Source organism: Clarias gariepinus, chromosome 10, assembly GCF_024256425.1.
Source record: "Clarias gariepinus isolate MV-2021 ecotype Netherlands chromosome 10, CGAR_prim_01v2, whole genome shotgun sequence".
In the NCBI taxonomy this organism is placed as follows: Eukaryota; Metazoa; Chordata; class Actinopteri; order Siluriformes; family Clariidae; genus Clarias; species Clarias gariepinus.
The window spans coordinates 6,277,820-6,566,177 of NC_071109.1; the positions used below are offsets into that span (position 1 = coordinate 6,277,820).

Here is a 288,358-nt window from a genome sequence, read left to right on the forward strand (position 1 = left end):
AAAGTGAAAATAACAGACTGGTAGATTGTCAAAAAAATGAAAACATCTTTAAATTAGTTAGATAATTTAATGAAAAGTAACAATTGACCAAAACTTTAAAGATGACGTTCAGATTTTTTTGCATGTCAGATGTACAGTGCACTACAGTTCAATAGCTGGGTGGCTAACCAGCTAATTCTGGGGAAAGAAAAGGGTTAAATTTGCACTAAATAAACCATAGCTTTTATAAGATACTGTACCAACTTAATTTAGTTCAGTGAGACTGCAGAAGCTTCATTTGCATCTCAGCTAAACTTTGAAATACATTTTTGCACAGAAAGAGAGTTTGTGGAATTTGGAGGCGATCACTTACTTTGCACTTTGCAGTCCAGGTGACAAAGTAGGACAATTTATATTGACCAAGATTTACTGTAATGTACAACTTTGATTTAAAACAGTTTTGCAAAAATCTGAACTTCCCCATCAATAGATGACCATCAAGTTTTAGGCTATTAGATAAAATCTGTAACCTGTAAAAAAAAGGAAAATGTCTTTTTACACTGTGGCGAATTCCTCTGCTGTACACTTGTCCAATGTCATTGAACATGTCCAATGTGTCTTTGCAGCTTAAGGTGCATGACTCTCTACTTTTTTTTCTCAAATTGATTCTGCAGAAAGACACCCAGACAGTTTTAGGCGGTATGGACTAGGTCAGGGTACAGCTTAATGAATCCACAAATACTTGTAGACACTTCACAAGCTGTTGCAAAAATTTAACAAAAATAACCATGGAGCGTCGTCATCAGTGAAAAGTGCAGCTGCCGATTCAGGCATCACTTTATGATCAGATTGGGCAGTGACCTTTTCAATAGCTCCTTTGGTACAACCCTAACACTCTTGTAGTATTAAGCTGTTTTGCTATCACAACACAAACGTGACTTGTCATATCAAGTCAGGTGTAAAGTCACACGGGTTACTTCTAAGCTACGGCCAATAGTGCGCAGTAGGTGAAATTCAATAATTGTTTTTATTTGTATAGCGCTTTGAACAATTGTCGCAAAGCAGATTTACACAATCAAAAGAAATTAGGTAAGTTTGTATGAAATATGAATGTGTATGAATCAAAATGATTAGATTGTCCCTGATAAACAAGCCGAGGGCAACGGTGGCCAGAAAATACGTTGACCTTATCTGTCAAATCCCTCAACAGAATTAAGAATGTTTTGATACTAAACATTTTTCTAACGCACTATCAAAGCTGGTTACTCCAGTTGAAATAGAAATACACATGTTTTTTCTGCTATAAACCCACACTGTTGTCTAACCATAAGTGTCATAATGAAGCTAATGGTTCTCACTTTCTTACTAAGTCATGATGTCTTAATTGAAATATTCTCCTATTCTCCTTGTAAACAAATTCGCCATGGCCATATCTCAGCAACCGGACATGATACAGTTATACACTTGGTATCAAGTAGAGCTTATTGAACCAGGAATCTGAAAACATGTATAATTCAAATCACCAAAAATATGTTTTAATACCTGACGGCATGTATGTTCTGTTTAAGAAACAGTCTTGATTATAGCTGCATTTAGCCTATGGGCACTATCACCAAGAAAGACTGTTCTGAATGTACGGATGATAGATGCCACTGTGTCGTGGCTCCACTTGGACTGAATTCTCTCCATCATCCATCATACTTAATTCATGGTCAAGCACATGGTCAACCAATTACTTGTCCTTACCCACTAGGTTCCCCATTGACCTCCACTGTCCTCCGAAATAAGAGGGCTCAAAAGCTTGGCATTGAGATCAGCATGGCTTTCTAAAAGGAACACAAAATATTTTAATTTTGCATGTTAAAGTGGGTGCAGTGTTTTATAAAACTTTTGATTAAGAAAAGAAAACTGAGTGTCTGAGCTATTATGAGGACTTGATTTAGGGATTTTGTACATGAGCTTCATTTTTTACAGGTTCTGTTTCAGATTCCGATTTACTGTAAGTGTGTGGAAAACTTTAATGTTCAGAGAGAGACGTGGATAAGGAAACAATTATAGTGCGATAAGTTATAATTAAATATAATATAAAAAAATATAATCCTCTATCTTGGGTAACCTTTGTGTCTTGAATGTGAATCTAGTGCATACTTGTGATTGGATTAAGCATGTTTTACAATACTAAACAATACTCTATATAACAATCTTAGAGAATGTAGCAAATATAAATCATGCACTATTCACTGAACATAAAGGTATACAGTAAGATAATGTCATATTTGCTGCTTTGTCTGTAAAATTTGTTTATTTCCTGTACCATATAATAAAATGCAAATGACGTCTCTTCTCCTAACAATGTAACAAATCTCTGTGCTATATAACTTAATTACAGCTAGTAAAAGGGATCGTATAATAGCTTGTTGTGACGTACTATCAGCCAGTTTCCTAGAAAGAATTCCATCTGTAGAAAATAACTGAAGAGGCTCCGTAAAGCATGAGCAATAAGCAAAAAAGCTTAAAGCCTTGAAAAAAAAAATTATATAGGCTGATTATATTGGGGAGAGTCTTGAAATACATCAAGCCTAGTTTGTTTTTTGTTTCAATTATTAAGATTTATACTTTATGAAAAAAAAAATCCAAATATTAAATTATGGCTAAGATCAATCAAAACACATAAACTTTCTTAAAAAAAAGTTTATTTTTTGTACTCAGTTCTTGGTTAAGGCTGCTTTAACATGAATCATCGTGTCATTGGGTGGAGATGAACAGCTTGTGGCATTGCTGAGGTGTTAATGACGACCAGGTTGCTTTGATATCAGTATTCAGCTCATCTGTAATTGTTGAGTCAGGTGGTTCTCTTTTCTCTTTTGACGAACCCCATCAATTGGACATGGGGTTCAGGGCAGACGAGTTGGCTGGCCAATCAAGCACAGTGATATCATGGTCAGCAAACAAGTAAGTAATAGTTTTGTGCACGGTAGACAGGTGATATGTTTTGCTGGAAAAGGAAATCAGGATCTTCCTTAAGCTTGTCAGCAGACAGAAGAACAAATCTCCTGGTAGACGGCTGTGTCACAGAGGACGAACCTCACAAATCATCACAGATGGGGGACTTTAAAACAGTACTAAATTTTTTTTTTTTCAAAACTGTGAAATAACACATATGGCATTAAGAAATTAAGTAACAACAATCAGTTGTTATATTAAGAAACAAAGGTTGTGAAACAGTTGACCCATCAAGCACTATGATGAAACTGACTTTCATGAAGACCTTCCCAGGAAAGCAAGACCAAAACTTACCTCTGCTGCAGAGGAGACGTTCATTTAGAGTCACCAGCCTCAGAAATCACCAATTAACAACCAGAACCTCAGATTAGAGACGTTATAAAGGATTTACAGATCATATATATATATAGGAACACCTGTTCAAATTCTCATTAATGCAATTATCTAATCAACCAATCACATGGCAGTCGCTTCAATGCATTTTTTGTCCTGGTCAAGACAATCTCCTGAACTCCAAACTGAATGTCAGAATGGGAAAGAAAGGTGATTTAAGCAATTTTAAGCGTGGCATGGTTGTTGGTGCCAGACGGTCTAAGTATTTTACAATCTGCTCAGTTACTGGGATTTTAACACACAACCATTTGTAGGGTTTACAAAGAATGGTGTGAAAAGGAAAAAAACATCCAGTATGCGGCAGTCCTGTGGGCGAAAATGCCTTGTTGATGCTAGAGGTCAGAGGAGAATGGGCCGACTGATTCAAGCTGATAGAAGAGCAACTTTGACTGAAATAACCACTCGTTACAACCGAGGTATGCAGCAAAGCATTTGTGAAGCCACAACACGCACAACCTTGAGGCGGATGGTCTACAACAGCAGAAGACCCCACCGGGTACCACTCATCTCCACTACAAATAGGAAAAAGAGGCTACAATTTGCACGAGCTCACCAAAATTGGGCAGTTGAAGACTGGAAAAATGTGGCCTGGCCTGATGAGTCTTGATTTCTGTTGAGACATTCAAATGGTCGAGTGAGAATTTGGCGTAAACAGAATGAGAACATGGATCCATCATGCCTTGTTACCACTGTGCAGGCTGGTGGTGGTGGTGTAATGGTGTGGGGGATGTTTTCTTGGCACACTTTAGGCCCCTTAGTGCCAATTGGGCACCTTTATGACCACAATGTACTCATCCTTTGATGGCTACTTTCAGCAGGATAATACACTATGTCACTCGAATCATTTTAAATTGGTTTCTTGAACATGACAATGAGTCTACTGTACTAAAATGGCCCCCACAGTCACCAGATCTCAACCCAATAGAGCACCTTTGGGATGTGGTGGAACGGGAGCTTCGTGCCCTGGATGTGCATCCCACAAATCTCCATCAACTGCAAGATGCTATCCTATCAATATAGGCCAACATTTCTAAAGAATGCTTTCAGCACCTTGTTGAATCGATGCCACGTAGAATTAAGGCAGTTCTGAAGGCGAAAGGGGGTCAAACACCGTATTAGTATGGTGTTCCTAATAATCCTTTAGGTGAGTGTATACTGGGACCAGTCTCACATCAATGATTTATATTTAGTCATGCTTCATCTGAACTGTTTGTCTTGGAAATAGTTTTGCCCTGCTCATTTGAAGAGCGGTGTATTGCTATGTATTGCCAGCACGGTAGGTAAGTAATGCCCAAAATGAATTTCCTATCACTTTTTGAATATCTCCCAAACAGGCTATTTTTCCCCCTCTCTCTGTGAAACGTGATTTTCATATAATACTTTCACATGGGCTCCAATTACAGAGCTTTCTGAAATATTCCTGTGGGTTTTGCCTGGAGCTTTATTTATTCCAGCAGTGACACGTAAATTTGTTCTGCATTTGTATCCTTTAAATCGTATTGATTTTTCGTGTTTCGGCTGGTTTTATACGAGGGGGAATGTGCAGTTCATGCATTGTTTAAAAAATGCTTGTGTGTGTGTGTGTGTGTGTGCTTGGCTTCTTCTAGATACATTTTGAAGCCATAATAATGTAAGGAATAAAACACCGTTTAGGCGAGGTGTTATAGGAAGATAATCAGCATTAGAGTGGGTTAACCTGAGTTACTCTTTTCATGTGATGTTTATTATTTTCCACAATGTGAAGTGTTTCCTTGGTTTAATACCTGAAAAACAATTGGAGTTATGTTAAAATGTAGCATTACAATTTTTATTCGTATATAGTTTTATTTATTACTAGATGTGCCTGCGTCTTAATTACACACTCTCAAGCATATATTCGAAAAAGTACAGCACCATCTGTTGAATTTTGAGATGAACTAATAATTTATATTAATGATATAAGGCCGTTTTTCCATTTAAATTTAAAATTAGCAAATCACCTCTTCCTGTGGGACAAAGCCTACAGTATACTGTATGTTATACTGTATGTAATGTCTTTAGTAGTTTTTACGTGACGCGTGCACAAATAAACAGACAGACAAAAATTCCAAAAACCATCTTAATGTGTTCTACAGTACTACTACTCATCTTATGTCCCCACAAATTATTTTTACTGTTATCGGTTATGTTCCAGGTAAAAACGTGTCATTTTATTATCACTTATATTTTTTTCTTTTTTAAGCTAATTAATTAAATTAATAATACCAATAATAAATAGCAAGGCCTGAAGAATTTAATGTGCCAAAAAAACACTACTTTTAACCAGATTGTCCAGATTCTATCAACTGAACATGTCTGTTAGTTACTTAAGTACTACGAGTGTCCAAATACTATTAAGAGTTTCAATTTTTTATAGACAAATAATTCAAATTACTGTTAAATCTGTTAAATATTTTAAACACAGTTTGAAACCAGAATAAGCAGTCAGTTATTAAAGCCTGTAGTGCTGTGTATAAATAATAGCACACCAGAAAGAAAGAGGATTCGAATGTGAAAACGTTTGTAGCACTACAATAAACAGGTGGAGGTTTCCTTATAGAGGCTCTTAGTAATTAAAATCCCAAATAATGAGGAGTAATTTGTTTTTCTGTGACAGCTTAATAAGGAGTATAGTACAAACAATTGTCTGGTAAATTACAATGCAAGGGCTGTTAGCAAATGCTTATTTTGGTAATGGGGGATTTAAATATGTCTGTGCAAATTTTTTTTTTTTTAAATCCCCCCCCCCCCCAAAAGAAAAAAAAAATAATATTTTTTTGTAAAATGCTCTATACTTAGAAATGAATGGTTTATGCAAGAGGATTAGAGCCGCCATAAAAATTACTTAATCTCAGAATTCTGACTTTATTTTTTTTTTAGAAATTTTTAAAGTTAGACTTATAAAGAAAAAAAAGTCTGACTTTAAAAATTTTTTTTTCTAATTCTCTTCCATAATTGTTAATATTCTTTTTTTATTATTTCTTTTTTTATTAAGACCTTTTTCCTCAGAATTCTGAAAGTGTTCTCATGAGCTTTTAAAACATGTACATTTTTTACATAGCAAAAAAAAAAACATAATTATGGAAGATAATTTATACTTAATTGAAATACACGAGCTGAAAAATAAATAATGATAAACAATGGTAAAAAAAATGACATGTTTATGTTAAACTTATTAAATAGTCTTGTAGTAACAGGCGTACTGTAATATAAGTATGTAAAAGGTTCATAAGGCCAAAATAATTGTTGAGTGTAGAAAAGAAAAAAAACTTTAAGTTGTTCTATTAAAGAAAAACACAATATGAAAATGTTTTATTTATTCATGTGTTCATTTTAATACCACTTATCATTCTCCTGGGAGGCCAGGAGACATTAGACACACAAACACTGGACAGGGTGCCAATCTATTGCAGGACATGAACATACACCCACCACAGTTAAGAGACACCAGTTTGACTAATGTGCATGTCTTTGAACTGTGGGAGGAAATTTACCAAGCACGGGGAGAATGTGCAAACTCCATGCACACAGATCCGAGATGGGAATTGAACCCTCGACCCTCGAGGTGTAAGGCCACAGTGCTAACTACTTTGACCTAATAATAATAATGATGGTTTGGGGAACACTACCATCAGCACCAGCTGCCACTGCAACTCATTTGTAACTCTTACAGTACAAATCATCACATGACACAATGTGGATACACTTCTTTCATCTAAATTTTCTTTCTCTTTAGATGAATTCTCCCGATGATGTGAACATATTTTATACAGAGACGGTTTTATAGACAAGGACAGAGAAAACTATTCGAGCAGACCAATCTTTCAAGGTTAGATAATGTTTCTGTCTCGCAATGCCATAGTGTGGGAGACAAATGGCAAAATGGTACTGGACAAGCGATTATGCTCTTAAAGGCCGGCAGTTTTTAAAGTATTTATTAAATTCATTTAACGTCTTAAGAACTTTATGTGGATTAATGACCGGTGACTATTAGTAGAGTGTTAAAATGTGCAATTATCATTAATGCACTCCTACATTAACACGGCAATGAGATAGAAGATAAAATTGTTTATGTCCTGGACTATAAAGCACCAGACATATAACAAAATCCAACTAATAGCGTTCATGTTTCTTTCTCTGTCTCATCTTTCAAAGTGCATCACTGAACAAACTCTCTGTACTACACAGTCAACTATTACATTAGAAGATATATCTCCTATATACAAAGAACAATGCACACGTCTTGAGTCACCCCATATTTCTTTATATTAAAATAAATAAAATTATATATTATATAGATTGGTGGCATACAGTATGTGGAGTTTGCACATTCCTACCAATGCTTGGTGGGTTTCTTACAGGTTTCCTACCACAGTCCTCAGGCTAATTGGAATTTCTAAATTGCCCATTGTTTGTGTCCTTATCCCCTATAAAGGTTTGGCACCCTATCCTGGGTGTGTCCCACCTCATGCCGGGAAAAAAAAAAAAGGAAATGGAAAAGAAAATGGTTGGTTATATGTATAACAACCTCAGCAGCAACCTCATTACCCCTCTCGGCTGTTTCAGACACTCAGCATTCAGCATCACCAGTAGACTAATCATCGGCCTGATCATCTGTCATCATCTGCACCTCGACTGAAAATGAGAGCCAAAAAGTCCTTCAGGAAGCCTGGAAGGAAAACTATATTAAGCAAGCAGAATATAAAGAAATTAGTGGTCAATATATAGAATTTGAATGTATATCAATTTATATAGGGGCTTTTATTATCCTGTCATCATCAAGTTAAAGAGCGTTGCTCTCACAGACAGATACAGATACACAGACGATCAATCTCCAGGAATCCGTAAAGGTTTTGTTTAGAATCCTGCAATACAGTGTTTAAAATAGAAGCGTTCCTCTATCTAACCTACGCCGTTTAACTCACGATGAGACGTGGTGTTAGGCCCTGCGAGTGACTGCTTGACATGTCATGGTGTTCTGCAGGATCTGCAAGCTTCTGCGAAGACCGCCAAAAAATTAAACATGTTTTCCTCAATCTCCTCCTTAATTTATTCCTGTTCAATTCCTCCTTGTCACTAGGTACCTGTCATCCCTCCCCTCTAAGAGAGCTTGGCCAATCAGCTCTAGACCTCCAGCTGTGAGAGGTTACAGCATCACCCGGGAATCGAACTCGCGATCTCCGAATGATAGGGCGAGTGCTTTACCACTGCGTACCGCTCAGCGGCCTGCTTGTAACTTTTTAAGGTTTTATGTTGAACCTTGTATTCCATCTGGTAGGAAGTAGCTTGTATTTTTACAAAAGAGCATACTGTATGTGGCTATAATACTAACAGATATTTATGTATTTTAACACTCTTATGGAACTTCTAATTCCATGTAGAACCCTGAAAAGGAGTATTTGCTTAAGTTAGATTGTTCAACACATAAAAATGGTAAATTAAATGTTCAATATAGAATAATAGTTTTCAACCTCATACTGTACCTGGAGGACCACTTGCCCTGCATGTTTTAGTGTTTTTCTTGCTCTAGCACACCCACTTTAATTAAGAAAAGGCTGTTAATTATTTGATTAGTTAAATCAGGTGTGCTGGGAGCAGAAAAAGCATTAAAATTCGCAGGGAAGTGGTCCTCCAGGATCAGAGCTAAAAACCGCTGATGCAGAATCCTGCGTTTACATTCGGGAAATGATTTCAGATAAAATCAGATTCTGAAGTCCTATCTGTCTAATCATCTCCCATTCTGGAGCCAAACAAAGGACAAACAGACTTTGGTAAAGGGTCATAAACTCATCCATAACACTCAAATTTTTAAACAACTCTAGAGTAACCTTCTGTTTGTGAACAAGTAAATAGGTAGAAAAAGAGCTTTTTGGTTAGGTTTAATCCTGCATTGAAGTGTGTTTTTTGTAAATCCCAGTTTAGGAAGCTAACCCTGACTCCTTACTCTCCTATGAAGGCCACAAACGGGGGACCATTTTTATATGTTATTTTCAAAGGGATAATACATTTTATAATGCCGTCAGACTTTTAAATTCATCAAACAGTAAATTTGACAAGCAGCTGGTTAGATTAATTCCAGCCACTTTGATCCATCTAAGTTCTGTCTTTTTGTCCTTCCCTTTCTCTTTCTCTTTCTCTCTGTGCTTCAGTAAGAGTTTTATTGCTTTATTTGATTATGTGGAAAACCATGCTGACTGATCTGACACCTGCTACAAACAGAGGAACAAGTAGAAAGGCAATGCAAACTACTGTTTACACTGACGCTTTCTTTAGTCTTTCACTGTTTGCTCACAACTAAAACTACGAATAGACAATGGCTTCTTTCGCTCTGAGTAAAACACATATACTTTTATGTTGTTTGTTTGATTTTTTTTATTTTTTATGAAATGGTGCTTATCCTACAGTAGGAGTCTTATATCACAATTTCACATTATCATTTTGTTCAACAGCTACAGTATCTTTACCTAAAGATCAAACTGGTGGGTCTTATGTTACAACTGGATGAGGGAAGAAATTGTAAATTAGGAGAAGACATACATAATTTTGGGAGCATAAAAGTAGTAATTATAATACACTGCCAGGCTATAATAATAATAATAATAATAATGATAATAACAATAATAATGCACATTCTAATATTTTAACGGCTCACCATTTGCTTTGATCATTACAGCTGTGGCAATGTTTCAATAAGCTTATGCAAAATCAAATAAACTTTTCTCCAAGGTCTTGTATTCAAGATTGGAGTGAAGACTTGGGGGACTGACTTGGACCAAGGTCTAAACATGATGCCCAATGCTTTTTGAACCACTCTTTTTACAATTTGAGCCAGATAAATCCTGAGTTGTATAAAGCTGGCTTATAACACAGCTGTTTGATCTCAATCCACTGAGTTCTCTTTGCATTGTGCATTGCTCTTGGCACATAATGTTGGTGACCCTAGACCTGACCAACAGAATGAACTCCAGATCACAGAACACTCCCCCACAGGCTTGTGCTGTAAGCACTAGGCATGATTGGTGCATCTCTTCTTACCCTGACCCTTCCATTGATCTGGAACAGGGTATATTTGGACCTTTTTCCAAAGGCTCCACAGCCCGTTCCTAATGCTTCTTAGAAAATTGAAGCCTTTAGTCCCCAAATAAGGATAAGTAGTTTTCTTAAGGCTGTCTTAAGGCACAGCTGTTTAGTCCCAATCCCGTGAGTTCTCTTTGCATTGTGCATGTGGAAATGCTCTTACTTTTATTACTAAACATAGCAGTAAGTTCTACTGATGTTTTTATGACAACCAACTTGTATGTTAATCAGAGCCATGATATGAAGTAGAATCCTTCCTAATGAAGTATGCCTCAACTGTGCCATACAGTACCTACCTACCATGCTCCACCCTGCTCTGTTTATTGCAGCCTCTGGGAATTGCTCTGCCAACAACAAAGCAAAAAAATAAATAAAAAATCCCCTGCCATTCAAGCCAACAGATTTTCTCCATTGGAACTAGAGATCCACAGGCATCTCATACATCAGGACGGCTAATTAGACAAGTTAATAGAAGCTGTCAATCTGAAGTGGGTTTAAACAGATGCCATCAATAAAGAGGCCACACTCAAAGACACGATGAAAATGTCTTTTAAATCAATTAAGAGGAAATAGGCATTTCGAGGAAATAAAGGTAAAGACGAGTCAAAGAGTGATTATTTACTGATTAGGTTGGATTATTCCACAAAGCATTCGGGCTGAAGCATCAAAGTGATACTCAATAGTGCTTCTTTCGTCATTAAATACAACGAAAGAGGATTCAGCACTTGGCTTTTTGTGAAATGGGCTTTTATGAGAATAAAACGGGGCTGTCTGTTCTTCTTTCTTTTCACTAGGACATTACAATTTATTTTTAGGTACCATTTCATCTAAAGTGTCGAGGTTTCTATTACGTCCTTTTTTTATCCCATTAAAAAAAAAAAACAAAAAAAAAAACATCACTTTTCTTTATTTCCAAATGTGGATACTTCTTTCCTTCTTAACAGACTTTAAAATTGAAAGGGTCATATACTGTAATTATTATGACTTCGCTCAGTCAAGCTGATTTTGTTTCACAAGGCAACCTATTAAGATGGCAAACAAATAATTAATCCTTTTAGAATCCCTTTTAAATAGTTTTATGACTATAAGATTTTGGTGGAGAAGGTATGACACATGATTTATGTTCTATGCTCCTGTTTGGTCAATATTTAGACTAACCTCAAAATAGGTAGATGAGACTCAACAAAATAGTCCTAATTTTCATGGCCTTTGCTTCAAAACAAATTTTAGTGAGACAAGCAAATGTGTTTGCGATATACCTTATGATAGACATAGTTCTGTATCTCAAAAATAATCTGTCTTCACTTACATTTGATGACCTGTCTTCATTTAATTCAGGTTATTTGCTTTTAAAGCAATACCTCAGTAGCATACTGTACAGTATTTCTAAATTGCCAATTTGGCACAAAAACTGTCAGAATTCTAAGATTAAAGTCAGAACTCAATTTTTAATGGTAGCCCTAATCCTCTTTTGTACATCCTCCACTTAGCATATTTATGAAGCGAGTATAGGGCAGCATGAGTTTTGTCCCAGTGGGCATCCACGATGTACACAGTATAAATAAATGCACTAGAGAAAAATAAGATTTTTTTTTTTTTTTTTTTATCATAAGTGATAGTAAAGAAAGTGGAAATGTTCCACCAGCTGCTTTAAAACTAAAAATTAATTCCTAGTCAGGGTCATGGTGGATCTGAAACCTATCCTGGATACACTCTCTGTACATATTTACACTGAGTGGACATGTTTTGGAAGTCAAGAGGAAACTGAAGAATCAAATGCAGAATCTCACACAGGCAAAAAAAGAGAAAAAAAAATGTCATCCTTTTTTTTGTCAAAAGCCTTTGAAATTGAAAGGGTTATATTCATTACTTTACTTGTTCTAGCCTATTTTTTGCACCTGGCAACCCTTTAAAACCAAGCAAAACCAAGCTCAAGGATGCTGCTGCTGTACTGCAAAAACTTATTTGTTTACAGCAGTGGCACACTGTAAGGAATTACCCCCAGAGGGCGCTGTGCGCCGAAAACTGTGTGTGTTTTGTGAAGTTTTATGTTTTTGGACTCAGTTTCCCAGAATGCACCATCAGGTCTGTTTAGGTGGGTGTTGTTAGTTTGTCTCTTTGTCTGTGAGTATTCTTGTCTGTGTAATACCCTAGTACTGTATGGTTAGCAACAAACCACTATTTTGGCCCACACACGCCCTCTTTTAATTTTTTTAGGTGAAATGTCACACTAAAAGCCTGATAAGTCTGTGACTAATGAAATTTAAAGTGGGCTCGACCATAGCCGGCTTGGACACACTGTAGTAGAAAGTGAAATAAATTTTCACTTTTTAATATGTTTAAAAAAAAACTTGTATAGAAATATAGAAATATCCAATATGTGAAAAAACATGTGAAGAAGCATGTTTGAGTAAAGATGCTTTTTTTCATTATTTATATATTAAAATGTTTTTTTATTTGTTGCCTCAGGGCAACATCATGCAATTAGCCCACTTTTGATTGAACAATAACATGCATGGATGGTAATGTGCAGGGATGATGCACACACATTGCAGTGTATATATACTGTACACGATGTATGTGTATTTGCAAAGGTAGTTTCATCACAGGCATGTCATACTGTAGGTGTTCCCCACTGATTTTGAATTGTAGGGTGTGTCAACAACTTTTATGTCATTCTGTAAATGTGTGGCATTCCACCAAATCTAACAATAGAACAGCATCGTCTATGGCAAAAATATGGACCCATGGTGGTCGTTGATTGTCTGATTGCACAGGCAGTTTCATCACAGGCGAGGAGAAAATGCTGGCCATGGTTGGAGAAACCATCTTGTATGCTGTAAAGTGGTTTTATTTTTGGTATAATGGTTTAGTCATTATTCCCAGTAATTACATTGGAGCACGCCCTGTCACCGAGGATGATAGGTGGGAAATGTCCCCTATCCTGTTGTGGTAAGAATGTACAATAAAAATATGGGTGCGGTGGATCTGCTGGACTCTCATTGCACTGGTTAGGCCAAAGAAGTACTGTAGTACCAATCACTGATGTTTCACTTTATCAATATGACCATCATGACTGCTTGGTTGCTCTACAAGAGACATTGCAGCAGCATTGGGATAAAAAAAGGAAGGAACAGAGGCTTTATCTTTTTAAGTTTTATATTCCAGAAAGCTTGTGCACAAGTGTCAAGAATCTGGCAAGATAAGTTGTCCCAGTTCCACAACTGCTGGGGGGTATAAAGCAAAGGGGAGAAAGAACCTGCCACACCCATTTCGGTTCTGAGAAATGCAAGGGAGATGCAAGGTGCACCTAAAGCCAAGTGCCAAAAAATGTGACGTCCACCTCTGTTTCACATCCACCAGCAACTGTTTCCTAAAGTTCCATACAGTATAGTCCAGATTGTGCTTTGTAAAAAAAATTCAACCAGTACCCCACAGTAACACACATTCAGAAACAGCAAAACACACCTCAGATAATCTCTAAGCCACTGATCGATGAACCCTTTGTCGCTCATGTTTAAATTGTTGTTTAAAAAAAAAAACTTCTGGTGTATTTATTGCTTGTCTTGTTCCACAATCCACTTATTATATAATAAAGAAAACCTTGGTGTTTTCTTTAGTACCCTCATAGCATGTTATTGCCCTGAGGCAACAAACCAAAATCTGGTGGGAGGCCTGTGGAGGACCACATTTTATGATTTGTGATTTATTATCAGGGACCCGAAACCTCCCAAAAACTGTTGTATTTTTTTTTTTTTTTCTAAAATAAAAATTCATGCCATAGAGGGTTAGGGTTTATTAAACACTGATGTAAATGTGCTGGACAATGCAAGTGTGAAAATGATTCCTTGTGCTCTTTCACAATCTAAGTCCTAAAATATGCCTTTAAGGAAGAAAAGCTTAATAGATATGATAACCTGGTACATTCAGTACTGTACATTCAGGTCGTCGGCTGACTTCATTTTATTGCCACATACGTGCATGTTTCTAGACCTAAGCAACTGAAGCAACCCCAGATCATAGCACTGCCTCCAGAGTGGACACTATGCATGATGGGTGCATTGTTTTATGAGCTTCCCTTCTTTTCCTTATGCACACATCGCTTTGGAATGGGGTCAATTTGGACTCATCAGACCACATGACCCTTTTTTTATATCGCTCCAAAGTCCAATCTTTATGATTCCTGAAGCCGTTTTACTGATTACTCTCACTAACAAGTTGTTACCTTATAGCTACACAGCTGTTTAGTCCCAATCCTGTGTGTTCTCAAATAACTTTGTCTTTGGTCTTCTTTGCTTGATGCCCAAAAATTTGACCAATTTAAAACTATGGTTTAAAAAAAAAAGTCTAAATCACAAAATCGCTTATATAACCAAAGGTGAAGTTTTTATTCCATCTTTATTTCTTTTGTCTTATTTCATCATTATTTCACTTTTTTGTATGTGTAGCTGCTCCAGTTGGACTGTCTATAATTGGTTGAATAAACTGTCGTGATATATTAATTCCAAGAATTTAAACATGGATTTCCATTGTACTGCTAATTACGAGGTTTGTTCAAGTTAAACTGGGAACTGTGATAAAATTTCTCATAAATGAAGGTATATAAGTGATTTACAGAAGACTTTAAGCTCAGTGCAGTGATGGGTCCCACTAACTCATTTGAATGATGCCAAAAATTTAAAAGAAGACTTGAAAGTCCTTGGATAACTTGTCACCACAATTGAGGAAGAGACGTATCTGTCTGTGGGAAATGTCCACACAATTATTCACTAACACCACTTGCACATTACTATACATGAACTCGGTTGGAAGTTATTGCCCCCCCCATATATAGTCTTGACCTCGCTCCACATATTTGGGCCATAATAGGAGTTCCTGGGAGGCCAGTGTTTTAGATGTAAAGCAGGCAGTCCAAACATGGCTCAGCGTACTGACCATACAAATTCCAGCTCAACTCTTTCATAATAGAAATTATGTAATTATACTAACATTTATCATGTTATTTATGTACAGTATCATATAACTCCTTACTGTATGCTTCCCGATGTGAAGCAGCTCTCTAAAATCACTAAGCAACTCATTTATAAATATCTATTACATAAATATTTCCAACTAATAAAATCCAGTGGTAATTATAACCTACAAATGACAAGCATATTCAAAGCTATCAGAGAATAATAGATAAAAGAAGGTTTTTTTTCTCTCAATTTATTTATTTTTTTAAAGCAAAGGAAATTGTTTGCGTAGGGATTTGCAAAGGATTTGTAGCCTTAATTTCCTTCTCAACACTGATCTGCCATCGGCTCCTCCTCTTCAGGGGAAATTGGGAGAGCGGTTGAATTTTATTTCAGACCAAGACCACAAGGGAGCGTCATTCGAACCGAGCAGATGGACAAGAAGATAGAGAGAGTGTGGTCGGAGCGCGGTGATGTGGCAATTCCACATAACCCTACCATCAGGTTTCACTTTCAATTCCAAAAGTTAGATTGTGTGCGATACACAATCACAGGTTAGTGCCAGAGGAACGGTTGTCTTAGTATCACAACAAACACACACACACACACACACACACACACACACACACACACACACACACACACACAAAGACAAGGCAATGCAGCAGTACAGGAAATTTAAAGCATTGCACTTCTCTGTAAAAGGAAATGAAAAGGGCAATTTTCTGGATCTGTTATTCAGATTCTGTGCGTCAAATACAATGTGTGTTTGTTTGTTCATACCTCCAAGTATCAGAGATGGGGTTCAGCACTAGACCACTGGCTTTGAACATGAAACATGAGCAAAGAAGCATATTTTGTGGTCCAATGTAATAACTTAAATAATAATAATAATAATAATAATAATAATAATAACAATAATGCAAAAATAATCTTTCATTATACATTACCGTTCAAAAGTTTTGGAACGCTTGCAAATTTTCTTTGTTTTTGTTTAGTGATTTATTTTCACATTCTACAACAATACTGGGGATTTCAAAAGTATAAAATAACATATGAAATTAGGTAATTACGTAACAACAACAAAAGCAACAGTTAGTTGTTATTTTAAGACACAGAGGTCAGCCTTTCTGTAATAGTTCTTGCAAGAACAGTATTGTCAAGTGCATTTGCAAAATCCGTCAAGCACCATAATGAAACTGGCTCTCATGAAGGCCATCCCAGGAGGGCGAGACCGAAACCTACCTCTGCCTCAGACCAGAAGTTCATTTAGAGTTATCAGCCTGAAAATGACCAATTAACATCACCTCAGATTAGAGGCGTTATGAAGTCTTTACAGAGCAGAAGTAGCAGAAACATCTCACCATTAACTGTTCAAAGGAGATTAATGCATTTTTTGGACGCCTTCAGCATTCCTTTACAATGTAGAAAGAAATAAAAATCAGGAACGATCTTGGAGTTAGAAACTGTTCTAAAACTTTACAACAAAAACTTTAAACAAGCTATAAAATTAACTAGCTTCTAGGCTCAATCAGTGATCAAGGACACTACTTAGTGTCAATTTACAATTTACATAGTGCACTAGCCTTGCATTTAACACTATTTGGGATTCAACCACAGAACCAAGAAGTTTGCTGGAATTAGTGAAAATATAAAGTAAAGTTTCTCAGGACGGTCCACCATCTTCGTGTTTTAATTTCCTCACCTTTAGTCTATATACTGTGTGACTGGTAAGAATTTTAAACTACTTTTAACCCTGTTCATTAGACTAACGTTACTTTTCAGTTGCAAGCTTTGCCTTTGTGCCTACGATGGCATCACATCCATGCTGATATTCAGCACAACAGCACTCCCTCTCACGTGATATTGCTGAAATAATAAGTGGCTAGCATTTTAATTAATATGAATCTAATTCCTACATTTTTTCCAGACATTCTTCATACTGTAGGTTCTTCAGTCAGACTATAACCAAGTTGCTAGGCTAATCTTGCTAGAACCTTTTGCTATCAGGTTGCATGTGCATCTCTTTTTTCTGTCTCCAGCTGCCTATACTGTAGGTCTGTAGTATTAAGCCAGCATTTCCATTTTGTGTGAGCATACAAAAAGATTATTAATGTTACATGTCAATCCACATTCTTCATCAGACACATCTTACTATGAACTTCAGTCAACTGTACCTCCATTAAAAGTGAACAGTCTCTATAACAACCTGCCCATCTTTTCATAGCTCCGTTCCCTTCTATTCTACATTAAGCCTTTTTTTATCCTTCTTCTTTTCTACATTCTACTTGCTGCATAATACTAAAGTAATCTGAGCGAGCAACACACTTGACAATAACATCTTCAATATGCAAAGCACAGTAAATGGATTATGTACAAGCGATGCACCTGCTTTTTTCCTTCCTCCTGAACAGAGAGCAGGCGTGATAAGGATAACACAAAATGCTTAGTAGTACATATCAGACTCAAGCTTTTACCTGCTCAGCATTCGGTACATTTTGAATGAAGTAATGCATTTTCCTTTAAAGGCTGACAAAACAGCCTTTCTTATACTTAGATGTATTGTAGCCGGTAATAGAAAGGCTGCTTTCACACGAGGGACTCGAGCATGGATTCGAGTACACTTGACCTCAATATCTGGTATGTTTGACTAGTTTGAACAAACTGCACTGGACCAGGGCCTGGATCAGTGTCTGGTCATAGCCAGGTCCACATGAAAATCTGACCCAGAGCACAATACCTGTACAATGGTCATGGTTTGAGTCATGTATGTTTATGATACAGTAACCATACCAATACACAGAAGTGGACCAGTGTTGAGAATGTGATGTCATAGATGTCGTTTGTCTCCTCTGCATAACTGATAAGGTGAGAGTCTCATTCTTTATATTGTCTCAAAAATCTTCAATAATTCGATCTTTATGTTTATTAGTAAATCACAAAGCAATAGGTGCATGCTGGTGCCTACTGTAATCGTTCAGTCACAACATTAACACCACCACCAGGTACACTGAATAACACCGATTATCAATTAAATACCATCAAACTGGTAACAAGATCATATCAACCCAAAGCTCATCTATTCCTGTGGTGAGTTAAGGCCACCCTGTGTAATCCATTCTCATGGAACAGCAGAAATTGCTAAAAATAAATAAATAAATAAAATGAACACTGGCCACAATAGAAAGGTATCAGAACACCCAGTTCATCACGACCTGCTGCATACGAGACTTAACAGGCAAAGAGTTACATTTTGGTTATCCGGCATCCAAATTTCCAACTAATTGAGCAACCATGAGTTGCACCAGACTAACAGTCCAACCCACAGTTGCCCCACCCTGCCAATTTCCTGATGCCAGACATCCCAGCATACTCCCTGAACCATGCACCAAGGGTCCAGAGCTGCACTGGTGCCAGAAGGGGAAACGGCACAATACTGTACATAATGTTCTGCATTTTAATATCTGATAGACATACACAGCACAGGTACAGAACAACATTACGAAATGTTGAAAGCTAACCAGGAGAGGAGTGGGAGGGGGCCAATTGAAGTCATGTATAATTTAAAGCATTTATTTCCAGTGTGTCAACAGTGTAATAGTAAATACATAATAGTGTTACTGTACAGTAGGTACATACTATTGTGCATACTCAATCACTTTCTATTACTTCTTACATTAGGGACTTGAGGGATCTTGTTTGGAAGATACTACAGTGAACCATTAGCATATGAATGCCACAAGCTTTTTTCAACATTGACAGCACCATGGGTTCCAAGGATGTTTGTAATGCTTGTATTAATTAATTAACTAAAATTACACAAACACAGGACTTTTATCTTGTTTGCTGGTGTTCAAAAACATAAAAGACACACAAACAATACTTAATATCATATAAGTCCTGTATACTGTGTGAGTGTGGGGGGCTTCAGGAGTATGGTGTCTGTCTCCCCAGCTTTATGAGTCAATCTGGGAGCAAAATAATGAAACTCCTCTGTCCTGTGAAACTGTCCCAATGGTGAGTAATCCAACTTTGATGTATCCGCAAAAGATTCACAGTCTTATGCAGCGCTGGGAACAAATGGCGACCAGTTGTATGTGTGATAAACAACAATGGAGTGATGGCCTCGCGCTTTCCTTTAAATATGGTCAGCTGACCTCCTTCCGTAACCAGGATTCCTATAGTGATTTGGAGACAAAGTCTCGTTGGAGGAAAAACACAGAACAATATCACAATTGAAGGCAATACACCACATGGGATCAGATTACATATAAGGTATACAACTTTATATATATATATAAAAAAATCAGCAGCTTTATAAAAACCCTTTATGTGGATGTGTAAAATTTATCAGTAATGGCAGCAAGAGGAAAAGGGAGCCACTTTTTCAGTTTAGTTTTTAAAGCAGCCAGTGCCAAAAGGAATCATAAATTAAGGTTAAGTAAGGTTTAATTCTATTTTTTCATATTTTATTTTATTTATATTTGTTTTCTAAATGTTTAGATTTGTTAATATGCTAACATTTAAGTAGGCGGCACTTTAGTGGTTAGCACTGTCGCCTTGCACCTCCAGGGTCTGGGTTCGATTCCCGGCCAGGCTTGATTCCCGTCTCCGTGTGCATGGAGTTTGCATGTTCTCCCCGTGCTTGGTGGGTTTCTTCTGGGTACTCCGGTTTCCTCCCACAGTCCTGCAGGTTAGGCTAATTGGCGTTCCCAAAGTTCCCGTAGTGTGTGAATGAGTGTGTGAGTGTATGTATGTATGTGTGTGTGCCCTGCAATAGATTGGCACCCTGTCCAGGGTGTACCCCGCCTCATGCCCTAAACCTTCTGGTATGGGCTCCAGGTCCCAGCGACCCTGAATACAGGATTAAGTGGTATAGAAGATGAGTGAGTGAGTTAGAGTGAGTGAGTAGCATTTAAGTACAGTGTTGGAAAATGGTAATATTGGCAATATTTTTGGGTGGCTAGAAAGGGTTGTCTGCATTTACATTATTTCCTATAGAAAAATGGGTTTCACAATAAGGAATTTCACCTCGCCTCCAGAGCGGATTAAATTTGTATGTTGGGGTAACGCTGTATATTTAAAATCCTAGTTGTTTTTGATGAACAATTAGGTAAATTAAAAGCCCTACTGTACATCTCAGTGATTTCTATTTTAATTAATTTAGGGAAATAGATGAAGAGTAAAATAAAAATGACAGGAACCATAGTTATTATTACATTTTGAATAGGAAGTCATCATTTTAACATTAGAATATGCTGAAACACACAAAATACTTCAGCGGTAGACTGCAAGTTCTCAAAACACTCAGTAATGGGCTTTATGGGAAAAATCCGTCTTCTGCCATGAATCCATTTGCATCCTAATAGGCAATAAATAAATAAAAAATAACCCCAAGGTCATTTTCAAACATTCGGGAGTAGTCCAGAGACCTGATCCTTGCTATTCTGGAGACTCTGCCAAACCATGGTGCAGGGTGGAAGCTACAGTATCTGCTAAATGTCATTAGATCAACTTATGAGCCTCTCCTGCAAACTAACCCAGAATTATTCCTTTGTGCAGACTCAAGTATTTGGGCCAAGTGTAAAATTGTCCTAAATAAATCAGGGCACAGTATTTTAACTCTACTGTGCTGGGCGTGTGCTTTCGCTCATGTTAACTTCTCTCCCCTTTCTGAAATGACTAATGCATACTGTACGGTATGTCTCAGCTCAAACATTTAAACCATCACTGGATGTCTGCTTGTATATATCAAGAGCTCTTTGTCTTCTCTTCACTCTCGCTGGTCTAAAGGAAAACATGCTGAGATCAGTAAAAAAGACACTGGGGATAGAGAACAGAAACATATACAGAATGTCAAAAAGCTTTCACTTTCTCATTGGGAATCCATCAGAAATAAATCTCAGTTTTGTAGCAGTGTAATATATAACCAAGACTGGAATGCTAACATTTAAAAGAGAAAAGAGATACTGAAACGTTCTTACACGAAGTCGATAAAGTGCTAGCTCTCTGTGTTTATTGTAGTAAAGCAAAGCTTATAAAACAGATCCCATTTTTCGCACATCTTAGCATTTCTGTTACATTGGATTTCAGTTGTGTTCGCCATATTTGGATAAAATGAAATTCGCAAAAGATTTTCACACCCAGGTACTGTATTGATAACTGCTAATAAGCTAAGTAACTTTTGCCTTTGTTAGCGGTACATGCCACCAACATAAACATCTCAGTTGTCCTGTAACATAACTACTGTAACTAGCTAGCTTATCAACATTGCAAGTTGTTTCACCTTAATCAGCTGTGACCGATCATCCTCGGATAAAATCTGTTCTGTGCCGAGATCCTGAGTGGTGCAACAGAAACACATTGTTATGTTCGTACATTATTTAAAGTCGTATGTGTTGAAAAGCACACATACACACACATACAGTACACTCATGTGCTCACAACTGCTTAACACATGCTCACGATGGAGTTGTGTTTTAAGACTTTGGTGGCATTTGAGACTTTGGGGTGAACCATTGCTGTTTCTTTATAATCCTCCAGGTGGAAAGTTCTACTGTAGGGTTATCTATTCAGACATTGTTGGTGTAGTGGTACAGTAGGAATGACTTATTGGCTGTTTGTTTAGAAATTATGCCTGATAACATAACAGAGATACACTATCAGTCAAAAGTTTGGACACAGCTTTTACTTCTATGGTCTTTCCTGATTTTTATTTCATTGTAAAACAATGCTGAAGGCAGTCAAAACATGTAATAATGTCCTTTGAACAGATGATGTTGAAGAAAACTGTTATAATGAAAACGGCTACATTTAATTACTCATGTTCAGTTCAGTTGTAAAAATGTTGAATACAGCTAAGGTATAAAACTTAAATGCTCAAGGTCTAAATCATAAAAAAAAATTAATGTAAAATGCAATAATGTAAAATCATGATACCTACAAAATCGCAATAAGAATCAAATCAGCACCTACTGTAGATATCATAAAAATATCGTATCAGTTTGTCCCTGGAGAGTCCCATCCTTATTAAATACTCATATTAAGTGCTCAACATGGCAGCAATTATATACTGTGACATCTCATAAATTACAGGATATTGTGTAGGATATGAATATTTAATATTCTTGCTACATCTATTGTATTTGATGCATTATATTCTTTAATACTTGTAAAACAAAGGTTATTACTGTTTTACAACCTGTGAAAAACACCTCCAGGCATTGTAGATTAGTCTGCAAAACACAGAAAAGATGCTGATAAAGTTAAGCAGGAAATTGCAAACCCTGAAGCAAACAAAATGAGATGGAGGCTGGCCAAAACATTTGCTAAGAGAATGACTGGAAATGAATTGGGATGACTGCACTGTATTGTAAATGGAAATGACTGAAAACTGCATTGGTATGTTACACTTTTTCCCTATCAGGCACAAGAAACCAATCAGGTACTGTAGATCAAGGTCCAGTTACTTTAGCTTCGAGTCAGTGCTGTATATGATTTGGCTTTTATTACAATGTAAAAGCAAAACTTTGTGTAAGTATTTAGTGGTAATGTCAATTAAATCCCTGATTAGCCACTGTTGACTAGCTAATAAAATGCATACTTGTAACGCAATACATTAGTGGACCTACAATATTGCAAGGAGTTTAAATCGCAGGCCAATGCAAGTGTTTGGATGAATGTGGGTTCTTATAAATATATTATAATATATAAATATATATTATAAAGTTATACAACTCGTTTTGCATTTAGATGATTCTTTATTCTATTAATGCAATGCGTAAAAAAAATATTTATTTATTTTTTAGTGTTCAAATTAAACTTCAGAAAAATAACTGTTGCTCTATTATATATCTAACTGTTGCACAGCTATTGGAGATGACTCATTTAAGCATTTTACAAACTTCTGATCTACTGAAATACAAACGTTTAACAGTTTAACATTTAACAGAATGTTGCAAAAAAAAAAAGAAAAAAGAAAATCATTCAGCCAGTGCCAGGTTTGTGAGTGCCTTCTTTTAATAAAATAAGTCAAAGAAGAATAGATTTATTCAACAGGCTGTATTAAATCAAATAACTCCTCCTTACAACCAGGTCAAGCAGAAAAGCATCACAACTTATAAAAAAAAGCACATTTCCAAACATATTTTAATTGAAATACTCAACATCAGGAAATACTCCACTCTCGCCACCCTGCCATCGATTACTTTTCTTTAACCACACACATTGTCATGTTTTTTTGTTACACAAGATGATTATGAGATTCCGGACAGGATGCAAAAAGGAGACAAAATTACTGTATTTCTGGTCGGAAGCACAACTCTGTGTAAAAAACAATAATACTGTAATAAAAAATATATATTATCCACTACATTTATTGTTCTCTGACTCCATAAAATCCTGAATGCCCTTTAGATGAATGCGTTCAGACCCAGTTAATAGGCCACATCCTGTTCCACCCATCATAGCTCGCAGAAACAAAAGGCAATTGATTAAAATTACATCACTCATTTTTCAGCAGAGCTACCCATTAACACCACGTATTTACACTGACACAAAGTGCAATGGTATTTCCAAAGTGTCAGAAAACAAATAATGGACCAGCAAATAGCCCTGAAGACAATGCTTTCCCCCCTGCATTTGCACAATATTTATAATTTATAACATCATTTTTTAATAACCAACACAAATGCTAATGCCGCTGCTACCACTGAGATATGAGCACGCTGATAATGACAATGTTGCATAAAACTTATAAAGGTTTGAAATAATATCTTTATACATTTCCTGGGAAAAAAATTATTTAAAATAACATAAGTAACATAAGTAAAAATTATCCTATAAAATAAATGTTTTGTCACAGCATCTAGCACTTTTTGGACGAAAATAGTGCTTTTTCCCTCGAGGTAGGTGTGGCTATGTGCGTCACTAAACATACCCAATCAATGCAAAGTGTATAGACAGAGTATCTGGAAGACAAAAAAACGACAGTACTGCACCCACAAACCGCCACAATACTCAACACAAGCAAAAGCGCGACGCATGGATTACTCAAAAAAAAAGCAAGTCGACTATGAAAACTGAACCTTTTAAAGATGAATGGACAGATTAATCTATGTTTATTCTTACCTCTGTAAGTTTAAAACCATACATTAGGATTTGCCGGAAGCAGTGCTGGTGGATGTTACTTTTTAAAGTAACTAATTACATTACAAAATTACTGACATTAAAAAGTAATCAGTTACATTACAGCGTTACTTTCTGATGAAAGTAAGTAGTTCGAGTACTTTTCCATTGCATAGAATAAAAACTCCTTTGTGATTCCTCATGCATATTGTTTTAGTCAATAACTTTATATTTATTCTACCATCATAACTTAACAAAGTTTAGCCCATAATCTGTTAACTACTAATACCCCTATCTCACCTGTGGCCATAAGTACGGTTCATCATGATTCACCGCAAGTTTTGGCGCTGTAATTATGTTTCTATCTTTCCGCGCGTCGGTTCTCGCATGGTCAAACCGCATAGGTGAGATAGGGGTATAACAGCAGGAATAACAGAGGGGGGAGCGGGTTATCGGGGGCGGGGCTTGTAGACGAATTTCACACACACACACAGTAATGAAATGACTGCTGTCTGGCTCACAGATTACATAAATTGTCTGAATAATAAATTAAATTTTTGAAAATATAACTAAATAACTGAGTACTTAAATGGCGGACCTAACGCTTTAGATTACTCGTTACATCAAAAAAGTAATCGAAGTTACTTTGTAATGTGTTACATCCAACACCGGCCTGAAGTTAAAACTGCACCGTAAATTAAATCAAACTGTTGATTAGAGGTGACATTATAAGCAGTTATGTGCCAGATTACAAACCGGGGGTTTTGACAGCGTCCTGGACTTAAAGCTGATTACTGTAGCTTATTTTAAGCTTTAACCTTTTATAACCTTTTAACACTAGTATAACATATAATGTGAGGAGCATTCAGGTCAAACTGGGACTTGTGATAAAAAATTCCCTATAAATGAAGGCATAACTGATTGATTGACATTTACAAAAGACTTTAAGGAGAGCAGTGATCAGACTCTTAGACACACATTTTAATGGTGCAAAGGTGACCATGATCAGCAATGGTTACTAAGAAAGTTCAGACAAATCAATAGATAACTTGTCACCACCTTGCATAAAAGACCCATCTGACTATGGGAACTGTACACACAATCATTCAGGAACACCCAAAACGTTCTTCTTTGATGGAATCCAAGCATTAGTGAATGCATTAGTGGAGCAGGGGATTATATAGAAAAATAAATTTAGTTTCTACCATATCTGTTCAGGGAAGAAACCTCTGCCGCATTAAAATTTAAGTGTTTTTATACTATGCAGTGTGTGAAAGAGATTTAAAAGAGAATGACTGATTATACCTCTAACACATAAATACAAAATAATGGACTTTCCGATATATAAATGTAATAATATAGAAGCAATAGGTACTGTATGTAGGAAAGGAATATCAAATATGTATATATTAATATCAAATATACCATAGTGTGCTGTTATGTAAAGTAATTACTGACGGGGTGGTGTAATGTGTGAAGTAGAATTCCTTTTATCCCACAGCAATAACAATTTGACTATTTAAACCCATGCATTTTATCCAGTTTAATTTATTTAGGATCTCATCTGATTTAAAGACTTTCTCATGATGTCAAGCTGTTACAAAGTGCTGACACGGGAGACTCATCATTCAAGTCAAATCGGGATGAAATTTGTTAGGAAATAAAGGTATAAAAGTGATTGACATTTACAGAAGGCTTCAAGCACAGTATGGTGATGAGACTCTTGGCTGCAGTAAAAGATTTGAACAGTTCAAATGTGTTAAAGGAAGCCATGCCCATGAATGACGATCCTGGCCGAGGTGGCTCAAAGCCCACTGCAGTCGTCCTGTGAACATTCAGAATGGAATACCTGATCTTTGAAAATCGACGAATAACTTGTGCCACCTTGCAGTAGAGACACATCTGTGACACAATCATTTACTAACACCACTTCCACGTTACAGGAACCTTGGCAGGGAGTTATCCACCACATCCCCCATACAGTCCTGACCTCGCTCCAAACCATTTCCACATGTTTGAGCCGTTAAAGGAGTTCCTGGGAGGCCAGCGGTTCAGATGTGAAGCAGGCAGTCTGATCATGGCTTCAGCGTACTAAGAACCTGCATGGTGTCCAAGCACTAGTGATAACACTAGTGATTCATGTTTTTATGTATTTTTAAGGAGAAGATCTTCCTGAAGGACTTTTTGGCCTTTATTTCTGGCTCAAGATATTGGCTCTAGTCCCTGTACCTAAGCTGTTTCAGAGTCATGATTTTTGAACTATAAATATTTAAAAAAACATCTACCTTTTCAGGTGCAGATGATGACAGATGATCAGGCCAGTGATTAGTATACTGGTGATGCTGAATGCTGAGTGTTTGGGACAGACGAGAGGGGAAATTGTTGTTTATGCACTTTGCAGTCTGTCACAGTAAAATAAACATTTGTTATTTTCTTTAATTTATTTTAATTTAATTAACGCAATATAAAGAAATAAGAGGAGATCAAGACTTTAGCACAGTCCTGCATATTTAGTGTTTACATTTTTTTCTATGTCCATGTTCTATTGCATTACTCATGACTCATATAAAAAAAAGATTGAATGATTAAACATGGTTTTTAATATTGTGTCCCAGATTTTAAGGTGTCCTCTGTTTTCAATAAAAAACCCAAGAATGCATGATTTTCATCCTACAAAGGTGAGTTAATAATATATTTGTGTTGTGTGTGTGTGTGTGTGTGTGCTTCTTTAAAGACTTTTATTTTGTATATAATTTAGTTTTGTAAATTACAATTTGGTACAGTTAATCCAGCAAATAATTCTGCATCTGGAACTTTCAATGAGTTCAGTAAAAACATGCAACCCAAAAACAGACACAAAAGAATATTATTGTGTTATATTATTTTATTAATCTATCTTATCCTACTGCTGGATACAGGGAATGCATGTTTGGTCATTTTCAGTGCTTATGTAATGTCACTTATCATGCCACTGAAATGAATACATATTGGAATTAATAAATATAAAAAAATATATTGAGTGACATTTAAACCTTGTGTATTAACTTGTTTAAAAAGGAGAGAAATATGCAAGCTTTAAAAAGGGTGGTCTGGGGCAATTTATTTAAAGCTCCAGACACTGAAACAGCAAGTAGCTTTAAATAAACTGACCCTGAGCTGCCTTTTTGTGGAAGTGAATTTTTATGGCCAACCAGAATATGCATTTCTTAAACCACTCATGGAAGCCTGAAGATCATGAGGACACTATATGGCATTTCCCATACATACATACATACATACATACTGTACATACATATATATATATTTGTGTGTGTGTGCGTGTATATTTAAAGGAAATGACAATCACAACACATCAAAATAACCCAAGATTATATGCTATTTTCAGAGCTTTAATAAACTCAAATAAAACAAAATGCAAATAATTTGTAAACAAATTGTGTAAATGCTTTAAGTAAATAACATTAAGAAATCAGTATTTGGTGGGATAATAACCCTGATTTGCAATTACAGCTTTCATGCGTTATGTGTTTTGACATTGCTGTTGGGTAACTTTATAACACTCTTTGCACACAAACAGCTCAGCTTTGCTTGATCCATCATCCTCTTGATGACATTCCAGAAGTTTTCTGCAGTAAATTGCAGTGCTCTCTTAATTTATTTCCCAGAGCTGTATATATTGCAGAGGCAAAAAAATAATGATACAACTTTTCAGGATCTGTTTTCTCTAATAGATCACTCATTCCCAGGCATTTTACCTCCTACATGGAAATCCCAATAAAATGTCAACTAAGTGATCAGAAAAGAGTTTACAATGTCTGGGTTTTCCAGGAAAAATAAAGCAGAACATGCTTTAGCATTCAGGGTTATAGGAATTTCAGTTTACAGGTCAAGCTGCTGCAGAATTCTTAAGGCACGGTGGGTATGAGACTGAGAACAAAGTGTAAGACCTTTCTATCCACTCTTGTTTTTCCCTCCTCAAAAGAGAAGCAGATAAAGAGGCAGACATTCAAAAAACAAATACAAAAGAAGATCTTTGAAATATTAAGTATGCACTTCTTTCTATGGGGTCAGGGTCGGTGGTTAGGACATTGGACTATGGTTCAGAAGGTCCCAGGTTCAAGTCCTATAGCCACCAAGTTGCACCAAGCGAGGCCCTTAACCCTCAACTGCTCAGATGAGATAAATGTAAGTTGCTCTGGATAAGGGTGTCTGCCAAATGCCTAAATGTTAATGTCACTGGGGCGGCTGCGGATGTAACTTGGTGCAGTGAATCACTAAATGTTTATGGTTCATGCAGAAAGCAAGCGACAAGTACTGTAATGTTGAAATAAAAGAGTGATGTGAGAAGTAATTCCTGTAGAAATTGAAGAATTGCATTGTGGGTGATTGAATGAAAGGTCACAGATTGAAGGATAAACAGCTGGTTTTGACAGCACTGGTATTTATGAAGTAAGTACAGGGCCTGCCCACCAAAACAAAAAAACATATAATATTTTGTTCACACACAAAGTGGTGGGTAATTCATGTGTGAAAAGAATTCCTAACGCTGCCAGAACTACTTTTTCACAAAATGTCCATGTCATCAGGTTAAAAAAAAAAAAACTTTTAGACTTTTAACTCAGGGCGGCACGGTGGTGTAGTGGCTAGCACTGTCGCTTTGCACCATTAGGGTCTGGGTTTAATTCCCGGCGAGGCTCAACTCCTGTCTCTGTCTCCATGCTTGGTGGGTTTCCCCTGGGTGCTCCGGTTTCCTCCCAAAGACATTAACAGTTGGTACAGAAAGGATTCAGACCCCCTTACATTTTTTTCACTCTTTGTTATATTGCAGCCATTTGCTAAAATCATTTAAGTTATTTTTTTTTCCTCATTAATGTACACACAGCACCCAATATTGACAGAAAAACACAGAATTGTTGACATTTTTGCAGATTTATTAAAAAAGAAAAACTGAAATATCACATGGGCCTATGTACAGTATGCAGATTCTTTGCTGTGACACTCATTACATTACATCTACATTAATGAGAAAAAAAAAAAAAAAAAGTTAAATGATTTTAGCAAATGGCAACAAAATGAAAAAGAGGGAATAAATTTAAATACTTTCTGTACCCACTGTAGTTTAGGCTAAGTGGCGTTCCCAAATTTCCTGTAGTGTGTGAATGAGTGTGTACAGTATGTGTGTGTGCCCTGCGATGGTTTGGCACCCTGTCTAGGATGTACCCCGCCTCGTACCCTAAGCCTCCTGGGATAGGGTCCAGGCCCCCGCGACCCTGAACACAGGATAAAGCGTTATAGAAGATGAGTGAGTGAGTGAGACTTTCAAATCACATGAGCCAATATTTATTTATAAACATTGAACATATAGAACATAACCAATGTTTAAACTGAGAAATTTTACAATTTTATCCACTACATGAGTTAATTTCAAATTTGATGCCTGCTACCAAAAAAGTTGGGACAGGGGCAACAAAGTTTTGAAAGATTTAGCTGGAAGAGTATTTAGCATCTCTAATTTGTGAAAAAGTGCATAAAAAGATTATGGAATACTTTAAAAACGACATCCCTCAACGTCAAATTGCAAGGGCTTTGCAAATTTCACCATCTACAGTAAAGTGCACAACGTCATCAAAAGATTTGCAGAAACTGAAGAAGTCTCCAATGCGTAAGGGACGAGGCCGAAGACATTTGTTTGATCCCTGTGGTCTTCGGGCCCTCAGACGTCACTGCATCCCTCATTGGCTTGATTGGGTCATTGACATTACTAAATTGGCCCAGGAATACTTCTAGAATACTTCGCTAAACACAATCCACACTCCACCGTCTGCAGATGCTAACTAAAGCTCTATCATGCAAAAAGAAAGCCACATATGAACATGGTCCAGAAGCTCCATCGTGTCCTGTGGGCCAAGGCTCATTTAAAATGGACTGTTTTAAAGTGAAAAAGTGTTCTATGGTCAGACGAATCCAATTTTTACATTCTTGTTGGAAATCACGGTCGCTTTGTGCTCTGGGCTAAAGAGGAGGGTGACCTTCCAGCCTGTCATCAGCGTTCAGTTCAAAAGCCAGTATCTCAGATGGCATGGGGGTGCATACAGTAAGTGCATACGGTGTGGGCAGCTCGCGTGTTTTGGAAGACACTATGAATGCTGAAAGCTATATACTGTAGAGGTTTTAGACGATGTCTATTTCATCGGGTCAATGCAAAACCATATACGGCAGCTATTACAACAGCATTGCTTCATAGGAGAAGAGTCTTGCCTGCAGTTCAGATCTTTCACCTATAGAGAACATTTGGCGCATGATTAAACAAAATATATGTCAAAGGTGACTAGGAACTCTTCAGCAGCTAAAAACCTATATCAGGCAAGAATGGGATCACATTCGAACCTAAAAACTCCAGAAACTCATAATTGCCAGGTATCTTCAAACTGTTTTTAAAGGAGATAAGATCTGGGGTTGCTACACCATGGTAAACATGCCAATATGTCAACTACAGTACTGTATTTTGAGACCTGTAGCAGGGGTCTAAAGTCTATCCCATCAAATTTAAATGGGTGGGTGCGTCACTTCATGAGCTTCCCTTCTTACCCTGACATGCCCATCGCTCTTGGCATAGGCTCAATCTGGACTCATCAGATCATGTGAACTTTTTTTATTGCTCCAAAGTCCAATCATTATGATTCAAAACTTAAATCCTTTTTTGCTGATTAGACTCACTAACAAGTGGTTTTCTAATGGCCACAAAGCTGTTTAGTCCCAATCCTATAAGTTTTTGTCACATGGTCTATGTGCAAATGCTCTTTCTTTCACTTTTGAACATAGCTCTGATTTCTACTGTCTATGTTGTAATTGAAAGTGCTTCTTTTTTGTTCCATGGTGCTGTCTAATTCTTGAATCTGATTGGAATCTGAAGTTTTTGATTCATTAAACCGATTTTTAAAAAGTGTGTGTAATTATCAATTACTGAGAAGATGTCTAATTAGCACTTTTTGGGAGATGATAGGAATAAGGATGGTGTTGGCTTCCATCACAGCTTCTCAATCATGGTGTGTAATGTAAGTGTCAGTGATGTGAGTCAAAATCTAGTCAAGGATCACAGGGCGTGTAGAGCCTATATATTCTAGGAGAAGGGCCAGACTTGCTTCTTTCTTTTTTACATCAGTCTATACAGTATAGTATATACAGTGAAGGGTTATATACATACAGGGTTAGCTCAGTGGACTACGGTTCAGAAGATCCCAGGTTCAAACCCCACTACCACTAAGTTGCCACTGTTGGGCCCTTGAGCAAGGCCCTTAACCCTCAACTGCTCAGATGTGTAATGAGATAAAAATGTAAGTCGCTCTGGATAAGAGCGTCTGCCAAATGCTTAAATGTAATGTATATATTTCTAATCATTATGAGGGATACCATTTTGCTCAGTTCTACAAGTGTGAGAGGTGTTTAACTTAAAAAAGGCCCTGACTGAAATGCAGAAGTTTACAGTATATTAAATTAAAGTTTATGTTAGTGCAATAATTGAACATCTCACGAGACATGACCAGTTAGTGTGCATTGCATTTGAATTCTTGAAGCACAAATTCTGTTTCTAACAAGTCATGAACTTGGCATATTTATCCAACACCTTCTCCATTAACAACAACAAAATCACTAATCGAACACACTGTAATTGAAATGCAGAAGTGTTTTGCTGAGGAGCAATAGACCAAGGAACCTCTTATTCCTCCGAGTCATCTCTACACACTGGGTATGTGTTTCTGCTGTTTTATGATTCTCCCATCTTCCTCTTATAATGCTGTAGGGTAAAGTGAAAAACTGAGAAACCTCCCTTTTACAAAATTATGTTTGTTCAGACATTGCGTGATTACGTTTCTATAAACATCTGGACAAATTGGTAAAATACTGCAATGCAGATTACAGCCTCTGTAATGGTTATGTGTCCTTGCTATCCTATTCTGATGTTGCACATCTAGTGGGGACGAATGTTTGTTTGTCAATCTTTTAATTTAACACTAAAGGTTTGCATTACTGATTATATTATCAGGAGTGCCTTAAGCAAATGGTAGAAGCTTGGAAATATTTACATTATTTTTTTTAATTTACATTAAGTTTTTTACCTTAAAACCTTATTAAAACCCTCTTGGTAGGCCAAGCATTCTGTCACGAATGGGGTGTAATGGCGGATGTTGTCGCCGTGGGCGGAAAGAGGGGTGCAGAGGGGTTTTGTAACCAAAGAGTCTTTTATTAAGGTCCACAGTATATAAATAATTAAGTAATCAAGACACACAAAACAAACAAAGGAACAAACAACAAACTTAAACAATACTTAAAAACATAGGGTGAAACATGGTCTCCCTGGCAAGACACAGGCTAAGAGACACAGACAGGCTCTAATACCTGTTACACGAAGCCTAAGCCCGGTGGCGAAACACAGGCTTAAGGACGATACACATGACCCATAAACTAAGCATGGAGCTGAAACGGGACAAAACATGATGAGAGACTAGAGACACGACGAGACGAGACTAGATACAAGACTAAGGCTAAAGACATGGCAATCAGCTGGACATGGCTATTAGCTAAACATGGTTATTGGCTAACCATGGCAGTCAGCTACACATACATCTAGCTTTGCATGTCTTTAGCCTAACATGCACATAGCTACACTTACCTAATAGCTAAACACACACTAGGGATTCAGGACACAGAAACTCAAGGGCCGGGCTGGGGCGACACTCAATAAATACATGCATATTATACTTATATTTATGATACTTTACATTCTAAATTCTTAAAAGAATTTATTGTAAATTGCAATCAGTATGTTTAAATGCACAGTTAAGTGGTGCTACAGTCTGGTGTCAGTTCACTTAGGCCATCTAATTGGACTACACATTATGCAAGCACGGCAGGGAAATCAATGTATTGACTGAAGTATGTCTGATACAATTATAACTAATAATTTATAATAATTATAAAAAATATAATATGTTTTATAATTGCATCCGTTTTTGTTACAATAAAATTCAATATTTAATGTCCGTAGTGTGAAATTTCCACAGCAGCAGCGTGCTTATGTTTATGGTGCTTATGTTACCATGGTAACTCACGAAGGAAGTGACGTCTGCACTGGTGACCTACAGGGTGTTCCAAATGGTGAAAATTTGTCGAGGGAATTTCCCTTAACTGACATCCCCTGCAAACGGAGTAGGGAGTAGGAAGCACCCTGTGAAGTACACTTCATATTGCTGTACAGTACATGTCCTATGTGCTATACTGTATGTTTCACTTTTTGTACAAATGAGATGCATGATATCACTTGTGGTTATTCAAAGGCAGATGACACCGGCCAATAGTTTAAAGCTTTTTTTTTTTTTTACTGATATGCATATTACAGTATTCGACTTTCGGCCTGATTTTAGTGTTTGATTGAGTTATACATGCAAGAAGGATCTTGACTCCCAACCGCATTATCTGGATTTTAGGAAGTTTAGTACAATTTCAGTCAGACTAACAAATGTTTGCTTTTAGTCTGACTAATACAATGTCATGGAAATGTACTAAATGCTGCTCAGAAGAAGAATTTTATTTTTATACTTAGTTCAAAGGTGGTGAAAATATAACAAAAACTCATTAATTAATGTAATTGATCAGTCAATGGCCAATTTTAAAACAACATACAGTGCTGTGCTAAAGGCACATGCAAATAAATGCTGCAGATCAAGGATGCCTTTAAAGAAAAATAAAAATAAATAATAATAATAATAATAATAATAATAATTAATTCATCCTTATAGGGATCTCTGTCATCCAACTAGGGACCATGAAGGCCAATGGTGAGCATGGAATTTATTCCCATGTTGTACGACCATGGTACGGTCAATATTCACATGCACATTCACACACTACGGGCAATCTGAGAACACCAACTAGCCTAATCTGCATGTCTTTGGACTGTCGATGGGAACTGGTGTGCCTGATGGAAACCCACCAAGCACGAGGAGAACATGCAAACTCCTTGCACGCAAACTCGATATGGAAATTAAACCCAGGACCTGAATTAAACCCTATAAACCACCGTGCCACCAATAATAAAGCCCACTAAAGAGTAATAAATAAAACATAGTCGGTATTTGGTGTGATAACACTTTAAGGACTCTTGAGTCTCAGGTACAACTTATGCAGGACATTAGCTATTGAGCATCGTGCAGAACCACACACAGTTCTGCTGAGGACTTTAACTGTTGCACCTGTTTCTTTTTTACATGCAAAATCCAGCATCTTTCTTTTTTAATATAACATGTTGCTCTTTTTTCTTTCGAAAATCAGAAAGGGTTTTATACTGACTCAACAATAAAGTCCTAAAATTAAAAACTCAGAGCATTGTTAGAACATGTGAACCATTTTATCCATTTGATGGATGACATGCTTTAAACAGGGCCTATTGCCCACATTTAGATGGGTCTCTAGCGTGTGTGTGTGTGTGTGTGTTTACAAAAATAATTTGGAAAAAAAAGCCTAGTAGATTTTTCCCCCTTTATGTGACCGCGTATAAGACGAGCCCACACGCATTGATGGAGCTCTGAGACTTGTGTTAACTTACTTGTGGAGAATTAGTACAATACTAGAGAGTATTAATACTCAAATCTTTTTATATGTTAATCATTTGGTCGGTTATTCTAGTTTCTTCATTCTTTTCCCCCATTCTAGATGATGTGTATAGTCCTTTTCATCTTCATTATTCACTATTTTTTATCTTCTTTAAAATAAATGTGGCTTAACACCTACAACATTTCGACATTCGCAGTCAGATCACGCCATCCTGCCTGCTCATGATTAGATGAAGTATCCTGCCTGAATAGAGAGCTGAGAATTAAAAAAAGGAAAGAAAAAAAAAAGAAAAATGAAGTAAATTTGTGTTTGATAGTTTTTCATCATTAAAAAGTTGGAATAAACAGTTATATTAGGATTTAGAACAATTTGTTTTTTAATGAAAAATGTCCCCAAGCTGCTGGCTAGTTAATTCATTTTATTGAGAATTAAAAAGTAAATAAAATCTTGCAGTTTCGGCTATAGAGGGAAACCATTATTATGGAAGTGTTCATGATTCTCAAGAAGCTCCTTCCTTTATTTATTTATTATAGACGAAAAAAAATATATATTATTGTGTCATATCACTTACTCACGCATTCTCTATACCGCTTAACCTGTTTAATGTCGTTAATGTCGAATAGCGCCTATCCCAGGAGCCTCGGGCCACAAGGCAGGGTAGACCCTGGAAACAGTGGCAATTCACTACAGGGCACAGAAGCACACACACAGTCGTGTTCCAGGCTACTGCCAATTTTAGAAATGCCTATTAGGCTAACCCTGATGTCTTTTGATTGTGGGAGAAAACCAGAGTACCCTGATGAAACCCACCAACCACAGGGAGAATGTACAAACTCCATGCACACAGACCCAAGATTTAAAGAAATAATACCTAACCCTGGGGGTGCGAGGCTACAATGCCAGCCACTATGCTACAAATGTCATTATTGTGGCATACAGTACAGTATACCGCACCTGTCGAAGTTGAAAAAAAGAAATCGTAACCAAGTTTATCACTGAAAAATTCAAAATCCAAACTGTTCCACCTTCTGTTAATGTTTAACTGCTGATGCAATTTATTCCATGTAATTTGGTTCCATCTGCAAACATTTCGATTATGGCAAGCAAATCATGTATTTCCATGGAATTTTTATTTATTTATTTATTTATTTATTTATTTATTTTTATAGTCAGTAGATGATCCAATATGCTCGGGCCCATCTGGTCATCAGGGAATGTAGATGTGCACGTTGAGAAAATAGTTGATACTAAGCCACAAAGTAAACTAAGAGAACCAGGAGAACTTCCCCTACGCTACCTTCATTAGGATGTGTGACTTATAACCTGTGACTGATCTTCATCCCTGTCATGTGTGAAAAAAGCACTTCTCTAAACACCTACCTTCAAATAAATAAATAGATTAATCAATAAATAAATAAATAAAATCAAACACATTTCATGTGCAACCATACACAGGCGTTCAAGTCAAACCAGGTCAGTTGGTTTTGCATATCTACAGTACAGATCACAGTTACGTTACACTCGCTGAATTTTCACGGGAATTAATATATTACAATATAGTGAAAAATATATGAGGAATTGACGCTTCTAATATATTGAGAAAAATATTCAAATATATTCAAATGTATATCTTAATGTATGTAATTTGTAATCAACAATATACTTTAACAAAATAAATATATATTTACATATCTAAATTTATATGATTTATATGTAGTTCGTAAAAAAATGGACATTATAGAATATAGCCATTAATCAGATAACACCGACAAAGTAAAAGTGTGTGTATAATCCTTAAACATGCATAAAGTTTTTCTATCTATCTATCTTATATATATATATATATATATATATATATATATATATATATACTGCATTGCGGGGGGTTTTCAATGTGTTCACCCTGTTGGGGAAGGGTGTTTGGGTGAGTGGCTTCGGCCATGTTTGTCTGTGGAGTGTGAGTAAATGTGCTCCGGTTTATTCTCGTGTGAATGTGCTGCTCATGCTATACATGCTGTGTGCAAAATAAAGTACTCCCAGCCATTGCATTGGGCAGCAATTAAGCTCACTCGTCTCTCCAACATTCTTTTCAGCGGTAAAACGCTACTATATATATATATATATATATATATATATATATATATATGTGTGTGTGTGTGTGTATGTGTATACACTCACCTAAAGGATTATTAGGAATACCTGTTCAATTTCTCATTAATGCAATTATCTAATCAACCAATCACATGGCAGTTGCTTCAATGCATTTAGGGGTGTGGTCCTGGTCAAGACAATCTCCTGAACTCCAAACTGAATGTCAGAATGGGAAAGAAAGGTGATTTAAGCAATTTTGAGCGTGGCATGGTTGTTGGTGCCAGACGGGCCGGTCTGAGTATTTCACAATCTGCTCAGTTACTGGGATTTTCACGCATAACCATTTCTAGGGTTTACAAAGAATGGTGTGAAAAGGGGAAAAACATCCAGTATGCGGCAGTCCTGTGGATGAAAATGCCTTGTTGATGCTAGAGGTCAGAGGAGAATGGGCCGACTGATTCAAGCTGATGGAAGAGCAACTTTGACTGAAATAACCACTCGTTACAACCGAGGTATGCAGCAAAGCATTTGTGAAGCCACAACACACACAACCTTGAGGCGGATGGGCTACAACAGCAGAAGACCCCACCGGGTACCACTCATCTCCACTACAAATAGGAAAAAGAGGCTACAGTTTGCACGAGCCCACCAAAATTGGACAGTTGAAGACTGGAAAAATGTTGCCAGGTCTGATGAGTCTCAATTTCTGTTGAGACATTCAAATGGTAGAGTCAGAATTTGGCGTAAACAGAATGAGAACATGGATCCATCATGCCTTGTTACCACTGTGCAGGCTGGTGGTGGTGGTGTAATGGTGTGGGGGATGTTTTCTTGGCACACTTTAGGCCCCTAAGTGCCTTAATGTGGGAGTCCCCTAGTGACGGGGAGGAATTGGCCACGGCTAAATGAAAAAAAAATTGAAAAAATTGTCACATACAGTATGTTTCCATATAAGAAACAAAAAAAGTTCTTGTTAGATTTTAATTAACATTAATCTTTTTTGTACTCATGTGCCTGTACTGATAAATGCAAATTTTCTGTAATTTATCAGGAACATACAGTACATGGCACAACTGGTTTGCGTTTGATTACACACACGTTTGCAGTTTGATTACACACACACACACACACAAAAAAGGGAAAAAAACTGTGTAAAAGGTAAAAAAAAAAAATGCATCCAGGTTAACATGGACAATAAATATATCACGAAAAAAAATGTTCTTATTGAAAGTAACACAATGATGGTGTTATATTGTAGCGCAGCCACATAAAGGGGCATTTTTAATAGCAGGGAAAGGGTAACGGAGCTAATGCGGCTCACCTGCACTATGAAATGGGCCCTATATGGTTTTACTTGTCCCAATAGACAGTGTTGGTCACGGGGTAAGCTCTCGCGAGCATGCGCGATCGCAGCGCGAGAGAACCCGGAAGCGGCGGCGGGTCACGTGTGCCGGTATAAAGCCGGAACCGGCAAGTGGCTCGGGACGGAGAGATGAAGCAGCGCGCTGGTTACACGAAGAGAGAGAGAGCGATTGTTTGTGGTTGCAGAGGATTAGTTTTCCCAGGACTCAATCAATTCCCATCTCCTTCCGTTTTCTCGTGCTCCCGGATTTACCATCATATACCGGTGAGACCGAGCCATCTCTCCCGTACACCATTTCACACTCAACAATATCATTGACTCTGGACTATCACACACACACACACGCATACACTCCACACCTTTGTTTATATTTGTATATATTTTGTATATATTGGTTTTTGGTGCACCTGGTTTATTTATTTATTGGTTTGTTTTGTACAATACACTTTGGTCTGGTTGGGTAATTGTTTTGTGTCGCGTCCTATATTGTCCCGCCTTGGTTGCGCAATACCGGAAGTGCAGTTTACAAGCCCATATTTTGATTTTCGACCCTGTAGCATAGTAACTAGTGATTCTAATAAATCCAAGCGTTACATAGTGGTGGCCCGTACGTACGGGGAATCTGTATTTTTGGGTATTTTTCCGGTTTTGTGGGTCGTGGCTGAACAAAATGGATGCTAATAATGCTAATGGTAGCGAAGCCGACTTGGTTGTTGATAGTTATGTGCTGGATGATGTGGATGAGGCATTTTTAACACGCCGTAACCCTACAGTTGAAATAGCTTCATTGGTTAGTTCTCTCTATATATCTGATAGGCATGATGATAATGTTACTCATGTTTCTGATATTGATGTAGTGCACACACTACAAAATGAACTAAATCAATGCAAGGTGGATATGGTGGCTGTTAGGTTTTAAAATGAAGATGAAGTGTGTGTCCGAGCTAAGTTTTAAGCTAAGAGAAGAAGAGTTTTAGCTTGTTGTGTCCGCTGCACCTTGATACACTTACCGGTCCGGGCCCGATCGACCGGGAGAGACAAACACACACACACACGCAGGCATGATGTCTGAAGATCTCTGTTTATTCTTAGCAAAGAGAGCACATTTAAACGGTGCTACGTCCCGAACATCAAAAGAACCATCATTAACATGTCAGTCATAGAGGGACCCGGAGACAGACAGGTGAGAGGAGATACATTTGCATTCTCCTGATTAAACAAAAGGATTCTAGCAGACAGGAGCCATTTGGATGTCTCCTCGTCTGGATACAGGATATAGAAGGTGTTACCACAGAAGACATGAGGAAGATTAGATTACATTAGATTACATTGTCTTACTACTTTATAAAACCTTACAGTGGCGCTTACAGATAAAGTGAGCTCAGTAGAGCGGGATTTTAGACAGTCCCTAGACAGCAGTGTCAACCGGGAAATCAGTCTTCGTGACGCAGTGGACGCGAGCTTGGAGGGGCTGAAGCGCTACTGCCAGGAGGCTCTCGAGAAAATGGAGAGAGCCATCGTTGACTGTTTTCTACGACGTGACGTCATCTGGGAAAACCAGATAAAGAGACTGCGTCTCACTCGTATGCCCACCAGCCACAGGTTACAGGCCTGCTCCCCTGCACAACAATTACAGGATCCACATTCCCCCAGCACTTCAATTACTACAGCTACGGCCAAGGTAAAGCACCCTAGCAGTCCGGATATCTACGACGTTCCTCCTTGTGTTCAACCACACTCTTCTGCTCAGCCCACCTCCTCAGTCTCACCCTCTTCTGCTTCTCTTCATGCTCAACCATCCATACGCGTGGAGTTTCCAGCCTTTGGCAACGCGTCAGAGACAGCTGATGTCTTTAACTTCATTGAGCAAGCTGAGAATTATCTGGAGATCAGACCCCTGACCAGCCCAGAGCTGCTAGGAACCCTCGGCTCGGTTCTACGAGGACCTGCTCTGAGTTGGTGGAAGGTGGAGAAAGGCAAGGTGAAGGATTGGAAGTCTTTTAAACAGGCATTCATGGCGGCGTTTTTACCTGAGGACTACCTTACAGAAGTGGAAGTCAACTTAAGGTCTCGGGTACAGCAGCCGGGAGAACGCCTGAGGGACTTTGCCTATGACTACCGCGCCCTCTGTCTAAAGTGGAAGCCGGATATCTCAGAGGAAGAACTAGTGGGGCGAATCCTGCTGAACATCAACCCAAAAGTGGCCGGATGTCTAAGAGGAACGGTGAACACGGTGGAACAGCTGGTGAAGAGAGGTTCCAGGGTAGAGAAAGACTGCGAGGACTGTTTCAATTTAGGTCCAGATACCATTTCCCAAGAGCCCCCATCACCAAAAAGCGATGACGAACCATGTCTAGCCATCACGAACACTAAAGCTTCCGCCGACCTACCCAGCGACCTGAGTGAGATGATCCAGGCCCAACAGGAGGACCCTACTATCTTAAAGCTGCTTTCTACGGACCATCCAAGAAGCACACTAGATCCGAGGGTCTCCTTCGAGTATCATCAAGGGGCATTATATCGCCGGGTACCAGTGAAACGCGGAGAGAAGTTCCAACTGGTGGTTCCCCAGGTATTAATTAAAACCTTTCTTTATTTTTACCACGACAATCCCAGGGGAGGACACCAGGGGCAACTAAAAACTCTGCTGAGGTTGCTAGATGTGGCATGGTGGCCGACGGTGAGAAAGGACCTCTGGCACTACTTAAGAACATGCAGCGTTTGTCAACGACACAGAACAGACAACCCCAGACCACTAGCAAGGCTCACCAATATCCCATCTTCACCCACTCATGCAGACTACTCATCACCGGACAGACACAGATTCATCACGGAGGAAGTGGAACACAGAGTAAAACATCCTAAATCCCAACAAGCCAGATATCAGAATACCCGGAGGAAAGAAGCGCACTTTCACCCGGGAGAACTGGTTGGGATGAGAACTCACTCACTCTCCTCCCCAGCAAAGAAGTTTTCTGCACAGCTAGCGCCCAAGTGGGAGGGACCAGCAGAATTAAAGAAAAGAAAACGACCAATTAACTACACAGGGTCTTGGGGCAATCCACAAAAAACTAATTTATTGAACGTGGTTAATCTGAAGCGCTTTTACGGACGTTCTCCTCAGACGCCGGAGGCTTGGGGGGGGGGGTCTATGTAGCGCAGCCACATAAAGGGGCATTTTTAATAGCAGGGAAAGGGTAACGGAGCTAATGCGGCTCACCTGCACTATGAAATGGGCCCTATATGGTTTTACTTGTCCCAATAGACAGTGTTGGTCACGGGGTAAGCTCTCGCGAGCATGCGCGATCGCAGCGCGAGAGAACCCGGAAGCGGCGGCGGGTCACGTGTGCCGGTATAAAGCCGGAACCGGCAAGTGGCTCGGGACGGAGAGATGAAGCAGCGCGCTGGTTACACGAAGAGAGAGAGAGCGATTGTTTGTGGTTGCAGAGGATTAGTTTTCCCAGGACTCAATCAATTCCCATCTCCTTCCGTTTTCTTGTGCTCCCGGATTTACCATCATATACCGGTGAGACCGAGCCATCTCTCCCGTACACCATTTCACACTCAACAATATCATTGACTCTGGACTATCACACACACACACACACACGCATACACTCCACACCTTTGTTTATATTTGTATATATTTTGTATATATTGGTTTTTGGTGCACCTGGTTTATTTATTTATTGGTTTGTTTTGTACAATACACTTTGGTCTGGTTGGGTAATTGTTTTGTGTCGCGTCCTATATTGTCCCGCCTTGGTTGCGCAATACCGGAAGTGCAGTTTACAAGCCCATATTTTGATTCTCGACCCCGTAGCATAGTAACTAGTGATTCTAATAAATCCAAGCGTTACAATATCATATTGGGAAAACAGAAGGCTTTTATAGGGAGTCACACAGTTACTAAGATATGGCACATTGACCAGTCACTTGGTGGTCACTTGGTGCTGATTCTTATCAAGAGAGTAAAAGAAAAGAAAAGAAAACGAACGTATACGCTGCACATTTACACATTTCTTATTGAAATTGTTTTATTTGTCTTTATTTATAAAGTTATACTTCTTAATTTCTTTAGAATATTACATTTCTTTGCTTGATGCCAGTAATATGTGAAACGATGAAGCGTCTGGGTATTAAATTGGTGTGTTCAATTGAAATAAATAAGCTATTTAACTTTGGAAAGTGAATTTTGCATATAAAAGTGAAGTAACTCATTAAAATGATACGATTTGAAGCTATTTAATCAAGGTTTAAATTTCACACTCAGAAGCATATAAAGGATACAAAGCTTGCGAAATGTTCATGAATATGAAATTTCTTGTGTAAATGCTTCAATGAACAATTAACACACGGATGCATTCAGACAAAGAAATCAGTTCGTATTGAGCTTGATAAGTGGAGCAGAGAGTGTAAAAATACCCTGAGCATGCAAAATATATACAGTAGATATATTTAAAAAAGAAATGCACATATATTTTATCTGCAAAAACAATCAATAAATCAATTAATTAATTAACAACCCTTTTAAATAAACCCTTTTCTATAAGAGCCGTCTTAACATTGATAACATGATGCATCTCTGAGAGTTATAGTTTATTCTGTACATGATTTTTTTTTACCCAAAACACAAGGAGCAGTACATCTGTGGCTAAATTTCAAATGCATGAAGGATGTTCAAGTCAAACCAGGACGCCAGGACAGAAAGTATATACGGTAGTATATCATACAGTATATATAACAAAACAATATAATATCCCTTTATAAAAATAAAAACTCCCTTTATTGCTCCCTATAATCCCCTGCTACACTAATGCAACACTTTTTCCTAGTGTTTCACTATAGTGATTATATACCATGAAGCTTTACATCTGAAACGCTGGCCTCCCAGGAACTCCTTAAATAGCCCGAACAAATGGAAATGACTTGGAGCGAGGTCAAGACTATACGGAGAACATACAGTACTGTAGGCAAAACTGGCGTATCAGGAGGACCAGGGGTTTTCCTAGCGGGCTGTTGTTTATTTTGCTCTTCTCCAAACTCTATTTGTGATCAATAGCTTCTGTTCATCGCTGCTACATATTCTTGAAATAATTTTCTTATTCAAAGCGAGGAGTAAAAGATATGAGGACATGCTGTAAAAGGAAATCAATTAGAGATTGAGTGGTTTAGTTTAGAACAATTCAATTCCTACTATCATTGTCCACAAAGTGCCTTATTTTGCAATAATTTCATATTCGGAACTGCTTTATTCACCTCACATCAATTATATCAACAAAAATGACACTTTATTTAACTAAATCCATACTGTTATGAGAAGTGTCTTTCTAATATTTGTACCATTTTTCAGAAATGACAGTTTTTATGATCTATCACCATCTTGAATATTTATACTTTTTAATCTGGTTTGTAAAACCATACTTACCATATTGAACAACATTGATCACCAAGTATACACCAGTAAACTGGTCACAGGAACATGGCCACCAAAGACTCACTCATGCCTATGGGAATCAAAGGGTAGTGCGTCTGCTCAGGTCCCATAGTAAATGCAGGCCCAGGAGGCAAACTTCTCAAGGCCACTAACGTGGTCTCCAAATTACCGGATCCCAATCCAGTCGAGCACGCATGGAATCACAGGACATAGAAGTCTGATCCACAGAGGCCCCATCCTGAAAACCCAAATGATCTGGAGAACAAGAGGAAACTGAAACCTAGGTGGTTTAAATGTTTCTAATGTTATGGCTGATTAGTGTCAATCACAAACACATTATTAATAAACTGATGTGTGCATAAATTATTATGCTTTGAGGGAAAATGCAGACCTACAGTATGAAGCATTTCGGCATATACGGTACTTCTGCATTTGTATATAATGAACGGAAAACACCCATTTAACTATTAGACCATGCGATGATGCCATTGATGCCAAAGACAGGAAATACAGTAAATTTCAAAAAGATTATTGAATAATAAAGTATAAAATATATAAGGACCCTGAAATAGAAAAACAAAACAACACACGCTGCATCAACAAAAGGCCAGGAGGCGTACAGTATGCATGTACTTTCATGTGGTATTTTACATCTATTCAAAATAGCACACCTATTCACCTGAAACCTAATAAATTATGGATAATAGGTTAAAATGACAGCAGTGTAGGCATCTTAAGTGCAAAAAGCACCATTAGCCAAGCCTCAGGCAATTTTATCAGGACTTCAATCCGAGGCGAATTAGCATGCAGATGGCTCTGCTGCCACACACCAAGCGAGCCACTTAACAGTAGGAGCAATTAATGCGAGTTTATCTCAAATGAGTTACAGTGCAGTAGAGACGTCAGCCATAAATATGATAGATGGCGCATGCAGATACCAAATTAAATGCTCCACGCCAGGCCCTGTGAGTGACAAGCTCACTAATTACTAAGTTAGTTGCTGTTTTGTGTGAGCGTTTTCCATGATGGCTCATGATGCATTGCTGTACCGATCATGAAGTTTATGAATTGTAATGCAACACCTGGATAACTTTCTGTAATTCACAGTGATCTCTAAACACGGGTACGATTATGAATCATGGTGTGAGGAGTGCTGAGAATGAAGAATGCATTCATCTGAGTCTTTTTGAATGGAACTAAATAGAATGATGCAGGATGGAGAGAAAGTTTGTCTTATCCTCTAAGACAAATTTCAATTTTCTAATTAGGTGAAGGGAAAGAGATTTGGTTTCACTACCCAACACACAAATAAGGTCATGTGTAAAAGTTAGTACCTCCCACTTTTTTTTATACAATACAAAATACAATGTCAGTTTAACAACTACATAAATTTTCACTTTCCTTTTATATACTTTGCAAATACTAAGCTACTTACAGGAAAAAAAAAAAAAAAAAAAAAAACTTACCCTTCCTTTTTCCATAGGATTTAAGAGGGTAAATTCAGCCAGGTGCTGCTAATTGCTAAAGGGGCAGCCCTTGATTAATTGGTCATCAGCAGCTGTGCAGATGTATAAAAGCAGACGTTTTGGCGGTTTGATGGTCTGGAGCATTCAGATGTGTGTTTACACAATGCTAAGCAGGTAACACATAAGCAATGGTGTTAGAGAAGCAATTGTGGCTGCACATGAAACCAGAAAGGGTTATGGAGGCTGAAAATCTAGGTTAGAGGAACCCCAAAATGACAGGTTTTCTGGGGGTTTCTGGTACTGTATAGTGGTTAGTACCTACCACAAGTAGTCCAAGGAACTTGAGTCATGGGCATCAAAGGCCCATAATGAATCCATATGATGCATATGATAAACTAGCCTATTTAAGCCAATCCTACAGAAGAACTACTGCAACACAAGCTACTGAAAAAAAAATCTGAAAAAAAGTTATTTCTGGCTATGATAGGAAGGTGTCAGAGCCCACAGGCCTGTCAGAGTGCCCATTCTGTCCCCCCTGTCCACTGCTGAAAGCTCCTACAATGGGCATGCGAGCACCAGAACTGGACCATGGAGCTATGGAACAAGGTGGAGTGGTCTAATGGATCACACTTTATTTTACAACAGTTGGATTCCGAGGTCACTTTTCTGGGTAATAAATGGCTCCAGCATGCCCTATGGGAAAAAGGCAAGCTAGTAAGACAGTGTGATGGGCAATGTTTTGCTGGAAAAACCTGGATTTTGGTATTGATTTCAATGTTACCATGACACATAACGCCAATCAAAAACTGTTGCAAAACAAGTAATGGCAGTGGGCAATTTTAACAAGATAATGCATCCCGCTGCACTTCAAATTCCTTTAGGATAGTTTGAGGAACATGAGTTCAAGATGTTCACTTGGTCTCCGAACTGCCCACATCTCACACTGATTGAGCATCTGTGAGATAAGCAAGCAAGTCTTGCAACTTACAGTACTTGAAGAGTCTGTTGTTTGCTCTGGCTCCTCTAGGTGCCAAAGACCTTCATAGCACACCTTTGGAGATTTTGTGAAGTTCATGCCATGATTGTTCAAAGGTGTTCTGGTGCCGACAAATGATCGGGTAAACTACACATTGTGACAGTTACATGCAAACACAAAATAATATGCAATGTAGATGTTGATTCTTTCCACTAAGGCAGTGCATAGACACTAGTCTTTTCCACAATTAAAGAATTGTGATTTGCACAGAAGTGTCTAGAAAAGTTTGGCCGCCATGTCCAATCCTGTCCACAGAAATGCCCAGAGTTGTTGACTATAAATATAGAATATGATGCAATGTGGACATTTTTTTTTTAACAAGGTGTGTATGTCTCAGCCTGGACAATGCTGACTGCTGATTCTGGCTTATTATACAGTAACGTGCATCTGCTGGCCAATACGTTTTTGTTAAATGGCGATTTTCTCACACATCAAAGTGTTTATCAGGTAACCCGTACACATCCTTACCGTGAGTTTACACTTTAAACTTCATATTAACGTGCACTATGGGAAGTTATTAGTGAAATATTTGTGAAATATCACAGATCGCCGCGCTCATATTTTATGACCTTGGACTTTTTTTTTTCCTGAGTCAGTAACATAAACGAGCACTGCAGTGCAGTGTGAGAACATTAGCTTTCTTGTACCTCCTCCACAACACAGTCATGAACCTAATAAGTCATCTGTGTGTCATTTTTTTTTTTTTTTTAACTGTCATTGGCCTCAGCAGGTTCAGTCCTGTTGATGAAATCAGAGTGGGCTCGCATCTCTCCTGTGGCTTCAGTTAAGGGTTGACAAATTGACTAGAGTCTCTTGTGCACACTCTAAATATCCAACATGATGAATTGCATCATTCCCGCTGAGGCTGACTAAATGAAAAGAAGGTTTAATGCAGTTGAAGCCTGGAGAAAAAAAGCCCTAAAAGTGACTTTATCACTGAAAGGAAAAAAATGCTGGTATTCTTCAGGGCGTTTTTTTTTTTTTTTTAAGTGCCTAACGTGTTTAATGTAAGTGCAAAAGGCTAGAGATAGAATACAAATCACAGACAAAATAAATCACTCATAAAAATTTAATAGTCTTTAGGACATGTTTTTTTTTTTTTTTCCAAAGTGCATTATGAGTGCATTAAGAACATATACTGTATAATATAGCTGACACTTTATCAGCCTCATGTCCATCACCAATGTTGTCTTATAAGTTAATATGTTGAAAATATCTTGTCGGAGCGACAAGTCCTAATTGTTCCAAAATACTAACACGGGAGACTCCTTCCCAAAAAAATTTAAACAGCCATCACTGTACAAAAATCAGTAAAAATTGGATCTGTTTAAGTGAAGTCTCTATCAAACATGTCCCTGTTTAAGTTTTTTTTTAAACTATATATTTTTTAGATTCAATTAGATTCTACTTTATTGTCATTATGCAAAGCACATCTACAGGATCAATGCAGTTGGAATTTAATTAGAAGTGCATAAGTGGCGTATTTACAATAAATAACAATGTGTGGCAAAAAAACAACCCTCTAGCAATAACTTAACATGCAATAAAATGCAGTTTATTGTCTAAATAGCTGCCAACTAAAATAAGTACACCCTAAGTGACTTTGGCAAAACTGTGTCTAAAATGTCACTATTGTGTGTGAGCACCATCGTTATCTAGTACTGCCTTAATCCTCCTGGGCCTGGAATTCAGCAGTGCTGCACACGTTGTTGCTGGGATCCTCTTTCACTCCTCCATAATGATATCACGGAGCTGCTGGATGTTAGACACAGGGCACTTCACCACCTTCCGCTTAAGGACGTCCCACCGGTGCTCAATAGGGTTCAGGTCTGGAGACATACTCGGCCACTGACAAACACATGAACATGAGGGATGGGTCATGTGACTTTGCACAGTTAAAGATGTACACACGAGTGGTTATCACGTAGGGTCTAGTTACGTTTGTTGCCGGCTATTTTGACAATAATGGTTTATGTTGAGTTATTTTTAGAGGACAGTAAATCTATACTGTTATACAAGCTGCACATTGACTACTCTAAAACATATGCAAGTTTAATTCCTATAGCATTGTCTTTTGAGAAGATGCTAACTAAAATGTTGCATTACTACAGGTATATTACTACGTTACACCACATGTGTACATATATATATATATATAGTACTGTATATATACTCCCATATTCAATACTAAAGAAATGAAAGTGCTATATATATATATATATATATATATATATATATATATATATATATATATAATTCATTCAGAACTCATATATGTATATAAACACACTGTGCAGGAGTATATATACATGTTTGAGTATAAATACTGCATGTATACATACTGTTGGTAATGAAGAGGGGAATTGACTGTTACAGCCCGTACACTGACATCACATTTGTCAGCTGGTTATCAGTTCCATAAATGTGGGGAAGAGAAGGAAAGAATGATAAAAACAGAGAGAGAGAGAGAGTTTATCCATCCATTTATTTGACTTCTGCTTTTTTCTGGTGGGGGTTTGTTCTGGCAGCAGGCAAAGAAGATTACTCCTTAACTCTCTATCGCTGGCCACAGATGCTAGTTTCTCCCCAAGACATCTGTATCCAAGCAAGCTGTGAGATAGAAACTTTCTGTCTAGCTCTATACCAGGAGCTGACCAGGAGGAATCTTTGTAAGGAGGCATATGTAAGGAAGCATCTGTTTCCTCTTGACACGGAAGAGCGGTGCCTCAACTTTAAGACCTTTCCAGATTGCTCATGTAATCCTGTAGAGTAAGTCAGAGTAAGCCCAAGATCTTCAGAACCTGTGCTTCATAGACTGGGTATGTATTTTTTCAGTCACTACTAACACCTGAATATCACAGGTGACATAGTGAACTCGTCTCTCAAACTGGTTTTCTTCCAAGTGATTAAACTCATCCACTGGGGGCTCATACTGATGAATCTGGTGGATCTTTTTCTCCATCAGATCCCATTGGACTTTATGTCCTCCACCATGAGCAAGGTTTTTTAGGCTTTAATTTCCCATCAGATCCCAAGTTACTTAAACTCATCCACTGGGGACAAGGTTTCTTGGGCTTTCCTTTTCCGACAAATTCGAAGGTAAACTTCTCCATCAGGGACAAGGTCATTTACACTGTCTTTTTTCATTAGGTCCCAAGGAAAATAAACTTTTTTAATGGGGAAAAGGTATGGCAAGCTTTCTTTTGTCCATCAGATCCCAATATAGTAGAACTCCTCTTGTACTGGGACAAGGTCTCTCAGGATTTTTTGCCCATCAGATAACAAGGAACTTAAACTCTTCCATGGGGGAGGGGGGTGGGGTGGGGGGGGCTGGGCAAGGTCTCTTTAGATGTTCTTCTTCCAACAGATCCCAAAGCACCTGCACACTTCCACCAAGGCAAGATGTCTTAGTCTTATCTTTTTCCAAGGTATCAAGACTCCCATGGGCAGGATTTTTAGATTTTAGATTTTTATTTAGATTAGATTTTTAAAGTATTTTTTCCATCAGCTCCTTTAAGTACAATCTCTATCTATCTGTCTTTATCTATTGTATCATTGTCCAAAAATTCTTAAATCCTTAAAGTCCCTCACTAATGGCGAGGTTTCTCTGGCTTACTTTTTTAACCAGATCCTAGTGTAGTTTAAATTCTCCACCTTGGTAAGGTATCCCAGGCTGTTTTTCAGTCAGATCCTAATCTATTTAAACCCTTCCACCAGGACATAATCTCTCAGATTCCACAATGCATAACCTCATTTATCTTGGGCGATGTCTCTCATACTGTATTTTGCATAAGAGCCCAGAGTCTCTCATGCTTTCCTTTTTTTGCAACCCAATCGATTCACACTAACGTTGTTGGTCCACTTCAGATGATAGCAAATGTTTAACATTAAACACCTCCCCAACTTTGGTTGATACTTTAAATACTGTAACTGTAATTTGGGGCATTAGGTAATGTCTGGAAATTTGACATTCTGCCAAAGATGTATGTGAGTCCTGATCCATTTGCATCCATTTTACTCAGCACCTGCCAGAACCTGAAAATGAGAGACTCCTTGGGGAGAAATTTGGTTTCCCTGCTTTTATGGATTAGACAAACTTTCCAGACAGTCTGAGAGATCATCTGACATATAAAGCCTTATAAATAACCTTGGACTGTCTATAATATCCTAATAGCATTTTATAAATGATGCTGAATGTGCTGAAACAGCTGAATGTTAATGCCTGAGCTGTTTCTGTGTGCAATTGCACAAAAAAAGCGTAACCTTAAAAAGGGCATGTGCTTTCAAACGTCACTGAAGCATAATATCTCTCTCTCTCTCTCTCTCTCTTACTCTCTCTCTCTCTCTCTCTTACTCTCTCTCTCTCTCACACACACACACACACACACAGCTGGGGTATGACAGAAGTATGCCCTGTTTAAGCGAGCATTTTTCCCATGGACCAGCACTTTCCGCACATAATTAATCATTCTGGATTCTTGGTGAGACATCATGAAACAGAGCTGGATGAAGCTAGCCACTTTCAAGGTCACAGCATCACCCTGAGTCAATGAGCCATCAAGATCGAGATACACCACATAGTTTTACATGCACATCATATTCCATTGCCTACACATCATTAACTAAGCAGGTGTGCCTGAAACCTAAAATGTATCTTACTGTTGGTGTGAGCCAAATAAATTTCTCTGGCATATATTCGAAATCCTAAACTTGTATCAAAAATATATTTTTTGCCTAACTCATTGTGGCTGGTCACTAACTAAACGAAGGACTGGATGACACAAATACAAAATTAAAAAAGGTGATTATACACCTGTCGCTGTCACAGGCTGTCCTTCTCTTATTATACTCGCACCATCTGCCATTACGAGGATTACGAGGCATGGAAAACAGATTTGACAGTCTGGTACCTCCATCAGGTCTCATGTTTCAGCTTAGATCAAGGTGTTTAAATCACAAAGTCAGAATGACATCAGTAGAAGTTTTAGTCTTTGGCATGCACATAATACAATTGTTGTAACCGTTTCTGTTTTTTTTTAAACCGTGCATTCTCTCACTAGTCCGACACATACTGTATATATATATATATATATATATATATATATATATATATATATATATATATATTTTTTTTTTTACCCTGTGTTCTTGTCACATGCATTTTTTTCAAGGGCGCTTGTAGGCCAGCATGACAGCACCCTAAAATATACCTTAATATAACGATCTAGAGGAAAGAGGCAGCCACGGTTCATCTTTAACAAGGAGTTGGGAGGAAGCAAACATTTTCAATGTTCTTATCAAGTACGTTAAAATGCTGTGGAAACAGTTTTTCATGTGCGTCCTGAATCATTCCAGAGTTCCAGCTTCTTAAAGAACCGTAGAATATGTCGCGAGAACGAGTCCGAGGGTATCCAATGAGAGTTTTCCTCGAGCCTAGATCTTGTTTGCTGGTAAGTAGGTTTGCAGATGAACTGTTTCTGGGCTGATGCACACATAAACAGAGAGAGTTTAGTCCTGCCACAATGGTGCCGACTTTATATTTGTGTGAAGGAAATGGGACCAGGCATATAAATAACAAATTTTTTCCTGTGTGTGTGTGTGTGTGTTTTGAAGAGCCAGCAACTGCAAGTCCTGGGGGACCGGAAAAAGAAAAAAAAAAAAAGATAACAAAAAAAAATACATTGTGTTTTCTCCCTAGATTTAAGAGAGCTGACAGATGGAGGTGATCGCCTAGCTGTATATTTATTAATTTATTTATTTAATCTTTAGCCATCTGTAAAACCCACAACACAGATTTTGCCACATAATGTACATTTCGCCAACTATAATTCACTGACACCCCATAAAAATGTGCACAAAAGTTATGCATAGACGTATGCTCAAACTGTCAGCCAATGTTTCAATTTGGTTAACTATATAAAAGTCATCTGGTCTTTTTACAATCTTCGACATTTCCACTGAATCAGCCGGACCCAATGTGTGTCTTGCTTTCTGCATGTTGTGTATACTTTATAGGGAAGTCTAAGGCTCTGGATTGCTGATCAAAAGGTTGAGTGTAAGTACAAGCCACAGAACCGCCAAGTTACCACTAGTAAGCCTCTGAGCAAAGAGCCGTAACCCTACAGTATCTGCTCTACTGGAGCTGTATCCTGGATAACACTGAGATCTTACTAACTGGGATATGCAAAATAATAATTTCACTGTCCTGTTAAAGTACATGGCAGCACTTAGTGGTGTTCTCAATTTGCAGCGTAGTGTGGGAATGCCATCCCGTCCAGGGTGTACCCTGTCTCGTGCCCTAGGTAAGTCTGCTGGGATAGACCCCCTACTGACCCTGTATACAGGATGAAGTGGGATAGATGGTGACAAATAATGATATTCTTGATGCAGTCTCCTGTTCTTGCTCTGGGTTGCAGATTGGAGAGTCAGGGTTCAAGCCTTGCCACTGTTGGGCCCCTACCCTGATACCCATACAAAATCATTCTTTTGCTGCAGGTGCCAAAGTCTGGATGAGATAGAAGGAGGGTTTTGTTTCGGGCTACCAAAACATTTCTGTAAAAAATGAGGGAACCTATCACCTGATGTGCTCAATATTCATTCATTGAAGTTCATCCTATCCTGTACAGGGTTGCTGGGGGTAACCCTATCCCAGGAGAATTTGGGCACAAGGCGGGGTACACCCTGAACAGGGTGCCAATCCATCTCAGGGCACACACACACACACTACGGGAAATTTTGAGAACACCAATTAGCCTAATCTGCATGTCTTTGGACTGTGGGAGGAAACCAGAGTATGTGGAGGAAACCCACCAAGCACAAAGAGACAGACCCGTGTCAGAAATATCTGTTGAACAACAGGGGGAAACAAAACTTAATCCAGCCTGGCTGTTCTCCTCTGATCTCTCTCATCAGTGAGGTTTATCCATGCCCCTCACTTGACATGCTTTTTGTTTTGTTTTTTACCCTACAGATTGTTATGTCTGAAAATCTTAGAAGATCAGCCATTTCTCAAATATGTAAACTTTAGCCAACAGTAACTGATATCACATTTTACCTGCATCGATGTGAACAATGTTCAATGTGGACATTAACTACCTTGAAGGCTCTTGACCTTGTTCTTATCTGCATAATTTTATGCAATCGTGTTCGATTGCTACATGATTGATTGCCTGATGCAAACCAACCAACATGTCGATAAACTCCACTCCATGTACAGTACATTCTAAGCTTATCATTTCCCTCATTGCTGTTTTATCCTTTCAACATTCGCCTATACTGTACTTAGATTGTTCCATGGATCATCATTCTCGTGCCTGCTGAGCAATTGTGTTTGGTCACAGTATTGCCTTGAATCCAGACATTACACATGTTAAACATTAACACCTCTAAGAATTTGACATAGTGGATGATTTTTAAGTCTTTAGCCTCATGATACCTTATAAATCCTAATGAAAATGCACATACCTAATGCACAGATTAACACACTGCTCCAGTCAGTAACAAGTGTATGTATATTATATAGACGAGAAGTAAAGAAGTGTTGGGGCTTGAGGAGTGTGTGTGTCACCTCTGTGTAGGAACACACACTCACACACACAAACACACACACACACTTTGACCCTAGCTGTCAGACCCAGTTGTCCTCTAGCAAGTGATTAGTTCAGTTGTGCCTCGCTTGGGTGAGTAGATTTACCTTTCCGCTCTGAGACGGATGAGTTTAAGCCATTTGCTCTTTGAAATAACGTCTTTTTTTTTTTTTTTTTTTTTTTTTTACTATTTTGTAAGACAATGCGCTACTGGTAGAATCGACAATTGTTGTTGGGATAAATCGGCTGTCTTAACATGCCTTGTCCTAAACTGTAATAATTATAATAAATAAAACCTACAAGGAGTGTTTTGATGGTGCAGAATAACAGAACACAGTTATGTTATACTATATATATGATCCCCTTCTACACTAATGCACTCATCCCAGTGTTTCACTAGTGCTTGGATACCATCAAGGTCGGAAGTTTTCTCAGTCGGACTGCCTCGCTGCTTCACATCTGAAACGCTGGCCTCCCAGGAGTTCCTGAAATGTGTGAGTGATGTTGGTGATAATTGTGTGTATAGTTCCCTTAGACAGATGCATCTCTTTTGCAAAGCTTTGACAAGTTATCCGTCAATTTTCAAGTATCAGGATTTTCACTCGCTGAAAGTTCACTACAGTGGGCTACAAGCCACCTCGGCCGGAATTGTCATTCATGGACATACAGCTTTCGTTAAAACTTTCTTTGCCCCGCCGAAATGATTTACTGGAGTTTAGTGGCTCAATACCGTACTGTGCTTGACGTCTTCTGGAAATGTCAATCACTTTTACTCCTTCGCTCATGAGAAATTTCATCACAAGTCCCGGTTTGACTCGTAACACGAAAGTGTGGGGAGGACAAGAAAGAAAGAGAGAGAGAGAGAGAGAGAGAGAGAGAGAGAGTCCTTTTATTATTATTTTTTTAAACAGCAAAATTCTCATTTTATTATAATAATGTATACATTGTAGTATAATATCTCATAATTTTAGCATCGCTATGATTAATTGTGATGTACTTTGTTATAAAGAAACTGTATTGTCTTTGAAGTGTGTATTAAATGTAGTGACCTGTTTCTTTAAATGTGTTAAATTGAACATTTTACAAGCTTTACTTACACACACACACACACACACACACACACTTAAAAGGCTAGGCATGAAAGCTGTTTGGTCTCAAAGAATAAAAGTTTCAGCTCCATTCTACTGATGAAGTGGCTTAGACAGTTTCAATGTCAATTAGATGGCAGCATCTCATCTCTCTCTCTCTCTCTCTCTCTCTCTGTATCTCTATTTTTCTTGCTCTTGTTCTCTTTCTCTCTCCCCTTATCCTGCTTAAAAAGGACAATAGACAAAAATGCGTCCCATTCTGATAGCAAATTAAAATTGACATTCGCTTTTGGTAATCTGGCCCTGATTTCCGTATCATCTCATCAGCAACGATCTATGGATGGATTGTGGGAGATTTTATCTGTAACAAGTGAAGGTCAGTCTGTCATTCATCTGTCACTCTCTCTCTCTCTCTCTCTCTCTCTCGCTCGCTTGCTTGCTTTCTCCTAATCTTTCTTTACGCCACAGTCTTATTGTCTTTTTTGGCACTTTCCTTTAGCTGGCAGACTAAAATGTTATCAGCTGCAGACAGACAGACAGACAGACAGGCAGACAGACAGACAGACAAAAGAAGTGAGAGAGATGACAGACATCTGTGCTTTTCCCGATGTTAAGATTTTCTCTTTGTATTGTTTAGGGCTCGTGCCAATGGCTCACAATGACAAAAGTATAAAATCATATGAAGAAGATTGCTAGGGATAGTAATAAATGGCTCATTTCACACTCTGGGATGATTTGAGGAGTCAACTTATTTGCCGTATTTGTCGAGATTACTTTGTATTGGTTATTTTCTGGTCTAAAATTGGCTATGGTATTGTGTTAGTAGATCATGAATTACATTTATTCTTCTGTTGTTGACCTCGTGAGGGTTTAGATGCCAATTATGGTTATATAATATGTTGACCAACCTAGAAGCTTTATATCTTTTACCCACAATGTTTTATTATTGTTATTATATCTTTTTTTTTTGTACTCTCAAAAATATTTCATTTAAGACGTACTTCACCATGAAAGTATCTGTAAAAAAAAACAGCAATATAAATATAACAAGGTGATATCCAGCATAAACAATATGGACATATTGTAACACATAACATACAGTACTGTGCAAAAGTATTGAGCCCCCCCCCCCCCCCCAAATTACTTCATATTTGGCTTCAGAAGAACCAGAAATTCTTGGAATTTTAATGTCGTCTAGCGGAATAGTTGGGACTGTGATGGCTCTCATTTTTAGTCCAATTACTGTACCTGAGCGGTTTAAGGCAGAGGGTGGACCCAGTAGCGGCGGCGATTTTTTTCTCTCCCTACGTCGCCGTATTATGAGAATTTTTAAAACAAGAAAATTAATGTTTAATATAGCAAAATGGTCCATAATAAAAGGAGGCACCTCAAATAAAACGACAAGGGCTTTTATATCCAGTTCCCGACGCTTCCTCCACAGGTTAACACACAAACTACAATCTGGGCTGCAGGCTAAAAAAAAATTTAATGCCTGTGTGAATAAGGCCTAAGAGGAGACAGGTTCACGGTGACCTGTGAATTATTCATGCATGAACCAGTGAGAAACAGGTGCAGATGCTGACCTGATGATCAGGCCAGTGATTAGTATACTGGTGATGCTGAGCGCTGAGTGGTTGGAACAGACGAGAGGGGAAATGAGGCTGCTGCTAAAGTTTTTTTTAAATGATTGTATCTTTTGGCAATTTGATCACATTTAAAACAAATTACCATGAAAAAAAGACTTCAGCTCAGTATTAAAGATACATACTTTATAAATAACAATGTATTTAGTTGGATTAAGATTCATGGTTTTTCAATGTTAAAATTTCAATAGACAATTTCATGGCAATTGAAAAGGCATGTATGCGTTCTCCTCGGCAACCTCGACAATGAGTCCAAATAGACTTTATGAATTTTGTTTAGTCCCAGGTTAATAATTTAGGATTTCAGCAAATTCAAAGTTGGAACAGTGGCTTAATTGTTTGCACAGTCGCCTCGCACCTCCAGCGTCTGGGTTTGAATCTCGCCTCGGGGTCTGTGTGCATGGAGTTTGCATGTTTCCTCCGGGTGCTCCGTATTCCTCCACCGCTCCAAAGACATGCAGAATAGGCTAATCGGCGTTCCAAAAATGAGCATGTGTAGTGTGTGAAAAGAGCATGTAAGTGTGTGTTTTCACTGATGGATTGGCACCCCATCCCGGGTGTTACCCTAAGTCTCCTGGGGGTAAGTAAATATTAATGTTTACATAAAAATGTTATTTCACCGTACAGTAGCCTTGGGTTAGTTTTCTTGATTTCTGTTTTTTTTTTTTTTTCAGTTAAAATCATTTGATTTTGTAAAAGAACTAGCAGAGTAGTTGAACTTCTCCATTTTTATTACTGAACTCCTGTGCTGGTGCAGCATGTCTAGATAGAGAAAACCAACCTTAAATTAATGTATACTTATCATTTAAACATGGCTTTTTTAACTGTGACTCCAACAAACATTTCAAACTAAAAACAAAATCCATCTTAATAGTTAGAAACATCATAAGTTCCCGAACTGTAGAAAAAACAAACAAACAAAAAAAAAACGAATGACTCCGCATGAAAAGTATGTGAACCCCTGATAAGCATCATCCTTGAATTAAAACTTTGCCCGTATTTTCACTTAGGAGTCATTGCTTATTTCTGCATACTGTAGGTAAAAACTAATCAACTGATAAGTCAGTGCAGCAGCTTTTTTTTTTTTTACATGGATTGTGACTCAGAGTGCGTCACAATGGCAGCGCATCAACTCACCTGCTGGGATCACAGGTGTTTTGATGATTTACGTCAGTGCAGTCGTGTGGGGTATCACAGGCACTTTTGGTGCATCTATTTTTGTACAATCTCACACAGTACAACACAGAAACAGGACATTGTAAGGGCTTTTTTAAATAATAATAATAATAATAATAATAATAATAATAATAATAAATAAATAAATAAATAAAAATAATATCCCGCAATGCATCAGTAACTCACATTCTCATATTAACAGGTTCGGGTTAAAGCCATTACAAATAATACTGTCACTGCTATAATAATCCATATCTAAGCATAATAGTGTTGAAAGTGTTAAAAGCAGCCAAACTCTAAGCCATTAATCATGAGCAGCACTCACATAAACACGCTCAGTGCTTCCAAGTCTCAGACATTTGCCTAGAAGTGTGAATTGAGGATAGCACAGACAGCTCAACAGTCTCCGTCCTGCCTAATAAGCCGTGATGTTTGGCTCCTGCGTCAAGCTTCATAGACCAAACAGTGTGGAGCCTCTTTTGGAAACTCTCCACATGACGCGCAGATAATGAAACGACCGGTTTGATGATGGCGCGTTAAATCTGGGGCATTTTCCCATCTTATAAGATTAGCAATGCTAGTTTTTCTTACTTTTGGCTAACTTTCAGAAACAAACCACACACACACAGAGACCGACACGTGCACATGAGCCAGCTACTCAGATCGAATTCACGTTATTGATGATGGCCTACAGAGGAACCGGTTCAGCTTTGGCCTCCAACATGAAATCATTTTTCACGATTTAGTGATGATGATGAATAATGATTGGTGAATGATGCTCCAACAGCATGCCAACATTTAAAACCCATACTTCCAAGGCTGTTTCAAGGTCTCCTATGGTAAAATGTTATGGATGTAACATGATAAAATTATCTGTAGTGCATGGAGGCGTTTATGGGGCGGGGCATCACTAAATGCGCCATCGCAGGGGATCACATTTCGTGCACAGATCGTGCATGGACTTGTCATGGTTCTGTCATGGACCAATCATGCTCCAGGCGGCTGTTTGACGTGGCTCCCACTGTATGAGTCTGTTTCGGGTGGCATAGAACTGGCTGGTGGACACAAGGGCACGCTGGACACCTTTTAATTAAAAATCAGCCATGAAATAAACAAGCACAGGAAAATCAAACCTGTTAAGTGTGATTCTAAACACATTCCGCAGGGAGCGAAAATGAGTTCAGTTTAAAGGGAACTGCAAACGGTGTAGGGAAAATGGATTCATATATTTATTATCATTATTATTGAGGACGACATCATATTAAAAGGACACAAACATTTTCATTTAATCAAGGAATCTTTAGTGTTATGTATATAGACAGCAAGTAATCTGTAAAAAAATAAATACATCTTCATACATCTTTAATCAACTATTATTAATAATCAATAATTTATTTACAAGTTATACACGTTTCAGTAGTATATGTTTTATAATGGTATCAGTTTGGGTTTCAATGAATATTTCATATTCAATGTCCGTAGTGTGAAATTTCCACAGCAGGACGTAGGGAGCACCCCATAAAGCACACTTCGGAATGAAATGCATTTTGCAATAGTTATAATTAATTAAAGATGTACAGGGATGTTTTAAACAACCTATATAAAATTAAGTATTTTTTTATTAAAAATTAATTTTAATTAGTGTGTCCTATTAATATAATGTGGACATGGATAATAATAATAATAATAATAATAATAATAATAATAATAAATATATACATTATTTTTTAAGCTCCATTTCGTCACGCCCCAGCGAGACCCTGGGAATTTTTCATTCCCTTTTCCGGTGAAGTATAGATCTGTTGTTCACTCGTTCCCTACACCGTTCGCAGTTCCTTTTTTGAACTAAACATTTTCGCTGGTTTGGAATCCCATTTAACATGGCTGAACACCCTGTGAAGTGTACCTCGCAGGGTACTTCAGGCCGATCGGAACGCACCTAAACATTGAGTGTAATAATTAGTAAAGAGTGATCACCAACTGGGTCCTCATGCTGTGTGTGTGATTATGTGAAATTGAGTCCAGGTGGGAGTAATTAGTATGCTGGCGACTGAGTAAAAGAGTTCGTGATGGAACTCGTTCGTGAATGAACTTTACCTCTCTCTCTGCCCCAGGAAATATTGGACAACAATAAAAAAAAACACCAGATGTCGGAATGCCAACTCTGACAACTCTGGGCCTGACACAACTTTAACCCTTTATTTTGAATTTATTTTGCGAATGTATTTTTTATTTGTAATATTTTCTATACGTTTTGTTTGCTTAAATCTAACCAGACTATTAACCTAATAGATACAGTGGATATAGATAGATATAGATTATAAAAAAATCGTTAGTTTGTCATACAAATATTTATTACAGTACGCACTGCAATAAGGAACTCAAGAAAATACTAAAGCTACCAAGAAATAACACTCACTCACTCACTCACTCACTCATCGTCTATACCGGTTTATCCTGTCTACAGGGTGGAGGTGGGGTACACTCCGGAAGGGGTGCCGATCCATCGCAGCATTGGCACACACAAACACAGTAGACACATTCACATGCTCATTCACACACTTCCTTCAATTTGGAAACGCCAATTAACGTAGCCTGCATGTTTTCGGACTGCGGATGGAAACCTTTTACACTTGAGGTTTCAATGATTTTTAAAATGGTCAGGGCTCCCCAAAGAAACCAAAAAAAATGAATAATTGAAATACATATATTTGTATTATTTTACTATAAATATCTGAACAAACAAAGGTAGGACAATGATGCATCTAAAGGACACCCAAAACACAACCTACTAAACCAACAAGCAAGACAAAATATACTTTACAGACAGCAAAAGTAAAACAGCAACAACAACAACAAAAAAAGAAATAAAATGAGCTCACAAATTTCTCTTTCTTTCCTTTTTTAAAAGTAGAGTGCAATGGCTAGATCATAAAGGCGATCCTTTACTTTAATAAATCCAGCACCATTTTCTTTTATTTCAGCAGTTGTTGACCTTTGGGGAATCTTACTCACAACAGTGTCTAAAGTTTAATAAATCCAAAAAAAGATCCCCAGATTTTTTCCCCCTTCAGTCGTCCACTGCTAGCAAAGAAAAGTCTAAGATTAATATCTCACAAAACTCACTAACTATAAAATGTCTTGTGTTGCAATTGCAATACTGCAATAACTCTGCCTAGACACTAAATATACTTTTTGGTTATTTTTAAGAAACCTATTTTAAAGAATACTAACACTAATGAGACACCAAATTCTGATTGGCTGTTTACTTCAGACGTGCCTTCATTCGGGTGCACGGCAGGACCATCCAACAGGATCACGGTCTCAAGACACACCTTTAAGAAAGCCTCTAGAAAAAATCAATTGGCTGTATATTATCTCACACCCGCAGGTAACAAAGACACATAGGAGCGGTCAAGTGAAATCAGGATTCTTTCTATTATTAATATTATTATTGTACAAAATAACAGAATACAGTTTTGAGAGTAAAAACTCACTTTACTTCTCTACTGTATATAATCCCCTGCTACACTAATGCACCTATCTCAGAGTTTTACTAGTTCATGGATACCATCAAGGTAGAAAGTTTTTGGAATGAGGTCAGGACAATACTGGGGATGCGACAACAACTCCCAGCTGAGTTCCTGTAATTTTCCAGTGGTGCGGTAGGCAATATGATGTCATGAATTGTGGTGTGAAAACAAAACACATTTGGGGATAAAATCAGGCCATTTTATCCGTTAAAGGGCCAGTAAAGGAGTTCCTGGGAGGCTAGCATTTTAAAAGTAAAGCAGGCAGTCTGATCATGGCTCCGGTGTACTGAAGAAGTTTCCAACTTGATGGTATCCAAGCACTAGTGAAATACGGATGGATGGATGGATGGATGGATGTATGGAGAAATGGCCTAGGATCGGGGAACAGTGACAGCTTGTCTCTGTGTCCTCTTCTAGTGGGGTTGGAAGTTTGGATGTATTGTGTAATATCCAAAACAGTAAGTTCCTTCATCTTTACCATTTCCAGAAGCCCTGGATAACGGGTACAAGGTTTGACCTTGAGTATGTTAGGAGAAATACAAGTAAAAAGAAAACTAAATAAAGCAGCATGCTCATTATGCTCCATTCTTTTGTATTCTACCAATAAGTCCATTTTTCATTAGTTATTGAATGGTTGACTATATAATTCAGATCTGACCTGGGGTCAAAAAGAATGAACATCTTTAATGTTGCAGTTAAAGCTGATGGCCAGGTTTGGCCCCAGGCCACCGGTGAAGCTGCCAAAGCTTTTGCATGCAGTTTTTATTACAGACCTACAAAGTTTGACTCAGTAATGACCTAGCCTGATGTAAAAGAACTCCATAAATAATGTTTAGGGACTCATAATTCTCAATCCCTAGCTTATGTTATGCAGATACGCAGCAACATAACTGTATTTCATGCACTAACACAATAATTAGGATGTAAACAGATATGACTTTTAATGATTTATTCGGAATTTCAGTAAGATTTCTTAAAATAATAATAATAATAATAATAATAATAATAAAAATAATAATGAGACGGCGGTATTTGATAGAAGAAGTGAATTCAGACACACGCAGAGAGTAAGAGAGAGAGAGAGAGGTGAGAAGGATCTGTGTTTATAATATAGAAAGGAATAAATGAGATGGATCAGAGGAGGGGAAAGATGAGCAGCATGGTGTGATTAGAGTGGGGAAATGGGAGGTAGAGTTCACTGACTTAAAGGCAATTCTTCAGTTTATCCATCCCTGAAGAGCGCTCTTAACGTAGAGTTTAGTTCCAGCACTAATCTAACGCTCCTGATAAAAAAAAACTGAGATTCATGGATTAGAGATTGTAAATTGAAAAAGATCCTTACAAACACTTTGAGATCGTTATCTGAATGTTGGTGTTTGTTAGAACTTTTTGAGTTTTATGAGAACATTATGTAAAGTTTTCTCTTTTTGTTTTTGGTATAATAACATTGTGTTACGTGCTAATATATTTTATAATTAAAAAAAATACAGCCTGATCTTTTTGCAACATTTCAAATACGTTTCTAAATTTAGAGACCTTACATACTGTATTTGTCTCTTATTCCAGTTGCGAAGTTCTTTAGCTGGGGGAATTAAAATAGTGTTCAAAAAGAGATATTTATATATATTTTGTGTAACTTTGTTATATCAGGTTAGAGTGAGTCAGCCAAGGCATCTGTTCGCCCTTGGCGTGTGCATTTTTTACTTTGTTGGTAAGTTCGTTTGCTGTCTAGGTTGTGCTTAGGACTAGAATATGTTACTTGTCATCTCACGTGTTAAGATACACAGATTAGTTTTGCATTATGGTAAGTAGAGTGGAGTAGGTCAATTGTATAAAATGTTCTATTTCATCATAAATAGTTATTTATGTATTATTTACTTATTATACTAATTATTTTCCTAATCCTTTAACAGAACTGGGGAAAAGTTTCATTCTGAAACATTGCTTTAAAGCACTTTAATGAATATTATCCAAGCTGGTCACTCTAATTGTCATAGAAATACATACATTTTTCTGCTATGAACCCGTGCTGCTTTAGAGGTAGCAGGAAAATCCTGGTTTTAAAATGAGGCTGAGGGTTCCGTCTTTCCCACCACATCGTGAAATCCTCATTTAAGTAATCTTAAAAATAGGATTAGGATAGGATAGGGCTTTTTAGAATAAAACTTTTTATTTTTTCAGATGGGGTCCTTGTTAAAAATAATTGCATTGGCCATATCTCAAGATCCGAACATAACACAATAATAAACCATATGCATAATCTAAAGCACCCCAAATATGACCTAATACCTGATTTGATGTGACAGGTCGATATAATGTACTGCAACTACACTATGCTTATTCACCTGTTCTTTCTTTTTCTACCCATCCCGAGGCACCTGGAGATTGTGCCAGCTCCAGTAGACAGAGGCCGACCCTGAGAGGATCCTGAGGCATCCAGGTAAGGACCACCTCCAGCTGGATTCTGCTTCATGATGACAGTATGTCAGCAAAATCAAATTCCTGCTATCTGTTATGATCCAAATGAGGATGGGTTCCCTGTTAAATCTGGTTCCGCTCAAGGTTACGGTTATCAGGGATACTCAGATCATTATGATCTATACATTTTTACTTTCGTCTACACATTTCCATGATCTTTAATTTTGTGAAGCTGCTTTGAGACAATGGCTATTGTTAAAAGCGCTATAAAAATAAAATTTAATTGAATACAATAATAATAAAAACACATACAATAAAATCATCTCTCATTTCATTTTATAAAAATCTGGGCTTTGTTATATTTATAAATCACTTCCTTTTCATTTGTTTCCTTTTTTTTGGGAAAATTGTTTTGTTCATAATAAGTTATATAATGAATCTACAGGACATGCAAATTTACCTTTAATTAATTCCAAGTATCACTAGTATACAAATGTAGTGAGCAAATTCGCAGAGTTAGTTTTATTAAACAGTCTCACGTTGCACCTGCTTCTTATTTCTGTTTACTTTCTGTTTTTTTTCCCTTTTTTGTAAACACTGTATGCAGCATAATAAGTGGTTCTTTCTCAACCTTGTGCATCATTTTCTTGTTTATGCTCTTTAGGAACTGATGCATCACAATCCTGTATAGTGTTTGCATTTTGCAGCAGGTGTAGTCATACAGTAGATATGATCATGAAATAAACATAACAGTTTTCAGCCTTTATTAAAGAACCCCTGTGGCTACGTCGCCTCTGACTTGTTTGTAACCGCGAGCTCAAACGCTTCCCTCGGTTCTGTAAAGCAGACCTGTGACCCTCCTGAGATCCCTGACATTTCATCCGGATCCACAGCTTGCCCGGCGAGACGGCGCTGAAACATGCTGAACCTTCACACACCGTTCCCTCCGGTCTCGTTACTTGTCCTATCGCCAGGGCTACACACATCTAATTGCAGCTGTTGACTGCACTTGTGTCTCTGGGTAAGTTTGTTTTTCTATCGACTCACTGTCTCTGGTGCGATCAGCTCTCAGGAGGTTCGACCTGTTTGTTCAGCTGGTGAGGAGATGAAACACTACAGGCTAAATATTTAAAGTGTAAAACTGAATACGTAATCGTGACGGGTCAAAAGGTGTTGTACAGTAGGTTTAGCCACAAGAGGAAATCACAGGTTTATATTAAAGAGATCATTATGTAATATGTTATCGTTTTTATAGTAACATAGATTGTTCATATTATAACACGTTTTCTGTTCCAGGACTGCTTACTGGTCATCTACAGTAACTCGGACTGGGAACAGCAGGCCGCATCACGCCACCCAGTTACTGATTATTTTCCTGTAACAGCACGACCCCAAGGCTTTTATTTTTTACATAAAAGCCAATTCAGCTGCTTTTCTATAACCTATAATTATTATGGCTTGATTTTGTGTGTGTGTGTGTGTGTGTGCTCCAGATTATGTTTTTTTTTTTCCCTAGGCTACTAAAAGCAGGCAATTAGCTTCCCCCATTGTGTGGGTGTTTAAATCCTTCCATCCTTCTCCTCGCTCTCTCTTGCTCTTTCTTTCATTTTGTAAGCATTTTGATCAACTTTCTTTTATTGGACCGTCATCATGAACAAAACACACTCACACACACGTTTCTGTGCATCTTTGTTCTTTCCCAGCGTAGGGTGCAGCTGTGAGGAAAGAGCTCTACTCTGAAGAGCTGAGTTTGGACGCAGTGGTCTCCCTGTATATCTCTCTGCATCGCTCTCTTTCTGTTTATCTCAATCTGTCTGAGTCTCTCTGCATCTTTACCTCTCTTGATCTCGCTACATCGCTCCCTCAGTTCAGTTGACTGTGGGTGTGCATGTGTGTGTAAAAGGATAAATAGAAATAGAAATGCTATGGTGTCTGTCTGTCTCTCTCTCTCTCTCTCTCTTCTGTCTGATCTGTCACCCATTCTTTGTCTCTCTCTTAATGTCTCTCCGTCTCTACATAAAAAGAGACATTAAGATATGTATGTGTGTGTTAGTGGTGGGGGGGGCTGTTATGGAAAAGCAACAGACATGAAAACTGTACTCTCTCTACTCATGTGTGGAAACCAATAAACATGAAAACATGTAGTCTTTCTCTCTATCTATTTTACTGTTTCTCTGTGTCTCTTCATCCATATTATTATGCCTCTGTCTATCTCAGTTAAACCACTGCACTATCTCTCTCTCTCTCTCTCTCTCTCTCTCTCTCTCTCTGTGGAAAGCAATGATTATGAAAACTGAAGTCTCTCTTTCTCCTGAAATTTAAGCCATTTGGCAACTTCGTGGCTACAGGGTTTGGACCTTCTGAACGCCTTAACCACAACCTACCTCTTTCTCACTATGAGATTTTTCTTAACATTTACGAGTATAGTTTGAAGCATTTTACCTGCAGCTTACAGCTTGGTGAAGGGCCTCTTAAACTCTTAAACATAGGACGAGACTCCGTCGAACTTGGAATTTGAATGTCAAATCAGCAGATAAAACTACAGCTTTTTCTTAAAAAAAAAAACTATATATATATATATATATATATATATATCATTGATACCACGTGACCACCAAATTCTCTCTCCCTTTCTCTCTCAAACACACACACACACACACACACACACACACACTAATCCCATGTCATTCTTGAGTTAGTACACATAGTTCATTTTAAGTTATGGTACAGAAACAACAATAACAATAATAATAATAATAACAATAATAATTATAATAATAATAATAATAAAGCCTTGTTCCAGCAGCTCAATCGAGGTAATGAGACGCACACGCGCTCCTTGACGTACACGCGCGCGCGCGCACACACACACACACACACACACGCACGCACATACGCTATCGCAAACCTTCGCCGATTTCTCACGGCCGCCTCTTTTCCGCGCCTCTTTTGATTGGCTGACGGCCTGATTGTATGCAAATTAGCCGCGCGATGCAGCCAATCGGCGCGGAGCTGCGCTGCTCCCTGAGCCCAGAGCGAGAGGTGAGGCGCTGCGTGTGCGGAGCTGTCCACTCCGCCGTGGTGCTGAAGCTGAAAGCAGGATAACAGTGTACACTCTGACCGAGGGAACGCATCTCCTCTGCGAACGGAATACAGTCCAACTTCGCTTACGGATTTGTCGGCATGACAGGAAGGACTCCGTGTTGAAAAAGGAAACAGGCTTCACACACACGCGCACACACAATTATAAATACACACACATTCCGCATCAGCTGCACATTTTTTTTCCTTCCTCGAGATTGCATCCAGTGACCTGTCTTTTGGACACACAGGTGAGTCAGTGTTTTTTTTTCTTTCTTTCTTTTTTTCTATACCATAAACCATCAGTCGTCTCGGTTAAACTGTTGTTAAAACATTTTTATGCATAAAAAATAAAGGAAGTCCAGAGACTAACTGGAACGTGCAGCACTTTTTCAGTACCTTATTTATTTATTTATTTATTTATTTCAGTAGGGTTATTTGTGTCCCGAACCTAACCATGTTATGATCTATTAAACATACAAGCAATTTAAGTAAACAGAAATAAAGCATTAAATTTAAAAACCATGGACTTGACCTAGCATAGTTTAAAAAGACTATAACAAAAATACAGCTATTTATGCAATGTGATGTGAAGCGAAGCTGTTAAATAAAGACACACAGTACAGGATGTTATTTTTCCCCTCTGTTAATCCCTGATCCTGAGTGAAGTGGGGATTAAACGCTCCTGCTGGCACATTTCCATTCTTGTTGAGGGAGGGTGGTGTAAGCGTTTCATTATTTTATCATTATTATTATTATTATTATTATTGTTGTTATTTTTGATTTTTCTTATTATTAATGGGTAGCATTGCTGCCTCACAGCTCCAAGACACCTCAGTCTTGAATTTTGTTGCCATCCATCTGGAGTTTCCAATCCATGCTCTTGAGTTTTCTCCCAGATGAATTGTTGACACATAATTGCCCCTAGTCGTGAAAATGAGTGTGCCCATACATATTCCCAACTTGCACACATTGTTCCTGGGAAAGTCTCCGGATCCACTATGATCCTGATCATGATAAAGTGTGACTTAAGATGAATGAATAAATGTGTTACTAGGAGGTTAGCATTATTATATATAGTATTATTATTATTATTATTATTATTATAGATCACCTAAAAGCAAAGACTAGTTTTTCTTTCAAATCCTGCTGTTTTGCCAGAGTGTTTAGACACAGTAACTCTGCCCAAGGTGAAAGATGAGCTCGAGGTGGATTTCTGGAAGACAGTACTTTGTCTTGGCAGGAGTTTTCTTACTTTATTGGTCAGCGGAGAACAGCGATTCCACTCCATTATTGGCAGAAAGATGGATTTGCATTTACTTTAGCCAGCTAGAATCTATACTTTCAATCCAGTACAAGCTCTGAAGGCTTATAACCGCTGATCTGTCTTTTCAGAGGTTCCTCAATTGGCTCCCTTTGAGATAGTTTGAATGTTTTTTCTTTCTCTTAGACTCTTCTTTTTATTAAAACACAAAACCTAGTGTATAGTGTCTAATTTGGTTTATGCTAAGCACTGTGCAGGATAATTGCAATAGATAAGGCTTGTGCCTAATGTAATTCAGTTGTTGAGTGATGTTCCCAATCTCGTCCATTCAGCCCACTCACCCCTCCAGTGGCTTTACCAGATACAGATTTCCATATAAGATACACGTCACCTCCACATCCACACCTCCTAATCCCTTCTGCAGGCCGTCTATTGAAGTGTGCAGTGATGGAGACTGAAATGAAAAGGCTCTCCATGAAGCGAGCATGCAGAAACAAATGCTCTAATGCGTTCTCCCACTCGCTCTTGGTCTCTCTCTCGCTCTCTCTCTCTCTCTCTCTCTCTCTCACTCTCTCTCTCTCTCTTTCCCCACACATACACACATTTGTTCTTTCTTTTTATCCCCAGGCATGCATGAAAGGGTACTCACACAGATGCGTACGCATTTAAAACCGTGACATCTCAAACCAAAAACGATGTCCGACATTGAAAAGCCTCAGCAATGCTGACAAGACTGAAAACTGAAAAAAAAAACTGCTTTTATTTCAATAAAACTGACGTGGTTTATATATCTGTTTTCATCAAAAATGGTCAATAGACAACAACTGACATGGACTACATACTTGTTCTGTGTATTGGTGCAGAACGTGTAACACTGGTGAGGTTGAATGATGCAAACTGAATGTACAAGTTGCCAAGTGGAAAAAGTAAATCCACCATGTTTTTATTTTTTTTCCACAACATCTCAAAAACACACAGATGCATGAAAGTAAATTTAAATAAAAAAGCTGCCCCAAACCCACTGATCTGGCTTTATACATAAATATTGCATAATGAAAATAATTATTTGGTCAGGAGATGTGCTTTTTGGATTGGAGGTGTAATATACTCTCTGGTCAGCTCTTATTTTTAGAGGAGTACAGAAGTCCTTATCTCTGTGTTATGCTGCTCTGACAGCTGGTTGCTGGGAGAAAATTGGTCAAATGGGAGGAGGGGGATGGGGTAAACACCTAACCCCACCCCAACACCACCACCAGTTGGAAGATGACCAAATGATAAAAGTTAACGGAAAGAAACCACATCCTAACGCTCAGTCTGACATATAAAACTGAAGGATAAAAAGGTCTAAAATTGACAAAAGGGCAGGAGGACATTTATGGTTATACATATACCATATATAATGGTATAGAAATGAGGAAGTGGTTAACACTGTGGCTTCGCACTTCCATGGTTGCAAGATCGATTCCTGCCTCAAATCTGCGGTCTGTGGAGTTTGCAATGCTTGGTGGGTTTCCACTGGTTTCCTTCCATAGTACAAAGACATGCAGAGTACACTAACTGGTAATCCAAATTGCCTATAGTGTGTAAGTGTGTGTGTGTGTGTGTGTGTGTGTGTGTGTGTGTGTGTGTGTGTGTGTGTATGTGTGTGTGTGTGTGTGTGTGTGTGTGTGTGTGTGTGTGTGTGTGTGTGTGAATGTACTGTATGTGTCTATAGCATGTCACAACATACTTTCAGGATTTAGGGTTTGATTCCCGCCTTGGGTCTGTGCATGGGGAGATTGTTTGGTGGGTTTCCTCCTGGTACTCTGGTTCCCTTCCACAGTCCACAGACATGCAGATTAAAATTAGTCCATAGTGTGTGCATGAGCGTGTGAGTACTGTGTATGTGTGTGCCCTGCGATGAACTGGCACCCTGTCCAGAGTGTGCCCCACACTGTGCACAAATTTTCCTGCAGGCTTCCTGTATAGTATAAGCAGTATAGAAGATGAATGAATGAATACACGAATGAATGAATGAATGAATGCTAATTATAATAAACTAAGTACAAAATCCAAAATTAGAGCTAAGGTTAGCTCTAGAGCTAGGCTACAAGGTAAATTTCCACAAGACTGCACCGAGCTGGCTGAAGTCAATATAAGAATCCCAATATGCACAAAACCCTAAGCAATGACAGTCGAAATTTACGTATTATTACGAGCTGTTTATTAGTGGTGTTTGGAAACCATCACTATTACTATCTCGCAGGCTTCCGTACAAAAGTTTGTCGTGTAACTAGTACCGTACTGTTTGTCGTAGACCCATGAATGATGCTATGGCTTTACTTAAGGGGTGGGCAATAAATTAACCATCCCAAAGAGGCAAGAGGGTATAAGTTGTAGCCCTGGGTTGCAAGAGGTGCGCAAATTAACCTCACTGACATATAATAAGGAAGATACTCCCTATTGAAACAGGAAGGGCTCACAGTTGCATTTCCTGCTGTGGCATCTTCCATAGAAACTATTAAACAGAAACTAACTGTGGATCCCATTGTCATAGAGACATGGGCAGGCCTGAGTTTTGCCACGGTAAGCACCACTCACATTTTCTTCAGGAAATGTACCTCTCTAGTTATTCATATTCTTTTTATAAATGTGTAGTAGTAGCTGCTAATGAATTTTCTCATGCACTGATAACAAAAATATGAAAAAAATATTATATTGGCGTTCACATGAATAAAGTCGCCTGAAGGTTACAATAAATACTAGCCTTGAATATAAAACTATCCTTAGTCTTAAACAGCTTTTTCACAAATTCAGCTTGGTGTGGAATGTCATGAATTTGCATTCATGAGATTGTTTTGTAGAATGAATTCCTTTGGAAAGTGAGTAGATTAACAAGTCTGGGTGTCAGTTATCACTCTATTAAACCTGCAGTTATAGCCTTCTCGTGTTTTCTTTGAACAAGTCACTGGCTTTCTGTGTACCCTGCATGAAGAATTAAACAATACCAAGTGGATGCGTCTATGGATTTGGAAGCTAAACCTTATGAGCGAGCTTTTTTTTTTTTTTTTTTTTTTTTTGCATGACGATAGAGACAGTCTTTGTGCTTTAACAAGCGTATTAATGAACAAACTGTAGTGGATTTTCAGACACACTGTGTTTGTTAAGCTCTGATCTTTCAGGATTAAGTTGGCTGCATGTTGGCTTCCATTGTTCTGTGTGTGTGAGAGAGAAAGCATGTGTGTGTGTGTGTGTGTGTGTGTGAGAGAGAGAGAGAGTGCTTTTCTACTGAGATCCCAGAACCTATTTTGCACAACTAAAGAACGAGAACTACAGAGCTTGTGGATGTGTTTGTTTTAGATTTCTATCACGCTCCCCAGGCCATGATCATTTGCATTGTTCCCCGCTTTATTTTGCGGCACTCTAACAAGAAATAAAACACCCAGGGGCATGGTGTTATAGGAAAGTTATCAAAAACAGAGTGGCTTGATGTGGCCTGATGCAAAGTGGAGGTGCTGGTACCACCTTCATAACAGCAAATGTTATTTCTCTATGCTTTTTTTACTTGAATAATGCCAAGTTATAATATTTCACCCATTAATGCACACAAAACAGTTGTTTTCTCACCAGCCTCTCTATTTCAGTCTCCATTGCACGGATAAACTTAATGTGTTAGAATAGGTGTTACAAAGCGTCAACACTTAAGACACCTTTCACAAATTTTTTAAACAAGCTTCACCTTATAGCAGACTTACAATTTTTATAAACTGCTTATTATGGAAGGAAGTTTAAGTCAAACCAGGACTTGTATTTAAATTTCTTAAGAAATTTAGAAGTACTGTAAAACCCATTAACAGTCACAGAAGACTTCAAGGAGGGTGATGAGCCTCTCTGAATGACGATCCCGGCCGAGGTGGTTCGAAGCCCACTGCAGTCGTTTCCCGTGAACATTCACAAATGGAACGCCTAATCCATAAAAACCTGCAAATACCTTATTGCTTGTTTGTGGAAGAGACGGGTCTGTCTGTAGGAACTGTACACACTATCATTCACCAACACCACTAGCACATTACAGGAAGTCGACTGGGAGTTATTGCCACATCCCCGTACAGTCCTGACCTCGCTTCAAGCCATTACACATGTTTGGGCCATTAAAGGAGTTCCTGGGAGGCCGGTGTGTCAGAAGGGAAGCAGGCAGTCTGATCATGGCTCAGTTGTACTGAGAAAACTTTCTACCTTGATGGTATCCAAGCACTAGTGAAATACTGAGATAAGTGCATTAGTTTGAGCAGGGGATTATATAAAGAGTTTATCTAGAAGTTTATTTGCTTATAACTGTTATTCTGCGCAATCAAAAAGTCCTGTTTTGATTTGAACGCCCATCGGGATTTAACTACTAATCAAATTTAAGAAATCAAAAAAGGGTAAGTTATAACATTCATAAATGGGAGGATTCTAAGCAGTAGTGTTCACACACACACACACACACACACACACACAAAGATGAACCTTTGAGCTTTGAGTATATTTTTGTCATTCTCGTGAGTGACTGTTTTGCAGTTAATGGTCTGTTGGTTTTAGTTTTTTTTTTTTAAATGTCAGCACAGGTCATATTGCGAAGCTCACAAATGAGTAACTGTCAACATTCACTAACACAAGCAGACAACACTGAACCCTACCTGATATTTAACTATAAATTCTGACACTTTTTTGGACAGATATTATATTTATAGTGTCGGATGTTGAAGCACCATGTGGACGGTTCAGGCTCACGTCCCAGCCATTAGGGCTGTGGAGGAAACTTAGTGCTGGTTCCAAGCCTGGATAAAATCGGTAAGGTTGTATCAGGGAGGGATTTAAATGAGAAGGAATGTACAGTGGATTGGTTCTATAGTCCAAAGCTCCTTCCCAGGTCTGCAGAAAAGTACTCCTCCATAGCAGAAGCTACTAGATCAGGTTCTTCCAGTGTACACTAAGTTGTACTTGGGTCAGTGCTGAACCTAAAACATTCTTTGGTTGTTGGCAGAGTTTCTTTTCCCATCTCTCTCTCTCTCTCTCACTTTTTTTTCTCTCTCTTTCTTTTTGTACCGAAGACGTGTCTGTCACCGCACCGTGAACACATCCGTGCCAAGTCATCCAGTCAGCTGTTGCATTTTAATGGGCACGAGTTGCAGCTGACTGCACGTCGTAGCACCCGTCCTGCAACTCAACACGGAGATTTTGGACACTCTTACATCTGTTGCATAACACAACAGCTCAGATTGCCGCATTAATCAACCCGATACGATAAAAAAAAATCTACCCTGGAAATCCACCCATGCCATTCGTGATTGATTTTCTCCGAACAGAATTCTGAGAAAGTTCTCTGTTTAAAACAAGTCCTGGTAGCACTTTCAACAAGAAAACCAATCTAACATCATCTTAAATAACACTCCATGTTGTCTGCTTAATAATTGCTTTAAAGTCATATTAAATTGCCGCTGAACCGACCATATTGTGTTTTAATCTTTTAGAGCCGCTAGTTATAAATGCGAGTACGAGGCTCATGACTCACCTCACCACTTTGTTTAAAGCTAATGAGACCTACAGTGCTAACTATAACGTCTAACACAAGGCTAGATTCCAAATCCCTCTCTAACCCCAGATTAAGGGCACTACTCGGTGTGTGGAATACGGGATTCTACACACTACATTGTGCACTAGATTTCCATTTTAGGCTGTTTGGAATTCAAACCCAGAACTTTTAATTATCTGAGGCTTTTCTAGACGCACCTCCAGGGTCTGGGTTCAAATCCCAGGGTCTGGGTTCGAATCCCACCTCTGGGTCTGTGTACATGGAGTTCAAAAGACATGCAGATTAGGCTAACTGGTGTTCCCAAACTGCCTATAGTGTGTAAATGAGTGTGTGTGTCCAGGATGTACCCCACCTTGTGCCCTTAGTCTCCTGAGATAGCCTCCAGGCCCCCTGCGACTCTGAACACTGGATAAACCGGGATAGATGATGAACCGAATTGAAATCTACTGTTCTTTTATCTTTGCTGAAAATGCCATTTTGATGATTGTGAAACAAGCAACCTTTAACCTCTTCATCTATATACTGTACCATTCTCAAACTTTCAACTTTCATACCAGTACGGCCACCAACACAATTATACTCGTCTCTGTAGAGTGCTATGTTAAGCCACATTAAGTTGTCCCCTTGTGACATCACTACTACAGACAACAGCTAAACTTTTACGGGGACAACAAACCAGCATCGCTAAACACATCACCAATATTTCAACGTACATTGAAGTGTACATTGAAATGATTTAATGAGTTTCCTGTTGACTCCCACCATCTACTGACCTTCAGCAGTCATCAGATCTAAATCAGGTGTTGTCCATAACACATAAACCAGTCGGATTAATGCCTTGCGACGTCATGGGAGCTCGGCACATATTGCTATTTTATTGTATAATGTATCATGACTATCTGACAAAAATGTCACCGGGAGTAAAGGTTTCATGGGGAGGAGGTCTGTCACTCTGCTACCAGGTATTGCATGCATATTTCATAGCAACTGGTATATATTTCTTTTTTTTCTTAGATGTTGAGCAGCAGAGGAGAGAATGATCAAAGCCATCAAAGTGTGGAGAGGTTAAAAAATGAGTTTGAGTGCTTCGCTGAAGTGATTAGCCGACCTCTAATGCCTGTTCTCTCTCCCTCCCGCTCCCTCTCTCTCTCTGATTGCAAACGAAACAATTTCAGCAGCTTTAGTTCTTTGGTCATGTGACCTAGATGACCAAGCGTAGAGGCGTCTGAACGCTAGAACCATGCAGAATACGGAGTAGCTGATTAGGGTTAAAAATAGGATAAAAACAAAAGATGTAACCTTGAGAAAGCTGAGATTTATTTCTCACAATGCTCCAGTCTCTGTTCTGTTTTTATCTCGTCCACGTTTAAGAAAGCAAAAGGAGCTGATTAGATGTGAGTTCGGTGAAATCCTTGGACTCGGACCTTGGAGGAACTCTTGTATTACTTTTTTTTGTTGTTGTTGTTGTTGAGGTCAACCGTCGCATATTATCTTCACCGGCATGCCGGAGCAGACGTGATGAGCGGGACTGAGCCGTGAGCCGTTCGATACCTCTGGCCGTTTGCGTGAACGTCCAGGGAGAGACGTTTTCTTCTTGAGCAGGGGCTCGAATTGGCTGCATTTAGATTCCAGAGAGACTTGACTCCTTTTATTACAAAAACATTGCGGCGTGCGATCACGCTCTGTTTAACAATAATACCACGTCTGCTCCGTGTTCGCTTTCCGGCTGGATCGCTCCGTTTCAGAAATCCATTGAAATGCAGTTTGTGGTCTTGACTCGGATGAGAGATTCACTACTTTAATAAGTGAATCATCTCGGAGCTGGATTAGCACGTTTGAACATGTAACGGTGATGGAGTTGACGGCGTGTAGCTGAAGGAGGTTTTGTATGTGTGTGTGTGTGTGTGTGTGCTGTGTGCTTCAGAGGGAAATACGAATAAAGGTTTAGATCCATAATGAGCATACCAGTGGTGACAGTAGTGACAGTTTGAAGTAGATTTTTAGACAGATGAATCTCCGTTGTGCATGTGCAAGCAAAACAAATATAAAAAAGGAACAGTTTTAAAAAGAGAAAAAAAAAACAATTTGTGTTTTTTTTTCCATATTTGTACTGGCCTGGACTTAAACAAAGCTAAATTTTATTTCTTCCCCTAATGTGCCCTTGACCACGTCTTCCTGTTCTCCGGAGGATAGGCAGTGTGGGGGCGGGGCTCGACAGTAGCATATTTACATAAAAAACTTAATGGTGCATTTGGAGGAGGAGTGTAATAAAGCGAGATTAAGCTCTGAACAAACACTTTATCTGAGGAGCATATGAGTTAGAGGCAGTTTGGTGGCTTAGTGGTTAGCACTTTCGCCTTGCACCACCAGGTCTGGGTTCGATTCCCACCTCAGGTCTGTGTGTGCATAGAGTTTGCATGTTTTTCCTGTGCTGATTGGGTTTCCTCCCACAGTCCAAGGACATGTAGATGAAGTAGGATGTCTTTTTTAAATTGGTCATAGTGTGTGTGTGTCTGTGTGTGTGTGCGGTCTACGATGGATTGGCACCCTGTCCATGGTGTACCCCTCGTTATATCCAAAGTTTCCTGGGATAGGCTCCAGGACCTTGTGACCCTGTACAGGATAAGCGGTATAGATGATAAATAAATGATTATTTGAGCTGGAGCATTAATGTAGACACATCCTGTATTTTGGAGGAGCTCTGAGACCTGTGTTAACTTTGCTAAGAGAACAGTCTTTCACACTACTCAGACTCGGGTCCAAATCAGGTATGTTTGAGTAACGTGAGCGTTCTGTACTGGGCTCGGGCAGGGATCAGTATACTGTGCTTGAAATCACCTCGAGCATGGGTCGCTGATCCCTGCTCAGCCATGGTGAACTCCGCTCAGGAGCACAGCTGGAACCAAATATGAAAGCTAACCATTCCAAAAAGATGAAAATGAACCACTGTGAAGAACCGACATCATCAGCGCCATCTGTCTGCTCCGATATCTCTGTGTGCGTGCAGCAATCGCTGATTCTCCTCCTTTGAACTTCACAGCCATAGCTGATAAAGTAGGATAACGGTCACTGTTGACATTTTCTCCAGAATATCAGTAATATTAGGCATAGTGCAAAGGTCGACTTGATTTTTTCAGGTTTATCGGAGGCTTGCAAGCCAACAAGGTGCTGCTGTATCAGAGAGTGTAAATACACAAGTGTACTCAGGTACGGAGCAATGTGAAAACAGGGGGAGCAGTCGTACCCAGGTACTAGTGTGAAAGCAGCCTTAGGACGCGATTTAAACAGTCAAGGTCACAACAAGGTCAAATGTCTAAATCATTTTTTTCTTCATAGCTTTAGAAGTAAAAGTAGATTCCAAGAAGTATAAGTCATGCAATTTAGTACCTACTGTAGAAGAATATATTTGGTGACAGAGACATTTTTGTTTATATTGTTGTCTTGTTTTAATCTTAAACATAATTCATTTGTTGCATTCTTTATCAAATATATGTTATCAAATTAAATCAAATAAATTATTTTTTTCTTATTAAATAAGCATATGAAGTCCGACTTGGAATTAGTATATACGCAACGTACATAAAAACACAATATACTAATGTACTAATTCTTACTTATATTTACTATATAAAGTATATAAAACAACAAACAAGGCCAAAATTATAGTTTATTATTTTGTAGTCATATTTTTCTTACCTGGACAGGATTTAAGGTCAGGGATATTTATGGGCCAGGATTAGGATTAGGATTAGGATAAAGCTCTTGTTTTAATCTGGCTAAAAAACAGGACACGCGATCACATGATGATCAGCCAGCATGTCAACCTTCACAGAAACCTAAGTGCAGGTCACATGCTCATTAGAGATCTCTACACACAGTATAACTTTATGAAAAAATGATTGTATAATATGTGGCAAATAGATTTTATGTTCATTTAATAGAATAAATAATCACTCAATGTATAAAAAATACAAATAAAATTGTAACAAATTGTCAGTGTTTTATAATATTATCATCTCAGCCCTGGAGACAGGGCAAACGAACCATATATCGAACCCCAACGCTGGCAACAGCAAGACAACAGTGCTAACTTCTTAGCCAAAAATGAACTTTTTTCATTATTAGTGAAATATTAGGTGAAATCAACCAGAAGTCTTCAAAAGTGGTTGTATCTTATGGTACATTATAATAAAATTATTATCAATCTAATACTGTAGGAACCATATGGAAAAGAAAAAAATAAGAATAAACAGAACGAAAATTATTCACAGGGAATCCAGAGTTGGCAACTTCGCTACCAAGAATTCATTCATCATTCCTATGAATTTAATATGATTTATTTATACCCACTGTAAGAATCGGCCCAAGAGAAGCTAGCATACATCAGGTAAATGAGATGAGTAGATGAGTTTTATTTTTGTTATTACTTTAAAAAAATTGCTTTGCATTTTTTTTTTTACCAGACATCCTCTGAGAAACAGTAAAGTAAATAATGAGACAAAAATCCTGTTTGATTGTTTCTTAAAAACAAACAGTGACTTCATTTCACCAGTCAGAGACATCGCAGCCCCGCCCACTTGTTTGCTCTTGGTTTATAAGACCTAGGCTCAAGAAAAGTCCAGGTTTTGGTCTAAGTCCACCTTGGTTAGGCAAAAGTAACCACTGGCACATGCAAATGAGTGTCTTTTATTTCCCGTGTCCGTTCACCTTCAGTGAATTGTCCTTTCCGCTGGGTGAATTTTAGTCCCGTTTGGTTTGATTTAAAAAAAAAGCTCATGTATTCCAGTAGAGCAAGAGAGCAAAATTCTAAATGTCATGGCCAAACTGTAAATATTACCACTTTGGTAAAAAAAAATATATATAAATAAAAATTCTGAGGTGCTATTGATCATTTCTTCTTTAATGTAAATGATTTTTTTTGTCTGTATGATGGTCAGAACTTTCAATTATATCTTTACGGTTATTACATTGGAGGACCAGAAAAAAGTCTGTCTGTCTGTCTAGTCTGATTTTGTCACAGCATCACACAAAACTGTCCAGGCAGAATTAAATGAAACCTTTGCAGCACTAAGATATCTGACTAATGTTTAACCTGCACCATACAGTACGTAAAATCAAAACGTTGAGTAAAAGTGATGTTATAAACAGTTATGTGTCGGATTTAATAATCTACTGTAAAATAAGCGATTAATTCACTAATTACTTATTGTAAACAAACTCCTGCTCCAATAGATAATAATTAGAGAAGCTAAACTGAATATTTTTTTACTGGGATTACTTTATAATTTCACTTTTGCTGAAATAACAGAGCTGAAGTGGTATAAGTGAATTTTAACTTGCTAGAGTGGTTATAAGACAAAACCTAATTTTTATCCGGTCTAGTTTTTCGATTTTTCTTTTTCCGATTATCGAACAGGGAACGTATTTGGCTGACAACAAAAGAAGTACAACTTAGCGTAAGTAAGGCGTAAACATAAATTGTTTTTTATTCTCTCTTTCCTATTGATTGTAATAAAATGAAATGACAGTAGATTTAAAATCTTGCTATACCATACATTGTCACACCAAACTAACAATTCAGTAAAATTACAGTTCAGGAGTTTATCTTTCTTTGGCAATCAGGTACGTGGGCTTCAACCTGAAATAATAATATCACATGATTACATTAAAGCTGATCAGATTATTTTTAGCTTTAACTTTTTTACCTATTTCTACTTTACTGTGACTCTACTAACTCTTTTTCCTTTTATTCAATAATAACATAATCTTTATTGCTCAACATTTAAAGATTTTTTGTCATGGCTATTCCACGGTAATAGAACAGGGTTTTACAAAATAATCAAGGCACTTTATTTCGTAGAAAACACAATGATCAAAATTAGAAAACAGCCATGACCGTAGCACAGAGAAAGAATACAGCCACAGGACATCACACTGGGTTTCTTGGCCATAACTTTGCCTCCAGAGGTTTTTCTACTGGGTTTCGATCAGGACTCTGGGCCGGCCATTTCAGTATTTCAGTGTTTTTAACTTCAAGGAACTGCGATACCCGTTGTGCTGTGTGACAGGCGACGGTGTCATGCATGAAAATTGCTGTCTTTGAGTTCACTCTGCCATGTAGCTGTATAAGAGGCTTCTGCAGAAAACATCCCCCAAATCATGACTCTTCCCCTCTTTTACTGACTTCTCTACACACTTTGGGTTCAGTCTTTTCCCAAGTTTAATGACGAACATAATATTTCCCATCGGACCCAACTAAATTAAACTGCTTACATCAATAATGTGAACTTTGGACCAGTCGTCCTCTGTCTACACAACATGCCACACAACAATCGCCTTGAGTCTTTCTGCTAATGAGAGGTTTGGTCACTGCAGAGTGAGCTTTCAGTCCAAATTCTCCTAAACGTTGAGACACCATATGATGAGACAGATCCTTACTCTGTTCAGCGCTTAACTAGTAAGCAATTCCAGCTGCAGTGTTAAACAAAAAAGTGAGATTAGATCTCCGCATTATCCTGTCTTATTTACATTTAGGCATTTGGCAGATGCTCTTATCCAGAGCGACTTACATTTTTATCTCATTACACATCTGAGCAGTTGAGGGTTAAGGGCCTTGCTCAAGGGCCCAACAGTAGCAACTTGGTGGTTGTGGGGTTTGAACCTGGGATCTTCCGAACCGTAGTCCAATGCCTTAACCACTGAGCTACCCCTGGCCCCATCTTGCATGTGTCTTTTGTGGACGACCAGCCTTCTTGAGGGATTTAAATGAGTTTGTGACATTGTAAAGATGCAATAATCTAGAAGTCACAGATTTAGAATGACCAACTTTGTGTAATTGTCAAGCGCCATTGCTTTCCTCACATAATTGTACTAATTAAGTGACGTTTATTTGCATGAATGTAACGGCAGCGTGTGGTTAGGGTTAACCCTAATCCTAACCCTAACCCTAACCCACGGGTAACTCAGTAGTTTAAGCATCAGACTACTAACCGGAAAGTCCAAGGTTTTAACACCACAACCACTACCAAGTAGTCACTGTTGGGCCCTTGAGCAAGGCCCTTAACCCCTTAACTGCTTAACTCAACTCAACTCTCAACTCAACTTTATTTGTATAGCACTTTAAACAACATGAATGCCCCAAAGTGCTTCACATAAATAATAAAATAACATTGTAATCTAATAAAATAATGAATAATAATAATAATAATAATAATAATAATAATAATAAAATGAATAAAAATAAAATTTTTATAAATGTAATATAAATGCATACAGTAGATGGTGAAAGGATACTCATGATCCTGCCACCGGTTTACTGGAATATAATTTATAACCAATGTTATTAATTTCACCTGGCAGGTATGTTAGTGTTGTAGCTTATTAATTTAGTTACAATGATAATAATAGAGGTAGCCCTTTATTCGTTTGTCAAAGTATACTCTTCTCTTCCCTCAATGGATTTCATCAATGTGAAGTTATCATTCATAATTAACGTGCCTTTATGAACCTTAGTTTCCAGTGTTCAATGTTACTTTCTTTTAAACAGTTTTAACCTTTTGTCTGTTTTTTATGTTTAGATTATGGATTATTCTGGTTCGTTGTTATCTGTCTGCACTCTGCCCCTGACATTGGTAGCGATTACAGGATTCGATAATAAGCAAGAGTAAAACACTGGTCCTGCATTCCCTTAATCCTACAATCTTCACACTTCTGAAAGAACTAGGCTGAAAGAAAAAAGCAAATCCATCCAGGTCGAAAATGTACAAGAATCAAAACATTAAGACTAGCAGACGTGCAGGACAAACAGGAAGGAAACAGGAAATATCCATGATAACGAAGCTGCAGCCAGCAGAGCCATCGTTTTACGGATCCAGTGACGCCTTTTCTAAAGTTCAAAGCAATAAATCACTTTTATTAAGCTGCATTTTGAACTTTAGTTTAACACAGTCTAGTGTTTTATTCACAGTTTGCAAACTTGAGCCAATTTTATGTGGATTTTTTCTTTTTTTCTGAGGTCTAAAAACAACAAAATTTCACAGAAATAGCAGCTCCTGTCTGGTACTTTAGACTGATACCAATTCAGACTGACCACTTCTTCCTCATCGCTTACTAAAGAAAAGACGAGTCAGTGGAAAAAGCGCTCTGCACTGACATATATCAACAATCTATATTCAGGTATTTAGAGTCAAATCAATGCTAATAGCGGTCACACTGTCTGAGCCAGCAGGACAAAGGGTGACCTTGGTGTCTAAAAACGCTCATCGATCTAATGTAAGCGCAATTCTAAAAGCGCAGAGGTTCACGGAAAGTTCAGAGTACTTCCCTGAATAATAAATGAACTCGGATAACATATGCTTCTGTTTTTATTCCTTTAACCCAATGCTGAAGACTCACAAATCTGCCTTTAGGACCTGCACTAGGGCCTTGAAACTCATGTGTCAGCTGCATACAGATGATTTGTTCACAGAACCGAGTGGACGAAGTTTAAAATTTTTAACTTAAGTTGTTAATAAATCAGTTATATTGCCGGAGTGTCATACAGTATATATAGCTTGAGATTTTCTTGCATTAGCTTGAGATTTTCTTGCCATTTTAGTGTCTGTAACTTTAAATTAGGCGGCACAGTGGCTTAGTGGTTAGCCCTCTCACCTTGCACCTCCAGGGTCCGAGTCCAATCCTCTCCTTGGGGTCTGCGTGCATTAAGTTTGTATGTTCTCTCCGCGCTTGGTGGGTTTCCTCTGTGTACTCTGGTTTCATCCCACAATCTAAAGACATGCAGGTTAGGCTAATTGATGTTTCCTAATTGCCCATAGTGTGTGAATGTGGATCAGAGGTCCTATCACAGCCTCCTCAGTTGGACAAGAGAGGTTCCTAAATAGATGGATGGAATTTGGCCCCAAAAACCCCTTTGCTAAATCAGTACCAACTGATTTAATTGCGTATATTTAGAAGTTTCAATCCATTCTTTTAATGACTTCCTCAAAGTTTAGCTGTGTAAAAGCCAAAACACAACTAAAAGTTGAAATCTCGGTTAGCTGTTAGCAGTTGGCTGGAAACCTATTTATCTTTAGCTCTCTTATATTGCTAAACAGTTTAAAATAATGTTCATATCCAAACTCAATGGATCAGTTGCAACTAAACACCCAATACAAGCTACAGTTAGCAACATTAGCCTCAAGAAAGCTTAATAAGCATTACTGTACATTGTAATTTTTCCAGCATCCATCCATCCATTTAGGAACATCTCAGACCCAACGCAGGAATCGAACCCAGGATCGAACTTGGAGCTGCAAGCCAACAGGGATAACTTATTAGCCACTGTGCCGCCAAATTGCAGTTTATTATAATGTTTATAGTAACAATTATAGTAACAGCTTTGGTGGTTTTGCAGAACAAGGTTGAATTTGTCTCTCATTGGGAAAGCAGTTTGATGTAGAATGTTTTAGGTGAGCTGTCAGAACATTTCCACCAAGACAAATTAATTATAGCCAGGACTACTTGGGCAGAGCTGAGCCAAATGAGTGATTAAAGATTGATTGTAAAAATATTGTGATTTTTTTTTTTTTTTTTTTAGGATTAAAGGCAAGAAAAAGCTAATCAGATTACTGCCTCTGTTCAGATGCAAACTATACAACCTCTGTTTTATACAAGCTATTGTTGCTGTAACCAAAATCCTACATTTCCAAAAGGCATTCAGTTATTCAATTTGTGTAAACATACCCTGATATGTTACACTATATCATGTTTTTAAAGAATATTTTTTCCTTTTTTTCTGCTAAACAAACCTTGCTTGTGCATACAGTCAGAAATTAGAGCTTGTGATTAAAAAAAAAAATAATAAAATAAATAAAACAGCGAGAGAGAGATAGCACAAAGCAGAAATGACAGCCCTATTTGTTTTCCATCAACTTACATTTGCGGTAACGTTAAGTTAGATGAACTGGACATAAAGACAAATTAATCACTGCAAGATTCTAATTATTTTATTGCAATATTATGTCCATTTCCCATTAAAGTTGTTTGGCCTGAACTGCTCCTGGCTTGCGCTAAAAATCAATCAGCTGATTTGCTTATTGCAGGGAAACAATGACTCTCTTAATGAGTTAAATTGACAGACTTGTTTAGATGTTTGTTTTTTTTGCCTTGTGGTGTTTGCATGTTCTCCCTGTGTTTACTGGTTTCTCCAGTTCCTCCTCACAGGCCAAATATTTGTGCTGTAGGATGATGGATGCTCTCAGATAGTGTAGGCAGTGTGTAAGTTGCAAGTAGGTTGGGTCCTCAGAGATGTTACTTTCCCTTACAACAATGAGCAACTGCGTGGAAGTCAAAATTCATGGCAGGTAACCATTAATTTCAACCATGAATGGTTAAAAAGCAGAAAAACTTTGTAATGTTAAAAAGATAAATAATCAACAGTGAATTGATTAAAGTAACAGGAACTTTTCTTTCTGTCCTTTATTCATGTTTCAGAAATAAAGGACATTTTATAATATTTTATCCGAATAATAGAAGGCAGTTACAAGCTTTTCTCAATACATTGGAGCCATGATCACGCTGGCCTCCCAGGAACTCCTTAAATGGCCCAAACATGTGAAAATAGCTAAGAGTAAGGTCAGGACTGTATGGGAATGTGGGAATAGCTCCCAGACAAGTTTCATGTTATGGAATAATTGTGTAGAAAATTCCTATAGAGAGTTGTGTCTCATCCACAATTTGGAAATCATTTATCCATTGGTTTTCCAGGATCAACCATTCCAAAAGCTAATTCTTCACAGCAGTGATGAAATTCTTCTGTAAATGTCGGTTAGTTTTAAGCCTTTTTTATGATACATTTCATCACAAGTCCCGGTTGTACTTAAACATCTCTCGTATATCACCCTGGCATGGTGGCTTAGTGGTTAGCACTGTCGCCCAACAGGAGGTTTAAATCTTCCATCTGGTCTGGGAGACCAGAACAGACCTGGTTTGAATGGTGGGTTTCCTCCAGGTACTCCAGTTTCCCCTCCAGCAGTTCACAGATATGCCATCTAGGTTGATTAGCATCTCTAAATTGCCCATAGTGTATGATTGGGTGATTGTTCTCTGTGCAAGTGAACATTCTACCTTGTGCTCATATTTCCCTGGGATAGACTTCAGGCAGTTCACAAGACTACACAGGAAAAGTGTTAAAGATAATGGATGGACTGATGAATGGATGGATGAATAGATGAATATAGGGATATTTCCTCGAAAAAATGACACTCCTGTTATGGCTGTAGACTTGCGCATTTCTTTATCTTGGGTTTTGCTTAATAAGATTGTCTTCTAAATCTATTGTCCAGATTGATTCTAGCTGGCCGGGTTCTGGGACAGTTCTGGCTAATACCCTTTTTGACCTAAGTAAAGACTTGGCCTCAAAAGGATTTGATGGTTTTGGTCTTGACTTGGCCACATTTTGACTCAACCTTGCCACTCTTAAGACTTAATATCAGCGAGTTCTGTCTTCCCTACAGCATTCACTATACATAATATAAAGGCTATGGACTTTTTACAGAACATTTTGACTTCTGTAATTGAAGATGGAAGCCAGAAAATGGTTTGAATATTAATCCTATTTTTACTAGATCTCGATGAACCCATTTGTGTTTTGGAAAATTTCTGAGCACCGCTGTGTTCAGCCCAGAGCAGTTGCTTTGGGCTAAGCACTCTTAGAAAAACCCCATTTGCCTGAGGCTGTGATGCATGCTGGGATCCTGTCAGCATGTGATTCATCGCGTACATCGCGGGTGATAGATACATCTCATTTAAAAGTCAATGCCGAATCGCTTTACCATGCCACGGCCGATTTATGGACACAAGGTGAAGTTATGATGACTGTCCCTATAGTCGGAGTAACAGCTTTTCAATCTTGTCCTCGTCTTCCCTGTCCCTGTTTTTCTACTCAACTCTCTGCTTTCTCTTGCCAGTCGTTTCCCACGAGAGAACATACTATCAGAGTCTAAAATATGCTGACTGAATCCTAAACTTGGACACACACAGGCGGCTTAGATTTTGCTCGTCTACTACCTTGCTGAAAACAAGTAATACACTCGACCTAACTACCTCGACATACAGTAACAAGACCATCATAAATCTGATTCTCATTTAAAGAATGATGAAATATTCATCAAGCTGTTCGTGTATTTATATGAAGACAAGTGGTTTGCATGTGATAATGGAGTTTATTACTACTATATACAGTACTGCTAGTTACAGTTTCCTTTTAAATGCTTGCTCCCTTTCTGCTAAAAATATGCATTAATAATGAATGGCTTAAAACGAAAAACAGTTACCGCAGTGCTAAAGAGCTTCAAGCTAAAAAGAGCTATAAAAGAGTCAAGCTTATTAAACTGACTGGTAACTTATAATAAAGCAACACAGAGGCGCAACTTACTGTACTGTATAATAAAGCAAACTTTTCTGACCTAGAAAGAGACGCCATTAAACATTCCGATACACCTGCCAGGTGACATCGTTCTGCTTAGCACAAGCGCTTTTCGAGCCAACTTCTTATTTTAGATTTGCAATTCAAGATAATAATAATAATAATAATAATAAAAAAAAAAAACATTTCCAGTCCAACATTAAAGTTACCTTGTGTACAGTAACTTTCTTTAATAGGGTTACGTGACATCAGCGCAGTGCATCAAATGCTGCAGATAAATGTCAAGAGATTCAGTATTTCTTTATCAAAAATAAACAGAATGGAGAGTAAAAAAAATTATCTAACACTCAGTAAACACAGACAAAATCATCCTAGGGATTTGATTTTTGTTCCGTCTTCAACTGTTCACTGTGGCTTTAGATTTCTGCCTATTCTCCCCAGAGATTTTCCATCCACAAATGAAGATTTAATTATTGCCTATAATAATTTAATAAAGTCTTAAAGCTAGAGAAGGCTGGTACAGGATTTGGCTGGCTCACATACAGTACTGTACTGCATTTGGCTGTGCCTATTGACTGCTTTCTAAGTTCCTAGAACTAATAAACAGCATTTGCAAAAAATGATTCCACCACCACCATGCTTCACTATGGAGATACAATACGGAGTCTCAACCAAACAAGCAAGTTTCAACCAAAACTCAACTTTGTACCAAGAGACTGATAAAATTAGCTTCGCCCAAGTTTGCTAGATGTACATTTGTTTTCTTTTTGTTTGTTTTGGTTTATTTTCCATAATGGATTACTTCTCTTCCTCACTCTTCCATAAATGCCGGTTGTTTAAAGTATTCAAGCAATGATTGTCCTCTGGCATTTCTCTTACTGTATGTGACCTGTGGGTCTCTCCATGACCTTTGGTTTATATAACAACCGCTACAGTATAACTATCGTAGGCAGAGTCTCAATTGTGCCATATTGTTCATATTAAATAAATAAATAAATAAATAAATAAATAAAATTCCAGGGCATTGTCCTGGATGCTTTCTTTTTTTAGCTACTAGCTTAAAAAAACACAATGCAGTTTATTTTGAGTTTATTGAGGGATGTTTTCTGATAAATCCCTGGGCCTGTCTAGCACAGAAGTATTTATACTAAGATTATGTGGCACATTAGTTGCACACCAATAGACTTCATCTCTTCAGCCTTCTAGATCACTTTTAAAAAATTATTATGCAATGAGCGTTCAAGTCGAAGTGGGACTTGCGATGAAATTAATTTGATTGAAATATTCAGAAGACTTTAAGCACAGTACGGTGATGGGACTTCTAGACAGAGTAAAATGACGATCCTGGACGAGGTGACAAGGACTGCTGTGGGATGATTGATGCTTCCAAATAGTGTAGGCAGTGTGTAAGTTGCAAGTAGGTTGGGTCCTCAGAGATGTTACTTTCTCTTACAACAATGACCAACTGCGTGAAGTCAAAATTCATTCCAGCCAACCAATAATTTCAACGATGGATGGATAAAAAAAATAAAACATTGTATTGTTAAAGAAAAATCATCAACACTTAATGGATGAAAATAACAGAAACTCTCCTTTCTGTCACTTTCTGTCACTGGGCGTTCAGGTCAAACCAGGACTTTGAATTAAAATCAGATTAACAGAAGATAGTTAGAAGGTTTTCTCAAAAAATTAAGGCCATAATCACACTGGCCTCCCAGGAACTCCTTAAATGGCTCAGGGAACATTTGACGAGTGGACTGCCTGATCTATAAAAAATCAGGTAACGGATCACTTTTTTCAAACTTGCAGAAAAAACGCCCCAGTCTGTGGGAACAGTACACACAATCATTCACCAACACCACTTGCACACTACATGAAGTCAGCTGGAAGTTATTGCAACACCCCCATACAGTCCCCAGGCAGTGCAATCATGGTTTTGAGAAAACGTTTTACCTTGATGGAATCCAAGCACTAGTGAAACTCTGGAATAAATGTAAAAGTGCTACATTACACATGAAGTGTGTTACGCTTATTGATGTCAATGTCAACTAATTGGACATAGAGGGCGTGGTTAAATTATGCAAACTCCACGGCATTCAATCCAAAGTTCGCTGAGTTTGCTATACATCACGTGTGTAATGCCCCGAGACTGAGTTGTGTATCATTTGTTTTCAATCTTTCTTCCTTTACAAGGCCTCTGTTTCCTTAATTAATTTGAGACAGATTGAATCTTGCATGTGGGTTTTATACTGACAGCATTAGTTTAAAGCCGCTGCAGATTGGCAGTTCCTATTGTCTGCTCTAATCACCTCGATCCTGATGCACCATCCTGAGCTAAGCAGCGATTAAACTCAAAGTGCTTTAGAGACTCCAAATCTGCCATTGTTTTGATTTATTTGTGTTGCTTTGTTTTGTTTTTTAAACAGAAAGGAGCCAATGAGAGGCTTCAGAAGTTCCTGGATGGCCGTCCTGCTCTTCAGCAGCGTCCTCGTTGCAGAGGCTCGGCCCGGATTCACTTCTCCGTACTATCGACCGCTTGTTAGATTCCGACACAAGGTATTGATCTTTCCTGTTCTGTTCGGCCACTCTTAACAATATGAGAGCACTGCCTCAGCGAATATGAAGCTAATTACTGAGCAAGTCAACAGCACATTGAGCGAGCTTTTGATTCCTGTGCTTCTAGTAAAGATAGGATTTATAGTTCAGCCTCATTTATCAGTAAAATCCCACATCGTGAATAGACTGGATCAGTGTTAGATGTCCAAAAATGTAGAGAGTTGAGTTGTTGACATAAGGTTCTAACCTTGTACCCTGCCATTTAATACATTTATTGACTGCAGCAGGGAGTTTGATATTGTGTGTGCATTCAATCAGGCACAATCAAGGCATCGAGATGGACCTTTTGTTTTCCTAACGAGCTCCTTCTGTTTCAAGTGTATTTCTCAGCGCGGGACCCTCACATTATATAACGGATCAATTAAACTCTGACGTCGGCACCGAGCCAGACCATGGCATTCGCCTGGGGCGAAAGAGGCCGACTCTTTGTCACAGCTAAGCCGGTGAAAATTTAAAACAAACCCTTGTTCTTGTCTCCTAGAGGAAGCGGAATCTTCATTTCAGACTCCTAAACCAGACTAAACCAGGACAAGGTTCCTCAGGTTTCCGGCAGACACAACGTCATCAATTTCTCCCTGACAGTCTTGTTCATGAAGCTAAATTAGGCCTGTCAACTAATTAATTATTGGCATGGGTTTAATTTGGGCTCACAGATCAATGTTGCCTTGCATTGCCAATCGGATGAGTGAAAATAAAAGAAACATGACCCTTGGTTTATATAACAACCGCTACAGAAACATGATCAATTAAAAAATAGCACAGCATTTAAGTCAATTTTACTCATTAATTTGCCGCTAATTCATGCGATCCTTAATAAATAGAGTATTACAGTAAGTATTCAGTGCTGGTAGATGTTACTTTTTAAAGTAAGTAATTATATTACAAAATTACTGTCATTAAAAAGTAATCAGTTACATTACGGCGTTACTTTCTGATAAAAGTAACTAGTTCGAGTACTTTTCCATTGCAGAAAATAAAAACTCCTTTGTGATTCCTCATGCATGTTGTTTTAGTCAAGACCTTTATAATTATTCTACCATCATCACTCAGCCAAGTTTGGCCCATAATCTGTTTCCTACTAATACCCCTATCCCACCCACGTGGTTTCGCGCGGTGGCCGTAAGTACGGTTCATCATGATTCACCGCGAGTTTTGGCGCCGTGATTATGTTTCCATCTTTCCGCGCGTCGGTCCTCACATGGTCAAACCGCATAGGTGAGATAGAGGTATACCAGTGGAATAACATGCACAATAACGGAATCACTGCTGTCCGGCTCACTGATTACATAAATTGTTTGAATATTGGATTTCTCCGAGTAACGGAGATACTTTTTTGAAAATATAACTAAATAACTGAGTACTTAAATGGTAGACCTTACACGTTAGATTACTCGTTACATCAAAAAACAGTAATTAAAGTGCTCTAACGCAGTAAGAGTTACACCCAACACTGTTAGTAATTAGAATGTTATTTCTTGCTTTTTCTTAAAAACAGCTGCATTTTTATTTATTTATTTAATTTATTTTGGTAAAAGATACTAGCACTGTAATTGGTATACTAGCACTGTAGGCGAGAATACTTTTGTCAAAAACTAAGACTTTCCAAGACCAAGGCTTGATGGGAGTCAAAATTGTTTTTAAGGGGGTCAAGTCAAGTTCAAGTTCAAATGAATCAAGACCGAGGTCAAAAAACAATCAAGTACTTTCAAGGTCATGTCTTTACTTCAGCCAGTTGGTTTCATTTGGCATTTTGCCAATAACTGCTTTTTTTTTTAAGAATGGATTATTTCTAGTCAAACTTAGCAGCAAAAATAAATAAGTAAATAAATAAAAGAAACTCTCAGCTGAGACCAAAGACCAAGCTTGAGGCAAGGTCGAGCACTAACGCCAATAAGTTTGACACAAGTCGATTCGGGGAAAATGGCTGGAGACTGCATTTCAGTCATATGGTCGACATAAAAAAAGACATGTTTATCAATCGTGCAAACTACTGGTCAAAAGTTTGAAGACTTCCTCTTTAATTTAATGCTCTTTCCTTATTTTATGTTTTACTTTGTTCAGCAATACTAAAATATCAAAACTATATAATAAAACACTCCAAAAAGTTCTTGACTACATGATAAAAGGATGCATCCAAACTACTGGATCACAAGGGAATATAAAAGAAATGACAGAAATCTGGAGTTACAGATAAAAATAGTTAAGGCTTTAATTTAAGTAATTTGTATCCTTGATGTCTGTAAGCACTCAACAAAATGAGAATTAATGCAAATTAAGAAGTTTTTATTTTTTTTAGCTTTTAGTTTTCTAATCAGTACGATTTTTGTTTTTAATGCTAAACATTTGTCTCACGGTTCTAGCTAGGAACAATTTAATGGCAAAAAAATAAATAAATGTAATTTTTGGACTTTAACTCATTTTGCCAAATTATTGTCTGTGAGATGCATGACATGAGCTACAGTACATACAGTATGCTGTGTGCGGGAAGCTGCTGTGTCTTTTTCATTCTACGATCCAAATTCTAAACCCTGTTACTTAAGGGACCATGGATGCACTCAGGCGTCGTGTGAGTACTGTAGATGTTTATCAGCGTAAATGCTCCAAATAAAAGTTAAAATTTTATTGTATTTGCAGCTTTGTGATTGGGTCATTCATGTAAAGTCATTTTGTCTTTTTCTTTCTAACTCTCAAAAACAAAATCGTCCTGTCGTTGAAAGTCATCATAATGTTGTTACTGTACAGCCAGATCACTACGATCTTCCAATGTTAGAGTTCTGCTGGGTAGTACTGTATTTTGCAACTTTGTTGGTTTTAATTTACTCTCCTCGTTTTCTTTCCTTTCTCGCAAATTTTTTGCTAACTTTGAATAAAGTTTTTCGCAGCACCTGGATTCACACCTAAATGCATGCCCTGACTATTAACAGTAGTGCAGTTTGAAGAAGCAGAAACACACACAGGCAAAGGAAAAGGTCATAAATTCATGAAGCTGCCTCAGAATTGAAAGAAAAATAAAACATACACAATAGATTCATTAATTAAAATCAAAAGGTCAAGAAGATGCATGAGAGGCACCTCATACTTAGATGCAAAAGTATCTGTGCCTGTTTGCTCGTGGCTATTTTCTATACTGTATAATCACAAGCAGGATGAAGTAAAATTCTTGAATCAATCAATCAACCAATATATTTTATGAATTTTATGATTCAGCTCTGTTGTCATGACAGCAATCTGGAGTTACAGATGAAATTGCAGAAGTTTTTTTCTCATAACATTTGCTTGCCAAGGCACAGTAATTTGTCTCCTTGATGTCTGTAAGTACTCAGTACAACAAAATGAGAATTAATGCACATCAAGAGGTTTTTTTTAAGCTTTTATCTTTCTAATCTTTTTTTTTTTAATGCAAAACCTTTTGTCTTTGTCTACCAAGGACCAATTTGATGAAAAAATGTGATAAGTGCAATTTTTGGACTTGAACTGGTTTTGCCAAATTATTTTCCGCAGACTTTAACTATACCAAAACATTTTTGTTGAAAACCTACATTTGGAGGCCCTGATACACTTTAGTATTTACAAATGTAATTTCTAAGTAGTAAGTTTATTTAGCAGAAAGATAATGCATCAACACTCAGGAGACATGTAATCACATTGTGAGATAGACATGTCATGTGTGGAAAGTTGTTGCATTTGATATGCCTGGCTAGGTACAGTATGCTTCACCTTTTACTCCAATCAGGATTTTAGAACTCCGGTAGAACCTGATGGGACCACAGATGGAGTGTATATGCAATTGGTCGACACCTGATCGGATCTGGTGCACCCTGTACTGTAGGAAGATGCTGTCGGCAAAGAATTGCAAGGAAACTGAAACTGATAGTGAACAGAACCTGGTGATGCTTTGTAATATGGAGTTTTTTATATATTGTATTTCTTTATGTTTCTCATGATCTTCAACAAAGCTTGTGATTAAAAAAAACATCCTTTTCTTTTTTTAAAGCACGTTTGCTTATTTTTTCCTATAAAACTCAATCAACATATACAGTAATTAAATTTTAATTGCATATTTACATATTCGCACTGATGCAATCAAAATCATTTTAATGTTAGACTTTTTTTGGGGTGTGCTATTTAACACCCTTGTGACTCGAAGATTTTATAATACCTTTCGAAAAAATTAAAAAAATGGATATATCTCATTTTCCTGTGAAAATGTTCATATACTGTACTGTACAGTACATACATGTGCAGTACCATATTTTTGTCTTTGGTTTTTATGTCTGTTAGCAGAGTTTTAACATAGTACTGTAAGTTAAACTTAACATGAGCAGAAAAAAGGAGGAAGTGCATTGTGGGTTGAGGGAGAGGATCTTCACTTAGCAGTTGTTGAGGAATTGCATTGATTTAAATGACTTCCTGAATGTCAATAATTTTACAGATGGACAGACAGCATCTCAAAAAGTAAAATAAAATAAAATTGGATGAATATGCTTGAAGGAAAATCAACCTGGGTATAAAGAAATGCTTTTGAGATAACCCTGAACGTCACACCACTGCTTTTTGAGAGTTATCAGTGTCCTGTCCTTAGGTAATAAATCTTTTTAATGGCAATAATGGCTTATTTATTAGGGAAAAAAAGACAGGTAGAGATAGACGAGAAAAGCAAGAAAGAGTTTCAATTGTACCTTATATACCTCACCACCTTGACATTGGGTAATAGAAAGAGAGAATTTTTGACTTCCAAGTGGCGTAGTGGGAACAAGCTCGCCCTATTATTTGGAGATCGCAAGTTCGAATTCTTTCAGAGGAAAGTGTTTAGAGGCCCTCTAGTACGTTTACACCAATCAGAGCAAATCATGGGCGTCAAGTGGCTTGGAGAAGACTCGTGATTGTGTTCGGTCCTCCCTGGTTGGTAGTTGTAGCCTTGATTAGGGGGCAGGGCCTCTAATGATGGGCGGTGGAGTCTACGCATTAGGCTATGTCTTTGCTATGAATTTTTAGGATAGATAAAGTGTAAGTTTCCAGGCAACTGGTGGTGAGCCCTTTTTACTCAACAAGTCCACAACACTCAGCACATCAAGATCTTTTAGCCTGGACAATTAAACCATCTATTTAAAGAACAAAATGATTTTTTAACCGAATCTGACCCTTTTTTGTCCTTCAAACACACACACACCAACTTCCTGTCTTCTCTACAGTGATGGATCTCTCCCTCTTTCTTTCAATTTGTAGCAGTGCTTTATTAGAAGCTCCAGGCTCCCTGCATTATGCATCAACTCCATTATGCTCCCCTACAAGGAGCGAAGAGAAAGAGTGAATCAAAAAAATATGAATCCTCCTCATTCTCCACACGTCAGGAACCCTACATCCGGGGGAAAAAAATGAATCTTCCCCGAGTAGGAGAGTATCAAATATTCATACCACTGTCATGTCTGTTCATAGCAGGCAGCTTCCAGGCTTTAATGGAGAATACTATCCATGATAATTTTCCGTTTTTTTCTCCTCCTTTTTTAATTCTCAGACCAACCAGGAGTGGTTAGTATACATGAAACACTGATCGTCATGAGATTTCCAGATGGCAATGACTTGACAGTGTTGCTATTTGAAATGGCCATGAATAAAATCGGCGTATAACATTTGCCTTTTGCCTCCCACGGTGACTGAAGAAGGACTTTTCTAGATTTTTGTTAACCTTTAGAAATAGATTTTAATCTCTGAGGCCGTAATGTCAAACACGCAGTACGCAGATCAGAGAGTGAGGCAGTGCCAGCTATAAATTCGGCAAATACAGCTAACATGCTAAAAAAGATATATACGATGAACATTAGACACAAAAAAATCCAATTTTGCACTTAGACAATATGAAATATTGACTTTTTCTGTTTTTGCTCTATCAAGAAGAACGATACTGGAGAGATACTCTAAGGAAGGTGGAAGTTTCATTGGTGGAGAGTCATTACTGGAGATGAGACACGGGTTCATCACTACGGGCCTGAGAGCAAACAGTAGAGTATGGAACGGAAACATCCTCAATCAACCAAGAAAAAGTTCAACGGTCAGCTGGAAAATTCATGAACGCTTACAATTTTCTGGGATTCTCAAGGACCAGTATTGGAACATTATCAGGAAAAAGCTTCAACAGTTAACAGTGCTCGCTACAGTGAGACGCTTATTGAAGAGCTGAAGCCTAAACTTCAGATTAAATGCAGAGGACTGTATACGAGGGCGTTGGGATCTTACATGCCGATGCACGTTAGCACACTTCTGCCCACACTGTCCACATTCTGCAAATACTTTTTGAAGTTTTGAGGTGATAAAGCATTCTGCCTATAATCCTGGGCCCATATTCACAAAGCTCCTTAAGCCTAAAAGTTGCTCCTAGTGATGAAATTCTAAGAAAATTCTAAGAATTATTACATTTTCTTATAATTTCCCCTTAAATTTAGGACTAAATCTTAGTAAAAATAAAAATGATTCACAAAACATCTTAGCCCTAAAAGCAGCTCCTAGGATAAAAATTGTTAAGAGTAAAGAAAAGGACGTTCAAGAGGCTTCTATAGCAGAGGACAAAATAATGAAAAGAAGAAATATTCTTCAAACACAGAACGTGAAGCTAAAAGTAAACGTGTCCAATTAGATTTTCTTGTTATTTTACTTCCCTCCATCTCTCTTGGATTGTTGGCTACATACCATCCAAAAGTGCAATTTAAACAGACTGTCCTGCAATCATGTAAATTGGTAAAATATGAGCCATTTTGCTCCCATCATCTGAAATGTATCGCAAGTGATAAAATCAATATAATAAATAAATGTACCGTACCGTAAGAGTTGCTCTGAGAAGTTTCCTAAATCACTTTTAGTCTAAGACTCCCAGCTAGGATTTTTAGGCTAAGATAGGAGCTTTCTGAGAGTTCTCACTCCATTGGGATTTTACCTGTTGGATCCCCTACGAGAATAATGATTCATTTCCGATGAAAAAGTGAAGACAGCGGTGCATTCGTGGAATCGCAGCTCAGCCTCAAACATTTTTAATGAGGCGGTACGAAATCTTGTTGACCACTGAAGCATCATTTTGTCAAGCAATGATGTATTTGTCTTTTCTAAATGTTAATTTAAATAAATTCTATAGCCAGAGTGCGGATCATTTTTTGACTGACTTTCAATCCTTTAAAAAAGCTTTCGTAAAGAGAACGGTTCATAAAACGCTTTGTCGAATGTACTCACCTTATATCGTGGTTGATTTTTCCTGATGTTCAGTGTGTTGTGAAGAATGCAGATATCTTCATGTTAATAAATATTTACCTGTATGTCATTCCCCTCGCTCAATCTTTTAATGCTCTAGCTGGTGTGTAACTTTGCTGCAGTTTGTACCTGCATTTGAATGCAGTCGGTAAAAACGGTACGTCTGTACTACAATAGTCTTGCCCATGTCATGTCTCTTTTATGATAAAACTATAGAAAGGAAATATGTACAAAATAATGTTGATCACAAAAATTTTGGAAATTATGGATGTAGGATCAAGATTCACACATTTGATGTCCCTGAGGTGGGAACAGCGCGGGAAACATCCGGGCACCAATCACATGCTTACGACTTGTTAGAGATCCATCGACAACCTGTCTGGAAACCATGACGTTTTTATGACTTTCTGTCTCTCTCTCTCTCTCTGTTCTTGTTCCAGCAGGATGGGATCCCTCAGAGTTTGCGGATGAAGGGTATGTAACTCTCTCTCTCGCTCTTCTCTGCTCCCTGTTGCTCACACATACACTCCAATTTGTTTTGAACTTGAAATGTTAAGCGCGGCTTTGAAAGCGTTCGTATTACAGAGGACACAAATGTCAAACGGCAGCACTGTTCTTTTCAAACCTGTTTGTACAGCCACTGGTGTTGTAACGTCTATAACAAATGGCTTCTTCTGCCAAGACTCGTGAGTGTGTGAAGAGTCTGAGGCATGTGTGAGTGTGTGCTGATGTGTCTCCTATGCCTCTGGTGGGTTACAATGTATCAATATAATGTTGTACCAGCAGAGACCAGAAATAGCGGTGATCATTTGCTCTGAATGAAAAGTGAAAGAAAAAAAATCCCTGACAGATGAAGACAGTGTGAAGACAGGGTGAGGACAAGAAGGAGAGAGGGAGAATCCATCATTAGTGCTAATCTATGGCTAGCAGATGTACAGAAGTATCAGGCATATGGTCTTTTCTTTCTGCGCACGTCCCTGCTGTATTTATTAATAAATCAACTCCGTACACATTTCTGGAATAATTTGTCCTCTGTCACAGCGTTTGTCTCTCTGGAGACTAAAGACAGTAAGACGAAGCCGCATGAAGGACAGTGTGGTAATTAATATGTCTGGGAGGCTTGTTCGGTGATGAGTGTCGGCGTGGCGAGTGCGTCCACACTAAATAAGGGTGATTCTGAGACCGTTGTGTTTTTTGACGTTTGACACACCCGGTTCGTTTCACGCGTTCGTTCTGTGCGTTCGGCTGATTCTTTTATCTTCAAATTCGGGCAGGATACAAAGGTGCAGCTCGGTGGTGCTGGGATTTGAACTCACAGCCTTGTTACGAATCAGCTAAAGCTGTGACCAACAGGCCATCTTTTTCCGAATAGGCAAGAAAAGTGGAACAAAATAGACGAACAGTGTTTATGATGAAAGAAAACTATAGACAATTAAGGTCTATAAAAGATAAATAAATAAAGATTATTTGTACTATTAACAATTTATCAATATTACTTATACATTATTATTATTATTATTATTATTATTATTATATGCTGTTGATATGCATATTCTTGATTATAATCAATATCGCAGAAACTAATGGGTAATTTTGTTTTTGTCCTGTCCCTTACCTAATTTTTCTCCGTCTGTCCTCCACCCTGTTAAACTAAGCAGTTTCGCTCCCTACAGTTTAGAATCATACTTAACATGGCCGTGCCTTCCACTTCACAGGGAAGTACAAGCTGATTGGAAAGGAGCCATTAACAGTTATCTGCCTTTACTACAAAGAAACAGGTGAATACTATCAAGAAACAAGTCAGTGACCCGTGACAGGGGCAGAGACAGCACCAGGAAGTAGAACAAAGAATATGTCTCAACAACACTGCGTTCATGATCAAGCAGTGAACTGGGAGATGTCCAGTGGGAGCCAGTGGAGGCTCAATCGGTTAAGGCTGTATGTTACTAGGTTAAAGTTTTGGGGTTCAAGCCCCAGCACCGTTGAGCCCTTGAGTAAGGCTCTTAACCCTGTCTGTAACCTGGCTGATCCTGTGCTCTGACCCCAACCTTCCTGGCTGGTATATGTAAAAAAAATCATTTCACAGTGCTGAAAGATACATGTGGCAAAAAATTTAATTATATATGTCAGATTTTTTATTAAAACACTTCTTCAACTCATAATTCCCACTTGGAAAGTGGAAGTTTCTCGAGTGAAGCTTCTTCATATTGTGACCCCATGATGTCACTTCAGCTCCCGTGCTTGGTTCCCAAAATGCCTGTAGTGTGTGAATAAGTGTGTAAGTGTGCGTTTGTGCCCTGGGATTGATTGGCACCCTGTCCAGGGTGTACCCCGCCTCGTGCCCTAAGCCTCCTGGGATAGGCTCCAGGTCCCCGCAACCCTGAACACAGGATAAAGCGGTATTGAAAATGAGTGAGTAAGCGAGCATTGGGGTTAGCACCGTCGCCTTGCACCACCAGAGTCTGGGTTTGATTACCGCCCCAGGTCTGTGTGCATGTTCTCTCCGTGCTTCGTGGGTTTCCTCCGGGTATTTAGGTTTCCTCCCTCACTCCAAAGACATGCAGATTAGGCTAATCGGGGTTCCCAAATTGCCTGTAGTGAGTGTGTGTATGTGTGCACCCCATTCAGGATGTACCCCACTTTTTGCCCTAAGTCTCCTGGGATAGGCTCCAGGCCCCCTGCGACACTGTATACAGGATAAAGTGGTATAGACGTTGAGTGAGTGATTTATACAGGGTTCTCACTGGCACGTCACAAGTCAGGTGATTTAAGTTTTGGTTCCCTTAAAACTAGATAAAGCAGTTGTTTAGAGTGATATACTGTACAGATGGTTAATTGTGTGATCAGTTATTATAAAACAATGAAACATACCAATAATATGGGATAAAAATCCTTAATAAAAGAAGAACCATCCATCATCGTGAAACGTTCAAGACCACATGACAATCATAAATTTATACATTCAAAGTGAAAATTTATTTTTCCTCTATTCGTACTACAACAGCAAAGAATTTGTCCTTCAGATTTCTCCATTCTCAAAATGATGCATTGGTGGTCTTAAACTCAGAAATGTTGTCCTTTAAAATTTGTTAGCAGCGTTTAAAGGAAAAGAAAAGGGATTAGAAAAAAAAAAGAAACAGACTGGACAAAAACAAGCCCAACATGTCCACACACTTACAGTACTGTACTGAACGACTCGGACAGTAATACACCAAACCAAAAGCGTGAGCACGCCGTGTCCTTTTGGTGGTTATATTGACATGGACAAAGGCATAAATAGCACAAAACACAAAGTCGCCCTGATCATTTAAGCACAAGAGTTACGTTAAGGCTGTGGTGAGTGAGACAATTACAAAGAATTAGCCAACCATAAACCATATGGGAGACTGAGCTAATTTAGGGTAATGTTAATAAAAAAGAAAAAAAGGGAACAAAATACGGGGAGCTGAAATAAAAGGCTGTGCTGTTATTAAAGACGTAAGCAAGCTAATCTAAGGCAGTCAGTAAACGTGTGCAGCAGATACTGCAAACTGAGAATGCGAACACAAAGCAAGATTAGTGTACGGGTAAACATGTTTAACATTGCTTTTCTCTGAACATAACACAAATCCTGCACACAGCTACAGTAGAATAACCACAGCATTTAGTGTACAGTATGTCGGCTTATTATCAAGCCCAAGTCTGCGCACAAGTCTACTGTACATGCACTGCTTCGCAAAAGTCTTTTTTTTTTAGAACAAAGTTTGTTATAGATATTAATAGACTTTATCATGGAGATCATAATACATCAAACATCAGTGTTCTGCAACAAAATTACGGTTTGAAGTTTAATATTTGTATAAAAACAAAACAAAAAACAAACAAACAGCCTGAAAGCTGCCTGGTTTTGAAAGCAAAAAAGAAGCAGGTGCAACAGTGGAAGTTCTCAGAAAGAACTGTGGGTAGTTCTGCAGACGCTCAGTCAAACTAAGTAGCTAATTTTCTTTTCAAAACTGTATAAATTGTTCCTGAGACTAAAGTATCTTTAAAGCATCGTCATACCAAATACCTGACTTTGATCCATTAATTACTGTTTCCTGGGCTTTGTAGTTTGTTTGTTTTTTCCCCAAGGCATCCATGCTGTACAGTATTTACAGTATGTGCATGTGCCTAAGACTTTAGCCCTGTACTGTATTACAGTAACTACTGTAGATTGTGTTGTCTGGGGTAAAAAACAAACAAACAAACAAACAAACAGATAACATCTCTATGGAGCTACTATGATTTTACAGCTGTTTTGCAATTTTTACATATGAAGAAATATAACAAATGTAGTTTAGGATAAAAATAAACAACAACAACAAAAAAACAGTGAAGATGTCTTAACCTTTTGTGCATGTTACTGTTTAAATCTGGACTAGTGAAAAAGTCAAAATGTCACTTATAAATTGATCATCTGACCTTAAGATGTCTTACTGTCTATTGGGTACTAAGCTATATAACCATGAAACAGAACCATGATTAAATTAACTACAAGGTTATACAATGAGTGTTCAAGTCAAAGCGGGACTTTAATTGTGCAGAATAACAGAACATACTTATGAAAGCAAAAATGACCGTTATTTCTCTACTGAATATAATCCCCTGTGACGCTAATGCATTATCCCAAGGTTTTATGTCTAAAATCCTGGCCTCTCAGGAGTTCCTTTAATGGCTCTTCTTCCATTTTTTTAATAATAAAAAAAAAGGCCTTGTTTGGTCCCCAAAGGTGCCCTGTTTTTGGACCACCATATCACTTGCACATTACAGGAACTCATCTGGGAGCGCAGTCTTGACCTTACTCCAAGCCATATTTATGTGTTTGATTCGTTCTTGGGGTTCCTGGGAGGCCAGTGTTTCAGATATAAAGCAGACAGTCTGATCATGGCTCCAGCATACTGAGAAAACTTTCTACCTTGATGGTATCCAAGTTCTAGTAAAACGCTGGGATAAGTGCATTAGTGTAGCAGGGGATTATATACAGTAGAGAAATAAGGTTACTTAAAGTTTTATCTCTTATAACTGTGTTTTGTTATTCTGCACAATCAAAAGTCTCGGTTTGACTTGAACACCCCTCATGTTAATGCACTCCTTATGACACAGTATTGTTCGCATAGTAAAAGCAGATGCACAGTGACATACGTGACAGATGCTATGCACAACCTAATATTAATCATAAATGGTCTTGGAAAAAAATTCGCATAAAACAGAACGCGTTATTACAGTATACAGTATGTTGCATAATTGTTAATAAAGAGCGTCTGTACAATGTAAGGCCTTGTTCGTGTGTAAATTTACATTCTGGCTTTTTATCCTGGTGCAAACTCCTGTTAAGGTCACTGAAAGCGGACCTGGGAAATGGCTGTGCTATAAGTGTAATAATAATAATACATTACTATTTTACTATTGTACCTGTTTTATCTTCACTACAGTTTACGGTCTGTATATTATTTTATTCCCAAGTTCCTGTGTAGGTTATTACAAAAAAAAAAAAATCGAATATATTACAATGAGGGCATGGATAGAAACCTTGCAGCAGGGACTACTGTCTGAGTCACTGCTATAGAAAATTAATCAATACCTTCTGATTAGTTGAGCCAACTGGTATAAAGTACTGTTCATGTCATTAAAAAAACAAACAATATTGAAAATTTACCCTCGTACTTTATATTTAATTAAATTGTATTTATTCAGTTCAGTTATCCATGCAGCAAAGATCTGTATCCTGGACCGAGAATTTTTTATTTTTTTGCCCACACAGAGTTACATTAATGGTCGTGTTAACAAATAGGCATGCGGTAGATCTTGCTGTAAATCACACACTGGCCTCGGCCCAGAGCTCATCAGTAATGGAGATGGCCCGGTGCCTGTCAGGTGACGCCAAATGGCTGGAGGGGAAGCCAAGAGGTTTCCTGCGGCGAGATAAATGCGTCCCCTTCTTAGGCAGTTCTGATGGACGAGTATAAGCTATAAAGCCTGTCGTTATTCTGACCCGGGTTAAGTCTAGAGTTATAAGCTCCATGAGCGACTCTGGCAGCAGCTAATCAGAGTGTAATGAAGACCTCGGCTCATGGCAGAACTGCAGAAGGTCAAAGCTGTAATCAGAGAGGAGGCATTATCATAAAGGGCGGACTCACCTGTCTCTAATTCTTCAGTTTAATGCACTCCTTCTTCCTTCGCTGACCTTTTCTCCCGTTCTCCCGTTCCTTAGGCTTGTGTGTTATGACTTCATTTAACGCCTAACTGAATCCGTCTCACTACAACTCAAATCAATTAGCAGCCTGGGAAGAAACATAACTTTATATGTTATGTTTGGTCTGGAATTATTAATCGCCCTTTATACAGGACGAAGGACAGGTTCGGTTTTTCAGTTCATATTGGAGAGCTGTTTCATTTTCTATAACACAAACTCACCTGTATCATTTCGAAATGTTATTATTTTTAATATCACAGCAAATTCATGAACTAGTTGATAAATCTGAAAGTTCTGATGCCATCTTAAACCTCTAAGTTTTAAGAAAAACTACTTATTGTACTTACTTTACCAACGAATAGATATGAACAATACCTGGACATGTGATGTCGACTAAATCAACTCGTCCTTTATATCATTGCCTCGTTTAAAAGACAAGTCTGTTATTTTTTATTTTTGAATGATTTTACAGATCCCTGTCTAAAGATAAAGTTGAATTCTGACACCGTACAGCAGATGTGTTGGATAACTCTGGATTAAACTTCTCCGGCTCTCAAGGGGAACTCAGGAGGTATAGAGTAAGTGACAGAGTCAGCATGCAGTATGATGAGGATGAGGAGTTTTAAGGACAGGGCCATCGTCTGACAGATGGTGGTCATTTCCCCTGGGCGATCTCTCCTTAAACATTTCACTTAAGCTTTAAAAGTAATGGCACCTTATAGCGAGCTGGGACTGTACTGCAATCGTGTCTTGTCTCAAAGATGCTGGTTATTTTCAATGAATTAATTGTTGGGGAAAAGGTGTGTCCAGAATGGATAATAATAATAATAATAATAATAATAATAATAATAATAAACCAAACTATGCTTAGTGAACTCGATGGAATCTAATCTTTTGTCATCTGGCAAATTAGAAAATAACCTAATGAAAAAAATAATATGTAACATGTTTTTTAAAATTTATTTATTTATTTATTTTATAATGATCATTAAAATGATTGATGTGACATTTGTAATTCTGTATTTCTCACAAGAAAACAGCAGACCTGACAACATTTCATGCATTTTGCAAAGAACCTTTTCATAATGCCACAATTAATCCTAGAATCAAATCCTTCATTAATTTAAACAGCAGGTGACATATGAATCCTTAATTACTGAAAGTTATATTGATGTTATGAACGCTGGCGATGGTAACATAGATCCTGGAAGCCCTGCCCCATTTCGCATATCTTACATTAATCATGTATTGATTCTGATCTCTCTTAGTGTAAAATAAAATCTGTCACTGTACTGTAAACTTGACTTTAAATAAGCGAAAACGGGTGACAGTGAAATGGTCAATTTTAGTTTTACCTTCAGTGTCATACTGTATCTATCACTTTACAAATAATTTAAAAGGTTAAATATAATAATAATAATAATAATAATAATAATAATAATAATAATAATAAATGTATGCACCAGTCATGCATGTTAGGGCACTTTGAGTAGCCGCTCAATGCCATAAGAGAACATATTAGTAAGAGGAGGAGGAGGAGGAGGAAGAGCAGCAATATTAGCAGTAGTAATAGGAGTAGTATTAGGAGCAGAAGAAACAGAAGGAGAAGCAGGATCAGCAGTAGTATCAGAACAATAGTACCATTAGTAGTAGTGAGGTTCTATAGTAATATCAGTGGTACTGAGAGTCATAGGAAGAGGAGGAGAAGTAGGAGTAGAGATGGTAGTAGCAGTGTCAATAGTAGTAGTAGTGGGAGGAAGAGAAGCAGAAGTATTAGCAAACAGAAAAAGAAAAAGGATCCTTAGTAACAGCAGCATCAATGGTAGTAGTTGTAACAGTAGTACTGGAAAAACTTTAAGGTCTATAGACAATTTTTTCAGCATTCGAATCATGGACAGCTGGCCATCTAAAACAATAGCCGTAGATGGATGAGGCTCGACAGCAAATAGGCAAAGTGAAATTGGATGTCAAAATTGTGAATAGAAAGCATGCGATAGACACGCATACACAAGAATATCCCAGAATGCTCTGTAATTGGAATCAGGGATGAAGTGCCTGGCACATCATCAGGCGCTGCGATGCAAATAGAAAAGCTGCACCTCAGGAGTGACAGCGGAATCACTTTTCAAGGGGCTGATAAATGGGTGCAAAATTAAACACAAAGCAGATAGATTATTAACGCAATGTTAGCATTCGGGGGTATTTAAAAGCAGAAAATATCATGCAGGGAACTTAAGTAAAAAAAATAAATAATAATAATTAAAAAAATGCAACTTTGCTGTACAATACTGTAGTTACTGAAAAAAAATGATTATTGTGTCATACTGCATATAACCTTAATTAGTAGTGAACTTTAAGTAGCAATAAATGACTAGTATATATATTTATAGTACATATGGTATTTAATTTCCAAAGAGAATATTCATGTTTTCATGACTAATGCTATATTTACAAATTTTATGTCTTATTGCATATATATTTTATTTAAAGTAGAAATAAATGACTATATACGTATGTTTTATTGGTTGCTAATAAAAGATATATGCAGTATGACATATAAATATCTACAGTATCTTTCTCTCTCTCTCTCTCTCTCTCTCTCTATATATATATATATATATATATATATATATATATATATATATATAGAGAGAGAGAGAGAGAGAGAGAGAGAAATTACAATATATAACTGCAAATAGTGCATTAATCCTAAAAACATGAATATTCTCTTTGGGATTTTGGTGCAAGTTTCTATAACACAAAGCAGCAGCACATGAGCGACAAGCTGAGGACAGTTATTTTCTCCATGTCGGATCATTTGTCTACGGCTCCCCAATGTTTTGGTGCTGACAGCACTTCCCATGACAACTTAATTTATAATTTCTCCATCTGTAAGCAACTTCCACTTTTGGCCATTTTTCTGCTGTTCATGTAAGACAGAGAGAGAGAGACACACACACACACACACACACTGAGGGAGTTGATGACAAAACTAATGGGAGTTCAGCGGTGAGCGAGGACAGCACCAGTCTCAGATGAGCCAATCCTTTGGGAAGAGGTAGCAGTTGGCTAATTTTGAGAAACCTCTCTTCCTTTACAGTACTGTAGATCTGTAGATCTGAGGTAATTGGACTTGGGTTAGAATGTAGAGCAAGAGTTCTTCTCTCTGTTTTATTGCGGCCGAGAGTCTCATTACCGTACTTTGTCAGTTTTTATGCCTTCATTCTCAAGAAATCCTGGTTTGACCTGAACGCTCTATATTTTGTGTATAGATTTTTATATCTATATACCACTGTAGACCCGCTAGCTCTGCTTTAGGGAATCCCGTAGGTTTAAACATTATAAATGTCTGTTTTCGTCTAACAGTCTTTGGCATTACACCCGTCCTCCTGAATGCTGGGAAATTCCCCTGTATTTCTTTTATGCCTGTTAAAGCGACACATGATACCCATTGAAGTACTGAAGTGTGAATTAGTGTGAAAGCGCCTGGGTAGAGATGCTAATCAGTGCAATGAGATTGTACGGAAATAGGGATGCTCAGTTCCTCATTAGGGAGACATAAGATGCGGAAGGGAAAAACAAAGAAAAAATTCTGTAAGCACTCTGATGGTGCTACATGATCAGGATGGTATCTGTATATCTAATGTAAAGGTACAAACTAAACACCATTTTGTTTTACATTTGATTATATACATAATATCTCTTAAGTAGTGTATGAATCTATTAAACATCCTATTCTTAAAACATCATTTTATGTATTTCCTCTATTCTAGATAATTAAAAATAGATGTTTACGAAGGGGTTCGCATAGAATTTTTTTTTTATTGTTCTACGAGTCACATGTCTTTGGACAGGAATTTACTGTGTATCCATCCGATGTCATAAGGATTACAAGAAGAACAAAATGAAGCCTCAGTTGGATTTAATTTTATAATACTGACTGGGCTAAAGCGGTTAGCACTGTTCCCTTGCACCTCCAGGGTTTGGGTTCGATACCCGCCTCAGGTCTGTGTACACTGACTGCATGTTCTATCTCTTCTTGGTGGATTTTCTCCCACAGTCCAAAGACATGCACATTAGGTAAATTGCCAGTATTGTGTAAATGTGTGTGTGTGTATGTGGGTGTGCCCAGCGATGGATTGGCACCCGGTCCGAGGTGTACCCTGCCTTGTGCCCTAAGTCTCCTGGAATAGGCTTCAGGCCCCTGTGATCCAGAATACAGAATAAATGGTATAGATAGTGAGTAAGAGAGTGATGAAAGTACAGCAATTAGATTGTTTTATTATATTAAAGTATTGGTGTATCGATGTCCTCACGTCATCAGCACTGCTCCTAGATTAATGCATGCACTTACTGGTTAAATGCATGTTCAATTGGATTTTATGTTGAAAAAAAATGATGAATTTAAAAATGATTTATATAAAATATACTATATACATTCACTTGACAGTTTATCATGTAAACAACGCTAGTATTCTCTGTATACTCACTCACTGCTTGTCTTTACCGCTTTATTACGTATTTTGGGTTGCTGGGGGCCTGGAGCCTAACCCAGAAGACATGGCGGGGTACCCCCCGTACAGGGTGCCAATCTATTGCAAGACACACACATACGGGCAATTCTTGGGGAATGCCAACTAGCCTAATCTGCAGGTCTTTGCACAGTGGAAGAAAACCAGATGATCCGGATGAAACCCAGCAGGCACGGGGAGAACATGCAAACTCCACGCAAACAGAGACGAGAATCGAGTCTCGCTGGGAATCGAACCCATACCCCGGAGGTGCAAGGCGGCAAGGCTTTACTGTAAGCCACGGTTATATTTAACACCAAAGCCTCGACACAGTACAGCCGAAAGTCAGTACTGTGTTGCGCTCCGTCCGTTGAATATTTAAACCTGTAATCGAACTCCGAGACAGGCTTCCAACACGGTGAGAAAAGTCAATATTTGCATGCTGTGAATATTCATGAGTGTCAAAGCTAGAGACACGAGAGGGACTCTAATTTCTACAAAAGTGCTTTGTGATTGGAAGGTAACCAAAAAAAAAAGATCAGGTCCCCAGTGTCACCGCACTCAGACGCACAGAGGTTGAGTGTGAAGCTTAAGAAGCGCTGCTTATTTCCATAAGCGGAGTAGACATTCTGAATTCCCTGCATCCTTAATGCTAATATGATTGATCATTATCCAGCATTAAGCTGTTCGAAATTACCATAGGCTAATAAGGTTCTTCAGACAAAAGCACCTTGGGCTGTTTCACTGAGCTGATAAAAACACAACAGACCTAAATAAAAGAATTTTCCGTTATAGATTTTGCAAGCGTGCAGCGGCAGCACATCTGCCATTCTTCCCTCTTGGTGCGGTACACGAACCCGGCCGCTCGATAAATACGCAGCTCCATCCTAAAGCTAGACGAATAAATAAATAAGGAAGAGGACCGTTACTCGATGTCCTGGATATCGGGAACGGCGTGTGTACTGATCTCCTGATGCGTGAACTTAAATATTGAGGGCGTCCGTTGCCTCCCTGTACTTGAATAATTAATGAGACACTCGGGCTCTGGTAATCTCTCTCTCTCTCTCTCTCTCTCTCTCTCTCTCTCTCTTTTTCTCTTTTTCTTTCTCAATTCCTCCAGAGCAGCCAGGCTGGGACTTTGGGAAAAACACACAGCTGTTAGACAACTTGCACTGTGTGCTCTTGTTTTTCGATGAGCTCTTTTCATCTGTTAATGGAAGCATGTTTAAATATATTCTCTCTCTCTCTCTCTCTCTCTCTCTCCTGTGATTGTCGAGGATGATATGATAAACAGCAGTCGAATCATTGTTGTATGATAGCAGTGGTTCATGCGATGTCTCTCACCCTCGGGCCGTCCCACCATCCCACAGGAAGCCTCGGCAGAACAGTGCCTGTAAATAGGATTTTTGACAGCCCACATCAATTGGGCAGGTTTTTTTTTTTTTTTTTTTTTTGCCATAATTGCTGGCACTTTCCTCAAAAGCGTCTCCTCATCTATCAATGTAGAGCCTCTGCAGGATTCTGCACTTTCTGTGGCATCTTTTAATTTGGGCATGTGAGAGGTGCTACTCCAAACCCTACCTGCTGAGTATATGCAGCGCATTAATACAGGACCTTAATGGATTCGTAAGATAAAGGTTTTATATGTTTTTTTCTTTTTTTATGAAAAATGCAAATGAAACAAAAGAAAATCCTTTTTTTTTTCAGATTGCACTTAGAATGATAGTCACACTGCTTTTTTGTGTTTCGAAGGAACATATTTTGCAATGTCACTTCGAGTCAAAAGAGATGCGTTGTACAAAGATAGATAGATTGAGAGAGACAGAGAGAGAGACAGAAAGAAAGGAGGAAAGAAAGAAAGAAAGAAAATATGCCACATTTCTTACAAGTAACCATTTATGTATTTAATTATATTTAAAGAAAGTCCTATTTTAGTATGGAATAAAAATATGTTCGGGCATTTTTTATCCATTTATTGCTGTATTACTTAGGTTATACTCACCAAATCACCAATTATTACTGATTACACAAAGAATAACATATTAAACTCCCCACAATTATAATCTTAAACCATGTTCGAGTCAAACCAGGACTATTTTTGATGAAATTTCTGGTAACTAAGGGTGTAAAATCGATTTCCCGTTCACAGAAGACTACACGGAGGGTACGGTGATGAGACTGATAAAACAGAAAACATTTAGTGAGTGAAATGCCACTCTTCTTCACAAATGCTTCACAAAAGATAACTTAACAGATAACGCCACTGTCTGTGAAAACTGTATAATAATCATTCACCAACACCACTTGCACATTACAGGATAATAAACATGCATTTTCCACATGTTTGGGGCAGTAGCCCTTAAAACCCCAAGTATTTTAGGGATTTTTTCGCTGTTTTTTGTTGTTGTTGTTGTTTTTTTTTTTTATTCGTTCCTAAGTTCTGGTCATAACTCGATTTGGTCGTACATCGATTGAGTTTTTTTCCATGGGAATGCACGTAAATAACATCACTAAATATAAGTATAAACTGTACAGGGGAGAGCGAACACTTTTTTTTTTCCTCTAGTTCGTACATGGCGGCTGCTTTAACTAAAAATCTATCCAGAGAGATTTGCACATTTGCGCAACTGAAACGCAGAAAAAAAAGCATTGCGTTATCGTTCATAAGGGGTAGCGCTCTGTTCGCCACAGTTTTGTTCGGATTATACTTCTCGCCAATGGCCGTTGCACAAATTAATTTTATCATGTGGCAACGGGCCGAGCAAAACTGGTGCTGGGTGAAGCACTCACACCTTTGTTTAACTGATAGAGGACGCATAAATGGCTTTTTGGGTCGTGTTTCGAGGAGAAGTTCATGAACATAGATCATAAACAAATGTTAGGCAGATGTTTTGGTCGTAAACTGATTTGGTCGTACTCTGGGCCGTTTGTGAACCGAGGTCTCACTGTATATAAAAAAAAAACAGGAATGAAAAACGAGGACTTAAGGCTGTGCAGTATAGAGTGTTTTATCTATTCTTTTAGCATAAAATAGTAACAATATGATTAACTGACCCAAACATGACAGAGCAAAAAATGTAAAAATATGAGTCACTTAGGCAAAGAACTAGCACAGACACACATAATCACTTGTTGTATTGTTGTTTTTAGTTGTTCCTATGAACTAAAAATTATAACATTTATAACCTTTTCTAAAAGTATTAAAACCTTTTGTTGTACATGACATATCCGAAAACCCAAATACACAGTTTAATGTCTGAAGTCTTTTTATTAACACACACAGACAAGGCTTCTAAATAAGTTTTTTTTTTTTTTTTTACATCATTGACCTATGCTATGTTGCCGGCATGTTTTTAAGGGTTAAAGGAATTCCTGGGGGGCCAGACGTGGAGCAGGCAGTCCTATCATGGCAATGGCATACTGAGAAATCTTTCTGCCTTGATGGTATCCAAGCACTAGTGAAACTCTGGGATAAGTGCATTAGTGTAGCAGGAGATTATATAGAGAAATAAAGGGAGTTTTTACTCTCATAACTGCTCAGTTATTCTGCACAATCTAAAGCTCAGGTTTGACTTGAACCTCCCTCGTAGTAATATTGAATTTCAGCTGGCACTGAAGTCAGAGCTGCTGTAATAGAAAAGTAACACATTGAGACTCCAGGAGCACAGTGGTATAAAATGCAAACAGATTGTTATCATTATTATTTTTTTTTTTTGCTAATTATTGCTTTTACCCCTTAGTTTTATCAAGTAAACAATGCAATATAACTTGAAAGCGAAGTCAGGCCATATTCATTCAAAACACACCCCTGAACTTGATCTTTCTTTGCTCTTTTATGAAAGGTAAAGGAGAGAAATAGACCTTGACTGTGGCAGCCAAAGCAATAAAAGAAAAGTGCCACAGCCTCCAATCAAACCTCACTGCCAAGAAAAACCCTGCTACAACTCCATCTTCAATTGTCTGCGCCTGACTCATTTCATTTTAACAAATATACCTGTCAGACAGCCAGAGCCAAAGCCATGAAAACAGGCACCTCCGTGTGGCTGTCGCAGAGACTCAAACCTATTAAACACATGCTTGTAATGAAAGAGTCCGTTTCCATTATTATGAAAATAATACAAACCTTTTTTTTATGTATATAAAAAGGAAACATGATACATTTTCAAGAGTTTTACTAAATATTTCAATTTAAAATGACAAAATTAGATTAATGGCCATACTGTATATACAGTATGTTATATATAGCTTTATTAACAATGCACATAAATCGTATAAAAAAAGGTAGTTTCAACAGTTTTAAAGCAAATGTAGTTGGTGTGAGATGCTGCTCTTGCCACTCATTGTTAATAAATTATAGGTAGAAATCGAGCATTAAAGACCAGAGTCTGTTGCAATGTCTGCCCTTGAGCCAGTGTGAAGCAGTGTGGGAAAAGCTGTCCGACAATGCTGTGTTTTGACCAACACTAACTTTTCTGACATTAAGACACTTTCAAATCTCTGCTTAAAAAAGGCAAAAAATGTTTAAAAAAAATGAAACAGCAAGAAAATGTTTTTATTTTGTCTACATTCTAACCCTTGTTTTGTCTGCCTGTCTGCAAAGATCATCTAGATGACGTGGCCAAACATGTAATATTAAAACCAAATCCCTAAAAACATGACCAGGATTTTCTCACACAGTGAATGGAATGGTTAAATCAGCAGGTATTTTTTAACACCTAGATAACACAATAAAACATATACAACATATACAAATATTTGGCCTAACCTGTTAATTATTGAATTTAGGTGTTTTTAATTAATCCCATCCTTTATTCAGTAAAGGGGGATCTTAATGCTTCATCAAACCAAGAAATCTTGGACAATGTTATGCTTTCAACTTTGTGGTAACAGTTTGGTAAAGGCCATTTTCGATTCCAACTAGCAAGGACGATAAAGAATGGTTAGATAAGTTCGGTGTGGTAGAACTTTACTGGACCGAGCACAGAGCCATGAGGTTAACCCTATTGAGCACCTTTGGGATGAACTGGAACGAAGATTGCCGTCTTGTCCAACATCAGTGCCTGACCTCATAAATGCTTTACAGATTGAATAGACACGAAATGTGCTTCATATTGAAGTAGATCAAAACAAAGTAAGCTTGAAAACACTCTTTACAAATGTACACTGCCTGGACAAAAAAAAGCTGCTGTTTGTATTTAAATAAGCAAAGACTTCATAGACTGTGATTGTATTGTAAGGGCAAGAAGGGAAACACATAAAGCAATGCAAACATCAAGCACAGTGTCCACAGTGTACAAGCCTCTGGAGGCAGTGTTATGATCTGGGGTTGCTCCAGTTGCTCAGGTCTAGACTCAGCAACAATATGTTGCAAAAAAATTAAGTCCGCTGACGAACTGAATGTACTGAATGAGTTTTTCTTCCCTCATGGCATGGCACATGTTCTAGGACTTAAATTGTGCTTCTGCGAGCCTGAGGAATCTTTTTCACACATGACATGACCAGCATGGCGTCCTGACCGTAACCATTCAATGTACAGTAAATAGTTTTCTCTAACACCTCCTAAAGGTATTTTACAGTTTCCGTAAATGTTTTTCCTTGTTCTAAATATGGATTATCTCAGTTATTATTTTAAAAAAAAACATTTCGCACACTTACAAGACAAAAGACAATGAGGCTTGTGCGTAAATGCTGTCAGACTTTAACCTTAGGTGATGAAACAAAGGCTTATGTGAATGATGTTGATAGTCACAGTGAGAACTTTATATTAAAGTATTATTCATTCAAATTTGTCAGCACTCGTGTTGATTAGATTATAAAACCTAGAAGTACAGTATGACTTTTACTTCTGACTTTTCTCGAGCTTGGTTGAAAAATGTTGAAATTTTACCATTTTATGTCTTTTCCCAGGCGATTCCAAAAGGGAGCAGATTTTGGAAAAAAAAACAAAAAAAAAACACACCCACTCTAGATTTTGTCAAAAGCGTAACTGAAAACTTAAGCTGGAGAAACGTAGACCGCACAGTAAACAAGCAAAAGGTGACTGTGGAGGCAATTTCTAATCTGCAAAACTGAAGCAGAGCACGCTGCAAATAAAGGTGGCACTTTGTTTCGAGAAACAGATCTATACCGGACAATGTGGGCAAATAATCAGCCAAGTCATTTGGTATTCAGCAGATATTTGTACTGTACCTATAGGACATTGTGACTTATTGATGTTCACAAGAGCATTTACACAGATGTCTCAAAAAAAATTATTGATTAGCTTCAAATCATATAGTTGACTAAGAATTACAGCCATTTTCTATACAGATTCCCAGCCAAAGCCCAAACCCCAGCCGGTGCCGGTCAGGAAGGGTTGCGTCAGGAAGGGCATGAGGTTTAAAACCAGTACCGAGGTTTTTGTGTGGATTGTGTGGTCCGTCGAGCAGCCGAAAGACTAACACCATTATCACCTTAGTTGTTTCACTTATACATAATGTAATGTACGTAATGTAAATTTTGTGAAAGTTCATAATAATGTCTTGCAGAAAAACATCCAGAACTAATCCATAAATGAGGGCAAATGATTTAGTTAATGATATATTCAAGTAGAAAATAAATAATGGCAGGAAAGTCGCAGTTGACATCATCTCTTGGCCTTGGCCATGTAATTCAAATGTAATTAATACATTTATTGTTCTCAGCAGATGGATTTGTTAGAATTCCTGTTGATTTTAAAGCACTTAAACCACGGATCCAGGTGAAAACTATTAAATTGGTCTGTTTAATTTGTCTATCCTAGGGTTCTGCAGCTGACATTTGTCTGTCTGCTTTTTAATGGGTTGCATCTTTTATATTTTATTCCACTAAAAATTTGTAAATAACTGCTGCAAAATCCAAGGTTGGGGATGTAAAATCATAGCATTACCAAATGGAAATTAACTTTGGGTTTTTGCAGTTATTTACAATATAAGAACAGGTCCAACATCACTACTGCATTAAATATTAAGTGGATTTAAATATAAGAGATGAACTGGATTGTCTGTTAAGATTTAGCACATATGGCAGGTCCACTGTTGGGGCACCATTTTGTAGTTTTAGCTCTCTGTGCGTTTTGTAGGCATCGCTACTGTAAATGCAAATCAGCAGTATTGTGACCTTACTTTGTAATTTCCAGTTCATGTCCAAATAATCAAATTCAAATTTACTACACTTATAAAAATTGTCAGTCTTTCAGCTGCTCTCATCGAAAGGTCACACATTGGACGCTCCAATAGGCACACCAACTTCAGTTCAATTCAATTCAATTTTATTTGTATAGCGCTTTTAACAATTGTCATTGTCGCAAATCAGCTTTACACGATTAAAATAATAATTTAAGGTTGTATGGAATGTAAATGTGTATGAATCAAAATGGTCAGATAGTCCCTGGTGAGCAAGCCGAGGGCGACAGTGGCAAGGAAAAACTCCCTGAGATGGCAAGAGAAAGAAACCTTGAGAGGAACCAGACTCAACAGGGAACCCATCCTCATGTGGGTAAAACAGAGAGCAGGAATTGATCTGCATTTATACTGTGTGTTAGGTGGCAGGCAGTTCAGTATAACAGTTGATGTCAATTGATATTAACATGGAGTCCAGGTAGTTATTGGAGGCCAATTTGACTCATGCCGAACATTTTTCCTGATGCATCCCTCCCATTTTATCTGGAATTATAATAACAACAACAACAACAACAATAATAATAATAATAATAATAATAATTGTAATAATTATAATACACAATAATTATAAAATAATAATAATAATAATAATAATAATAATAATAATAAATAATTAAGATTATTCTGCAATTATCAAATCATTTGTAAATATGGTGAGGATTTTTTTATTTGTTGACTTTTGCAAACATTAATACATAATTTAAATAAAAGATTGATAAACAAGGCCCACTCAGAATGTGAATTAGTCTTTTAAATTAAACCTTAATCACACTCAAATATAGAAATTCTGACCCCAATTAAGAACCAAAGCAATGGCATCTGGTCTGGTGCTACAATCATGTCACACATTTGCACTTCAACATTCCTTAATATTTCCATGTCATCTGTGTGCGAGTGTGTCCTGGGTAATGAGAACTTTGTAAAAATCACACTCTGATATTGATGACAGAGCCGGTGGTAGAGTTGGGCTCTTTGTTGTCTTTCATGGCGAGTTTAAAGCATTATTGCCAGTTGTTTATCCGGATTTGTTTTCTATTGCTGTTAGTGGGCAACGTCCTTTGGGCTTTCTTAACAGGCGGTGGCGAGCAGACCTGAAAGCTGCCTACTGTTGTTTACTACATTACCCAAAATCCCAAAGGAGGCCGCTGCCACGCTTTTGGAAAACATCAGATGGGCTGAGACTTGCATTGTGGAGGGAGATGGGGTGGGGTGTGGTGTGAGGGATGATGTTCAGAGGAGATGTACTGCTTTATGATCGCACTTAGCCTATAAAGATGTTTTATATAGTTCTACTGCAAAGGATGGAGAGCTGAAATGAGAACACTTTACAGTCAGAGCCTCGCACTGTGTTCTCATAAACCTGTCCATTAGCTCAAATCTTCACTGATTGCACTGGATATATGGAGTAAAAGCATGATAACCAATACGTATGTAGTGTAAAACTGTCTCAGAAAGGTGTCTACCCATAGACTGTATAATTACTGGACAAACCATTCGTAACATCACCCATGGGTTTACTGAAGAGCGGTTTCAAAGCTCAAATGTGGAAAATCTGGTCGTCGCCATATTGGCCCTAAATCCTGATTAATCAATAAAGGGGCAAATGGGTGGAGAGTCTGGCTGTTGGTTGGAACACACCCGCTTCCCTCAATTAACTCAAGTTAGTTTAGCTTGCACAAAATAACTCATGTTAGTTAAAATGCTAAAAATTTATTTGCTAACGTTACTTTGCATTTAATTGAACTCCGTCATCCATACCCTACATGGCGTCCTGCGTCAACTCCTACAGTAGATTCCTTGCGGTAAGAAAAACTAGCAGGATTCCAGTTGGCTGGTCAGCTAAAGTCATGCATAGCAGACAGCATCAGGTTGATCTGTAATGCAGCTGTCGCTTAATTCAGCCACGCCCCTAATCATGTCTAATTTTTATGTCTTAATTTAATTTTTACTGAAAAGTTACATAACTAATACATACTCATTACTTACATGTACTTTCTTAAAATCATTTCTTTTTTTGCAAAGACTTTTTAACATACGGCTCTGTGAGGATTAACTCACTTTTGGAGCCTAGTGGTCATTCAAGGAACTGCACGCTTTGGCACTTTATGTTCAAGTTAAAGTTCAAGTAAGCTTTATTGTCACTTCAACCATATACAGTTAGTACACAGTGAAACGAAACAACGTTCCTCCAGGACCAAGGTGCTATATACAACATAGATTTACAACATAACTTAACATAAGAGCTAAAACTAGCTAACTAAGAGGCCTAGTTAGCTTGCTAGCGGAGACAAGACAGATTGACCTGACAACATAAATTTGAACAACATAAACTAACAACATAAATTAACAAAAACTAACTGGCTAACCCAGAGAGAAAGACTATACTTTTTTTTTTTTTTTTTACAGACAACATAAGTGCACATGCAAATGTGCCAAACAGAGCAACAAAGTGACGGTGTGACAAACACGACATAACATAACATAGCATAATACTCTGTGGTGTTGAGGTGATGAGCTGAAGTAGTGCAGAACCAGTAAACGTTCCTTAAAGTAGCAGCAAGAATTAAGAAGTTAAGAAGCAAAAAGTAATCCAGTAATGAATATTGTGCAAAAAAGAGCATTTACAGGTTGGTGTGTACGATAGTTTGGTGGTGTAGGTCAGCGTGTTTGTGCTTGTGTTGATTAGTCAGTCCAGTCTCAATGTTTTAAGGTAGTTTAGTTAAGCTGAGTGATAATGTTTGTTTGCGTGTGTGTGAGTGTGTGTGTGTGTGTTTATCAATCCAGTCCCTTTTTGTTGAGAAGACTTTTTGTGGAAAAAAGCTGTTGCACAGTCTGGATGTGTGTGCCCGAATGCTTCGGTACCTTTTTCCAGATGGCAGGAGTGTGAAGTGTGTGTGAGAGGGGTGTGTCCGATCAGCCACAATGCTGGTGGCTTCGCGGATGCAGCGTGTGGTGTAGATGTCCTCAATAGAGGGCAGAGAGACCCCGATCATCTTCTCCGCTGTCCTCACTATCCGCTGTAGGGTCTTGCGGTCCGATATGGCACAATTCCCAAACCAGACAGTGATACAGCCGCTCAGGATGATCTCGTTAGTTCCTCTATAGAAGGTGGTCAGGATCGGTGGTGGAAGCTGGGCCTTCCTTAGACTTCTCACAAAAAAGAGATGCTGTTGGGCTTTTTTGTGCAGGAAGCTGGTGTTGAGGGACCAGCTGAGGTCCTTTCTTCAGGTGGACGCCCAGGAATTTGGTGCTTTCGACGATCTCCACAGAGGACCCGTTGATGCTCAGCAGAGAATGGTCGCCACGTGTCCTCCAAAAGTCAACAACCATCTTCTTTGTCTTGTCAACATTTAGAGACAGGTTGTTGTCTTTACACGAGTCGGTTAGCCTCTGCAGTCCCTCTCTATACGCTGACTCGTTGTTCTTGCTAATGAGACCCACCACGGTCGTGTCATCAGCGAACTTGATGATGTGATTCGAACTGTGTGTTGCTACACAGTCGTGAGTCAGCAGTGTGAACAGCAGAGGACTGAGCACACAGCCCTGTGGGGCCCCAGTGCTAAGTGTGCTGGTGCTGGAGGTGCAGTTCCCGATCCGTACTGACTGAGGCCTTCCGGTCAGAAAGTCAGAAATAAAATATTGCATTTTCAATAAAAAGACCCCCAATACAATAGTTCCAGTAATGAAAATATTACAATGCATCTAAGGACATATTATAATAAACAGAATGGGTAGCTCACCTCTTATATCTTCCAGTCTGAGTCGTTCGTTATTTTAAATCTATTGCATTGCATAGCATCTATGGGAGTCACGTGACAAAAGAACGAACGACTCAAAGTAGAAGAGTCATTGAGAAAAAATCTCTCAATTCTGGTTCCTGTACAAACAGAAAGTACAAAATTTTCAGTCTTAAAGAAAATCTCAAAGTGTTGGAATGCTGACACTGGCGGCTCCTTTTAAACCTCACCCTCCGTCCACCTCCTGAGACCCGGACTGTACGGAGTGTACATTGCAATATCTACTGCTTGTTTCTCCTCATTCATAGCTGATATCAGGAAGAAGTTTGGCAAAAGAATTATACATAACAGTCCTCATATGAGGATAGTGCAATGATATATAGACAATGTAAGGAGTGACAATGTTGGGAGATACTGTCATGTCCTCATATAAGGACATCAGGTCTCAAGAGCAGTTTACGCTAAATCTGTTTCTTATTAGTGTGAGTATGAAGTTGTTACTACAGAGGAATAAAATTGAATCAACAACCAATCAGAGCTGAGGATTTAACAAAGCTGTGGGATATGTGGAATATTGTGCTTTTATTAAGATTTTATGAATCTCATGCTGTCTGAGTTTGTTTACTCTGGTGATTGTACTGTAATTAGAAACCATTAACGAACAGTCTAAACTCTGCCATTTTTCAGAAGGAAAGCTATACATCATAGTCTTATCATTGGGTACAGAGCAGCTGATTAATATCTGCCATTTATTTCTAGGCAGGTGGTTAGGAACGACGCAGCCAAGTCAGCATTATCATTCCTAAAGCAAACCCAGGACAGGATACAGAATTTTCTAAGAACAATCAGGCAGAAGAAGAGATCCGTCCTTATTGCTGCTGCTGTGTGTGTGTGTGTGTGTGTGTGTGTGTGTGTGTTTTCTTTTTCGTTCTTTAGATTAACCTCCATTATCAGTGGACCTGCTGCTGTGGTTTTGAGTTTCTGCTTCCATATTTTTTACCTGCTCTTTATCTACTGTAGCACAAGTTCACAGCTGAGTTAAGAGTGAATACCAAAATTATAAGCTAAATAAACCAGAATCAGTATTTAAGACTAGAAGACAAAAGCACTGTGTAGAGATTTACATGCTCTCCAAAAACAGATGCTTGTGCTGTTATTCACAATGCTGACATTGAGAAGCAACTTTCTTTGCTGATGTCCATGTGAGCAAGAAGATAGATAGATAGATAGATGGATGGATGGATGGATGGATGGATGGATGGATGGATGGATGGATGGATAGATAGATAGATAGATAGATAGATAGATAGATAGATAGATAGATAGATAGATAGATGGACAGACGGAGGGATGGACAGACGGACACATACATGGATACATGAATACATACATACATCCATCCATACATACATCCATCCATCTTTATTCATCCCCATGGAGAAATTCACAAGATCCAGCAGTCCACAGATAGTAACATCTAGAAAGAAAAAAAAAGGTACAAAACAATCCTATAAATGAAAAATAAGGTAAAACCTCCTGTGCATATTACTGTGCAAAATTAGTCGAAATGTGCATAATGTGCAAAACACCCCCACTCCCACGTCTGCAGTTATACAGTCTCATGGCATGGGGGAGGAATGACCTCCTCAGTCTGTTAGTGGAGCAGGGCAGTGACAGCAGCCTATTGCTGAAGCTGCTCCTCTGTCTGCTGATTGTGTTGTACAGTGGATGTGATGGGTTGTCTATGATTGACAGAAGCCTATTCACTGCCTGGCACTCTGCCACCGATGTTGGGCTTTCCAGCTCTGTACCCACCACTGAGCCTGCTTTCCTCACCAGCTTTACCAGACGTATGGCGTCCTTCTTCTTGATGCTGGCTCCCCAGCACACTGCTGCATAGAAGAGCGAACTTGCCACCACAGTCTGGTAAAACATTATCATCAGTTTTTTGCAGATGTTAAAAGATGCCAACCTTCTGAGGAAGTACTGTACTTTTTTGTACAGAGCATCTGTGTTAGCAGTCCAGTCCTGCACCCCCAGGTCTTTGTATGTCCTCACAAGCTCCACACAGTCACCATTGACAGTCACAGGTTCTGGTTGCGGCCTGGGTCTCCTGAAGTCCACCACCATCTCCCGGGTCGTAGTGGTGTTTAGGAGCTTTAACAAACACTGAGTAACTTTGTTGTAAGAACAATATTGAAATATTTAAATGTAGGTGTCAGTCGGTGTCAATAGGCACAGATTTTATGCAGTACAGTTAATGCTACTGTGCATTTTTTTAATAGCAACAATAATTCAGTCCGAGAGACTGTACTGTTACTCCACAGTCACAGATAGTGAGAGAGAGGTTTGGCAGGTAACAAAATTCAGGAAAGAAATGGGGAACAATGATGCATTGTAAGAGACCAGCTTTGCAAATTGTTTTTTTTTTGTTTTGTTTTTTTTTGCCAAAAAAGAGCGCCAATTTGGTTAAAAGATAAATAACTGTTTTTTTTTTTTTTTGGTGCTTATTATTTTTTAGCAATAATCAGTTGTGATTATTGATTTTAAACATATTTTTTATTGCCAGCCTTGATTGCAATATACGAGGGGTGTTCAAGTCAAACAGGGACTTGTGATGTACTCTCATGTGAATGAAGCTGTAAAACTGATTGACATTTACAGAGGATTTCGAGCACATTGCGGTGATGAGACCCCTAGCCGCAGTAAACAAGTAAATGATGCGAAAGTTTAAAGAATTATGATCTCACCTGAGGTAGCTGAGCCCACTTGGTCAGACACACAATCATTCACCAACACCACTTGCACGTTACAGGAACTCGGGTGGGAGTTATTGCCACAACCTCCGTACAGTCCTGACCTCGCTCCAAGACATTACCACATGTCTGGACCATTAATGAAGTTCCCGGGAGGCCTCTGTTTCAGATAAGAAGCAGGCAGTCTGATCATGGCTCCAGGGTGCTGAGAAATCCTTCTACCTTGATGGTGTTCAAGCACTAGTGAAACTTAGGGGATAAGTGCATTAGTGTAGAAATTTAGAGAAATGAAGGGATTTCTTACTCTTATAACTGTGTTCTGTTATTCTGCACAATCAAAAGTCCCGGTTTGACCTGAATGCCCCTTGTATTATGATATAATACAGTATGTTAAATACATATAATGTCACACTGGATAAGGATTTACTTTCTCAATGTGAAAATCCTGCTTTTTCTACCCAACTTTGTGACATTGCTTTGATCCAGCAGGCCATTTCAGACAAGAGAAGTAACCATTGCTTATTAAATTTACTACAAGTCACAAAATTCACCCCAGGAACAAATCACTCGAAATAAATGAATCATTCGTCTTTGTTGTCATTTGGCTGCAGGTTGGCACATGGTGCATCCTAATCTTTTGTGCCCTTTATTAACCCGACTGATACTTTCTGTGCTTTTACAATATTAATATACAGGATGAAAAAAATAAGAAACTCATTTCATATTTACAATTTCATGCCATGAACCAAAGGACTCTGACTTACATAATATAATCTCTTTTTGTTTTCATCCACAAAGGAAGATATACTGTAAGTAGGAGTGCAAGTAGGCCGCTCTAAGGGGAGGAATTTAGTTTCCAGAACAAAAATACAAATAAATTACAGCATACCCAGTGAACTCTCAGGGAAAAAACAAACAAAGAAACAGTAGGGCTGCTCATAAAGTTCAATTATTCACTTCTTTAGCCAGAGAGCACAACTGAGCACAACTTTCTTCTTGGTACAAAGAAACAGTGCACAGACTAGCTGAGTGCACTGAAGGTAATGACTGCAATTCGAATCGTGAGTCATTTTTTAAAGCATCAGCAGTGCAGGGTTTCTGAACAGAGCTCGGATTCCTGTCTGGACTATAAAGAGATAATGAGTTGATGGCACCTGGGCATCTGATCATCATGCATAGTGAACCTACTTGGTTTGCACGCCATCAATGCAGTGGGAGCAGTTTGGTTGCAGGGTTCTCTAAATTCTGTATCAGTAGTTTATGTATATCAGTAAATGATGACTTCTCCATAAAAAAAAAAGCTTGTTACCATAATAGTGCTTATTGCATTGGCGTTTATAATAGGTTGTTTGATATACTGTAGCAGTGCAAATGAATAATGTATGACAAGATTTTAATTAAGCCTTCAAAACAATCCGACGACAATTAAAAAAAGGTTTACTTGATAAGCCAGGAACAAGTTTTATTTATTAAGTAATACAGTAGCTTTGGGTTTATCCTTAGGTTATATATGGCTTAGAAATGGAAACTTCCAAAGAATATTTTAAATAACTGCAACAAATTGCAAAAGAAAAAAATTTCAAATAGTTATATAAATATATAGTGTATATTACCATAAATATAGACAGACTGGTTCTACAGTATATAACCTTTTTTTTTCTTTCGATAAATGTTAATTATGGTTCGCTCTATTTTTATACGAAGTGTTTCAATCTTAGAAATATGAAATTCCTTAACAAACATTATATCTACCCGCTTCAACTTTAATATCTCATCGTTTTCAATAATTTGAAACTCTTTCAACTTGACATTTAACATAAATTATTGAATTTAAATTATTGAAATACTTTGCAAAAGTCTTGGGCCACCACTCATTTGCTTCCAAAGAGACGGACCAGACATTCTTGTATTTTTAATGTAGTCTTAAGGAAAAGTTCTCCAGGATTACTGGGTCTCACTTTTTGGCATGTTTTTGTCTCTGGTTTTCAGTCCAGTTCCTGTACATGAGCAGTTTCAAGACTAATATTTTTTGTTTGTTAAGCCACCCAGTGACCTATGAATCATTTAAACATCAAAAAACATCTACATCTAAGGCATGAACCAGTAAAAAACGATGATGACAGATGATTAGTGTACTGTATCAGTCATGCTGAATGCTGAGTGGTTGGAACAGACGAGAGGGGAAACGAGGTTGCTGCTGGTGTGCGGTTGTTACATAAATAAGGTTTTTTTTTTTTCTTTTTTGTTTTTAGGCACTTTACAGCCTGCTATGGTGAAACATTTATAAAACATATTCATATTTGATTTAATTTAACCCACATCATTTAATTTAATGTAATTTAATTAAACATGAAGAAATCAGAGCTGGCTTAAGACTTTTATGCAGTACTGTTGCTTTTTTTTACATAGTACAGTATTTTTATTCTGTATACTTTTTTATAGCCTGTATGCCAGTAAGCCAGAAGCTAATTCAGTTGAATTTATTTGACACACACATCTGTCTAACGATATTCATGTATTAGAACTACAATTTACCAGTATGGTATGTCAGATCCAACTGGTTAAAATGACTGCTATGGCCATTATGGAATTTAATCCATTTCATTGTTATAAGCCAAAATAATTGATGAAATAATCATGTAGTATCTCGGCGTAATAAGTTATAAATTAGAAAATAATAGGGAATTAAGGCAAAACAAAGTAAAAGCAGATAAGACCTAAGTTACTGTACAGTTAGACATCTTGGTAAACAAGAAAGTACAATATGCAGACCACAAATAATTGAAACAAACCATGCCTTTAAATGTCTCCTCATCTCAGAAGGGCAACCTGGTGAGTGTAGAAGCTGAGCTCTAAAACCAATCTTTGGAGTTTGGGTCGTCTGGATGAGTCTAAAGGAAAGCAGTTTGATTGACCCATGATCTTTGGAAAAGATGGCCGCCGTTTCAGTGGCATTCTGTTGTCTGAATCTTCTCGGTTCAGTGCTTTCTGAGCCAGTGTATTTCCCCGCCTGTCACATCTGTTTACAACTGATCAGGTTTGATGCCTTCCACCAGAATGGACCTTCTGCTTTCCACCTCTCTAAACGTCCCTCTGTCCCACGTGAGTCAAAGGCTCTAGAAGTGGGATAAAAGGTAATTGAGTAGAAGCATTATCTGCCTAGGTGGTTCAGACACTTTCAAAAGTGAAAACTTTTAAGGATGACCTGTCTAATCATTTTTTTTCTGCAGTGCAGTCAGCACAGTTCACAGCTAGCCATAGTGTCGCCATGTCACCCAGCGCTAAGCATACAGGTTAGGTAGGTAATCATTCCTGTGCTTTAAATGTGTACCCTGTCCACTGCATTTGCAAATAAATGTCTTTCCTACAGTAGATGAGCTTACTTTTTAGAGCCCTTTAGTTTATTTACTTCAAAATCCAGCCTTGCTGCGAATCAGGTAAGGTGTTAACAAGCGTCCTGAACTCAATATGCCTCTCCAGTTCATTTCACAGCTGCTGGTTTTACAAGTTGAGGAAGCATGTTCTCCTGCCTCATCACCAGGGTATAAAGCCTGACTGAGTGGTGCTCTGAACAACAAATGATCGCTATTATACCCCACAGCCAATCATTGATCTCGGCTCTTTCTCAACAGCCAATCACTGATGATCATTATCCGCAACAACAATTCACTGATTATCCTTGTTCTCAGTGACTACACATTGATCACCATTGTCTCTAACAACCAATGAATGATTGCTGGGACAATTACTATTGATGATTATGGATAATTACCAATAAATGATCACTGTTGTTTCAAATGGTGGATTTTCCCCTCTTTATGTAAGACATTTTGAAATGCAATTGATTTAACAAAGCAACAAAACTATGCAAGTGATATAATCTGCTCACATGTAGCAACTTTTATTGTAGCAACTCATTTCCCTTGAAAAGTGTTCACAAAGCAGTTTTTTTTTTTTTTTGTTTTGTGTATGCAGCCTTGCTTGGTCGCAGCAGCAACCTGAACCCATGTGAGCATAAGTACTGTGGTCTGGGGAAGCACTGTGTGGTGGACCATGCGACCAGTCAGGGAACGTGCCAGTGTCTGGATCACTGCAAGCCGCACTACAAACCTGTATGTGGATCTAATGGGAAACTCTACCAGAACCACTGCGAGCTGCACCGAGACTCATGCCTGGCCAGTCAAAGAATCACCATCGTGCACAGTGAAGAATGCTTCTACAAAGGTAAGGAAGAAGGCTGCATTTGCAACTTACTGTAAGTAGTGTATAGGACTACAGTGCACAGTAGAGTGCCGCAAAGTGCTGGTTATAAATGTACTTATAAACGTGTACTGTACTGTATATAATTCAATAGGAAGATGTATCTAAAAGTTAATGCTGTAAAATTAAAAATTAAACACAAATACTCAGACATATATGCCTTATTTTACTCTAATTAGCTCTAATCACATCGTAATTAAAAGAAAATTTGCGAGAAGGAGGAGAAGGAATACAACATGGGAGGAGGTGTCTGGGTCACTTATTGAAAGCCCTTTCATTGCCATAATCCTCTCAATCTGCCTCTTCTGTCACGCTTATTCACGATTTGCCAAATCACATTTGATCTGTTTCACAGTGTGGATGACATCTGTTCTGCTCATTAGGTCTCTTCTAACAGACTAATTATTCATCTTCCTCCAAGAGTGTGTTTTAGCTGTAGAGATTACTCCGCACTTCGGTGGCGCACAGTATTAACTTGGTTTTGTCTCTGAACAGCCGTCACCTTGTTCCAGGTCATTTGTGTCATTAGCCTTTAGTGCAATAGTATAAAAAACATTATTTAAAGAAATCAGCAGTAAATTTGTACCAAGGAAACATGAGAATCACATGTTGGTCTGGGTGAATTTAGGAAAATAGCGGACAATGAAAAATAATATGATCATAATGTACTTTTGAGGAATCTTTTTAAATCAAAAATACAGATACAGTTTATCAATATTTTACCAAATTTTATTTAAAAATATATTGGTCACATACACAGTCATACACAGTACGATATGCAGTGGAATGCTTATACGATCGCCCATGACCTTAAAAAACAAGATTATCAATAAGAAATAAATTCTAAAATAAAATGAGAATAAAATATTTAAAAAATTGAAGAAAATGTAGAAGATTTCTAAAAGAACAAAATATAAAATATGTATATATATATATATATATACAAATTATAGCCGATATGGCTGTACAAATATGGAAAATATAGAAACTGTTATGGAAATTGACATGAAATCTTAATAAAATTTAAATAAAAATGTCCAGTCTGCAAATATGCATGGATGTAAAGATGTAATGACCATAGATGTGCAATGTGCAAAGGTGGGCAAAAAATGCAATAGAAAAGTCCAGGGTGCGTGCAAATGTGCATGAATGTGTAAATGTGTAATGTCCATAAATGTCTTGGGTGCGAGCAAAATGTCCATAAAGTTTCATTTTAATCTGTTTATTTCGGGTACTTCCGAACATCGCCTGGGTGTTGGACGAGGAGCCATTTTGACAAATGCAGTGTTAAAAACCATTGATGATATTAATAGGATGATGTTAATATTATTAGGTAAGCGTCATTCAAATAAAATAAGTGCACTGATTAACCAGAACACCAACACCACAGCGAGATGAATTGAATAACATTAAATATTAGTAAACTGGTGACAGAATCATGATCATGACCATCATAATCAAATGTCATAATCCAATCGACAGAGACGATGATGATTTAACAATGTTTAAATAACATAAATACATTCAAGTCAAGAAATGTAGCCAACAAAAGAATTTGACGATGTAAGAAGTTTTCCCAGAACACCAAAAAAATTATTTCCAGACCCAGTTGAAAGTTTAATCACGTCCATGGACGATGTTACTCCATCACATGAGGGCAGAATTATAGCCAGTTGCTTAGAGTTCTGAGTGCCAAGTGTTCGGAGAAAAATGGCTGTTTGTTGCCGAAGCCTTGCTTTGATGGAAACATCAAGAGGCAGCCATTTTATTTCCCATCCACTGGCCCTCTTATCTTTTTGAGAAGCTGAAGAAGGGAGGGGAAGAAAAAAATCCTACAGATGGGCTTCGAGGGCTTTCAATCTGAATGGGAAGCAGTGCATGACTCCGCGAACTCACATTTCTCTCCAATCTTTTCCTTTCCCCTATTTCTAGCACACATGATTGGGAGATTGGATATACTGTATGCAGGTTTACGCCAGATTGGAAATTAAGTGGCACTCAACGTCTTTGCCTTTGCAGAATATTTGCTACACTTGATGGACAGAACAGCGTGAATTATTTGCAGAACAATGGTGAATAAAATAGCTTTTTCAGTTGCAGCATTAACTTGTTTTTTTCTTTGCAGCCCTTTTTGTGGCTTTTTCCATCTCCCTTGTGTTGTTCATTTGCAGTTACTTTGGGTGACTATTAACATTATTCAATACTTAATATACCGTAAAAATTAGAGCACATCATCCGGGCTTTATTTTATATAGCTTTATGAATTGCTATAACCTGACAAAGCGAAGAAACAACTACAATACAGGGTAGAACTCCTCCACCATATGGAGATGTGTTAAAAACCAAGAAGATAGCTTTTTTAAATTATTATTATTATTATCTCTCAGCTCCATAAGGAAAATTGTCCCACATATTTGTAACGTGCCAGATAAAAGACTGTAGATTGTTGCCCACAGGGATGCAGGCTTTGGCATTAGGATGAGCGTTGGGATAAAATTAAGGTGCAAGCTGTTATGTTGGCGAAGTGAACTGTAAACACAATATTAGCTAAATTGTGTTTTTGGCAAGCTCGGTGAGTCCTGGGTGATTTCTAAAGATGTTAACAAACTATCCGAGGGAAAATCAGTACACTACAATGATCAGTCATAACATTAAAGTGCAAAATACTAAGCCTGGTATTGTTTAGGTTCCCCTTTAGCCAGTGGGGCAGCACTGGCCCCCTGGGGCGTGGCTCCGCAAGACCTCTGGAGTTGCTCTGTGGTGACTGGCACCATGCAGGACATTAGCGGAGTGCTCTGGGTTGCCAAGCACTGGCCTCCATGGATCGGGCTTGTTTGTCCGGCACATTCCATGGATTGAATTGAGATTTAGATACAGTGGAGACCAGATCAACACTCTTGAACTCTTTGCCTGCTAAACCCCCATACGTGGCAGGCTGTGATGCCATCATTGCCAGCATTGATTTTGTTTTTTAGGAGGTTGTGCGAAATTGGCTTTTCTTACTGTACATGAGCCTTGTGTACCCATGATTCTGTCACCAGTTTCCTGGTATGTATACAGTAATTGATCGTCAGTTATATTTAATTTACCTGGCGGTGGTGTTAGTGCTGGGTCTGAATGATATAGTGAATAAGAACCGAATAAAGGTGCCATATGCCAAGGTACAGCTGCAGTGTTTCATTTTAAGCTTTTTCAGAAATTTTAACCTTTTTTTAGCTTAAATTAGAATAAAACACAAAAAATCATATCCATATTACTTTAAATGGAATATTTTTTGTTTAATTTTATTATACTCTCCAGTGCAATTTATTTCTTACTGGTCACAGGGAGTTATATGAGCATTTCACTGCATATCATACTGTCCATGTCTGTATATGTGACGAATAAAATTGGAATTTGATGTAAAAGATAAAATGTAGCAATTTTTTTTTTTATTTATACACCAACCTCTAACTTTTGAACTGAGTTTTAGTCAATTTTATCCCATAAAGAATCAAAGAGTTAAACACAAAGCTTGTCCTTTGCACTTGGACATTTTTCATTTGATCACCTTTGAAGCGGGCTCAGAACTCAGCCATGATGCACGCCAACACTATCAGTTGTTTTATAGCCACATTATTTTTTTCTTTACACTTTATTCCATTTTATTAATCCATCACACTGAGATTTTTGCTTTTTACTAATACAAATAAATACAATATAAATTACACCAAAGAAACAACATTTCTTTGGGGTAATTTATACCCGCGTTCAAGCTCTTTCATCCAAATGGAAAATTCTACGCTTAAAGGTTTCGTTTTGATACACGGGGAGATTTACTAGGGATTTTTACTGTTTTGTTCTGTATGTGTGTCAAGATTGTCACAAATGATACTCTTAAAATTTCTTCTAAGAAATCAAATTAAATAAATAAGAAGCATGAGATTTTTCTATTTTCATGAGTGGAGACATAAAAAAAAAGTCAACATGCCATCAGCAGAATTTTAACAGACAATCTCCAGATCACAAAGCAAATGCTTTATCAACATGTTGCCTAAATACTTTTTTTTCTGTCTGTATTTTTTTTTCTCCCACTGGTTACTTTATTTTATTTATTGACATTATTTTAATCCATTAAGTTTCGACTGAAGAGTTAAACTCAGTACAGTGAAACGTGCTTGAAGGAATTATTGGAGTAAAACAGAATTTAAATCAATTTTTGGTTTTTAAAAGTATTCAAAGATAGACACCTTTATTTTATTAAAATAATGTTGAGGAGAAAGCATACAGATGTAGAGAGAGACGAGTGACGTAGCTGTATGATATGAATAATTCACAGGTTCAAACTAAATTCAGTCAAGAATCTATCATGCATGGAACACCATAATAGACAGTTGACTGTCATTCAGCATACAGTCTCAGAGCTCATTTTGAATGGTTTTAGACTTACCTTTGTTCGACTGTGCTTGATACTGCTAGTGTGTATCCTGTCGCTGGTGAGGTGCACAAGGAGAATCTAATATCATCACCAAGGGTTGACAGGTTTCAGGAACATTTCTAGTTCAGCCTCGTCTCAAAATCCAGCTCAAAAATAATCTGGCGTTGGAAAAGCAAGTCATATTTTTCTTCGTTTCCTTCGCCATTGCATGGAAAGCAAAGTCACTGTGGTGCACACAAATTTCCAATATACAAGTATCCAATTATCCACTCCATGACTCCCCATTTCTCATTCCCGATCTTTGCAATATTCAATGTCTAACGGAAATTGTTTTGTGTATATCTAGACACATTGTGTGTATTTACTTTTATCATTTGTTTATAGAAAGTTATCAGAAATAGTTTTGAATATTTAAAAAATGAAATTGGGGGCAGTGAATGACACGATTTGGTCCAAAAAAAAAAAAAACTTGCCGAAGCCTAAATTTACTGTTGTTTGTTACTCTTCATTAATAAATAAAAAATTGGTATGAGGCAGCACGATTCCTGCCCCAATAGTCCTCTATTAGAGCTTGTTTCATGACCCCAAGGTTAAAAAATAACTATTCTAGGAAAAGTAAACAATAAAACATCTGGTTAAATTAATCAATTAGCACCACTATTTCTAAACCAATAGCTAGTCAAGAGGTGGTAGTGTATTAGTGGATCAGTATATCAGTATATTAGGAGAATTGAAAGTGTATGGAGTTGGCATGGTGGTGTAGTGATTAGCACGGTCATCTTACACCTCCGGGTCCGGGTTTGATTCCCGGCCAGGCTCGATTCTCATCCTTGTTTGCATGTTCTTTCTGTGCTTGGTGTTTTTCCTTTAGATATTCTGGCATAGGCTCCAGGCCCCCAGCGACCCTAAATATATATGTAGGATAAAGCAGTATAGACGATGAGTGAAAGTGTGTGGAGTTGTACAGTAAATGAGGTTTTATGATGATTAAACATTGTTGAAATGCAGATGCCTCATGGACAAGCTTTTACTGTTGAGAAGAATGTATTATACGAATTTTTGTGAATTTGCGTCCATGTATCAGAATCCCACTATGCATGAACACCCTCTGGAATGTTTGGCTCTTTTATAAAAGACACATTTTCAGCATACACCTGGACAGCGTGGAGTGTTTGTGTTGCTCCTTATAACTTCACACCTCTAATTAAGCAACTTACACTTCTGAGAAAGAGAGAGAGAAAGAGAGAGAGAGAGAGAGAGAACTGGTGCTGCATTGATTTTATCTGCTGTTTCGGCTCTGTATGTCATTGTAGATAAGTTTTAGAAGTGAAACTAATCCCATCTGAGCAGGGTTTAAAAGAAAAGCTTGATAAAAGCTACGGAAAGACAGGCTGAACATATTAAGGCACAAGGACAAGATCAATGTGATCTGTTCAAATTCTGAGAATGTATGAGAACCAGAACGTTCATGATGGATGACACCCTTAGTGCACGAATAGCATTGGGTAATTGACCCTCTGTCATGATGGAAGTGCTCTTTTCCGTTTTAAATCTCTGCATTTTATTAACCGCCTCCTCACTTTGACATCACTTAATGGCAGATGTACGTGGGTACATTAGTGGGTGAATTGTGCTGAAATGAAGTAAAAATTTTGCTTAGGGAGAAAAAAAAGCAGTGACCCGTTTCGGACAGAAATTGGTGTCATGAGAGAAATTGAAACTCGAATGGTCTAATGAACATTTTAATCTCGATTTTGCTTGAGAAAAAGTCAGAAGTGATTTGTTAAACTGCCGTAACAGTCAGATTAGCTCAGTAGCACGACAGATATAAAGTTCGGCATTAGGTGGGGGGTTCGTTGTGTCAGACAGTCACTATTGTTCCCCTGTGAAGGAGAACTTCCATTTTGTATATCTATGAATAGACTTCGATTAGGTTCCGCTTCATTAATGGATTCCTTTCATTTAGGGAATCTGTACATGCTTGTACAAGAAACCTTGAATGGTGTGCAGGGATCTATGTTCCGGAGAAAGCAAAATAGGAGGGAAAACCTTTGAAATTAAAGGGTCTCTGGTGGTTTATATCAATGATACAATGAAAATGTTGACATGCATCAAATAGGTCACCAGTAGGAGTGTTGTACAAAAAGAGAGAGAGAGAGAACAGTACTTGTTTTTTTTTTTTTTTTAATTTTGAATTGGCCATGGTTTAAACAAATCAATTAAACAATTACATGACAATCCTGGCCTAGTTAGCTCACAATTCACTGCAGTTGTTCCTGTGAACCGTCAGCATGTGGAATGCATGATTCTTGTCAGGCATTGTAGCGATGAATGACTTGTCGCCATGTCAAGTGTCGAAGATATGCATCTGTCTGTGGGAACTGTACACACAATCATTTATAAACACTACTGGTACAGTACATAGTACATCAAACAGCCATTTCCACATGTTTGTGCCATTAAAGGAGTTCCTGGGAGGCCAGGGTTTCAGACGTGAAGCAGGCAGTCCAATCATGGCTTCATGAAAACAAAACTTTCTATCTTGATAAAATCCAAGCACTAGTGAAACTCATTAGTGTAGCAGAGGATTATACAGAGAAATAAAGGGAGTTTTACTTTCATTTGTTATTCTGCACAATAAAAAGTCTCGGTTTGATTTGAACACCCCTCATACACACATATCCGCTGTGGCAGAGTTTGATTCCAGCGGAGACCTTTCATTAGGATGTGTGCGTGCGAACAAGACATAATGAAGCATTTTAAAAAGTTGTAATTTGCCCATGACAGAGTATGACTGCGACTCACAAAGTGTCTGAACACAAGTCAGGCTTGCTGCTTTAATCCCTGCTCAGTCGTAAAGGAATTGAGTGGTCCTTCATCACTCTCCTGATCGTGACAGGATGGAACACAGCCTGAGGCTCTGACCGCCGCTTAGAAACAGGTAGATTTAGGAGATTTAGGACTAAGCTCTGAATCCACTGACAGTGGTTCTGTTAAAATAAATAAATAAATAAAATATACAGTATATATATATATATATATATATATATATATATATTTAAAATACACACATTCTACTAAAATAAGTGCTTGTAGGTTTCTTTGGTTGCTTTGGGATGATCTAAAGCAGAAAAGAAGCAGAGACTTTAACCTGTAATAAGATGGAGTAGGACGAGTTCAACAGGGTTTCAGGGTTCGTGTAAAGCACTAATGTGAGAATTAATGATCAAAAGATTACCCTAATGATATGTGGATTAGACTTTTATGTTTTGGCAATGGAAAAAACCCTCCACGGGCAATGGTTTGATTCCCCTTGCGGGTCTGTGTGCATGGAGTGTGCATGTTCTTCCTGTGCTTGGTGGGTTTCCACCAGGTACTCCGGTTTCTTCCCACAGTCCAAAGACAAACAGATTGGGCTAATTGGCGTTTCCAAATTGCCTGTAGTGTGTGAATAAGTGTGTGGTGTGTGCATGTGTGCCCTGTGATGGGTGTACACTGCCTGTGCCCGAAGTGTCCTGGGATAGGCTCCAGGCTTCCAGCGACCCCGTGTATATATGATTAGAAGTATAGAGGATGATTGAATGAATTAATCAATTAATTACTAACTGTAATTTTCATTAAAAAATTAAATAGAGGCATATTTAATTGGCATGTATGTATGCATTTGTATGTTTCTATCTTACTATCTATCTACACTATATGTACTGTATATGATCAAAAGCTAAGTATGTTTGGGCAGTGTTGAGAGATTACACTTGCATGTTTTTTTTTTAAGGTTCTAGAGTAAAATATTGTGTATTTTAAATTTCTGAGATTTTCAAATATTATTTCAAAGTTTTTTTTGTTAGTTTTTATTTTATCATTTTCTTTTCTTTGTAATTTTCTTCTTCTTTTTATTTTTTCGTTTTCATTTATTTAAGTACAAAAAAGTCTAGGTTTTGTAAGAATGGCGTGGTAGGCTAATTGGCACCCCATTCAGGGTGTACCCTACCTTGTGCCTTAAGTCTCCGGGGATAGGCTCCATGCTCGCCGCGACCCATATACAGGATAAAGCGGTATATACATTATTATTATTGACATTACTTAAGAAATAATGGCTTTGATTTTCACGTGTAATCACAGATTTCAAGTTTTCATGTCACATCACGGTGAGGTTCTGTACACTATGCTCCAGTCAGCTGTGACATTCTAACATTTGGCACCCTATAAAAATAACATACTGTATCACGACCTTATTAAGGAAAATCTGTCTTTTAATCACTTTAAATCACTTGAAATCACTTGACAAAAACAACATCAAAACCGATGAAAGTGGAATTTCTGACAGCGGTTGCCTGATGGGACAAATCTTCATCATGTAGGCTTTTGTTTGCCGTATGTAGTCCTATAGCACTACCTTTAATTTCAATTAATAATTTGAGACTTTAATAAGTTCATCATCCAGTGGGAGCCACGTCAAACAGCCACCTGGAGCATGACAGGTCCATGACAGGTCCATGCACGATCACATTCCGCCCCGCCTCATAAACGCCACCATGCGCTTTCTAAAAAGATGGTTGCAATGCTGTATAATCCCACCAGGTGGAGCATTGAATGGCAGCAGTGTCCAGGCAGCCCTATACCGTATCTTTAATATACAGGTAGCTCTTGTATTGTCAACATAGTTTCATAAAAATAGATGACGTGGTAAAAAAAAAAAAAACAATTAATAAAACATATTTGTTAAATTACTCAATACACAACCCATGATGATTATGCTATTTATTATTAAATAATGAATTAATAAAACTAGTTATTGAAATGTTTTTCAAGACATCCTTAATAATCCTTAAAGACACGATAACGTCTGTAATTTATCTATCCCGATCATTGTAGGTACGGAATACAAATGCGATCTATGTACAGTATTTTACATTCTGTTTAATATACTGATAGATAATATTTTGCTGCAAAGTAAAGCTTAAAATGTAACTTATGATTGGGTTTGTTTTCTTTATATTTTTTATGATGTTTTTGCTGATTTTTTTTTTTCCCACTGATAGTCAAAAATTGGCATAACAAAGGCAATTAATGGCGCATGAAATCTGGAATAAATATCTGCATTATGCTCCCCCATCAAAAATCTAATGGGGCATTAATCACTCATCACAACTGTGAATAGATGCGGCAGCAAAGACAGATTAGATCTAAAAAAGGTCCAGAGGATTGACTATGTTTCACCTTGAAATAAGTTAATTATCCAAATAATTAAATAGAAAAATCTATGTTTTACTTTATTCATATCTGAACACATTCGCCTGTAAGAAATAGCTGAAATATTTCACACATCACATGTTTATCAGAAAGTTGCATCATCCAGATTTCCTGAAAATCACGGGAAGAAGAAAATTAAATTGACTTATTATTAAATGTTCTCAAGCCATTAGCAATGCCTCTAGGCTATCATATGTTGAGTAAATTTAATATCATTTTCTAAAAGCTCTAAAAGTGAAAATGGAGCCAAGAAACATTTTGTAGAAAAAAAAGATATTCTTGCAGGAGACGACTTACGTAACACTATTCAAATAATCTAATGCATTTTTCGTTCATTTAAAAAAAGATATATTTTAAAAGTAAATAAAGCTAAATTTTACATCAGGAGTAACTATAAGCGCTATACATTACAGATTGTTAAACATACTGCATAGCTTAAAAAAGTTGCACACACTAAAATGCATACTTAAATGAGCCCAAAAACAACTGCAGGCTTTATTCATTGTGACAAAACTGTGAGAGGTGAAATTATAGCTTTTTGAAAAGTGATACCAAATTCATACTTACTGAATATTGTATAACCCAAAGAACTTGAGGCTTAATATTTTGGCATTTGTGCTTTTTAACACCGTCGTGAATGAAAGAAAATCAGTTTGCAAGAAAATAAAATTTTTTCTTAAAACTGTCAAAATAGAATTATCTCATTTTGCTGTCAAACGATTCATATATCCACTTGACATTTACACGAAAGTAATGTCTTTTGACTTTGTACGTGACTTTGAGACCTTTACAGTAAGAGATAATTCACTTTTTGCAGCATTGTACTTGAATTTTGGCCCGTTCCTCATGACAAACCTTTTTCACTTCACCCAAGGTTACAAGGATTACTTTGATGGACTCCATAAATAAAGTTCACAAGAAGCACCTGTCTGGAGAGGATTACTCACGGTTCCATGACCTTTCCACGTGCATGTTACTGCAGTCAAACCAGTTTTACTGACAGGGATGTTTAAGGTCTTATGCGTCTATATCACTTGGTATCTTTTTTTAATTGTGCTGTTATTAATGTTATTTCTTTCTTTATATACATTTTAAACACATAGATTTTGGTTAATATTAATAAACACAAAGTGGAACGAAACTAGATGAAGTGTTCAGGTCAAAATGGGACTTTTGATTGTGCAGAATCATGGAACACATTTATAACAGTGAACACTACACTTATTTTCTCTATATAATCCCCTGCTACACTAATGCACTTATGCATTACTAGTTTGCTTACTTACTGCGTTTTACTAGTGCCTGGATACCATAAAGGTAAAAAGTTCTCTATGTACACCTGAGCCAAGATCGGACTGCCTGCCTCATGTCTGAAACGCTGGCTTCCCAGAAACTTTTTTAATAGCCCCAAACATGTGGAAATGTCTTAGAGCGAGGTCAGGACTGTATGGGGATGTGGCAATAACTTCCAGCCGAGTTCCTGTAATGTGCGAGTGATGTTGTTGTATGACTGTGTGTCCGGTTCCCAGATAAATCTCTTCTGTAAGTTGATTTCGAGTTATCCATTTATTTTTAAGGATCAAGCATTCTATTCACAGATTGTTCACACAGATGATTGCAATGGGATCTGAGCCACCTTGACTGGGATCATCATTCATATGGTCTTTTTTTTTACAATGTTTGCACCATTAAAATGTTTTACTGCAGCTACTGTGCTTTATTTTTAAGTTTTCTGCAAATATTGATTGGTTTCATGACATTATTCATTAGAAATTTCTTCACAAGCCCCAGATTAATTTAAATGTTCCTTATAAATTAAATAAAAAAATGTAAAAAATAATATATAAATATATTATATTCTATATTATATATTCCTAAATGTGGTGGAGTAGCTCATATTCATATATCATAACGTTTGAGGCAATAGCTGAGCAATATTCCTAGCTTACAATACAATTATATTCAATTATTTATGTCACACTGCAGTCTCACCAGGACTGTCACAAGTTCAGAAACTGTCTGAGTTTCATCATATTCGGAGCAGCTGCTGTTAACAACAGGAATTGTAGGTTGAGTACTGATTATTGGATGTGTGTGGGTTGATGCACTTGCTCTGTTGGTGCCACCCTTTGAGCAGCTTTGTTACCGCTTGCTTTGTCATAAAACAAAGACACGGCACTTAGTGCAAAGACTAACTGCTTATCAAAAGTGTGGATTTTGTTCGAAATGACAGCAGCATCTTTTGTGCACAGAAATAGAGCAGCGCAGAAATGAAAATGTGCGACACATGATGGTCTGCTGCGTGATTCTGATCTTTGGAAACAAATCCACTTGCTTTTGATAGGCATAGCTTCTATTAACCAAGCCGGGTTAATTATTCACTTTAAAACAACTGATTAGTATTAAAAAAAAAAAAAAAGTGAGCCTATTGAGCTTCCCTAAAACATTAAAACTAACAAGTGTAACATTGCTGGTGTATCCTGTAGGTATGGTTTCTAAGTTCTAAAAAACAAACTGTAGCAGTTAAAGTGCCCCTATCATGCCATTTTAAAGGTTGCTAATATTGCTTAATGAGACTCTTAAAACAGGTTTACATGTATGCAAGGTCAAAAAACACTTTAGTTTTCTCCAAAAATTAGATTTAATTTTGGGGTGGTGCTTTTTTTTTTGCTCGTCAATCCCATTGAATCGAGAAAGCCGACAACCACTTTATCATATTAGATAAAAGTCAGTAATTTAGTCATTTTAAGTCATCATTGTGATATGACATTTGGAAAGCGAGGGTCTTGAATTAGCTGGATTGTATTATTGGGGGTTTACACCCTCCCATCTCCCCATAAATTACTCTCCATTGAGTTACTGTACATCTCAGGGTTATCTCATCAGGGTTTGCATCTTCTCCCAGTGCTTGGTGGGTTTCCCCCAGTTACTCCGGTTTCCTTCCACAGTCCAAAGACATGCAGATTAGACTAATGGGCATTGCCAAGTGACCTGTAGTGTGTAAATGTGTGTGTGAGGTCCTACTACGTAGACAATCGTCACCATTGGTTTCCACAGTCCCTAGTTGGACTAAAGAGGTTTTTAGATGGATGGATGGATGGATCAAGTACTTAAGAGTAATTTGTGAAGAATTGAAAAAAGCGTTGGTCAATCCTTAATCTCTGCTTAATCTCGGTCTGGATTATATCTAAACTATAATCATGCGTGACAGCAGACAGAATGAGAGAAATGTTGTATGTGTGTGTGTGTGTGTTAGTGCTGCTGTTTCAACACTGTCACTAACCCACTCCTCCATGGTGGCTCACGAAACCAGATTTTGAAAATATACATTATATATTCTACTTCTCAGAAAAGTTGGCAATGTCACTGTCAATCACTTCATTCCACTTGTTTTAACACCGCACAGCTAAAAACACTCATGTGGGGGGAATGTGTTTTAAAGTAGATCTTTCACATACAGAATTTAAGGCAATTACACTGGAAACCTTGTATCAGACAAAGTGTTGCTGCATGCAAACCAGCTCATACTAATTGATGGACAAGATCCTTTACTATATTTTTTCAATACACAAGATAGATTACCTTAACCTGCAAACAGTGCTCTCTCCACCACTGGTCTGTCCTTAGTATGTTGCCTCATTGTGTTTATTTGTTCCGACTTGATTAGCCTTCTCATATCTCATGGACGGCATACTGTACTGTATGTGCATCATCTCCCAGACATTGTCATTCATGTATCAAAGTACAGTACAGTATGTTCTGTAACATATCTTGTTAATCTCGGCTAAATTACAACGTCATCGTGTCTGGATAGACTTTTGTCTATTAAGTAGTTTGAATAGAAGTGCTTGGTTTCACAAAAGGATCTGATGAATTTTGGACTTTGGACTGTGGGAGGAATCTGGAATACCCAGAGGACACCCACCAAGCACAGGGAGAACTCACACTGGAAAACACCTTAATCGAACCCAGGGGTGCAAGGAGACAGTGCAAATCACTAAACCACAATGGCGCTGACTTTAAAGCTCCAAGGTGGTTAATTGTGCGAGCCACTTTACAGTGATGGGCAAAAATATTAAGACAACATTATAGTTCTGCCAGTGCATGAAACAGGTGATGTCACTAATTAGTTCTCGCCTATCTGGTTGAACAGCTGTGTTAGTTAATGGATGGGACAAATATGTGGTGGGACTTTACTTTCTGAAGTCGGGGTGTCCACCTCTACACAAAAATGGCTGTTGTTTTAATTATTTTACCATCATCACTTAGCGAAGTTTGGCCCATAATCTGTTAACTTCTAATACCCCTATCTCACCTACGTGGTTTTGCGCGGTGGTCGTAAGTACGGTTCATCATTGTTCACTGATTTGTGGCACTGTGATTAGGATTTCATCCTTCCGCGCGTCAGTCTTAGGGTTAGTCCACACGAAGCCGGTTCGTTCCCTATCCGATCATTTTTTTCGTGAACACGACGTCGTCCTAAGAAATATCTGTGTACACACGAAACCACTGAAAACGGTGTAGTATATATGCCAGACCAGTATGGGGCGCTGTAGTTCTGCCATAGAGATACACTATACACGGAGAAGACGACTTTGAGCATGCGCATAACCTTGTGCGCTGTATACGAACCAAGATGGTGTTGTCCATTATCGTTTGTTGCTCATAACAGTTGCATAGAAGCAATAGATTTTGCTGTAATAAAGCTAGTAGGCTTTGTAGCAACACAAACACAATCATGTTGTCCGCCATTATTGTTGTTGCTGTTACGTGTGACGAAGCTGACACGTGATGTGATGACATCATGGTTTCACAAAATATACGGATTGGCCGTACACACGAAACCGCAAAGGTGGCGTTTTCAGATTTATCCACTTTGGGACCCGGTTTTTAAAAAATAGCGGTTTCAGTCTCCTAAAACGCCGGATCCGTGTGGACGAAACTCCAATACGATAAAACATTTACTTTAACCCCTATACTGCATCATCAGCCTTGATTTATGCATAGTGTCCACCATGTCTACAGCTTTTGCTTTAGAAATGAAAATGTTTCAGATTAATTCATACTGTATAAACAAATAATCACTTCCAACAAGATTTGCGGTTTCAACAGGGACGCTTGAATCCAAAACAAAAATTGACTTGAGTAAGATTAAGAGAGCATGAAATAGCCCAGTTTTGGTTAGTGGAGTTTTCAATTCTTCACCAATGAATAAATAAAATCTGAATATCAGAGAGGCAGTGAGATTTGTTGTTGTTGTTGTTGTTGTTGTTGTCTTTTACCTTGTGAGATGTAAAAAAAATAAATAAATAACATTCCCAGTCTGCTAGCAGGTAATGAGCTCCTTGTCGATGCATAGGGGGGGTTTGTGAGGAAGTGAAGTCAAGAACGTGTGACAGGAGAAAGAGGAGAATCGAATTACAGGTGAAACAGCAGGCAGTAGGTTTTGCAGATGCAGGTGGGAAAGAATTTTCATTTTGTGGCGAGAATAGAGTGTGATGGCAGGAATAGAAAAGAGAAAGAAACACAATGGGGATAAACAGTGTCATTGAGGTGACACAGTTCCAGAGGATGTGGCGAAAAGCTTACCGGAGCACAACACACTATGAGAACTGGAATAATAGCCAGGCAGGAAACAGGGACAGTCACTATTGCTGAATATCTCCCTGGGCAGATGAGCCTGTTGTTAAGCACAACCTGTGGGCAGGTCTCTGCTGGGATTTTACCCTTTTTTACGGCAGAGGAGTGGAGGCTTTGTAGGCCCGAGTCCGCACACCATAAATTAAACATGTCGGGATTTCAAACAAAGCCCTTTCGCTGGCGGGATGCCATGAAAAATTCAGAAAGCTAGAAGTGGTGGATGAAGGAGAGATGAGATAGACGGAGAAGTACCAGTATTTTATCACCAAGCACCTACTGTAGATATAAAGAGCTTCCACTTTTCAAGGTGTCAGAGTTGCCAGAGTCGCTAAAATGCGGCAACGGTGGAAGACTAAGAATGCTGTCATCTTTTCATCTCGCAGGAGAACTGGTGGCCCTGAGTGAGGCACTTAACATCGGATTACTGCAACGCTGACCAACCGTTTCACCTCCGAGTCATTCCGCTGCGTCGGCTCTACGGACCCGCGGTTAAAAAGAGAGATGGATTTTATTAGATGTGATAGATTTTCTAATATTTCCTAATATCTAGTACATGCTCAAAAATAAAAACTTCTGGTGTGAAGGTACGGGTTACATGAAGGATGCATCTTTTGTACCTCTAGTGTGTATCTTTCTTCTTAGTTAATTATAAGTTGGGGCATTAAGGACTGCCAAACTCTCTGATGATGTTCTCATAGGAGAAAAACCTTCCTGTAATAACTAGGTATTTACTATATAAACAGGGTAACTACTATGTTACTGTATGTAAGCCAAGTGGATGTTGCTGGGCTAATTACGAGATGCCATGTTAGTTAGATGCAGGAAGAATAAGGAAGTAGTAATGACAATATTGACCAGTTAGCGGTGTAACTAACACCTCCTAAGGAGACTTCATTGACGCTCTACAAGCATGACCCAGACAGGAAAGATTGGATTGTGTCCTGATTGAGTTGTCATTAGGATGTCACTGTTTTGTTGCAGCATCAATGGCGTTCTTACTCACGTCTTGCTGTATAAGTTCACTTTATGCTCTTCTAGTGCTTACAATGTTTATGGCACACATGCAGCAGGTTATCTGTGTTATTCACTGTGTGTCTATGCCACGTTCAAAGATTTAAGTATAAATACTGGATCCAATTCCTCACACCTTCACTCTGTGATGGAGAGCACTGTCCACATCGCAGTATTTATACCAACACACAGGATGCAGTGACAACGCTGTTAACACACAATGAGCGTCTGGTAAGAGCGTGGTGAGATCTGATCGGACATAGTAATAACTCTGGTTCTATCTGACTGGACGTGGCGAGCGTGTGAACATGATAGGCGCAGCTAACATTACGAAGAGTGAGCCTAGTAACCTCAGTGCACAAATATACAGTTCATATGTGAGCCTTTCATGGTCACTATGTAAACCAAGTTAAAATATAGTTGCAAGCAACAATTAGCGGGCCCAAGTACCCTGCACCATTACCTCCCGGGTTCACCAGAAAAAAATTGGGCACAGTGGGTACATGCATTTAAATACGACATACCAATAACTTTGACATGATTTTAGAAAAAGTGGAATTTTATGTATAGACCTCCAAAAAGCCCCAGATGGTGGAAGAAATGACTCAATATGATGTCACTCAACATAATGTAACACAGAAAGGTATTAAGCACTGTTCAGCACAGGTTTAAGGCATCGTCACGGCTGACCCATTCGAGATATCAAAAATTCCTTCGCAATTTTGCATCTTCAATGTGTTGAGATCACATAGGTCTGTTTTTTTCGTGATCATATAAATACCTCAAGAGGAGTACATCAAAATCCATTGGGTATGTTTGTCAAACGACCCAAAATAACTGACTTCCTGTTGTGTAGATCCAATTTAAAAGTTATTCCGCTCAGTGAGATCTACAATGCATGCATACCAGATTTCCATGACATTTTCAGCATGTTAAGACCCCCCAAAAGTATGCCAATTATGGGGGAAAAAATCCTTAGGAGAACAATATGGCCCTCATACACGATGATGACGTAGGGCTGATGTCACAGTGCTTGAGCCCTAATAAAATGTCCTAAGATGTCCATGAATGTACCAAAAAAAAAAAAAACATATAGTCATACTCAAAGTTTCTTTTACAGCCAGGTAAAATAAATCCCATATGGATCAGTGGTCCATGTTATAGTTTAATCCAAGAAGAATAACATTTAATGTGAATGTCATGTAAGGATAGTGGCAATCTAAGAGTACTGTTTATCAGCAGTTATCTAGTGCCTTTTCTTGAAGTTTGGCATTTATTGAGTTATCTGCACTATCTTTGGTATTTATCAACTCTCTTGCTGCTGGCAGAGAAAAAAAATAACTTCAGTTGAAAAACAACCATTCAGTTTCCTTTCTGTGTTCTTTTGCGTTAAATGTTTTATTTTGTAGAGCCACTTGGAACAGATAAGCTTTCCATGAAGGATGTTCAATGCTTTACTTACTGCATATACAGTAAAAGTTCTGTTGAAGTTCTCAATCCTGATTAATCAGAACTTGTTTGTTTGTTTCATATTCATGTCAACATTTTTCAACTACAGTACCATAGCAGTTTTGGGGCCAATCACTCATTTGAATAAAAAAAAATTAAAAAGGAAAGGAAAGACTGTTTAAAACAGACATTCACTAAGTGGTTAGCACTGTCGTCTTGCACCCCAAGGGTTGGTCTTCATGGAATTTACGTGTTGTCTCTGTGCTTGGTGGATTTCCTCCGGGTACTTCGGTTTTCTCCATCAGCCCAAAGTTATATGGATTGGGCTGATTTTTTTTTTTTTTTTTTTCAAGATTGGGTGTGTTCTTTTGTCCTGCGATGGGTTGCGACCTCATCCTGGGTGTACCCTGATCATAAACAGTATTTGTAAGTGGTATACCTGATAGATGGATGAATAGATGGATAAAAAGTAATTGTCATGGTTAAAAAATAAAAATGAATTTGTATTGGTTTAAGAAAAACACTTTGGGATGTTCGGCCCATAACAGCACACCCTTGCATGTTAATTATTTTTATTTTTTTTACTATATATCACTTCATTGTTGCTTGTTTTAAGTAGAAATCATAACGCTCTTGTCTTTCATCACTAGTTGCATCACATGTCCCTATCACTGATTGTTACTCTGTTTAAGTCTTGCTAAATTCCCAACAGGACATTCGAGCAGCCAGAGCAGCATGACCTATTACCATACATCAGGTCACCCCTGGCCGCTGCACAACACTGCTCTGTATATTGCTGTCACAGACCTTCATTTATGCTGGAACACAGTCTGGGGTGAAACAGGGTTGTCGTCAGACACTGTGTTATTCATGGCAAGGCCAAAACACTCTCGTGCATCCTGATTGAGATGAGTCAGTGTGGAATGCACAATATCAGCGATTAAACTGTAATAAACAGCCTTGCATAAATTAATTCTTTTTCATATGGGTTTGAAGATAAGGCGTGTTTGTGTGGACTACACAGTGTGGTTATAGAAACGTTGAACAAAGTGAATAAAGGTTATTTGAAGATCATTTTTGAATACTTAGCATTTAAGTAAAATAGTGTGTGTGTGTGTGTGTGTGTGTGTGTGTGTGTGTGTGTGTGTGTCTTTAAATGATTGTATTTCAAATTTGAGAATTGCACTTAATACAGAAGGCAGGTGTTCTGTTGAAGTCCAACGATACTACAGTGTTTTCACCTTACCCGGTAATGCATTTTCCATAACAGCAGCTCTAAGAGTAGTGCTAATAATAAATAACTGTTAATAATAAATTAATGGGAAAAAAAAAACATGCTGTAATTGAACAATTTTTTATTTGGTAAAGATTTCTGCACGACTGCCTGCTTCATGTCTGAAACCCCGGCCTCCCAGGAACTACTGTAACACGTGGAAATGGTTTGGACCAAGGTCAGGACTGTACGGGGACGTGGCGATAACTCGTATTCTGCACGTTGGTGACAAGTGACCTGTCAATTTTCAAGGTTGAGGCGTTCCACTTGTCAAATGTTCACTGTAGTGGCCTCTGAGCAACTTTGAATAGGATCATTATTCACAAACTTACGGCCTTCTTTAAAACATTTGCACCGATCAAATGTTATACTGAGTCTCATCCCTGTACTGTGGTGAAGTTTTCTGTAAATGTCTGTTTGATTTGAACACAGAAATGTACAATGCTTAGTTTTCTAGTGCATTACTGTATGTTGGTTCTACTTGCTACATGTGTACACATAAATTAGTTAAATTACTGTGGCTTTGACCAGGCCGGTAATAAGAATGAATAAATGAATAAAAACAAATACCAAAAAGTAAAAGAAGGGGAAAAAATGCACAAGTGGATTTGCTATTTGTGTTTGTCTCTGCTTAAAAACATCCTCTATTAATAAAGTGTACAGCACAGTATAAACTGTATGTACTGTGTATAGTGCTGTATATTCAGTTAATGTTAACATTAAGCATTAGAATGGAGAAAAATGTGAACTTCAGAAGAATTTCAGAAACTGCTGGTGTGGAATGGACACGGTGAGAAAAATGAAAAAAAAAAAAAGTAGTAGATGGCAGTGGGTAGTTTGATTGATAGATGTGTTTGCAGAAACTTTTGTCAAATATGGTGTACAGAAGCACAATTCAGAATTTCTTGGATTCTTGGAACGACCCAGGTGTCACAAACCCTTTAAATCAGACAACATAACAACGTAAACAACATGAATTAACAAAACTAACTAACTAACTAAAAAAAAACAAATTTGCTGACTAGCTGAGACAAGACAGGTTTTTAATTTAACAGAAAAACTATGTTCTATACAAAAGAGACAACAATCTTCATCTGTTCTGATTGCTTTTTTTTTTTTTTTAAATGATATAAACTAAATTAAGAAATAATGGCTCTTGGCTGTTAAACCTAAATCGTGATTGAAAATGCTATGTGGTCTGTTCGGTCTGCGTTTTATCCCTTATAATGTGCCTTAAAGGAGCAACAGGTCTGGGCGGTCATTGTTCAATGGGAGCTGAAGACCATGTGAGGATTTCCCTTCCCACAGGAACCTGATGCTACAGCTCACACTCATGCACGCTATAACTGGGCAGCTGAAGACTGGAGGGGAGAAAAAAAAACAGGTTTCCAACAGTTAGATAATTGAATGAATGAGCACAGGTACAGCTGTTCCTATAAAAGTGGCTCTATATACTCTATGCTCACGAAGCAGGAGAAGATCGAGCAGTCATGTGAAGATGGACCCTGACAGCCTTGACGTTTGTCAGTGAAACCACTCACACAGTCCAAAGAGTCCAGCTGCTCCTCCTCTTCTATCACTCTTCATCTTTCTTTGTCTCTCCTCTTGCCTTTTCATTCACCCTCTCATGATCAGCCCTGAGGGAGAAAAAAAAAGAAAAAGCAGTGGCTCAAGCACTCCAAACTGAAAAGAAAAGAAAAGAAAAAAAAATTCTCCTGCTGTAGGTGATGAAACTGTTGCAGTCATTTTGAAGCCTCACTTGACAAGTCGCTCCGAAAACAGATTTTTCTAGCTGGGAGAACTGTTTGAAGTGCTTAACACCTTTATCATGGCTGATTTTGCTCGAATTACCCACAGTGCCTGTTTGTCACCCTCCGTCCGTCTGTGACTCATCAGACGTTTTGATCTTTCATGACAAGCACATTGTTCAAACTTATCTTAAGTATAGTAAAAAAAAAAAAAAAAACAATCTGACAAACTTTTTTTTCCTTCTTAATGTTGGTATACACAACATTCCCTACATACAGCTTCCCTTTGAGCTTCTGAACCATGTTTTGTGTGATGGTCATTCTAGTTTAAGGAGAAAATCATGGCAAAGGTAGGTTTTCAGTTAAGGGACGTAAAGGATCCCTGTACTTTATCGTAGACGCCGTATCTGTAAATTGTTAGGCAAGTAAGATAATATCAGCTGGAATATCCACAATATTGTCATATACATATATATATATATATATATAAAATGCTGATGTGTCATGAAATTTCTGTTGATTTAAGAGCCGTTTGAATGCATTTTTTGCAGTGCAGTGCTGTAAACAAACAGTTATCTGAAAGTTTGAATGCCTTAAGATTAAATGAACAGATGAACAAAGCCCAGGATCGAACCTGGAGCTGGGAGTCAGCAGCATTAGCCAGAATTCGGGACAGAGAATGTCATCTGAAGAGTTGAACCAACCCTTTCCATTCATCACATTTTGTACTGTGACATTCCTTAAGATTTTTTTTTTTTTTTTGCATATTCCTTTGTTAGGAGGTCGGAGTCCAAGTGCAGGGTCAGCCAATAAACTTTACTCACAACAGGGTTAAGGGCCTTTCACAAGGGCCAAACTGAGACAGCGTGGTTGAGTCAGTTTGGACTGCAGACCAGTAACCTGGAGTATTGAGTATAAATGCTGTTTTATTTACACCAAATATTATGAGTTTATTTTAAGTGATCTTTATGCACTTTTACAGATAAATGTTTTTAAAGGCATGTTTTCAAATGTTTTCTTTGCTTATGACTTTTACACAGTACCGTAAGTAAAACAGCTGTTAGGTTTTACTGAGTGTGCTGGAGAATATGGGCTCTCCTGGTTAACTCTGTTACACTCGCTCCTTTCTGTTTTCAAGAAGAAAAAAAAACAGGAACCTACATTAAGTTTTTTTTCCCATCTGAAAACTGGTCTGTCATGTAATACAGTATGTTGCGTTCTTTACAGGCGTGCAGATATTGTTCTGTTTTTATAACAAAAATTCTGTAATATGGTGACTTTTACACAGTACTGCATTGGCAATATATTTATGCTTAAATATTCCTAGTCCGAAAATATTCATCCCTGCACATGCAGTGTACAGTATGTACTGTAGTAGCAAATGTACAGTAGTTACCAGCTTATGGAATAGTACTTGATTCAGCACAATATTTAATATTAATATTTGCTTTTTTTGTTGAATTAATAAAAACTGTTTCCATTAATATTATACATATTAATTATACATATTATATATATATATATATATATATATATATATATATATATATATATATATATATATATAAATTTAATATAAAAATATTAACATATTTGTTTTACATTAAATGTGTAATTTTTATTATTTATTACTGATAGTTAAATTAACTGTTAATTAATATAATTGCATTGACTCTAGCACTCAACTGTTAACACTTTTTATAATAATTATAATAGTTTTAATTATTATACTACTACTACTAATAATAATAATAATCTTCATTTCTCATTTTTTGTCTCCCTACAGATGATGACTGTCACCTAGTCAGTTACAAGAAACTGAAGAGCAAGATGTTGAACCTTCATGCTCTTCGCTTCCTACCACCAGGAGCCGAGGAGAGCTATGAGAAGGACATGGAGATCAGGAAGTATGTAGTGGACCTGATGTTCAAGCGTTTCGATGCCGATGGGAGCAGACAAGTGGATAGCAGCGAGCTTTCACAGGTGCTTTATCAAACTATTATGAATCAAATTATTTGTTCTTTATATTATTATTATTATTATTATTATTATTATTATTAAATAGGTTCAGGGGGGTTAAAAAAAATTTCCCACCATCTACACCTTGTTACTGGAGATAAAAATTTCAATACAAAATTTATGTTGTAAAATAAAAGAGCCAATGTCCTTATTTAAATGAAGAGTCACTTTAGCTGTCATATCAACTTTACCTCCTATGACATCTTATGATGCCTGATAAGAGATGATGATAGACGTTGTGTCAGTTGTATTTCTATGAACATCTTTTTCCCCCCACAATCACATAACTGTTACATTTTTACTCTTGAAACTATTCTATTAAGAAATCTTTTTATGCAGTATATAGAGAAATAATGACGGTCGTCTAAATGAGTTCAAGTGAAATGGCTGAGAAGAGATAGAGGGGAAAAGGTCATCCTACACCAGCAAATTCACATGAATATGGTCCAGAATTAGATGCCCTCTGCGTTCTCCTTTCACTCGTCAGTCTGCTCGAATGAACAGTGGAGCTGAGATGCGGCGTCGTTGTGCGCCGCTTGCTGACTCTACCTTATTTACACTCTCCTGAATGAAGGTGATGGGGAAGCGAGTGCAAAGTGACCTTTTCATGCCCCTTCACTCTGAAAAGGTCAGCGCTGTGAGGGTTTCCCATTATATTAAAGAAGTGGGAAAAAAAGTCATTTTTGGAGTTTCATGATAGGAAAAACTAACATTCTACCTACCTATCTATTTGGTTACTTACCTGTTGATCTTTTTCTATTACAAAAAAGACATGATATTTATTTATTTTTATTGATTATTTAATTGACGTTTTTCTAGCAGATTGACTGCACTGCTGCCCGCACCTCGTGATCCTAATTAATGAGTTTATTGGTTTGTTTCTTCTTCTTCTTCTAATTATTATTATTATTACTATTATTATTATTATTATTATTATTATTATTATTACTACTATTATTATTATTATTATTATTATTATTATTATATACAAAGCATATGGCTCATTGTTCTTTAATTATACATTCGTCAGTGTTCCAAAAGACATCGTCCTGTGGACAATTCGGACCACTTGCGTAACCACTTCTGCTACTTCATCATGGACATAGAACAAAGAGCGAACGTACAATTCTGAGTGAAACTGAACAAATCTGCAATGTTTGACATGTTTATAGCGATGCTGTAATGAGTCGTTTGAGGTGTTTCGATTGGCACGTATGCTTCAAGAGCAGAAGATCATCACTGGACGATGACGAGAGATCAGCCAGAGCTTTAATGTGCTCAACCCCTGAAAACGTCAAAAGAAGTCGGCAGTGAATGTCAGATGACTTCATGTGGAGAATTGTTGACAAGTGACTAACTTGGGTGTACGGGTACGACCCTGAGAAGAAGTAACAGTCTTCAAGATTTCTAAACGGACTGTGTGTATATCATGTATATGTCATGATGATGATGATGATGATGATGATGTGCTCTAATTGGAAAATAATTCACTTTCTTTGTCAAACTTTAACTTTATGTCAGGCTATATGACGTGACCACTTTATATTTTTTATTCCTTACATGGTACGGGTATGAACAAGATACAATTTTAGAATGTCAGCGTAGAGCTGCAGGATATTTGTCTTTGTGTTATAACTCGGTTCCTGAGACAGCAGGACATTCATGCACTAACAGTCTCCTCTGCGTGTTACTCTCCTTCAGGTCATCAAACAAGAAGACTTGAGAAACACAGCATCGGAGTGCACGCTGTTTGACCTGCTCAAATACAACGATATGGATGACGACGAGCACCTGACGAGGGATGAGTTCTACACCGCTTTTGGTGGGTGTCGTCTTTCATTTCTTTTAGTTCTTTCAAAACACTTTACAGTTTGAAAGCTTTAAGCTTTAGAAGCAGTTTACTTCCACTTCTTGGAGAGCTTTCAGTCGAAAAAGGCAGCTTTCACTAAAAATACAGTGTCCTGCTCTGTATTTCAGTATTTATTGCATGCCTTATTGCTCAAGGCACATCTCAGGAAGCTTGACATCCAGCCATCTCAAAGGGATATACTTCAATTTTTCAATCCTTCACAAGAGATATAACTTACATGAAGTGATATTCTGAAGTCCAGCTTCTTGTTACATTTTTCAACTTATTTGTGCATCATGCCTAAGGTATCGGGCGCTACCTACAGGGATGGTGCATCCCATAGAGGTCCAGGTGTTATATGAAACAGCTTTCTCTAAATGACTATTCAGACACTTCTTCAGGGTTTATAACCTTTAAAATGGATTGGTGCTGAGCATGTCACTGCTCAAATGCTGCTTACTGTATGTAACAGCAGACAGATGCTGTTGTTTGAGTCGTTATTATTGTGAGTTGTTTTTTTTCATGCAAACATCTATAGTGGTCTCATATTTGCAAATATGACATAGATACAGTAAGAATCAATGTGGCTGGTGGTATGATTTAAAACAAAACAGTGTGTCGTAAAAAACGCTGGTTCATAAGAATAAATTTAGGAGAAAATATCTGGAAAGAAAACTATGATACTTGTTATACTACTGTATGACAGGAGCTCAAGTCCAAATAGGACTTTTGATAAAATGTCTTGTAAATGAAGGTGTAAAGCCAAATGACATTTTAAGAAGACTTCAAGTATAGGACAGTGAGGAGCCATTTAAATGGTGCAAACGTTTTTAAAATGAACTTTGTACATTGATCCCAGTCAAGGTTTCTCTGAGCCTACTTGGAATCCTTGGAAATTGACACATATTGTAACTTGTCTCCAAATCTGTCTGTGGGAACTATACTGTACACACATTCATTCAGCAACAGGAATTCTGGCTGGGAGTTATTCTCACATGCCTCGTACAGTCCTAATTGGGCTATTAAAGGAGTTCCTGGGAGGCCAGCGTTTCAGACATGAAAACTTTTTATCAATCCAAGTGAAGCGCTGAGATTAGTGTAGCAGGGAATTATACAGAGGAATAAAGGGAGTTTCTGCTCTGTTATTCTGCACAATCAAAATCAAACGTTTGACTTGAGCAACGCTCATGTAATAAACATAATTATTTAAAATAATATTTTGCTGGACCCACAGCACTCTAGTGACAATGTTGACTTCGTTGAGCAATCCATTAACCACACCTTAGCTTCTACTGACTCTATAAATTCTGCTATTTGTTTTCCATATCGTTCTAAAATGTAATTATATTATATAAAAATATATCAATGTACCAAAACATACTAAAGTTATATAAAGCATGTTTTTAGTAAGTTGATATATGTTTATATATTATTATTTTAGATCATTAGAAAGAAAAATTTTTCTTACTGTGGGTAAGACACTAATTTTTATTATTTATTTTTGTATAATGTAACCAGGACGAAAAGATCAAAATGTACCGAAATGAGGTTCATTATGTGACTCATACTAAAAAGCCGAAATTACAGAGCTTGGCTAATGCATTAAAGCAGCAATCATAAAACATGTGCCATATTTCTTTTCAGCATACTTGATTTAATAGGTGCATTTTCTGCTATGAGAAAAGAGGACGAAAATAACCCAAGTCACGCGGTCACCTTGAAATGGAAGAAATATTAGAAATATGAGTATTTTCCCACCAGAACTATTTCTTTATTACTAATGTAAAGTGTAGACTGCTGAGATAAACAGTTTACATCATATTTATTAGTCAGAAAAAATATGTGTGTGCGCCTATATATATATATATATATATATATATATATATATATATATATATATATATATATATTGTATGTGTGTGCATGTGTGGGTCCAGAGCGGCTTTACCGGTTTCACTGAATCAGTCCAGGAGCACAATGATAGAAAATAACTTTCCTGTAAAGCTATCCTAATGGTAAATAATCCTAATTTCAAAAAATTCTTAACAAAACAGTGAAAAACAGTGGAAAACTCTGCTACAAAATGATCCTACAAAAGCTCTGAGACAAAATGATGTCTGGGAGTCCCCTCGCGATTTAAAGGTGCAGAGACAACACTGTTACATTTCAGAGTAAGATTATTTTCCTCAATCGCGGTTAGGGTTTCTGGCCATATTATGGCAGTCTGGGCAAAGGGGCCAGATTTAGTCAACTGGATTGGTAAGCTTTACATTGTATATTCATGTCAAAGGTGTACAAGACTCACTTTGTCGGACTTAAGAACAAATCCGACTTAAGAACTCCCGGAACGGAAATCTTGTTCATAAGTCGGAGACAGTGTGTATACTACTTTGTGACAATGACCATTGTTATAAGTGCTATAGTAATGTAATTTAATTGACTTGAGCTTCCTAGTAAATGGCATGGTGGCATTAGGAAATCACACCAAAACAGGTTTAATAAATAATTTAAAAAAATGATTTACAGATTTCCATCCTTTAGGCATTTCCCATTAAAAACTCTTATGGTGTACTGTAAGTGTAATAAGGGGCGGCATGGTGGTGTAGTGGTTAGCACTGTCGTATTGCAACTACAGGGTCTGGGTTCAATTCCCAGCCAGATTCGATTTCCGCCTCTGTGCGAATGGAGTTTGCATGTTCACCCCATGATTGGTGGGTTTCCTCCGGGTAAACAGGTTTCCGCTCACAGTTTAAAGACCTGCAAATTAGGCTAAATTCCGAGGGGGTCTGTAGCCTATCCCGGGAGATTCATATCTGAGAGTGTACCCCTCATACAGTAAGTCCTAAGTCTCCTGGTATGGCTACAGGCCCTCTCGACCCTGTATACAGAATAAGGCAGTACAGACAATAACGATGAATTTGCAAGTACTGTATTTTAGTAAGGGCTTAAAATGAGTAAAAATGTCTTAAAATATCTAGGCTTAATAATCATATAATTAGTTTAAAGGAAATACAGTACAAGATACATTCAGCTAAACTTTATTTTTTCATTTTTGCAGTACACATTGCTGCTGCAAGTAGCAATCTTTGAATATTCCCAGCACCACTTTGCACACAGGCTGTAATACTCCATTACTGCTCTAATGGCTCCTCTACACTTTTTTCTTTTTTATGATTGATCTTTTATCCATGTTTGCTGCAGTTTTCTCACTTTTTCATCTCTCTCTCTCTCTGATCATCTCATTCCCCTTACCTCATTCGCTTTTTTTTTAGTTTTGTCATTTGCTAACGTTTTACACTTACAGTTGAATCAATATCCACTTTAATCTACTTTGTATTCTAATAAGTTCTAATACATTCTAATTTAGTTACTAACAAGAAATTAGGAAAAAATTTTATTTTATCTATTTAAATTTTTATTTTGACCACAAATTGCATCCCATATCAACCTGTGTGCATAACTCCCTCTCTAAAAGGCATTCTGAACATGTGTGTGTGTGTCTGTTTGTGTGTGTCTATGCGGAGGAACCCTTGAGGCGAAGCACTTCAATGAAAAAAAGAGCACATTATTCTGTGCTTCATATATTTTCCAAGTTATTTTTCCAGTTTTCTTTCAAAGCCGAGCTTCAAATGAAAAGGAGATTTTGTGTCAACAGGTTGTCTTAAAGAAGATTCATCGTTTTCTAGATCTTCTCCTCCTTTCTTCTCTCTGGAGAATGGCCTTCGCGAAACTGGATAGTTTATAGCAGTGGAAATCACACAGAAAACATATTGAAACAGTTTATTGATTTATACGATTATCCAGTACATTAGACCTCGATATTTGGCTTGAAACATGTTAGGTATAATCATTGGTTTGTCATTTCAGAACCACATTTGATGCTTGTCAATAGGACGCTTTTACCCACTTTTCATTTCAGCTATTTCTCAACGTTCATCTACTGTTCAGCTCATATTCTTGTCTTATACCCAACAATCCAGACAGTGAAGGCTATCCTCTGAGATGCATGTACAGTACGCCCGGAAGAAAATGTATTTCTTTTTATTTTTTTATCCTGTGATTATTTTTTATTTTTTTGGTTTTGCAGCTTAAGTCATAGTGATACTTGTATAACAACAAAATTATAGTATTTTTTTCCAAGAATTATTAAAAATCGTTAATAAACTCCTTACATAGCAATATAATATTACTGGATTAAAATACTAATAAAATACTAATTCATGTATTAATAACTTAATAATTAAAAATTATAATCTTTATAATAAGTAGAGTTTATTATTATTATTATTATTATTATTATTATTATTATCATCATCTTAATTAGCTTATAAAAATGGTATATTCTAAAAGTTATATTCTTGCTCTCTATTCTCTAAATACATATATCCTGTAATTATATATATATATATATATATAAATATATATATATATATATAAATATATATATATATATATATATAATATGAAACTGTCACATATTAAATAGTGTATATAAACTATTGAATATGTGACACTTTCATTTTATGTATTTATATGATATATACGTATTGCACTTGCCAATTCATGTGTAAAATGATTCCTCATTCTTACAGAGCAACTCTTTTACAATTTGAGCTGTGGAATACAGAATGTCGATGCCATTAGGGAATCAAAAAATCAATTGCTCGACTAGATGTGCCCGCGACTTCGTTCGTGTGGAATCTTATTGCGGAAGAGTGTTTTAAAAAATGTTCAGTACAGTGCCATCTGCTGAATTTTGAAATAAACAAAAAATTTTATGTGTGAGGTCGTGTTTATTCAATAGATTTCAATCGCACACTCATAAGCACATATTTAAAAATGCACAGCGCTATCTGTTGAATTTTAAGATGAACTAAAGATATTTGAATATATTTTATCAAAAAATATTTGTATTATTATTTTTTATAATATAATATATTCAATCAATTCAATTCAATTTTATTTGTTTAGCGCTTTAAACAATTGTCATTCTCGCAAAGCAGCTTTACACAATTAAAAGAATTATGGGAGTAAATTTTATTAATATTATATATATATTTTTTTATATAAGGGCATTTTTCATTTAAATTTAAAATTAGCATATCTTCTCTTTCCGCGAGGCGTTGCAGTAAAACAAGCTTGGCTCAATAAACCCCTTTAAAATTTGTTTAGTAGTTTTTCACGTGATCCATGCACAAACAAACAGACAAACCATCTTGATGTGTTCTATTACTCATCCTACCTCATCCCAAATATCACTAAAGTACAGACACGCTAACTTTATAGTATTATTATATGTATAGTAGAACATGTGATACTGTACTGTATATACAGTATACAGTATACGAAAAGTAAACTCTGTCCACCTGTATATTAGTATGCTTGTGTTTAACTCAGTAGGATATTGAAATAAATTATAAAAGTGAATCTGAGAAGAGTGTGTGTGCCTGTTTAACAATAATATGTCAGATTATTAGGGTCTTTAAAGCTTGATTAGATGCATCGTTGTTTGTTCAATTTAATCCTATTGGTATAATATAATAAGGAGATTTGTTTCTATAGTTCAAATGCTGTTCTTGCAACATGGAAAGCTGAGCTAAAAAAGCTCTAAGAGCTTCAAACGAGCACTTCCTGTGATTTTTCTGAAATTGTCCCATGTCGTAATAACTAACAAGGCCATTTCAGCCAACCAGAGAGCACTGCTATTTATTTCAGGCTCCATTTACCCCCAGTGTTAACCTTCTTTGTGGGTGATTGGATCATAAGTAGACAGCTTTAAGCACAGGTGTGAACGAGGTCCGAAGTGCTTCCAAGACAAATCGTGCTCAGATCACTCACCACATGTTCAGAAGTAGAATGGGACATTTATGACCACATTTCTGGTGTAAATGTGAATGCGGCTGCATTTGTCTCAGATCCATCAAATCGACAGCCTCATTGTCCTAGCTGGAAAATCCGAAATCGATCAGGTTTAAAAATCATGCTGAACAGCAGAGCTCTCCTCCTCTGGGCTAACAGATAAAGGTGATGCTGAAACAGCGGGGATGGAACTAGTTGCTTTAATTAGCTTCTCACATTGTTACACGTCTCATTCTTTTATATGATCACACATGGTCACTGGAGACACGTTTATGAGGCCTGGTGTGAAGTGCTATGTGTTTAGCACTGTCCACTTGTGAGCAAATCAGTTTCTAGCGCGGTTGTGAACAGGGTATTAAAAATCATGCTGATTCCAAGTTCCTCTCAAAAGTAAAGAACTTTAATAAAAGTCTTAAGCAACAGTATAGAAACTTGATTAAAAGTTTTAGAGACAGGCTGGAAAGTGCCTGAAGCTACAATTTAAAAATTAGTTGTTTATATATTTAATCTGATTTAACCATGTTGGATTTTTTGCCCTTTGCATGTTCTCCCTGTGCTTGGTGGGTTTCCCTCCAGGTACTCCGGTTTCCTTCCACAGTCCAATAACATGCAGATTAGGCTAATTGGGTCTCCAGGGTGTACCCTGATCTGTGCCCTAAGCCTTCTAGGATAGGCTCCAGGCCCTCGCGACCGTGAAGACAGGATAAAGTGGTATAGAAGATGAGTGAGTGAGTGATTTTTTGCCTGGTTGTAGTTTTATAAACGAGATTTATCTTACCCGCTCCTACATTCACTCGTAATTTGTCAAAATCATTTGATAAAATCAAGGAAGTGATGAAAGGAAAGTTGTCTTCCAGACCGCTTTTTCAGTAATTAACTTGATAAACTTCTCTTTTCAGGAAAAGTTCAAGGATTCTTGAGTCTAGTGACTGTTGTAGTATGAACCCCTGACATTCAGCCGAGGCTCCAATGAGTTTGAACGGTTGTTGGGAGTGGTACCGGTGGGTTCACTCAATTTTTCGTGTGGATTTGCTTTAGTAGTTGTTTCATGTGATTTTGTTCTTGTTGCAATTGCATCTCTTCCATCCCAACCTGATACAAGACAGTATTCATGGAAAGCATCGGTTCATGGCTGGGTGTGGCATCTTCAGACAGATTCTTGAAAAAACAAAAGGAAAACATGAAGCCCTTTTCCATGGTACTCCACATTTCATTGCCATTTTTATTACCAAGTGACCCAAACTATAAGCTACCCTTCTTGCTTAGATAACAAAGGTCATCTCATGCCTTCCCACTGGTTATAAGACCAGGACATAGATAGAGCTGGTGTAATAGAAACCAGTTTCCATTAGAAACTGTTCTTTCACAGTTAAATTTTTTATTTACTTATCAACTCTGAGTGTTATCACACTATTTATAATTCACATACAGTGCAGTACCAACCAGAAGTAAAACATGACTTAAAGTGAGATCAAAAACACTGAGCTTCCTCCTACAGTAACAACATAAAAGCCATGCAAGTTACAGTAACTGCTATTGTACTTTAACTATAGAACATCTGGGTGTTATTACAAGTTTTGCAACATATGTACTTTAGGCTCTGTAATATACGGCATATTATTCCCAATCAGACATTAATTCATGGGTGTATTGCTGATGCAGTGCACCTGAATGTACTTCGCCCCTTATTTTCTACTTGTGTGCAAAATGAATGACAGCATTCTCTGGTTAAAATTTATAAATGATTTAATAAGCATTTAACGAGGGAATCATAAGTAAAACATATATCATGCAAGAGAAGACATAAAAACACAAATAGTATGGTTTAAATTGGCGTAGTAATATTTGTGGTGTTGAATGATCAACTCCTGCATTAGATACTGTAATCCCACAGCCTCTGAGCAGCACGGGAATATGCAGTAGCTGTGTTGCTAGCTAACATTAATTAATTAATTATAATAAAAAAAGACTGCAAATTAGTTTTTAATTTTTTCGAAACAATGAAAGGTGTGTAGGTCTAGCGACAAGGTCTTGCGATGCACATAGGCGCCCATCATACAGCAGGACTCAGAGTACACCCAAAAACATGACCTCCTAAACCGTCAATCAATTCAATATGCAGCTTGTAGAACCCAAGGCTCTGCAAAAGAGTAACGCAAAAGTACTTACATCAAACAAACAATACAACAAATTAAATACAGTAAGTGACTAAGTACTGTTCACTTGAAACCAAAATTCTTAGCAAAATTCATTATTCTTTACTTCTAAACCAAGAGGGCAATAGTTAAATCAATAGCTTTTAATAAATACAACAGCAGATCCTTTTATTTTAGAAACTGTTGATCTTTAGGTAATCACACCAAAACAGTCTCTAAGGTTTAACAAATTTGAAATAAATGATTTACAGATTTCCATCCTTTAGGCATTCCCCTTGAAAATCTCTCATGGTGTACTGTAAGTGTAATAAGGGGCGGTATGGTGGTGTGGTGGTTGGCACTGTTGCCTTGCACCTCCAGGGCCCGAGTTTAATTACCGTCTCCTGTCTCTGTGTGCATGTTGTCCCTGTGCTTGGTGGGTTTCCTCCAACAGTCCAAAGACCTGCAGATTAAGCTAATTGGCTTTTCCAAATTGCCCGTAGTTTGTGTGTCCTGTGATGGGTTGGCACTCTGTCCAGGGTGTACACAACCCGAGTTTCCTATGCCTTTTACTATTCCTAATAGGGGATGAAGTGGTACAGTATAGAAGATGATTAAAAAGAATTGTGAAAAATGTTCAGAGAAAAGTGTCCAGAAATCACACAGCAACAGCAGGGTCATTAAGACATAGAGGCTGCACTGGAAAGGAGTTTGTAGGAATAGGAATGTTTGTATGTACAGTAATACAATAATTAAAGTGGCTAGTATCACCATTGATCATTTGGCATCACCATTTGAAGAGAACCATCTTAAGAATGTTTCTTTTAAATAGGTACAATTATTGGCACCCTCATCTCACTTGCCCAGTGGGTCAGGAACTTTCAGGATATCGTTATGTCATGGAAATTACTCAGATATGCCAAAAGGTTGTTTTTACTCGATACGCTAGTTTTTTTATCTTCCTTTACAGTTTAAGGTTTAGACCCTTGTATGATGATGACAAGGTGTAACTGACTATCCAGGTGGGAAAGAATAGATATACACCTCAAAGCACACATACATCATACAGTATCTAATATGTTAATATGGACAAAGTTGTCTGTATTTATCTCCACATAACAAAAGATGCCTTAAGCCTTAACATTATTTTTTTTACTCAGTCTGTTAAATATTAAAATGTGATCTGCTGTGACTGGGGAGATGCCATGAATAATTCAGTTTTTACACCCTTCCATACACACAAAATTCATCTCAGTATAATCAGTTTTCCCAGAGGTGTTCAGTACAACTGCTAAAACTTAACTGCATTTTAATTGTGTAATAAACTATCATATGAAAGGCATCCATTTTTCTTTATGACATGGATCCCTGTTTAGATTTCTTCGCGCCCAAATCCTATTTGGATCACATCTAATCTGAGCGGATCGAGTGAAGAGAAGATGAAATGAACATGTAGTAAACATGTGCGTAGGTAATCAACATTGATCCGGTTGGCTTTGTGTAAGTGACTGAATCAAGATGGTGTGGTATGGTGAAGCGCACAAGTCTGTGTTGGAGCTATTGATTCCAGCCCATGATGGAGAGTGACAGACCATGAGGGCATGAAACGGTTCAGTTTGCAGACTCTCAGCCTCCCGTGGGCTTCAGGAGGAGCCAGAGATTTCACATGAGATTCGTGGAAAGAGAAAGCAGAAAAAGTAGTAGAGGCTAGAAAAGCAGTTTTCCTCAGACACCAGTGGCAAGTATGAGGAGTATCAAAAATGGAGGAAAAAGTAAAACATGTAATTGATTGCGCAATTTATATTGACTTAAACACAACAATATTCAGTTTATAAGAGCTGAACAAAAGTAAAAATACATTTTTTTGCATGAATTCAAACATATTTAGTATTAAATATTACAAGATTACAATAAACTAAATATGCCAGAAAAGCCACACACGCTAATATTTGATTTGACTTGATGTGGCCGGGTCATGTGTGTAAATGATTCCTCAGGCTCAATGAGTCACTTTTTCAGTTCCTGGAATATTCCCACACCATCAGGAATGGAAAACTCTGCCTCCGAGTGACGCCGTGGTGAAGTGCTCGCCCTATCATCAGGAGATCGCTGGTTCGATTCCCGGGTGATGCTGTAACCTCTCGCAGCCGGAGGTCTAGAGAGAGCTGATTGGCCGAGCTCTCTCAGAGGGGAGGGATGCGAAGTACTTAGTGCTCCCACGTTAATGACGGCTCTACAGCTGTGATTACGGCTCTGACTGAAGTCTTCTGTAAATCAGTTTGACATTTTTTTTCATAATAGATTTTGTAGTTTAACGCAGTTACTCTGTGTAACAATGTTTTACTTGCTGTCTTACACAATGAACGTTGTTTTGATCAAGCTGTTGTTTTAGGCGCTACAGTAAAGCAGACATGCCGTATGCATAATATATTGCATTCATAAATGGTATAAACACCAGATGTTGAATGATAAACAACGCAGAAACTGCTGAGAATATAGATATGGATATTGTTCATGGAGTTCTAAAAGATACTAAAACAGTGGGATAACAAAAATCCGATTGTTATAAAAATCACACACGGATGATGATGAGGTTCCTGTTTGCTGAGTGTCATAAAGCTCGAATCCCAGACCTTCCGATACGTAGCCCAGTAATCCACAGACTTAACCGTTTGAGCCAGCACCGTCCAGAAATCTTTGGATAATAAATGGCGTTTGTAGAACTCTTGTATAAAAGCAATATCACACTCACACTTGATGTATTGTGCTGTTGTACTGAATATCAGCACGGCTGTGATATGTTTAGTACTTACTGCAGGCTGTGCCTTTGTGCTTGCAACAACATCACAGTCGTGCTGATATTCAGCACAACAGCATAACCCATATATGTGTGTTCTTCTGATTATTAAATATTAAAGATTATATTATTATTATTATTATTATTATTATTATTATTAAGTATTACCGGTAAAATGCAACCAAAATAAAGTTAATAGTAGATAAATAAAATTTGTATCAGTTAAAATATTATAAAAATTAATATTACCTACTTGATAGACAAAGTGCTACAGTATGTCTCACTTTGTTTGCTTTTTTTTTTATATAAATACAACTGAGTCCTGATTAAAAGAAAGATTTTTTAGTTAATTTTGTCAAACAACAGCAAAAAAGTTACATATTGTAAAAAATTTTTTTTGGAAAAGCTTCTAATTCTGTCCCTATAGACTCACTTGAGACAGGCTTTTGTTATTTTGAATACACAGCTCCTATATAATGTTAAACTTTCAAAAAAAAATGATACTGAATGAGAGACAGACTGCAAGTAAAATGCCTTATAGGGCTGCACAGAATAAAGTAAAAAAATGCAATTTACAATAAACTTGTAGGAAGATGTGATAACGATACGCGATGTAATAAATGAAAGATGAATGTGTGCAGTTTAAAGTTTCCAGTTGATGAAATCGTCGTCCTAATGGCCAGGTGCTGGAGGATCACAGCGCGGCACGGAGCCACTGGCGGTGTGAGGCTCAGCATTGTATGAAATTGCCATTTGTGGTTTGACATGGCAGGTGATTGAGGTGGTTGGGTCTGTGCAGGAAGAGATCATCTTTTCTTTTTTTTTCACTGTTAAGAAACTAGTCTTAGGCTGCCCTGAAAAACAGGTACAGTTCAGGTTTCAGATGATGAACAATATTACCCATCCTTACTGGAACAAATATCACCAAAAGGCTGGCATTCATTTTGTGCACAATTTATTATTATGAATGACAAAACTGTATCATTTACATTATAACAATTTGTAAATGATGAGCATGTAGACAAACACACACACACACATACTGTACACACACACCAGCCACTTCATTAGCAACACATTGCTAGAACTGGGTTGGACCACGCTTGCCTTTGGAACTGCCTTAATTCTTCATGGCATGGATTCAACAAGGTGCTGCAAACATTCTTTACACATTTTGGAGATTCTGATTTTCCATATTGACATAAACGCATCATGCAGATTTGTTTCCTGCACATCCATGAGGTGAATCTCCTGTTTCACATCCACGAAGCCACTCTATTGGATTGAGGTCTGGTGACTGTGGTGACACTTGAGTGACCTCATTGTGATGTTTAAAAAAAACGGTGGACATGGTCAGCAATAATACTCAGTAGGTACAGTAGGCTGTAGCATTAGTGGCTCAGAATGTGCCGAGAAAATATCCAGGACCATCACACCACCAGCAGCACCCTAAATGGTTGGTACAAGGCTTTAATACTGTTTACGCCAAATTCTGACCTGATCATCCGTATGTCACAGCAGAACTCAAGACTCATCAGACATGTTTCCAGTCTTCCGTTGACCCATTTTGTTGAGCCCATGTGTATCCTCAGTTTCATATGCTTAGCTGACAGGAGCGGCACCCGGCTTGGTCTTCTGCGCCTTTAACCCATCTGCTTCAAAGCTTGATGTGTTGTGGTATCAGACATACAGTACTTGGTTGTAACAAGATGTTATTCGAGTTCCTGTTGCCTTTCTATCAGCTCGAACCAGTCTGGTCACTCTGACCTCTGGCATCAACAAGGCATTTCCAGCCATGCAACTGCCACTCGCTGGATATTTTCTCTATTTTAGACCATTCTGAAAAAGGAGATGGTTGTGTGCAGAAATGCCTGTAGATCAGCATTTTGGGAAATTTTCGGTCACCAAAACCATGCCATGTTTGAAGTCACTTAAATCAGCTTTCTTACCCAATCTGATACTCAGTTTGAACTTCAGCAGATTTGTCTTGACGATAATCTGCCATGTGATGAGCCGTGTTAACAAGTAGGTGCGTCTAATACAGTGGCCGATATCTATATTGCACCAATAAATTAATAAATAAATACAAATGGGTAGCAAGGAATACAGTTTAAGGTAATTATGGAACAGAATACAGCCTTTGTCTGAATACTGAGTTTTTCTGCATTTCTATGATCACTGTGCTAACCTTAAGACTTAGACTCCCTACTAAAGTAAACCTCCCACACCATGAAAAAAAGAAAGCTATCCAAAGAAGACTAGAGTGTTTACTAAAATGCAAGAGCTTACTGAAGGGGAAAGCTTTTCTTTGCGTGAGTGAGATTGCAAGCTGCCCATAGTGCTTTGTACATCTTTAAAAGTGTTTCTTTATAAAAGCTTAATGATAATTAAAACCCTGACGATTGGGAATCAAATCTTCAGCATCGCTGATTGTCTTAACGCTAACTGAGCTCTGTCTGCTTCACGTCTTACACAAACCCTGTTGGTGTGTCGTGGTGATTCACAGGTCATGTGTAGAGTTGCATAACGTCCTTGCGATGTCTCGAAGTCGAAATATTGTACGTATCTCAAGAACTGCAGAGCTCCGTCCCACATATGGATGTCAATAAGTTGCTGGTTTCCAGAAGATCTCTCCTTTCCGTTCTTCTTGCCTTCTCCACACTTCACACGTCGTCCAACAGCTTTTTCGAAGAAAAAAAAAGCTAAATGAGTTTACTGAGATTTCTGCCACCCATTCTGACCCCAGAGGCCATTTGCCCTCACCTCCGGGCAACTGCAGAGCAAGTGACACTTTTAGGGCTTGACTGCAAGTGACGCTATTTTGGCTTATTCATATCTGGCAGCACGGTGCCAATTAATGGCTCCTCATGTGTTTCAGCAGACCCGTGTCCTGCAGCGTACCAGCCCAGCAAGCTTTTCTTCGGTGCTGGTAAACTGCGCTGGAAATGCTTTGCATAATTATTAGGCTGTATGTAGAAGTGACACTTTTCAAATTGTAAACTCGAGGAAAGCAAATATTATGGAAGATGTCCTAGTGTGTGCAGAGATGGGGAAAATATACTGCTAGTTATTTTGGAAGGGAAAGATACCTTTGGAATACCTGATTAGGAAAAACGAGAATCTTTTAGTAATGTAATGCTTTTAATGCTTGCTGGCGGCACGTAAAACATACAGTATACGGCATTCTTGGTTCCAAAACAAGGCTGAAGACAGAGGTATTGTTTTTTTTTTTTATTTGTTTGTTTTTCGTTTTTTTCTTCATGTCCGTGAAATTATCCGATTAACAGAGCAGTGCATAAAATGATAGAGCTCCAGGTCAAGAGCCTTATGTTTCAGAATGGAGGGAAATTGTCATTCTAGTGATGGTTTAGTTTCATAGCTATCTCTAAACAATCTCACTCTTTCCATCCGTTATGTGCCGAAAAGCATCTTAAAACCACCAGACACACACTCACTCAGTTATTCTCTGCACTACTAATCCAGTAGAGGTGGCCTGGAGCCTATCCCAGCCAGGATACACCCTGTACAGGGTGCAGGGCATCAACACACACACGCTATGCCAATTAACCAAATCTGCACGTCTTTGGATGGTGGGATGAAAAACCTGGAGAAAACCCACCAAACACGGGGAGAACATGCGAACTCCATGCACACAGACTGGGGGCGGGAATCGAACCGTCAACCCTGGAGGTGCAAGGCAACTGTGATGCCCACTACGCCACTGTGCCACCAAGCTCAAAACACGCTAATAATGAATGCGTTGTTATTTAAAAAAGTAACATTTTGATATCTTTCTATGATGTAACAGCATTGTAACTGTTCCTACAATACTTCTTGTTATAAATAGCATCATTGTTTTCCGGGTTCTTATCTTCTTTCCAGGAATACAGGCTGCATTTTCTTATTAACATCTAAACAAATAATTAAAAAGAACCTGCTGAGCGAATGAGGGCATTACTGGTTATAAAGCAGAAATTTTCAGACATAACTATGAAAACCGTGCTGTGGGTGTACTGTATACAGTAGAGTTCAGTAAAAGACTAAATCGCTAGAAAAGGTAGAACTTTAGCTGCAGTTTTCTGTTAACATTTTCTCTTTTAGATTTATAAAATATTAGAATATCCGTGAATCTTTTAAAATATCAGAACAGCCAGGATATTTTTTTTTCACCAGATCAAATCAATGTGAGTGTAAATGACTGAACAAAGACTGATTTTATGAACCTTCTGCACGAGCCTCCTGAGACACACTTCACAGGCTGCTCTCATTGCTCTGATATGAATCCACCTCCACAAAAGATAGTTAGAAAAGCGAAGAAGAAAAAAACATCATTACACACTCATCTCTACATTTGGGGTAGTTGCTGCTCGAGAACTTTCATAAGTTTTAATTGAAGTTAGGTTTATTCAAGCGAGGGCCTGGGTTTTTTTTTTTTTTTGCGCAGGCATTTGCTGCAAGTTATATTCACAAACACACACACACACAGAAGAAATCTACATAGAAGACTAGCTATGAAGAAATCTATTATATACAACATACATGACCTATAACTCGGTGTCAAAACCTTAAATTTAATCCAATCCAGATATTCATTAAAAAAAAAAATTGAACAAATGTTGTACTGACAGTGCGGGGTTCAAGACTTCTATATATAATTTATACTTTCGTTCCATCCATCCATTATCTACACTGCGTATCCTCTGTGTTTTGGAGCTTATTCTGAGAACTTATCTCAAGGTGGAGTACATCCTGGTTAGGTGCCGATCCATCACACGGCACACCTCCGAGAGAAACACCAATCAGGATAAACCACATGTTTTTGGACTGTGGGAGGAAACCAGAATATCCAGAGGAAACCCATCACGCATGGACAGAACATACGAACTCCATACAGAACAGAGGTGAGATTCAAACCCCAACCCTGGAGGTCCAAGGCCACTGTCCTACCTATATTGTACATATTTGGAGTTCACTTCTCCAAAACTAAAATTTTTAACCCCCGAAAGTCTCTTTCAAAGACGTTTATGCATTAATCACTTCAATTAATCAAAAAATGTTTCCCTTGTTGGAAATAAAGTCTCTTTACCTCCATCCGTGTGCCTGCTCATTTTCATTCCCCTCTGCCCAGACACAGATCTTTCTCTCTCTTTCTCTCTCTCTCTCTCATTTGTAAACATCCTCCATAACTTCACATTGTCACATTTTAAACCCAATACCCAATACACAGGAAGTGAAAGGAGCGCCCAGCCTCAGCAAATCCCAAAGCCATTACGATACACAGGAGAGGAATTGAATGTTTAGAGACGATATTATTGAACGGTTGAGACTGTGCACGGATGAAATCCAATTCAGAATGCACAATATTTGTAATTCTGTCTTTGCGAAGTTTTTCTATTGACTTAGTAAAGCTAATGAGTGCTGTACTCGCACCTTTGCTTAAACATTTTTTTTTTGAAAAGCGAGTCAGATAAATGTCATTACCTGTATGTGGTTAAAAATGTCTTATATTTTCATCATGTCCCATCCCAACCATAACCCTGACATTTACATACTGTCCAACTTCACTCTAAGTTTATCTTTGCATAACCATCTCTGTAAGGTACTTCTACGGACCCAGAAGTATTAAATGTGAAAATTTTAAAATGTTAGACATATAAAATGTTTAGTGGTAAGCACTGTGGATTTGGATTCCCGGCCAGGTTCGAGTTCCATCTCTATGTGCATGTAGTTTGCATGTTCTCCCTGTGCTTGATGTGTTTCCTCCGGGTACTCCAGTTTCCTCCCACAGTGCAAAGACATGCAGATAAGGCTAATTGGTGTTCCCAAAATGAATGAATGAGTGTGTGCCGTGTGATAGATTGGCACCCTGGCCAGAGTGTACCCCGCCTCATGCTCTTTCTTGGGATAGGCTCCAGGGCCCCCGGCCCCCCTGTATACAGGATAATGCGGTATAGACGATGAATGAGTAAGTAAACAAACATATAAAATAAAAGTTGAGTTGCTGTTATAGGAAAATAATCAACCATGCAAGATGCAAACAAAAGGACTGTTAATGAATTTCTTCCAACAGCACAGCAGAGGCTGTGGAATGTCCACAATATAAGAAATACTATACCCCATGGGATGCACTGGACAAACAAGTCCGATCCTCGGAGACCCCACTGCGCAACCCACAGCACACAAAGGATCCCCTCCCAATGTCCTGGTGAGAGACACTACAAAACATCCCCAGAGGTCCTGTGGAGTCAAGTCCCGAGAGGCCAGAGCCGCCCCGGTGGCACAGACGGAAACCACACAATACTGAGCATAATGTTTTGTGTTGTAATGGTGTGGCTGAACTGTGTATATGAGAGCTATAAAAGAAAGTTGGCAGCAATGTTGCAACTAGAATCATAATAAAGAGCAGAAGTGTGCAGTTGTGTATGGAATACACATCAGGATGAGGTAGTTATAGCGAAATGCAATTGCCAACGGTTTATCACGATGGGGCGATATAGGCATATTGATGTGGGAATGTTCCTTTTCGAGGACCTGAATAGTCTGAGCCAAGATGGATGCTCTTTATCATTTTCTCTGTGTAGATTTTGAAGGAACAGAAATACTTCCCAGACAACAACAGTAAAAAAAAATGTGTATTGTATGAATGGCTGATATCCTTTACTACCTTTCTGGTTTTGATCCAACACTGCTTGCTTTAGATTGACTGTACAGTAGGTCAGGGTGCTCAGTGTGGATGGTGCGCTTAGCTGATGGTACAATTTCACCTTCTGTGGAGCCAGCATGCCCTGCTTAAAACCAAAACCATGTCCGTGCTTTCTCTCCGTCTCTATTTTTGCACGGTATAAAAGGTATAATAGCTCCATATATTGCACTCTCTCTATTTAACTCCATTATCAATTATTGTTGTTGTCTTCCTTGCATCAGTTCTTTAGTATTTCAGACTTTATGTAGGACTTCATGGAGTTATCAGGCCAACCATAGCAGTGTTGTCATTAAATGTGACTGAGGTTGTAAAGTTGAAGGTGGTGACACAGTGAATTAAGCAAGAGGCACAACCTTTGGGGGTTCTCCAGTGCTAAGGGTGAGGGAGGGTTAGTCATGACTAAACACATATTTTTTTGTGATTTGCTTTACACTGGGTATGAGGTAGATCCGCCGCCTTGGTGGTGCTTTGGAGGAAATTATAGTGTTTATAATAATAGTAATTTCCCTTCCTGGTGTCCAGATGGCTCAGGGCTGTGCCTGATGGTGTTCTTATACAGCAATTGGGAGATGTGAGCAGTAATGGGTTCAGGGTGTCAGGTAATGAAGCAGCGATGAAGTCTCTGACCGGCCTTTCAAAGCACTTCATCACCACTGAGGTCAGGGCTACTGGGTTACAGGCACTGATGCAGATATGCTGTGGTTTCTTTGGGACAGCATGTTGGGGAATGTGGCAGAGAGAGTTTGGATATCTCAGTGAACACCGGTGCAAGCTGGACCCAACCTGAGATGCCGTCTGGTCCCAGTGCTGTCTTGGCATCTACACTTCTGAAAGCCTTGCTCACATCCTGCTCTGGGATGATGAAAGCGTTTTTTCCAATCTGACACTCTTGGCTGCCATTTGCACGGATAGTGCTGTGAACATAGCAAGTGCCGTTAGCACATCAAGCACCATCAGCCTTGTAAAAACCAAACGTAAAAAGTATTCAGCTTGTGCTACAGTATGAATTCCTATAATTATTGGGACATTTGGTGCTCATGCAGGGCTAAAATCCTTTACCTCACACCAACACACATACAGAGAGAGACAGAGAGAGTATGAGATACACAGAAGAGAAAGAGAAAGTCTCCACGGGCTGTGTGTTGTTATGTTGTTATGGATGTTGTTAAGGTAGCAATTTAAACCGGAGGAGACAGCACTCGGTTTCAAAACTCAGAAGTTTAATTAAACACATAGGGCATCACGTCCTATTACTGTCAGAAAGATGGAGCGTGGTATCAAAGACCTGCTGACACTGCTAGCCCTCTTTCTCTCTTTCTATCATTCTTTCCACTGCTTTTGTGTCGTGCAATTTATAAACCAACTGTAAATAGAGAAAGGTAGTATATCGATGTATTCTGTCCACGTAAAACATGTAAAGTCATTGGTATGTTGACTAATGTACTGAGTCATATGACAAGGTTAAGTTAGAATTGAAGTTGAGGGACAAGCTTAGCAATATCTTATTATGGATGCGTTAAAAGATTTTATGTATTTGACCGTATCAGATTTATTAACATTTGTACTCTATATATGGTCGAGTCTTTCACATGCACATTGTATAACAAGAGGTTAACGATGACTAAGGGCGCTTTCATATTAGGGCCCCGGAAACGTCTTTAAGAACACCTCAAAATCTGGTTCATTTTGACCAGTGAGGATATAATCATTCCACCAATCAGAAACAATGCCCAGGTTCACTGGCGGAGGTGCTCTCAGGTACAGCACAGTGTATTCGGGCAAGGATCGAATCAAATATGGAGGCCAACTGTACCTTGAGATGACGGTAGAACGTGATCGGTCGCGTCTGTCTCCTCCGAAATCTCCGTGTGTGCTTTGCATGCTCATCCACTGACTTCATCGCCACTGAGGTCAGGACTACTGGGTTACAGGCATTGATGCAGATATGCAGTGGTTTCTTTGGGACAGCATGTTGGGGAATGTGGCAGAGAGAGTTTGGATATCTCAGTGAACACCGGTGCAAGCTGGACCCAACCTGAGATGCCGTCTGGTCCCAGTGCTGTCTTGGCATCTACACTATAAATCCATAGGTCATAAAGTAGGAAGGCACACAAGAGCGTCACTTTTGGCATTTATAATATAAATATAACCAAAGTTAACGTACTTGTTCTTGTCTTGTGTTTAATGGTGGCTCACAAACCAAGTAAGTTCATACTTCCACCTGCTGTATCGGAGAGTGTAAATACGCAAGCAGGCCCGAGAACAATGCACAAAAAAAAACTATGTGAACAATGGCCAGCAGGGGAATAGATTTGTAATGGATCGTAGACTAAAAAAATAAATAAAAAACTTTCCAAACTTTTTGCTCAATGTTGACATGGATAGCTTTGATCGTCTATACAAGAAATAGAGCAACATTTATATAATGGCTAAATCCAACCCTAAAGTTTACACTGTACTTAATTCCAAACTGCACATTGAAATGTTTAGTAATGAACAGTCTCTATCGCAGACTTCTATCGCAGACATCACTGGATGGACACAGCGAGAGAGCAGCAGGTATAGGCTGTCTGAGGCTAGAGGCTATAGGTGCCCAACTCAAGGCCATGAAGTGTAATGTACAGTAATACATTTTTCCACATTGAGGTCGGGCGCAAGCACCTGTCAGACTGAAACCCCTGACCGAAACCAAAACTAGTCTGAATAACATGGATGTGATTACATAACCGAAACTGTTCGAAAAAGTTTCACCACTGTCCGTGAAACCAAGTTTCAGTCTGAAATACTACTACTGCATACTGGGGCATCCAGGGCTCGTGAACAAGTGGCAATTATCGACAAGGCTTGACAATTTATAGCAAATGGTGATCGTACAGTAGGTACCTTATTGTTAACTATTGTATATTTGTAGATAGTTTGTGACAGATGTGTCATGAGTTTGTTCATATCAAAGTCACTGGTGATTATGTTGTAACTATATGAATGCATAATGAATACTTCTATAATTGGTACATAACTAATGCATGACCAGTTCGGAGGTAGGTAAGGCAGGTGATTTGTAAAGAACTGTAAGACCTAAACCAAAAGATTTTTTAAATCTTAAACAGATGCAGATTGTAGCATGGTGCTTCTCCTACCCTTTACAATGCAAGGTTTGATTGCTATTTACCTTATTCAATTAATTCCACCTAAATGATTTATATTACTTTTGTATCTATTTTGACAAATTACATTCATTGATTTTTTTTTTTTTACATTAAACAAAAATATTTGCAATTTAAAGTTTAGGAAACAGTCACTAGTACTTTATATGTATCTTAATTGCATCTGATTTGAGTGGAGCTTGCCAGTGAGCAGAAATAAACCATGTTATTTTAGGCACAAACATAGCTGTGAAAATTATTTCCATTTCCCAGAGGAGACATTGACAGCTACGTAGGCTTCTCAGCTGCACTGTCTTTAGCACTTTGACAAACCTCAAACAGGTCTCAAATGAGTGTGATGGACATAACGGATCGAGTAGGAAGAAATTCTTAGCAGGACAGAACTTGTACAGTTTTTAAATCTAGCAACTGAAAATGAGCATTTGTGTTTACAAAAAGTGTAAGCACACTGTACTGTGTGTGATTTGTGCTATTTAATGAGAGAAAAAATATGAACAAAATGTCTTTATATAAAATAAACCGTGTTGATTTCCATTTATGTTCTTAGATCAACTGCTGAATCAGCGAGAGTAATTGGTCATTAAAATAGCGATAATTTGTGCTTTTTATTTTAGTCAAAATGCAAGAAATTTTCTACTTAAGGGTAGTCTACTCAATTTTCTTCACATGTATATTTGAATCATTTATAATTTTACACATGGGTTTCTTTCAAGGTTTTTTATTCATATCAACTCAGGGAGATTTTCGTTACGGTTAATCAATTTAATGAGGCCGAGGTTGGAAATATAAGCATTTTTTTTAGTGGATCTCGACTGAAATCTTTAAATGTGACTTAAAAAAGTGAAAACAGAGAATCATAAAGCCTTGCTCTGTAATTTTCTGTAATGTACTGATAAACATTAGACTTTCATATATTTTAGATTCATTACACACAACTGAAGTAGTTCAAGCCCTTTAATTGTTTTAATATTGGTGATTTTGACATACAGCTCATGAAAACCCAAAATTCTCAATCTCAAAAAATTAGCATATTTCATCCGACCAATGAAAGAAAAGTGTTTTTAATACAAAAAAAGTCAACCTTCAAATAATTATGTTCAGTTATGCACTCAATACTTGGTTGGGAATCCTTTTGCAGAAATGACTGCTTCAATGCGGCATGGCATGGAGGCAATCAGCCTGTGGCACTGCTGAGGTGTTATGGAGGCCCAGGATGCTTCGATAGCGGCCTTAAGCTCATCCAGAGTGTTGGGTCTTGTGTCTCTCAACTTTCTCTTCACAATATCCCACAGATTCTCTATGGGGTTCAGGTCAGGAGAGTTGGCAGGCCAATTGAGCACAGTAATACCATGGTCAGTAAACCATTTACCAGTGGTTTTGGCACTATGAGCAGGTGCCAGGTCGTGCTGAAAAATGAAATCTTCATCTCCATAAAGCTTTTCAGCAGATGGAAGCATGAAGTGCTCCAAAATCTCCTGATAGCTAGCTGCATTGACCCTGCCCTTAATAAAACACAGTGGACCAACACCAGCAGCTGACATGGCACCTCAGACATTACTGAATGTGGGTACTTGACACTGGACTTCAGGCATTTAGGCATTTCCCTCACCCCAGTCTTCCTCCAGACTCTGGCACCTTGATTTCCGAATGACATGCAAAATTTACTTTCATCCGAAAAAAGTACTTTGGACCACTGAGCAACAGTCCAGTGCTGCTTCTCTGTAGGGAATGCGGCACCTGTAGCCCATTTCCTGCACAGGCCTGTACACGGTGGCTCTGGATGTTTCTACTCCAGACTCAGTCCACTGCTTCCCCAGGTCCCCCAAGGTCTGGAATCGGTCCTTCTCAACAATCTTCCTCAGGGTCCGGTCACCTCTTCTCGTTGTGCAGCGTTTTCTGCCACACTTTTTCCTTCCCACAGACTTCCCACTGAGGTGCCTTAATACAGTGCTCTGGGAACTATTCGTTCAGAAATTTCTTTCTGTGTCTTACCCTCTTGGGTGTCAATGATGGCCTTCTGGACAGCAGTCAGGTCGGCAGTCTTACCCATGATTGCGGTTTTGAGTAATGAACCAGGCTGGGAGTTTTTAAAAGCCTCACGAATCTTTTACAGGTGTTTAGAGTTAATTAGTTGATTCAGATGATTAGGTTAATAGCTCATTTAGAGAACCTTTTGATGATATGCTAATCTTTTGAGATAGGAATTTTGGGTTTTTATGAGCTGTACGCCAAAATTATCAATATTAAAACAATAAAAGGCTTGAACTACTTCAGTTGTGTGTAATGAATCTAAAATATATGAAAGTCTAATGTTTATCAGTACATTACAGAAAATAATGAACTTTATCACAATATGCTAATTTTTTGAGAAGGACCTTATATATATATATATATATATATATATATATATATATACGGTAGGCAATCGCTATCATCACTGACGCCTTGCAGCTCCGGAGTCATGGTTCAATTCCCACCTCGAATCCGTGTGCATGGAGCTTGCATGTTTTCCAAAGTGCTTGGTGGGTTTCCTTCGGGTGCTCCAGTTTCCTCCCACAATACAAAAAAGGGGCATATTAGGCTAATTAGCATTAGGACATACTGTATAGATTAGGCTAAAAACTTCCTGAATCAATCTCACGATCTCCAGATAATAATGGTTAACATGTTTCCGTTGTACCATTCGGGAGCGATGGGAGAAAAATTCTAAATACGATCCAAAAAGTATTATTAGACATGATTTTTCATTCTGTCATGAGCTTTGAATGAGTTTCCTGCACTGAAGTAGATTAGACTGATGCTGAAAGCCAGAGCTCAGTTCTAATTTACACAGTACAGGAGTTGAAGAGATTTCGTGACATTGGAAAATCACACTGATGTTCACACATGTTTCGTAAGTGAATAATGTTTATTTAATTTCAATTCAATTTAATTAAATTTTATTTATATAGCGTTTTTAACAATGGTCATTGTCTCAAAGCAGCTTCACAAAGATGAGAAAGAAATTAAAAAAAAAATAAATAAATAATAATAATAATAATAATAATAATAATAATAATAATAATAATAAAATATTAATAATAATAATAAATTATGTGTGTGTGAAGAAAATGTGTCTAGATAATAACGAGATAAATGAATGAAATTTCTCTGATGAGCAAGCCAAGGGTAACGGCGACATTTTAGCATTTAAATCATACGTATCAGCTGGGCTTGTATAATATAACTATAACTATAATTAAAGAACACATGTTAATAAACATCTGGGTGACTAAGATGGCCCAGGGGAATGCCGACTTAATTTATAATATCAGTAATAATTCAAGGTGTGGTCTCTGGAAGTGTCAGTAAAAATGGAGGGGGTGTGGTCTCTGGGAGTGTCAGTAATAATGGAGGGGGTGTGGTCTCTGGAAGTGTCAGTAATAATGGAGGGGGTGTGGTCTCTGGGAGTGTCAGTAATAATGGAGGGGTGTGGTCTCTGGGAGTGTCAGTTATAATGGAGGGGTGTGGTCTCTGGGAGTGTCAGTAATAATGGAGGGGGTGTGGTCTCTGGGAGTGTCAGTAATAATGGAGGGGGTGTGGTCACTACGAATGTCAGTAATAATGGGGGGGTGTGGTCTCTGGGAGTGTGAGTAATATTGGAGGGGGTGTGGTCTCTGGGAGTGTCAGTAATAATGGAGGGGGTGTGGTCTCTGGGAGTGTCAGTAATAATGGAGGGGGTGTGGTCTCTGGGAGTGTCAGTAATAATGGAGGGGTGTGGTCTCTGGGAGTGTCAGTAATAATGGAAGGGGTGTGGTCTCTGGGAGTGTCAGTAATAATGGAGGGGTGTGGTCTCTGGAAGTGTCAGTAATAATGGAGGGGGTGTGGTCACTATGAGTGTCAGTAATAATGGAGGGAGTGTGGTCCCTGGGAGTGTCAGTTATAATGGAGGGAGTGTGGTCTCTGGGAGTGTCAGTAATAATGGAGGGGGTGTGGTCTCTGGGAGTGTCAGTTATAATGGAGGGGTGTGGTCTCTGGAAGTGTCAGTAATAATTGAGGGGTGTGGTCTCTGGGAGTGTCAGTTATAATGGAGGGGTGTGGTCTCTGGGAGTGTCAGTAATAATGGATGGGGTGTGGTCTCTGGGAGTGTCAGTAATAATGGAGGGGGCGTATTCTCTGGGAGTGTCAGTAATAATGGAGGGGGTGTGGTCTCTGGGAGTGTCAGTAATAATGGAGGGGGTGTGGTCTCTGGGAGTGTCAGTAATAATGGAGGGGGTGTGGTCTCTGGGAGTGTCAGTAATTATGATGGAGACATGGTCTCTAAGGGTGTCTGTAATAATTGAGGCGTGGACTCTCTGGAGTTGTCAGTCCTAGTAAAGTACTGTTTTCCTGCTTGATGCAACATAATGCAATGCGATGTGACTCAGTCTTCAGCAAATAGATTTGTTTAAAAAAAAGTAAACTGTATTAAACAAACCCACTGGCTTGTTAAACACATATTGAATTATCCTGAAAAGAGAAGTCCACACCACTTCCCTACACCATGTGTACGTGTTAGCAGCGAATGTCAGGGGTTTTCTCTAGTAATATGGTTTAAACAGGGATCAAAGGAAGCAATATTTGCTATTAATATATGTATAGCTCTCCAGTCTTTTTGAGCTCTGTGTTACATGAAGTTTCAAATTTCTATGCATCCTTAATCTCATAGTACTTTTAAATTTAAAAGAATCCATGAGAATTAATAAGAAGCTAACATGAATTTATAATATTAGTGAGTGAGGCTCACGGGTATTACTTTGAAGTTTATGACGTTATTTGAATGCAATTCATTGAATTCATACTTATTCATTATTCTTTTTTTTGGGGGGGGGGGGGGTGTTTTTTTGTATTAGTTTGCTCAGTTTTTACTGTTAAATGGACTCTTGGACCTACTCATCATCTCTGATCATTACACGCCTCCAGGAGCAGAACTAATTCAATGAGACCTTTTTGCCCAGCGGTACTCTCATTACGCTAAAGGGTACTCTTAGAGAAAGAGAGAGAGAGAAGGGAAGAGAAAGAGAGAGAGAGAGAGAGAGAGAGAGCGGTCGACAGTTAATAGTTTAAACCACACGCAGAGACATGACCTATGTAGAGGTGTGTTATGCATCACTGTCTTCATCTCCGGACATGACATGTGGTTCAGAAATCCAGATGGAGGTTTTGTGTGTGTGTGTGTGTGTGTGTGTGTGTGTGTTTCCTAGAGTTTGTGAGATTAACCAAAGCTTATTTTTCTGATTATAAGTAAAGATTTCTATAATAATTCAGTGTCACCACCAAAGTATCATTTCGAACGATCATTTTATCATAAATGTAGCAGGTGTATTGTTTAAAGTTTGTTCATTTAGATTTGAGCTGGACTTATTTACATTTACATTTGGGCATTTAGCAGACACTCTTATCCAGAGCGACTTACTTTTTTTTTTTTTTTTATCTCATTACACATCTGAGCAGTTGAGGGTTAAGGGCCTTGCTCAAGGGCCCAACAGTGGCAATTTGGTGGTTGTGGGGTTTGAACCTGGGATCTTCTGAACCGTAGTCCAATGCCTTAACCCTGGCTTATTATTACTATAAACTAAGTATGATGATTATTAGCTCATTAAACAAGGTCATTGTTGGCTCAGTGGCTCTGTAGGTTCCTTACTTGTCATGCGGAAGCCCGGTTCGATTCCCTGCCAATACCCAAACCCCAACCAATGGGATGGGAGGGTTGCATCAGGAAGTGCGAACCTGTGCCAAGTTGTTGTGTTTATCCGGTGATCCACTGTGCAATCCCTTGACGGGAGCGGCCAAAGGTCCAACAACTTTAGCTCGTAAAACACTTGTCTGACTAAAAGCTAATTCTGGGGTCAGTAACGTGACATGTGCCAGAAAAAATGAAGTAAACAAACCTGTATTATCATTCTCTATCATTTTTACACTTGCTTATGCGCTAACAACAAATATGATGTGATTTCCGCTATAACAGCTGCTTTAACATGATTACTAATTTTTGAGAGTAAAATAGAGATTTTTTTTTCTCAGGTGTGTATGACCTGAGGCTCGATGAAGATGAGAAGCTGATCATCACCACAATCATCGTGGGTCAGAGCGTCGTGCTGACGTGCGCCATCACTGGAGACAAGCGGCCGCCAATCATCTGGAGACGCAACAACCACACGCTTAACACGCTACAGCTGGAGGATATCAGTGTAAGTGCACACTGTATTATAGTAGACATAAACAATCCTACCTTCACCAGTATCAGACAGAAGAACATGCCATTTTGTAATTTAATTAATTTTATTAAATTATTACTCACTGACTGTAACAAAACATCCATGTTTTGAACAAAGCATGACATGTACCATACAGTAGCTGTATGAGTTTGATGTCAGAATGACGTCCCCTGATGATCTGATTGCATTGTGCAGTGAAGCAGATTGGTTTAAATGTGTCGAGAGGGTTTTTGAAGAATGTTGAAGCCTAAAGGACATTTACACTGTTACCGACAATGCAGTGAATCCAGCAATAATGAAAGACACGTCTATGATATGTACTGTGAAATATAACATTATGCAACTTGAATATCCAAAACAAAGGTATGTGGGATACTGTAGTGTAAGTGCTGTAGTCAATCAGTAAAAGAACCAGAAGTTACTATGCAGTATGTAAAATATGCACAAGAAATCTGCTTACAAGAGACATTAGATGCAGACGCTGTATGTATGCTGTAAACTGAAGGTTTTATATTGCTTATATTTCTCATGATGTTCAACAATCTTTGTCATTTAAAAGGTTGTGTGTGCAACAAAGCTCAACCCTTTTTTTTCTATTGATCTAATATGCTGCCACTTCTTCACAAAACTGTGGGAGATGGAGTTCTAGCCTTTTCAAAAAATCACAAAAATTCACACTTATGTAACAAAAACAAGTTCGACAAAATATTTTGGCTTCATTTCTGTTTTTTAACACACTTGTGAATCTTTAGGAAAAAAAAAAAAAACATGCACAAAATTTTCTCAATTAGTTTGCTTCTTGTTTCATTGAAAAAAAAAAAAGAACTGCAACAAATGGAGTACTCTCACACTGTTCGTCAATTTATTCTGAAGACATTCGTCTTGTGGAAAACTTGACATAGGCATGTCTGAAAGTATTAGAAGCAATTATTAACTTTTCAATTCCATCATCATGCATTCACTTATGTGGTGGTGGTGTAATATTGTAGTATATACTGTACAGCATTATATATATATATATATATATATATATATATATATATATATATATATATATACAATAATGTACAAAATATGTGCAGAATAACAGGATATATAATAAACAAAATATGAGTGTTTTAAGGGTAAAACTTAAGAACTATTCACTAACTCAGCATTTCATAATGCCTCAGGCTCAACACATGCAGCCAAAACACACATACTGCCAGTGGGATGTGGACGTACAGTGAGTCAGAGATGTTCACAAGTCACTGTATACAAGTCAGAGTCACGCCTCAGGTCCCTGAGCTGCAATCCTACATTCCGATGCCAAATTTATCACATATAGCACCTCCATATCCATCATGCTGTAAGTGAATGTTAAACCAAAGCCATATTATTTTAAGAAGAACCGCTCCTAGATCCAGAGCTTGCCTTCTAGCAGTCTCGGGCTCATTACACAGATCCGCCTACTCCTATGGCTTTCTTGCATACAAAGTACAATTGTCCTTATTATGAATATGGACTTGATTTGGACCAGCTTCTTAAACTGCCATAATAGACCGAGTTTAAATGAAAGTCCAAAACAAGCAAGGATGGTCATTTCATAACTATTTGTCGCTACCCTTTTTTTAAGCGGTTACCCCTCCCCCCCCCACCCCCACCCCCAAGCATGTGCCCTAAGAACATGCTGAGATTATTTAGCCTAAAACCAAAGGTTTCTGAGTCGTTCATGTTGGTTTGAATGCTGAATGGATCGAGTCGTGAACATTGATGTGGTTTCCTCCCAATTGGTCATGTAAAAAAAAAAAAAAAAACAGGAACTAAAATCTAAGATTTTGTTATAGTAAAAGTTTTAACAGAACCTAAATTATACACATAACACGGGTTCTTAGACAGCTAAAGATCTTTGCTCATGGGTGCAACAGTGGCAGTTTCATGGTGCCAGAGCTTGAATCCTTAAACTTCCAATCAATAACTCAAAACCTCGAGCCATCACAGTGCACGAAAAATATTTTCTTCACATATCCCAGCTTGTTAGGAAGTTGGAGTCAGAGCACAAGGACAGGCATGACACGCTCCCCCTGGAGCAGAGAAGGTTAAGCACCTTGCTCAGGGGTCAAGCAGCGGCAGCTTGGTGGTGCTAAGGGTTGAACTTTAGAACAGTAACCCAAAGCATTAACCGCTTAGGCACCATTAACCCAAAGGTCGTGCGTTGGCCCGTGCACATTGACAGTTCGTATTACACATTTTTAAAGTATGTTGGACATATTAAGATCCTCAGGGTAGGATATTTTCAAACATAAATCTTTCGTGTTTTGAGAATACCTATGTTTTTACAGTGTTACAGTTGTATATTACACAAAATTCAATATTATCACAATATTGAACACAATATAATCAGGATACCTCAGTGCCGATTATTTAAAAATTGTGATTCTATAAGTATATTGATTTTTTCAATATCCTGATTCAATATTAGATTTTGCCCCAATTTCTTTTACGATTTCTAACCTTTAAAAAAGTTTCATATTAATTAAACCGTTCCTTATAACATTAGTTTTCTCACTTTTAAACTATACAAACTAATACCAAATACAAAAGTATTAAAATGAAATTTCATAACATATCATGATCATAACATAATTAAAATGTCATCCGCCAGAATTATTATTTCTAAACAAAATTTGCAAATAATTCACTCAATAATTACCACTCGGGATGATTATGTGTTAATAATACAGAGTGTGCCACCTGTAGGATTATATGGAGCCTGTGATGTTTTACAGTACAACCTTAAACGCCGCCAAAGTCTTAAATCTCAACTTCTACAGTGAATGCTCGGGTTGAGCGACTGCAAGCATGTGGGCGTGTGTGACTTCTTCATATGCAGACATGTACAGTATGTGAAATCGGAGGCTTTTAACTGGCGCAACTTTTGGATGGTTTACCAGTCTGATTACCAGTCATGTATAAATGTATTGACTAAAAACCAGTCAATTCTGTTCACTGGCTGATCAACCAGTTTATCTTTATTATAAATGAATTTATTATTTCTATTATGATTATGGTGATGATTATTATTATTATTTCGGACTCAGTAGGGCGATACGTGAATCACTACACAAAAGAACCGCGATTCATAACTTAATCCCCCATCGTTACTAATCACATATAATGAAAAGCATAAATTATTAATTCCAAATAAGGAATTAACCAGATTTCAGATTGTACAGTTATTTCTTAGATCACTTATCTAAATCCATTGACATTAATATGTTTATACATATAAAAGAGGAGTTTTTTTCCCCCCTGCTATCAGTCATGTTATTTAAACATTGTTAGGCTGCTAGTTTTGTGCTACTTTTCACGACTTCTTTCTTTCCTCCACTTCTGACTCGGATAGCCGTAGGAGCCACATCACTCATCATGGCTCTGACTCAAAAGTAACACTCTATTATGAGCCAAACAGGAAGTGCTTAAGGAGAGTAGAGTAGCTCTGAGCTCTGGCAGCCTTTCACTCTGTGTTGGAGTTAGACTGCCAAAGCAATCACGAGAACTGAGAAGGGTGCTTAGAGCACATAAAAGGATAAGAAAAGTAAATAAGTAATGCTTGCTAGGAGCTATGAAGAACTGCGGCGAGGACCGAAAGACCCATCCGTCCGCTGCAAAAGGAACACGTTGGTTGAGGTGCCGTGTTCCTGGCTCACCTCGGCATCTGGTCTGTAATTGAAGTCAACAATGCATACTGACTTAGCACTGGATTGATGCTCGAGCGGCTAAACTAACATGAAATGCTGATGAGTGGGTGAGAAGCTTGGCTGAGATGATTATCTGAACTTTCACTCTTTCACACGGAACTTTTTAAGGCTAAAATGAGTTGAAGCACGTTCGCAATAGCTGTGTCGTGACACAAGAAGAGGTTCGTGGAGAATCGTGAAAAAAAAAAGGGGCACAAAGACATGCTGACATGCCTGCCTTTTAAAAAGAGTGACTCATGGAAGAGGGGGCGCTATTATAGGGAACGTAATCAAGAACAGGGTGGGATGATGTGGATAGGTTGATTATTTTCCACTTACTCCATTTCACAGCAGTTTGTGAACAGATGTTTAAAGTTGTGGATTATCCATAAAGCTATTCCTGCAGAATATTTCCCATTATAACTTACGTTATAGCACTGTACGCTATAATGTTATACTGTAGACCATCATAGGATTATTGCATAGAGACTCAGTGATTAAACCAGCACCAGCATAATCTACAGTTTAAACTCAGACTTTTAAGTGCAAGGCTTCAAAGTTTGTCATGACCTGGTCTGGGATCAGACTTGTTAGTCCCTGCGGAGAAACTTTTCAGGAAGTGCTTTTTTTTCTGTGCTTTATGTCTTGTGAGATTTACAGCAAACATGAAGGTCAGGATCTGGGCATCCTGTTTTTTTTTGCACACCCTCATTTATCAGACATTCTCCCAAACTCATTTTTATTTGTGGCCAAGGCCTGTTTTGGTTTCAATAAACCTTTACCTTGAATGCATTTTTTAGTTATTGCCACTTTCTAGTACACATGTGTAGTAAAATCAGAAAAAAAGGTTCCCGAAGGTCTTTGGGTGATTAACGGTTCTAACTTTCCAGGTTTCTTCTTCTATAACACTTTGCTAGTCTATATTAGGATTTCTTAGGAAGTCCAGTGAGACCGAAAACGAATCCGTTATGGCTCTGGGTTCCACCTTTCATAAGGGATATTCAAGTCAAACTGGGATTTGTGATGAAATTTCTTTTGAATTAAGGCATCAAGTTGATTACAGAAGCGATGATGGGACTCTCAGCCGCAGTGAAACAACTGAGGGGTGCAAACATTTTAAAGAAGGCCGTACTGTACAGTACATTCATACTGTAAATCGCCACCTCCCTGTACAGTCCTGACCTCACTCCAAGCTATTTCTACATGTTTGGGCCAGTAAAGGAGGTCCTGGGAGGCCAGAGTTTCCGACATGAGGCACCAGGGTGATCATGGCTCCAGCATACTGAGAAAACCTTTTACCTCCATGGTATCTAAGCACTTGTAAAATGCTGGGATAAGTGCATTAGTGTAGCAGGGGATTAAATAGAGACATAAAAGTATTTTTTTCACTTTCATAAATGTGTTCTGTTATTCTGCAAAACCAAAATTCCCAATTTGTCATGAACACCATCATACTTTGGTATTTGCATTTATCAGTGGCAATTTATTATAGATTAATTAATGTCTTAATAGAAAACAGTTTGGAGATCAGTTTGTGATATCTGAGCGGCACGGTGGCTTAGTGGTTAGCACTGTCTCCTTCCACCTCCAGGATCGGGGTTCGATTCACACCTCGGGGTCTGTGTGCAAAGAGTTTGAAAGTTTTCCCCGTGCTTGGTGGGTTTCCACTGCGGTCTAAAGACATGCAGATTAGTCTAATTGGCGTTCCCAAATGGCCTGTAGTGTGTGTGAATGACAATCCCCAGGGTAGGGAGAATCTGTAACCTGATTCAGATATATGACTTATTATTCCTGCTGAATTGGTCTTGATACATTTAATATCTAACAAAGAAAACCTATTTGTCATATTGCTATGAATTACCCAAAAATGATTATTGTTTTTGCAATAATTATGCAACTTGAGAATGCCATTTTATGGCTCTCATCCTACCCCACTGTATTGACTGGTTTATTCCGATTAATATAAGCTATTAGTCTCTCACTTCCTGTACTGATTCTTGTGTTTCTGCCTTTAATTATTGATCCAGTGCTCAGTAACGAAAGGCAAGAAAGCGTTTGCAAGCCTCCAGTGGCTTCAACAGTTCAATAAATGAGTGGATTTCCACATCAACCTGAGCAGGATTTGAAGCGAAAGCCGCTTAGGCACATTAAATGTGAAAATGAAATCTTGCCGTGTGTTGCATCAGTGGGTGCAGCCGCAACTGTCAGGGGAAAAGTGTGAACTTGTGAATCTCTTTGGGTTGCTTCCTCTGGACAATTTTTACACAAGAGCTGGAATATCGAAACAGCATACATAATCGAGTACACATCTTTCTGTTTTAACTGTGGTGATGGCAATTCATGATGCGGCAAAATGTTTAAATAAGATTTCTGGAAATTTTTAGTGATTAAAGTCGAATCTGAAAATTTTATATGCTATGATTCTTCAATTTCTGTAGTTTATACATATACAGTACTATGCAAAGTCTGAGGCCACGCATCATTTCTTCATATGAAATATATTTAAATGAAATGATGTAGATTCAATAAAAAAAACAGGAACAAATATTTTATTGTAAAACCTGCAAAGTGCCAAAAGACATAATTTACAAATTGGTTGTTTATGTTACAGCCTCAGCAGTGACCTCATTTCCCCCGTTTGTTTGTTCCAACCATACAGCCTGATCATCTGTCAGCATCTGCATATGTTTCTCACTGGTTCATGCCCTAAGTTAAATTGTATTATTATTATTATTATTATTATTATTATTATTAAATAATTCATAGGTTCATTCATATAGGTCACTGTGTGTCTTAAAAAAAAACAAAAAGTCATTTGGGAAGCCTGGAGAACTATTCCTCAAGTCTACATTAAAAATACAAAAAAGGCCGTCTCTATGGAAGCAAAATATAAAGAAATCAGGTGTAGCTCAAGACTTTTGCACAGCATTGTATACAGTATATACGGTTACGCTAAGCCGTATGGCGTTTATAATAGATAAAGTGTATACGCTAAAAATCTGGATTTGTTCTTATCAGATACTGATGCTATAACCAATGGTTATTAATCATTACCAAAGATAATTAGGAAACATTTATAAAAAACAGATTGCCAACACCTCTCAAAACTTATCACAGAATTGACCAATTATTTAAAGTATTATGCTTTTAATATTAAAAGACATAATACTTTTTAACTTTTTATAATCATATTTAATCTCAAGTTCAGTCCTGTTATCACCTACAATTTATTAACAGCCCTTCTCTCATATTTTTTTGTCTTGAAATTAACAGAAAAAAAAACCTGTAATATTTTCAAGGAAGCCTAAAAAACGACATTTGTAAATTTCTAATGGCGGAAAATGTAACGTGCTGTAACTGGAGACTCCTTTCATAATTGTTTAAAAAATATTCATATATAACAAAGATTATCCATCTTTTGATTATTTTTATCCATTTTTTTATGATTTCACTGTAACATTTAAAATCTAAAAGTCAACTGACGGTGTTGTACGTTTTTAAAACACACCTGTGTAATTAAATTGCAGGCGCAGTAATGTACAGTATATGCATTTGATAATGTATTAGTTAAATTGCGGTGATATAAAACAATCAGAATGAAGAATTTAAAAGCACTGTGGTATAAAATGTAATGTGTGGATTTTTGAACATTTTTGAGTTGCTAGTTTATTAAACACACCAGTGTAGTATAAGTAAGAACTCTGTGCACTCTGAGCTCTCCAACACTAAAGTGAATCTAATCCCTAATCTCTTTTCTCTACTGCTTTTCTTCCCACTAGATCCCTCCACAGGTAGGTTTCCTCACTCTGTCTCGAGGTCTGCATGCCTTCAGTCCACTACAATCTCCAAGCCCTGAAGCTGATCTGACATTACATTAAGATTTTGGGATTTAACTGAGGTCTGGGTGATTGGGGTTCAGAGTCGATGGCTGTGTCAGAGGCTTTATTTTCTCCTATACGCTTCTGCTATATGGGAGTTAATAGAGTTTTATCTGAGCAGCGTATTGCTTTTTTCAACTCAGTTTAGAAGTGAGGAGAGAGGAGGGCAGCCAGGGGCAAATTTGGGTCTTCAGAGAGATTATTGCCTATTAATATACCTTCAGCTTAACTTTTCTCTAGTTATATTCACTGCCTCTGTAACTTTTTCTCTACAGCTCTCGGACAGACAGAAAGAAAAAGAGAACATGATGTTTTAAAAAAAATTACATTTAAAAAAGGTGAAATAAGGACACCATCATTTCTTACAAAGCTCGTAGTAAGGGAGGCAAAAAAATTTAAACGCACTATATTTAATATATACAGGTCTAAATGAAAATCTTATGGATTTAAAGAAGGAAAGCAAATATATCTTTATTGTATAATGAAAAAAAAAATTCAATATTACAACTTACTCAAATATCTTTTTAGTGTATGCAGAAGATGTTAGTGCTTTTTGAGTCTGCAGATTGTTCCAGAATATCTAAATCAGTTAAATAAGAAGAAAAGAAAAAAAGAAAGAAAGAAATATTTTAAGTTTTTTTTTTTTCGAGTCTAAATTAATTAATATAATTTATATTAATATTATTCATTAACAATGACAAAAACTTGTCATTTGTTTTTTTGGGGGGGTTATTTATTTTAATTGGGTAGTTAGTTTTTTTGTCAGACATAGGGTTTTTTTTTATTTAGTTTTATCTTCAGATTAAGTAAGCAGTTATAATAATAATAATAATAATAATAATAATAATAAATCATGGTTTTTAACCAAGCAGTGTTTTTTATTGAGCCAACACTTTGAGCATTTCATAAATGTTCACTAGTCACTATTTCTAAGCTTTGACCCTTAAGGTGTCACACATTGTCTATGGAAAGCCACAGAAGTCAGAAACTATGGAGGGCCAAATCAAGCTATTTCCAGAGTTATTTCATATGGTAGTTTGTGCTTTGACTCTTGTATTTTTTGTCCCCAGAGGACACCATAAGAAACATTCAAATTATATATAAAAAAAAATAATAAATAAACAAAGAAACTTTTTCCATATTTGGTCATTGCTTCCTGTTAACATCAACCTAGTATGATTAGTTTTTCATGCTCCTTTAAATTCCCTCTACTTTATTTGGGGCATTTATTTTAATGTGTTTCTAAGTCTTCCATCATGATATTGCTTTCCTAGTCATTAGTTTAAAACAGGCCTAATGATATATTGCTCTACTGCACTTGGTTCCACATTACAGAACAATGGTCATTATTTACTCTTTAGCTTTGTTTAAAAGTTACATTCTGCACATAAATCCTGTTTACATGTGGATTATTTTTTTTGACTGGCCTGACTCGCCTGGGATGGTACGCTCTACGCTGTTATAGGGAGCTTTAAATTAACCAATTAATCAGAACAGGAAAGAAAATAAACGTCAGTAAAAATGAGTAAGAATAGAGGGAAAAATCAGTTCTCAGAGAAACGGCTGAATGGGTGTCAGTGGCTGTGTGGAGCTGTGATCTCAACGACAGCACGTCTCGTAGTTTTCAGGTTATTGCACAAGAAAATTAATTTGCCTCCGGGTGTTTCGTATCATTTTGTCTGATTCGCTGTTTCATCCTGTTTGCTGTCACAGTCACGTTGTGGATGTTGAGTCTGAAGGGTATTCCGTTAGAGAAAAATAATCAACGAGGGACTGGGGCGATTCCGTCACTACCATGAAGTTGATTCTTTTCCACAAACAGCACAACCTGATCTGTTTTATACATTTAATACCATAATAATACAGCCAGAATTTGTGATCATACTTTCTAATGCATTTATACAAAATGTCTAAAATGTCAGAAAACAATGGGGATACTATTTATTATGTTGAACAAATTTCTCCTCATTCCAATAAACAAATAAATCTACTGGGTAAATGCATAGAGTGTAAAAATTAACATGTAGCATACTGTAAATATTAACTAAAAAAGCATATATTAGTCAGCCTCTCTTTTGATTTCTGACTTTTCAGACAACCTGTGCTGGAACATCTAACTGATCCATCCATCCATCCATCCATCCATCCAATCTATCTATCTATCTATCTATCTATCTATCTATCTATCTATCTATCTATCTATCTATCTATCTATCGAATTAGCTCTGCAAAAGACTTGAGTGCTCTCATTTCTAGATCTAGATAGATAGATAGATAGATAGACTGACTTCATGTTAGGATTAAAAAAGTTTTAAGTTTAAATTTTTACAATATGTCCAAAAATAGGGTTATTAGTTTTATATTTGATGCAATAATCTCATTAGGAGACATAATAAATAACATTTCTTTAATTAAAAAAAATAATAAAATATTGTTTGCTTCTTATTTATGTATTTATTTATTTATAGTTATTTCAGTTTCATTTGCTTATTTCTGCTTAAATATGTACTTGGGACTCCAAGTAATGCAAATGCAATCCATTTTTTATTGACTGAATGTCTCTCTCACTCTCTCTCTCTCTCTCACTCTCTCTCTCTTTCTCTCTCTACTTGCACACATTCTCTTTTATTTGCTGATTTACTTAGTGTCTGTGCCTTTTGTAATTTATCCAATTAATTTAATTTGCCTTATTGTGATTCAAGTGTTGTGCCAGTCTGTACTGCCACCACATTCATTCAATTCCTCAAAAGACTTTTTTGTGTTTTTTTTTTTTTTTTTTTGGCTTTTTGTCTTTAGCATCATGTTTTTAAATTTCAGTTAAATCTGTCTGTTTATTTCACAGGATTTCGGCGATGATGGAAGTCTGTACATCACCAAGGTGACCACCACTCACATGGGCAACTACACCTGCCATGCTGACGGATACGAGATGCTCTTCCAGACACACACCTTGCAGGTGAATGGTATGTAAGAGCGAAAGCCAGAAACTCACATGCACACTCATACTGCAATACCCCAGGGGGAACTATTAAGATTAATACGACACTGCTGTGCAATCCTCTTAATCCTGAAGAAATCCACAGGTTGCTAATTTAAAGTAATACAAAATTCACTTCTTGTCATTTTACTGTAGATGTTCAGATGAGTCTCCAGTACTGTATATGTGTACAAACAGAAATGTGAGAAAACAATTTCTCTGCTTTTTCTATCCTGTTACCATTTTTTTTTTTTATGTCTTCTAATGTGACCTCATATTGTTGTGTGTGCTAGTGTGGGGATATTAAAGGGCCACCAAGTTCATTATATTATGTGTATGGAAGACCATACGAGTGATTCTGCAGACTGTTTTCAACACTTTTTTTTTTCTTTTAAACAACTTTTTTTTCTTTTTTTAACACAACTTTTTTTCTTCTCCATGCTTCTTTTTTTATTTTATTTTTAATGCAGCGTTTCTCTTTTCTTTTCACACTTTGTCCCTACACCAGAGCGGCTCGCTCCATACCTTTTAACTACCTAAATGTCCGCTTTGCTGCATGCTGAATCTATATACTGTAGGCACACACCCAGGTTTCGCGCATCTGCTCTGATTACCGTCACGGTGGGGTTGCCTAGCAACCATGTGTGATGTTAGCTGCGGGTCTGTCTGCCTGGAAATTCATGGTGTAGCTACCCACGGGTTTGCATGTCGCGTGACCCGCCGCGTTATATAAATAAGCCCCAGCGGCATGTTTCTTAGCTCTGCTGTTCTCTGGCGAGGGATGACTCAGCAGTAGCTCATTGACATAGACACTGAAACAGCATGTTCAGAAAAGGAATGAAACAAATTGAGTTTGTAGTATTGTAATGCATTATCTGAAGATTATTTTAGCTTCAACATTAACATGAACACTTTGGGAAGATTCAAGACCTGTATAAACTTATTAAAAAAATAGCAAGACCTTCAAAATGAGTGCTTTACCTTAGAGCACTAACACTGGAGACTCCTTACAAAGGACTGAAACCACCATGATCATCCCTATGTAAGGTTTCCAATTTTTTATAATGTTTACTTTTGGCCCACAGTCAAACCTTTACCATACTGATGCTTGGAATCCTCTCTAAGTAAAACATATAAATAAATAAAAATTTTAATTGTGACTATAAACCATGGAGATAAATAGATTGGATACCAAGACGGCAAAACTACTGAAAAAGACGTTTGTGTGAGTATCCTAGACCGGGAACGAGTTAAAGACTTAAAGCAATGACTTTTAATAGTATTTCCCACCCAATTATAATAGTCATTTTAAAACTTCAAACGCAATATACTTAGGAGTTTGTTATCATTAAAGTCACCAATTTTCCTTGAAATGGGAAATCCAGTGGAGCGAAGAAATTCAACAGCATGTTTAAGTAGACTACATTGTGTTGTCACACCTTCCTCTGACATCTAGCTGAAAACTAGCGGATTCATTAAGCTGCCCTGTTAGACTTTTCACAACGCCGCACCTGACATCCAATTTAAAGTAACACAGAGCGATCTAAACAAGGATGTGTTAATGACTTCTGCCTGAAAGAAATGCCTGATGAAAAGAAGTATTTATTTATACAAGGTTACCATTTCTGCCAGTGAATCAGACAGGGTTAGACGTATCAGCGAATGTGGTGAGTCCCTTTAAGAAACGACTTACGGTCTAGAAATGGTGAAAATAAAGGGAGGGAGATTCAACATATACACCAAAAATACATTGAATGTATTGCCAAGCTGGCAAATATTACGGTAATTTTAAGCAATGACATAATCCTATATGCAGTAACCGGGGATGCTTGAAGGTATTACATACATCGATTGATAATATGGTCCAATGTCAGTCGATAAGGCAAGACAGTACGTACATGTGAATAAGATAATTAAAAGTAAAAAGTTATCACAATTAATCTTTGCAAGTTGATTGTTGTTATTGTTAAACAAAACATTTTTGTATTTTATGGTATGTGAACGCACATCATGCCAGCTGATGACATTTTATCATACCACCGCTAATACAGTGTTAGGGATGGCATAACACGCTCGGAGGAAAGCACTCTCCGCCCCTCCACTTGCATGGTTTATCCATGATTTGCTAGCTCCACTATGATTAATGTGACAGAGAACATAGCCAGGTGTGCTCTCTAGACTCCCTCTAGGCTATGAATGCCTGCAGCATCACCCAGGAACGATCCAAAGCATGGAAACGGCGCTAAGCATGGGAATCAAACCATGACCATCTGCATGGCAGACAAGACTCCTAGCATTGACTCACCGATGCAAGTGACATTATCCATTAAAAGGAGTAAAAAACAAAAAGATGACAGTATTAAAGCTAATAGAATACCAACAGCTTACTAAGTTGAGCAGAAAGATTTAAAGCTGTGTTTACAATTCTCACAAGTCCAGACTGTTGCCTCCAAGCTGTGCTCTCAAAATATGATTTCAAAATAATTTACAGTAATTCTACAGCAAACAGTTTTCTGCCTTTGGAGTTGTTGTGAACATATTAGCTGATTGAAGCTCTTGGATAAAGCACTAATTATTGTATGCTTGGAATATACAGTAAAGGCCTTTTATATGAGATTTATCATTTTTTAGCCCCCTATATGAACATTAATGTTCAGTTTTCTTATTAAAACCACAATTGTATCTTGTGTTTAAATGAGAAGTCAGAACTCCAATTGGGAAACAACCAGGTTAAGCAGGTGCTTAATGTCGATTTCTTGGCTGATTATTGTGAGAGATTCTTTGTGGTCCACTGCCATTATTTATTTAACAAAACTGAAGCCAAAAAGGGGGAAAAAAATAAACTAAAATAGCTTGTAGATCCACCTTTAGCAGTAATAGCTTAAAGTAATAATTTTCTGTATGACTTTATCAGTCTCTCACATCATTGTAGAGGAATTTTGGCCCATTCGTCTTTACAACATCGCTTCAGTTTATTGGGGTTTTGGGGCATTCACCCAGACTTAGACTAGGCTATTCTGATGTAGATTTTACCAGTGTGCTTTAGATCATTGTCCTGTTCCATGTAGCTTTACCTCTCAGACAGATGGCTTCACATTTTTCTCTAGAATACTCTGATTTATAAAGTTTATGGTTGACTTAATGACTTGAAGGTGCCCAGGTCCTGTGGCTGCAAAACGAGCCCAAATCATCTCCCCTCCACCACCGTACTTGACAGTGGGTATGAGGTATTTCTTTTAAAATGCTGTTTGGGTTTTGCCAAATATGGCACTGGGCATTAAGGCCAAACAACTCCACTTTGGTCTCATTTGTCCATAGGGCATAGTCCCAGAAGTCTTGGTTGCATGCAGTTTTGTGAACCACAGTCATGCTTTCACCTTCTTTTTAAGACAGGAGAGCCTTTCTTCTGGCAACCCTTCCAAACAAACCATACTGTATATGTTTATTCTTATTCTAATTGTGCCTTCTTTTAATTGTGTGTCTGACTTTCATGTGAATGTCCTTGGATGTCTACTTCTAGGATGATTGGCAACTGTCTTGAATGCTTTCCACGGGTGAATAATCTTTTTTACTGTAGAAACCGTTTGAAAATGGTTGTATAACACTGTTTTAGATGTAGCAACGATTGCTTCTCTAAGACCTTTGCTTATGTCTTTCCCTCTCGGCATTGTGAGAAAGAGAGAGAGAGAAAGTAATAAATCTGCAAAAAAGTAATAAATCTGCAAATAAAAACCATTTAATTATATTTTTTCATGATTTAAATTTTCATTTTTTGAGTTCATTCTTTCCATTCGTTTTCCTAAAAGGAAACATTAGCCACGGTAAAAAAAAAAAAGGAGAGATTCCGAAAAAATTTATTTGGAGTTACTGTATTTCCGTCATTTAAATGAGTCCCTATTGTGCATGTATAAAAAAAAAAAAAAAGGCAATCGGAATGTGACCTGACTGCGGAATGTGACCGCCCCTAATGTGTGACCTCATATAAAAGCTCCCGCAGCTCGTTGCTCAGCGCTGCTGTTCTCTGGTGTGGTGGCAATTTTTTAGTACGTAGGTCATTTACATAAAAACTGAAATGATGCTTTAGTTAAAAAAAGGAGTGGAACAGGAGGAGTTAGAGGTTTGAAAAATGCCAAATTTTAGGTAAATTTCATCTAAATCTAAATTAACATACTTTGGGGTGCTTTTAGACCTATGTTAACTTGTTAAAGAAATAGTAAACTATGGGACCTTTAAAAGATATGGTTACAGTTTTTAAATTACTGTACAGTACATAACCACATAACTAAGCCTTTGTTTTTTTAAACACCCCACCAGGTTTTAAATTTTTAATTTGGAAATGTGTATAAACTTTGAGTATAAACTCAAATTCTTTTTTTTTTTTGCTTTTTTTTTTTTTTTAGCTCTAATTCCTACATTTGTAAACAAACTCATTTTTGAAGAGCAGATGTGAATACTGATTATGCCCTAAAAAAAAAAAAAAAAAAAAAAAGCAAACACGAGTTTATTTTGTCTCGGGCAGCACCTGCAAACTTTGTTTTGTCTCATAAATTTCTCTGGTAGAGATCAGCATATGTTTGGTGTGTGGGCATCTCACACTACGCTCTCAGCCTCTCATTATTAGCAACCTAAACACTCGTGCAAACCGAAGTGGGTTTAACAATAAGATCATTTTAATTGCCTGAAAAACAAATTAGGCTTCCTCAGGAGGCTGTTGTCAGGCCATTGTTTTTGCATGCGAGGAAAGGAAAGGAAATTAGGATGACATGTGTTGCCCCTTTTGTGCAGAGACCCAGGAAGAGTGCAGAGGTCTTTTGCCAGTGTGTCGCTAAATAATGCACCATGACAGCCAGGAGCCGTGGAATATTATGAATATGTGCTCATTTTCCGTTTTTATCAGAGCACTACGCAGACCGAGATCACTGAGTAGAGGATCCGATGTGTTTTTAATTAGGTAAAACTACTGGAGTGTTCTCTAGTCTCTTAAATAATTGACCCAATCACTATTTTGATTTCATTTAAAGTACTTCAACTCATAACCTTAACGCTCCTATTAGAGATCTAACAGCTGAGCTCTAACTGTATAAGGAAACTGAAAAAAAAAAAAAACAAGATTTAAATTTTACAGACTGTTTTATTTTCACTTCATGACTCCTGTACACAGTTTAAAACCCATAATGTGATCTGAATTATGAAGTATCTGAACCTGAATGGAGGTTAAGGAAATTGACTAAAGTAGGTGCATGACCAGTAAATCCATAAGGATTTTAGCGTAATGACTTCTAATCAAATCTAATGTCACGTAGAAGAGAACTGGTTCCATCAGGAGTCTAATCCCTTGAGGATACTTTTTTAAATCCTGTCTTAGGGAATCTTTCCTATCCGCATTCACCTCTGATTTGCTCATTAGGGATTGTAACCCTGTAAAGCTGCCTTGGGACAATGCTTATTATTTCAATAAAAAAGGGCCATACAAGTGAAATTGAGTTGATTGAACTGAAGTAACCATAGCCCATTCTAAGGGACTGGTCACTAAGCAATTTATTCTCAAAGGAATTAAATGATTCAGTCCCACACCACAAAGTCCTACGCTCTTTAGACTTTTATAGACTTTTATGTCCGACAATCTAATCACAGACTTCCTATCTAACATTCTGTAGAGGCCGAATTAGCACAACTTTTTATATTCGCAGTAATGCACTTACACAATAAACTTCTAAGAAAGATTTTTAATACAGTCAAAACATACTGTTCAAGAAATTTACAGTAAACGTCATCAATGCCAGCCTTAGCAACTGAATTTCTGGCATTTTTGCTTATTATATATATAATAAAATCAAAGGGGGTTTCAAGGGTGTATTAACTGCTCAAGGAAATCAGATCCTTTTATTCAGGAAATAAAAGGAAAAAAAAATAACACCTAATGTTCTCTTGTGGATTAACATGTAAAATGAAATAAATGAAATCCTAATTTTTAGGGTAATACAAAATAGAATATTACATAAATAATAAATAATAAAATGAAATAAAAATTAAATCCAGCATCTGAGTTTTGACTGCGCGTTCTGGTTAATATTTAATTATGACTCTTCTAAAGTCACTATTCATACTAGGTATGATTAGGGCATTCTGCCGGATTCGGTCATAGGGTGTATGGACAAACATTTTGTGAGGTTTATTGAAAAGCTCAACTGTTAGAGCTCTGGTCGTCAAAAATCTTTCATCTTTCTAACAGAGTCTGGCAGTTGGTCAGAACATGCCGACTTACCTCAGTTACCCCAAGCTAGCTAGCTAAGCAAAAATGCTAAGGTCTCTAACATAACCTTTACATTGCATTTGACTGAACTCGGTCATTCATACCCTACACATCGTCCCATATCAACTCATATTGACTACATTTTTCATAGTCAGTTAAGCTGCAACGTTTCCAGTTGGTTGCTAAGCTAAAGTGACGAAATGCAGAAGGCTGGCGGTTTGACACCTGCAGTGCAGACGTCGCCCAAATCGACCACGCTCCTAATTATACAGTTAATTTTATAAAGATAATTTTATGCCCTAATGTAATTTTAACTAATGAATTGCATATAAATTCACCCCATATAGCTGTCATGCCTATGAATTCATCTTGTAAATTTGGACAATTTAACATGAGGTATGTGGGGATTGACTTATTTTTGAAGGAACTACATGTCAGATGCTACTCTAAGATCAGACGTTTAGAAGGGCTCTGTCCCTAATAATAATGTAACATGTATAGTGTCTTGCTATTAATGCCTTGCAATTATTATTTTCTACTTAATATTACTTTATTATTCTGAGTTTATTTCTAAACTAGCCTTTTTAAACTATCATACACACTATTATCGTGATAATTTACCATAGAGTGCGTAATTTAAGTGTTCAGAGTGTGTGTGTGTGTGTGTGTGTGTGTGTGTGTGTGTGTACGCATGCACCGCCTTGCTATCACTCAAATTCTCAACCCAGATTCCCGAAACAAAGGTCATCGCTGCAGACTCTTGCAAAAGAAGACGATCTGCTCGCGTAATGCAGGAGGGTTGGTAGGTTTTAGTCTGGGATAGACTCCAGCCCCCGGGAACGTGTATAAATGATACAGTGGTATAGACGATGAGTGAACGAGTGAGAATATGCAGGGCATTAGGCACCTTCTCACTTTCTGCTGTGGTTATTTTGCGCTCTTTCTCTCTCTCTTTTTCTTTTGTATAGGTTTGTATAAAAACTTTTGTATAGCTATCTACAGAAAAAAATACAATCATTTCAGTTGACTGTCCATAAGCCTAATGTTAATATATCCGAATAAATCAGAATAAGAAACTGACTATTATGGAGTTAATTGTGCTAATTTAGTTACCTGTCACTATAAAAAAAATAATAATAATGATGCATTATGTTTTTCGTTATCTTTATGGTGCTAGAAATCCAAGGGTCTAAAATCGCCTAGGAACTGCACGCTTGGCACTTCGGCATTGGGCCAATGTTTCAGAACCAGAGGTTGGCCCTTGGTTTGTGTCCACAATAAGCTCTGGCTCCACAAAAAAAAAAAATGCAACTTGCTATAATAAATAAATAAAACTGTTGTTCTTTGCATGCATAAAGAACCAAATTGTGACTGTCAAATATGTTCAGCTGCTTGTCAGCCCATATGTGTGGCACATCCCTGAATTAATTATAGGATAGTATTTAATTTACATTTAATTAGAGTATTGATTTAAACAGCTTTCTAATTAGAGATGGACTACTTTATATTCCAGAGGGACCGTGGCTTTGTAGTTGGTGAACAACTGACAGATAAATAACATCATGATTGAGCTTGTCGTCATTAAATATTTCAAACATACAGTTATACAGTTTATTATCGATTGTGGTTTGATCTTAATAACAAAAGAGTTGATTACTTAATCATCATTTAGGAAGCTCTATTCGAGGAAATTTGTGTACGACTGATTTATATAATGTAAAATGGAAAAAAACAACAACACATTAAAGATAAGTTTGTATTATATTGTATTGTTGTACTGAAAAGAGAAAGACACTAAAACATATAAAAACCTGGATCATCATTTAAAATGTTACCAAAACAAAAAGTGAATGTACAGTAATGTTCTTAAAATATCCAAAAAGTTAAGATTTTTTAAAGTACTGCCATTTATAGCTTACAATAAAGCACCTATAATGTTATTTTGCACCTATAAAGTGCAAAATAACAGAACACAGCTATGAGATTAAAAACCTTCTTTATTCCTCTATATAATCCTCTGCTACACTAATGCACTTTTCTCAGAGGTTCACTAGAGGTTGGACACCATCAAGGTAGAAAGTTTTTTCAGCATGCTGAAGCCATAATCGGACAGCCTGCTTCACATCTGAAACGCTGGCTCTCAACCGAGGTCCTGTAATTTCCATGCGGTGTTGGTGAATGATTGTGTGTGCAGTTCCCGCAGACAAATACATCTGTTCTGCAAGTTGGTGACAAGGTATCCTTCAATTTTCAAGGATCAGGCATTTCACCCGCAGAATGTTCACAGGAACGACTGCAGTGGGCTCCGAGCCACCTCAGCCGGGATCGTCATTCATGGACGGACCGCCTCACTTAAAACGTTTGCACCATTCACATGTTTAACTGCAGCTTAGAGTCTCATCACTGTACTGTTCTTAAAGTCTGTAAATGTCAATTGCTTTTATGGCTCCACTTGAAAAAATTTTTATCGCAAGTATGTAAGTCTGTATATAAATATCCTATTAAGATGAATAAAAAGGTAATAATAATGACACATAATAATGACTTGAACAGCTAATGTCATCTCATCTTAATCCAAACAAGATAAACTGTACCTAAGAGTGTGCAAGACTTTATAAACAAACTTCTAAAGTAATCCAGATGAACTGCTAGATCGAAATGGACCTTACTTCAAACAGGATGGAGATTTTATAACTTAAACAAATTAATATTTAATCTCCCGTGGTATTACATTGCTCATCAGATGAGGTGACTTTAATTCAGCAATTACTGCAATACGCTCCTCATCATTAAATCTTTCAAACACATTAGCTCAAGTGTGATGAGGCTCGGAGGCAGCAGTCATTTAGGATTTGTTCTTGGGGGGAAAAAATGCATAACCAGAGAATGCTAATTCAGGAGTTTGCAAGCACTTTCTGATGAAAGTGAAGGTTTCAATTGCCTTTAATCACTTCCTATAAAGAATAAAGAATCTACATAATTCAGTCAATCTGATAAAAAATAAATAAATAAATAAATAAATAATTATGATCCATTATGTAGTTTAAGTTAAAAGACATAAAATTGAAGCAAAACTTTAAAACTTTTACAACATTAAAGATGAAGTGAACACTTCTCTATATTCTGTTGATTATCAGTGGATTTTAATATTCATAAATGTATATAATTAAACTTATTGTAGATAATTACATAAAGTTATTTGTGCCTATTATATAATATTGATAAAAAAAAATTAAACCACCACTATCACCACCCCCACTACTACTACTCCTTATTATTATTATTAGTAGTAGTAGTAGTATTTATATGATTTAAATGATTGTGTTGCACAATATTTTTAATTCAGTGAAAAAAATATATATTTCTTATGTTAAATTATTCTAAATAAGATACAGTTAGATTAGATCGGTAAATTGTGTACACTTCAGCTTCTGGGAAAATGTGAGATGTTTCCTTCCATTGGTAACATTGATATTTTTGTAGAATTGTAGTAATAATAATAATAATAATAATAATAATAATAATAATAAGTAGAGAGGTACATTTTCTGTAAAAAAAAAAAAAAAAAAATGTGAGTGGTGCTTGCCATAGCAAAACTTCCCTTCTTTTTTTACTCACTCCCATGTCTCTATGACAACGGGATCCACAGTTAGGTTTAGTTTCAAAGTTTCTATGGAAGTTATACCATAGCAGGAAATGCAACTGTGAGAACTTCCTGTTTCAGTGGGGAGTACCTTCACCATTATATGTCAGTGGGGCAAATTTGGGCACCTTTTGTGCCCCAGGGGTAAAGCCTATACCCTCTTATGGGGTATGATCTTGCAAAGTCTCTTAAATTGCTACAAAACTCTTTCTCTTAGAATTCGTCAAAATTGGTCTCAATGTTACGTCTATGCAATTTTTGGGGGGCCAAGCACCACTAATAATAATAATAATAATCATCATAATAGTAACAGTTTTTTATTTTTTATTTTTTTCTCACCTCTTTATTCTATAATGCTTTTGGCTAACTACCTTATTTTCCTTCTTTCTTACTTCTGTATTTTCTGCCTTTCTTTCTTGTAATAATAATAATAATAATAATAATAATAATAATAACAGTTTCCTGGAAACTAAACAGTCCTATTATACTAATATGTGTATGTGTAGTACTGTATGTGGTCCTTAAAACATAGAATTCTACTGTATTTTGTCATAAACTGTCATTTTAAAGAAGTATAAATTCAAGGTAGTTTTATTCAGGAAAGCATTCTGGCATTTCCCAGAAAAATAAATTCATCTCCTTCATTTAAATATCTGCCTTTGAGCTGTGTATAATAACCTCGATAGTGAACTCCTCACATTCTGCCATCCTGCTTCATCCTCATCCAAGTCATACCACTCCTTTGTCATCTACATTTTCAACTCTCTCTCTCTCTCTCTCTTTCACATCCCTGCATTCCCCTATGGGAAACAGGAAGCTGGAGCAGATGGTAGAGGATGTTCCCCACTTCTCTTGCGGTCTAACACTCATGCATTAAAAAAGAGAAACACACTCAGTCCCCTCCAAACGTCCTCAGTCTAATGCACCAATCTGTCATGCTCTCCTCCTGCCTGGCCTCAATTAGAGCTGACACCAATACATCTGTCTGCGTCGAGCGAACATTGCATGTCACGTTCAATATCAGACGTCTTAGCCGGGTTCTTCGGCTTCTTTCCTAGTGTAGCGGTTTCGCTCTTTGTGCATCGAATACACAATACCTCATTTAAATAATTTTTGATACTTCACAGAGGTCCAGGCTCCACAGAAAGGTCCCGCTTCCTGCTCTCGCTCCCAGGTGTGCGTCTCTCCCAGCACTCGGCGCTGCTCCTTTTAAAAATCGATGGCTCCTTTACAGCGGTCTTCTTCTCTGTTTATCTAGCTCATTTATTTGCCAGGGTGCTGCAAGGCTTTCGCCGTGTCAATGAGATCATTTTCCTTCCAGACAGGAAATGAAATTGGCATCCGTTCCAATAAAGAGCCGGACTTTCTTTAATCCCCAACGAGCATAAAGCTATGAGATGGCAAATGCATGAAGCTATAATTTTATTAATTTCCCACGCTTCTGAACTCAGTGATTCAGGCTGTAATCCTCTCTGTCTCCGTCCTCTTCCTCAGTTCCTCCTGTGATCCGGGTGTATCCGGAGAGTCAGGCTCGTGAACCGGGGGTCACTGCCAGTCTGAGGTGTCACGCAGAGGGGATTCCTGACCCACAGCTGTCCTGGTTGAAGAACGGCATGGACATTTCTACTAAACTATCCAAACAGCTCACACTGCAAGGTGACACTATAATCAAACTATACATATTAAACTCTAATTTATAGTACCATAGAATAGAAACTATTTTGCTTCCTTCCTTCCTTCCTTTCTTTTTTTTTCTTTTTATGTTATATTATCTCTCACTACATTAATTGCATTTTCACTTATCTCTTTAATTGTTTCTTTCAAACTGTCATTTCTTTCCTCAATTGCTTACTTTCTTCCTTCTGCCTTTCTTCCTTGGTTTTGTTTTTCTTTATTTCCTTCTTTTTATTTTTTATTTCTTACTTGCTTTCTACTCTATTGTATGTCTTTAAAAAACATTTTGTCATCTTTTTATTTCATAATGTTTTTGAATTACTTTCTTCCCTCCTTCCTTCATAAGAGATGATCCCTCTTTTTCCACACTATATTTTCCCGTGTTACTGAAACCATTCTTCTTCATTTATTTTTCTTAATCCCATTTTTCTAGCATTTTTTTGTATTTTAGGACAATTTTTCTTTCTTTAAATTGTCTTTCTTTTTATGGTACAGTATATTATCTTTCAATATGTTTATTGCATTTTTTTCTAACCTATCTCTCTAAGAATTTGAAAGTCTTTCTTTCTTTTTTCTTTCTGCCTTCCATTCTGCCTTTCTTCCCTGTTTTTTCTCTACATATTTTTCTATCTTTCCAAGTCTTTCTTATTTTCTTTCTTGTCTTTACTTTTTAATTTAATTTTTTTACTTGCTTTCTACTTGATTTCATGTTTTTTTTTTTTTATATACCTTTTATCACCTGTTAATTCCATAATGCTTTTGGCTACCTAACTTCCTTTCCTTCTTTCTTCCTTCCGTATTCTCTGCCTTTCTTTCTTGTTTTTTTTTTCTACACAGTACTATATTCTCTATCCTACATACCAGCACCTTGTTTTTACTTTTTTATTTTAATTACTTACTTGCTTTCTACCCTGTTTTATGGCTTTTTAGGATTTTTTTTCTTTCTTTAAATGTTCTTTCTTTCTTTCTTTCTTTCTTTCTTACTTTCTTTCATACTCTTTCCTTTCTTTTATCCTTCTGTTATTTCCTGTCATTTCATTCATTTTATCCATTTATTTTCTTTGTTTTATATTTTGTTTCTTTTGGCTTTTTCTTTACTTATTTCCCTTCTCTTTGCATTTTTTAAAATTATTTTTCTTTAATTGTTCATTTGTTCTCTCATTCTTATTTCCCTTCTTTCTTAAGATTTTACACTCTCTACACACAATTAGAAACCTCATATCACAACAGCACCGTGGAGTTTCACTGCTGAAAACATGAAAACATTTGATCAGAGCAGGACTGTGCTTAGATGAACAGAAGCAAAGTTTCAGTCTTTCTGTTCTGACGCTTTGATGCTGCAGATGCACCCATCACATCTTGTTTTTCTCTGATGAATTATTTTGCTCCAGGGCCTGATGCGTGAGAATAACTGACATGTTTTTTAGGATCTAGATCTTTCGAATTCTTAAACCTTTCCCAGTAGGCCCGTAATCAATCCTTGAGGGCAGCTATTCAAACAAGACTCAACATGACAACCTGGAAGCAGCATGAGTTTCTCAATTGCTCTCCAAAACACACTAACTGTCCCATTAGAGAAGTTTTATTGAAGTAGAATTGCTTCAAGTGTCCAAGTGTTAAAGCCATGAATGAATGTACGTGTGTGTGTGTGTGTGTGTGTGTGTGCACATGTGTGATTTGTTATGCTTTTAGTATTTCATTTTTTGTCTCTAATGTCCCATTTTTGTGTCTTCTGTTAGCTAATGGAAGTGAAGTGCACATCAGTAACGTTCACTTCGAGGACACCGGAGCGTACACATGCATCGCTCGTAACGACGCCGGGGTGGATGAAGACATCTCATCTTTATTTGTAGAGGATTCTGCACGAAAGTCATGTAAGTTTAACTCTCTGACTTTTTGGTTGCACTTTTTTCATCATGCTTTTAAAAAATATATGTAAATTATGGTTTAGTGGGCGTGGCTTGCTTGAGTTGTAGGCAGTGCTTAAATCATCGCTAATTTAATGTCATACATTGAGGATCAATTCCAAACAACAGATTAGAACAACTGTATGCGTAATTTATGCACAATTATACGATATGGTAAAATTTTTTTTTATAAAATGATTATTAGATTATTAGCATCGGTGAACGTTAAAACAAAAAACATTTAATGACTATAATCCTCCTCAGTTAAAGTGTACATTATTGATGTTTCAGCCAGCTAGCAATTAATCATGCTAGCCTAACATGTTTTACTCTACCTATTAGCTAGCTAACATTTCCAATTCCACATTACAGTAGAACGATAACATAAAAATGGAATAAAAATAAAAATGTAAGATAATCTAATTAAATAGTTCTGTTCTTTTTTCTTTTTTTTGTTGTCTTCTACTTTTTATTTTAATTTCTTACTTGCTTTTTACAGTAAGTCCCCAACTTTAGAACGACTTTCATTCCAGAAACAAGTTTGTACACTAAAAATATTGTATATAATTGTAAATATTGGTACTGTATCTGGTACACGTAAGCTACTTCCGCATTTTGTTCGCATCTACAAATTTTCTTACATCCGCGGTCTGTTTGTATCTGCGGAAATTCGTAACTCGAACGTTTGTAAGTTGGGGACTTACTGTATACTGCTTTTTAAACATTTGTTTACATTTTTCATTATTTTACTATTTTGTCTCAAGCTTTCCTTTTTTCAATAATTACATTTTTTATTGTATAATGCTTTTGCCTATTTTGTTTTATAAATAAATAATAGGTACAATTCCTGGAGAAAAGTTAGTGTTCAACGGCATATCGCGTTTTGAAAGCAAAACATTGAAACAATTTGTTCTGAGCCTGTATATTACCAGATTGACGATTACCTTCGATATCAGAGAGAGAGGAAGTGTGTGTGTGAGCGACAAAATGAGTGAGTCAAGGGGGTGTGGCTTGGGCCACTGGCAGCAGCTGCCCCTCCCCCCGCAAGCGAATCTCACAGACACAGAGAATATATCCAGTACAAACTTAAATGCAAAGAGTTCTTATACTTATATCAGAGGAACCGTTCGGGATGGAGGTTTGGTTCGTAATTAGTTTGAGAGAGGAGACTTTAACGTTCTGTCCCATAAAGCTTTGTGTGTACTCCAGGAATTGGGCACAGGATGGCAGTTTTTCCAAAATTGTTTAAAAATCAGCACTCCTTCCTAAGACACAATCCAGTGGTTGTCAGGTTCTAAACAACACAAAATTTCTCTCTTTTTTATGTAGGTTTTGTGAGGGTTTGTGCAAAATTGAGCCCAAATCAGCAAGAGAAATTCAGAGGAAAAACTTCAGTCTATGTCCACCCCAGCGTCTTACAGACTAGAAGGGAGAATTTTGGAGTGAGTTGGGGGACTTTTTTTAACAGGTTAATTATTTTTTTACTATCAACATGTTGTTCTTCAGTGTAGTAGAGATGTTGCGTCTCATTTTCCAAGCAGACCCCAAAAGAGTAAGGTACAACTCCAGGATACAACTATCCATCACCAGTGGTCAGATGTTTGAGCTGAACATTTTGATGTGAGGTTTGTAGGGGGGTGTGCTAAAATGTGCAAGACCCAGATGCCTGATCCAAAGTGACACCACGAGTAGTCATGGATAACCGCTGGTCCAATTTCATAGAAAAGTAATAGCCCACCTCATGGAGGATTTTGGGAGGCACCTAAGGCACCGGTACGAATAAAAGAAAATGACAGTTTCAATCTAAGTGATAACAGGTATTAACAGCAGGCCTGCTTCAGCTCGGGAGAGGGTACAGTATGCTTCACGAGATCAGCTACAGTAGATACAGTACATTCTTGCTTATTTGTAGTTTTTGTGGTAATGTGGCTGGTGAGAATGAGGACATCTTATCTGCTTTTTGGAGAATACTGCCTACGCTTAAGTCACAATATCCCTCTGTCTCCTATTTTTCTATTTTATTTATTTATTTTATTTTAGTCATATTTTCATCCTTGCTATTGTGCTTCATTATTTATCTTATTTGCTTTAATAGCTGATAAGCAGAAAAAGAAGTGCCAGTAATATCATCTGAAAATATTCTCTTGGCACAGACCTAAGCGTAGTCACTGTAAGAAGTATTGGTATGGTAATGGTTATTAAATATTAATGACTAGTTATTAAGAAACATGACGGTCATAAATGACTTTGTGATAATGTTGGGTTCCTATATTGGATACAGCCTCAGCCTTGCTTAAGGGAGGAGTGCTGGATAAAATGTGTTCCACTGATAGCCCTGGGTCCACACAACCATGTTTTGATGTGATCTTCTCCCAGAGGAGAGGGGAGATGCTTCAAACCCCCAATTTTTTTAAAGCACTAGACACTTTCATGTCACGTCCTGAAGTCTGATATTGCTTTCTTCTTTGCTGTTTGCTGATTGGCTAACGACAATCTCTAAGTCATTGCAAATGCCCTGCTAAAATATAAATAGTTAATGTTTAAAAAAATGGAAAATAAAACAGATCACTATATAGTGGGTTCAAATTTTTTTTTTATTTTTTATTTAAAGAATCCCCTACATATGAATATGTCATGCCTTATAAATCACCCACACATAGTCCTATTTAGGCAGAACACAAGAATCGCATTTTTTCCTAAAAGTAAAGGATATATTTAAACAAAATCATACACAACATCACATACTGAACATCTGCATACCTGTAATGCACTCAGGCATCTGTGTGATATTACTTAAATGCAACAGTATCACAAACATCATTAATTATCACCAGTTATGAGTTGTTTGTTTACTTAACCAGTTATTTTGCTCCATCAGCACAGATTAGCAAAGATGGTGACCGACAGTTACAGTAGCTATTAACACAGATGAAAGTAGTTTTAAATTATTACCGGTACTTCAGTATGTACAGTACTGTAGTCAAAGGGTGAGGAGAAGAAACCGGAGATTTCACCCATTCTGCTTTAAAATATCAGCTAACTTGGGTTAAAATTCCAAATAGTACAAAAGAAAAAGCTAGTTTGCTAAGGTGTGCAATCCCTTGTTCCACACACCAAGTAGTGCCCTTGATCGGAGGTTAGAGAGGGATTTAATATTCAGTATTATATACAGTACCTACTGTAATTTCAATATACAGTAGTTAATTGTCCTATATAGTGCTGTTATATATTGCATGACCTGAAATAACGGTTGTATAATCATAAATACTTGAAAAAGAGAGATACAATTACAAATGCATTATTTTATTAATTATATTTATTATAATAAAAATAATAATATTAAATGTATAATATATTTTATTAGATTGGGTTAGATTATTAGATATATTAATAGATTATAAATAATTATTATGAATATACAGTATATCTCAATTCATATCATCTGCATACACGGAAGAAATGGGCTACGGTATTTCTTTTATCCAAATCATTTGGCAGCTTATAAATTAGCATATTTTTCATACAGATGTATGTTTAAAAAATGATTAAAATAATCCAATGTTGTCCAATTTTTCAGGTACAAAACTATTATTTAATTAATAGTGTCATAATAATAAGGTGTTTAATACTTTTCATGAACACCATTCATTGCTTCTGAGTGTGTATATAGAAGTACAGAACACAAATTTCAGAATGACATGAAGCAAAGGTTTGGCAACACAATGGTGTAGAGCATTGCCACCTATCACCAGGGATGGGGGTTGGAATCTTTGAATCCTTAAAGAGTTTGCATGTTCTCCTTATGTCTGAGTTTTCTCCCGCTGTCCAAAAACATGTCAAATCAAATTCAAATTTTATTTGTCACATACAAAATCATACGCAGTACGATCATGACTTTAACGTCAAGATTATCAATAAGAAATAAATTATGGAATAGAATAAGAATAAAATATATAAAAACTTAGTTGCAGAAAAAATAGAGGAACAAAATATATCATATGTAAAAATATATATTTTAAAAACTTAGCTGTACAAAATATAGACAATAATTTTGGCTGTACAAACTGGTGTGGAAATTGATATAGAATTTAATTGATATAAAATGTAAGTATTGTGCTTTATGATTGGTGTTTTCAATGTGTGATTGGGTGTCCCTATCCAGAGAGTACCCTGGCTTGTGCTCTAATTTTCATGTGAGATGTGACCCTCAATAAGATAAGCACTGTAGGTAATACTAGGTATAGATACAGTATTAAAAGTTTGAATCAAGCGATAAAGCTGCAACCAAACCATCTACAGCCAGAAATAACAAAACAGCTAAATTGGCGGTGCTTTCTGTGTGGGAGGGATGGCATACTCTTTCCACTGTCGATCACAGAAATAAATCTCCAATCAAAAGCCAGTTATAAGCATCAGTGAGCCAAGTTATACATACGAGGGCAGCAATTTTGCTTTTACATACTCCTGACTCAAATCTGAATACAGCTCTTAGTCATTACCCGTTAAAATGAGATCCATTACATTTTCTAAGCATATACTTTTCTTTATATATGATGAGAGCGATCCTAACTCCAAGGCTCAGTATGAATGTAAACAAAGCTGATTTTATCATTTGACTGGTTCTACATGCAGTTTGTTGTTCCCGAGACATCCCAAGAAGAGAACAAAGTGTGTTACAGAGTGTGTGTACCGCTCTTTACTTATACGAAGGACTGAGCACTTGAGTTATTGATATTAGATTTTTTATTTAATATTTGATATTTGATTTAATTGCTATTGTGCTCAATACAAGAGAGAGAGTAAATTATGTTATGTTGTGATTGTTATTTAAGTGTTTCCATGTATTCACAAATAATGTGACATGATAGTATACTGTATGTTAAGCTTTGTTAAATAATTTTGTTGTATTTGTTTACATTTTATTTGACTAATATTTCTTAGAAGTAGTGATTAAACTATTATATATCAGAAATAGTGATGTGGTTTTTGATTTAATGTTATCGACCACTTAGTTGAATCTACTTTGAACAATTGTTATGGAACCTGTAAAGCTGTCAGACACAAGATTCCAGTGATTCCAGAGTTGATCCTTATGTCTCCTGTAGTTGGCTAATGGCTTTTTCCGTGTTTGAAGCAGAAGCTAATGTGCAAATTCCCAGATAACTCGAGAGTGTGTGCTGGGAGATATTTAGCCTGTAAGCCGGCTACATGTTTCGCAGTGTACACTACAGTTGAAGGGGTTGTCATGTCAGACAGTTGGGAGATGTACTGAGTAGACAGAGTTCAGAAGGTTGAGTGTAGAGAAACCTGGCACTGCCCTGAACGGGGGGAAGAAAGAAGGGATTTAACACGGGTCACCAGCTTGAGACGTGACTACTGTTTCGCCTGCATGAATAATCCATGAGGGAGTGTTTTTCCTTCCTCCAGGCTCTGCTATTAACACTGCTGCTAACAACACCAGCATTTCATGATTAGGTTAAGATATTGCGATGATTAAAATGTGCCTTTGGACATTGTTCTTAAGGATATTCATTTAGCAGTTTTAGTGGCTTGATGAAAGGATATTGGTGTTGGATTTGGCAGATAGTGGTACAACTGTCACTTTGGATGAAAGCAGAGATAGAACACAGTCTGGGGAGATCTTTTAAGGCGATTCAAATTATTACAGAGCCACACTCATGGGTCTGAGATAAAAGCAAATATATTGTTTAACTTTATTCCTGCAAAAGTCTTGAATGTTCGATGCTGATTGGTCAGAAGTTTTTTATCGCTTTACTATAAGTATACTGTTTTAATTGTAATATTATTTTTTATGTTATTGGAACAAATAACAGTATAGAGAAATGAATTACATGGATTACAGTATCATGTAGTTTTCAATTTTTAAAACAAATTGTTAAAATGAATTCATGCATGGAGCAAAATGGATTGAACCAAACCTGTCAGGTTTGGTTCAATCCATTTTGCTCCATGCATGAATTTATTTTCATGCATGGAGAATTTATGAATACTATTTATTATCCTACAGTATATAATCTTTCAATCAAGATCTTGAACTAGAATCGGGCATTTTGTATTTTCTTTTACCTTTAATCTGTAATCTTTTTCACATGTTCATTGCTCTTTAAAAAAGAGTCTGATAAGCAGTCCAATTTACCATAAAAAGCAAAAACGATATTTTCACATGCAAGGCGAATAATAAGTGATGTGACTAAAATAATACATGGCTGTAATTCTTCTCATCTATTCAAAGGAGTGATGTGATGCTGCCATGACTACATGACAGAAAATATCAAAATATTAATGCAGAGAGTCGAACATCATTTATTCACAAGCTGCAGAACAACAACAACAACAGCACTTCACAGCTGTTGGCGGATAAATAATAGGATGTCATGGAATCCATGGTAGAATCCACATACTATATATATAAATATAAAACTTATATATAAAATGTACATTATAATTGACTACCCTTGAGTGCACATTTTATTTATACTGACATTCCAGCATCCTGAGAAAAATTCCCAATTTAGCCGGACCTTAAGCATCGTCTCGTACTTTAGATACATACAGTTGTTTATCCGGCTCTCACTATCGATCTCCTCCCTCGCTCTAGGTCCGCTGTCAGGATTATCTCTTCACACACTATAATTTGGCATTTCACACTGTCAGACATTGAACACAGCACATCAACAATGTTATTCCCCTGCCATGGTCTGCTGGATGTGACCACCTTGTCCACTGACCCATTGTTATGGTCCAAATAACTCTGGAAGAAATATAAAAATAGTTTGGCTGACAACATATCCTCAACCCATTTTTTCCCTTGAGTCTACAGGTGGAAATCTTACTGTAAGTATACGCTGTATGTATTCATGTACATGCTTCTGTGGCATCTCTTATGCATACTATACTGGAGGACTGTAATTAATTCTTTGTGCATTCAAGTGCCTGAAAAAAAATCTCTGGAGTGTTTGGTTGGGTCACATGCTGTAATTGTAGGCCAAGAAAACCAATATTTTCTTGAACTCATTCTCTTCACCTGACAGAGCTCCTACTGAAGCGGGGCATCCAGTGGGACTCGGCTTTTCAGTCAATGTTTTACTGTGATTATAGTCATGTTTTAAAGATTTTTTTAAAACGTGCTTCCAGCTTTCATATTCACAGCTCAATTTGGAGAGGATACCACTTTTAACTTTGGATTTTTTGTGAGGTTGGAGATTACCAGAGTGGGCAGGATTAGCTCAGTGGACTACTGATCGGAAGATCCCAGGTTCAAAGCCCAGCATCACCACCAACAACCTCAAGGCCCTTAACCCTCAACTGCTCAGATGTATAATGAGAAGTTGCTCTGGATAAGGGTGTCTGGCAAATGCAATAAATGTAACAGAGGGCCAAAACTCATTTCAAACATACAGTATACAGAATATGAGCATTTACTTTTATGCACTTTACACATGTCAATAGTCACTGGATAAATCTCTTGCTGATGGTTCTAGGCCCTGATCGTCATTATGTGCCAACAGATGTGTTGAATATTCTTCTCTAGTTGATGTTTCTTTGACATTTAAGCCCATCTTGATGGATATTAGCACAAACCTTTAATACGTTGATGCTCTTTTGGCTGTTTTCATTAGATGTCACCACAGCAGATCATTTAAGCCTCAGATTTAATTAGGCACTGTTTTTTTTTTTTTTCTTGTGACCACAAGGAATGCCTTGGTATGCCTCACATTGTGTATTCATGTCAAAGGTGTATGAGACTCGCTTTGTCAGACTTAAGAACAAATTCGACCTACGAACGTCCCCCCAGAACAGAACTTGTTCGTAAGTCGGGGACTTTCTGTAATTTCAGAAATCTTTTTAGTTGTTTTCTTTGCTTACTGCACGCCCATATGAAATGGCACCTATTTATTAGCTAGACAGAGTATATTCATGTCACTAAGTCCGTTACTCAAGCATGCATCATTCCAGGTTTGAAGTTTAATATTATCCCATAATGGCCATGCTCCATGGCTAAAATGAAAAAAAAAATTCTTGATTCACATTAAAATACAAGCACTGTTGTGAATTACAGTAAATGTTTCATGGCTGCATAGTCTAAAAAGGTCATGGCATAAAAGTATCTACGCATTTATTTAAAAAAATTATGTCACCTAAGCGGCTTAAAAAAACAAAAAACAAGCAAACAGAGAATTATACAAAATTGAATTGTCTCCTAAATCCAATATGCTCCTGAGTCTAAGAAGGACAAAACAAAGACATGCCCATGGCATTTGCCATGATTAGTTTTCTATTTCTGCAGCTGAGCTAATTAGAGTTTGACTCTTGGTTTGCCTTTACTGGATATTTAGTCATGACACGCCTTGCTCCACTCGCTTTCCCCTCGACCACTGACGCTTTTGGCAAAGTGACACATCAACAAATGTTTGCTGCAGTGTTGTTATTATCAATATCTCTGCCTGAGAGAGCTGGAGCTGAGTTGTGTGGCTTTAAAAAAATAAAAAATAAAAAAATTCCAGGACAGATGATCAGGCCAAAATCACGCCCTTGTCATTGCCCCCACACATGGTTGAGTAGCGCTCTGATATACGAGGTGTGTGTATATGAGCAGAACCATCCCAATGTCCCTGCCTGGTGATGAATAGCATCAATACTGTGTGTTATTAGAGAAGACTGAGCTTGCACAGATCTTATCTTTTCAAACCTCCCTCCCTCGTGGCTACACGCTGGGGAAGTAAAACATTTTCCCTCAGCCATTTTTTAGTCTTTGCCAGAGCTGTAATATTTTCTGTTCTTTCTCTTGTGCTACCAAACAGCAGCTAACAACATTTTTTTTCCACAAAATGTCCCAAATGTATGGTACATGACAGAAAGTCTGCATTACAAATGGAAGGCAAAGATACTATAAGGAGCACCATACAGTACTCTACAAGTACCATATATCACTAGAACTCTGTCGGACTCTAATTTAAAATAGTTTGCCATGACCTTCAGTCGCAGCTGGAAAATAGCTTTGTGGTTAGCACCAAAGGGTGGCAAAGTAAACGAATCATGTACTTATAGAAAAATTTCTAGTTAAAATGTTACATAAGTAAAAATTCAAAAAGTATTCCTTTCAAATTTTTCATTGAGCAAAATAACAATATAATAATAATAGCAAAATCTGCTATCTGCAGCATTTGGTACAGTATATGTTGAATGGCATCGCCAAACCACCTGTAGTGTATGATTGGAGGCGCGAGTGTGTGTTGCCACCAAATCCAAGGAGTTCCCCACCCTATGCCATAAATACCTTGGTTTAGGCTCCAGGACTACTTGTACTGTAGGTGATCCTACACAAGATAATCGATATGGATATTTGATGGATGGATGAAGGTTAAGCTGCTACTTTTGACTATTGGTTTCATTTTTTTTTTTTTTTTTTTTTTTGCTTACTGATAGTGAATGTTAACATTTTAGTAATAAAATAATTGTTAGATGATCATTTTTGAATTTGTTCCTTTTATGGCACAGCGCTTTCCAATATCTTATATTTTGTATTTATTAAGCAACATGTAAACAGCGCAGTAGCTTAATAGTTAGCACTGTCACCTTACACCTCCAGGTTCCAGGTTCGATTGTGTGCATGGATTTTGCATGTTCTGCCCATGCTTGTTGGGTTTCCTCCGGGTGAATTAAACTGCGGTTTCCTCCCACAGTTTAAAGACATGCAGATTACGTTGATTGGCGTTCCCAAATTTTCCGTAGTGTGTGTGCCCTGGAATGGATTGGCACACGGTCCAGGGTGTACCCCGCCTCGTGCCCTAAGTCTCCGAGGATAGGCTCCCGGTCCCCCGTGACCCTGTACACAGGATAAATCGGTAAAGATGATAAGTGAGTGAGTAAACAACATGTGCCTTTTATCTGTTTGTCTTTTCCATTGTGTAATATCCATAAACAGTCCTTGTTAACACAGCAGCTATAAACAGTCCTTTGCTCAGTACCTTCTTTTAGTGAGGGGGAAAAAACCCACATGGCTTTTATTTAATGCAAAATGTGTTGCTGCTACAATTCTTGCTTCCACATTACACAACTGTTTATGGACAATTGTTGCAATAATTTTCCCACACAACACTGCTTTGTTGTCCTGCATAATTCACATACATTGTCCTGTGTATTATATCCAGCATGTCTCTATCTCACACTACTGTATGTTCTATTTGTATTTATTTTATTTCTATTTTTAATTTATGTAGTCTAGTGTATTGTTTCAGTATAGTGTTCTTGTTCTGGAGAAACCACGTTTCATTCCGGTGTACAAACGACATAAAAGAATGACGATAAACCCCACATGAACTTACACTTATGATAGATAGATAGATAGATAGATAGATAGATTGATTGATTGATTGATTGATTGATTGATAGATAGATAGATAGATAGATAGATAGATAGATAGATAGATAGATTGATTGATTGATTGATTGATTGATTGATTGATTGATAGATAGATAGATAGATAGATAGATAGATAGATAGATAGATAGATAGATAGATAGTTAGTCAGTTAGTTAGTTATACTCTCACTACAGACTCGTTCCAAAGATGAGAACAAACCCTCTACTTACAGAAACCTTCACCATATCAACAATTATTATTTCAATTTTTGAGAAGAATAATTTACTTTAATAATTTAACAAAGGTAGAGGCAGAATTGAAAAGAATGAGAGAAATAAGATGCTCTTCAACAAATCTCAGCTGTCAGGGTGCATGCCATGATACACAAAGAAAGCAGACATCAGACGTTATTGTTGTTAATTCAGTGGTTCTTCAGCGATAACGAGATCTATTTAGCAATAAAACACTGGCTTGATGAATAAATAAAAATCATGGTCATGGTTTATTGAAGTAGCTTCACTTGTCTGTAATAAAGCTCTAAAGGACAGAGAAATAAGCATTTAGAATGAATTGTTCTGGTTTTGGTGGTACATATTTACAGTATAGAGCACAGTACAGAATAGAATATCTTAAAATATCCATATCTTATTTCATCCGACCTTATGTTTACGTCCTTGCTACATTACACCGATCAGCTCATTACCATTAACACCACCTTGGTTTTACAGTAAGCTCTGATCCCTGGGTGTGGTTCAGCAGGGCTTCTGGGGTTGTGCTATGGATTCTAGCACCAGGATGTTGGCAGTGGATCCTTTGGGTGCTGTTGGTTGTGGGGTTAGAGCTCTCTGCATCGGACTTGTTTGTCTGGTGTTTGATCAGATTTGGGATCTGGGGAGTTTGGGTGCTAGATTGGCAGACTTGGGCCCCAGGAGTGGTGGTGTGCGCCAGTCTATCGTAGCCTGCATTTCAGTGATTTGTGCTACATTGGCTTTTCTGTGGAATAAGACCAGACAGACTTTTCTTTGGCCTTTGGGTGAGCCTTGGGTGTCCATGATCCTGTTGGCAGTTTGCTGGTCCACATGGTGATGGAATTAATGTTATGGCTGATTGCTGTATATATTTAAATGATACAACAAATGTTACTTCCAGCACAAGCAATACTTCAAATTTTATTAACCTTTATTAAATAATTGAGTTTCACTGATTAACATAAGGAAGTAGATGTAGAATATGATGAAACATAATGAGTTTGTTTGTGTGTCTATCTAATGACATATGGTTAAATGTCCGTCAGGTCGCAGGTAGCTGACCTTGAGGTGACATTACACATTAGAGCTCATTGAATGTCCTGATTGAATAAACCTCTTCACCTGGTAGTATGACAAACAGCTGAACTGAAACTGTCTCTTTAGGTACAGGTTAAAACAAAGAATATTAGATAAAGGATATTAAACATGATGCGAGGATTATCTTGTATATTTGATTATCATAGTCTTAATACATCATATAGATCATAACATTTTTTCTCCCTGTTTTTTTTCTTTTGCAGTGGCAAACATTCTATGGCGAGAGGAAGGTACTGTATATCATTATCTCTTTTGCTACCATTCAGTCACATCCCCAACGTAAAGTACTTTTATTGGTTTTATTATATGTCACTGAGATACGAGTTTATTAGGTATATCAATATGATCTAGTGTCCATTTGTCAAGTGGTGAATTCATTTCCAAGGTGAGGAGATTTGCGAGAAATGTAAGCACAAAAAAAGTTTAGCTCATACAAAAACTCATATCAGACTGATAGTTAGCTACCTCAAGTCATTAAAACAATATTATTCAATGAAAATCTCAGTGCTGGTTATTATAATATCATTAGTATTATTATGTTTAGATCTGCAGGACCTTTTGTAGTGATAATAAACTTCTGCTTTGATCAAACACGTCATATGTTTGCATATGTAATAAATGCACAAGATACGAGTGGTGTTCGAGTCAAACCGGGACTCGTGATGAACCATCTCATGAATGAAGGCAATCAATTGACATTTCCAAAGACTTCAAACACAATACAGTAATGAGAATCTTAGCCACAGTGAAACATCTGAATGGTACAATCATTTTTAAGAACGCAGAACACACCCCCGTGTACAGCCCTGACCTCATGTCCATCAAAGGAGTTCCTGGGACACCAGTGTTTCAGGCGTGAAGTGGACAGTCTGGTCATGGGTCCGGGACAACATTGATGGTATCCAAGAACTAGCAAAATGCTGAGATAAGTGCATAGCAGTAGTGCAGCACATGAGAAATAGAGATCTAGAGAAATAATAAAAGGTTTTATTCTTGTAACTGTGTTCTGTCATTCTGGACAATCAAAAGTCCCGGTTTGACTTGAACACATCTTGTAAATAACAATGTTACTCGAACCTCAAACAACATAAACACTATGAATGGCACCTTTACAAGCCAGATTGTTTCCATTTATTTGTGCCCTGTGAGATCCTCTTTAAAATCCTCCCAAATCAAGTCCTTTAATTAGCTAATAAACTGGAAACTCAGTGTAGGTTTTTAGTTCTTTAAGAAACCCAGCTGCTGGTTGCTAACCAGAGCATCTCTCTCTCTCTCTCCTCCTCCTCCTCCTCCTCCTCCAGGTCTGGGGATTGGGAACATGTTTTATGTTTTTTATGAGGATGGCATCAAAGTGATCCAGCCAGTGGCCTGTGAGATCCAGAGACACATCAAACCCAGCGAGAAGCTCCTCAGCCTGCAGGTGAGTGCACTCATTAAAGAGGACGTGTTATTTCATGCACCTGTTTGCACTATAGAAGCCATGGCTTTTACCACATGTTGGGATTTTTCGCTGAATAAATCATCAGATACATGAGAGCATTCAACAGAATGATTTAACATACAACTGATTTTAACTTCTCAAGTAATAATAACAATAATAATAGTAATAATAATAATAATAATAATAATACTTATTATTATTATTATTATTGTTTCATATAGGAAATAGCTAATTATACAATATACATTTATGTCTCTGTAATCAAATTATTAGCTTTTTCTTACTGTCATGTTGTCATTATGCCAGTCAACAGCTGGTTATTAAACATGCATAAATTTATATGCATGAATATAAAGGAATATAGTATTTTGAGAGTAGGGTTTGGCATAGGCCTATCTTCAAGAGAGAAAATAGTTGTTTGAAAAACAGAATTTTTTGTACCATGCTGAGTCTTAGGGTGAAAAAATTGCTTAAAAACAATGTAAAATAAGCTGACAAAATATGTTTGGTTGGTTGAGCATAAACATTTGATGCTGGATCAAATGCTGCTTTTTTGGCACTCTATTATTTAACCAAAATCAAAGGTTTAGCCTTGATTACTTGATCACCTATTAGGACTATTCTATTTTATTCTAAGCAACCATACTATACTGTAATACACTGTAAATTAGAACATGACAAATGCCTATTAGATCATATACAATATACAGGGCAGTGGAGGCTTTAAGTTACTGATGGGACGGTCATGAGTTTGAGCACCAGCTCTACCAAATTGCCTGTGTTGAGCCCCTGATCAAGGCCCTTAAGCCTATCTAATCCAGAGGCAATGTATCGTGGCTGATCCTGCCCTTTGACCCCAGCTTTCTAACTAGGATATGCAAAAAAAATATTTCTCATGAAATATTTCTCAAGGTGCACATGACAAAAATCTTTATTATATACAGTTTACTCTGTGTGTATGTACAGTGCCAGTCAAAATAGAGCATAAGTGCAGACTGATCTTAACATCACCTGTCCAATGGAGATTAATCGTTTTGCAGCGTAGAAAATAATACAAATCACAGAAAAAAACAATGAATTAGAAGGTGTGTCCAAACCTTTGATTGGTACTATATGTTCATCCATTATCTGTCTGAAGACACATGATGCGGGCGACACACTGGATGTGGTTACAATCCAAACACACAATTACACACACTACAGGTACTTTGAAAACACCAATAAGCGTATAACCCATGCCTTTGGACTGTAGGACGAAACTGTGCGAGTGCAGAGAGAACATCGAAACTACGTATAGACACAAACCACAGGTGAGGTTCGAACCCCCAACCATGGAAGTGCCAAGAACTAATGTAAGCCACCACCATATTGGAGTCAATAATATCATTTATGTCTGTTTCTTATCATGTTCTGCTCTTCTGATAAAAACATTAAAAAAAAACTCCTGACAAACTTAGAGTTTAAATTTCTGTTTTATTTTTGGAATTCGAATGCAGCTTAGGCAATAAGATCAATATGAATGCAGAGAGAAAGAACTTTTCTGGAAAATTATTTTTGAAGAAACTTTTGAACTTTTGAAGTTTCCGCTTTAGGCCATACGCTTGGAATGTAGCTGCTTGTTAATGTAAATGTAACTTAGAAATAAGAGAATAATAAATCATATTCAGTACAATTTTTTTACATATATAATGATGAGACAGGCACAGTTTAAAATTTTTGTGTTCTATTGTATAAAATCATGGAGGATGAAAACTAAATGCTTTGGTTTATTAATTAGCATTCAGAGAACTTCCAGAGAGCTTTAATTATCCTATTTATTTATTTATTCGTATATTTATTTATTTGTTTGTTTTATTTGTTTGTTTAGTGGCATATTTACAAGGGGTGTTCAACTCAAACTGGGACTTGTGGGATTGTGCAGCGAAACAGAGCACAGTTATAAAAGTGAAAACGCTGAATGCCATGAAACTGAGACACACCTTTGTGTACAACTCTCGAACAATGGTCTGAGCTCAAGTCTGTAGTTACGCCTGGCACAGTTTCAGTAATAACGCCCATGAGGCCTCAACTTGATGCTGAAAATGACCCAGAGTGCTTCATTTATTTGCTGGTCTTCAACCTGTGTTAGAATTTGTCTGACTTTGAAGGAACGAGTTAATAAAAGTTTTAAAGTCGGCCTCAGGGGATAAGCAGTTAGACATTTTCTTTACCCATACACTATGAAATCGTTCTTTATAATTCCTATGAATTTTGTATGGGATCTAGTTGTACTTATAAAAAGGACTTAGAACTGAATCATATTTGTGATTTCATTCCCATTCTTTTAATTACTGTATATAGTTACAGTACAACATGAATTATTTATCACCGGCGGCTAATTCACAGCTTAGGAATTTAAGTTTTCCAACAGTGGCAACCTGATGGAGCTGGGGTTTGAACTGCTGATCTTCTGATCAGTAACCTTAGTCTTCTGAGTCACCACTGCCCCATTTAGAAATCCTAAGTGAGTTCAAGGTTTAAAGGACACAGGATTAGAATTATTCTATGGCTTACACAACCTGTTAGTCTGAACGCCACTCTTCTGCATTGTACAGTATATTAGTATAGAGGAAGCGAGCCTCCGTACTGTCATGTACAATATTTCAACCCAACCTGTTTGGCTCAGGGCTGGCTCTGAACCATGATACTACACCTGTGCTTCTAATGAAAAGGATGCGTTCTCTTTCTGTCACTCATTCTAGTGTGATGATAGATGGTTTACACGAGCTCCTAAAGGAACATTTCACCCCATCTTTGCGGTTATGATCAGAGCCTCTGCGTTCGAGTGGAGCTCGGGCTGCTGATGAGGCGGCAGTGTTAGCGTGGAGCTCGTCCGCGCGGTGAATCCTACAGTGTCAAGGCTTTATTAGGACATCAATCACACGTCAGGCCACACTGGCAAAGCTTAACAGAAACGCTGTCTGGGGGGGGACAAGAGGGGACTGGCCTGTTGGACAAGGAGCAAAACGGCGTATTTTCAGCTTTTTGTTATCATCCTGCAAACCTGTGTGGAAAATGTATGCACTAATAATTAAAAATAAAAAAACTATTAAACACTTATTGTTAAAAAACACAGTTTCCTTAATGCATAAAAAAAATCCATGAAATTGCATGCAAAATGGTTACGAAAAAGTCTTAGATTTATAGATTGTTATGTTTATGGGGGGAAAAAAGTACCTTGGAAATGTATCCTTATAATCATATTAAGAAGGATCTCCAAGTTCCCAGATGCAATTTACAATCTTAAAAACAGTGAAATTGCTCTTAGTGTAAGCTTATTGCAAAGCATTAGCTTAATTTGCTGATATCGATTGCCTTATTACGATTTCAGCTCAGTTCAGCGTACAAAATGTGCACGACTGGCCTCTTATGAGCTTCTGAGCAAAGCAGCAATCTTATCACCCACTTCAGTAAAACCCACAGGAGTCATAAAAAAAAAACGAGAAATACACCACACCATATGTTTTCCCTTCTTTTATAAAGCTAGTTATTCTTTACAGAGCTTATTCCTCTGGAATGTAATTAAGAGCGAGGTTTTGTTGTTGTTGTTGTTGTTGTTGTTTTTAATCACGTACGCTATGCCGATGTGGCCTGTTTTTTCTTTCCTTTCCAAAGGAGGAAGTTTGTCCAAAAATAGAAGGTGAAAAGGACCAGAAGTGTGTTTGGGCTTCAGCTGTGAACGTGAAAGACAAGTTCATCTACGCTACCCAGCCGATGCTGAACAGAGTGCTCATAGTGGATATCCAAACCCAGAAGGCTGTTCAGGTAGGCTAGCAAATCAATGATCATGTCTACAACTCAATTCTTTGAATACTGCACTTCTTAGATATATTTAATCACTCCAGAAAGAAGTCTGTTGACACCAGAACAAGAATTCTCCCATGCATTATTCATAAGCAGTATACTTGCTGCTGCGTTTCATTTTCCGCAGCTCTCCCAGACCTTTCGTAATGCCTGATGAGCTCCGTTTAAGACCATTGCTCGTGCTAGAAGTAGCAATGCAGAGCTTTTAGTTCCTTTAGGTATGCGCTCTTCAATTTCATAGCAATCATGTTGCAGCCTTTCTTCAATTCTTCAATAATAAAAAAATAAAATAATCTCAGCCAGACTTGGAGACTTCTCTGCATAAAGTGAAAAGTGAAAACACACTTTATGTCTCTCAAACTTTATGCTTTATTTCTTTAGGTGAACACTTTCTAGAGTCTTGAGCATGTACAGTGGGAATGAAAAAAACAAGTTCAACATTCAAAGAATCCTTGAGAATTTTACAACGATCCATTTTATATATTTTAAAGCAGCCTACTCCTTTAACCTAGTCACTCATTCATCGTCTATAATGTTTTATCCCAGGAAACTTAGAGCGTGAGGCGGGGTGCACCATGGACAGGGTGCAAATCCATCGCAGGGCACACACACATACTGTACACACACTCACATGCTCATTTAAAACATGCAGGTCTTTGGAGTGTGGAAGGAAACCGGAGTAACTGAACGAACCCCACCAAGCACGGGAAGAACACCCAAACTCCAAGTACAATCACCAGACCACACTCGAACCCAGACCTGAGAGGTGCAAGGCAACAGTGCTACTGTAACCACTGAACCACCTAAAGATTCCACAGGGTACCCTCCGGACCCTCGGCTAACCTTCGACTAACAACCTAGATTTACGTTGAAATCGCTCCTTTGTCTTAATTTATGGATTTGTTTTTCATTTCCTTTTTTCGACTCACTAATATGCAACAACCGAGTTGCACATTTTAATCCGGGATCGAGAGGGAGAGAGGCAGATGGGTCATACCTGAACATTCACATCGATCATAGTGACAAAGCTATGTGTCACAGGCTTCTGCAAGCTTGTAGCACTTTACTCTAAGTGTGTTACGCCTTTGCTCAACATTGCATGAGCGAGTGGTTTGATGCAAGATGTGGTTGGCTGTCTTCAGGTAAGCGTGTGATATTCTTCACTCTCCGTGGTTGGTTGTTGAGAATTGGTTACATCCAAGTTAAGGGGAAAAAATCTGGGAAAAAAAGATGCTCTGTATCTTCTGCTGGATGAAAGCACCTGAAAGGGCAAGAGTCCTCACTTGATTGGGGGCGTGTCCTTGGAGATGAAGGACTCTCCTACTGTTCATACACAAATCTGCTTTGATGTCCACACTGCATATGTTAAATAAATGCACATGATACTCAGGGTGTTCAAGACAAACCAGGACTTGTGATGAAATGTGGAGGCTTGATGAAGGCTTAAAACCAATTTCCATTGGAGGCTGCATCAAGTAGATTAAACTTGCGGAAGGGACGCATCTGTCTGTGGGAACGATCATTCTCCAATACCAGTTGAATGTTACAGGAATTTGGCTGAGAGTTTTTGCAACATTCCCCGCACAGTCCTGACCTCGCTTCAAACCATTTTCACATGTTTGGAGCATTAAAGGAGCTCCTGGGAGGCCAGCATTTCAGACGTAAATCAGGCAGTCAGATCATGGCACTGATATACTGAGAATTTTTTTCACCTTAATGGTATCCAAGCACTGGTGCATTTTTGTGTCAGGGGATTATATAGAGAAATAAAGGGAGTTTTTTTTTTTTTTTTTACTCTCATAACTGCGTTCTGTTATTCTGCACAATCAAAAGTCCTTGTTTGACTTTAATGCCCCTGATATTTGAAAAATACAATTTATAAATCAATGTGTTTTCTATTCACTTTGATAAAGGCCAGTTGGTTATGAAATATCCTAAGATAATTGTCAAACAACGCATTATTGAAGCAGGAAGATTATTTTCACAATATTGCAGACCACTTACCGTACCTTTCTATGTGCATGCCCAGTCTGTGCTACGTATTATATACAGTATGAGCTCAGAGAAGGGGTTGGTATGAATCATACAACAATGTGCGCATGGATTTATCAGGGTTTCTCTGGGTTTTTCTTTATCATCATTTAAACATACTGTAAGGTTATATGGATGAGGGACTGTAAATTGCCCCTGAGTGCAAATGAGTGATTGTGTGGTAGTCAGAAATTGGCCAGAATCCACCTTGGACTCCAGATCCACCTCAATGCTGTTTAGGATCCGCTTGAAGAACATACATAATTTCTTCGATTTTAACCACATGGGCTCTCAGTATTGCTTAATCAAATACCTTTTATTCCTTTATTTATCATCCTAAAGAAGGGCTTTCTTCAAAGTACAGTAGGTTCACGCTTGACGGGTGTGAGTTAGGACTGTACCCTGGATGGTAAAGCAGTCTACTAGAGTATATAAAATATTCCACAAGGCAGTTCAATGCAAATATTTTCTTCAATATTTGAAATGATGCCCAAGCCAATTTTGATTTTAGACCAGACAGAAGCACAATTAATTACTACCTACAACAGGATTAGGTGAAAAACAGACTAACAATCAAGGCTATAGATTTCGAGATTTATTGATGTCAGGGTTCTGCCTGTTTCTCAAAGTCCCGCTTGGTAGGAAGTTGGAAAAATAGCTGGCGGGTGTGTCAAATGGATAAATCTTCCTTTCTGTCATTGCTAATGCCCCGAATTGGCACCAGCAGGCATCTCTTTTTCCTGCCAGGCCTCCTCTGGAGACTTCTGGAAGCCTCTTGTTGGGGTCATGTGCTTGTTATTTGGTCACCTGGAGATTTGGCTTCATTATCTCAGATTAGCAAGTCCTAATTAGCCACCTGAGCCAGCAAAGACTCTGAAGCTTTTCAAATATTTGTTCAAAACAACAGAAGAATAAAGATATGCACTTGACTTCTGGATAAATCGTGGATTTTTCCGTTCAAAAAGAAAATATATTCCAAGCAGCAGTGTTACCTGGCCGAAGATGAGAATCGGCGTGCCAGTCTAATCCTGTGAAGATAGAGACAGGAACCGAAACACAGCATGCACATCTGTTCTCCCTGATGACGGCATGCACAGGGACTCGAGTCTGTGTCAACAAATCCTCATGCTCTTCAAGCATACAGAAAAGCGCCACACTTCTGCCAGTCTTCTATTTATCTGGTAATCTTGTATGTTGTCAAATTACCCTGTGTCGAATAGCTTCAATATTCCCTCCCATCTAAAATATGATCATTTTAACCATGTTCACGTCAAGTACACGAAATTGGCACAAAAAAATTTCCAGCTAAGGACGCATATATATCGAGGGGTGATCAGTAAAATGGCACAGCCAGCAGTAACTTTCAGGGTGCCATTACAAAATGTGTGATTGTGTTCAGGAAATATTCCATATACTGTGTATAGTTTTGAAAATGAATTTCTTTCGATCTATAAAAACTGCATGTGTTAGTGCATTTCCATTTGTCAAAGTCTAAACCCTAAAGTGTTTTTGCGATCTTGGTTCTGGAGAGCCCTCTCTCTGTACATGTGCTTGTTGCTGTTTCTTCTCTACAATAACATTCTCATTTAGATTTAGTTAATTCATATTAATGAGCCCTTTGGGGGGGGGGGGGGGTGAGAATGGCATCTTAGATGCAGGGTAGGAAAATTTTCACTGTGCTGAGTCTTATTCAGATATCAAAAATAAATGAAAATAAACTGTTTAAAGCAAAATAAGATAAACGCAATTTTCTGAATTTCACTCATTTTGGTCATTTCATTTCCTCCGGCATGCAAGAATCTCTATAATTTAAAAAAGGGATTATAAAAAAATCTATAAAAGTGATGAATGAAAAGTGTTAAACTGTCATTAATACTGTTTTTTCAGCTTTTTGTAGACATGATAATGCACTTCATGCCTATATTTACAAAAGAAAATGAGACTGAAAGATAACATCGCAACTCAAGAGTGTCAATAATGACTAATGACTAATGACTATAATGCTATAAAATGCTATAAATGCTATAAAAATCAATAATGACTTTTATAGCATTTTGCAAAATCATACAAAATTTCACACTGATATAATCAAGACAACTGACATAATATTTTAGCACTTCTGAAATATTACACAGTATTTTCTCAGTTTGAAATGTTTTTGAATATTTATATATTTCTTAGTTTCGATGCTTGAAAAAACATAAATCTCAAAAACTACCAAAAAGAAAATATCTCAATTAGCTGTCAAATATCCTCAGTAATTAATTACTGAATCCCCATAGGGCCTGTGACCTATCCCAGGGGACGAGGTAGACACGCCTTGGACAGGACATATGAGTGAGAGTTGCTCAATGTTTAAGGCATTGGACTGGTGTTAACACGGTCTTGGGTTCAAATCCCACAACCCCCAAGTTGCCCTTGTTGGGGTCTTGAGCAAGGTGATGTAAGTCACTCTGGATAAAGGCATCTGCCAAATGCTGTAAATGAGTGTGAGTGAGTAAAACTCAATGCTATAGAGAGACAAAATGTATACTTGCTGGTTAGCCAGTGTTCAATTAACCTTTTGGATTTGAATAACTAAAAGTGACATTGGCAAATAAATTTACCAGATTTGAAAGTAATTGTGATTATTATTGGATGTTTATATGACCGAAGATGCAGACACACCACATATAGAAAAAAATCCTATTAATTTGTGTATACGTAAATCATTTTCAAATTAAAAGCTGTATAAATAAACAAACCACTTGGTGCTGTACAGGGTGGAACTAGGCATTAAAAATTTGGTAATAAAGTTCATATTTCTAACACAAATTCATTGAAACAAATTGTGCAGTACATAGGAATTTGAAAGCAAATCTTTAAATTTCAACATACAGTAGGCACTGGTAAGAGCAAATGGAGTGGTACACCGTCCTGCATGAAAACTAGGTCACCAACCCAGCCAGGTACCCTTCCACCCCCCCCCCACCCACACACATACACAAAAGTTCAAAACAGATATGGATTAAATGGAAGATGCGAGAATAAGATATCTGAAGTTCTTTAATAATAAAATGAAGGTTTAAAGAATTAAGTATAAAGTATTTTTTAAGGTTTTTTTTGTTGTTAAAATACAAATATTTGATTTAATCTTTCGAAAGTGTACTTGATTATTTGAATTAGAGAATAATTTGAATAATTTGATTCTCTTCATTCGTGATTGGTGAAGATGTTTATACCCTAAAATAACCTTAAGATTGCAGTGAAATTAGGGAAAAATTGTCAAATACTGATTGATTTAATTAATTCCATTCTTACAGGCTTTATTAACAGGCTTGTTAACAAAAAAAAGAAGAAGAAGAAAAAAGATGAATGTAGCTGATTTGAACTCACTCGTTTGATTTTGTTTGCAGACCGTGAGCACAGACCGAGTCCCAGTGAAGCTTCATTACGATAAATCACATGACCAAGTGTGGGTTCTCAGCTGGGGGGATCTGGAGAAGAACTTCCCGACACTCCAGGTAAATAAAAAAAAAATGCTATTTACATTACCTGGCTTCGTCTATTACAGAAGCAAATGTATAAGTGTGCTAATCCTAAGATCTTCTGCCGCCACCCACTTCTGTCACTCAGCCCCTCTTAAGTGTATATCATGCCTTATTAACAACAGCTCTCAAACTAGAGTGGAGGAACATTCTCATACACAGCTTCCAACCGCCTCTCTTAGTCCCTGAACCATTCCTGCTGACATTTTCAGGCCATCCGCGAACGATGTAACATGATCAATCCTCAATCAGTATACAAGGAAACCCCTGCGGAGAGACATTTCAAATTACAGCTCCAAATAAAGCTGTAAGTGATGAACCTAACGGTGCAGAAAGATCTGTGTACGCCATATAAGCTGTCATTCCAGTAAGGTTTATTCTAATAATTTGGAACAACATGTGTCATGTTTGCCCTCATTGTGTGATAGGTGATCAAGCAGGCGAGTGGCATTACATCCCACCACACCGTTCATACCCCGCCGGTGGGTCACCGCTTCGACCGGGTTGACGACTTCTTCATCCCTCCATCAAGCCTCATCATCAACCATATCAGGTATGACAGACGGTCAGATATATTATGTATAGTGGTTTTACACTGCAAATCTTATTCTTGCTTCAGTCGATCTTCTCACCTTAAACTTCAGCTAAACTTGTGCTCATGCCAGGACTCTAACTATATTATACTTGCTACACATTAGTGCTGTTTGAGGTTTAGTGTATACAGTTGAAGAATAATGAGTTAAGATCCCGCTCTCCAACTCACGGAATAACATTTAAAATATATTTAACGATTTTATACATCATTATATTTTTAACTTGGCTAGCAAAGTGATTTGCCCCTAACTTCAATAGTATAATTAAATATTGAATAATTGCCGTGTGATGGAAAATGGCATGCTAGCAGGTTAAGTAATTTTGTCAAATATTGAGTTATGGCCTTATGAATCATTAAAGTGTTGTAGCAGATTCTGTGGTATTATTAAATATTAAATCTTTACCTTAAAAAACGTTCAGTGGTACTGTATTGTCAAATATCAAATCATGACCTTTGGAATCAAAGTTGTATTTTAACAGGTCACAATGGCAAATACTGTATTGAATTGCTGCTTACTGAATCGAATATTCATTGTATCGCAGTAGATTCTGTGGCTGTTCTCTGCTTTTTTTTTGTCCTTTTTTCCATTTTTTTTTATTTTAATTTTTGTATTTTGAATAGAGAAAGGTTGCGTTATAAAACATGCATTAGGTGATTTATTATTAACAGATACTTAATTTGGACAAGCCTTAAGACCAGTATTAACCGTTTAAGTAAATAGCAATATACTGTATGGGACCTTTAATAAATAAATGAATAAATAAAAATAAAAAATAGAAATACAGATATGACCACATAGATTCACTAGAAAATATTGCAGGCAGATATATTCATATATTCATAGAAAAATATCAAGTCCGGACACTAATAAAACCTTACTGCCGCACATCTGCTTTCACAGAAAACATCTTAGACGGTAATCTAGGTTTTTTTTTTTTTTTATAACTCTCTCTTAACATTTCTGTAAATTGCTGTTGTTCGGAATTTATCGTGCTGCTTTTTGTTGTGTACAGTACTGTGCAAAAGTTTTAGGCACATGCACATACCTACAGTAGAGCAAGTACATGAATAATGTTACAGGTGAGCAATAATTAATAAGTCCTGATAAAACAATGGCAATAATTGGTGTGATGAACAATTGCTTAAAATATAGTCTCAGATACAGTATGTGCAGTTTTATAAGGAAATTAGCTGCTTAGTTTTACTGAACATCCTGCAGAACCAGCCTCAGTTCTTCCGAGGACTTGGCCACACCTGCTTTTTTTTCCATGCGAGCAAAATCTAAAAGCTTTTGTTTTTCTTTCTCTGGAAAGAGGTCTTTTCAATAAGACGCTACTTATTTTTTATGTAAGAATTCTTTGCTAGAATAGTAATGTTTGAAAATCAGAAGTCAAATAAAGTGATAAAAGAAACACGTATAACACAATTTGTACAAAAAAAAGACACAGGGTGCCTAAGATTTTAGGACTGTATGCACATTTACTAGCATCAACAGCATGCCCCCTAGTGGTTCAGTGGTATCTCACGTCAGCGATCTGGAGTTTGAGCCTGCCTCTGGTCATCATTTTTGTATTAATTACAAACAGTATTGTTTTAATACTGTTTTTTTTATAATTTCTGCAACATTGTGTTCAAGGAATTCAATCAACATTATTCATTATTCATCATCATGTAGTCAACGTTGTGTCAAGGCCATTTTAAATTTCAAAAACAACATAATACCGACGTCATCTTAATATTCATTAACATTACTATTGCCTAATTAATGTCACCACAACATTTCGAAAACCAAACAAACAAACCCCTGCTTTAATAAAGCATAAAACAATTCAGAACAGTCCGGACTGGGAAATCATGACTGATCATAGAGAAAGCTCTTCAGCGGTGCTAATTTAGAACGTCCAGGAACGCTACCTCACATCACTTGGGCGGATTGACATTCAGCCTGTTTTATCCAATATTTTGCATTCATAGTCACTTGCATGTCAATAAAGCTTACGTAGGCAGAGACAAGAACGCAGAGAGTAAACTCTGAATAAACTGCTCCTGGAGAAGAAATATCTCATTTGATTTAATTGAATCCAGGATGAAGATTACTGAGCATGTATCTCCGAGCCTCGTCTTAATCGGTTCTGCTTACAGATGGATGTTTGTTTAGGATCTGATGCTCTGCTAATGGCAGGTTTAATGGCATCCGGTGGAAGCTACAGTAATAATAACAATAATAATAATAATAATAATAATAATAATATGTAATTATTATTATTATTAGCGATGTTTCTGTGGCAGTTATTTGCACGGTCTGGTTGCCAGCTCGACGCCCGCTTGTACATATCTAAACCCGGATCACAACTATAATGTTAAAGCTACATTCTGTGCAGTCTTTAGAGTATAACAAATTTGAGATGGAAGGTGTACATGCTCTGTTTACGTAGCACTGGTAAATCCATTATAATACTGAAGGCAAGTATAAGATTAGAAGTAGAAAATACAATAAACTCAGGCAAGAAAAATGCAGCTAAGTCTTTTGAAAAAAAGACAAGGACACCCTACTGTACATTACACTGAATATAACAGAGACTATGATAAATGTTGTCTACGTACAATCAGAGCTCGCTGAGATAGGAGATCCATCTATAGTTTTGTGGGTTTATCTTCCATTGTTATACATTTGTTTCACATAATCCTATAAAGCAGCCCTGATACAGCAGCCACAACTTTCCCTATAGGGTGAGGAGGTTGTGTTCGGGACATGGATATTCATATTTTATAATCTTTAGTAAGCACTTATCCTAGTCAGGTTCACAGTAACATCTGAAGTATATCCCATGATTCATGGCCATCAAGCTGAATAGGAGGCTAATCCATCAAAGAACACCGTTCAGTCAATTATTAATATTTATGGACAACTTAATTATTGTACAATTAACATTTAATTTTGTTTTAAATACAGTATTTACACTTACTGGCCACTTCATTGGGCGCACATTGCTATTACTGGGATGGACTGCATTTCGCCTTTAGAACTGCCTTAATTCTTTGTAGCAAAGATTTAACAAGGTGCTGGAAACATTTCTTAGAGATCTTTTCTCCATATTGATCATGAGAGCATTATTAAGTTGTTGCAGATTTGTCTGCTGCACATCAATGACGCAAATCTCCTGGTCCACCATACCACCACGGTGCATTCTTGCATAGATATCTGGTGACATGATCCATTGCATTATCTTGTGGTCATAAATGGATGGACATGGTCAATTTTGAAAAATGCTCAATTGGTGCAAGTATGCCAAGAAAATATCTTCTACACCACCAGCAGAAGCCTGAACTGTTTATACAAGGCAGGATGGATCCATGCATTCATGGGGTTTACAAAATTCTGACCCTACCATCCGAATGTTGCAACACAAATCGGGACCAAGCAATCTTCTAAAATTTTGCAACCTATGGTCCAATTTTGGTGAGCCCATTTGAACTGCAGCCTCAGTTCTCTGGCCATTCTTGTCTGACCTCTGGCATCAACCAGCCATTTTCATTCTGAGAACAGCCACTTACTTAATTTTTTTTTTTTTCAGATCAAAAAAATCCAAGTAGATCTGAAGTTTCAGAAATATGCAGACTAGACGGACATTCACATTCAAAGTCACTTAAAACACCTGTTTTCCCCATCTAAACTTCAGGAGATTGTTGTGACCATGTCTACATGCATAAATGCATCAAGTTGCTGCCATGTGATTGGTGATTAGATATTTGCATTAATGAACACTTGAACAGGTCTATGTAATAAAGTGGCCACTGAGTGCACAAGTAACCTAACAACAGCGTTTTACCAGTCAGATCATACTCCACTTGGAACCTTTAAGGAAGCTAAGAGCTTTCGTGCTATACTCTAAGGGGGGGAAAAATCTATATCTTTGATTTGTCTGTCTGAGGGAATTTTCAGATGTTCCAACTGCAACTCATTCAAAGAGCCCTTAAGGAACCTTTGCTTCTCGTCTTTCTTCAAGAAATAATTTATATGTCACGTTTGCTCTCACAATATCTTCCAGGGTCCCAAAGAAACAGAGACTTAGATTCAACTTTAAATCTGAGCAACGACCGTCTGAGCCCTTGTACAGCTTTCATCACTTATAATGGAACAGAACAGAAGGCTTAGTAATATAGGGCTTGTAATGAAGCTTCACACAGACGCACATGTTCATTGAGATGAGTCTGGTCCAAGGCCTTCCAAAACTTACAGTCAGTTCCAAATGATTAATTTTATAACTTGATAAATTCTTTGTGGAACAGGTTGTCCTGATAATTATTTAAGTAAATGTTTCTTCTTCAAGCTTGATTTAAACCAGAACTGCATCTCTAGTCAGCCTCCAGCTTCCAGTCTGTTTGCACCAGAGCTTTGCACCTTCAAAGTGTAATGACTTTTAGCAGAGCTGTCATCAGTTTGTCTCAGATTTTTTATTTGTATGTGTTTTGGTTTGTTAAATGAGATCACTCTACATGAATGAAGGGATCATCCAGTAACCTAGGTTGAAATAAACACACAGCATTGCTCAGCGATTAGAACTTTCTTGGAAATTCTATTCCATCCATCCATCCATCTAGGAACCTCTGTAGTCCACTAGGGACTGTGGAGTCCGATACACTGGTGATCACCAGTGTATTTATTTCCATTTTTTGACCGTGGTAGGACCTCTGGTCATCATTCACACTTCTATTTACACACTACGGGCAATTTGGAGAACCGGAGAACCCAGAGGAAACCAACCAAGTACAGGGAGAACATGCATACAGAACAGACTCCGTGGTGGGAACCGGAAGGTGCAAGGTGACAGTGCTAAACAATTAAACCGCCTTAGACTCTATTACAAGTTGGTAATCAAAGTGAAATGAGAATGTATGCAAAAACATAACACACAAACACAACAAGTAACACAACAACAATGTTACGTTTATTATTGTTTCAAGAACAATGGATGTAGAAAACAGAAGGCGACTAACTGACCTAATACCTATTCTGATTAGTTTCCTGATCCCAGCTTGTAGTTCCTAATGTGCTGTATGTACAAAATTTTATTTAGTTAACTTATTGCTTTCCAGACACTTAGGTACTTCATGACCAAGTTTACATGCAGTCTAATGAGACTAGTATTCTGCTTGTACTGAACAAGACGATATTAAACAAACCCTCTGCAAATAGAAGGGATTTGTATTGGGGAAGTGAATTATATTTTAATATGAAATTCTTATGCAGAAATATTAGCTAATAACTCTCACAAGCCTAATGTTGAGACAAATACTAACAAGCAAGAATGGATTCATTCGATTTCATACAAAAGCATTGATAAGCAGGAATGAATGCTAATGCTGGGACTTGTTTATTGTTGAGTTATTGAGAAATGATGCACATTGATATTCAGACCTCAGACGTTAGTACAACAAAGCTTGCCTGAAATATAGGTGGGTTTTTGTTTTTTAACCTTGTACTTTAACCGTTTCATTTTTCTTATATAAATTGCAAAATAATAGGATGCCCTAAAGCAAGTGTTAATTATATTTTATAAGCAGCCATATAACAAGTGTGAATTCCATATTCAAAGGAATTTAAACAAAAATAATAAAAGTAAGGATAAGCAAGTATAAGGACTGTAAATATAAGGCGTAAAAACATAATTCCTATGCTCTTTAAAAAGATGCTTTGATATTTCAACTCACATAAATAGTTTATTTGAAAGGATCATTCCTTGTACAGTAAATTCCTTGTAAATGATGAAAGAGATGGTGCAATTTCAAACAACTTGTCAGATTATTTTAGTTCCTTTAGATGTTCTCAATGAAAAGAAAAAGAAATATATAAAAATATATTATATATTTTTTCATTATTCAATTGAATTTCTTCATGGCTTGAAACAACAAATGCTGTTTAGAGGAAAGTTGTTGTATTAGCTATAGTTTATAAAGAATGTTCTAAAGAGCCTGTGGTGAAAATCAGAGAAAAATATTTATTAAAAAAATAAACCACTTCCACTGAATAAATTCAGTTCAATTTATTGTATATACTGTGTGTGTATAAACACTTTTGCCTTGCATGTCCAGGATCTGGGTTCAATTCCCACCTCAGGGCTGTGTGCTTGGGGTTTGCATGTTCTCCCCGGGCTTAGTGGGTTTATTTCCGGTACTCCGGTTTCCTCCCACAGTCCAAAGACATGCAGATTAGCCTAATTGGCGTTCACAAATTGCCTGTAGTGTGTGTTCCCTGTGATGGATTGGGACCTTGTCCAGGGTGTACCCCTCCTTGTGCCCTAAGTTTCCTAAAATAGGCATAGAGTTCCCTGTGACCCTGTATACAGTACAGGACAAAGCAATATATATACAATGAGTGAGTAAGATCTTATTTTATTTGTTTGGGCCTTTGAATTAAATAGGTTTATTACCAATCATTAGTAAATTCCAAATAAGCTGCATATAAATAATGACAACTTGGAATTTCAGCCTTGTTTGGGCCACTTAGTAGATCGATAAGGACAACCATTATTCATGACGAGAGTCCAGGATAGCATAAATATTTGAAATCTGGTTGAGTTGGAGAAATGGTATTACTCTGTCCCCTGTCAGCAATCGTAGGTGTACAGTATATGGAACAGGGTTGATAGTGTTTTCTAACAATCGTGTGACTTTAAGCATGAACAGCACTTTCAAAAATGGGTTAGGGTTAGGGTTAAGGTTAGTGGATTACCTCGTGTGCTTTTTAGGAAGCACATGCTAGCATTTGGCAGATAATGTGTTGTAGCGAAATCCCTTCAGTAAAAATTAATTAACACCCAGAGTTTTGAATTAACACCCTACAGAGATTATATATGTTCTGTTGGGCTCAAATGAACTTTGAAACTATTAAATCAACACTAGGGAGTTTAATGTGTAATAAGTGGGAATTGGAAAATTATAAACTGGGTGAAATAAGGACAGCATTCTGAAACTTACCATAGAGTACATGGTACAACAGTAGGCTGGATGAAGTCCAGAAATCTTTTAATTTGCAATATGTGCTCAGTCATATCAAGTCAGGTATTATGTCACAGAGGCTTGTATCAAATTTTTAATTTCTGAAAAAAAAAATTGGCTTATCTTCACGATGCTTCAACGGTTTCAAAGTTTTAACCCTAAACATTGTTTTAAAGCACTTTAATATACAATATCCAAGCTGGTTACTCCAGCTACCATTGATAAATATGGGTTGATATATTGTTGATATGAAACCACACTGCTGGTGAACATAGTTTTACAGGATAGCAAGGAAAACCAGGTGTCAAAATGAGGCTGGAGGTTTCCTCTTTCTAAGTGCATCACAGAATCCTCATTTAAATAATTTAAACATAGAATTTCAATGGATGTGAAGGCGTTCTTCATAAACAAACGGCACCTGGTCATATCTCAGCAAACATACATGATACAGAAGTACACTTGGCATCAAATTCAAGTTTATTAAACCAGTATCTTAAAAAAAAATTATAAATCAAATCACCCAAAAAGTGTCTGGTCACAATTACCAATGGCTGCACCAGTTGTTTAACCTATAAGAGCCAACACCCCTTTTTCCTTTAATGGACATTATAGGGGATATACTATACAGTGGCACAGACCAAATAAACCACATGGAGGTTGGGTTCCCTGGTGAGTCGGGTTCCTCTCAAGGTTTCTTTCTATTGCAATCTCCGCGAGTTTTTCCTTGCCACCGTCGCCCTCGGCTTGTTTATCAGAGACAAATCTGATAATATACATATTCATACATATTGTATTTACATACATGTATGTACATATACAGTACATAATTCATACAGTATATTCTTATTTAAACATATTTTCTTACACATTTCATATTCATTCACCTAATTTACTTTTGATTCTGTAAAGCTGCTTTGCAACAATTACGATTGTCAAATGCGCTGAATAAATAAATTTGACTTGAACTGAACTGAATTGAACACATTTTGAAATACATCACATGCAATTTTCCCTGACAGTTTTGGGGTTTAAAGCCCTATTATAAGGGCCGAATAAGAAACTTTCCAAAACATGTAAAGGGTCATCATGGGTTCATTTTTCCCATGCCTGTCTAAGACTAGGAAGCTAAACGCCAAAAAAACATTTGCGTCTTCTTGAGGTTTATGCTGTTATTTACCAAGTACTAAACCAAGTAATACAGTAAATGGACATATACATTGAGTCAGTAAATAGACTTGTATCATTCAGGTTCCTTACCTTATAGACACTAATAGACATTTCTTTGACGCCATTCAGTGGAACAGATTCTTTATGTCAACAAACCAATCAGATTTAATTGCTCATCAGTTACACTTTTTTATATAGTTTCTATATCTTTGTAGCTTATTTTTTTTATTGAAAAATGTACTGAGTCCATTACAAAGCCAGACACTAGCAGGGAAAAAAAAAACCTGAAGATATGGCAGTAAAACTAATTGGTAAGTTTCTCTTTCCCCCTAACGGTTTAGACTCTGCTTATTAGACTTGGTATGTCTCAGTTCATGATCTGATTAGTGCGACTCGCTCTGGAACTGGCCACGGTTATTGGAAAGCGCACTGCAGTCTGCTAAGCCTGAGGGTAGATCTATGTCTCTGCAGGTATCTTCCATTGAGCTTTATCCACTTGTTAAAACATATTCTCCATAAAATGTAGCTGACTTGGTGCTTAAAAAAATGTGTAGTGAAGTATTCCCCTTCCAAATGATTCAATTTTATTTGTAAAGCACCAGATATTGTTACAAACAGCCTCATGGAAATTTTGATCCCTAAAGAGCAAGGCTGAAGTACAATAACAGTGGAAATTGATTAGGATAATATGAGAAAGGAATCTGGAGGTGAACCAGGCTCCAAAAGGAACACATCCTCCCCAGGTGATCCTACTCCAGGTATCTACTATAATATAGTGTCAAACAGTTATAAGTCTGCTTTAAGGATGCCCAGTTAGAGTATATTGAGTCCTGGGATTAACACAGGACTGTCTTTATGGGTACAACAGCAGTACAAATCTACAGTACCCAGGTGAGATTATCCACTAAATCAAGGGTAAGACACTAAGTTGTTGTTGTTGTTTTTTTTTTAGTTGTTGTTCACATGGGACTAACAGTTTCCACTAAAGGTGAGTCATCATTTCAGAATGCTCAAAGCATATCATTTAAAGATTGCCTGTTTTGTTACAGATTTGGAATGGTCCTCCATAAGAAGGAGCCAGCATTGCATAAGATAGACCTGGAGACCACTACTTATGTGAAGAACATCAGCTTGCAGGAATATGACTGCATTCCAGAGTCCCTGGCATACACCCACTTAGGGGGTTACTACTTTATCAACTGCCATTCAGATTCAACCGGTGCCATACGTCCTCAGCTTATAGTCGACAGCGTAACAGATAATGTAATTGGACCTAATGGTGATGTTAGCGGTACCCCTTATGTCTCACCCGATGGCCATTACCTAGTAAGCGTGGACGACCAGAACGGCATGATGCGTCTGCAGTCCATTTCAGTGCGTGGCGAAATCGGACGACCCTTCGACATCCACACCAACCTGCACCTCTCGGACCTGGCCTTTATGCCCTCGTTTACTGAGATCCACCAGTACAACGTGTTCGGTAGCTCGGGCCAGCAGACGGACGCCTTGTACGTAGAGCTCAGCACTGGCAATGTCAAAATGATCAAGAGCCTGAAGCTGCCCACTCCATGGAATCAGTGGCGCTGGAGTCGCAAGAACCGTGTTATGACCTCGAGCGGCCTCTTCGGACAGTATCTCATGACCCCTTCACAGAGTTCACTGTTCATTCTAGATGGATGGCTGGACAAGCTCAACTGCGAAATCACTGATGTGCCCAAGGGGAACACTGTGGTGTGGGTTGGGGAGGCCTAGGCTATCGAAAGAGGTTTTTGTGTCAAAACCAACAAATCCAATTGCACTGAATTTGGTTTGTGTTTAATTTATTGAGAGAGTATCTCAAGTGATATGGGAAAAAAAAATACTGTACCAAAATTGACTGTTCTTAAACACTGTATCAGATAAGGGAACTACATTCAACAGTAGAGTGGCATATGCTTGTTTTTGTATGCACTGGGTATGTGAAATAGCGCACTATTAGTCATTCCTTAATTAGATCAAATTAGCCCTAGCATCTACAGGAATTGCTTTTCAAGAGGATTTCATTTTCAGGCACAATAAGAGCTATAAATATATTTACCCAATTAATTTAAATTACAGAAAAATCATTTTAAAAAAAAACAGAAAAAATACATCTTTGCAAATATGACAAGACTTCTCTTTATACCCCCCTCCAGTCCTGTCCTTAAAACACAATAACATGCACATTTGATCCCCCAAAATTTTTCGGTGCCTTGAAATAAGACTCATGCGAATATATCCTTCCTAACGAATCAGACAGTGAATAACAACCTCTGTGAATTTTCTGCATCTGGAGAGTGAAAAAGGCCGCTATCACATAAACTCCATTTCAAACCTTTAAAACCCTCAGCCTTTGTATCTAATTAAAATAGACACTCGCTGCACGACATCAAACCCGAGACGTCCATTCCAAAATCGGCCTGACAGATTTACATCTCTAAATGGAGATTTTGGACATCATAGGGACTCGGTGAAGAAAATGCGCTTTCGGGATTTAAGCTAATTCATGGGCTATTTTGGATTGAAATAGAGGTGCAAGGAAATGGAAAAAAAAAAAAATCCCTTAATGCTGGTTGGGCTGGCGGATCATTTATTTATGTTAATGGCTTAATTTGCCGAGTTTAGAGACAGACAAAGACAATAAGAACTGTTTTGCTTTGGTTTTTCCGAACAGTTCTACAGTGTGCGATTCGGTGTAGTGTGTGAGACGAGCGTCGTATGTCACAGGTGCATATACAGTGAGTGGAGATTTGACTGATTTAGCAGATCCTCAAAACCTCCTTAGTGTAGTGAGTAGGAAGCACAAAGCTCTGTGCACATGATGTTTTCTTCTCGATGGCCAGTCTATGCATTTTCACTGACACTCAAACCAGGAGGCTGTGCTTGGCTTGAGCTTTTTGTCACCTTGTTGCGCTTCTTCTGTGTGCGCTTGAGTAATTTGACTTGTTTTAAGCTTTATTATTATTATTATTATTATTATTGGTCGAATTCAATTGAAGGGAGTTTTTACACTTGGCCTGGGAACAAAGCCAGTTTTGTGCTTTTTAGTTTTGTTTTTAAGGTGCGTTTTTACTGAATGATTACGCAGTTCCATCTAAGACATTTGTGCATGCAGGTTTGCAGTAGGCAATAGTAGGCACTAGGTTCATCTGGTCGCTGTTTAGTTTTTAGTTATTATTTTTGGTATCTACAAATATTCAGCAAAAACACACTTGCACTTGTTAGCTGCATGCCATGTTGTTGCAGGAATTCCATTTCCACTACAACCACAACAGCCCTATCCTGAACCTGAACTTGAAACAGGACAAAATGAATCAGGCTGCTCAAAATGCAGGGTTTAAAGCAGTTATTTTTTTGTGATTGATGCAAACTGCACCACAGAGTGGCAGTGGTAGTTCAGTTTGTTAAGGCTCTGAGTTACTGCCCAGATGGTTGCCGGTTCATGCCACAGCTCCACCGGGTTGCCCTATCTGCTCCGGGACGCTATATCATGGCTGACCCAATCGCTCTGACCTTAGCTTCCTACTGTACCAACCCGGGATGTGCGATAATCGAATTTCACTGTGTAGCAACATATACGTGACGAATAACGGCTTAACTTATTAGTTTCATGGAAGTGAGAACCCGAATTAGACCAGAGATCAAATTCAAGTGTGAAAACAACCTAAAGAATATCAGGCCTCCCTTTTAACCTCATTTTTTAGTATTATTATTATTATTATTAAAATTATGTTTTTTTATACTGTACTAAACAAATTCCTCTCTGTGGCTTAGTTATTCCGTTCTGTACATAAGAGAAAGGTGTATGTGCATATGTACTGTAGTTTCCTTAAAATCATCCTCACACACTTCCGAACTGTCTACTCCTCTTTTTCAAAACGAGACATCCCTCACTGCATCGTTCTCCGTTTCACGAATAAGCGAGTGCATTTTTCCGATGTCATATCCAGACGTTTCAGCTCCATGTAGCCATGTATATTGATTTGTGTGCTTGTTATTTATGTAGATAAACCATGCTTGACATTTTACCAACTAAATAAAGCCTATAACTTTAAAATTCTTGCCTAACTTGTCTTTTTTTTTCCCTTCAAATGATAAAGCATTTAAATGGAACAATCGAGTGAGACCACATTAATCTTTAAATTCACAATTTTCTCTACAATATGCGTTCAACACTGGGGTGAAATTTAATGAATGTGCTTGCTTCTTTTCAAGGGAATTACCTCAGTTCAGTGGTTTAATTATGCTTTCATTATTTAACACAATGAGAACAGAGCTTAAAGAAGTACGCCGAAAAAAGTAGCGAGTAAAATAGCGTTCGCTGTGCAGCGAGAGAACAAAGCTGACAGCTGTAGCGTTAATGCCTTTTACACCACGCCGCTGTCAATGTCTTGATTCTGATTGGTCAGAAGGTGGCGATTAATTTTCTCTTATAGTTTCTAGAAGTTTGAGAGTAGAGATAGCCGTCGAACAAATCATAGGTTTATTTGAAAGCACTAATTATTTCTCTATACTCTCTAAAATAAAGGTACATAACTGACTTTTCCTTATCACGGTGGTCGTACCGTTAAGATTGTATTTGATGTCCAGTTTTCAGAGTAAGGCTTTAAAAGTGCATCATCTAAAAGTGCAAAATGAATAAATATTAATGCATTGGGGAAAAACAACTTTTTGGGGAACATGATGAACTACATTTATTATTTGGCTTGAAAAAATAACAGAAGAGATACCCAAAACTTTTTGCAATTATCAGGCCCAGTTCTGAGCAGCAAAAGGGACACTCTTTATGGGATGCCAGTGCCGAAACCAACATTCAAAACGGAATGTTGCGTCGAAAAAACACCGTCGATAACATGATGTCATCTTAAACAACACTTTGTCTACACTACAGTAGGGCTCTACTGTACTTGGTGTGTGATGTGTTCAACCCCAGAACAATTAGTTAGCTATTAAATAGAGATTCTGGAATCTCAGTATAAGTTACTGTACTGCTACCTGCACCATAAGAACACCATATTCCACAGCATCATCCCATTTGCTCCAGAAGCACTAAATGAGCTAACGCTAACACTAGCAAAGGCCACCAAATTTAGATGTTTGTGCACCATCACAGTTAATCACGTTATATGATAAATTCCTGCAAACTTCTGCAAATGAATATCCTTATTACCTGCATTCATAACATACTGCATATGAAAATAATAAGCTAACCAGAAACTATGTTACTCTTTTATCTGTATGACAAAGCATCAGCTAATCAGCAGGTAATTTTTCCGTGTCATTTTTCTGACTTTGAAATAAACCTTAAACATACAGTGGTAGTTTAATGCTGTTTAATGGTACATCTGTCATGCACTGTTGTGACTGACATTGATGTCACGTGTCTGCAAAAGATCAATAAATGAAACAAATGTACTGTGTCATTACTAAATAATTTATTGTTACAGCTTCTTTCTTAGGCAGACAAAAATATAAAAATATAATGTTTTGGGACATCCTGTTTTTGGCCATTATCCTACTGTATAGTAGCAGTCCTATACATGTTTTTGCCCTAAGAGTACATACTGTTCATCAGTCCAGTGTCATTCCAACTCCTCAGCATCCTGAGACCATCCATGTGTGTAGTTGCTTCTCAGCCAAGGAACTGGGGTCACTCACAATTTTGCCTAAGATCACAGCCATGAATACAGAATAGTACATAAATCCTCCAGGAGCAATTTTTCCCAACCATCCAAGAACAGTTTGGTGATAAACAATGCCTTTTCCAGTATGATGGAGCTCCTTGCCATAAGATGAAGGTGATAACTACTGTAAGTGGCTCAGGAAACAAAGCATCAAAATTTTGGATCCGTGGATAGGAAACTCCTCAGACCGTAATCCCATTAAGAACTTGTGGTCAGCCCTCAAGAGGCGGCTGAGGAAACAAAAACCCAAAAATTCTGACAAACTCCAAGCACTGATTATGCAAGAACCGGCTGCACCATCAGTCAAGATGTGGTCCGGAAGTTGACTGATAGCATTGGAGAGGTCTTGAAAAGAAGGGTCAACATTGCAAATATTAAATCTTTGCATAAACTGAATGTAATTGCCAATAAAAGCCTTTGACATTTACAGTTTGAAATGCTTGTAATTATACTTATTATACGACAAAATAATCTAAAACCACTGAAGCAGCAGACTTTGTGAAAATTTAGTTGTGCCATTCTCAAAACTTTTGGCCAGGGCTGTAAATGAATAAGGCTGCTGAGTGGTCTAACAGTGGTACGAGGGTACGAGTTCAGTTTCCGTGTGATACTACAGACATCTGTAAAATCTACAGTCTAGGGAGGGGAGGTACTGTAGTATACCCCGACTCTCACATCAATCATGGTGACCATAGTCAATCATGGGCCTCTGTGGGCTCATGTAGATGGGGCGGATAGCGCTTTCTTTTGAGGGGTTTAATGCTACTCCCAACATTTGAAAAAGATCCAGTTAGCTGGCAACATGTGTCTTAGCACGTGATAGTCATCACGTCCCAGGTTGGTACTTGCCACTTTGATGGGGGACTGGCCTAACAGAAAAAAAGTTATTTAATTAGGTTAAATCAAGAACCATTGGAAAATTGCTTTGATGTAAAGAAACATCTGCAATGAAAAATAATCAACATCAGTGTGGTCAAAGTACTGCATCCTGCCACATTACACCGTCTTTACTTTCCTATAAAAGTAGATCTCTAACTAATGAAGAAAAAGTGCAGAAAATATATTCCAATTCCGACTTCATCCCAGGATATGGTAAAGCATTAAAATATTCCTTAAGAACCTACTTTGAAATATAATTGAATATATCTTTGCTTAGTAAAACCCAACAAAACCCACAATTTTTCCTGCCATTTATTCGATCAGGGTGCGCTGCCTTTAATAAAACATGGGCGTGCTGCTCCCAGAGAGTCCACCCTCATAAATGAGTGTTACATCTCATTACTGGTAAAGCCTGATGAATTCTGTATGAAGATTTTCCTCGCATGGCTAACCTTCTGAGTTTCACACAAAATGTCAGAAATTCATCCAGCCGTGCGAGCGTTAGAGGGTCCGCGTGGCGGGGTCTATTATTTAGCAGCTCTGCGGGGAAGAAGGTAAAGATGCGGGAAGCTGTAGATCCTATTTAACATGGAGACCTCCTGATATGCTTATTTGCATTTATCTTAGTTGCAGACAGATATTTTGGTGAAATCTTATTTTAAATGGAGCATGAGAGGTGTTTAAGTAGCGCTCGTAACATTCCAGAAGTCTGACATGATCGAGACCTACACGCATAATGAACGATGTAATATTTTGTCATAAGCTTTGCAAATATTTACATTAACAGTATAGTATCAATGTTAATTATCAGTAATTTTTCATTTTTTCAGTGCCATGACAGCTTAAGTTACTGTAAATTTATTGGTTTAAATAGTTAATAATTTAGTTAACTAAAAAAACTGTTAGTTACTTGTTAAAAACATTAAATGTAAAAAAAAAAAAAAGTAGCAAACATCCCTCTGTTATTAAACATTTCTTTTAATCTCATTGCTTTCTTAGCTTGATGCAGGCCAATAATTGCCCTTTTGAAAGACTGTGAAATGTTTGGTTGCAATAAAAATTATATGTATTAATAGTATGTATTAATAGTTAATAATACTGTAACTATCAGTACATAAAACAAGATATTAATAGATCTCTGCGTTGTTGTTGACCTAAATGTTTTTTAGTTGCCATTAAATTGTTTTTGTGCAAATAAATAAATCAAATGAATTAAAATTCAATTAGTATTACAAAAAACATTATATACTTATATTGTGTAGGATCAAAGGAAGCCTGGAGCCTATCCCAAGAAACCTACTGTAGGGCATGATGCGGAATATACTCTGGATGTTGTGTCAACCCATTACAGGCCACAAGCACAAACACTTACAGTACACCCAGTCATGTACTAGGGGATTTTTAACACACCAATTGGACTACAACATGCGACTTTGGACTGTGGATAAAAAGTGGAGAACCTGAAGCAAACCCACCAAGCATATGTTGGTTCTGATCAATGAGAAGGAGAAAAATATATATATTTTTAAATGGCAAAATAATCTGTATTTTAAAATAATAACATGAGAAAAAAATAGTATGAGATTTTTTCTATGAATAGAAATAGTATTAAATAGATTTGGTACTGAAGGTATATTTAAAGGTTCAAATTTTTTAAAAATAAAAGTAGAATATTTTATAATTTGTGATTTTGTGGTGACATGTTGGAAGGTCTGTCCAATTGCTTTCTTTGTAGTTAAATGTAATACTATATTAATATTATTACTGTATTATCTTGCACAAAGAACCATTTAACCTAAAAACCAAGACTAAGGCTTGCAAGCATTATTATTATATATATTTTTTAAGTTAAAAATTAGAAGCTTCTGCTTGATGCAGGAGCTTCTAATATGAAGTTAACAGTTTAGCATTTTCCATCCAGGTTTTAATAATGTCTTGGACAGTTATAAACCCAATTCCAGCAATTTTGCTTGTATTGTTTTTGTGTAAAGCTTCTGCTAACTTCATGTAAGAACTGTGATCAAAATAAAAACTTCTGATCGGCGATCACTTAAACCCTTGGTGAAGTTGCATTAAAAAACAATACAGTACTGTAGAAATCAGAGCCATGTTTAATAGTGAAAGCAAAAACTTTCCAATGCAGTAAGAACTTGCAGGATTAAACAACTGTGTGTCCATAAGAAAACCTTTTCATAGTGAGACTGATCAGAAAAATGTCTTATTTTTGCTAGTGAGTACAAAGAGTGGATTTTGAAACAGAAAAAGGTCATGTGATCTGATGAGGCCAGATTTTGAGACAATCTATTCTAGAGTGATGGGCGTGTCAGGGTAAGAAGGGAAGCACATAAAGCGATCGTGCATAGTGTCCAAGTCTCCGGAGACAGAGTTACGATCTGGGGTTGCTTTCACTGCTCAGGCTCAGCAACGTTATGTGGCAACAAAATCAAGTCAGCTGATAACCTGCACATACTTGTATGCACTCACTCTTACTATATTTATCTGTTCACTCTGTTTAAAGAGATTAACTTAAATAAAGGTCCACCTTTCATGTTAATATCACCATCAGAGTAATTGTACTCATCACCTTGTACAGTAGATGGTTTACTGCTGTAGCTCAGACTGGTCTCGACCTTAACGCAGACATACAGATACTGTGATACACTGTGTAGAACGGTAAATTCAACAGAATTGCATGAGTAATGGAGGCAATGGGTCTAAAGCAACACTATGTTTATCTGGTGTCAGCCTGTTATTTTTCTCATTCCACTTCACTAACATTTGATCATGTGCCTTGGTTTCTAGCAGCTTTGGGCATTTCAGAGTCAGAAATAATAGTGAAAAGGGTCTGGAGTATCAAACTGTACTTGTTATTTTGTGTTTATGTGAAGCCATGTCTCGCTTTCTTTTCACCTCAGCAAGATCCTGTCAAAGCTCCTGAAATCAGCTGAGAGGAACCCCAGGGCACTCACCTTTGCTTTCAGAAAATTCAAAACAGAGAGTGCTGGGAAGGATGGCATACACTCTCAGTGCCTGCTGTGTATACTGCATAAGGTTGGCCGTGTGCAGCAGTGGACACACACACACACACACGGCTACCACCTTGCATTGTTTGTTTCATGCCAAAAATTCTAGAAGACTCACCGAGTCAGGAAAACAAGATATCATATTCCGCCCAAACAACAAATGCAAGTGCTCGAAGGCTCATGGGGACAAGCGGCAAATTAGCTAGCAACCGTTACCAGCATAATGACAAATTTGAAGAATTAAAACAATGTAGATACAAGGTGCAAAACAGATTATTCCCTAATTTGTACACATGTACTGTCCTTTCTTAACTGCTATCAATAATGAAGTGGAATTTTTTAGTGATATCATGGCAATAACATCTAACAAGACTTTATTAACTTGTCTTTATTTGTGTTGGAAGTGTTTAATTTTAATCTTATCTAATTTTACATTTTTAATTCATTAATAAAGGAGAAAAGTTGGTTAACAAAGAAATATCTGACAACTTTGTCGGTCTGTAGATTCAACTACAAAGGAGTCTCCAGTTTCAGTGCATTGATTTATTCAATTCATTAAAATTTTGATGATACAACAGACATGCAGTTAAGTAAAAGTAAAGGTATTAGCTGTATTTCTGAGTGGAGTAAACGTAAAAAGTATCCTCTAATATAACTACTCATGTAAAGTACAGATATGTGAAATATGACCTTAAGTATAGTATCGAAGTACATGTATCCAGTACTCAGACAAAGCACTCCTTTTAAAAATGTTATAACAAAGCGTGTCTCTTTGATGTTCACTAACATTAATATAACAATATTCAGCTTAAAAGTAAAAAGTAGTTTTCATTAATAACCCTACTATCTTGAAAACCTTGTATTTGTTTTTTGTTTTTTTGTTAGTCAGGACAAATAAAGACGCTTTACAAGGTGAAATTATTGGAAAATAATCCTATTTGTGACCCGACATCACACAAGCCTCGTGGTGATTAATTACCTATAACAGCATGCCCATTTAAGTGTTTTTTTTTTCATTTATTCATCCATCCATCCAACTTATCCTATAAGCCAATCCAAAGAAATGTTAAATCGTGTTAAGTATTAAATTGTGTTATGTTTGCAGCAAAATGATGGGAAACCAATAATGCAACACAATTCAGTATATTTGCCTGATTGCATGAACATTGCTTCCTCACTCATCTTCTATCCTGTATTCAGGGTCACAGGGACCTAGAGACTATTCCAGGAGGCTTAGGGCATGAGGCAGGGTACACCATGGACAGGGTGCCACACATACACACTCACACACCCATTCACACACTACAGGCATGTTGGGAACTAACCTGCATATTTTTGGACTGTGGGAGGAAACCGGAGAAAATCGACCAAGCTTTGGGAGAACATGCAAACTCCGTGCACACAGAGAGGGGAATCGAGCCTGGCTGGGAATTGAACCGGGACCCTGGAGGTGCAAGGTGACAGTGCTAACCACTACACCACCGTGCCACCACATTGCTCCCTAATATAATATAAAATGATAAGATGAATATTTTTTTTAGATAGATAGATAGATAGATAGATAGATAGATAGATAGATAGATCCTGCTAATGGCTAGCTTTGACAAGTCAACCAGATGTCGATAATGATTCTTAGTTTCTATGACAACCATCAGTCTTTTTTACTCCTTCATCTCTTTCTTTTTAATGCCATTGCAGAGGTTTGCCAAGACTTTCGTGTCTATTTGTTTTTTTTCCAGTGAGAGCCTGAGAAGATAGATATGACCATACACATGGCCATCACTCTGTTATTTAAAATTTGTGTGTGTGTGTGAGGTAGAGAGAGAGAGAGAGAGAGAGAGAGACTCATCAGCGGTACTGGACTGTAGGATTGTCAGTTTGGAATCATTAAGGTAAAATACTTTTATCTACCAATAAACATGTGGATTTCTCTCTCTCGCTCTCTCTCTTGCTTTCTCTCTCTTTCCCTTTTTATTTTATTTTTAGCTAAACAACCTAGTTTACGAAAATGCAATGTACTCATTTTTAGCTCTGTTGGATTCCTGGACCGAAATATAATAGGCCCGAGCCACCCGAACCACAACCTGTTCACCTGTTTTGATTTAGAGACAGTTTCTTTCAAAAGGTCATACTGTACATAAGCCTGCTGAACAACACCCTACTGGACTCTAATTACATTTCATGGTACCCTTTGTACTGTATTTATAGACTGTTTTTATTCCAGTGCACAGTGCAATTACTGTACATTACTGTTAGTCTCTAATGTCATCATTCAGTGCGATATAAATATATACAAAGTATACACGGTGCAATATATCCTCGCATGCATGTATACTTATCTGAACTTTTCCAGACACAGGACAAGCGCTTCTGGTGAACCTTACAACAAACATCAGAATCTTTTTCATTGCGTGTTTATTGAGCCCAATGCAGTCGTTGGTGTGAACATTCAGCAAGTGGAACGCATGATCCTTGAAAATCGGCAGATAACTTCAGAACGTCGCCAACTTGGCGAAAGAGATTCATCTGTCTGTGGGAACTGTACACACAATCAAATACCAACACTACTTGCACGTCACAGGAACTCGGCATGGAGTTGTTGATCCAGCGTGCAGTCCTGACCTCGCTCCAGGCCATTTCATATGTTTGGGTCATTAAAGGAGTTTCTGGGAGGCCATGAGGTCAGCTCATGGTTGCAGTGTACTAAGACATTTTTCTAGCTCGATGGTATCCAAGCACTAGTGAAATGCTGGAATAGGTGCATTAGTGTAGCAGGAGATTATATAGAGAAATAAAGAGAGTTTTTAACTTTCAAAAATCCTGGATTGACTTGAACGCCCCTTGTAACCAGTATCAAAACTTTAGAAATACTCCCCTCACATGAACTTGTATGATTCTCCCAGATCCTGCTGCGCTTAAATCTCAGCACTGCGCCTACGGGTACTTTCTTTCCAATAGCCGATTCAAATAGACTTTTTCTGTTTTGAGCACAATGATTACCGGGGGATCATCGGTAAGAAATCCCGCTGATATGCAAGCCAAGGAGATGAGGCATGGTGATACTTTTGTGCAAACAGTGTCAGAAAATTACCCTGACATTCTTCACCTTCACAGCAGTGGCCTTTCCTTCAGCACCTAGACCAGCACTTCACACTGAGAATCGCAGAGCAAAAAAATATTCAGGTCGTATGTGTATTCACGATCTCACGCTGCATCTTAAAGCAAATCATTGCAAGTTCGTTGTTTTGTTGTGTTTTTTTTTTAAAACTAGGCACATCAAGGATATTACACACCCAGCAGTGCATGTAGTTTTACTCAACCAGGTCTTTGTTTCTCTAGAAGACCAAATTCAATCTGACAGAAAGCAGAACAAACATAAAAACAGTGGAGGCAACCAATCTAGAGATAGCTTATAAAAGCAATTTCAATGCTTTTTTTTTTTTTTTCTTTCAATCCAGGGACAGAAACAAAGTGTATGGCCGTCTGTGCACGGATTCTTTGACTTCAAGGTCAAACGATCTCTTCTCTGGTTTTTCTGCTGAAAGCAACCCACTTGCTAGAAATCTCTGTAACAATAGTGTTCAAAAAATACAAAATAAAAAATCATTTAAGTTTTACTGCTAGCTTGTAAACTCACACAAAGTTTCCACTTTCCGATGTGTGATGAAGTATACTCTGTTATCCTAGTTAGTGATCTGTGAAGCTAAGAAGGTGATTGTTGGAGGTCTGATTGTAAAAGATCTGTTTGACCAGAGTGTACAGAGAGAGATACAGTAGGTGAGACAGATAAAGGACTAAAGTGCTGCTGTATCGCACTGGCGTCACTATCAGGAGGACGGCATTGTGGGTGATGTGGAAATCGAAGGTAACTGGTGGAAAAACATTCCCCTTAATTACAAAGTAGATCTCAGACTTTCTGAAGATCAGGCAAGCCGTTCTTTACTGCTTTAATACCATCTGTGATATTCAAAGGACACACACACTGAGAGAGAGAAAGAGAGAGGGGGGGGGGAGATCTTTCGAAACTACTCACATTTAAAGCCAAATTGTTTTCAGATAAATCTTTCTCCACTAAGCACAAATTTCTATCATTAACTTCATCATTAACTTCTATAACGAGCATGTGTGCCGGCAAACAAAGAGATGATGCTCTGCTTGTATAAGACACAAAGTAATTGGGAGACTTTGGCGTTAGGAATCGTTTCCCAGCAGGGAACATCTTAATATTTCGCAATAACTTTGATTCCCTGATTGGGAATAAAATACAAGCAAATACAAGAAAAAGTTCTTTTAAGATATGTTTAAAAGCTTTACCATGTGTTTTTCTTTCTTCTTTCTTTTTTTTAAGTCAGTGATGACACACCCAAGATCGCTCTGTCAGAAGAATTATCTCAGAAATTGACACACACTGAAGCTCTCATACATACTGTATATGCATGCATCCAGTTATTTTTTTATTTTTAGGGCTCTACAGAATAAGATTCTATAGTAATTGACACTTCTTATGAACTTTTAATGAACCTTTATAAATCAGCCATAAAAATAAAACCACTGACAGGTGAAATAAATAACTCTGATTATCTTACTACAATGGCATGAAGAAAAAAATTCACTGTGCTGTAATGTATATTTGAAAAATAAAGACTTAACTAAAAGTAAACATGCCAATAGGTGGGATATATTGGGTGTTTAGGAAATTTGCGTCAAGGAAAAACAGCAAGGAGACTCTGACCATTTTAATACCTCATTGATAAAATAGTGATTTCTTTGTTTTTAGCTGTAGTAATGAACATAATCATGTCATCAGTGGATGCGCCAATTTTCATGTTTTATACTAATTGCATCATCTAAAATTTGTTTTTTCATTGGTTTATATAAAAATTGACATTTTGCTTATATGAGTATATATTTTTCACGTCTGTAAGGCATCTCATTTTTTGTTACGCTCAAGTTCAACCGAAACCAATACAGAATAGTGCACCCTGTTTACTTACATTATTTTACAAAATCATAATATTTAGTCGTCATTGTAAGTGCACTTATATAAAAGTAGAGGCATAAAAGTTTATGTAGATTATATAGTTTTATTATATAGTTTTTGCACATTAATCTGACAATAATCTGGGTCAGTGTTTACGTTGCTTAAATTCGATGCAAATAAGTTAATTTAAATTCCAAATTTGCACTGTATTTTTAGTACTGTGATTACAGTATAACCTCTTTTAATGTTTTACTTGATTTAATCTGCTACCACGTGACCTGCAGCTGATTAATCCTTGAGAGAATGAACTAAGTCTCTGATCTATAGTTACTGAATAGCGCCACTTAGTGGTAAAGCCAGCAAATGCACACCCCTAATGCTGTTGCCGCGGGAGACGTGGCGGTAAAACTATTATTCTGGTTGAGTACCATCTGTATAAATAATGGACAGTGAAACAATGAAAAAAGGTTAAATTGTCTGACAAGTCCAGATTCATCCTGTTCCAGAGTGATAGGTGCATCAAGGTAAGAAGACAAGCAGATGAAATGATGCATGCATTATATTTAGTGTCTAGCATACAAACCTGTGGTGTTATGATCTGGGGTTACTTCTTTTGGTCTGATCACCAGGATCACCATTGTTACAGTATGTGCCCAAAAATTGGGTCACCTAATAACCAGACTTTTCCATCAATGCATTTTTTTGGGCACATGACCCTCTTCCTATTGAAAAAACAAAAGTTGGATTTCAAAATGGTCGACTTCAAAATGGCCACCATGGTCACCACCCATCTTGAAAAGTTTTCCCCCTCACATATACTAATGTGCCACAAACAGGAAGTTAATATCACCAACCATTCCCATTTTATTAAGGTGTATCCATATAAATGGCCCACCCTGTATATATATATATATATATATATACTCAGCAAAAAAAAAGAAACGTCCCTTTTTCAGGACTGTGTATTTCAACAATAATGTTGTAAAAATCCAAATAACTTTACAGATCTTCATTGTAAAGGGTAAACAATTTTTTCCATGCATGTTCAATTAACCATAATCAATTAATTAACATGCACCTGTGGAATGGTCGTTAAGACCTTAACAGCTTACAGAAAGTATGCACTTAAGGTCACAGTTCTAAAAACGCAGGACACTAAAGAGACTTGTCTACCGACTGTGAAAGACACCCAAAGAAAGATGCCCAGGGTCCCTGCTCATCTGCGTGAACGTGCATTAGGCATGCTGCAGGGAGGCATGAGGACTGCTGATCATCCTCGCAGTGGAAGACCACATGTAACAACACCTGCACAGGATCGGTACATCCGAATATCACACCTGCGTGACAGGTACAGGATGGCCACAATAACTGCCCGAGTCACACCAGGAACACACAATCCCTCCATCAGTGCTCAGACTGTCCGCAATAGGCAGGTCATGAGGAGGAGATGCACTGCAGTACTTCAAGCAGCTGGTGGCCACACCAGATACTGACTGGTACTTTTGATTTTGAGCCTCCCTTCATTCAGGGACACATTGTGAAACATTTTTAGTTTATGTCTTATAGTGTTGACTCTTTTAGTGTTCATACAAGTATTTACACATTAAGTTTACTAAGAGTAAAAACAGTTGAAAGTCAGAGGACGTTTCAGACGTTTGCTGAGTGTGTGTATAGTTTTTTTTTTTTTTTTTAAACATGAACAACTGCAAAACTGTTTCACTCAGCTCTTCTAGGTGGGAACCGTTGCCCTGATGTGTTAAATGGCATTTGTAATTAAATAAATCCCAGTGTGTGTGTGTGATTAATGTTAATGCCGGCTTTTGCCAAAAGGCCAATTAGCACTGTTGTTTGCCATTTCGTTCAACATTTTGACACTGATGTGTCCTTTATTGGATGCCTCAAAAATAATGCTACTTATAATTACTGCAATTATTTAACTATAAAGCAACACACCTGAATGGCTTAGCAGGTTGGCAAATATATTTTGTAATAAGGTCTCATTGGGTTTTATAAGGAGTATTTGTGAGTGGCACTTATTAAATTATTAGTACGATTATCAGATGATGAAATTATTCCATCTAAACAATACTCAAAGAAAGTGCAAATCTCTCAAAGTAGTATTTAATTATAATAATGAAGTACATTTTTCTTAAACATTTCCCATAATGTTTACATTGTATTATATGTGGAGGTATGAGAGAAAAAAAAAAAGAATGACAAACAATGGAAAATGTTATGAAAAAATTAGTTTTGACAAACGAACTGTAGCTTTTTTCTGCTTGTTACAGCTCGTGACTTTAATAAAACATGAATATAGTTATAATAAAATTGCTTTATGGTGGATTGGTGTTGTGGTTAGCACTGTGGCCTTGCGCCCCTAGGGTCCAGGTTTGATTCCTACCTAGGGTCTGTGTATTTTCTCCCTGTGCTTGTTTTTTTTTCCTCCGGGGACTCAAGCTTCCTCCCACAGTCCAAAAACACACAGATTAGAATAATTAGTGTTCTGAAATTACCCGTAGTTTGTGAATGTTGACCAGAGGATCTACCAGGGTTGTGAATAAAATGGTCACATTGGCCTCAATGGTCCCTAGTTTGACTACAACTACAAGAATTTTTGCAAAGATTTAACATACTTTTATTTGGCTAAATGAGAGAAGAATATTTAATATCTAATAAAAACCAAAAAATCTCCTATAATACAAAAAAATCTCCAGAAATACTAAAGAATATCCAGTAATACCTAATGTTAATATAAATACCCCAAAGTAATAGTACAGTTACAATATACAAGTGTGTGTGTATATATATATATATATATATATATATATATATATATATATATATATATATATATTTCCTTCAATGCTTTGGGAATACAGTTTGCAAAGAAACACCTCTATACAATGATGCTTCCATCCCCATGCTTCATTGTCTCTATAATGGTGGACTTGGGTTTGTGAATTTCTTTCAACAAACAATAACCAAAAGAGTTCTTTTTGATTTCATCTGATGTTAATGGTAATGTATTTAGACCTGCATTTCTGTGTGTCTGAGGTAAAAACAGAGAACATTGCAGGACAGTTAACTGCCCTTTGTTCTCTGTGTAACTGTTATTTTGGCTGCTTTCAAGTATGACTTAAAAGCAACTCCGCCCAAGTAACTGCTAGCTTCTTTCTTAATTTTTAAACATAAATATTAGAGTGCATTGTGAAATCTTGTGTGGTGGAAGATTTAAGGGACCCAATAAATTGTTCTATACTGTAAACTTTCATCATCCTGATTGGGATAAAAAGTGCTTTCCCTGGCTCTGTAGGGGTTTTTCTTTCTCCATTTGTTTGTTTGGTAATAATGTTGTCCCTCATGAACTTACAGAAAGATTTTAGCATTAGTGTGATTGCTTCTTGTGTTTTATAATGGTGCCAATTACAATGTGCAATTTGTACTAGATGTTTCTTTGTGATTTGTTTAACTGTATATAATTGTGTAGTATAAAATAGGTTATGTTTTTGAAAGTCAATCTTTGCTCATTTGCCGTCTCATCACAACTAATTATTAAATAGAGATAATAGAACTTGATGAACTTCACTGGTGGGCAGGTCAACCACGCCAACCCTGGGTAATTCATCTGAGGCAGAGGCTATGATAATGGGCATGTGGTGGGAGGGTGGCTTGGCATTTATGTTGTGAAGTACCTTGGCAGAAGAGCTGGGACAAAGTTTAGGGCAGGAGCTTTGACAGATCTTGGCACAATTGAGAAGGCACCCCGGTACCATCAATCTGCCAATGTTTGGCCCTTTGAGCAAGGCCTTTAACCGCATCTTTTCCAGGGGTGCTATAACAGGTCTACACCATGGCAGACTCTGTGCCCTGACCCCAGCATCCTAAATGTGATAAGTGAAGGAAAGAATTGCACTGTGTTGTAAGGTACGGTACGTATGAGAAATAAATATTTGAAGGTCTAAAAACTGAGTTTGTTAAAACCTTTCTTTAGAGATTTAATTACTTTATCACATCACTTTATCCGCCATGGACCACCATCTTCGTTTTTGCTTATCTTCTGTTTTTTTAATAAATTGCTTTGCAGCCTCTAGAGTAGCTCTACAGATTAAACTATTTAACTCATGAACATCTTGATTAATATATATTTTTGTTTTGCTTCATTGCTAATTTGTCTCAATTTGTTTCAATTCACACTGGGAAATGATTTCTGCAATCAACCTTTTTCCCATAATCATCTATAATTAAGCTTATTTTTTATTAATATACAATAGTTATCACTTTCTACAGTTAATTCTTTCAGGACTTTTCAGGCTATCAGAAAGTAATGTGAGATCTCTTCACCTGTCCTATGAATCCTGGCACCACTTACAGTACATTACTAAAGCACACTAGATTTAACCATTACAATTTCTTCCTAACAATTACTCCATAATGTACTGTTAGCATTAAAATCTCTACACCATACAACTTTCCTTCTAAATTTGGAACAAATGTGTCTAATAACACAAAAGGGGATTTAATATTTAATACATAATCTTAATATTCTCAGTTTGTTTTTGTTTGGATTTCAGCTAATACTTTCTATCTTTTTGTATTTTTTTTAGTACTCTGTACTGAGCCTCTAAAGGGGCATGATAAAAAAAAAATATGGAAAAAATTAATCTTTAAAAATATGTAGATGTACTTTTGTTTTTAACCAATAACAGATTAGACTTATTTCTTGGAACCAATCATGGCAAAAAAAGGGGGGGGGGGGGATTTTCTATCATATACATTCTTCCTAATAAAAGCCACATATCAGGTTCAAATTTAAATTGTATTTATCACAACACCACACAGTATGATATGCAGGGAAACTTACACCATCACTAAATTAAAAAAAAACACAATTAAAATAAAGATACATTTTTCAAATAAATACATTAAATAAACATTTAGAAATTAAATTGGAATATACAAATTTACAAAATAAAATTAGAATTAATTGAAATGTAATTACACAGGATTTACAAATTAGGCAAAATGTAATTGTGAACTGTGAGGTATTGTCACTGTTAGTGTGTTACGATTAGGTGTCGGACTGTGGGCATGGTGTTGAGGCATAGACGCAGAGGGGGATGGGGTGCAACAAAGTCGTTTAATGATAAAAACAAGACAAAACATGAACAAAGGAAGTTGGCTTTACTTTGGAGCGTGCTATAAACAGAACTCATAAAACACTTAAACATACACAGACTAGGGATTACACAAACTAATACAATACAGACATGGCATACAAACCAGACGAGACGGACTAAACAGACTAGAGGACTAAACACAAGGGACTTTACATGCAAGGGGGTAAACACACAAGACAGGCTTGGCTAGGTCTACTAGCCGTTATGTACATTAGCTGCTAAACTGGCTAATAGCCAATCAGACTAATTGTAGCCAGAAACAGGCTAGTAGCCAGAGACCCAAGGGGTGAACAGACTAGGTATGAAACAGATTAAGAACTATAAAGGTTAGTGGCCAAACAGACTATGATCTAAACAGACAAGGAGACTAAACAGAATAAAATCTAAGCATGTTAGTAGTGCACTAGTATTTATACAGACTAAGAACTACACATGCAAAGGAGGTTACTCCCACATGAGGGTAAACACACAAAAGGCTAATTCTCCTAGAGGCTAATCCTGGAGACACAGAGACATACTAAACTAAGACAAATATAAACTTAACTTAAAGGCTCCAGAAACCAAAAGGTCAACTATAATTAAACAAACTAAAACAGAACATAACCAGACAAAACAAATGCCCACTTAACAGAACTCACATTAATGCTCCACCCAGTTTCCCAAAACAACCAGCTATTCATAACGAGATTAATGAGCTACCTCATTCAGGTAAGCACCTGCATCACCTGACCGAGGTGCCTTCTGGGAAACTGAGTCTACCAACAAAAACTACAACACAAACATAGTGCCCTCTAGTGGGTAACCCTCACAGGTATGAAAATATTAAAGTATAGAAGTGTAAAAATATGGCGTTTTTGCGAACGTATATTTATTTTTTTAGCAGGCAACATCGTCAAGATATATAAATCACTTAAGTACACACAAATGCAATTTGGACTAACACAGATCTAATAGTTAACTGTACATATAATTATGTATTATTTACTATAATTTTTTTTATGTGATCATTTTTTATATTATTTTGTAAATTATTTTTTCAAAAAAATTAACAAAAACATGTCCAACAATGACTTCTTATAATAACCTAAATATACTCTCAACCATCTCAGCAAAAAAAAATTAAACATTTTTTTGTTTTCCTGTTCTATCTTTTTGTATTTTTTCCTCTCATATCCCTTAAGGCTCAGTAGTTTCTTCACAAATACTATGCATGCCCCACCTTTGTTTCTCTCTATCTCTGCAGATACAATCATTAGCATTTAATTATTAAATCTAATGCTGACTTTAGCCAAGTTTTCTAAAAAAAACATACATTTGGTTTCATTCTGGGATTCCTTATTAACTATTTAAACACTTGTGCATTCATTAATGAACTTCTTGCATTTTGTTGTAAAATATTCCTTCCGGCAAAAGTAGGGCTGCTGCCTCACATTAAGGATGAGGATAGAAAAGAAAACCCAGGCTGTGGTAAGCTGTATGAAACGGTTAATGCTGTGGATGAAAAAAAAATGTTTTATCGGTTTCGATAAAGACACTGAAGACAAAACCCCTAAGAAAGTTTTTTAGCTGGAAACAAGAATCCTGAACACAAAATCCAGCACCAAACCCAAAATGATGCACAGCATCCTGAAGTATACTATGACAGGAGGACATGTTGGGACAGAAGACAAAGAAAGACATTAAAAAGAAAGAAAGAAATGCGGAAAAGTTGTTTTGGAATGTAACTGTCTGAGCTCACATTTAAAGATTATTATTGATTATTGTTTTTGTGCAAGCCTACAAAAGCCTTAATACATGTATGATGAAGAGCATATTCATGTCAAGCCAGGATTTTTGCTTGTGCAGAAAAACAGAACACAGTTATGAGATTAAAAACTCCCTTTATTACTCTGTATAATCCCTTCCTACACTATTGCACTTATTCCAGTGTTTTACTAGTGCTTGAATACCATCTAGCATGCTCAAGCCATGACTGGAACTCCTGTAATGGCCCAAACATGTGGAAATGGATTGGAGCAACTGTACAGTGGATGAGACATTAACTCCCAGCCGAGTTCCTGTAATAAGCAAGTGGTGTTGGTGAATGATTGTGTGTACAGTTTTCACAGTTTTTAATCTACCGAATATTCATGGGAACGAGTGCAAAGAGCATCGTCATTTGCCGACATACAGCCTTCTTTAAATGATTTGCCCCGTTCCAGATGTTTTACTGGGAGAGTCTCATCACCATACTGTGCTTGAATTCTACCATAAATATTAGGGATGCACCGAAATGAAAATTCTGGGCCGAAAACAAAACCGAAATTTTTGGATGCACTTGGCCGAAAACCGATACCGAAACCGAAAATGGCTTCATTAAAAAACATGTTTAAAATATTTTCTTTTTGTTCGTATTAAAAAAACTACAAATTAATTAAGCAATCAAACTTTTATTGATAATAAATAACAGTAATAAGGCTGTTTAACAATAACAAAACTTGCTTCCAAGTGCTTTCAAACCGCCGACATACTCCGTGTTTGATGCGTAATGACAGCGCGAACGAGACGGGAGGATGGGAGAGGCGTGGCGACAATTTCGGCTTTTATTTTCGGAGCTTTCTTACGTTTCGGCCGAAACCGATAATGCTATTTCGGCCGAAAATTTTCGGCGGCCGAAATTTCGGTGCATCCCTAATAAATATTATAGTATACCCATAATAGTTGTACGGCTTCATTCACAAGAAATTTCATCACAAGTCCCGGTTTGACCTGAATCCCCCTTACATTTCAGTAGTGAATATCTGATCGATGTTTTTGGTTGGTGTCAGAGATAAGCTCATGGAACAGTTCGTAATTTTATTAAAAGGTATAGATTTTCCCCATCTTGGTGGAGTTTTTTTTAATTGTCAGGAACAAAGTGCTCACTACATAATTTACTGTCCTGATTTGGCTGCAGGTGCCCCTGCTTCACTGTAGCAATATATCAATTTTGACTTTCTGGAAAACAAGAAAAACAGTATAAAGACAGGTATGGTAAAGGGTTCTTTCTATCATGATGGCCAACGTATACACAAATATGTATCATGATGAAAACATAATGATAACCTCAGTGACATATCCTCTTATACTTAATGTTTAATATCCTCTTATTCTTAATGTTTAATATCCTCTTATTCTTGATGGCCTGTTTTCCGTTTCAGTATGTGGACTTTTTACTTGTATGAACAACACAAACCCTATATAAGGACTATATTATATATAACACACAAGCACATGATTACAAATTATTATAATAGTAATTCAGCAAATCAGAGGTGAATGCACCTCTGATTACTGACAAACAAGTTAAAAATAACCTGTGAAACAAAACTGAGTACACCTGTGATTTCCAATCACCGCCTAATTGCATGAACATATTGTAGTTATATTTTGACCTCGGAACACCAGAACGTTTTGGGATTGCGGCCTGTGTTTATCTGCAAATCTACAAGATGGTGCTGTATGGAAAAGAATTGCAATAAAATCTACTGAAAAATCTGTAGAAACTCAGTTGTAGAAGTAATCAGATGTTATAGTAGTACTAGTTAGAGCAGCAATGGCCAGCTTCCTAAAATAAAGCCACAGACAGCGTGCTACAGTACTTGCACAATCTTCAGACCCGGCTCAAGGATGATCAATGAAAATCGTAGCTTCTGGGGACAGCTCAGACAGTGCAAAGGACATTGAATAAAATCAACCTTTTTACAATAGAAGGCACCCAAAAAAAACCTGTGCTGTGCTTGCTCTTCGGCACAAAACCACAAGAATAAACTTTGCTGAAGGATATGAGCGGATGCATGACGAATGTTCAGAACACATTTTTTAGGTGAGACCTCAGATCCAGGGTGCCAGTATGTTTGGTGAGGACTACCACAATGCACAGTCGAAGTATAGACCTGACAGTGAAGCACAGTGGTGCGAGTGTCATTGTATGGAGCTGCATTAGTGCAAAAGATATTGGTTGAGATGACACTTATAGATGGCACCATGGATGTCTGTGGATATTCCCCAATACTGGCTGACAAGATGTATCCCAGTCTCCAGAAGCTTGTCAGAAAAGAAACATTCAAGCTTGATAATGATCCAAAGAACATATAAAATCATGCAAAAGTTGATAAGTGTTGAAAAAACCTATGTCCTGTTCAAGTGTGCTGCCTGACTTGTCTCTTATAGAGCACCCATCAGGGTATGTTAAACAGAAACTCAAACAGCAAAGAAAAAAAAACAGCTTTAAAAATATGTCTCTGAGGAATGGCAGGACATTTCGACTGAAATCTACAGTTCGCATCACTGGTATTCTAAGCGCTGAGGAGGACTGAGTCTGTCATCAAAAAATAATAGTGGACTTTACACCATTATTTTTTATATCGGTGTATGAAATTAATACATTGTCCCTGTAAATTTAATTTTACAGTTAATGCATTAATGTATTAATTAGAATAGATTCCATTTTAAAATAATAAAATATTTATTATTGTTATCATAATTACTGTATTAATAGAATACATTCTATTTTAAAAGGCATTGTGTGTCAAAAGGTTTGTGCACCAAAAATATATTAAAGAACACAAAGACAACAGTTTCCAAAGACATACTGTTTTTTCTTTTCTAGTACAGAAAATATCTAAACTATAGAGATTACTAGTTTTTCCAGGCTGCCACACACATCCACTTACATCTTTGTAAGACTGGGCTGGACCTCCTTCTGCCTTTCGAACTGCCTTACATTAATTCTTCATGGCATAGATTTAACAAGACGCTAGAAGCATTCCTTAGAGATTTTGGTCAATGTTGACTTGATAGCACCGCACAGTTGATGCAGATTTGTTGGCAGTGGGTTTTAAAAAAAAAAGCAGTTTAAGATGATCTAAGCTTTGTTACATGGCGTGTTGTGATTGACAATCACAGGGATGGACAATTTGACAAAAGGATAAAAGATGAACAAAAGATGATCATATTACCAAGGTGCACAAAGTGTGCCAAGAAAACATCCTATACATCATCAAACCATAGGCAGCCAATTTATTGTCCAATTTTGGTGGGCAATCTTCTGTTGTCCAAATTTTGGTGCATTTTTCCATGAAAATTGCAGCCTCAGTTTCCTGTTCATAGAGGACAGGAAGTTATACAGAGTTATACACAGTGTGGTCTTCTGCTGCTATAGTCCACCTGCTTCAAAGTTTGACGTGTTGTGTGTTTAGAAATGCTCCACCGCTTACATTGGTTGTAACAGGATGTTATTTGAGTTACAGTTGCCATATTATCTGCTCGAACCAATCTGATCATTTATCTCTGACCTCTGGCATCAACAAGGCATTTTCACCCAGAGAACTGCTGCTCATTGGATATTTTCTCTATTTCAGACTTTTCTCTTTAAACCCTAGACATCAAGTTGCTGCCATGAAATTGGCTGATTAGATATTTGGTTTAACGAGCAGTCGAACAGGGGAGGTACTGTATATTCTGGATATGCTTCTACTTGGTTTTCTTAGAGCACGTATACTATCGGTTGAACTGGCCAATTCATCAACACTTAACACACTCTCTCTCTCTATCACACATACACACACTTTCTCCTCCTCTCTCTTTCGCGCACACACACTCTCCAGAATGCTAATTTGACCATCCTCAAGAGGAACATGAATCATCATCAAAGTCAGTCACACTCAACCTGATGTCTTAACCTCCTCACTAACTGCCTCATTCTTAATGATCTCCTCCCTTTTCAGTCTGTAATGGCTTCCATAGCTGCAATGATGCTCTACATCACTGAACATTGGAGGTCATGGCTAATTCAGCAGACTCTGGCATGTCTGACTAACAGAAAAATGCATATATGGACATATGATGATACTATAGTATATGCCATTCTGCAAATGTACAATACAACAACAAATGTTTTTAAGTACTATTATAGGAAATCTATCAATGATGACGTCATGTGATGTGGTTAAAATTCAAAACCCCGATGCTTGCCTACAAAGCTAAAGAAGCTGTTTTCGTATTTTTACCGGGAAAGTTCCTCGTTGTTTGTATCAGAATTTGAATTACACTGGCTTTTCTGTTTATATTAAATAACAATATTTACAAGTGTTTTACGTTCCAGTACTACTGGACTTTTGCCTTTTACCGTTTTTTGGAGAACGTGCGTATCTCCTCATCTAAAAACAACAAGCGGAATCCATCACCAAACAATTAAAACTCAGACACAGAGGTACGTTATCATGTCTCGGATTCCGCTTATCCAGTGTGTGGAGTGCAGGATATTTAGACATTCTTCCTCTGTCATTAGCGATAACTTTATTTGTGATAGGTGCGTGTTAGTAAGCACTCTAATGGATAAGATATTAGGGTTAGAGGAGCGCATCCAGACTTTAGAGAGGGTTAGAGAGCACGAGAGCAGTGTTCTTCCCATAGCGAAAAGTCTCGGTGCCGCAGGCGGAGATAACCAGCCCCGGACTCTGGCATTAGAGCCCTCGGCGGCATACTCGTTCAGCCAAAGCTAACGCTAAGGCTAGCCCACCGGAGCACACCTCTTCTGCGCTTCACGTATACAACAGGTTTGCTCACCTCAGTGATGCACCCACTGAGAAACCTGAAAGAGCTCTGGTTATAGAAGACCCTATACTGAGACATGTGAAATTAGCCAGGCCTTTAGGGGCGCCAGCGGCAGTGGTTAGGTGTATCCCAGGATCCGGGAACCCAGCATAGTTTCTCTAAGATAGTGGTACATGATGGAGCTAACGATCTACGCCTTCGTCAGTCAGAGGTTAGTAAGAGTAACTTTACAGAGGTGTTTAAACTAGTGAAGGCAATGTGTGACGAAGTAGTATGCTCTGGTCCCATCCCAATGCGACGTGGCAACATAGCTTACAGTACAGCAGGTTATGGTTGCTGACCCGCTAGATGTCCAGGTGGTGCTCCAAAAATAATGTGGGCTTTATAGACAATTGGAAGACCTTTAAGGGCAAAGTTGACCTGTTAGGGCGGGACGGTGTCCATCCCATTAGGGAAGGTGCTGCTCTCATTTCCTGTAGTATAGCTCATAGTCTCAGAAGAGGCCTAGTTAATTGGTGACAATCCATAGCCCAGGCCAGGGAGCAGACAAACAGGCCAAATCAACTGTCTGCTAGCTGCATAGAGTCGTCACTCCGGGTTCATCATATTGAGACTGTGTCTGTTCCCTGAGCTAAGCAAAAATGTAGAAAGTCTCTGAAAGTTGGTTTTAGTAATTAAATTAATATAAAAACAAAAAATTCAAAACATACTGAATACACAGCCAGCACCTCTGATCTGACCAGACTAGGAGTTAAAAAATATGTTTAACAGAACCCTGGATTGAAGAGAACGAGTATGTAGCTCTAAATCAACCTAGTCCTCCTGGATACAGCTACTGTACATACACCAGCCTCTGCTAACTGGTAGAGGAGGAGGCGTTGCAGTTATTTACAATGATAATCTGTCTATCGTGCAAAAACAAAGACTCAAATTTAATGCAGTTGAATTTTTCTCTAATAACATAAAAAGTGTAGCTACAAATAGGAAGTCAGCTCAGTCGATCCCACTAATTATCATTTACAGACCTCCAGGGCGTACAAAACTAAGTATAAGAAATATAACCACGATTCCACAGTCTAAAGGAATCTCAGATCACTCTCTTGTCTCAATTAAAGTGTGTCATAGTAATAATCTACGCACAGCGCCGTGCTACCGCATTAAACGTACATTCACATCAACTACCACACAGAGCTTTATCAATAATCTCCCAGTTTTATCCCAGAGTTATCAACTTTGATTGGATCACCATCTGACTCCACAAAACTCGATCAGGTGACTAAATATTTAGAGTTAACATTACCTTAGATAATATACTGTAGCTCCAGTTTAAAGGAAAATGATTCGAGATAATAAACTTGCTCCCTGGTATAATGACCACTCACGCACTTTAAAACTAACCGCTCGAAAATTAGAACGCAAATGGCATCAAACTAAATTGCTAGTATTCCAAATAGCATGGAAGGAGAGCATCCTGAACTATAAAAAAGCTCTTAGTGATGCTAGATCATTGTATCTCTCCACTCTTATTGAGAATAACACAAATAATTCTAGATTTGTATTTAATACTCCATACCATAGCTGAATTTCCCAGAAACAAGACCATTGCAGGAATCTCCACAACAACAACATACAGTAGTGGGGACTTTATGAACTTTTTTAATAACAAAATCATAAATATTAGCCAAAGAATTTAAGCTTTAAAACCAGACACTTTAAGTTATACAGATGATAAACTAACCACACCACATCAGACCCTAAAATACTTTACTCCCCTTTGTAAGAGTTACAAATTTCACTGATCTCTTCTTCAAAATCGTCAAACTGTGTATTAGATCCTATACCGACACATTTTCTCAAGCAGATAGTACCAGCAATAACAGAACCCATGTGTGAAAATGAATAACTTTTCACCCAGCAGTGGTTATGTTCCCAAATCCTTTAAATTAAGAAACCTGACCTAGACCCTTGTCAGCTGTCCAATTACAGGCCGATATCAAACCTCCCCTTTATCTCTAAGATTCTGGAAAGGACAGTAGCACAGCAAGCACCCTTTATATCTACATAGGAATGGCAAAAACGAATTGTATCAGTCAGGATTCATCATAGCAGAGAGACAGCACTTGTTAAAGTAGTAAATGACCTCCTATTGGACTGCTTGCATCTTACAATCCGCCACGCTTACTTTGGTCAAAGGATGCAGGCTGCTTGTCAGTACCCTGTATTATGAAAACTACAGCTGGGGCAGAGCTTTTTCTTACAAAACCTTAAAGTTATAAAATAGTCTTCCAATTAATGGTTGGTACTCAGACACAGTCTCCGTGTTTAAGTCTAGGCTAAAAAAACTATTTATTTAGCCAAGCATTTTCGTAAATAGATTTGCCTTACAGTAGGTAAAGGAACAGATCTGGGGGACTCATGGACATGGATGGATCATGACATGGTATGTTTAGCTGCTGTCTTCCCCACTCTCATTAATTCAATTCAATTCAATTCAATTTTATTTGTATAGCGCTTTTAGTAATTTTCATTGCCACAAAGCAGCTTTACACAATGAAAACAATTATTTAAGTTTGTCCCTGGTGAGCAAGCCGAGGGCGACAGTGGCAAGGAAAAACTCCCTGAGATGGTAATAGGAAGAAACCTTGAGAGGAACCAGACTCAACAGGGAACCCATCCTCATTTGGGTGAAACAGAAAGCAGTAAATGATCTGCATTTATACAGTGTGTAGGGTGGGAGGCAGTTCAGCTATAATAGCTGATGTTAATTGATGTTAATATGGAGTCCAGGTAGTTATTGAAGACCCAGGTAGACTTGTAAGAAGTTCCAGTCCTGAACTATCGAACTGTCAAGTCCCCAGAGAAACAGTTTCCAACACCAGTCAAGGCCAGAACCATTTTCTAGGTAGAGAGAATCATCCCCAGACACCAGACGCATCCCAGAGAGACACACGGGGCATCCATGTGACGAGATCTTCAGCCAGAAGCGGGGCACCAGGATGGGTCAGACAGGTCCGGAGGGCAGAGGAAGTCTGGATCAGTGGCAGCTCATTAATCACTCAGGTTTGATGACGGTGAGGTGATTGGTCGCTTTACATCTCAGGGAGCCCTCATGTCTGTGTTTCCTTCTGGCTCTCCCTTTTAGTTATGCTGTCAAACAGTAGTTAGTTCTGCCGGAGTCCCTGCTTGCACTCTGCACGAAATAAACTGTATATTCACATTATACATTGTTTGACTGTGACTATACATAACTGCCATCTCTCCTTCTCTTCTGCTCTCTCCTTTTCTCTTACTCCCTCTCTCTTTCCTTTTACCTGTCTCTCTTTTAAGCTATACATGTCACTCCTGAGCTGCCAGTAATCCAGACCCTCTTTGCTCCTTGGGGCTGTCTGACTCGTCCTGGTCTCCTGCTTTTCCATGAAGATGGTCCTGTCCTCGGCTAATGCAGACAGCTGTTTTCTGAGGACTTGTGACTTTAATCGCTCGATAGTTCAGGACTGGAATTTCCTACAGTCTACATGAGCCTACAATTTTAACTTAAACACATCTCCTGTCATACGGAACGTCCAGTCTTACACAGTATGATGCAGACCAATCCCTGCTATCCGTCTTACCCAAATAAGAATGGGTTCCCTGTTAAGTCTGGCTCTTTTTAAGGTTTCTTCCTATTACCATCTCAGGGAGTTTTTCCCTGCCACTGTCGCCGTCGTCCTCGGCTTGCTCATCAGAGAGAGTCTTATCATTTTGTTTCATACACATCTCATACAAATGTTCACATCTCATACAAACTTAAATAATTCTTTTGATAGTGTAAAGCTGCTTTGCTTTTGCAATGTCAATTGTTCAAAGTGCTATACAAAAAAAAATGTATTTAATTAAATTTAATAAAAAATAGCCCAGCACCCACTTACCTCTCAGCTCTAATCACACCACACAATGCACCACATTCCCTCTGATCCTCCAGCACTGCTCGTCTGGTCCCACTATTTGTCAGGGATCAAGGAAGACATGCATCCAGACTCGTTTCTGTTCTGGCACCTAGGTGGTGGAATGAACTTCCTCTAGAGGTCCATACAACAGAGTCTATGGCAATCTTTAAATGACAACTCTAGATGTATCTGTTTCTTCAGAACTTGGACAAAATTACCTGTGTTTAACTGATGGCACTTAGTTAGTTACCTAGTAACCCAGTGTAAGGATCTATCCAATGACGGAAACTTCAAAGCACTTTCTGTAAGCCGCTCTAGATAAGAGCGTCTGGTAAACGCTAAATTTTTTGTATTAGTGCTTATACCTGTTACAGTAAAGGTCCATCACTAGCCTTGTTATCTCCATATTGGGAAATAGGTGAAGAAAAAAAACTTGCAATCACAAACCCCTCCATAATGAAAGCTATCCATACACTTACTGTACATATGGCCGCTTTATTTAGAACACCTATACACCTGGTGATTCATGTACTGTACTCGTCCAATCATGTAACGGCATCTAGATCATATAATGGATTGAGAAAATGCTGATTCCTTGGGATTTTTTTTTCACAGTACACATGACAGTTTCTAAAGTTTATACAGAATAGAAGAAAAACATCTTCTAGGCACCTGTTCTACATGGAGAAACATCTTGTTAAAGAGAAAGGTCAAGGAATAGCTTCCAGACGGGTTTGAACTGACAAGAAGGCTAAATACACAGGGGCAGCTCATTAAAGTGTTGCAAAACTAATCAGAAGATCCCAGGTTTAATCCTCAACACAACCGGGTTGCTGCTGTTGGGACCTTGACCCTCATCTGCTCAGATGTATAGTGTGTGTGGTAATAAGTTGCTCTGGAAAAGGGCATCTGAAAAATGCCAAAAATGTAAATAAGCACCATTTACAGTCACAAAAACATTCTATCTTGAGAGAAATGGGGTACAATACTGGAAAACCACTGGACAGGTGAATATGAGGAAAAATTATCACCTAGTTATTTTCCATTCTTTAGATCTTATTATCTAAAAATAAGGAAAAAAATGGTTTGCAGATATAATCCCCACATCATTTTGCACGGAGAGCACAGAATGCCGTTGAATAAACCATGACAGTGTAAAATGTGCGTGATTTAAGACCCTGAAATGAGACTAAAATCTCTTCCATGATGAACGCATTTGCATCCAGGTGCTCCTCAGGGATTCCGTTTCCACTTAGCAAAAAGATGAAAAGCTCTCAGAGAAGCAGCTAGTCCCTGGAACTACAGTCACACATTTCTGCAAATGGCACTTAATTGAATTTGAGAGCAGTGAACTTAAAAAAAAAAAAAAATGCATACACTGTATGATTTGTAATTCTATTAACAAGCTCGGTTATACAGAACTGGTTTTCCAGGCAACACATAAAGCTTTTGAGGCCATAATTTCTTGAAGAAAGCTGTGGTGTCATGCTGAATTACATATCATTAATTTGAATTACAATGCGCATAAAATGGATTTGTAATCTCGCATCACTAGCTGCTTGTCTCTCAACCATGGCTTTGAGCAATAAAACTAAAAAAGGAAATAATAGTATTGAGTTATCGTAAAGAAACCCAAGGATATGCTAGATATAATAATGTTGCAACAAAAATTAAAAACATTTTACCCCGAATATAGCTATGTATGCATATAGGCATAACATCACATGCAAAACATTTGTGCCACCAGGGGCAGTTCTGGCCTCTTGGGGTATCAATCCACAAAACCTCTTGGGGTGTGCTGGGTGAGGCATCTGTGGATCACATTTGTTTGTTCAGTGTATCTCATGGGTGCTAATCAGATTAGGATCTAAAGAATTTGGAGGCCAGGTCAGTGGCCTAAGGCTATTTGTCCACTGTGTCCCTGTGCATGGTGGCAATGTAAAGCACTGGATGTTACTGATACTGATCACCCAATTAATCTACTTGCATCAACCTGAATCAAACTTTGAATTTACTATTTTTCTCTAGCGCTGTTAGAAGACCTTGCTAATGACGCTCTATGGAGGGAGCGTGTTTTCAGAGACCGTGAAGATTTCCTTGCTCATGATGATAATTGGCTCATGAGCTGATTTCGATTCCCAAGAGCCATTCTCTTGGAATTGTGTTCTGAATTACGGCCAGTATTGGAAAGACCCTCGCGGAGAAACCACGCATTGTACAAGTATTGACCACATTAGGCCACTTGGCCACTGGTACTTTCCAGCGAGAGTTGGCAGACCAATCGGATATGTCGCAGTCATCCCTGAGCCGTGTCATGCCATATGTATGGGATGCCATAGTGGGGATGGCACCCCGATACATCCGTTTTTCTTACACGCAAGCTGAACAGGCCAACATCAAAATGCAATTTGCAGCAATCGCTGGTTTTCCCAATGTAATCGGTGCTATTGACTGCACTCATGTTGCAATAAAGGCACCATCTGAAAATGAATTTGCTTCTGTTAACCGAAAACATTTTCATTCTTTGAACATGCAGATCATATGTGATGCGCATATGTCTCTGACAAATGTAGTTGCGAGAAGGCCTGGGTCAACTCATGATTCCTACATTTTGTCCAACAGCAGTGTAGGGAACAGACTGCAAACAGGAGGCTTCTTGGTAAGTCGGCAGAAATGCGCATGTAATTGTAATTGAGTAATGATGCAAATGTGTTTAAAGCATACCTTTTAAAATGTTTTTTCTTTTAGGTATAATTATAATTTTTAATGCAAAATTTCACATTAATCAATGCAAATTTTCAGGAAACAAAACATGTTTTATAGCATTTAAAAATTAAGTGAAATGTTATATTGAATCAATATTGCCCTGGAAAAAACAAAAAGCTATCTGGAGGCTATTTTACAAGCATGTACTTTCTTTAAAGTAGTCTAATAATATTGTTTATAACTGTTACCTCTGCCCAGCACTTGAAATGTTATATTAATTGTCCCATTGTATTTACATTCATTTTTTTGTTATATTTTCTTTAAAAAAATTGTAAATGTTTTACCTCTCAGGAGACAGTGGTTATCCCCTTAGAACGTGGCTGCTAACTCCACTAACTAGACCCCAAACCGAACAAGAACGGCGTTATAACGAGAAGCATTGCCGGATGCGTTCAGTGGTCGAACGCACTATTGGTCTGCTAAAAGGACGCTGGAGGTGCTTGGATACGTCTGGTGGCACAGTATTGTACAGCCCTACAAAGGTTTGCCGCATTGTGGTGGCTTGCGCAGTGTTGCACAACATTGATAAAAAAATGGTATACCTGTTCCATCAAACGCCCATACTGAAGATAATGAACCCGACCCTGGCCCCCCTAATGCAGTGCATAATGCTATGGCAATACAGTGGCGTATAAATGTAATAAATGGAATCTAAAAAGGCAAGTGAATTTACAGTTTTATTTCTTTCAGTTTGGAACACACCGCAATAACAGCATGAACCATGTGACGTTGGGTCTGCATGACTTCTTCCTTCAGTACACGCCTTGAGTTACCAGCGCTCGGTGGTGGCACAAAGGATGATGATGATGATGATGATGCACTGGATTTCGCACAGGGTGGGGTTGCTTGGGCATTTGATGATGGCGGCACACAGGATGGTGGTGGAGGCACACAGGATGGCGGCGGCGGTGGCACGTAGGATCTAAGCCCTTGTCTACCCCACTTGGACCACTCACCGGGCTTGAAGGCATTTCAGGATTACCTTTTCCTTTAATCATTAAAAAAAAAAAAAAATTAAATAAAGGTTGTATTGCATATCTGTAAATGTGTGAAATAAAATGTGCACTTGATGACTTGCTTTTGTCTTTTTAAGTTACATTGTTTGCAGATGAATGAACAGGAAAATCGACTATTTTAATAAACGTATACTATCTTAAGGACAGCTGAATCTATTGCTAGATTTAGACTTTTAACTTCCGCGGAATATGAATTGGTTGATTTAAATTATCCACAATAAAAAAGCAGAATTTTAAACAGACAAAAACTTATATAATGTGTAGATAAATCAATTACTTACCATCGTCACCGCAAATCACATCCGTATCACCTTGGAATTCTGGAAGAACTTCACTTAATCCTGTTTCCCCTATAAATCGCACCCAACCTTACATCAAAGGCTAAGAGGTCAGTGATTCCTTGACCACCACCAGTTGTTACGACACTGCGCCTGTGTGCACTTATTCTTTTTTTACGACTACTTTTAAGTCAGACCTTTTTTTTTTGTCTCTTGGACTGTGTGAGGCACCGAGGTTACAGCATTGACTGCTTCTGTTACTTGCTCCCATTCTAACATCTTTCTTTTATTTGAAATGCCCGCAGAGAGCCCACCAAATAAAACTTTTTTCCGGCCCTCCACCTCAGACGGCAGTACCTCCATCTCGCTTCGGTGAATTTTCTTTTTTTTTGCTTTTGGTTTCTGTTCTTCCATTTTCAGCCAAACCGATCAATGACAATTATCGGTCGTATTAATATGCAGGGAGATCATACATATTTAAAATAGGCGGTCTTAACCTCCAAATATGGTTATTTTGGGAGGAGATTGGGGTAAGCTATAAGCTTACGCCCCAAAACTTTTGTGCTTACACAAATTCTGCCTTATGTGCGTACGCACACTTTAAGGATGAAATCTACGCAAAGTTTTATACATGAGGCCCCAGGATTGTGATTTGTGCAGTATTGGTTTTTCTGTGGAATTGGACAGGCTGGCCTTTAGTTCCCATGGGCATGAGTAAGCCTTGGGTGCCCCATGATCCTGTCACCAGTCTACTGGTATATAATCACTGTTGATGTGTTAATGTTTTGTGGTGCCAGTGTTATGGCTGTATACTAGACATAATAAAATCACAACAGAAATTGGGAACATTTACTGGACGCGTGTATATAAAGGCAGTAATACAGAATATCACCCAGTGTAAGTTGAAATAACAAGTAATAATCCAATGGAGGGAATAACCTAATGGTCATAATTATATAGTAATATTTTCTTCTTTTTAAAAGAAGGAAAGAAAAAAAGCCCTGTTCTTTCATTCAGCAATAATAATTTCCGAAACTGTGCACCCAGGGCAAATCTACCCGTATGCTTTTTAAACACTACACAGATGGTGCATCACTGCTCATATTTGGCTGATTTTTTCACTCTGCTCAAATGTGGGCTTCATATTTTAGGAGCAAATTGCCTGCTGCACTTTAAAGACTTCATTCACGGAGGGCGAACTGCGTCCCAGAGTCTTTATCACCGGCGGCATCTCAGAGCACACCGAGAAGCACGAGAAGCTCTTGACTCTGCCGTGTCACCGCGCAGATGTCCAGGTGAGTTTGGAATTGGAAAGAACCGATTTCAAGTGGGTTATTCCTACATCCTGTAGTCAAATTTACAGAAGAATGCAGTAAAAATGTCCAAATGTCCTTGTTTATTTATCGATGTAACTTGGTTTTCCGAGTATTGTCATTGTAATCTAGTTGTTCCATCCTTCTTCATCTATCATGGTAGTAGGTTTTTTTTTTCTTGGGTGAAATAGAAACTCTTTGTGATTCACAGTTTTCATAATAGAGAGTTTAAAAGGGCAAATCTCAAGTGAATTTATAAAGGAAATTTGATTTTAGAAAAAAAAAAAGGGAAGAGAAGGTCTCTGTTAAAAACGGTTATCGATGAAATGTTGCCGGCTCCAAACACACGTTTTCTTTTCTTTTTGCAAGTGTTCTGCAATTCCTTTTCTCAGGAAAATCCCACAGGGTTTACGCCAGGCCTTGACCAAATTATCCATCCTTTCCTCTGAACACCTGGCAAATCAGGACTGTGGTGTAAGAAATCTCTCTTTCCCTGTCTCTCTCTCTCCCTCTCTCTCTCTGTAGCTAGGTGTTCATCAGAGCAATGGAGTGGAAAGTTTCAGATGTGCTGCCTCATTTTTCATTATGCACAACGTCATAAGTCCATCAGTCTCGCTTGGCCTCTTACTGCATTTCCCTTCTGTAAAACTATTCTGATCTGATGAGATAACTTTACCTTGGTAAATCTAAGGAGATGGGAAAATGAGTCACCACCTAGAAATGTGCTAGGCATGCTAATTGGAAGCATTTCCACAAAGTGGAATTTAATCACTTTACAGTTGAGCTTGGACCTTGATATTGTTCGTTAATTGAATTTTAGCATCGCGTTTGTAGCTGGAGCTTTCCTCAGGAAGTGCCTGTAGAGGAGAAAGGAGATATGATCAGGTAACTGGCAGTGTAATTTAGTGCATGAGTGATCTTCTTCAGGGTTCCTTTTGATATCAGGATTTCAAAGCCCCATGTGCGTCAGGATGTCCCGCGGCCTGCCTACTCTTATCTAGCAGATTTACACAGGTCAGTGCAGAACAAGAGCCGCCCGAGGGACGTTGTGTAATTGACCTGTAGCGAACAGATTGGGATTAATTATAGAAGCGAGGAACACAGACAAGCTTTCTGGGCAGCCTGGTCTATCAACACCTGTAAGCATGCACTTACACAACTCTGTATAATCACATTCAGTACAAAAGTTTTGAGCCCTTCAAGTCTTCCTATTGAATTAAACTAACTTATATATAAAAAATAATATATAGAAATAGATATACACTAAATAAATAGTGATATATATATACACTTACAATAAATTAGGGATATTGTTATATATATGAGTGCTTTTTCTACTGTATTTGCTCTGAATTTGAATGAAATAAGTAAAAGTTCCCTTTGATAATAATAATGTATGAGAAGACACACCATTTTTATTAGTTTAAAACATACTGCATTACCCCAAAATTTGGACAATAACAAGGATAGCCCCAAATAACAAAAATTGACAATGTCAGTAGCAGGTGTTTCCACCATTTGCCGCAAGGACAGCTTGACAGCGATGCTCCTCACTAGCCTCATGATGTTGTCTGAGGCAATGCATTTCACTCTTCCACAGGTGCTACACACAATTCTGCCAAGTCACGTGGGGATGGGGTACGATCATTCAGTCTCTGCTTCAACTGGTCCCAGACGTGCTCTATGGGGTTCAGGTCAGGGGACATTGATGGCCATACCATATGAGGCATTCCAACATCCTGAAGTGGTGGAGCATTATCATTCATGAACAGAAATTTTGGGGTGTGCTGGGGGAATTTGGGGGTTGATTATGGGTTCTATGATGTTTCTGAGGTAAGAACGTGCAGTGACTGAGCCATTGTACAATAACCAAATCTTGGTTAACATGTTAACCTCAGCAAGTCGCTCACCTCGTCTTCTCCAGCAATGCTGACGACACTCATCAGTGAACAGGACGGTAGACCACTGCTGCATTGTTCAGGTCACATGGTCTTGTGCCCACTGCAAACGTTCACAGCGGTGTCTTGGTGTCAGTGGAGTCACCAGCAACGGTCGTCTGGCATTTAAGCCAAAGCGTTGGAGTCGATTGCAAATGGTTTGTCTGGAAACCCTAGTACCCCTCGCATCTCATAAACGGGCCTGCAGCTGTGTGGCAGTTGCATAACGATGTTTGAGTGCATAGGTCCTTAGGTACTGGTCATCGTTGCGGTCTGTCCCTCATGAGGCTCCACTCCTGGGTCTGTCATGAACTCTGCCAGTAGATCTGTGTCTTGATGCAAGTTTCAAGTTTACGAGCAACATCTGACTGCCTGCCACTTACCCAAAGGCGCGCCATGGCCAGGCGGCACTGCTCATCCGTTAAGTGACCTGCGATGTTAGAATTCCACACGCGCTTCCACCGGAGAATAACATTACATCATTAAACTGTGAAGAAGTCGCAGTTTTAATGACGTACAGAACGCAATGCCTCAGGAAATCCGATCTGTCTGTTTACACGACAATCACATTAGCACATATCTGATTTATATCTGATTTATTTCCACATATGAAGGAGGCCTGAAACCGATCTCGAAATATGGAAATGCATGCGTTTTTTTCCTGTTTACACGGACAAAGAAAATATCCGATATGTGTCACATATGAGCAAAAAATCGGAATTGGGTCACATTTACCTGACAGTGTAAACGTAGACAAAGAAACAATTTAAAATGTGTTTGTTTAGGAAAAAGCCTCAGCACCAACCTCATTTCCCCTCTTGTCTGTTCCAACCACTCAGCATCACCAGTCTACTAATCACCGGCCTGATCATCTGTCATCATCTGTTACCTGTTTCTCACTGGTTCATACCTTGAGTTACTGTAGATGTTTTTTTCCTGAAATGATTAATAGGTTATTGTCTAGCTTAACAAAAAAAGTTAAAAAAAAACATTTAAAACTGTTCAGGTACGGGGACTAGACTTATTATGAGCTCCAAAAACTTGCCAAAATAGAGAGTTGAAAGAGTCCTTCAAAAAAGCCTGGAGAACTATTCCTCAAGACTGCATTAAAAATACAAGAAAGTCTGGCTCCTTGGAAACAAAACATGAAAAAATCAAGGGTTACTCAATACTTCTGCACAATACTGTAATTCCTGAATAGTTAATGCAACATTTTTGACAAATGCCTTGAATTAAATCTTACTTCTGACACTGCTCAAATCTTGAGTGTTTCATTTAAAATTCATTGTGTTGTTGTACAGAGGCCAAATGCCAAAAAAAAACATCTTTATTCCAAAATGTATAGGCCTAAATGTATATAGACTGACTTTATTTTAGAAGACATTGCAAAGAATGTAGAAACTTGTGATTCCCTGACAATACAATGTGTACTCCTCACAATTCAGCAAAGCTTTAGGTAGTACTCATCCACCCTTCCTCTACCCGTAGTCAGGAAATGCTTATAACTGGCACTTTCATTGCATTTTCAAATTTACATGCCGTGGCTTTGTAACTAATCCAAACCAAGGATTATCAGCATCTTAGTTCAGTATGTGTTGCTACTGTACATAAAGTACTAAAATGCTCAAAATAATTTCTCGAAAAAAAAGTTAATAAACATTAGCAAATTTGACCTACTTTAAAATGTGCATGGTGTCCAGCAGAACATACTGAACGGCATGTTTGTTAAAAAACAGTCATGGGTGCCAGTACTTTTAGTTAAAAATACAAAGAAGTGAAAATACGAAAGTGAAAATAGAAAGTTGCAAATGTTTTATGCAACAGCAAAGCCTGGTGCACAAGTACACATTCAAGGGTGCCAATACTTTCAGAGAAAACAAATGAGTTCGAGTGCATGCTTCGTCAGAGTTGAATGTTAAATGCTGTAAATTATTAAGAATTCATGGCTCTAAATGTTTTTTAATCGGTTTGTGGTTAAAGTTGTAACTAGGTACTGTAAAATATGTTTTGACTAATGTAAAACAAATATTTATTTGTTTAAGGATTATATTAAATAAAACTACCAGCCTTGCTACAATTGCTGTAGTTTATTCCAGGTCACGTGATAAAATGATTATACCCTCCCAACTCTGCTCAAGCCTCAAATTATTGAAATGCCTATTCTCTCATGTGGTACCTACTCAATCCATTAGTTAATTAATAAACCAATAAGAAAACAATGACCTAAAAGATGATTATCTTCTTTTCTAAAGAGCCATGGATAAAATGTCAGCATAGCCCATGTGCATGGTAAGTACAGCACGCAGCAGCTGGCATTCTCAGTGCCATTTAGAACAAAATCAGATCAATTCTCTCTTTGTCTGTTTTGTCAGATGCCAGAGGTCAGCATAAAGTCAAATTCTAATTAGCTAAAGACTTTATAGAAATGCTGCAAACATTATTGGAACAAGTTTACCTCTTTAAGTTAGTGTTAATTTAGTTGCCATTGTTTTTTGACTGCTCCTGTTAAGGGGTGGCCACATTTGAACATTTCACTTGCCACAGTTTTTTACACCGAATGCCCTTCCTGGATCAATCCAACCATTTTTATGGAGGGTTGAGACGAGCACTAAGGATGACCTGTAACCAATAGTTTGGGTTTGGGCCATTGACTTGACTTGACTTGACTGGGAAAAAGAACCTGGCAGATGAATAAGTACACCTGCTCGATGTACTTATTATAAGTCTAAATTAATCCATTATTCGTCACCTATACATTACTGCACAGTAAAATTCATTATTATCCCTATATTACAGCTTCTGTTAGAAGGCTAGGGTCAGAGTTCAGGTTCAGCCATTAAATAGCGCAGACAGGGTTAAGGGCCTTGCTCAAGGACCCAACAGGAGCAACCTGTAGGCTTAAACTACGAACTTCCGATCAGTAACTCAGAGGCTACCCCTGTACAGTACGTATGCAAAATCATGCATGGTCAAAATTGTTACTCCGTTGTTTATCACTGATCAGATATTTGGCTAATGGCAGCACGGTGGTGTAGTGGTTAGCACTGACGCCTTGCATCTTCTGGATCCGGATTTGCTTCACAGCCTGGCTCAATTCCCGGCTCTGTGTGCGCAGAGTTTGCATTTTTTCCCCGTGCTTGGTGGGTTTCCTCTGGGTACTCCGGTTTCCTCCTGCAGGTTAGGCAGTTCCCAAATTGCCCGAAGTTTTTGAGAGTGTGTGTATGTGTGTGTGCCCTGCGATGGATTGGCACCCTGTCCAGGGTGTACCCTGCCTTGTGCCCTAAGTCTCCTGGGATAGGCTCCAGGCTCCGCAACCCTGAATACAGGATAAAGCGGTCTACACAATGAGTGAGTGAGTGAGATTTTTGGCTCCCACTCTGTCTCTTTTTCACCTGGAAGAGAATTCAATTTCACACAGGGAACAAGATACCCACTAGTCCTGATTAATGTCAACACAGATTTACCTACAGTATATTTGCTGTTCTAACGTTGGTGCCAATAATGCTGGAGTCACCCCTAAGATATTGGGCTTTAACTATGATTCCTGCAACTGAGCACAACTGAACTAGGACTGTTTTAAGAAGCTATGAGGATGAGTTTGATTTAGTCTAACCCAGACAGAAGATTCATGCAGCCTGTCAGTGGCACTCGATTAGGTCAGGTGATTACAGAGTGATACACCCCCCAGACTCCGTCTGCATTCATATCTAGACTATTAGGTTTCATTATATGTACAGCCATAACTCAGGATTGTTGTCAGCCGTAATTGAGATGGTGCCTGAGAAATACAGTGAATATAAACAAGGTCGCTTTTTCCCAAACTGATTTTGGAGGAAAAAAGGAACAGCAGACATACTACTGAGCAAAAAATGAAAGGGTTTATGTCTTTTCTGTTGTTGGATGAACGCTGTAATAGTTTATACTGTAGTTTGTCTATCAAAATATTTATATTGTGACATTATTAAGCAATATCACACTCAAAATCATGCTGTTGTAGTGAATATCAGCACGACTATGACGTGATTGTAGGCGTGAGCACAAAGACCTTAAGTTTTATATTGCTTTTATAAAAAATTATTTAATTATCAAAAGATTATGATTATGATCTTGCTTCGTCAACACATCCTTCTGTAACAGGAAGAACTAGCTTTGAGGTTTAATTAATTTAATTCAATTCAATTTTATTTTATTTGTATAGCGCTTTCAACACAATCAAAATAATTATTTAAGTTTGTATGAAATGTGCGTGTGCATAAATCAAAATTGTCAGATAGTCCCTGCATTTAAGCTGTTGTTAGTTAACCAAATAACAAGGGCAGCTCAGAGGCAATTCAGGATGACTTAGAAGCAAGAATCAAAGAGACAAATAGTTTTTAGGGTAATATAATGTTATCAAAAGTGTTTTCTTGCCGAAAGTTCTTCCATGACTGTATTGGTTTTGGCAAGCAGCTGCTCTCTCCAGTTTGCTCTATCTAGTACAATAAGTGTTCTACAGACAACCATTCAAATTACAAACTTTCGAAGATATGAACATGAATTTGTGTGCGACTGACAGTTAGTGTAAATAACGACTGTTAAAACACCTGTGATGCAGAACTTCCCAGTTTTATCCTCACTCAGGGAATGCTTCTTGTCCAATCAGATTACATGGTCCAAACTAACTGTTGCATAATAATATAATACATTCCTCAACCTTAACAGTTGGATCGATTTTCAATTTCAATCCTCTCATCTTATATCACAACACCTTTATACACAATCATACAAAACACTACATAAACATCAATTCCCCAATTGAAACACTGACTTTCGTTTTTAGCACTCCTCTACATTTCTGCCTATGCTCTGGCCCTCGTACGCTAAAGGGACGCGCTCATATGAGTATCAGGTCTTGGAGTGCTGTTGCTCTCTGTGTAATTGTTTGCCCTTTCTCAGTTAATTGCCTCTCTGGCTGTTCCAAAAGCATGTTCTGTGATGAGTCATAGCTCTTCACAAATCTGGCATCTACTTGCCAAAGGTCCTTACCCTCTCACAGCACTTGAGAGAGGATTTAGTGTAAGCGCGTATGTTTTTTTTTTTTTTTTAAGTATTTCAGAGAGCTGGCTGCAACGTGTATTTCACACTTAAATGTTGAAAATCAAATGAAACAGTTCTCGTGTCTTTTTTTTATATCATAATTGGAACCTTTTGGCTTGTCGCATATAACTAAACAGATACTGTATGAATGCAACCACATTTACTGAGGCTTAAGGGAATAAACAGTCACAGAGGTGTAGTCAGAGAATTGTGTGTAATCGCCTTTTATCGACAGGACGATTCCCAGCTGTAATTAGATGTGACAGAGTAAAAAAATAAATGGATGAAGGCTGCTTCCGGACAGCCACGCTTTTCTTTTGTGAATCACTTATATCTGTACTCTGGTAATGATGAGAAGTGAAGGAAAAAGGTGTCACAAAACTGATGATTTTTTTAATTTATTGTCATGTCATTTTGCACTGTTTATAAGGACATAACACGTTTACATCCTAAGTAAAATTACTAGGTGCAACACCTAGCAAGTTGTGTATTAGAGCAAATATATAAAAGAGTTACTTACTTTAAAACAATCACATTATGTTATTTTGCAGCCTGAAATAAAGACAGACACAGTTTTCTTAAAAGTTGCACTGAGTAAATACAGCCGAATAAAACAAAAACTGTGCCTGTTTTAATTTCAGGCAACAAAGGTTTGTAGTTGCCTTTTTGTCTTTCTTTTTAGATTAAAGATTTTACTGTTTTAATAAAAGGCAGGGTGCTTTCAAACTGGTTATATTTAGTTTCTGAGATTGCCCCAAAAGTTAGTTTAAAGTCTATTTGTAGATACTTCTTTACCTTCTTCAGTTATACTGCGCATGTTAAAAGACTTCAAAGGTGCAGGACCTTTATTAGTACCTTGAACAAAGAAGCATACAGCAGGGGGGCACAGCGTATAAAACCCCTATCTAGCTAAACCAGTGGTCCTTAAAGTGTGGGGCGCCCCACTAGTGGGGAATACAGACATGACAGGTGGGGCGCAATGAATGGGAGGGAATTAGTGGAAAATAATAGGAAAGTACCTATTCTAATTCATGCTTTTCTTTATTGACAATAAAGATCAGACACTCGAAACTAAACAATCACACGCAAAGAAATGGATCATTTATACAAGTAAATTAAAATAACATCAGAGAAAAAGTGGAACTATAGTGGAACAATAACGGTTTAACGTCGGCTTGTTATTTGCAGAGGAACAATATATAAGGAAACATTCGGTATTATATATGTGATTTCATTTATTCCAATGTGTATGCTGATGTTTCTGTAATTTTGTTAAAAATTAATATTTTATCAGGCAGTACTAGTCTGGCATTTCTAGTTTCCAGTGTGGCAACAAAGTTGCTTTTTGATCCTATAGGCGATAAACAGAAGGCAAGATCAATGTCGTTCTACGCTTTTTGTTGGTGTGCGGCATTTTGCGATGATCCTCAAATCATTCTTTGCGCCGTAGAGAATAATGGTGTTTATGCTTTTAAACATGTACATTTTAAGGCGGATGTAGCTGAAAGACAATGTAGAAAGGAAATATATGTAGGTATCTTATTTGCGGGTTTATTTACGCAGCTATTGAATTCGGAGATTGATATTTCAATAAATAGTAAACTTGGCCGATTTCTTTATCATTTTGTTGACAAGTGGGGCTTGAAAATTCGCCCACCGCCTTAAGCGGGGAATGACAGAAAATGTTTAAGTACCACTAAGCTAAACGTTAGGACCCAGGCTTACTGTAGTTTTAGTCTTTAAGTTTAAACAGATGCAAGCTAACACAAAGAATCATAGAAGCCTAATTAACAAACATTATCAAAACTAAACAACACCTGAGAACCAGGATACTGTACAATCGTTTTGGGCAAAACCTTAACTATAAAAGTTTCACAGAAACTATACAGAGTTTGTCTAAAGCATGCTGTTAACAGGGAGAAACTCTGTTTATGCTTTCTCTATACCACTTGTTGTATAAGGTTTACATCTATAGAATTTGGCAGATGCCCTTATCCAGAGCAACTTACATGTTTATCTCATTATAGATCTGAGCAGTTGAGGGTTAAAGGCTTCATTCAAGAGCCTAATAGTGGTGTGGTTTGAACCTGGGGCCTTTCAATCGGTAGTCCAATGCCTTAAGCACTAAGCTACCCCTGGCCCTATGTTTTACATTAATGGTGGTTTTTATAGGTTAATATGCTCAGCTGCAGGGATCAGAGGTTTTCCTTCCCCTTCTTGAAATTTCACTTGATAGTTCATATGACATTGGAGTGTCTGGCTGCTTTATGTCCCACGGTGCCTCCACGTTTGCATTAGTGTGTCAGTTATGCTGTCACAGATAATCCTTACAGACTCCTTGCTTGTACTTTTCACACAACGTGTATCCTCTTAATTCACCATGGAACAAGAGCATACCTAACAATCTGTTCTCACTCTTCTCTCATCTCTTATTCCCTCTCCCTCACTCTGTATCTCTCTCTCGGTGAAGCTACATGTTAGTCATGCATTCTAATGATATGTCGGTGATGACTAACTCTGCCCTGCCTGATCTATTCTGATCAACTTCTGCTTAGAGATTTTTTCACCTGAGTATCACTCACAGCTGCTGCTGAGGATCAGCACGGCATGTATAGCCAAAATATTTGCAGAAAGATTTAAATTCCCTAAAGATTCCTGTGGATGCTTTCATTTAGATAGCATAAATATTATAGTTACTTTATGCGGGGCATACCTTATAAACTTAAATAATTCCTACTTTTAAAATAAACTTTATTTTATGTCTGTAATGTCAAATGAACGCTGCAACAACATTTAGAATAAAATAAATTCTCAAATAAATTACAAATTGTCTAAATTTGGTGTGGAGCTCTTCAAGCAGTTTTGCTCATGTTATCTTAGAGAGTTGGCTAAACATACCTGAATCTAAAACTAGAGTTGTTGTAGGTATGAATTTATCATGCTAGAGATATCTACTTAAACTGGCTTGGGCACATTTTCTGCCAGTCTCAGGCTTGGTCATGTTGTGCATTTGTCCGAAGAACTCTCGACATCCAATACACCGCAGGCTTTAGTTAAATCTTCAAGAACATACAGTAGACACCTCTTTTAGGTAGCCTTCATGCCTGAAATAGATCTAATCCTAAAAAAGGGGGTTCATTTCTCTCCTTTCACTAATAGTCAGTCTTTGTGATTAACAGAAAAGGAGTGGACACACTCGAACAAAAGCCCAATAACATGAAAAGGTAGCTCTCTCTTTCTCTTTATGTGTCTGTCTGCGTCTCACTTCCGCAAGTTGTTCACCGAGCTGTTCAGTTGTGAAATGGGAACAAGCTCAGGTTCTAATCACTAGCAAATAACAATACATCTGAATCCTGATCATAAAACAACTGCCCCCTTGGGAGTGATTTAGAAAAGATGCCCTGGAAGGTACAAGTTGTTTGCTGACAAACAACCCTCTGAGTATTTTTATTCTCTGCTTCAGGAGACAAGACAATGAAACTGAAAAAAATCAGAACGAAACACACACACACACATATACAGAGACACAAACCAAGACACAATGACTCAGTGCTAAAATAAGAGCTGCAGGGTTGAATTAACACTGACACATTGCAAGGTGTCCGTTTCTATCCATCACTGATACCAATCACTGATATCACATCTGTATGTGCTGCAATGTTGGGTAAAATATTGTAGCTTGCACATTGATACATATGCCTTTTGATTTATTACGTTTGAGAATTAAGTGGTTAATTAGTGTAATCTGATCAGTTGTGCACATTCAGTTTTACTGCACGGAACTCTCTGTGAAGGAGAAGGCAACATAGATTATAGGGTGCACACACCCTTAATGTCGCGTCATAAAATCTGTTGGGTATGATATTCACAGGGAGTCCAGGATTATCAGATACTTTGTGGTTACTTTGTGTAACAAGAAGGTATGTTTCCTTAGGTGTGTTCCCTCCTCCAAAAACAAGGCAAGACAAAATGTAAATAGAAGGGGTTCTGTGGGTTGCAAGGTGTGGTGGTCCCATGGATTGGACTTGTTTGACCAACACATTGCATGGATTTCAGGAATTTGAAGGCCAGACCAACAACCTTGAACTCTTTGCCTGCTAAGCCCCATAAACCACAAGCTGTGATGCACTTGGTGTTCTGGTGCATTAATATCATAGGTAGCAATAACTTGCATTGGGTAGCCTTTGGTCCCCACAGTCATAGATGAGCCTTTGGTGCTCATGATTCTGTCACCAGTTTACTGGTATATAATTGGTAATCAAATCAATCAATATAATCTATTAAAAGGGGGGAGGGGTGTTTTGGAGACTATCCCAGGAGATTTAGGACAGAAGGCGGCACAAACCCGGGATGCATTGCCGATCAATCACAAACATACTTTACATAACACTCACATGCTCATTCACACTACAGGCAATTTGGGAGCGCCAATCAGCCTAATCAGCATGTCAAGGGAGTGCAGGAGGAAACCAGAGTACCTGGAGGAAACCCACCAAGCACGGTTAGAACATGCAAACTACATGCACACAGATCCGAGGTGGAATCGAACCCGGACCCTGGAGGTGCAAGGTGACAGTGCTAACCACTAAGCCACCGTGCCACCTAATTGATAATCGATATTGTTCAATTCAGCTGGTAGTGATTTTAGTGTATTGCCTGATTGGTACTGTAGTGTTAATGTTTCAACACTATGATCCACTATAAAGAGGCACAAACCACATATAGTGTAAAGTTAACCCACAGTCACGTAAATCACACCACAGGTGTGAAATTCATCCATTAAACTTTCCTTTTTAATATCCTATTTATATAGATATTTTAATGTATATAGCAATACTGCATGCAAAACAAGACAAGATTTGACACCACGATCCTTTAAACATTCTGTTCGTAAAGTTTTTTCATTAGTGTTGATTTTTGTTTATTTTCTATGTATTAGTGACTAAATTGGTATACCTAAAAACTGGCAATTTGGTGGATAACTATACACAACGTACACTGAAGTGGTTATTGGCTATATTGATCTACCAAGAAATAAACTGCCAATTCAGTTTATATTAATGTTATTGAGGTTTATCTGATATGACAGGGTAATTTTCTGAAAAGAAGCTTCTTCATCTGGGAACACATTCAGTCAGCACTTCTTCCAGATTTAATGCATGAGGAGCCCAAATTGCAAACACTTATTCATTTATCACACTAATAAGATCATTTAAAATCTATTGAACGCCGCAGAGGTGCTGTACACAACCGAGCGTGTGTCCAGACGTCCATGCGCTTAGCTAAACACTTATGCAAATAAAAAGGGCTCATTTTAGGAGCAGGGGTTAACAAACCTATTCTACTTAAATAATGAGGTGAGATTTTAAGCAGGGATAATATGCTACAATCACATCGCTTCGAAATATATTTTTTTTAACCGGATGTGACACAGATGAGATTTTTTTATGGTTGCCAGAACACACAAATCTGACTTTTTTTTTTTTTTATTGCATCTTAGTCACTTTTGTATGTGGTCCTAGATCGGATATATATTGGATATGCGGTTATGTGACTTGCATGAAAATAGCAAGATTATTGCAAGATATTGTAAACTGTGCAAAATACAGTGGTACCTCATCATATGAGAATTTATCAACTTATGAGCAAACAAACTGAGATGAACCGAATGCCAGCTAAGTTGCACGAAAGTCCAAAAGCCGTTAAAAACTGGTTTGTTTTGATTGTTTTTAAATTTAAAAATCTGATTATGATGTTAGAAATTGGTAATATTGGTAATATTTTTGGGTGGCTGGAACAAATGATCTGTATTTACATTATTTCCTATGAGAAAATGTGTTTCGCAATACAATTTTTTGCCTTCAGCACTCGCCTCTGGAATGGATTAAATTCGTATGCTGTGGTACCACTGTATTATAAAACATTAAACAATATTTATGGTTGTTTATGTCATTAGAAACATCACAGACCTCAGCAAGTTGATGTGACATTGACAATTCCATCATGGTCTTACAAACCCCTGAAAACCCACCTGTTGTAGGGGACCTAAAGTACATGATGGTCTGTGTGTGTGCGTGCGTGTGTATGTGTACGGATCAATATCAGACTCTAAGCTGACACTCATTTATTCCATCACACAGCTGAGTGAAATTAAGTGCTTTGAGGTTCGGACACCTGGTGCCTTGGTATTGTCCAGGGTTTCTTCCGTACAGCCGTCCCACTGAGCCAAACCTCCAAACCAATCTGCACTTCAGTTCTCTCAGTTGCTTCAGACACGCCGCAGGAGGACTGCGCGATGCTTCATCCGTCTATGTCCGTTCAGCAGAGTTTTCCGGCGCCCTGCTGCACTCTGGTGCATATAACACATAACACATAACCCCATCATAACACTCACAAACCGACTTCACATATTGCCTCGCACCCTGTTTGACAGAGTCGCCGCGGGGGAAGCTGCAAAGCCGTTTCGTTTCGAGAGAAAACAAAAAAGGAGGCAAAGGAGGAGGAGGTGAGAGACCTTGCACTGTGTGCACAAAGATTCAATTCAACACAATGCATACAAACTGTTACATGAGCAGGAGGAGCAATTGGTCAGGGAAAGAAGTGTCCTTGAGGTCTGGGAGACATCAAAGAGAATGGAAAAAAAAGGAATTGTGTGAAAAGGAGAAAAAGCGAGAGAGAGAGAGAAAGAGAGAGAGAGGAATAATGGTGTTTTGTGTGTTGTTATCAAGGCAGGAGGCTGAAGACATTTAAGAAGACAGAATAATGAGATGTCAAATCCTTGACATCATCACAAGAGACAAGACATAAAACACATAATCTGCTGCATCACTTGAAAAGGAGTCACATTTGTTAACCTTGTTAAAAATGATGCATTATTATACAGTAACAATAATTTGTCGTGTTTCTCGAAGGCACTTACAATATAATTTGTTAAACATGTACTGTAAAAAGTATATACAGTATATACATGTATAAATATATATATTGGCCTGATGGAGCTCAATAGGGTTCAAATCCAGAGACTGTGCTGGTCGCTCTATTACAGTCAGAATTTCAGCTAACTTTAATTGTTTGTGAAACGGATAAAACTGTTTGTGAATTGGATGAATATGTTTGTTTCTTTAGAAACCAAAGAAATTTGCAAGTGATCCAAAACCTTTGAGCTGTAGTATATATACACACATGTATAAATATATATATATACACTCATCTAAAGGATTATTAGGGACACCTGTTCAATTTCTCATTAATGCAATTATCTAATCAAACAATCACATGGCAATTGCCTAAATGCATTTAGGGGTGTGGTCCCGGTCAAGACAATCTCCTGAACTCCAAACTGAATGTCAGAATGGGAAAGAAAGGTGATTTAAGCAATTTTGAGCGTGGCATGGTTGTTGGTGCCAGACGGGCCGGTCTGAGTATTTCACAATCTGCTCAGTTACTGGGATTTTCACGCACAACCATTTGTAGGGTTTACAAAGAATGGTGTGAAAAGGTAGAAAAAACATCCAGTATGCGGCAGTCCAGAGGTCAGAGCAGAATGGGCCGACTGATTCAAGCTGATAGAAGAGCAACTTTGACTGAAATAACCACTCTTTACAACCGAGGTATGCAGCAAAGCATTTGTGAAGCCACAACACACACAACCTTGAGGCGGATGGGCTACAACAGCAGAAGACCCCACCGGGTACCACTCATCTCCACTACGAATAGGAAAAAGAGGCTACAATGTGCACAAGCTCACCAAAATTGGACAGTTGAAGACTGGAAAAATGTTGCCTGGTCTGATGAGTCTTGATTTCTGTTGAGACATTCAAATGGTAGAGTCAGAATTTGAGAACATGGATCCATCTGCAAGTCCTCACACACTGTTGCTGATATTTTGGCCCATTCCTCCATGCAGATCTCCTCTAGAGCAGTGATGTTTTGGGGCTGTCGCTGGGCAACACGGACTTTCAACTCCCTCCAAAGATTTTCTATGGAGTTGAGATCTGGAGGCTGACTATGCCACTCCAGGACCTTAAAATGCTTCTTACAAAGCCACTCCTTCATTGCCTGGGTGGTGTGTTTGGGATTACTGTCATGCTGAAAGACCCAGCCACATTTCATCTTCAATGCCCTTGCTAATAGAAGAAGGTTTTTACTCAGTATTTTACGATAAATGGCCCCATTCACTCTTTCCTTTACACAGAACAGTCGTCCTGGTCCCTTTGCAAAAAACAGCCCCAAAGCATGATGTTTCCACCACCATGCTTTACAGTAAGTATGGTGTTCTTTGGATGTAACTTACTGTAGCATTCTTTCTCCTTCAAATACAAAGTTCTATTTTGGTTTCTTCTGACCATATGACATTCTCCCAATCCCCTTCTGGATCATTCAAATGCTCTTGACCAAACTTCAGATGGGCCTGGACATGTACTGGCTTAAGCAGGGGGACACATCTGGCACTGCAGCATTTAAGTCCCCGGCGGCGCAGTGTGTTACTGATGGTAGCCTTGGTTACTTTGGTCCCAGCTCTCTGCAGGTCATTCAGTAGGTCCCCCCGTGTGGTTCTGGGATTTTTGCTCAAAGTTCTTGTGATCTTTTTGACCCCACGGGGGATCTCATAGGGTGAGATCTTGTGTGAACCCCCAGATTGAGTGAGCTTATCAGTGGTCTTGTATGTCTTTAATTTTCTAATAATTGCTCTTACAGTTGATTTCTTCACACCAAGGTGCTTACCTATTGCAGATTCACTGTAAAAAGCAGCCTGATGCAGGTCTACAATTTTGTTTCTGGTGTACTTTGACAGCTCTTTAGTCTTGGCCATAGTGGAGTTTGGAGTGTGACTGTTTAAGGTTGTGGACAGGTGTCTTTCATACTGATAAGAGTTCAAACAGATGCCATTAATACAGGTAACGAGTGGAGGACAGAGAAGCCTCTTAAAGAAGAAGTTACTCATCTGTGAGATCTTCCTTGTTTGTAGGTGACCAAATACTTATTTTCCACTTATTTCCTACAATGTGATTTTCTGGATTTTTTTTTCTTATTATTTTGTCTCTCATTGTTGAGGTATACCTATGATGAAAATTACAGGCCTTTCTTATCTTTTTATGCAGGAGAACATGCACAATTGGTGGCTGACTTTTTGCCCCATTGTATATATACTGTATATGGGTAAGTAAAAGATAATTAAGCTTTCTTATTCCCTCATTATGTTTTTAGACTGAGCTGCCACAAACGCACTGCTGTCCTCACTTCTTCTTTAGAAGTTAATCTTCATCTCCGTAGGGCTGCTTTAAGGAGACCAAAATGGGTGGGTTGTGGCAGGAAGGATATCCTAATAAACTAATAATAACCTGACCTAATATCCTAATGAAAAAGCATCCTAATTTTCATAGCAATAACCTATTGAAACACTTTCACCATGCACTGTCAATTCTTCGTCTGTGTAAGTATGGATTTCTGTCAGTGTGTACGTATCTGCCTGAGGACCGTTACTGCATGCAGTGTGCACAGCTGCAGTCTCAAACATGCAGTTCTTGTAAACTTAACATGTGGTGCTCGGTTTGATGTGAAATGTGTATAATTAAAAGGACAACTCTGACAGTTCTGCAAAGTTTTGCAAACTTTGTCTTTAGTCCTACTTCTGTAAGTATGGAGCTGTCAACAAGTAACAACAGAGCTTTCAAAATGAAGCGGAACTTTTACTGAAACTCGCAACTATGCAAACAATTAAATCTGTGGTAGGATACTTTTTTTTCCACTGCGTGGGTGTATTTGTTTTTCCCAAACTCTATAAATTGCGTGCTTTCAGCAACAGTTCATGACGTCTTTGTATTTTTATTTAATTAAAATTCTTCTGGTTGTGATATCTATCAAAAGCTGAACCATAAAAACTATTATACAACAGTTCGTTCTGAAGAACCAAACCTACGGTAACTAGCTTCTAATACAAGACTGAATCCCGAAGCGCTCTCCAACTCCTGATTAAGGGCCCTACTTTGTGCATAGGACAAGGGATTGTACACATTAGCAGACTAGATGTCAATTTAACACTATTTGTCATTTAACCCCAGAACCCAGAAGTTATCTGATCCTATGCCTATGAGATTTGCAAAATTGTTCATGACCTCTATGGTTTATTCGCCTTACCTACATAGTACCTATAGTACATAGTACTATTTGGTACTATGTACATTAATACTTTGATCACTGAAAGGGAATTTTATTATATAAAAGAAGTTAATTCTACTTTCGTGCTCTCTTTCTCATATATCTAATATTAACCTGATAAATCTCCCATGCTGCTATCTTCCTCTCTTTTCTTGCATCTGTTCTTAAGGTGCCAACACTCCCACACTCACCCTTTCATTCTCTCTTTATGTCTCTATCTCTTTCTTTAAAATCTTGGTTTGTCAAGCATCTGTCTAACTTCCACTATTTTGTTCTTCAGGATTTCACAAGGACATACTGTATAACAATGGTTTATGTTCTTTGTTGCAACAGATGTTGATGGCACAGGCGTTTGAAAAGCTTATCGAAGCACAGCGGACAGACTAAGCGACTCGCTTATTCAACTACACAACTTTAAAACTTTACAGCCACATAGTACATTGTGAGAAATTAAAACGACTTTTACCCCTGTTAATTGACAGTCGCCAGCTCCGCCAGTCACAGTTAGATGGTTTCCGCCAATCATGGACAGCTATGTGTTGGTGAAATTAACTAGTAAATTAACAGACAAATTATAATCTGTTGATATTAAGTGTGTTAACTGAACGTTTGTACAAAAGCAATTTCACACAAGGTCATGTTGTTGGGTTGCACCCTCGCAACCTCTTGTGATATTCCTTAATTAAGAATGCATTGTATCACAAGGTTGCATCAATTTAATAACAAGAATAATAAGACATTACCATCATTAACTGGCTATACAAATAAATATCAGGGTTCCAAAGAAGTAATGGCCCAATGGCTGGGGCTAGTATAAACGTATGTCGGGCCAATTAGTTGTTTGCTAGTCGCTGTTCTGAGTGGACAGCTTCTGCCATGCATCTGCCCACATCTTTACTCATTTTGAAACTCTCTTTATTCTGAAGTCTCTAAACACAGCTTGGTCAGGGTCCGTATCCACAAGTTCCCTCAGAGCAGAAAACACTTAATTAGAGAGATTTTGTTGCTTTTCTGCCACTGAAGCTGAAAAAGAGACGTGGCCAAACTATAGAAGGTACAGTAGTATGATACATCATGATGCTCCATACTATTTATACACAGTGAGGGAATCCATTACCATCTCATATCTTCAACAAAATGTGGTGGCTTAAGATTTTTGTCAATTATCCTACAACTTTTTGCCATGCAGTTTGCCTGTTATACCGTCACAGTGTAACCAGCAAGCTTTATTAGCCTGAAGTGTTTGCCATATCCACATTGTTTCACTACACAGAACTTTACTATGGAACAATTCTAATGTCACTATTCAAAAGAAGTGACTGTAGAACTATAGAAAAGGTACTGATCAATCATTTTCTTAAATACTTTTCAGAGAATTTCATATTTCATATCAGCTTAAATCAGTGGTTAAAGATCTTGGTTTTCTTTTGGTAATAAGAAAACTTATTTATGCCCAAAACATTCTTCTCTGGTCTCATCAGACTGTAGCACATTGTAGCCCATTTTGGTTGGATTGGATAATTGGGCTTCTGTCTACTCATCCTACCCCAAAGCAAACATGCAGGGATTGTTCTCACATGCAGAGAGTGACTAAAACTTGCCCAGTACTTTGGCCCATGTTCCACAGGCAGAGAAGCTTCAGCCAATACCGAGGTGTTAAGCAGATCAGGACTAAGCAGGGATCAGCGTCAGCCAGTTGGTTCTGCCTGAAACAGGATGGTGAAGAAGGGCAGGAGAGCTGAGATTTAGTAGGCAGATGGTAGGGTGAAACAGGAGTCAGTGTGACAGACTTTATTCTCTCTGTGTCTCATCAAAAATACACACATTCTCTCTCTCTCTCTCTCTCTCTCTCTCTCTCACAGCTATGTCAATACAATCTCTCCAGTATTCCAGAATTAACTCGGATTATCTTGGATTGTATAAACACATTTTATACTGATTGGAGTAAGCAGAGTTACATTCAAGGTTCAACATGATGAGCCTTTCACGAGTTCTAAACGCTCAGGATGTTCTATAAAAAGAGGCAGCATTCAATTATAGTACTGTGTGTGTGTGTGTGTGTGTGTGTGTGTGTGTGTTTTATTATTATTATTATTATTATTATCAATGGCATTATAACCTATATATATTTACTCATACAATATAACCCAAATTTACAATATAGGCCTATATTTACCATTTATAATGAATATTTTCATATAACATGTTTTGGGGACACTGGTGGCTCAGTGGTAGGTTTTTAACCTGTCATGCGGGAGGCCCAGGTTCAAACCCCAGCCACAGTGCTAGTCCCAAGCCCAGATAAAATAGGAGGGTTGCATGAGAATGGGCATCCAGCATGAAACCTGTGCCAAGTTGTTCTATGGTCCACTGTGGCATTTGTATTAAATATTTACATGCAGATTTAGGTTTATTGTTGAGTTCACATTTGTGATTAACAATTATTATTAAGTATTAATACTAAACCCACATATCCACAAACAACTGAATGCTTGTTGTAGTTTTAGTAGAAAAAAATTGTGGAAAACATGTTGCTTCCAGGTGTTTTAGACAAACTGTTTGTCTTACCTTATACCAGGTAAAGCCCCAGAGTTGAGCATCTAGCTAGCAAAAATCCTACAGGTCAGATAGCAAAAACACTAAGGGTCATCAGCTAACTTGCAGAAACACCACAGCTCTGAAGCTAGCTAGAAAAAACACTAAATGTAAGTCAGCTAGCTAGCAAAAACACTACAGGTCATCAGCTAACAGAAACACTACAGGTTATCAAAAACACTACAGGTCAGCTAGCTAACTAGCTAGCAAAACACTACATTAACAGCTAGCTAGCAAAAAAAACAACTACAGGTCGCTAGCTAGCAAAATCAGCTAACAAAAAAACACTACAGGTCAGCTAGCTAACAGAAACACTACAGGTTATCAAAAACACTACAGGTCATCAGCTAACAGAAACACTACAGGTTATCAAAAACACTACAGGTCAGCTAGCTAACTAGCTAGCAAAACACTACATTAACAGCTAGCTAGCAAAAAAAAAACAACTACTGTACAGGTCGCTAGCTAGCAAAAGGTTATCAGCTAACAAAAAAACACTACAGGTCAGCTAGCTAGAGTAGCTAGCTAGCAAAACACTATGGGTCAGTACCTAGCTAACAAAAACTCTACAGGTCAACATCTAGCACCAATCCGCACACACTGCATGCCATCAACTAACAAAAAAAAACTATACAGTGGGTAATTTTCTAGCTAGCAAAAACACTACAGCTCAGGCAGACTTACTGTAGCTCCGTCTGTTAGTCTGCCAAACAGAAAGGAAAATTCACAGTAAACAAATCAGCTAATGCAGTCCTTTACCCCAAAGTAGGCTCGCCACACCAACCCATCCAATTAGTATTTACTCTGTATATTTGAATTTATGCCGATCTTTAAATGTCACAAATCCAGCAGTGAAAGAATTGCCGAGATGTCATTATAGATTTTTCTGTGGAGAGTATTACTAGGTGAATTGCATACAAAACACTTCCTCATTTCCATTACAGTTTGTACTTTAAATAAATCTACATCCAGCCACATAAATATAACCGAGCACTTTCACGGACAAAAACACACACTTATAGATAATGTACAAAAAATAAACATAAAGTGCTAAACAGTCAGGGACTTAGCTTTCACTTCCTAATATAGAATTATATGGAATACAGGCAAAGGCTTTGAACAGAAATGGCAGGAGAAGCGATGTGGTTCGATCTGAAAGTGAATTTGCTGTTCATTTTGAAACCTCTAGGT

The 288,358-nt window shown here is 37.7% G+C and overlaps 1 protein-coding gene across 2 annotated transcripts; it reads left to right on the forward strand.

Moving 5' to 3' along the window:
- Nucleotides 1–67,083: 67,083 nt before the first annotated feature.
- fstl5 (follistatin-like 5) lies at nucleotides 67,084–235,839 on the forward strand. Of its 2 annotated transcripts, none has more exons than XM_053506475.1 (16): nucleotides 67,084–67,331; nucleotides 88,728–88,857; nucleotides 96,594–96,627; nucleotides 124,543–124,791; nucleotides 147,405–147,601; nucleotides 149,339–149,459; nucleotides 176,187–176,353; nucleotides 186,820–186,940; nucleotides 198,345–198,506; nucleotides 200,264–200,398; nucleotides 212,365–212,391; nucleotides 213,463–213,581; nucleotides 217,257–217,406; nucleotides 222,872–222,979; nucleotides 223,432–223,556; nucleotides 232,814–235,839. In XM_053506475.1, the coding sequence occupies exons 2-16, from the start codon at nucleotides 88,738–88,740 to the stop codon at nucleotides 233,514–233,516; spliced, it is 2,538 nt and encodes an 845-aa protein (XP_053362450.1). In that variant the 5' UTR covers nucleotides 67,084–67,331; nucleotides 88,728–88,737; the 3' UTR covers nucleotides 233,517–235,839. The 2 variants fall into 2 exon arrangements, with proteins under 2 accessions (XP_053362450.1, XP_053362451.1); XM_053506476.1 differs by having other exon boundaries at nucleotides 96,597–96,627.
- Nucleotides 235,840–288,358: the final 52,519 nt, after the last annotated feature.

Bases quoted from the DNA above. Each gene is read 5' to 3' on its own strand.
- fstl5 (XM_053506475.1), top strand. From the start codon at position 88,738: ATGAGAGGCTTCAGAAGTTCCTGGATGGCCGTCCTGCTCTTCAGCAGC. The intron at 147,602-149,338 runs GTGCTTTATCAA...ACTCTCCTTCAG, and splicing joins ATAGCAGCGAGCTTTCACAG to GTCATCAAACAAGAAGACTT. The intron at 198,507-200,263 runs GTGACACTATAA...GTCTTCTGTTAG, and splicing joins CAAACAGCTCACACTGCAAG to CTAATGGAAGTGAAGTGCAC.